This window comes from Malus domestica, chromosome 11 (genome assembly GCF_042453785.1).
Source record: "Malus domestica chromosome 11, GDT2T_hap1".
Classification (NCBI taxonomy): domain Eukaryota; kingdom Viridiplantae; phylum Streptophyta; class Magnoliopsida; order Rosales; family Rosaceae; genus Malus; species Malus domestica.
The window spans coordinates 29,781,002-30,069,359 of record NC_091671.1 but is presented as its reverse complement, the minus strand read 5'-3'; the positions used below and the strand labels follow the sequence as shown (position 1 = coordinate 30,069,359).

Below are 288,358 nucleotides of genomic sequence, written 5' to 3'. Positions count from 1 at the left end.
AGGTGGCGTTGTGGGCGGCGAACACCCTTTCGAACTGTACAATTAACTTAATTGATTTTTACAACTACTCTTTTATGGCATTTTAGTAGTTTGGAGGGGATGAAAGCTCAAGTTGCATTGTATCCCATCAGGCCACCACCACTGGGTCAACCTCTCTTATTTCCACCACCACTTGCTCCAACTCTCTCCACCACCACATAATTCTCGATTTTAATATTTAAGTTTTCTAATCCAAGTTCTTATTGATATGATGTTAAACATTGAAATTGATGTGTATTGGATGAAATTTTTTGGATTCGCAATAGACTATAGCTATTGATATGACTTATAAGCAAACTATATAGAGTTTTCCCTTTTTTGTTCATGTGCTGGTTTAGCTCGTATGCATAAGTAATGAATGGAATAAAGCCCTATCATGGGATACCAAAACGATCCTGCTCCGGCCACAACATTTGTACATTTAGATGTTACTACAGTGCTATCAAGAGGATTAGTTGCCAAGCGTACAATATCTTTATTCGCATTTCAAATATGAATACAACTGTCAGAGTTTTATGATTTATGACAAAATCAAATTGCACATTTAGATGCCACTACCATACTATCAAGAGGATTAGCTGCCAAGGATACAATATTTGTATTCGCACTTCAAATATGAATACTATTGCTAGAGTTTTATGATTTATGAACAAAAGCAAAGCCCCTTATTGGATTTGAACCAATGACTTACGCCTTACGGGTTCGAGGTAAGGAGTAACCAGTTACACCAAAAGATGCGGTTGCAATAGTTTATCCCCTTAATTAGTTTTATGAAATACGTGTTCTTGATGTGGAATGAGCAATTATCCACTTAATAAGATTAATATTTCTTAACAAAAATTAACGACGACTTATTGCCTTGAAAATAAAATAGAGTTCATCAATTTCTCATCATTCATCTCTTTTAATGGAAGATAATGTTCGTCCTTCATTTATAGACCAGCTAATAGGAGGGGAGAAAAACGAACAAGATGTTTGGAATTAAAATAAGTTTGGGCTTGTACAAGAACTAAATGCCTTTATTTCATTCAAGTACTAATGAATTGTTTTTTATTCTTGTGCAAACGATATTTCTACATTAAGGGAAGGTGGTGAGCTTAGCCTCACAATGGACTAGCAATAATGTTGCTCAAATTCGTCTTTGGCAAGAATTCAATCTAAAACCCCTCACTTATAGGTGAAGAGGAATACCACTAGACTGTATTACTAAGTGGCAGTACTAATGAATATTTAATTTCAGCTGATTTGAACTCTAACCGAGCCCTAGGCTTCACAAGTACTTTACAGGTGGCGTTGTGGGCGGCAAACACCCTTTCGAACCGTACAATTAATCCAATCGATTTTTACAACTACTTTTTTTTTATGGCATTTTAGTAGTTTGGAAGGGGTGAAAGCTCAAGTTGCAATGTATCGCATTAGGCCACCACCACCGGGTCAACCTCTCTCCTTTCCACCACCACTTGGTCCAACTCTCTCCACGACTAGGCCTGGCATTTTGGACCCAACCCGTTAACCCGACCCGACCCAACCCGTTAATATTTGTATTTGGGTGAATGCTTAACGGGTCGGGTCGCTAACGGGTGAACCCGTTAACAACCCGTTAAATAACGGGTCACTTTGGGTCAACCCGTTAGACCCGTTAACACCCGTTAGCACCCGTTAGTTAAAGATATTTTAGTAATTTTAGTAAAGTCTTAATAACAAAAATTAAACTTTATGCAAAAATAATAATAATAATAATTGTTAACGGGTGGTAACGGGTGAAACGGGTGACCCGTTAGCTTAACGGGTCGGGTTCGGGTGACCCGTTAACTTAACGGGTCGGGTTCAACCCGACCCAAACCCAATAAACCCGACCCGTTTACAGGTCTATCCACGACCACATAATTCCCGATTTTAATATTTAAGTTTTCTAATCCAATTTCTTATTGATATGATGTTAAATATTGAAATTAATGTGTATTGGATGAAAATTTTGGATTCGCAATAGACTATAGTTAGTGATATGACTTATAAGAAATATGTATAAAGTTTTCCCTTTTTTGTTCATGTGCTGGTTTAGCTCATATGCAAAAGTAATGAATGGAATAAAGCCCTAGCATGGGATACCAGACTGATCTTGCTCTGGCCACGACATTTGCACATTTAGATGTTACTACTGTACTATCAAGATGATTAGTTGCCAAGGGTACAATATCTTTATTCACACTTCAAATATAAATACTATTGCTGAAGTTTTATGATTTATGAAAAAATCAAAGCCCCTAATTGATATGAACCGATAACTTACACCTTACAGGCCTGTGGTAAGGAATAACCAGTTACACCAAACGATATGGTTGCAATAGTTTATCCACTTAATTAGTTTTATGAAATACATGTTTTGTTTGTGGAATCAGCCGTCATCCACTTAATTAGATTAATATTTCTTAACAAAAATTAACAAAGACTTAGTTCCTTGAAAATAAAATAAACTTCATCAATTTTTCATCATTCATCTCTTTTAATGGAAGGTAATGTTCTTCCTTCATTTATAGATCAGCTAATAGGAGGGGAGAAAAATGAACAAGTTGTTTGGAATTAAAATAAATTTGGGCTTGTACAAGAACTAAATGCCTTTATTTCATTCAAGTACTAATGAATGGTTTTTCTTTTTCTTGTGCAAACAATATTTCTACATTAAAGGGAGGTGGTGAGCTTAGCCTTATAATAGACTAGCGATAATGTTGTTCAAATTTGCCTTTGGCAAGATTATAATCTAAAACCTCTTAGTTATAAGTGAAGAGGAATACCATTAGACTGTATTACTAAGTGGTGGTACTAATGAATATTTGATTTTAGCAGATTTGAACACTAACCGAGCCCTAGGCTTTGCAAGTACTTTAAAAGTGGCATTGTGGGCGGGAACTGTACAATTAACCCAATTGATTTTTACAACTACTTTTTTTATGGCATTTTAGTTGTTTTGAAGGGATGAAAGCTCAAGTTGAAATGTATCCCATCAAGCCACCACCACCGGGTCAACCTCTCTCCTTTCCACCACCACTTTGCCACCTCTCTCCACCAGCACATAATTCCCGATTTTCATATTTAAGTTTTCTAATCCAAGTTCTTGTTGATATGATGTTAAACATTGAAATTAATGTGTATTGGATGAAAATTTTGGATTCGGAATAGACTATAGTTATTGATATAACTTATAAGAAAACTATATAAAGTTTTCCCTTTTTTGTTCATGTGTTCGTTTAGCTCATATGCATAAGTAATGAATAGAATAAAGCCCTAGCATGGGATACCAGACTGATCATGTTCCGGCCACTACATTTGCACATTTAGATGTTACTACCGTACTATCAAGAGGATTAGTTGCCAAGGGTACAATATTTTTATTCGCACTTCAAATATGAATATTGTTTGGGTTAATATTTGAATATTGGGCTTGAATGAAGGAAGGCGCAAAGATGCCAAATTAAATAAGGACTTGCCCGAAGCCCAGCATCGAGCCCAGAGACAAACTAAAGCCCTCTCAGCCAAGGCATAGGCCATGTGCGTATGATTGAAGTGACAACTGGCAGAGACCAACTCACTACCAACCAAAAAGCACTTTCTAATGGCATAAAGGTGTAAATATATGATGACTTACTGCCCTTGAGAGTCGTCAGCTAAGAACAATGCTTTAATAGTCGGGCCAAATCGCCTATAAAAGGAAGAAGAGACAACAGAGACAAGGATACTTAAACAACCAATCAAAAAACATACAAACTCTGCTCTCAAGCCAGATTTGCATCCAAAAAAGCTGAAACCAACCTAGATTCAGTCTTTTTAGTCATAGTTTCCTTAAAAAAGCTATCTTTTGTCTTGTTTAAAAGCTCTGCTACCTTCCCTAGTGTTGTAGTATCGACTCCCTCATGTAAAACATGTTTACCATCCATCCCTTTTAGCATACAACCCTTGCAAACTCAAAGAGAAGTGGCTGCAAGACATTCAACCTTGCCCGACAAAGTGAAATCTTGTCCGAGTCTTTTTATTTATCCCCTAAATTAGTAGATCTGTCGCTTTCCCATGTTCAAGGATTTGGACCAAGTTATGGAGATCATGACATAACCCTACCATAATGATCCATGAAACTCAACGTGACGGCTAGTAGAGCGGCACCATCCCCACGGGGCACCACTATTGTAACCACCACAACAGCAACCACTGTAGCAGCCCAAAGTGAGCCCACGATGAATAGGTTGCAGCAAGGCAGCCACAAGCCCATGCCACTGTGCAGCAACAACCCTAGGAGCTGAAGGCAGCCTAAGTTATCCAAGCCCAGCATTTACGAGCCTAAACCCAGCACGCTCTTGAGCCGAGCCCAGGCCCAGCGCCCACAGGTACTGCAGTGGGGCAACCTACACACGTGGCCCTCTTAGCAGCCCAAATCGATCGAAGACCGGTTCAACTGTCCCGTCTTTAAATTTCTTGATAGACGGTTGAACGGGGGGCATTTTCACCCTATTTCTCTACAGATTTGACATTTCCCAACTCAAATCTCGCGCTCGGAGTCTATTACACTTTCACTACTCAAAATGACTCATACCGTTCAAGCTCTTCCAACCTAAATGGCGAACAACACTTGTCTCGACAAGTCATAGAATTGATAAGCGCCCTTGCGCATCAGATTATCTTAATGAATCAGCTCTTGCAACATACCGAGATGTAACGTGCCCCAGACAAGGTGTCCCGAAGTAGGACAAGGGTAGATGATGAACCTTTCTTGCAGCGTCTAGGCAATTAGCTACTCAACCAGCCACAAACTGAGCGTTTTAGCAGTGTACACTCCTAACTGGACCCTCGAGATAACGTATACTTTCGTCTTAGCGCGTGCAGAAGAGCGTGCACTTTCACTTAAGCCCACAGATAAGCATACATTCACTGTTGGGGCCATACTCCAATAATTAACATAAGCAAATTTCTAAGCGAAGTGTTCATTCACGGCTAGGCCCGTAAAAAGCATTATCTACCTTACATCGGAGTAGGCAGCACGACGGACGAAAAGAAGTAGTCACCCAAGTCGACTTGCCTGCTAGGATCGTACCATATGCACCGCAGCTGCGGCATAGATAAGCCGAACACATGGAAGAGCAGCTGAGAGCTCCACTACCCCTAACAAAGGTAAATTTAAGAAGAGCTAGAGAGGCACATGACCGAGCGATTGCGTAATTTCCAATGCAACGAGGTTACTGACCAACATAGGCAGGTCACCTTTTAAGGACGAGACCGAGCAAGCAGAGCCTCCACGCAAGTTTAGCATGCCACATTTCATATCTTTTAAATGAGATTATGACTCGGAGAGACACCTGAAGCACTACCGAAGTACAGTTGTCCTTTATTAGAACAACGACTCTCTCATGTGCAAAATATTCGCCACCACTTTACAAGGTGAGGAGCAAGATTAGTTCCACACCCTACCGCCACAGTCTATTCGAAGTTCGATGAGCTTTCTTTGGTTTTCACCATGGATTATTCATCTTACCACTCGATCAAGAAGAACCTAAATGAGTCATTTTGTGACTATGTGAAGAAGTTTAAAGCAGAGAAGGCAAAGATAGTCGAATGAAACAACTCGATAACTAGTGCAGTTTTCCAAAAAAGACTCCCAACAGACCACTCGCTGTTCGGAGAACTGATTATGAAAGAAGATCTAACTTTCGCAGACTTTTTCACTCTGGCAGATAAGCATGCACTTTGGGATGAAGCTCAACGAGCGACCAAGGCACCCGAGCAACCTCGAAGAGAATCAGAAGTAGCTTAAAAGAAGGAGGACGGGAAGCAGTACAACAACAAAAGCAGGCAGGAGGCCAAACGTAGGGACTGATCCACAACTAAAGAAGGCTCGACGCCCAAGAACTACTATAGGTTTTCGATCCCAATTCACTAACTTATCTGCGACATCAACAGCAAACCTTGGTTCAAGCTGCCAAAGCAATCAAAGGGATATACCTCCAAGTTGGACCATACTAAGTATTGCGTATTCCATTGAGGTCCCGGTCACACAATTGACGACTGTTACATTTGGAAGAACTACCTAGAAAAGTTGGTGAAAGAAGGCAAGGTTGATAAATACTTAGACAAGCCAGCTACGCATCCTAGGAGAAACGTAGACGCCGATGAAGAGCCGTCAACCAAGACAATTCAGATTAATGACATCTTTGCCGAATCCGAGCACTTGGGGACCACCAACAACTCCAAGAAAATGAAGATCCATCAGGCTTTACTAGTCTCATAGGTCCAGGCAATAAACACCCAACCTAGACCCATTATTGGCTTCACCAAGCAAGATGCCGAAGTCGTCGACTTTCCGCATGACGACGCATTAGTGGTATCTATCCAATTAGCCTATGTTTTAGTCGACAGAACGATGGTTGGCAACAGAAGTACAGTCAACCTACTTCAGCTTTCAGTAATTCAGAAGATAGGCCTGGAAATCATAATTATATGCCAAAAAAGGTACTCACCGGATTCAACGAACACACCTCGACTGCCATCGGTGATATTACACTTGACGTAAGAACACTCCAGTTTTCTCAAAGCAGATGTTCACGATAATAAGTGACATGTCTCCTTACAATGGGATTATAGGGTAACCTTGGCTGATAAAGTTAGATGCCGTAACCTCCGTCAAGTATAAAAAAATCTGATTTCGCATCCCTGGATGAGTCGAAGAAATCAAGTCTGACCAGGCTATATCTTGACGATGCACTGTGTAAGTACTGAATGAGTAAAAAAAGAAGACCTTTACCCCCATAAAGGCTACCGAGGTCTAAAAGGACGACGAAGCTACCAAATAACAATTACAGAAGACAGATCAATAAAATGGTGTCTAAATCAATGCATTAGTAGACGAGACGGGATGGAAACCCGAAGAGGATGTCGAGCACATCATTCTTAATCCCCAGCAGCCGGAGAAAACTGTTAGAATCGGCTCACGTTTGAGCCCGAAAGAAAAGGAGGAACTCACAACTTTCCTTAAGGAAAATCATTACGTCTTTGCATGGTCACCTTCTGACATGCTAGGCATCGACCCTAAGATAGCTTGCCATAAGCTGCACATGGACCCTACTGCCAAACTGGTGATCCAAAAAAGAAGACATTTCGCACCCGAACTAGTGGCAATCATAGAAGCGGAAATCGACAAGCTAATGGAGGCTGGATTCATAGAAGAGATAGCACACTTAGCATGGCTTGCCAACGTCATGCTAGTAATGAAGAAAGAGAAAGGCAAATTGAGGGTTTGCATATACTACACCGACCTCAACAAAGCATGCCCAAATGTTCCTTATCCAGTTCCCCGAATCAATCTATTAGTAGATTCAACTTCTAGGAACCAGCTGCTCAGTTTCTTGGATGCATACTCTGGCTACAACCAAATAGCCATGCATAAGCCCGACAAAGAGTGTGTTCGTGATCGAGCGAGATGTCTACTGTTACAAGGTCATGCATTTTTGCCTCAAGAACGTTGGAGCCTACCAACGACTGGTGAACATGATTTTTAAGATGCAAATTAGAGTAACCATGAAGGTCTATATCGATGACATCATGGTGAAGGGTAAGCAGCGATTAGACCACGTCGGCAACTTGGCGGAAACTTTCGACATCCTTAGAAAGTACAAGATGAAGCTCAATCTCGCCAAATACATATTCGGAGTATCTTAATGCAGATTTTTAGGGTACCTAGTAACCCAACGAGGAATTGAAGCACATCCCAAGCAAATTTGAGTGATCTTAGAGATAAACTTTCTAACTACCTTGAAGGAGATCCAAAGCTTGATCGGACAAGCAAACGCGCTCAATCGCTTCCTTTTGCGGTCCACTGATCAATGCAAGCATGTTTTCAAAGTAATCAAGAGGGCACATCGAGACAAATGAGATGATGAATGCGAAAAAGCTTTCCAATACTTGAAGAAATATCTCACATCACCTCCCTATCCAAGCCAGAAGCAGCGGTGGATTTATACATCTATTGGTTGTTTCGGAAGTAGCAGTGAGTTCTGCCCTCATACGAGAAGAGTTGGAGGCCTAACGACGGGTATTTTACACTTATGAAGCTTTTCTCGATGTGGAAACTAGATATTTGAAGATTGAGAAATTAAATTTGGCACTAGTTGTTGCAGCTTAGAAGCTCAAACCATCTTTTCAAGCTCATATAGTCATCGTCATGACTCAGTATCCTCTACGATCAATCCTACATGCTTCTCAATGAGTAATGAAATAGGCGTTGGAACTTGGCCAATATGGCTTAGTTTTACGACCCTGTACGGTAATAAAGGCCCAAGCCTTGGTGGACTTCATAACAGAATTAAAGCCTAGCCTAGGCAACGTGATAGAGCTGCCCAACAATGCCCCGGAGGCAACCGAGCATGCCCTAGCCCCTACTTCACCTGATGGAGACTTCTGGCATTTGTACGTCGATGGCGCATCCAACCAAGGTTCTAAAAAACGCTAGACGTTAGTCGGGCGACGAGTTGGCGCTTAGTGCCGAGGCGCCTAGGCAGGGTCTAGACGGGTGCCTGGGCAGATTTAGGTAAATTTATTGTATATCTTGTAAATAAATGCATGACACTTACAAAAAATTATACTTGTATGAAATTCATGAATAAGATAATAAAAAATGATAAAATGCAAAAAGAGTATCCAACAAGTCCAAAATTTAAAAACACATTAAGCATATATGCGATATAACCATAGTGATGAGTATTGTAGGATGACAAATGTACAACAAGTTCACAATTTTAAACCACTTAGACTTAGATAGGATTTTTTATTTTATTTTTTAATTTCATTAAAAATAAAAAATAAAAACCGCCTAACCCACCTAGCCGCCTAGCCCGCCTAGGCGCCGCCTAGAGCCCATCCGATTTTTCCAACCAATTTGCAAGAAAATGCCTCGGCTCACCACCGCCTAGTGCCTAGCTGCCGCCTAGGCTATTTTTTAGAACATTGGTAAATGGTGGACACATGCTGGAAGGAATTTAGAGAAAATAGAGTCTTTGTTGACTTCTCTCTCTGTTTCTCCCTCGCCTTGTTCTTTTCTCCTTGATTTTTGCACAACTACAAAAGATAAAGGTGAAATTAAAAACCTAGTGAAATTTAAACACAATGAAATACTTACCCAGTGAAAATTTCCATCTCTTCTTCTCTAAATCTGAAACCACGAACAGCTTTTTTGTTCTTATTGACAAAAAGGTCCGGGTCTACAATTCATCCAATACTTGTTCATAGTAATAAAATGTGTTAAAAAAAAATGGACCAAAAAGCAAAGAAGAAACAATCAAGAAATTAAGGCGAGGGAAGTGATAAACAATGACACTGTAAAATTTTAAAACCATCTGAATCGGCGGTGGTGGTGGCGGTTCTGAACCAGCGGCGGTGGCTTAGTTAGAGCAAGAGAGAAAGACAGAATGAGTGCTTGAATTGGGAGAGGAGCTTGGGCGAAGAAGAGAGATCATAATTTTGTAACCGAACAAATAGAGTAGAGAAGTTATGAAGCTCGTAGTATATTTTTTTGTTTCAAGGGTATTTTTGTTTAAAACTTTTTGGTGAGACCTTAAGACACCAAAATTAATGGCTGACTTTCTAATATTAGAGATGATAAAAGTATCCCTGCTATTTTGTTTGCATTATTTTCAATTAGTAGTAGATTTTTTTGTTTCAAGGGTGTTTTTGTCTAAAACTTTTTAGTGAAGTCTTAGGACACCAAATTAATTGCTGGCTTTCTAATATTAGAGAGATTTTTTTTTTTCTGTTTTGTTTCTAATTTTTTTGACAAAAGTATCCCTGCTATTTTGGTTGCATTATATTCAGTCAGTAGTAGATTTTTTTGTTTCAAGGGTTTTTTGTCTAAAACTTGTTGGTGAAGGCTTAAGACACCAAAATTGAGTGTATCTTTTCTAATATTAAAGATTAGAGATGTATTAAAAAAAAAACTACTACGGCTTACGTCGTTTCAACCAATAATAAGAATATAGGATATATGGGATCCATAAAAATAATATACGGGCCTTTCTGGGCCTTGGTAAAAGTTAAAGCTCTTCCATGTCCAAAACCGAAGCCCACACAATTCTTCTCTCACAACTTCGTCTTCTCAATACTTCTTCGTCTGCTTCCGTGCATTAGTCCTCACGAGGATCTCACACATCAGGTCCCCGTCTCTCCGTTCAGTCCGTACAGGTATCCCCTCCATCACTATTCTCAATTTTTTCTGTCCCATATATATATATATATATATATATATGTATATGCTGTTTCAAATCGGAATTTTGGTGTATTGGGCGAGAATTTTGATTCGTATAACGTGTTCGGTATGCGGAAAATCAGTCAGGTTATTCAATTTTTGGGTGATTTTGATCTGAAATTCTGTCTGATTAGTTACTTATCCGACGTGGAGAATGAATTCAATGATTTGATCAGTTGTTAATGTGATTAAGCAATTCGTATGCATATGATATGCTTAAGTGGATCTAATTCAGCTAATTATCCAAGTAATTTGTACTTTCATTCTTCGATGCAGTTGTATGTCACTAATGAATGTCGAAAATTCCTTGTTTGAATCTGCTTGTTGTAGGACTTGATTATTTTTGTGTATGATCAACTTGTAATTATATTTTTTCGGGAATATAGTGTGGCATTGATGGCAATTGATGATTGTTGATTTTTCATGACATTAAGGATTACTCGGTTGCCATTTCAAAAAAATTATTAAATAGAAAGAAAAAACAAACTCATTTGCATATTTGGAAATGTAAAATGAAGGAAAAGGTACAGATCGGTTCTACTTAAAACTCATTTGGATATTCGGAAATCGAGTTTCAGTTCATGCTAATCAAAATGTAGTGGGGCTAAGGCCGACCAAACACTTTTCACTAACTCTTGCTGAATGTTCTGTTTCAGTTGATTTATTTAGTGGATCTTTCAGTAGAATTGAATTTCTTGTTTATATATGCATGTATTCTCATGTTTAGTTGCAGTTAGGGATATGGTTTTTCTAACGGAAGTTTCTTTTTTGGATGCTCATAGGATAGATTAGTTCCTTAAGGTTCACAATGCCATCAGCACAAGATCCGTTCTATGTTGTGAAAGAGGAGATTCAAGAATCTGTAAGTTGTCAAATTACTTAAGTCATTTGGAAGCTCCTGGAATGATGTACAATTTATATGTTTCATTTGATACATATTATCCAGTTCAAAGTCCCCCTTTAGTAGACTCGTATGCTCTCTTTGGAGTATTACTTTCCGCTCTTCACACACACACACACACACACGCATACAAACCCAGATGCCTCAACACACTGTCATCCACATCTTCCAATTTTTTACTGACAGATGATTTTGGTATTGAGTATATGTGCAGAATTTTTTTTTCTGCGCATTATGTTTGAGAGTAGGAATTAATCCGGGCTATGACATTTCCTTCTTGAATAGATTGATAAGTTGCAGTCTTCTTTTCACCAATGGGAGCGTATTTCATCTGATAATGGAGAGCAAGCACATCTCACAAAGGAGCTGCTTGCTTCTTGTGGTAGCATTGAATGGCAGGTGCGTTAATACTTTCACATGTGATTTAATTCTATCTGTGTTTCTCTATTATAAAGAATGGATCATAGGTGGTTGTCAGTGCTGTGACGCAGGAGTTGGCATATAACCAAAATATGGGACTTTTAGTGGCACATTGATGACCACATGGATGTCTGAATGAAACATTAGAAATAGCTGGTAACACATAACAATTTCAGTTGTATTTGTTGAATATTCATGAACATATCAATAACGACTGAAATGTTGCAACTGAGTTTCAGTGCACTGAAATTTTCTTCTCAATGTGAATGGCCTGTCATAGAAACTGTGATTAGTTAAACAAGAGAGTTGATTCTTTACTTCTTGGAAATAGGGCTTCACGTTTTCAGCTTTTTTTCACCCAAAACTGTGAAAATAAGCTGTTTTTAAGTGTTTACCAAACACCTTTTTTTGCTCAGCTTTTGTTTATACCCACTTTTTATAAAAGCACATCAGTACCAAACCAGTACTAAAACCATTTAAATTGGGTTTGTCAGTAGGACGATTTCTCAAAATAATTAAAGAAATAGAGTACTGTATTCAATTTATCATTTTAAGTATAGCTTATTATATGTCGATAGCTCAAATGAAAATATCTGTTAAAAAGGTCGTACCCAGTGCACAAGGCTCCCGCTTTACGCAGGGTCTGGGAGAGGTAAATGTCGGCTAGCCTTACCCCCATTTATGGAGAGGCTGCTCCCAAAAATGAAAATATCTGTTATTGTAGCAAATTTCCCTTGACCTCAGACATGTACAGCATTGAGATTTTTTGTGGTATTAAGCCCAAGAATTGGTTATGTGTTACTTCGTCAACAAGACTGCACAAATACTCATCTAAAAAGAAAAACGGAAAATATAGAAGATGAACCCATGTGACCGACTAATGGTTATTTACTGTATCCATCCATTAACCACTCTGTTAACCAAATATGTTAAAATAAAATTCATTCCCACAGTTGGTGCACAAAGGGATGAAACATCCAACGTATGCTTTTATTTTTTTTATGTGCTAAATATTGGGTTTAGGGCCGAAGGGGTAAAGGAAGACCTAGGAAGACTTTGGAAGAGACCTAAGAAAAGACTTAGAGTACTTGGATCTAACGAAAGACGTGGCACAGAACCGAGCTCAATGGCGTTCTAGGATTCATACAGCTGACCCCACTTAGTGCGAAAAGGCTTTGTTGTTGTTGTTGTTGTGCTAAATATTGAGGACTAAATGACTAAAGGTAGTTTCTACACTGTAGTAGAAGCATTAGATCGATACTGGTTAGTGGTGTGCGCTAAATTAACTTTACATGTCATATACTTGATACATCAAAGATTGGTTTAGCAAATCTTTAAGTTTCCTTCAAATTTTCATATTTTTTAAAAGCAAGGGAAATCTTATTGGCACTCCAAAAATTTCATTGTGCACTCCTTACAAGTGTATTTTTCTTTTTAAATGTAGAAGGTTTGGAGTGATTTGGAATGCTAATAACAATTCTCAAAAAATATATTTATTGATCTCTATACATCCATTGAAAACTCTGTAAATCCAATCCAATAATAGTTTTGTAGACCGACATTTTGTTCTTGTCAGAGATAAGGTGACTTGGGGTGCAATGTAATTTTCTTGTTTTTGTATTTTCAATCCTTTCTTTTCCCGAACCTATGTTAATAATTTAATTCAACTTCTGTTTGCAACTACTGAAAGCATGCTTTCTTGATAGGAAGGTAGATGAGTTGAACAAAGCAATTTCTGTAGCAGCTAGAGATCCGACATGGTATGGCATTGATGAAGTAGAACTTGAAAAACGAAGAAGATGGACAAGCACTGCTTGTGCCCAGGTATAATTGTATCGTGTGTTAAGCTGTACTCTTTTGAACATTTTAGTGACTGTGAAGATCTCATATCTGGTAATTCTCGTTACCTGTGGTGTTGTCATAAGTCATAACAAACCTTGTCTTGATGACTTACAATTACCCACATCTTTTACTAACGGCTCAGTCTGAGTGTGGGGTTCTCACGTTCTGAGTGTGGGGTTTTGTGACCAGAAATATAGCTTCAATTTTTCTGTGTTTTCTCGATATTTTATTGCATAATGATCCTTTGTGCGGTTTACGCTCTGCTGTGTATTTGTACAGCATATTACACGGTTGCTTTTTTCCTTTGGATGACTGTACGGCAGTTCCTCAATTAATCAAATAGTTTATCAGGTGGGTTCTGTAAAGAAAGCAGTGGAAGCTGGAAAGGAGTCTTCTGGAACTAGCGTGAATGGGATGCGTCGAGAACTAATGAGGCTGACGAATTCTCAGGAGACCAATAGATCCAACCAGTATGCTGCACAACATAACGACGACTTCATAACTTCAGAATCAGATAGACAATTGCTTCTCATAAAGTAAGGTTTTGACTTTTCTTTTTGTTTTATATTTTTCAACCTTTCACACTCAATTCGCTTTCAATTGACACATATATGTGGCACACATAGATGGTGACAAATTATCATTCTATTGTTTGGGAAGTGTTTGCTAAATTCAACGGTTGGCGGGCGCTTGTTCATACTTCATACTTTATACAAGCTGGAATGAATTGTCTTCGTTGTTTATTAAAATTATTGAATTAATCATCGGAATTACGAAGGCTTTTAAATTCTAAAAGGAAAATATAGAGATTCTCTTTGGGTCAAATCATCCAAGCTTGTAATTTGATGGTAAACCTTTTTTGTTATCATAAATACGGAGTTGTATGCACCTTTTATCAAATGTCGCTAATTGAAATCTGAATTCCCCTTGTTCCTCTCTCCCTCACTGAGTTTCGAAAAATGCTTTCTAACTGAAGGCAATTTTTTTTTCTTTCCCGAACTTTAGCCAGTTGTCTGTATAACTCTGTTTCTTTTGATCTTATGTCTGTCAATTGATGCTTGTAGGCAACAGGATGAGGAGTTGGACCAACTTAGTGCAAGTGTGGAGAGAATTGGAGGTGTTGGACTTACTATTCATGAAGAGCTCCTCGCACAGGTAAGAATTTTGTATATCACTGTACAGTATTGTGATTACTACATATGAACTGTGAATAATATGATGGAATGGGAGCAACAGAAAACAGATGAGCATTTTGATGCATTTCTGAACGTGTATCTATTACTTGCAAATGAGCTCTTTCCGCCCTGCACTTCAAGTCGTTCTTGCCACTTTCATTTACTAAATTCTTAAGTGTTTTGGTGCTTCAGGAGAAGATTATAGATGAATTGGGCACGGAAATGGACGGTACATCAAATCGTCTTGATTTTGTTCAGGTGAGTTTTTGTTGACTTGATAGATTCTCCTACCAAGAGATTCCGTCCACTGGAATAGTTTCGCTTTTATTTTCTTCAGCTTGCTAATTGACTGAAATATATAATTACTGATCCCAGAAGAGATGAAAAGATTTATCGCTTTTCTGATTTTTGCAGAAAAAAGTGGCTACAGTGATGAAGAAGGCAGGTGTAAAGGGCCAGTTAATGATGATTCTATTTTTACTCGTCCTGTTCATCATCCTTTTTGTATTGGTCTTCCTCACCTAGTCTGAAGAATGGAACACGTCTTCCGTGGGGGAGGGATCAGCCTTCCAGAAAGAACTGTGGAACTCTCAAGTACAGAATTTACTGGATACACTAGGTTTGTTCGTATAAGCGTTATTTTTTTAAGGTTCTTATAAGTTTTGAGGTCGATCAGAATTTGATGTTGAACAACCAGAGTTGGACGATGAATGTGAAACAGAAGCTTTATATTTGTTTTATTTGTTTTATTTGTTTATTACTTGGGACTTCTCTGTCAAAAGTAGGTCTGGCAATTCCTGACACGACCTGATAACCCGACACACACGACCCGAAATTAACAGGTGTTTGAGTCGACACGATAATGAATCGGGTATTATCGGGTAACCCGATAAGCACCTGTTAAGATAACGGGTTGGTTCGGGTATACACGTGGGTAACACGATACACGATAAACAGAATATTAATTTAATAATTTTATAACCCTAAAAAATACTATAATAATTATATATATTAATTTAACAATTTTATACCCCTAAAAAGTTTAAAACTATAATAATTATATATATAAATATATATTAAATTAACTATAATAATTATATATACTATAATAATTATACCCCCAAAATATTAACTATAATAATTATATATATATATATATATATTAAATTTTAAATTAAATTTTATACCCCTAAAAAAACTATAATAATTATACGTACAAAATAAATAGATTTAAATCTACATAATAAATATATATATATATATATATATATATATACACACCATTGAACTTGATGGGATACACGAAACTAACTTCAACGATCAAACCGTCAAACTTGTTTATATATGCTTCGAGATCGCATATGCCAAAAATCACAAAAAACAAACATTCACAGATTAAGTAATGAGACAAAACTTTTCGACAGTTATAAAACAAAAAATCACGATTTAACGGTTATTTTAACTCTGATTTTGATGATTTTTTACAACTACACTTGTTGACCCTATACGAATACAATGAATAAATTCGATTGTCAATTTAAAATATTTACACAAGTGGATGATACCACAAAATCTTATGTTATACTTAATGAAAGTATAAATAAATTCTAAGTGTTAGTGAATCTATCGTTTTGATGGGATACGAATTCTATGAAATTAATTTCAACGATCCAACCATCAATCTTGTTTGTATATGCTTCGAGATCACATACGCCAAAAATCACAAAAAACAAACATTCAGAGATCAAGTAACAAGACAAAACTTTTCGACGGTTATAAAACAAAAAATCACGATTTAACGGTTATTTTAACTTCGATTTTGATAATTTTTACAACTACACTTGTCGACCCTATACGAATACAATTAATGAATTCGATCGTCAATTTAAAATATTTACACAAGTGGATACCACAAAATCTTATTTTATACTTAATGAAGGTATAAATAAACTCGAAGTGTTAGTGAATCTATCGTTTTGATGGGATACAAATTCTATGAAACTAATTTCAATGATCAAACCGTCAAACTTGTTTGTATATACTTCGAGATCGCATACGCCAAAAATCACAAAAAACAAACATGCAGAGATCAAGTAATGAGACAAAACTTTTCGATGGTTATAAAACAAAAAATCACGATTTAACGGTTATTTTAACTTCAATTTTGATGATTTTTTACAACTACACTTGTTGACCCTATACGAATACAATGAATGAATTCGATCGTCAATTTAAAACATTTATACAAGTGGATAACACAAAATCCTATGTTATACTTAATGAAAGTATAAATAAACTCTAAGTGTTAGTGAATCCATCGTTTTGATGGGATACGAATTCTATGAAACTAATTTCAACGATCAAACCGTCAAACTTGTTTGTATATGCTTCGAGATCACATACGCCAAAAATCACAAAAAACAAACATTCACAGATCAAGTAATGAGACAAAACTTTTCAACGGTTATAAAACAAAAAATCACGATTTAACGGTTATTTTAACTTCGATTTTGATGATTTTTTACAACTACACTTGTTGACCCTATACGAATACAATGAATGAATTCGATCGTCAATTTAAATTATTTACACAAGTGGATACCACAAAATCTTATTTTATACTTAATGAAAAATATAAATAAACTCTAAGTGTTAGTGAATCTATCGTTTTGATGGGATACAAATTCTATGAAACTAATTTCAACGATTCAACCGTCAAACTTGTTTGTATATGCTTTGAGATCGCATACGCCAAAAATCACAAAAAACAAACATTCACAGATCAAGTAATGAGACAAAACCTTTCGACGGTTATAAAACAAAAAATCACAATTTAACGGTTATTTTAACTCCGATTTTGATGATTTTTTACAACTACACTTGTTAGCCCTATACAAATACAATGAATGAATTCGATTGTCAATTTAAAATATTTACACAAGTGGATACCACAAAATCTTATGTTATACTTAATGAAAGTATAAATAAACTCTAAGTGTTAGTGAATCTATCGTTTTGATGGGATACAAATTCTATGAAACTAATTTCAACGATCCAACCGTCAATATTGTTTGTATATGCTTCAAGATCGCATATGCCAAAAATCACAAAAAACAAACATTCACAGATCAAGTAATGAGACAAAACTTTTCAACAGTTATAAAACAAAAAATCATGATTTAACGGTTATTTTAACTTCGATTTTGATGATTTTTTACAACTACACTTGTTGACCCTATACGAATACAATGAATGAATTCGATCGTCAATTTAAAATATTTACATAAGTGGATACCACAAAATCTTATGTTATACTTAATGAAAAATATAAATAAACTCTAAGTGTTAGTGAATCTATCGTTTTGATGGGATACAAATTCTATGAAACTAATTTCAACGATTCAACCGTCAAACTTGTTTGTATATGCTTTGAGATCGCATACGCCAAAAATCACAAAAAACAAACATTCACAGATCAAGTAATGAGACAAAACTTTTTGACGGTTATAAAACACAAAATCACGATTTAACGGTTATTTTAACTCCGATTTTGATGATTTTTTACAAGTACACTTGTTGACCCTATACGAATACAATGAATGAATTCGATCGTCAGTTTAAAATATTTACACAAGTGGATACCACAAAATCTTATGTTATACTTAATGAAAATATAAATAAACTCTAAGTATCTATCGTTTGGATGTGATACGAATTCTATGAAACTAATTTCAATTATCCAACCGTCAATCTTGTTTGTATATGCTTCGAGATCGCATATGCCAAAAATCACAAAAAACAAACATTCAGAGATCAAGTAATGAGACAAAACTTTTCAACGGTTATAAAACAAAAAATCACGATTTAACGGTTATTTTAACTTCGATTTTGATGATTTTTTAAAACCACACTTGTTGACCCTATACGAATACAATGAATGAATTCGATCGTCAATTTAAAATATTTACACAAGTGGATACCCGTTGGGTCATAACGGGTCGGGTCACTTTACCCGTTGGGTAAAGTGACCCGACCTGTTAAGGACCCGTCAAGATAACAAGTATGACACGACACGACCCGTTAAGATAACAGGTGTTACATGAAAACGACACGAACACGACAGACACGACCCGTTTGCCAGGCCTAGTCAAAAGGCTCGTTCTTGTGTATGTACGTGTTTCCTCGCTCGCCCCATCCTTATAGATTTTGGTCCCCAACTCCCAAGAGGAGGAGCACTTGGCTAGGGACAACCTCAATAACAAGCTTCGAGCTGCAAGCCTATGTCGCTGCTGCTTCCTCTTATCGAGCTTCTGTGTCTGCTCCTTCTGTTCAGAATTGGTTATTTAATTCTGGCGCTACTTCTCACGTAACCAATGACGTGTGACAACTTCACAATTCTCGTGAGTATCATGGAACCCATCAAATTCATGGTGTGCATTTTTTAGAAAATTAGAGTACACAACTATAATATAAGTGCTGGAGAGACAAAACTAGTAAACAAATTACTTGTATTACACTTATAAAATGTTACAACACACAAACTCTAAAAGACACAATTTTAAAAGTTATGACACTTACTTTTTAGAGACAAACTCGAGCACTCACACTTCTCATAAAGACCTTATATCTCACTCTCGATGGAATCACTTCTTGGTTGCTTCTGACTTCTTAGTTCTTGGTGAATTCAAATGGGGTGGAAGCCTTACCTTGGAGAAGCATGAGAACACCATTCTAGAAATATCTAACTTATTCCACTACTTCGTTTGCTAGAATTAACTACCCTAATCTTGCATGTACGTGGAAACCCCACCATTCTTCTAGACTTTTCCTAGCTCAAGTGTTAATTAGTTCTCATGGGCTGGGCCTTTATTCTATAGGTTGGTGTTGATCTTCAACACTCCTTAACACTAGCTCATTCTTTTTACCTCATTGAGTTGTCAACACTTTATCTTGTTCACCCATTTGCATGATATGGGTTTCACATTTCTTGTCTTTGGCACTGAATTCCAAGTTTGATTTTGCTCCATTGCAGTGATCTCTTCGGCCTATATCTTTAAGGCACTTGGAAATCTGTGATGTTTCTTCACACATCACAAATTCAATGGCTTCTTCTTCTATGGATGCATTGGTGTATTTAAGATTTGGCTTCCGTATTCTCGTTGACCTCCTTAGTTGTGACTGTGGGGTTGATGTTTCCACTCCATTTGGCCTAACTCTCCTGGTTGTTGTTGATACACACCAGTCTGTCAAGGATCATGAGGTACTTCTTGCTCAACATCATCACCATCAAGCAAATCTTCAGGTTATCTGGAATCAACTAGATTTGGACAATTTGCTCCCCTATCATCTGCAGCAACGTATCTTAAATTTCTCTCGAGTCAGACAACACCTCCTTTTGTAAGGATCACTAAAGTGATGCTTTATCACATCTTATGATGTGTAACATCTTCCATTCGTAGGAATACAACATTTTCACTCTTTTCTCTGGTTGTCCTATCTCACAAAGATACATCTAATTGCCTTCTTGCTATTGGATGACTGGGAGCAAATAGATAGCACACACAACCAAATACTTGAAAGTAGCTAACTGTAGATTTCATAGCCCACAATTTCGCAAAGGGAGAAACAAATCTAACCTTGGTTGATGAAGCCTGTTGATCACATAAGTCATAGTTCTCATAGCTTTAGCCCAAAACCTTCCTGGTACATTTCTGGCATGTAGCGTACTTTGATAGAACTTTCTGCTACACCATTTTGTTGTGGCGTGTTGGCACAAGTGAACTAGGGGCGTATTCTACGTTCTCATAGATAATGAGAAAACTCATTCGAGGTATATTCTCCTCCATTATCTTGGTGTAGGCAACAAATCTTCCTTCCCACGTTTCCTTGGAATGTCTCTCTAAACTCTTTGAACTTTGAAATGATTTTTCTTTCATAAAGAAGACCCATGCATACCTGGAGAAGTCATCAATGAACGTCACCATGTACCGCATCCTACTTATCGATGATTTTGCTTGACAGGCCTGAACACATCAGAATGAAGTAACTTTAATGGTTCTTTTGCTTTGAACTTCGACTCCTCGTCTGGTAGTTGGTGTACTTACCTTACTGGCATCCTGCACAAACCATGTCTTTTCTCACATCAAGCTGAGGTAACCCTTTAAGTATTGACTTCTTCATCATCACATTTAGCTTGTGATAGCTAACGTAGCCTAGTCTCATGTGCCACAAATTTACTGCCTCATTTCTCCTTGTCTTGTCGACATATGCAGACTATGTTGACATTACATAGACAAGCTGCAATCTATGTCCCTCACCATTAGAATTTTTGAGATATTGAGTTGTTGATACACCTTCACATCTTAGGGACAAGAAATAGTAACCTGACGATTCCAACTGCGCCACTGAGAGCAGATTCTTCTTCATGCCCAGAACATGGTAGACATCTTGTAGTGACACCTGGTTAGGACTATATTGGGGCATCATTACTACCTTACCAACATGGGCTATTGGTAACTTTGTGTTATCGGCTGTCACTACCACGCGACTTCCCTTGTATTAAAAAAGATACTACAACTTTTCTTTTCAAACATCATGTGATTTGAACATCCTAATCGACGATCCAATCATTGTTGTAGTCAATCGATTCTGGACTTGTTGCTTTGAGAGCTAACTTCTGGTCCTCCATAAAGAATGATGCTTTAACATTCCAATCTTGTTTCATTTTTTCCTTTGTGCCACTGATAAAAACTTATTCTCGAGAAGTTGTAGCCTTGTATTGTTCATTTTCTAGAAAAGTGTGGTGAAGATGTTCCATGCTTCTTTCGGTGTTTTGGCTTTTCTTATGTGCTCCAACATATATTGTAGGGTGAATATAGTCTTACTCGCTTTGATATTCCATTTATGCAAAGTGCCACTGATGTCTCCGGCTACGTAACTTCATTATCATCGATGACTCTCGCAAAGATCTTGACCTTGTAGGTATGACTCGATGCACGTTGTCCACATGTTGTAATTTTTGTTGTTAAGCTTCTTGATTCCTCCAACTACTTAAAGATCACTCATTGTGCCGACAGAGCTTTGATACGCCAAGAAGATTAATCAGCAATCTTACAAAGTACTGAACTTCTCACGATTCTCTAAAGTTTCACTAGAGTCGGTCTCTGTTCGTACTGCTATGATACCAATTGTTAAGAAAATTAGAGTACACAACTCTAATATAAGTATTGGAGAGATAAAACAAGTAAACAAATTACGTGTAATACACTCACAAATATTACAATACACACACTCTTAAAGGCACAATTTAAAAGCTATGACATTCTCACTTTCTAGAGACAAACTGTGAACACTCACACTCCTCACAAAGACCTTATATCTCACTCACACACTTAGAGTGGAACTCACTTCTTGGTTGCGTCTCACTTCTTAGTTCTTGTTGAATCAAATGGGGTGAATGCCTTCTGGCATAGATGGAACGTTGGAGAAGCATGGAAATATCATTCTAGAAATATCTAATTTATTCAAAGCTTCCTTTGCTAAAATTAACTACACTAATCTTGCATGTTGGTGGAAACCTCACCATTCTTCTAGACTTTTACCTAGCCCATGTCTTAATTAATTCTCATGGATTATATTCACACACCCTAAATTACTTTTCTGACACCTTTTTATTTTTTTTAAATATTTTTATATTCTACACACCACTAACACCTAATAGAAAAATATTAAAAAGTTAAAAAGATGTGAATGAAGTAATTTGGGATGTATGAATATAATCTCTCTTAAAAAAATTGGTGACTCTTATCTTAGAACCATGGTATAAAAAAACGATAATATCGGCGAAATATCGCCGATATTATCGATTTTTTCGGAGTCCGATATTTCCACACACATCCAATAGGTTTTCGTCAAAAAATCGAGATAATATCGATAATATCGCGATATTAGCGATATTATCGCGACATTGCTTGAAAGGCGACGCCGCGCCGATGGAGTAGACGGCGACGCCGATGAAGTAGACGGCGACGGGCATGAGGGCCTTGAGCATCTGGATGAAGGAGACGGAGAGGAAGATGTAGGCGGAGTTGGAGAGCCAGAGGGAGAGGGAGTAGAGAGCGCCGATGGGGACGACGGACGAGATGGTGATGGTGATGTTCCTCGCGCAGGGAGATGGGTGCGTGCGTGCTACGGTGCAGAGAAGAGAGATGAGGGAGATATGAGAGAGAGCCGAGAGGGAGACAGAAGAAAAAGAAAAGAAAACAGAAAGAAGAAGAAAAGAAGAAAAGAGTCACGGGGAACAGAGAGAGAAAAGAGAAGAGTGGAGGGGGCTGCCACGTGGCCACTTCAGAAAGAAAGGGATCCAATGTTTTGGATCCTGATTGGTAGTCAAAGAGGACCAATTTGATATATTAAAATGTTTAGGGGATAATTACACAAATATATCTTTATAAATGGGGGTGGGTGTTACATATTGCCCTAAAAAACTCCAAGTAATTACAACATCGTATTAGAATTGTAATTGATCCTTGTTAGATTTGGTTTAGAAATTCTATGTAATTTGGTGATTGTTTCATATTAGGTTTAGATTTGAATTTTTTACTCCATTCAGATTTTAAAGGATTATAATAGATTTAAAAATTTATGAATTTTGATGAAGTTTAATAATTTTTAAAACTTTTATGTAAAATTTTAAGTGAATTCCCTCAAATTTTCAGGGAGCGATTTGAGAATGTTTAAAATATTATGTGAAATATTTCTAATTTTTTCGAGTTTCCCAACTTTTTAAAAATCTCTTCGAATCAATTTCTAAATGAATACATTTGGAATGTATGAATTTCTTAAAAATCATGATCAAATACCCCTTAAACTTTAAAGAATCACTTAAAATCCTGATTAAATGCCCTTAGATTTTTAAGGAGAATTAAAATGTTTATAAGCCCCAATTGGATGTACCGCTTAATTTAACTAATTGACACAACACAACAAAACTAGTTAAGATTACAAATTAACACAAAAGACGACTTGATGCGAGGTCATATCTAACAAACTTGCCGCAATAAGCCCTAATTGGTGTGTTTAAACTTCTTTCATTAATTACTACATATTTTCTACATTCACAATGTTTGTCAGCTCACTATATAATCAACTTGATAATGTTAAATCCATCATGCAATGCATTTCCTTCCAATTTTTTGTAATAAACTAATAGATAATTGACTAAATAAACATCCTGCAAAGTTTCAATAAAAATTTCCAAGTTTTTCTTACAATTTCCGTGGTTTCCATGTAATTTTTATCGATATCGATATTATCCCGATATTTCCATCGATATTTCCGTGTTTTCGGACTACCGATATTTCCGATATTACCGATATTTTATTCCTTGCTTAGAACTAAAAATGCTTCTATTTCGTTTGCCTAACACCCTATATTTCCTCAAGCTTCTACCAATATGATTGCATGAACCGTTTTTCGGATGATAACCATTGCTTTTTTTACCTTACATCCGTAATGTTATCGGGTGAAAGATTCGCGGATGGGAGGCCATAGTAACCATGGACTATACCCATGTTCCAGTCTTTCTGTTCATCAAACTCATTCCTTCTTTTTCAATTTTAAAACTTTCAATTTCTGCAAATAAACTGTCAATTGAAGGCTCAATTTCTCATAAGTTTTGTCAATTTTGACCTCTTGGTAAAAGTCATAAGTTACCATTTTCTTTATCGCTATTTATGTCATCTTCTCCTTTGACTAGGTAATCCCAAACCAGCCACGAATCCAAAATTTTCAAACCCCAATCCACTTTGCATTACAAAATTCAAAATTCAAATCCAATTTACATCAGAGGATAGATTGTTATTTAAAGGATCACTTAAACATGTTGGCCCGTCTTGGCCGATTTATTTACAGTCGGTGCATGTGTTGTACTGTGCTTAGATCGATCCACTTAATAAATGGGACATGCCGAACCAATTTATTTTAAAAACGCAGTTCTAGTGACCAAATATTGATTATTAACTAATTGATATTCATGTTAGAGTGTTACCATTCTCAATAATCAAGAGCCTTAGACAGAAATAAAATTGGTTTTTTTTTTCAATTTTCAAAATCTAAGGTAAGCAATCTAAATCATGATACTTAGTCCTGATCCCTAACTAATTAGAGGAAACAAGGTTTGAATTATCTACTCAAATTCATTTTAAGCTGTTAGGGTTATCCAAACAATTAAACAACACAATAATTGTAGTTCATACTTTTAATATATTCTTAAGTTCTTCAATTTGAGGCAGAGCCTTTATTGTGGAAAATTCCACAAGTTCAAAATTTGGATGTGCAGAGAACATAAACACCACAGAGTATGGGTTTAAGAAGAAAATTGAGTTTTTCTTACCGCAACTATAGAATCTTTAGCAGCTACTGCTTGAATGTCTGCAAAGACACGTTGCGGGAGCCTCCAATGCTGCCTTGATGTCGTGCACCACCTCGAACTCACGAAGGGATCTCAAGTTTTACGGAGCAGACTTCTCTCCTATCATTTCTGCGTATCATTCAGAAGAACGGAGGCATCGCAACCCTACAAAGAAGAAAACAAATAATGTTAATATCCACTCTGAATTCCAAGGTATAGTTTAGATACAATTTAGCAAAATATTGTACAACGACAAAACGAACTTGCAGATGTTGCACACTCACATTCACAAAACAGTTGTGAAAGAACAGGTTGATGAGCTAGGCTGCCATGCGCGGAAGACAGTGCGGACATGACATTCGATGATAGTCATCATTTCAGGACACTTTGAGGAATAGGGGTTAGAAGTGTTGTATGAAGCATTAGCAATTGAGGAGGAAAGGCCATGCTTCTGCAGTTTATCAAAAGTTTTCCAAAAAAATTTCTGTTGTGGAAGAGATTGCCTGTTTGCTGCTGGTGTGTAGTATATATAATTAGCATGCCCTCTAGAGCTAAAGGTGGAGCATGAATGGAAATTAATGATCTCGAAGAAGAGAGATACTAAACATGAATACATAAGAAATCACTTAACCTGTAATATAGTTTCTTTTTCTTTAATTTTTCAATTGCGAGCTGATGAACATTTTGGTTTAGAATTGTTTGTCACCTAGCAGAATATGACAAGTTACACAAGCAATCCAAGTCCAAATTGTATGGCAGTTCTAGTGATCAAGAGTTAGACTTTGAACTTGTTCCTTTTTTTATGTCATAGAAGAGGAGAACCGTAAACTTGTTTTGTACACAGATCAAACTTTAAAATAAACTAGGTTGGCCCATTCCATTTATTAAGTAGTATGTCTCGTTTTAATATTGGCTAGGGATGATCAAATATCCTTGTTGTATGGTACAACATATATACACGGCATAGGTATATATCTCCAAGCAATTTCCTTCCTTATAAACCATGCGCATTAAGCTGTGAAAATATTGATACAATTTACTTTTACTATGAAAGTATAACTAAAATTAGGTGATGCGAAGCCAGTCCATTTATTGGCCTGACACTAAATGTGCTAGGGTCACGAGGGTTGTGCCTAAGAGCAAGTCCACCCCTAAGGACTTTGTGCCAGCATCCAACGCATTTATCCACTCAAGTGAACAGTAATAGACCCCAGTGAACAGTAATAGACCCCAGTGAACAATAACAGACCAAAGTATCTCCATCCCTAAAAAAATGCGCTGGCACCCAGCGCATTTATTTGGTGTTTTTTTTTTTAAGTTTATTTCGGATATGATTTTTAACCAATTTTGGATAAAATTTCAAATAAACTTAAAAAAAAAAACACACTGAAATAAAATTACATACTCATCGAATAAACTTAAAAAAAACACACTAAAATAAAATTACATAAACTCATCAGATAAACTATAGAAAGAAAAAAATAATTTTTTTTTAAATTTTCTGTATTTTTTAATAATTTTTCTGTATTTTTAATAAATTTTAATTAAGTTAATTAATCTGGATCATTGATCTTTGATCGGACGGTCCAGTTTAAAAGTAAAATTTAAATTTTTTTTACCGTTGGAAATCCAACGGTCTAGAAAAACTAACCGTTGGAAATCCAACGGCTATCATAACGCCACGTCGCTGAGCCCAAGTGGGCTGACACATTTTCAGGAAAGCCTGAAACCCACTCGCGCCTTGCGCACTTGTGTTGCACGCGCCTGAGAAACAGGCCAGCTTCTTGGTCAGTCCAAAACGTGCTGGGCTGTTGCCTGGCATGGGCTGGGTGCTAGGCAACTCCACGGGCTGGAGCAAATGGACTAAGGGCCAGCTTGTTTTTTGTGCTGGGTCCTAGGCAAAGCAAGCCCCGGTGGACTTGCTCTAATGTTTTATCTAAATAGAATGAGTCAGTTTGTCCTGTGGTTTAAGTATGTCGGCCCAAGCACGGTCCAAGCACATGTGAATTTCTTTTAATGCAGAATTCAATTTTAATATTAAAAATTAGACAAGTAAAATTTAATAAAATTGAATTAATGAAAGCTAAATACGAAACACTAACAGTGGGAGTAAAATCAAAATTTATTCAACATTCCGAAAACTCCAAAAGAATAATTCTATTTATTTATTTATTTTTAACCGCCACAGCCATACAAAGTGCAGTGGATGCACAATAAACAAAATCCTCCATCAAACTATGCCGGGTTTTTCTTCCGACACTTGGCCCGTACTTCCCTGTCAAATCGAATTAGCGGCCTCAAGCTGGACGTCATTTCTATTGTCGCTGCGAAGTCTGTTAGCGATGAAGGAAAAATGCAGATTTCTCAGACAAGAAGAAGAACCGAAACAAGGAATTTCGAGCAAGAAAGTTTAGAAAGAGTTACTTTGCAACTTCTTCATCTATTTCTTAGGGTGAGCTTCCTAAACATGAGAGCACACATACCAACAAAATAACCGTTGGTAAAAAGAAAGAGAGACAGATCCTCAATTCAATCTCAACCATCCATTTACATTGCTTAGATTATGACATTTGTCCACTATCAGGTTCTATGAGACTTAACTAGCAGATTACAATTTGATCACTCAATCTCAACCTATGAGCTAAGACACAACACTAATCAAACTTGTAAACTTCTTTGATCAATTCATCAATTTACACATTAACACTCCTCCTAAATTGTGAACTAATCTTACTCCCAATTGCTCTCTGAGATGACAAAACTGTTCCTTGGCCAGTGCCTTTGTGAATATATCTGCTACTTGATCTTAGGTTGGACAGTACACTAAGTCGATGATTCCATTTTGCAATGCCTCCTTGATAAAATGATACCTTCAGTTGATGTGCTTAATTTTCTGGTGAAAGACAGGATTCTTGGTGATTGCAATAGCAAAGGTGCTGTCACAATTCAAAGGTGTTGCCACAGTCTGTGTTTCACCAAAATCTTCCAACACAAACCTTAGCCAAGTTGCTTGTGCAGTAGCTTCTGCTGCACTGATGTACTCTGCTTCAGCTGTGGATAATGCAACACAGTGTTGCTTGACTAAGGACCAAGAAAATACCCCACTTCTGAAAGTGAATGCATATCCTGAAGTGCTTCTCATATCATCTTCGGATCCACTCCAGTCACTGTCACAGAATCCAAACAGCATTGCACCTTGACCTTTCTTGTACTCCAAACCATAGTCTAAGGTTCCTTGTATGTACCTCAACACCCTTTTAGCAGTTCCATAGTGCTTATTAGTTTAGCAGTGCATAAACCTTGCTAATAAGCAAGAAGCATACATGATATCTGGCCTAGTTGTAGTAAGATACAACAAACTACCAACAATTTTCCTGAACTAAGTCGCATCAACAACTCCACTATCATCATCCTTTCTCAGTTTATCTCCTGGAACAAGTGAAGTACTATTAGGTTTACAATCCTGTAATCCAAATTTTTTAAGTAAAGAAGTAGCATACTTCTTTTGATGAATGAAAATGTTGTGTTCAGTTTGCATAACTCTCATTCCAAGGAAGTGGTGCAACAAACCCAAATCTGTCATTTCATACTTATGCATCATATCAACCTTGAATTTTCTATGATTTCAATGTTACTACCAGTATAAATGATATCATCAACATAAACTAACACAATAAGTATTCCTTTACCCTTCTCCCCTTTTGTATACAAAGTGCTTCACTATCACTCTTCTTGAAACCACTCTTCAAAATAAGCGTCAATTTCATTGTACCAAGCCCTTGGTGCTTGTTTTAGTCCATACAAAGCTTTGTGCAACTTGTACACCTTGTCTTCTTCTCCTTTTACATTAAACCCATCTGGTTGATCCATATACACCTCTTCTTGGAGTACACCATTCAAGAAAGCAGACTTAACATCTAGTTGAAATAGCTGCCAATTGTTCTTTTCAACTAGAGCAATCAATGTTCTTATTGTGTCCAACCTTGCAACAAGAGCAAATGTCTCATTGTAATCCACACCAGGCTTTTGTGCATATCCCTTGGCTACTAACCTTGCTTTGTGTTTCTGCACAGATCCATCTAAGTTCAGCTTTGTCTTGTATATCCATTTTACTCTAATCACTGGCTTGTCAAATGGTCTATCCACCAAGTTCCAGGTCTGATTTTTCTCTATCATATTAATTTCATCTTGCATTGCAGCCTTCCATGCTTCATCTTGTGCAGCCTCATCAAAGCTTTCAGGTTCAACAATGCACAGATTGCAGTGTTCATATACCTCACTCAGATTTCTCCATTTCAAAGGTGTTGAATCAAATGCTTCAATATCCACCAGATGTATTTGTACACTTGCACCCTGAGCTATTGATCTTTCACAAGAAATAGGAGATGATATCCTGGTAGACTCTTCAACTTCACTAACATTTGTTTCTTTAAACTCAGATGGAATTAGAGGAACACAGATTTCTCTCACTTTGTTTTCTTCCTAATCCCACTTCCCATTCTTATCAAACACTACATCTCTAGACACAATCACCTTCATTGTGGTTGGATTTAGAATTCTATATCCATTCTCACAAGCTCCATATCCAATAAAAACTCCTTTTACACTTGATGCTTCCAGTTTATGTCTCAAATCTCCAGGTATTAAAGAATAACATACAACTCCAAACACCTTGAGATGTTTAATCCCTGGTCTTCTTCCACTATAGGCTTCAAATGGTGTGACACAGTTTAATGCACTTGTAGGACACCTATTTAATAAGTAGACTGTAGTGTTGACTGCCTCTCGCCATAGTTTGTAGGGTAAATCTTTCTCATGCAGCATGTTTTTGGCCATTTCCACTATTGTCCTGTTCTTCCTTTCTGCCATTCCATTTTGCTGTGGAGTATAGAACACAGTGAGTTGTCTTTCCATCCCAATTGATTAAAAAAATGCATTAAATTCAGTGGAGGTGAATTCTCCACCTCTATCACTTCTCAATTTCTTCAAAGAGTAACCACATTGCAGTTCAACCATTGCTCTAAACTTCTTGAATATCCCAAATACTTCTGATTTATTCCTCATAAAATAGACCCAACGGATTCGTGAATAATCATCAATGAACGTGAGGAAATATCTATTTCCACTTGTGGTTGGAACCTTCATAGGTCCACATACATCCGAATGTATCAGTTCCAATGGTTCATGTGCTCTCCATGTGATCTCCTTTGAAAATGGCTCCCTATGATGTTTCCCAAGTACACAACCTTGACACACATCATTACTATCTTGGATTTCAGGCAGCCCCAATACCATTCCTTGACTTTGTAATAGCTTGAGGCTCCTGAAATTTAGATGTCCATATCTTTTGTGCCACATCTTTGCATCTCTCTGCACATTTGTTCTCAATGTTAGTTTTTTGTTGATGCTAAAAATCAAAGGAAAACATCTATTTCCCTTCTGTTTCACACTAACCACCAGATTTGTAATGGACCTGTCATCAAACACATTCACTTTATAATCTCCAAACAAAAGAAAATAACCATGCTCTGTCATCTGTCCTACACTGAGCAAGTTATCTGTAATACCAGGTACAAGCATTACTTCTCTTATGTATTTGTAGACATCGAAATTTCGAATCAGAGGATCAAAATAGAGAGAGATTGTAACCCAAAATCATCAAATACAAATATTTATTTGTGCACGTTGTTCTTGTCTCTTTCGTTTCAGGAATTTTCCGTGTTCACAGTATCTTCTGCCCTTCATTGTTTCAATGATCAGTGTCCTATTTCCAGCTACTTCACTCAAGTTTCCAGTGCCATACTTGAACTTTGGCTTTCACATTTCTGTCAATGTCAACAAGCAAATCTTCCCTGGATGTCATATGATTACTACATCCGCTATTTATGTACCATTCATCACTTATCTTCTTCATTTTCCCTGAATGATTAGCATAAAATAGATTTCCAGTTTCCTCTACCTGATTAGCAAATTCACTTGTTGCACAGCCTTGTTTGTATTGTAGTATCTTGCAATATGACCAATTTTGTTACACTTGTGACACTTGACTTTGTTTTTAACCCAACATTCTCCATAGTGTAATCTATTACAAAATTTACACTTATCTCCAGTGTTATTAGCATCATTCTTCACAGGAAAACTAGCCTTATTTCCACATTCAGCCTTGTTTCCCCACTGTTTCCCTTTTGGCTTAAAATTCTTCTGGTGTTTGCTATTGTTTGGCTGACCATTAAACCTATTTGATTTCGGTGCAATATTCAAACTAGCAAATGCTTTCTCTATACTACTTTCCCCATGTCTATCAAGTCGTTGTTCATAACCCTTTAGGATAGCAACAACATCATGTGCATATATGGTGTCTAAGTCCTTAGTATTCTTTATCACAACTGCAATACTGTCATAAGACTTAGGTAGACTGATTAACAACTTCTGAACAATTGTTTGATTACTCAAATCTTCACCATAGCTTTTCATTTGATTAATCAGATCAAACAGTTTAGCAATATACACACACAGAGAATCATTATCATTCATACGAGTATATTCAAAATCTCGCCTAAGACCTTGAAGTTTCACAAATCTTACTTGCTTATCACCAACAAATTCTTGTTTCAGAATGTCCCACGCAGCCTTTGCACTTTCCTGGGTTGTGATCCTTGGGAAAATTTGATCTGAAACGGCACCTTGGATGATTCCGAGTGCTCTAGCATCCTTGACCACATTCTCATGCATCAGTTTCTTCTCCGTCTTTGTGAGCTCTTCCTCCTTCTTCACTGGAGTTTCATACCCATTTTCAACCAGATCCCATAATTCGTGTGAACGGAAAATGGTCTTCATTTTGATTAACCAGAAATCAAAATTCTCGCCATTGAAGACTGGTGCTCTCAGTTCTCCTCCTCCAAATCCAGCCATGTTAAACTCGATCACAGATATGAGTTCGAATCACTGCAATAATCTTGTTGCTGTGAATTCGAGCTTAACCCTAACAAACACGACACCCAGAAATTGAGACCCAACCTGGCTCTGATACCATGTGAGCGATTAAGAAGGAAAAATGCAGATTTCTCAAACAAGAGGAAGAACCGAAACAAGGAATTTCGTGCAAGAAAATTTAGAAAGAGTTACTCTGCAACTTCTTCATCTATTTCTTAGAGTGAGCTTCCTAAACATGAAAGCACACATACCAACAAAATAATCGTTGGTAAAGAGAGAGAAATAGACATATCCTCAATTCAATCTCAACCATCCATTTACATTGCTTAGATTATGACACTTGTCCACTATCAAGTCCTATGAGACTTAACTAGCACATTACAATTTGATCACTCAATCTCAGCCTATGAGCTAAGACACAACACTAATCAAACTTGTAAACTTCTTTGATCAATTCATCAATTTACACATTAACAAAGTCAACCTGGAACAGTTTGTCGTTCCTATTGTACCAGAGCACCCGCTCCTCTACCTCGAATGACACATTATAGAAGAGTGCATGGTCCGACTGGAATAAACCATTTTGCTTGACTACGTTGTCGTAATAGGCACCATCGAAGGCCTCGAGGCTCCAAGGTTCTAGCACTGCCACATTCAAGTCGCCCCCGACCCGTGGACATAAGGACTGCACCCTTATTGTGTATTGTCAGCCCATGTTCCTGCTGTTGTGGACATGATCACGAAAAAACCCACAGCTCCTCATCTCGACAATGATACATCTCTACCGTCGTGAAGCCCTTTGTAGAGAAATTTCCCTTTAGTTTGGTGAGAATGGAATCTAGGCTGGGCAGTTATTCGGTGGCGGTGGCATTCGATGCCAGATAATCCTTGTGGCCAAGCTGGACGTCCCAACTTCCCCCCACATCGGCCACGACACCTCCTCTGGCTGCAACAACTAGAAACTCTACATAAGACATAATGCCTCACAGCCATCCTCAAGCCCCAACTTTGCAACATTGACGACCTCAAATGTCAGGAGGGGTGTCATTCAACATAAGCACAAAACAGTCATGGAAGTGAATAGTTATTTGATTACAGCATTATTGAAATTCAACATAAAGTTAACGTAGTTAAGAATATTTTATGCTTTATTACACAAACTATAAGATAATGTCCCTTACTTGTGCTAAATTATATTCAATAGTAGCCAACAAAAAGCTAACACCATTTAGTGGTCAAGCCGAGCTGGCTCGTTGTACACTTGTAATATGCCACACTTCACATCTTTCACGATTGTTTTGTCTTAGTGCATATAGTTATCTATACTATTATTAAGAAAATCCTCCTTATTTATATATTAATAGTTCTTTATAAAGAAACTAAGTTTTACTTACCGCAAGCACAACAAACAACATTAGAAAAATTTCACAATAACACTAAAGTTGATTTTTATTAAACTACACAATTCAAGTATTAGTTTTGCAGTTGCGACTCCAAATGACCGACTGTTAACAATGCCTCACTGATATTGAAACTAAACAAAACCCATCCCTGATTTCTTAACCTGAAATTAGAATTTGTACCTTAAATTTGAATTTTGAAGTTGAAAGACGAAGGTAAATCGACAACACAATTCGGATCGATAGGAATAGGTCACCAGACTTCTAAGCTTGAGAGAAGTGATAAAGCGTTGAGCAATTTTTTGTTTTTACGGTTTTTGCGATTTATTTGTTTCAAGTTGAGATCAAAGTGTGTGAGAATTTGTTTTAGTATATGTATAATTCAAAATGATGTTTGGACTTCTTGTTGTATTCCTTTCAAGTGCAAATATAATGATAGTATAATGGTACAAGTAAGGGTGTCGAACCACAGTGACAGATTAGGTCTCTACAATTACTAGCTTTATGTGAATCCTAACTAAACAAAGAAAATGCAAACTGAATTTAGATTTTTGTTTTGAAAGCTAAAATAAATTAAAACTGCAAGCAAAGACAAAGATGAATGATAGATTGCTTCAGAAACAATGGGAATGGAACTAGGAATATTGATTTTGCCATTACAAGCCAATTCGATGAAAATTAAGTCAAAATGTATTCAACTCTCCAATCTGTAACTAGGGTTCATTTTACTTATTTATGATCATCCATTTGATGTATGGTTGTGATCAAGTACTCCTAATGTGCAACCTAATTGTGATGTTCAACTTAGATTACCAATTAAGAATCCATTAAGAACAAGAAAATTTCAAAGAACCAAAGAAATCACGTGGCAGGATGTTTATGTAGCAGTTTCTTCATTCATTTACATGTCTACCAAGATTAAGCATGATGTGTACTATAACCTTGATCAAATAATTCATAAGCAGCCCTAATGGTGATCAAACATTAAGATTAACAAACAATTAAACAATAAAACTAGTGACAAGAAAACATATTGGTAATTTGAATACTTTAACTTAATAACATAGAGTAGTTTTGCAAGGCTACATCGAAATCCCCAGCTATGAACTTAATTACACAACATGATTACAAAATATATAAATATCAAGAACAACATGAGTGAAATAAAAGTTCATAGAAGAAAACCCCTTGAAGCAATTCTGATGTTAAACTTCTCCAAGAACAGCACTACTATGTGGTTTCTTTGGTGGCAGTGGATGGTGAATGGAAATGAGATTTTTGTTTCTAGAAAAAAACCAAAGAAAGAGAAGAGAAAGCTTTGGGCGACCCCAAGAGAGAGCTTGTGTAAAAGTGGCTGAAAAACTAGGTTTTATAATGTTAGCGAGGCTGTTATAGAATGCCAAGACATCCCAGTAATGGAGCATTTATTTCCCATATTCATCACCATATTCAATTGTACACTTTGAATCTCTCTATATCAAAATTCTTATTCATTTCTCCACTTTCAGCATCATTTTGCCTCATTTACCCTCAACTGGACTCTAAAATACAATTAACTGCACATTAAAACAAAAGAGGGTAAAACACAACTAAATTAATTCAAAAATATCACAAAGAGACTAGGAATGGATGGTATAAATGTATGAAATATATGAGTTATCAAATACCCCCAAACCTGGTTTTTGCTAGTCCTCAAGCAAAACTAAAACTAAAAACAAACAAAACAAAGAAAAATCTAACTAGACTACTTTCGTTGGCTAAATGATTGCATTAAGCATGAGCAACAACCCTTTAAACCTCTAGGTGCCCTAGTAGGAGGAATTGTGTCTCCTGAGGGTTTATAGTGATGACACCTACAAACATTTACAGACTCTGCAAACAAATTGGTTAAAGTTTACTTGACACAAACTATTAAGAACCAATGAAATGTTAGTCATACATTCAACCAAAAGTCTGCCACACCAATGAATCGTATCATGTGTTTAGTGCAAAAATATTCCTCCATGACTCATGACTTCAAAGACACCATACTCAAATGCCAAAGATAGAATTCGCCTCAACTCTAGTCCTCACAAATATTTTTCACACAGATCCTAATGTGTAGTCCCTCAACAAACATATGTGAGTGAAGTTATGCAAAAGGGAATCAAAATGCTCACATACGTACGAAATATGAAATAAAAGCACGATTTCTGAACAAATCTCATGAAAGGAATCAAATACTAAGAATATAGATAACACATATACTTACCAGCACCTATGAATACATCGCCAAAGATCAGCTAGGTCTTTTATAAGGTTGTAATGTAAGGCTTAGGCAAGGGGCTATGAAAGAATGGATAGGTAATACTAGAGCATGGGACATACCAAAGAGTCTTTCTTATGAAACCAACAAGCTCTTCATTTGAATTGGTCTTTGTTATTTGTTCTTGGCATCCAAGACCCATGCGTGATAATGTGAAGATTTGGAAATTGCATCCTTTTTTATTTTGTTTTTTTTTTCCTTCTATAACTCTTTTTATTTGCAATTCCAGCACATATTACCTCAGTACACGCATTCTTGATATATAGCTCAATCTATCTTTGTCTTCTTTACTTTGGTATTCCCCAAACTACAAGGTATGGTTGTAATGGGCTAAGATGGGTAGAGTTTGGTGTGGGTGATGAAAGAATCTAGTTAAAACTGTTTGGCTGCAACAAGGGTGAATGGAGCACACAAAGGGATGGGAATTAGGCCTTTAGTGGTTAAAACAAGCAATGCCTAACATCGTCTCAATGAGTTCATTCATAGGTGATAACAAGCACATGGTATCTATAAAAGAGAATAATTCTTAGCATTCAATCAAACAAAAGTAATGAGATCATTTGAAGTGAAATTGATAGAAAATATAGGATTCAAAACACTTTAAACCCTCTCAAAGAAGTAAATAGGCTCAAAATAGCTCACTAGGGTAGTCTCCATTATTCTTCTTCCAAAATTTGAGCATGATACTTTAACCATAATGAATCGAAGAGTACTAGCTTTGTGAAAAAAAAAATTAAGATACGAAACATTTTCTTGACAACACCGTAGTCATGATTGTAAACATAGCCCTCATATACATTCACATTAGTAGGCGAAAGCAAACTTTAGCCAGACTAAAAACAAACAGAAAATTTGATCCAACACCCCAAACCTAAACTAAGCATTGTCCTTGATGTGTAAAAAATGAATTGAATGTAGCAATGCAGTAAGGCAGAGTAAGCATGGAATGAAATAAAACAAATACTAAAAGACACAAAATAAAATAAAAGAACACAACCCAACTAGGTTGCCTCCTAGCAAGCGCTTTATTTAACGTCTAGGCAAGACATGGTACCATGCTAGATGAACTTCTAGGGTGGCAAAAAATCGAGGTACCTTCGAACCTTGGTCAGAAGAAGTGGTTTCTTTCGAGAGACCTTGAATATGGTGCATTGAATTTTCACAAGAACTCGACTGTGATGGCATTTTCATCTCTCCTTGTGAATAAAATGCAAGACCATATCCTCTTCCTTTGTTTGAGATGGCAGCAAGGTCTCATTATCTAACTTCAATTATTTTTCCTCTTGAAATGGTAGCAAATCATCTTCCAAAGACTCCAAATATGGCACCTGAAAGGATGTAAAACAACATGGAGAATCTGACACAGATTTTGAATAACATTAAATTGAATTAGAAGATTGAGGAAGAGCTTTAAACACTATGTCTGGCACAATTTCTCCAAGCACATCTATGGGTGGCTCATCATGCTTTTGTTTGACAAATCTCCCTGAAAAGGAATTGATGGAAGATATGGTTTGGGAGGAGTGTAAGGTTCTTCATCTTCGTAAAACTCAAAAAACTCATGAAAATATGCACATCAAGCTTCCTTTGGTTGTTCACTTAAAGCTTGGACAATCTGACCCACTTGAATTTCCAACTTAGTTAGTGCTATGGAGTGGTTCTAAATAATGCTACTCGTTGATTGTTGAAATTGAAAATTGTTTTGAGCGAACATCTTCAAAGTGTCCTCCAAAGTAATGTCAAAGGATTCATGTTGTGATGGAGGTGCAAATGCTTGATTTAGAGCTTCTATGTTGTTCCAAAAGCCATGATCAGAGCTCCTCCAAGCAAAGCTATATGTGTTTGACAATGGTTGCAGTGGCTCTTGGTTAGAGAAACATATGCGGTGTGAGTGCTCTCAAACTAACATAGGAAACTCATATCTCCTTGGGCATAATTGAAGAGGATGGCTAGTTTTAGCACATAATAGACATTCGCCATACATCTCTCTATACCACCAGAAATCAAACAACCAAAAATGTAAATTAAAAATCTAAACTAAGAAAAGAAAAACAGATAGGGTGTATAAAGCAAGCAATTATAGGGGATTGAAATCAGTTCCCGGCAACGGTTCCAAAATTTTGTTGTATTCCTTTCAAGTGCAAATATAAGAATAGTATAATGGCATAAGCAAGGGTGTCGAACCACAGGGACAGATTAGGCCTCTACAATTACTAGCTTTATGTGAACCCTAACTAAACAAAGAAAAGGCAAACTGAATTTAGATTTTTGTTTTGAAAGCTAAAATAAATTAAAAGTGCAAGCAAAGACAAAGATGAATGATATATTGATTCAGAAACGATAGGAATGGAACTAGGAATATTGATTTTGCCATTACAAGCCAATTCCATGAAAATTAAGTCAAAACGTGTTCAACTCTCCAATCTGCAACTAGGGTTCATTTTACTTATTTATGATCATCAATGTGATGTGTGGTTGTGATCAAGTACTCCTAATATACAACCTAGTTGTGATGTTCAACTTAGATTACTAATTAAGAATCCATTATTAAGAACAAGAAAACTTCAAAGAACCAAAGAAATCACATGGCAGGATGTTTGCATAGTGTTTCTTCATTCATTCACATGTCTACAAAGATTAAGCTGGATGTGTACTATAACCTTGATCAAATAATTCATAAGCAGCCCTAATGGTGATCAAACATCAAGATTAACAAACAAATTAAATAATAAAACCAGTGAATGAAACAAGAAAATAGATTGGTAACTTGAATACTTAAACTTAATAATATAGAGTAGTTTTGCAAGACTACATCAAAATCCCTAGCTATGAACTTAATTACACAACATGATTACAGAATATATAAATATCAAGAACAACACGAGTGAAATAAAAGTTCATAGAAGAAACCCACTTGAAGCAATTATGATGTTGGACTTCTCCAGGAACAGTGCAGCTGCGTGGTTTCTTTGGTGACAACGGATGGTGAATGGAAATGGGGTTTTTGTTTCTGGAAAAAAACCAAAGAAAGAGAAGAGAGAGAGCTTTGGGCGTCCACAAGAGGAAGCTTGTGTAAAAGTGGCTGAAAAACTGGGTTTTATAATGTTAAAAAGGCTGTTATAGAATGCCAAGACTCCCAGTAATGGAGCATTTATTTCAGATGTTTTTTTGCCGTTATTGGTCTCTTAAAGGGCCATATTCATCATTATATTCAGTTGTACACTTTGAATCTCTCTCTACATCAGAATTCTTATTCATTTCTCTACTTTCAGCATTATTTTGCCTCATTTCAAATGGACTCTAAAATACAATTAACTCCACATTAAAACAAAAGAGGGTAAAACGCAACTAATTTAACTCAAAAATATCACAAAGAAACTAGGAATGGATGGTATAAATGTATGAAATATATGAGTTACCACTTCTCTGTCACTTTCTGTTTCTGGATTTAAATATTATGGGGTGTTTGTGGATGATTTTTCTTGCTATACTTGGTTTTATACATTATGGTTGAATCTGATGTTTTCACTGTTTGTTACCTTTAAAAATTTTGGTTGAAAATATGTTTAATGTCAAGATCAAAGCTTTGCAATCAAATGTGTAGATTAAAATTTGGGACACTTTGGATGCGGTTCCTAGCTATCAATATTCTTTGATTGAAACCTTGTTAGTTTTTAGTTTTTGATTGAGGTCCCTGACATTAATGTAATAATGTAAGTTACTATATTTTTTAATTAAAAATTAAAAATTGAAATTTGTAATTGTTTATATTAATGAGATTTTGAATAAAACCCATAATTTATGGGATTAAAAATAATAAAATATAAATTATACTCTCTATTATATTGTGTGTGTATACACACACATATGTATGGGTACGTTAACCAAAATTAACAAAAAAAGTTATTGTACCAAAACATGGATACATTCTCAAATCAACGAAAAAGAATGTACCCATATAAGTTTAAACATGGATTAAACAATTTGAATGGATTTTATATTAAAAAAAGGGTACATTTTACATATAACAAATTGATATATTTGAGAATGAGTACATTTAAGATTAAAAAAATTGAAAAATTATATAAATGGGTACATTTAAGATTAAAAAATTGAGAATCTTTTTATATATAAAAAAAACTAATAGGTACAAACTTAATTTAATTTAATTTTTTTTAATTTTGGAAATGTTTGAATTGAAAATTAATTAGAAGTTTAATAGAGGTGTGAGTATTAAACCCTAAATTAATTACTAATTTTTATTAAATTATATAATAAACATGTAAATTCATTATCACATTAATGCTAGGAACTTGAATCAAAATTTGAGAACTAATAAGGTCTTAGTCAATGAACAGTAAAAACTAGGGACCGGATACTAATTTTTCCTTAAAATTTGATTTTCCAATCATAAATATGTTAAGACCATGGTTTTAGTATGAAAAGTTCATATACCAGGGTAACATTAATTTGGACTCGTATATCATGCATGCCATAATTGACATTCGGCACTAAGTTTTTATTCAACGAGAAATACATTAGGTATGACTCTATGAGAGAAACGGTCGGTGGATCAACAGTGAGCCATTCAACTAGAGGTCTATTCATAGTTTGTATCAGTTTTCGTTCCAATGAAGTAAGAGATCCACTCAAGGACAATCGATTTGGTCGCCGCTATTGATCTCTAATTGAAGGAGGCAGGTGGTTTAACTGTAGCGGCCTGCAGGCGTTTATTTCTGTGGACCAGTCCAGCCTTGAAAGGATCTATGGGTAAGAGCTACAATGTTATCTCATTTTCAGAATTCGCAATACAGACAGACAGTGCACTCTTTCAATGAACAATTGAAGATAATAATGCATTGGTGGAAAATCTTTTGGTAAATTTATTCTGCTTTGCATATTTCTATTGTACAACATATCGAATGCAAATAACACTAAATGAAATGAAAACAGAAAGTCCATTTGTTCAGGCATCGCATACAATCGGAATCCCTAGCTCACAACTACCAAAAGTCACATATTTTGGTACAACACTCAACTTTCACAAGCTAACCAAGATACTACACAATCCTAGAAAAAAAGTAAAAAACAATATGGCATAAAAACACAACAATAAGATAAATATATAACTCTAACTCATTTCTCTACCTACTTTCACAACTTGGACTAATCCGATGGCTTATGACATGCGATCTTCGTTCATTCATCTACGTACGTCTCGGGTGGGAAAGCCCATATCAAATGCACACTTCGCATTGAATGCAAATGCAAGCTTCACCGGAGGGGAAAATAGTCATAATAGAGGACAACATACTAATAAAAATAGGATACCAAGTTACATTTTCTATTTCGTATATTTGAAGTTTGACCAATGTTTCAACTAAGGAGATGTAATATATTTTCAATTTTGTATGTTTGAATAACATTTCTATTAAGGAGATGTAAGTTTAAATTTTACAAATAAAGAAGGGCATGTTGCATAACATAAGGACAATCAATCAAAAATATTTGAACAACCCTACTTCTTTTCGCTCAATTTTTAACCCAAGAAAACAAATCTCTCTTTTATTTGTTTTGAACAAATAGTAGAAAACATGGCAAGTTTGTTAATTTTGATTATATTCTAATTAGTGTTAGGTTAAGCATACTTTACTGAAATGTTTCAAACTGTTTGGTTGATGCAGTTACCAAAGTCATCCAGGAACTAATTCCCAGCAACCAAATCCAATGACCATAACCAGCGGATTGAAAGACATGGAGAGGCAAAAGATAGACAGAAATTAGAAGTCCCTCCTCCAAAATGACCTTTGTTGCGATCTTGGGTATCTAGTAGTCCAAATAGCCGGATTCACGAGGGACTTACATTCTGTGAGCTCTCATGGGACATCATGAAACCGATTTGCTTGTAGACTACGTTAATGTCATCATGGCATGATCTGCCCTCTTATTGAAGACCTCAAAAGAACCTAGAGCCAGTTTCAGATTAAGAAAAAGCACATGCTCAAGAATTTTGATGTTGGAAAGTATGACAAGCTTCGGAAAGCTTGTTCTATCATCAGAATTGACCTGATAAACTGCTAAACTATTTGACTATCCCTTCTTTCAACCATGAACTGTTCTTTGTACATTTGTTTAATTTCCTCCAAAATCTTAATAAGTTATTTATCTTCTTTATTGTGGACTCCATAGTACACATCAATTGCTCGAAAATTTCAAAAAAATGTGTAGATTAAAATTTGATTTTCCAATTACAAATATGTTAAGACCATGGTTTTAGTATGAAAAATTCTAACATTAATTTGGACTCTTATATCATGCATGCCAACACAATTGACATTCGGCACTAATTTTTCGTTCAACGAGACATGTATTAGGTATGACTCTATGAGAGAAACGGCCGCTGGATCAATGGTGAACTGTTCAACCAGGGGTCTATCCATAATTTGTGTCAGTTCCCGTTCCAATGAAGTAAGAGATCCTTTCGGTCACCGCTATTGGTCTCTAGTCGAGGGAGGCAGGTGGTTTAACTGTAGCCTCTAGTGGTGATTTCAGTGTACCAGTCTAGCTTGTTAAGAGAGAGAACTCGTGGGTAGGAACTATTATGTTGTCTCGTTTTCGGAATTCGCATTAGAGACAGACAATGCACTCTTCGAGGAACAATTGAAGATAAAAATGCATTGGTGGGAAATCTTTTGGTAAATTTATTCTGTTTTGCATATTTCTATTGCACAACATATCGAATGCAAATAACACTACATGAAATGAAAACATAAAATCCATTTGTTCAGGCATTACATACAACTGGAATCCGTAGAAAAGTCACATATTTTGGCACAACACACAACTTTCACAACTTCAGCTAACTAAGATAATACACAACCTTAGAAAAAAGTTTTAAAAAAATTGCATAAAAAACACAACATTAAGATAAATATATAACTCTTAACTCATTTCTCTACCTACTTTCACCACTTGGAATAATCCGAGGGCTTATTGATAGGAGCATATTTATGCAAATTAGTTAGCTTGTTTTCTTGCATTTTCATAGTTAGATTGTGTTTATTATAGTGATTTAAGCTATTTTCGTGTGTTTGTAGGTCCAAATGACAAAGTTGGCAAGAAAGTGCAATTTGGAGCATTTAGAGTAGTTTTGGGCATCAAATGGATAGCTTATGAGTGGAGCAAGGTGGATGGACGTTTTTGAAGTTCAAGAGGCCAGGAATATGATAAGGAGATGAAGAAAATAAATTTAAGACAAAGAAGATAAGGAATCAGCTCAAAAGAATGAAACATTATCCAAAACCTTATCCAACCTTATCTTATCCAAACTAGTCTTATCTTATCTTATCATATCCTAATCTTATCATACCTTAAATCCAGCTGCAAGGGGACCTAAATATCTAATTTCTAGAAGCTGTTTCTAGAAGCACTCCCTTCTAGAAGTCTCAATTTCTGCCACAAAACATATTGCTTCTAGAAACCCTAAAAACATGGCGCCTCCTTCCTTCTAGAAGGCCTTTGCCTTGCCTTGCAATCCATTCCGTTTCCCTCCAATTCCTGCCGCACCTCCTTACCCTTTTCCCTCTTGGATTCTATTTAATTAGCCTATTTCCTTGTGGATTTGGATTGTGTAAAGCCTTTTCAGAGATTAATTAGGTTGTGACCCTTTTCTTGAGGCCCAAGCCTTGTGCCGCACCCTAGGGCCCTAATCCTTTATTTCTACTAATTTCTAACCCTAGTCTGATTTCCCTAGGGTTTGCCATGCCTATATATATATATATGTTTTCAGTCACAATTTCGTACCACCACCGCCCATATAATTCTACACCACAATCCACACCAATTCCCCAGAAATTCATCAAGTGCCGCAGCAAGGAAGGGAAGGAAAAGAGGAGCCTTGTGTCATGCCATCCTTCAAGGGATTGTGTTGCAAGTCACCTGCAACCATTGGAGATTTTCAGAGTTCTTTCTTCCCTCGTTTCGTTTCCATGTTTATTTTACTTTGCTTTTCAATTATTATGAACATGTGGAACTAATTCATTTTTAGTTAGAGGTAAATTCGAAGCCATGATTATATATTTTATATGAATTGATTACATCCAGTTATTGTTTCTTGAGTCTTGAATGTGATTTGCTTATCTTAGTTATCAAAACTTGTTTATGTATGTTGATTGAGGATGCATACTTAATTTGCATGCATGAACTTGATGCTGGAGTATAAGGGAGTTTCACCTAATCGTTATGAACTTATATTCACAAGTAGTAAAAGTCACTAGTCATGATTGTGTTAGTAAATCCTAGGCAGGAGTATCATGCTTTTCATAGTTACGAATGTCTGGTCAATACTTATGGTTTTCAAAGAACTTAATGACCTTTGATATGTCTTTCTATCATTCTTTTCATAGTTAGGGAACTTGAGAAGGATAATTTGGTTGTCATGCGTATTCCATCCAATTCAATGAATTAAGGAAAATCTGATGGTTAATTTGTGCTATCACGGTTAACTTGGGGTGTTGTCAGTCATAGTCTAAAGGAATAAAAACTGGAAATTGGTTTGTATGCATATGTCATGTGTGGAGAAGGACTAGCTAAGTTTTTACCATTCAAATCACCTAATTTACTTTGTTTTGCAATCTGTTTAGTTTAGTTAGAAAAGTGTTTAAATCTGTCCAATTTAGTGGTTTGGGTCTTACTAGTCTTAAAATTCGTCCAAATAACTCCCTAGAGTCTGTTTTGAGTTTGTTTGCTAGTATTTTGTTGTTTAGAGTCTATTTAGTGTGTTTTGAGTTTTTAGTGTCTAGTTGAGTGTTTCTAAGTCTAGTTTGGTGTTTCTGAGTCATATTTGTGTAGATTAGCATCCCTAGTTAATCCCCGGTTGAGAACGATCTCTACTTACATCTTTGCTACAATTGTCAACAATAAGGTTTAATTTGTGTGTCAAGTTAATTTTCACATCACTTATGACATGCCAGCTTCATTCATTCATCTACGTACTTCTCGAGTGGAAACCCCATTTGTCAAATGCAAACTTCGCATTGATATGCGGATGTAGCTTCAGCGGTAGGGGAAAATTCAATCTGAAACCTCTTCCAACTTTCGAAAGAAACGCTTGGTAACAAAAAAAAGTCCAGTTGGTGACTAACTTGGTAACAATAATGATTTTGTTTATTTTCTTAAGCTAAACAAATATCACAATACTTGGTAGTGATGGATTTTCCACCCTATTTGGTAGTTCTCTTCTTTGTTTATCCAGTGTAAATCTAGCCTCCCACTTCAGTCACCTCCTCCTTTCATCTCTTTATCCATCTTTCCATTTCCCACCTCCCGATTAAGCTTTTGCGCCTTTATTTTCTCCAATTTGATAAAACGCATCCTTACTATTCCCTCCAACAGCTAAGTTCACCACCGTTTTCCCCTTTCACCTACTTCACATCTTCGATGTTAGATGGATATTGGTTGCAAGGTCTTGGGAGTTGAGGATCTTTTTCGGTCCATTGTTTGACCAAAAGAGTATGTGTTGGTTCGCCCCAATCCTCACATGGCCTATTTCTGGACCTGCGTTCTGATGATTACTATGTTGAGCTTTGTGGCCGCGGCAGCTGCTAGTTCGCGAAGTTATCTCAACTTCTACTTGTAATTATTGTCGGGTCTCTTTCAAATTAGCTACTACTTGGCCTTTGTAATGTTTGTTTTTGCAATGAAATGTTGCTTTGACCAAATGAAAAAAAATATACATCACAATATCATACTTGCTAGACAATGACACATTCCATTGGCTCTTTGTAGTTTAGTTAGTCGACTCACATTTCCTAAACAACAATCTCTGTCAATTTAATGACTAATGCAAATTAGAATGTTGAAGGGTTGATGATGGTGCGCCAAAGAGGTTCATGCATAAATATCCGATAAGAAAATTGAACCATCGTAGAAAATAAAAACCGACTGAATTTTGAACACAAAAATCAGGTCTTTTATATCCTATTTAATATTGAAAATTCAAATGGTAACTTCAGAAGATTGGTGTCACATCCCGGCCTGGGGTCCACCACATCTCTGGCCCGCTCCACCACCATAGCACGATATTGTACGCTTTGGGCCCTGACTACGCCCTCACGGTTTTGTTTTTGGGATCTCACACGAGAACTTCCCAGTGGGTCACCCATCCTGAGAGTGACCTCGCGCGCTACTCGCTTAACTTCGGAGTTCCCATGGAAACCGAAGCCAGTGAGCTCCCAAAAAGCCTCGTGCTAGGTAGAGATGGGAATATACATATAAGGCTTCCAGGATCCACACCCCTGGGCGATGTGGGATCTTACAATCCACTCCCCCTTAGGGGCCCGACGACCTCGTCGGCACACCACAACCAGGGTTAGGCTATAATACCAAATTGTCACATCCCGGCCCGGGATCCACCACATCCCGGGCCTGCTCCACCACCGTAGCACGATATTGTCCGTTTTGGGCCCCGACAACGCCCTCACGGTTTTGTTTATAGGAACTCATACGAGAACTTCCCAGTGGGTCACCCATCCTGGGAGTACTCTCTCGCGCTACTCGCTTAACTTTGGAGTTCTCATAGAACCCGAAGCCAATGAGCTCCCAAAAGGCCTCGTGGGATTGTAAGATCCCACATCGCCCAAAGGAGTGATCCTTATATGTATATTCACATCACTACCTATCACGAGGCCTTTTGGGAGCTCACTGGTTTCGGAACTCCGAAGTTAAGCGAGTAGCGCACGAGAGCACTCCTATGATGGGTGACCCACTTGGAAGTTCTCGTGTGAGTTAGGCCTGGGCACGGTTCGGTACCAAGGTAGTACCGAAATCGAACCCGTAGCAAAATTTTGGTACGGTATGAATAGTTGTACCAACTTAGTACCAAACCTACTAGATTCGGTTTGGTTCAGTCCAGGTATAGGTTCGGTTCGGTTTTGGGCCTTCAAGGAAGAAGGCCTGTTTTAGTGTTTTTCAGTTTTTGTGAAAGAAAAAAAAGCCCAAATCAGTTTGTGATGCAACAAATATAAGCCGAAATCAAATCATTTTTGGCCCAAAATTACCAAACTGCATAGTGCATATCTGACTGATGCAACAGAAAAATAAAATAAAATAACAAAGCCCAAATCGATTCAGAGCCTACATGACTAATCTGACTCAATAAGCTCTCCCTACTTATCTGAGCATACAAAAATTGAATTCTCCCTGCTTCTGCTACATGACTAATCTGAGCATACAAAAACCAATGATATGTTTAGGAGCAGCTATAAACGAATTCAATCCCAATAACATCAAACATAAACAAATTCAATCCCTTCAATAATTCAATCCGACAACATTAAACATCAAAAAATTCAATCCAACAACATCAAACATGAACAAATTCAATCCAACAACAAAGTTCAAGTAAATGCCTTATGGCATTAGTACAAACCAAAATGAAAAATCAAAGTTTTAAGTCAAAGCCTTATGGCATTAATACAATCCAAATGTAATAGCAAACATCAAACTAAATGCCTTAATAACTAATAAGCTCAATTCATATAAAATAAAAACAATTACCCATTAGGGGCCTTACGCTTGACACCCTTGGTGGTTAGAGGTTTGTGAGGATTTGAAGGGACCTTTGATTGAGCACATTTTGAAGCTCGAGGTCGGTTAAAAGCTTGTGAAGTGGATGCTTGAGAAGGCCGGGTAAGAGGTTGTGAAGATGACGCTTGTTGTTCCGGATTATTAATAGAGAGGGAAGAAATGCTTGATGTCAACAACTCTACATAATACAAAAATATACACAACTTATAAACACAAAGAATAAAATCTAAAAAATTATAACAAACAAGAACTAAGAAGAGAAATAAGAAATTACCCGCTTCAATACTTTCGTAGAACTCTAAGTGCTCCAACGAAGGTGCATCATCTTCTAAGGTGATAATGCCATCACCCCTCATCCAATTATAAGAAACCTTTTAAAAGGTTTGATCTTTAAAGATATACAAAAACCAATAAAAAATAAAAAAGTGAAGGAATCATATGCTTATAGCTATAAACAAGTTAAGGAATAAACAAAAGTACAATCAGAGATTAACTTGTACCATGCAGCTCCAAAGATAAATATAACACCAAACCAAAACATTTCCCTAAAATGTGTAGTTCAAAATATATCATTTCTCAAGGAGATGGCACAGATAATGAGTCTATTCTTGAAAACCTAATCCTACATATCAATCGATAGATTCGATACATAATAACTCAATGGGAATGTTGAAGGTTGCATGACTAACAGAGACGAAAATTAATCTGTGAGAAACTACCACCACAAAGAGATGATGCATGTGCTAATCCATGTTCAAAAAACATCTTTCCTACATCGTAATAAGTTCAACTAAACATGGGTACCATTTAGCACATTTTCCTATCCAGCTATTTCCCACAAGATTTGAGGAAAACAGAGACTATAGTTAGTATGTCTATTCCAACAAAAACTGTGGCACAGTTAATTTCAAATAAGTAAAAACCTATAATGCTGCCAAAGAATCAAAGTACTCCATAAAAGAAATTCAGATAAGCAAAAGTAGAGGACCTATTACAAAGTTCTTTGAACGTATATATGTTGGAAGTATCTACTTCCAACATATGAGAAGATTGGGAAAAGCTACTAACATATTGCACCTCTTAGCGGCAGGTATATGCATATAGCTATAAACTACTACTAGATATATATGTACGTATATAGCTATACCTATTACATATATATATGAAAAATTGAAAACCCAATTTCTAAACAACCAAGAACTCATCCAGAACCAACCAAGAAAAATGCAAGTGCACTAACCAATTCCAACCAACACAGTTCACCAATTGAATCTGTGAAAAGTGTAGTCATGAAAAATGCAACTAACAGAGATTAACTACATCAAAACTACAAAATCCAACGGACAAACTTCAAAGCCTTAGCATAATCTTACAATTTCAGAGAAACCCCCAATTCCAATCCCAATTTGAAACCCTAATTTTATAAAATGCAAAATGCCACGATGGTTGTGGTGGAGGTGAAACCGTGAGAGAGATTGTAGAGGAGGAGTGGTGGACGAACGCACAGAGAGACTGAGAGAGAGACCACCAACCAAAGATACGAGTTTTCTTCAAGTGAGAAGTGAGCTTTCTTACGCAGGGACTCAGGGAGGAGTTCTCTCGTGTGAACAAATCCTTGGGAAACCAATAAAAACAAGCCACGTGGAAAAACAATTTTATTGAAAATTTTATCGGTACAGTTCGGTACCAAACGTAGAACCGAAACCGAACCGACTACACAAAAAACTGAACCGATTTTGTACACATACCGAATGAACCGAAAAAAAAAACGAACCGATCGGGTTCGGTTCGGTTCTCGGTATTTTTTGCCCAGGCCTAGTGTGAGTTCCCAACAACAAAACCGTGAGGACGTGGTCGGAGCTCAAAACGGACAATATCGTGTTATGGCGGTGGAGCGGACCCGGAATGTGGTGGACCCCGGATCGGGATGTGACAATTGGCCCTCCTCTTTCCCCTCTCACCATTTTCCCACCAACCAAACAGAAAGTATTGCACGAAACTGGGTATGAGCAACCGCCAGTAGGCCTCCACCTGCCCGTCTTTCCCTTTCTAAAGTGCAAAGAAAAGCAAAAATAAATCAGATATTGACAAGGAAAATTTCAAGAATTGCAAGAAGAATAGAGGAAGGTGCTGACCACCTGGCACTTCTCTTAAATTTGTCTCTTTTTCACCATTTGTTTAGTTCTCTCACTTCTTTCACAGACAATATTTATTGCGTTTTGGTCATATTTTGTATAGCTTTTGACAAAAATATGAATTATTGTCAATTGTTGATGTTTCTTTGTGTTTAGTTCTCTCACTTGTCTCACAAACAATATTTACCACGTAGCAGCCGGATTTTTGTATAACTTTGGACAAAAATATGAACCATTGTCAATTGTTGACGAACACAACATGGAAGAATGTTGGGTGAAAATTATTTAAAAAAATAATAATAATAATCATTTTTTGTGCTGAAGTCGATGAAGCTTCTTCTTATTTGATGTTCGCATCCCTACGAAAATTTAATAATTTTAATATGGAATATTTAGCAAGATTACGAACAACTAGGGTTTGGTATAAGGCTTGGGTAGACTTGAGCTTGAAATCCAAATCGCATGGCTCACTCCAAACTCCTAAATGCCGAAAATGGTCATTTTGGACCAGATTTAGCCTTGACCTAGGCTAGATTGGCCACTCTATACATGCTTCGAGTACTCTATGTTCATCCATGGCAACTACAAATTCATTGCAGATAGCGTATGCAGGGCCGGTCTTGAGATTTTGGAGGCTCTGTGCGAGATTCAAACGGAAACCCTTACAAGGTCTAAATTTTGGTTGTTATATTTTCCTTTATATTTTAAATTTGTTTTCTTGTGTATAAATTGATATAAATAAAAAAGAAGCATGGTTTGGTGGCTATGTTTCTACATTCTTTACGTTTTTTGGGTCGAAACTCCTTACTTTTTAAATAGAAAAAGCATGGTGTGGTGGCTATGTACATATCATATCACCGTACATATATCATAATCAGAACAACTCATGCTCCTTATTATGAACTAGTTAAACAAATCACTAGTTATGATATTTGTAGCATCTTATAATGAACTATAAGTTTTTTTTATTGCATTTTTTCTCACTCTCTAAAGTGGGAATGATTATAATCCCCACTCGGTTGATTGTCGTTAGATTAGTTAGAATTCGAGATTCATGTCTTAAATCAATTAAACCAAATTAATCTAACAATAATCAATGGGGCATGAGCATCACCTGCTCACCTCCACTTTAGTGTTGTGAGCAAAGTTGTACTATAATTGTTTTTTATATGGATGACTAAATAGTCTTCAAATTGAATGAAAATTAGATGATCCTTAACGGGTGACCAAAAGAATAACCGAATGACATGTATTCGATTAAATGATGTCATATATGGAAAGGGGGCTTTTAAAGATTATATCTTCAAACTTGTAAGGATTTTAATTAATTATGATATTCATAATCATAAATTTATCATCAAAAGTAATCTTTTATAATGATAGAAATTAAACTACAAATATTAAAGAGAAAAGAAAAAATAAATGTAGTTCAAAAAGGGCCCAAAATGGTTCTACTGGGAGTCGAACCCGTGCAAAAGCAACGATTTCCCTAAGGCAACACTATGAATTAATCACACTCTTGCTATATGTAATACATTATAAAGATTATTAAAATTCAAGAGTCCCCTAAAAATGTGCGATCGCACGCCTAGCACCCTTTCTAGGCCGGCCCTGAGTGTATGCCACCCCGAACAATGCCCATATTCCTTCATGGGTACCACTCTTATATTACGCTCAAGTGCAAAATGATTATTTAATTTCCTCCAAAATCTAAATAATTCATTGTCTTCGGCTATTTATAATTAAGCCCTTCATGCATTAACAATTTATAAATCGAGTGTTTATTTTATAACTATTTACACTATGAGCAGTGGCAGATGCATTGAGGGGCAGGGGGTCAGCTAACCCTCGAACTTCGGTAAACGTCCATATATACCTTAGGTGTTGACCCTCCGAACTTCGATGAATATCCATGGATACCTTGGGTGCCGTCCTTTTGAATATTAGAGTTGGCTTCATACATGTCATCCAACTATTTGATAAAATGTCTGAAAGCAGAGTGAATGAAATGGTGATCTCAGTGAATAACAAAGCATCATTATTCTTGGACAAACATATTAATGGGATGCAATGATATCAAACATTGTTAGTGTGTTCAAGATAAGTGTGTTTCTTTGTTAAGTATTCATATGGGAGCAGTCTTGAAACATGTTAGTTACCCTCACAAATGAGGCATTAACAGGTGTGCAGTATGCCTTTCCAAATGACTTCAGTCCCACCAAGACTCGATAAAATGACGATATTCATGATATTTCTAGTAAAAAAAAATTGTGCGCATTCTTACTGAGCCCGCTAATATTATTTTCTAGATCCACCACTTACTATGAGGCGGTATTACTAATTCACTACTTTTTTATATCACCTTTTATAGATCTTCATTTATATACACTAAAGAATATCAAAACAAGATTTTCAAATTTCATATATTTGTCGTTTCCAATCACAAAAAATGGGAATGCATAAAGTATGGAAGTTATGAGAAGAGAAAACCCAAAAAAAGGAAAAGAAAGAGAGAATAAATCATAAATGTCTTATGCTGATTATTTTGTCTTGAAATTGTTGAGTGTTCTGCATTACCATGGTGCATATACAACCCATGACTGCAGGCAATTGGAATGATATGACATATAACCTTAAATTTATTTCCTTTTAAGACCATCACACAACAAAATTCGTACGCAAGTCATGGCGACTTCGTACATAAATGTAACAAAAATTTGGTGTACAACGCTGTATTCCCTTGTCAGAAAACTAAAAATGAAGGATGTATTGTGCTTGTTTTTCTTTTCTTTGGATCCGACAGGGAAAACAAAAATCAAATGCACTGCATTGTGCCACAAAAGAAGCGCCCTACAAGGCTATAACCATAAGAGATTCACTAACATTTTAACAACTCAGCTATACTCTTTGGCACCGGAAGAACAAATCACTGCATTATGCCTGGACACAAGGGTTAGCGTAGTTGGACCCTTAATTATGCACCATGGAAATTATCAATTCAACTTCATGTTGGCGGCTGCCATGTCCCTGGCCTGAATGTTTGACCAGATCCTGTTGGCTCTGTCGACCTGGAAGAAAAGTTCAACATGTAGAATCATCAATCCAGCAGGCAATCTGGGGGAAAACTAGGGAAAATGAAATTTATCCTAATATACGTCACTATTTAAAATATCTTCTGAGTCTATTTGTTTATAAATTTCAGAGCAAGGAAATTCACAGATTCCCATCATTATCACATTGTTCATGATTTCAATATGTAAGTAGTGATGCTCGAGCAAACATGCAGATGAGGAATATGGAACATACTCCGGAGCTTCTTTTGCTTTCTTTGCCTCTTTCTCTTTGGAGTTCCTGTGCCATGTTAACAACACAACAATGTAAACATAAAGACATGACATGGCCATAAAGAAATATGAAATATGCGTGACAAAAGAAACTTGAGCAGGGTATAAGTCATGGAGTTATGTTTCTTTGTTTTATTTTCCTTCGGTAATCGTATCAAGATGAAATTTCAAGGAAACATAAATGCTATAATCTCATTAGTAGTGCTTGTTATTTAACTTCATCATTCATAATCCTTGTGTGTTAGCAGACCGACCTCACTCCTTCCGTGGCAACAGATTCTTCCGGATTTACGCCACCTTTGCGAAGAAACAAGGAAGACAAACATCAGAAAGAAAATTAATTTGGCACATTCTACCTCGAAAAAATAAAATTAAGGCAACAAATTTTGATGCTCAGCAGGACCAACAAGGAACAAAGATTCTGCAATCTTTAAATAAAACTCCTTATTCTACAAAACCTTTCTGTAAAAAATTTCATATAATCTGGCATAATCTGCCTTGACAGAATGCAACAAATGGTTATGCAGGATAAAAACTGAATGATTTTGCATTCTAAAAGAAAGCCTTACGATAAAAATCCACATCCTAAACAACATGTATGTGAGGGTGGGTAGGGTATAAATGACAAGTTACCTTCAGAAGACCCAGGAAATTGCTGAATGAAACTTTTCAAGTCTGGACCTCCAACTTTATCTATAAACATAGCTCATAATTGTGAATAATTGTATGAGCATAGGGGTACAGATATCATAAACGTTCCAGTAAGAAGCTGACCGGTGTTGATGACTTTGCGCGTACTGCCTTCTCTTGCTTTCCTTTCCTCTTCTTCTTTCTTTAGAACTTTGAGAAATAAAAAACAAATAAATAATATATGTTTCTTAAAATCTCTGTATCAAATAGAAAACTGAAAGTAAAGCCAATCCAATTTCCCACTGAAGCTTTCAAGATGTCATGATAAGAATGTTTGTCCTTCAAGAAAATGCATCAACAACGGGATTCATTGAATAAAATCTAGAAAGCACTTAAAGCTGATTTAAATCGACGTATCAAAATTTTATGCCAGATCCCAATTTGGATCTGCATAAATATTTCAAAGATACAGAGAACAGTCCATTAAGAGTAATCTCTTGACTAAGATGATACCAGCTATCTGGGTTAAATTTGACACATAAGAAATGAAAGTAAGATAACTTCTTTCTTGCCACTATTGGCAGCATTCAAGTATTTACCACTAAGAGGCCTATTTTAAGGCTGGTGAGGGCTAATCTTATACTAGTAGCCACTATCTTTGGCTGTGTAGATGTCTCTCGTTCATTCTCTATATCTCTTCTCTTATCTCAGAAATTTATGACAAGGACATCTACGTTAATATGCAACTATTGCATGCCTTGATTCACTTATCCTACATTTTGATTGAAATTCCTACAGAAGTCACAAGTTCAGTAATGATATTGTAATAAAAACTTCTTAGCAAACCTACAACTCAATGGTTCAAAGAGAGCCAGAAAGTAGTAGAAGCAACCAGAAACTAATGATAGAGATGGCACATACGAGCAACATTCTGCCGGACACGTTCACGTCTAGCTTCCAATTCTGCCAGTTCCTGAGGAATAGAAAAGATTGTCAAGCAGCAGAAATGAAACGACAATAACAAACTATCTCTTAGACAAGAATTAGATATCATGATGAGAAAAAGGTGTGTATTATAGCATGAGCGTCTAGGAAGACGAGTCAATGGTGACTCAAAATAAATGGTAACATAAAAATATTCCATCTTTTTTACCAACAAAATCTAAACAAACTTTTCCTCTTTATTACACCAAGGAATTAAAGACAAACAGATGTCAAGATTACCTCCGGTGTTGGAGCCCTTTTCCTCTGCCCGTTGAGCCAACATATCCACTCAACTAAAATGATCAAAGAGTGAACATAAAGAAGGTAGAGGAAAGGCCATAAATAAATGCATTCCAATTTCCAAATGACAGTATATACAAAAAGTGTATATATGGATAGGTAGTTATACCATATTTCAACATCCCAAAATGGAGTACCCTTTTCGTTAATCTGATAACTCAAAGGAAAATACTTCGAAACAAGTGACCAAGATTTTGAAACTGAACAAAAGCTGTACTAGGTCCACACAAATTACCTGGAATTGAGGTCGGATCGTCCTCGCCCTTGAATGCCACCCATCTTTTCTCTTTCACTGGTGCATCAGAGAGAGTGTGACAAAAAGAGCATTAATCCTGCTAGTACTTGAGTGAATTGACCACAGAATAATACTCCCGCACAAATTACAAATACAGCTTCATATTCTTTAAGCTATACCACATTGTAATCGATTATCTCACCCTCGACGAACAACTCAATGCAAACTTTGGTATTTCATTTTCATAAATAAAATACTCAGCTCAACTAATCAGAACACATGCTTTAGGAAACTATATATGGTTAACATGAGATATTAGCTACGATGGCTTCCAATTTATAAATTATACAGAATTAAGAATATTGTCCACTGCGTTATAGACTTGCAGTACCAATCTAAGAAGGAAAAAGCCTCTGCCAGCAACCAAAGTAATAGAAAGAGATTAATACACAACTGTTTCAATGAAAACGACAACACCCCAGGTGCAAATGGTAACGCTGATCTTCTCTTCACTCTAACTTTGGCATACGGCGGGAAAGAGGTAATGGCTGCTATTAAATCTTTCATTGGTCCTGGCAACTCACTAGGGGAGGTAAATTCCACTTCTCTAACTTTAATTCAAACAATCCTTTTTTCTAAGTGTTTACCTGAATCCAAAACAAAATATACGAACAACGCTTACGAAGTTAGGAAATGCAATCATAAATCTTCACAGAGTTCAATTCACACCTCCAGAAATCAATGCAATTCCTTTAAATCCCATGTAGCAAATGTTGAAGCACAATAATGACAACCCAATTGGCAAATTCAAGGGATTCAATTACAAAACGCAAACTGAACAAAACCCATGAGTCAAAATTGCAGCAGAAACGAAAGCAACAAACAATAGAGATGGAGAGAGAGAGAGAGAGAGAGACTTACTGATGCCATCGACCTCCTCCTTTCTGGCGAAGTAACGGTTGCCAGCTTTGTCCATTCCCACCATAGTCCGATTGGTGAAGAACCCAGCAACCTTCTGAAACAGCTTCGACATTTCTCTCCCCCAATTCAATTAAATTTCAAAAGGGATTCAATGAAACATTACCACCATCGTCTTCGATGCCCAAGAATTGCAATCCAATGTTTGTTTTGTTTCTACAGAGATTCTAGATTTGGGTTTGGTATGTGTTCTGCTACAGCATCTTCCTGGAGAGGAGTCGCTAATTAAATAGCCAGGACTCGTCGGCGGTCAAAATAACACCGCTTAAAGCCTCCTTGTCGCGGTGGTTGATTGTTGGTGTTTGGGGTGGAGCTGGTACGGTTCAACCCGATTTTGAAATGCGTGCCCGGGTTAGGCGTCAGGACACAAGTTGGGCTTTGGGCCAAACCCTCAAACAATTTTTTTAGCCTCGATATTTCGTGAATGTTGGATTGTTCGTGAGAAAGTGGGTTATCCTTATTACCAGGCTACCAGGTTGATCATAATAATTTGATTCAAATTCATATTTTACGAGAATTAAATCTAAAATTTTTTATTTATAAATATAAAAAATATCATTAGATCTTAGTACTAAATGTCAAGGCCTTTACTTTTGATTAAAATTCTTGGTTTTTGACCCTTATTCATTTCTATGTGAATTAAAATGGTTGTATGTTGTTTGTCATAAAAAGTAAAACTCATTTAAGAAAATAAATGTTTCGGTAATGTTAAATATTTTCTGTTATGTTCTGGTAATTTAACTTTACAAACACTTTAAATATTTTTGTTTATTATCATAATCTACTTTTACAAATATTTTAGTTTTTAATTAAAAATAATTCAAATATTGTTTGTTCAAAAAAAAATTATATATATATATATACACACTTTTTAATACGACATTATACTTACACTAAATGGTGAAAAAAAATATAAAATAAAAGTTAAAACAAAATTAAACTAAGAACTGAATGAAACCGAACCCTACTCCTATCCTTCTTTTTTACTTATTCATTCCATAAAAAAGGTCGTACCCAGTGCACAAGGCTCCCGCTTTACGCAGGGTCTGAGAGAGGTGAATGTCGGCTAGCCTTACCTCCATTTATAGAGAGGCTGCTCCCAAGTCTCGAACCCGAGACCTACCGCTCATGGGTGAAGGCACTTGTCATCGCACCATGTTTTAATGAATATCATCGTACACATTCTCAAGAGGTTTCGTGAAGTTGGTACTTTGGAGTCTGGAGGACTTCCACCGTTATTATGCAATTTCTCTAAATTTAAACCCAACTTCTTGATCAGAGACAAAATGGTTAAGAGAAATTTTATTTGAACCCATATAACTTCTGTCTACATCCAATTTACTATCTACACTCTATTATTTTTAATTAAATACTTAATACATCTTTAAACCCAAATTTACTACCTAAACTAACCTCACAAACTCAATTCAAAATGTAAATTTATCTTTACAACCCTTTAGAAAATAAAATCTCACATTGAATAATTTGGTGAAGTTCTACTTGTTTATGAATCTTCCATAAACTAATAATAGTTTCTTTATTAGTTTTTCCTTTAGATTGTATGGCTTGAATTTGACGAACTGTTGTGTTTGTTGAGAAGACTAGATGCATGGCAATGGCAAAAAAGTTAAAACAAACTTCAAATTAATTAAAAATATATCCATAAATAATATAAGAGTTTTTTCGGTCGAATTTGAAAGAATATTAGGTTAAAGGGGTGAAAATCCTTCAGCCTCCATCCTCATAACTCAATGTCATTGCTCCTCCTCTGTATACTTCTCCATATATATCTACTAAAAAGGAGAAAACAGGAAGAAGAAAATAATATTTGCCAAAACTGCATGAAATGATGAGAGAAACGTGGAATTATAATATTTGCAGAAAATGCATGAAAGAGATGAGGCAAGTAGTATGCCTAAGACGTCGAGGAAACCAAATTGCATGAAGGGATGAGAGAAACATGGAATTATAAGATTTGCCTAAACCATCGAGGAAACCAAATTGGTAGTGGAGGCTTCGCCACCATATATATTGTGAAACTCAAAAACCCATCTTCTCAACTTCTAGCGTTGATAGCTGTGAATTAAAGCCCAAAAATTCATCTTTTATCCACTCTAAAAAAACTTGTTTTTCTCTATGAGAATTTTTAGGGTTTTAGCCGGAATAAATGTATGATAAACATTGTATGATGGTATTTAATTTTTGGGAGTGGATTTACTGATAAATATTTGTTTTATGGTTAATTATACTTGTATTTGAACGTAGAAAAAAGTTGTATGGGTTCAAATAAAATTTTTCAGGTTAAACGGATGTAAACTTCCCATTAATTCTTCCTCAACGATGAATGATCTCGTTCGGTAATCAAACAGTTAGATACCGCTCTGTAGTATTGAGTTTAAACCTCGCCGGAGAATCCAAAACATATGCTCAGCTCCACAGTCCATCTCAAGCCAACTCTAGTCAAATTGACTCCTGAGTCCTGACTCCACAAATCTCAGGAGTAAATTTCCACCAACAAAAATGTTGTTCCAAAGATCCAATTTCCCACAGAAATTTTCAATTTTGATGCTTTCGTAAAGCTTCAATCCAGTTAGGCATTTTGCAGAGATTTTGAATTCGCTTAATTTCTGCAAAACCAAAACCAGAACCCGATGGCGATATCCAATTCAATCATGTGGGTATCTGCAAAACCCCTATTTTCCAACACATTTCTCCAAAACCCTAAACCCCTTTTGCCCCAAATCTCACCCCAACCTCTCTGTTCTCGATCTTCAGCAACCCGCTGCGGTCTGCGTAAGCTCCGAGTGCGAATCGATTCCATAAAAAATACCCAGAAAATCACCGAAGCCATGAAGCTCGTGGCGGCTGCCAGGGTTCGAAGGGGCCAGGAAGCAGTCATCAATGGCCGACCCTTTGCTGAGACGCTTGTGGAGGTCCTGTACGACATCAATGAGCGGCTTCAGTGTGAAGACATTGACGTCCCTCTCACAAATATTAGACCCGTCAGGAAAGTTGCCATTGTCGTCATCACAGCCGACCGAGGCCTCTGCGGCGGCTTCAACAACTCCGTGGTCAAAAAGACCGAGGCCCGAATCACGGAATTGAAGAAACTTGGGTTGGATTTCACTTTGATCAGTGTTGGCAAAAAGGGTAACTCGTATTTCATGCGTAGGCCTGAGATTTGTGTTGATAGGTTTATTGAAGGTGGGTTGTTTGCAACAACGAAAGAGGCTCAGGTCATTGCTGATGACGTTTTTTCGCTGTTTGTTAGCGAAGAGGTTGATAAAGTTGAGCTTGTGTACACTAAATTTGTGTCGTTGGTGAAATCTGAACCGGTTATTCATACATTGCTTCCATTGTTGCCAAGGGGAGAGGTTGTTGATGTGAATGGGAATAGTGTCGATGCAACGGAGGATGATTTCTTTAGGTTGACAACTAAAAAAGGCAAACTGAGTATGGAGAGGGGGAGTGTGAAGATAAAGAGGGAAGGGCTTTCGCCGGTTATGGAATTCGAACAGGACCCTGTTCAGATTCTTGATGCCATGATGCCTCTCTACTTGAACAGCCAGATTCTGAAGGCACTACAGGAATCAACAGCAAGTGAGCTCGCAGCAAGAATGAATGCTATGAGTAATGCCACTGACAATGCAGTTGACTTGACGAAGTCTCTTTCAAATGTTTACAACCGGCAACGACAGGGAAAGATTACAGGGGAGATATTGGAGATTGTTGCTGGAGCCGAGGCACTAAAGGAGTTTGAGTAGTCTCAGGATCGTCCTCGTTCTTTGTTCATTTTTGTGCCAGATTGTTCATGATAAAACAAAAGCAGATCCTGTTGTTTGTGAATTGGAATTGTTGGCGGGATTGGAGCTTCAAATATGAATCAGATAGCTCCATCTTCTACTTCTCTGACTAAACTTGCTCGATTGGTTGTGTCCATAGATTAGAAATGTGGAGTTACAGATGATATCGCCTAGCAAAAATTACAAAAATCAAGATCTTCTCCTCCTAATATGAATACATTCCCATGGATTAGGATACATGATAGCCATTAGTGAGACACAAACATATAAACTCAGGACAATATCCAGAAATTACAACAGACGACACGAATGGAATGTTTACTTACTCAGAATGAGTATTGGAATTATTCTCATTCTTTATTTTCTATGAGTCTATCAATGCATACAGAATCAAAAAGAATGTGAATCGCGCAATACTATCAGTAATTTAATACCTAGAAAAAGTCTAGAACTAGGTAGATTCGATTAGGAGGGGTAGCCGATCCCTCGGTCCTTTTTTCTCTTCTATATTTATGAGTTATGACTTCTTTTGTTCCAAGTAAGTAAACACGAGATAAGTTTACGGTATCAATTTGTATTTAAGAGACGCAACTGCATAACTTTACGGCCACGGCCATCTAATGCATATGCATTGCACCACATTAGCAATAAGATTCAACAACTTTATTCGGATGTTTTCTTATTAATAATAAGTTTAAGGCGCTTTTCCCTGAGAGATTCTTGTGGTTGTTTTTTAAGTGATCGATTCACACTTTAGAGCGAGCAAATGGGGGCAATTGCTCGTGTTTTTTGTCCTTTGACAATGCAACTTGGTACGCCCAAATACAATGAATGTCGGCTCCTCGACATGCTGTTTACAACAGCAAGGACATTCCAAATTTAGATTTCCCTTTCAATCCACAGTTACAATTTTATTTTCTTGTCTTGATTCTACTCACATTTCTTCCTCACACATGCATGCATCACTTTTTATTTTGTTTTTGTCCTTCCTAAAATGTCCTCGATAGCTCAAAATGAAAACGCTTTTTAGTTAAAATGGTCTCTAAAATTAGCATAACTCCTCACTTTAGTTCCTAAGATTTAAAATGATAAAAGTGGTCTCGTTTGTTAATAACAGTAGAAAAACATATATGTACATAAGCAGGGTCTACCATGCTTCTAAAAAGTGTTTTTTTTTTTCCAAAGCATAGTAATTAGTGTCCATTTAATGAAATTTTCAAATAACAAGTTTACCCCAACATATTTTACAAAATTACAATCATTGCCCCTACATTATTCTTTTTTACAATTGTTATATTACATTAAATACTACATTATTTTTTTAGTCATTTAACATATTCACATTAATTTATATAAAAGCTATCAAACACTCAGACATTGTTTTTTTTTATTATTAAAAGCACTTTTACTAAATAAAAAAAATCCATATACAAATTTAGATTTCCCTTTCAATCCACAGTTACAATTTTATTTTCTTGTCTTGATTCTCTTTTATTTTGTTTTTGTCCTTCCTAAAATGTCCTCGATGACTTAAAATAAACACACATTTTAGTTAAAATAGTCCATAAGATTGATATAACTCATCATTTTCATCCTTGAGATTGGAAATCAATAGAGTGGTCCCTGAGTTTGTCAATGACAGTAGAAAAACATAGAAAAACAGAAGCATAGTCTACCATGCTTCTAAAAAAATGAATTTTTTTTTCAAAGCATAGTAATTAGTAACCATTTAAAAAAAATCAAATGGCAATTAACCCTCACATATTTTACAAAATTACAATCATTGCCCCTACATTATTCTTTTTGACAATTATTATATTACATTAAATACCATATCATTTTTAGTCATTTAACATATTCACAACAATTTATAGAAAAGTTATCAAACACTGTTTTTTTTTTTGTTAAATCACTTTTACAAAAAAAAAAAAAAGTTTACCAAACACTCAACAATTTTATTTTACAGCTGTTTATTCTAACAGTACAGCAGAAACAATTTTTTTTTTTAAAACACAACAATATCAAACTAGCTCTTAGTCTTTCGACTCTTTCCATTCATTATAATACCTAACTACTATTTCTAACGGTTTTTCTTTAACAATTTTCACATTCTCGATTTCTCATTTTCTAAAAATCATTTTCCTTATTTTGGTATTTATGTAAATATTTGGTTACAACAATTTTCGCAGCTGCTTAAGTCACGGCTGTTTACTCTGATTCTTTGCATATAACTATATAATTATAAAATCTAACAATTGGGAAGTAAAACATTTTCTACGTTAAACATGTGCATATCTGCTGCTGCTGCCCTGAAGAAAATGAAGAATAAAATCTGAGGAAGCAGAAGCACAGCAACACAAGGCAAAGACTTATTAATTAATTCTGCATTAGAATATTGCTGTATTATTTGTTTTAATAATATATAAAAATGAAATGATAAATAACTTGAAAAATGCAAGTGGGGTTTGAAAGGAAAGCATCCCACCACTAATCTGAAGCAGTCCATCAATTCAGCATTCTCATGTTTGCCAAAAAAATAAATTCAGCATCCTCATTCTTAGCCATACATTAGCTGTTTCTTTCTTTTTCTCTAAATAATTAATAAATAAATAGAAGCACCTGAAAAGATCTTTACTCCCCAAATAATATTTAGGAAAATTTTGAAATAGATCCAATTTATAAGCCTACTTTTGAAATAAGTTCAATTTTTAATAACTTTTGATTTTTAAAATAGGTCTAATTTTTAGTTACTTTGGACCGATATCAAAATACCCCTAATATTTACCAAGGAATTTTTTTTTTATTTAGGATCGCCATGGAAATGTTGCTATTTTATGACTGAAGGATCACTGGTTTCAGTAGTAAAAACGGTCTACTTTTGAAATAAGTTCAATTTTTAATGACTTTTAATTTTTAAAATAGGTCTAATTTTTAGTTATTTTGGACCGATATCAAAATACCCCTAATATTTACCAAGGAATATTTTTTTATATTTAGGATCGCCATGAAAATGTTGCTATTTTATGATTGAAGGATCACGGGTTTCAGTAGTAAAAACGATCTCTTTATAAAACAAAGGTAAGACCGCATATAAAAACGTTTTTTTACCCAACTTGAGTTCACCTTTGGGTTTTATTTACCTTTCTTCTTGAATTCAAAGTCAAAACTTGTTGGGAACCAAAAGAAGTTTCATGGAAAACCATCAACTGGGAGATCTACAAAAGGGCGGTCTGTCTTATTCATGCCACTTTTCACTGCCCTTTTCCACTTGTGGCTGCTGCTTCCCTGCTCCATAAAATCTACCCCTTCCTAGTGGAACTCTTTCAAATTCAGTCACTCAGGTAAGATTCTTGTCCAAACTTCGTTGTGCTTTCAATTTTCTGGTAAAAGAAAAGAAAAGAAAAGAACATCATCATCTGCAGAACCTTTCTCTTTAACTTGGTATTTGCTTTCCCATGTTGCAGAGATACCCCTTTGATTGGAATCTTGGGAAAGTTGTGGTGCCTGGTGCTTCTCAATCACCGAAAGGTAGATTCTTATTTCCCTCAACTGAGACATTTTTTCAAGGGTTTTGCACCCAAATCCTCTTGAGTAATCTCAAGAATCTCTTCATAGTTCAAATCCCTTTCCCCGTAGTTTAGATTGGATTAGAATATCGCTCGAATAAGTTTTTTAAAAAAAAAATTCTCTGTCTCTCCAACTTAGTCATTTTTTGGTGTTTCAATTTCTTTGGATAGGTAGGCAGGGGATAATCAGCAATGGAGAATAGGTATGGCCTAATAAGGCAGGGCAGTGGAGTTTGGAGGGCCTTGAGAGATGGAGACTTTGAGGAAGATGATGTTTGGGAGGTTCTAAAAGATAGAAACAATACTTGTGGTAAAAATATGGCTAACGGATCCAAAAATTCCCATGTTTCTATTCTAAGGCACCTCCCAACTGCCTCAAGAATGATTCCGAAACCCAGCAGCCACAATTACGGAATTGGCAGCAGCAACACAACCAACCATGAAGCCAAATTTTTGCAGCAATCAGCACCTGTCAACATTCCTGATTGGTCCAAGGCTTACGGTCAGAAACCAAACAAGGCCTCCAAGAATGTTTCTTGGCGGAAATATGAGCGCGATGGCGATGGTGATGAAGGCGGGGATGATGGCGGCAGAGATAGCGGTGATGATTATGAGGTGGTGGTAGAGGAGGAGGAGGAGGAGGAGGAGTATAATTCGAAGGTACCCCCTCATGAGTTTATTGCTAGGAGACTTGCAAGGAGTCAGATATCTTCTTTTTCTGTTTTTGAAGGGGCAGGGAGGACCCTCAAAGGCAGGGATCTTAGCAAAGTGAGGAATGCTATTTTGATAAAAACTGGTTTCCTTGAGTCATTGTGATATTGTAGGCCTTCTTCTCTCATCCAATGCAATCATGAAGAAGGTCTTGCTATAAGTTTCATGTAATTTGTATATGGGTCTTGTGATGGTTTTTTTGTCGGAGATTGTGTCATGTTGTTTGTGGAATTGCCAAGAAATTCATCTCCCCTTTCCTCAAGGTTTTTAATTGCACATAATTCTCATTTACCATAAGTTTTGACTAACTTAATATGACATTTACACATATGATGTAGTGTTTAAGTGGTGTTCTGTTTGTATCCTCCCTTATTTATGAAGGTGGTTGTTTTTTTCTACATCTGCTTGATTTTTGTACGATATTTATTCAGACCTTGTAGTAAAATCTTCAGTTGACCAAAAAAAAAAGTTATTCTAATATGACAATAGAAATTGTGCTACAAATACCGCAAGCATAACTCTAGGTAGATCAAAACAAATATTATAGTGCTAAACTAAAATATACAGCTGTCCAAGCTGACTAGACTATGATTTGGACTCTAGGTGGCACTGCTGACTTTGACTTGGATGATGAGGTGTCTTTTTACACCTCTTCAAGCTGAACGGATGGGAACCAAGAGAAAGCTTAGATTGATGATATTGAATTTTGACCTTTGAGACTTAGTATGAATATCAACAATTTGTTGTTGGCCACTAACATAATGCACATTGAGCAGATGAGCAAGGACTAATCCTCTTATATAATGGTAATCAATTTTTATGTGTTTTGTGCGAGCATGAAACACTAGGTTGGAGGCAAGGGAGATGGTAGAAACATTGTCACACCAAAGAGTAGGAACTTAAGACAAAGGAATCCAATATCTCGAATTCTTTCAAATCCATGTAATTTCTACAGCTGTTTGGGCAAGAGATAGATCTGACAATTTCTTGCACGATTTGTTAACTTGACACGAAAATAACGAGTTTCGAGTCAATACGTTAACTAATTGGGTCATTATCAGGTCACCCATTTCAACCTGTCAAGAAAAAGGTTAGTTTGGTAATTTTATAACTACTAAAATATCCTTACTATAATAGCCATGTGAGATTAAATCCTTACCATTGAATTTTTTTTAATAGCCTCTCACTCTATATCATATCTCTCATCGGTCAAAGTCCAGAGATTCCAAGTACCAACTCCCTTTATATTCTCTATGGCTCATTGGTAAGGTTCTGACTATTGAAAAAGGCTCCACAACCTTGAAAAAAACCTCCCTTCATTTGCAATATGCATATCCATGTACATTTGATATTTTGTAGTAATGTACTAACGTTTTTCTTTAGACTCTTATTTTGGAGTACATAATACTTGATACGACACGATCTGTTAAGGTATCAGGTATGTCGCATAAACACCACGAACACCAAACACACGACACGATCATCGGGTCTAGCAAGAGATATATACTCTTTCTCTGTTGAAGAATGAGCAACAATATGTTATTTCTTTGCACTCCAACTAATGACATTACTCCCCAAGTATGCACAGTAACTACTTGTGGATCGACAGTCAATTTCTTCATTGTCCTGGAGACACTCATTTCGGAACAGATGAATAATGATTACAAACTGAGTATATAAACACAATAATCATATAAGAAATAGAACAATACTTGGCTACTCAAAGATGAGTAGGAACTCCTACTCAAAATTCTTACACTATGTTTGGATGAGGGAAATAAATATGAAATTTTGGTAAAAGTCAAAATTTATAAATTGATATACACTAATTCTCTTGTTTGGATTCATATACATAGAAATTAGAATTTCTGCGTGGAAAAAAACTTGGAATTTGGGACCTCCAAATTCCAAGTTCAAATTTCATGTAAATAGGTGTCATTTCTCAATTTCTATGATTGAGAGTTTAAAAATAACAAATTCCGTATTCAATTCTATTGTTCTTTTAGGTTAATCAAACAAAAAAATTTACAAATTCTAGAAAATAAAATCTCGTCATTTCAATTTTCGTCATTTTTAAATTCCTTAGTAATCTTAAATTTCTTCATCCAAACATATCATTAGTGTTTTAATCGCGGAGCTTTGTACTTATGATCAGAATCGTAAATACTATGAAGTATGAATCATATTGTAAAGATCATTTTTGCAAAAATGTCGCTTAGTCAATCTATTGTAGCAAATACATAGATAGTTTATAATACTTTTACCAATACCGTTCATTTGTTTTTAAATAGTTTGATGACTAAACGACCCTAGTTTTTTGGGATATTTTGATATGGGTCCAAAGTAACTAAAAATTAGACCTATTTCAAAAGTCAAAAATCACTAAAAATTGAACATATTTCAAAAATAGGCCTATAAAATTGGACCTATTTCAAATTTTCCCTAGTTTTAATTACAGTGAGTTTAGTCAATCTATTGGTATATTCCAGAAGGACCAGGATCCTCTCCTGAACTAACGATGAGGATCCTCCTCATCAAGGCGTGTGGGTCGTTGGATGAAAATCTAACAGCTACAATTATTATAACTTTAAAGTAACTCCCTATTTGTAGCCGTTGGATTTAGGAGAGGATCCTGGTCCATTCCAGAATGGATGAATAATGATTACAGTGAGTTTACATACACTTATCAAATAGTCAAGCCTAACTAGTCAGACTAATATTCCAATTAATTGGACATCTGTTGTAATAGAGATACAGTAGTACAAGCTGACTAGACTTCGACTTAGACTCTAGTGGCACTGCTGACTTTAACTTGGGTGATGAGGTGTCTTTTCAAATATCCCTACGTGGTATAAGTTATAACCAATCGAATAAGAATCCTCTCTAGATCCTCTTTGTGATTGTGAGGATTCTAAGGATCTTCTGATTACATTCGTTTATTGTATATTGCACAGTCAGTTTTCATCAAATACTGTTTATAAATAATTTTAAATAAAAAAATTTACAATGATTTCTGACCGCACGATATACGATAAACAAATATGATTAGGAAATCCTCAGAATCCTCACACAAAGAATCCAGAGAATCATCATTCTAACCAATCCACCTGTCATTTTCTTCGAGTAAAATTGGACTATTCAAAGAGTTTCTTCCATTTACCATAGAATCATGAAAATTAGTAATCACTTACTACAGTTTATTAGTATTTTTCTTCACTATAACTAAGAGGTCTTAAGTTTGAATCTTGTAGTCACTTAGTACTACGGTCTAGTGGTACCACTTCACTTGTAAGTTGTAAGTGAGAAGTCTTAGGTTCGATTATCGTAAAAGACGAATTTGATTCATATTGTTACCTCATTGTAAGGTAATCTACGATCACATCCCTCTTAATTAGTGCAAATAAAATTATTTGTTTAAAAAAAAATTAAATCTCGTAATAACGAGTTCATAACCAATTGATTCCTCTATTTCTTAGTTTATATATCATTATTTGAAAATTTTGTGTTATTTTTTTTAATCCATTTTTATTTTTAAAACTAAGGAAATGGGGAGTTCGGTTAAGTCAAACAATGGGCAACCTAATTTGACATCGAATTCGCCATCCACAAGATTTGTACCTAAGATTTCACTTCCAAGTGAAAAGAAATATCACCAGACCGTAATATTAAATGACAAAGATTTGGTGTTATTACTATTAGGTCATACTATTATTGCTACTAACATTATCTTGTAAACCTTTTAGGTTCTCATTGCCTTGTGCCTGTATGAATGTGGTCAACAATTGGCTCACATTCATTTTCCTGGCCCCCGAATTATCTATCTATCTATCTATTATATATAAAGAGAACACAAAAGATGAATAGTGTTTTGGTGTCATAATGATTTACCAAAAAATTGGACAAAAATGCCCCCAAAACAAAAAATTTCAAAGGCATCCCAAAATAATGCATCAAATAAGGCAATGGCATTTAGTCATTTTAGTAGTATTTTTTTAATAATTAATGATTTTGTGGTTTTTTTTTTTTTAATTAGTACCTCACAATAGGCTAACAATAATATGATTCAATTTATCTATTTTTAAATACATTCAAAACATCTTAAGAGATGTATAATGCCAATTATAAATTCGCACGCGGATAATAATGTGATTAAATTAGTTGTCAAATGATTGTTTCTTTTTTTTTATAGTAACAAACGATATTATCTATGCTAAGAGGAAATGAGGTGGGCTTAGTCTCATAATGGGCTAGCAATAATGTGATTCAATTAGTTGTTTATTAAATATTATTCTCTCTATTTTAGACACGTTCAAAACATCTTAAGAGACTTGTAATGCTGATTATAAAAAAGTTTTTTGCACGCGGATAATAATGTGATTAAATAAGTTATCAAATGATTTTTTTTTAACAAACAATATTATCTACACTAAGAGGGGTGGGGGTGGGTTTTGCCTCACAATGGGTTAACAATAATGTGATTTAATCAATTGTTTATTAAATATTATTTTCTCTATTCTTAATGTAAATTCTATATAAACTGATTTTATTATGTGAATTCAGCTGCTTTAATTGGTTTATGAGGGGTTTCTTCTAGCATGATCTAAGATTATTCATTTACTTCAAATATTTGACTCTTCTTCTAACATGATTTAAAATGTGTAAGTCGCGCGTAGCATGTCGTGATTCAAAAAATGCATTCTACACGCGCGTGAGCGCGTGCATGAAGGGTAGTTATATATAAAGCCAACACAAAGTGAATAGTGTTTTGGTGTCATAATGCTTCACCAAAAAAAATTGGAAAAAAATGCCCCAAAACAAAAATCTTCAAAGACATTCCAAAATAATGCATCAAATAAGGCAAGGGCATTTTCGTCAATTCAATCGTAGTTTTTTTAATAATTAATAATTTTGTGATTTTTTTTAATTAATACATCACAATAGACTAGTAATAATGTGATTCAATTTATCTATTTTTAAACATGTTCAAAACATCTTAAGATGAATGTAATGTCAGTTATAAAAAAGCTCTTTCACATGCAAATGATAATATGATCAAATTAGTTGTCAAATGATTTTTTTTTTTGTAACAAATGATATTATCTATAATAAGGGGGAATGAGGTGGATTTAGTCTCATAATGAACTAATAATAATGTGATTCAATTTATTGTTTATTAAATATTATTCTCTCTATTTTAAACACATTCAAAACATCTTAAGAGACCTGTAATGCAGGTTATAAAAAAGTTTTTCGCACGCGGATAATAATGTGATTAAATTAGTTATCAAATGATTTTTTTTTAACAAACGATATCATCTACACTAAGGGGGAATTGGTGGGCTTTGCCTCACAGTGTGCTAACAATAACGTGATTAAATCAATTGTTTATTAAATATTATTTTCTCTATTCTTAATGTAAATTCTATAGAGACTGATTTTATTATGTGAATTCAGCTCCTTTAATTGGTTTGTGAGGGGCTTCTTCTAGCATGATCTAAGATTATTCATTTACTTCAAATATTTGACTTTTTTTCTAACATGATTTAAAACGTATAAATAGTGTGTAGCATGTCGTGATTCAAAAAATAACTTTTGCACTCGTGTAAGTGCGTGCATGAAGGCTAGTCTTTAATTAAGCGATGAGGTTGGGTGGGCAAGGACACGTTAGAAAAAGATTTCTCTTACTCTATGATTGCATGACATCATCGACATAAAGAACTTTTGTACTGTCTCAGCACAGTAAATCCATTTTGGAAGAGAAATATCAGGAATAAAAATATCTGTAAAGTGGAGGAAAGAAGATAAACATGGAGCCCTTCTGCAAATCATGTCAAAGCGCTTCTCAATTTCTAAACAATATTGTCGAAATATTTTATATTTGTGTACCTTTAAAAAGAAGAGTTTAAATATTCTAACTTAATTAATACAAAATTTTTTTATTTTGTGATAAAATTTCACACATAACGGATTGTACATGCGATACTTACTAAGTTGAAGATAATACCGATATTGTTGGAAGTGGACCTTTGATTTGTTTATACGATAATTTGACAAATATTAATCGAGATTAGCACATCCTTGAATTCTTATAGCAAATTTATTATGAAGTAACTGCTAATTGATTTTCCTGCATTAAGAATTTAATGGGCATAGGCAAAAATATTGGACTTTTCATGAACCACATGACATCCTTGGCTTTTTAGAACTGAAAATCATGGAAAGAGATCTTGTTTGGATTTCTTCTATTAAGGCCATTAGATCAAGTGATCAGGATCTTTGAAATTTCATCAAACGGTAAAAAATTATTGTAACTTTTAAATTATCAAAATAGATGGACCGTTAGATGAAATTTCAAAGATCCGGATCACTTGATCCAATGACCTTGATAGAAGAGAACCGGAAATGATATCTTTCTGAAAATCATTGCCAAACTAACAAAATATATGAACTCCTCTCCCTACCTTCCACCGTTCTCCGACTTGTACTACTACTCGATCACTAACTCATAACTATGACAGGTATGAGTGTCTATCATGAATGACTCTGTTCTTCTTATCAATTTAATTTTCCAAGATCTTCTTCTATATATATTGATAATTTTACGCTGGAGGAGTATAAGTTAGGTCATCTCTAATGGAGGAGAAATTTTTAGATGTTCCCGTCACCCTACATCACCTTCACACTTGGTGTACCCATCCAATCAGGGGGTGCCACGTTTCCCATTAAAGTGTTTGTTTAATTGATTTTCTTAAAAAATAAATCAGAAACATTCTTTAATGGGAAACGTGGCATCCCCTGATTGGATGGGTACACCAAGTGTTCATGGTGATGTGGGGTGACGGGAACACCTAAAAATTTCTCCTAATGGAGAGGGCTAAAGATTCAAAAGCCACAAAATAGCATGATTTGTTCAAAAAACCAATGCATAGGCTATAATTTTATGGAATCCACCAGACTATTATTTGGCCAAATGAGCATCAGGTTAGCCAAATATTGTAGCCCCCTCTTAGCCATTTTTTGGGGTCAAACTACTCAATAGCAATAATTGCTTCAAATTCAACAATTGTATTTGAAAATATTCAACGGTAGTTCAACTATATTAACTAATAAATTTAAAGTATAAACTTAAAATTAATAAATTATTGGGAGGACTATGTTTAGCACCTTTTGGTTGGAGATGATATATGAATATAGTGTGTCACTGTTTATTTAAAAATAATTTTTTATAGGACCATAATTCTAGACAGAACTATGTTTAACTCTTTCAGTTGGAGATGTCCTTATAACTACAGGATAAGAGGAAAACAAGACTAACGTTTTTACTCTTTCAACATAATATTATTTCTGAAATTATTTTGATTAGTTCAAGTTTATTTTTATTTCCATATACATATAGCCACGTTAATTAAGGATGAGTCATCTTACCTCTTATTTATGACCATTCGATGAGAATTAATCTAAAGGCTAAAAACAAGTGTAAAGGTATTTGTCAAAATATTTATCTCCTGATGCATGGGTAAAAACTCAATACCTTATCCACTAATATATTGGACCGCATATATACGATGTACTATATTTTACTTGCATGAATTGTTTTGCTAGGTTTTTGGATTGTATTTGATAATGTACACAACTTTTTTTTCCCTTCGATATTTTGTAGAGTTGACTGGCATATATTAAAAGAATGTATTTTTGCTCACTACCCTCAAATGGTAATAATGCTCATCACCTTACTTATTATTATTTGATGAATTTAAATTTCGAGATTTGTGTGTCTATCCACTACAAATAGATATCGAACTTTAAACTCATCTAATAGTTATAAATAGGGTAGTGAACCATTTGTGAGAAATGTGCCTTTATTTATAATAATTATGATGGTCTCCAAACTCTATTGGAATTTCTACTTTAAATTTACAAAGTCTTGTCACTTAGCACTACGGTATAGTAGTACTTCTTTTCACTTGTAAATAAGATGTCTTAGGTTTGAATTTCGCCAAAGGCGAATTTGAACTACATTATTGCTAACCTATTATGAGGCTAAGACACACTCTCCCTTTTAGTGTAGATAATATCGTTTGTTAAAAAAATAAATTACACAGTCCTAAATAATCACTAATTACAACATTTTGAACAAATTTGAGATAAAAATAAACAAATAAATAAAGCTTTACAAGTCACTTGGAGAAGAGCATATTTATAATATTTACTAGGACATCACATAAAAACAAACTTAGCAGCCATATAAGGTAGCTTAGTGCTCTATCACATATGCATGGCTCTAATGCTTAGTGCGATCTTCCCCTTTTAATCTATTACCTTTGCCTACACTTTACACCATTGCTAATTTGCTATGTCGACATACGATCCAAGATAGAAGAGCCAACCTCCTTTTCTCACTTAAAATATTTGCTTACAGAGTTTTTCAAAACACAATCGCTCATGCACATGTGAAGAGGTGAAATCAGAACTTCGCTACTATAAAAATATGATTGGCATACTTATCAAATTAATATATAGACATTTGTGAGCTTGTATACGTCAAACAACTTGACCACTTCCATTTAAAAAGAAAAGAAAATATAAAAAAACATTATGGTCGGATTACATTTGACAAAAGTTTAATGGAAGGCTATCTCATTGTCCCTATTGCGGTCGCCACTATGCGCATATGTTTTACAAATTTATTATAAGACCTTCATCTGTCGATAACTATAAATCAACAGGATAAACGATCTCGCTTTTGTATATGTAAAAATCAACATCAAAGGTTTAAGACACGAAGGAAGGTAGAACTTGCCTCAGCCTTTCCAACTTGGTGGAAGGATTCCAAGTCCTTGAGTGCCAAACTTCTCAGCTCTTTCCTCACTTCCTCCGACTCTATTTAAAAATGATTTGTATCATTCCCAGAATCTTCGCAATTTCTTTATTTCCACCTCAATTTTCTTCTCCAAATACCACATGCAGCTCACACGCGTGTAACGCACCTTCCTCTTTATTTCATCAGCAAAAAGTGGGTTAGTCGGATGCCTGGGCCTGGGCCTGGTCCTGGATCTGGGACTGGGCTTGGCCTATCGGTTAATTGAAGTTGCTCATCATGCTTACGGTGGAAGGCAGCAGCCGCAGCCATACGGCTTGGTACTCTGTAGCGGTGGGGTGGGCACGGTGGCTGGCAGGGCGGCAACTACCGCGCATGGGTTCAAAGACTGAGAGGGAGCCCTCACAAGTATGCGCTGCTTGATACTTTAGATGTTCAATTTACTTAAAAACCGTTTGGTAACCATTATTTTGTTTTCACTTGTTTGAAAACTAAAAACTGAAAATAATATCTTGTTTGGTAACTAATCTTAATTTTTAATCTTAAAGAAAATGAAAACTGAAAAACTACATTTTTGAGTTTGCAAAATTTGGCCTTGAGTTTTTATTTTTTATTTTTTAGTTTTTAAAAAATTGAAAACTAAAAACTAAAAACGAAATGGTTATTAAACAACCCCTTAATACATAGTATACTCTCTCTAATTTGTCACTGAGTTTTTTGTGGGCTCCTTTTGTCTCCATATCACCTAGCCTAAGGCTAAGGGTTTATGTCGTGAAGACTTTCTTGTGTACTCTGAGTATTTTTACTGTTAAATCTTTGTTAAAGAATATAAAATCAAAATCTAACGATTACAATATCTGAAGTATTTGATACTCTGCAACACCCAAGATTTTTTTGTTGTACACCAAAACATGGATGAGTTGTATTTATAATTTTGTATATACTCAAAAAGAAGGATCATATGAAATGAATGGTTGTGACATGTGACTTATCGATCTAAACACAAAATGGATTAATCACACACAATAATTAGGAAGTAGATATGTAAGCACATACTAATAAGCAATTTCTTGCCTCGTACACATGACTTGTTTTACGATAGTAACGACAATGATTACATATTTACTTGCTAATGAGCGTATGACTTACACAGATCGATATAGTCTCGAGGACGAGATGGACCGATGTCTAACACCAAGTACGCTCAAATCTTCCATACTCAACTCCCAAATTTTTGGCCATTCTCGTTGACCCATATCGTTTGCATGTAACCTCATTACTTACTACATAGACCCCATATATTTTGTCTCCTCGACTCACAAATTCTGTGAAAGTTTCAACTCCAATAATAATGGCTGAAATAAAAGTTTTGATTATACCAAACTCGAAAAATCTACCTTACAACTCCATATATACGTTCCTTTTTAAGAATTATTGCTACGTACGTTAGTCAATGGGCTGCATCATTTTCAATTTGGTTGATTTTTTATAGACAATTTTCAAGGCGACTTCAACATTGAATCCTTTGTGTAGGATATAACCTTGTAATTAGCAAATGATAATAAGGGAAAGAGCAAAAGAGGAATGTAGAAATAGAATGTAGCTTTCTATAAAAGTGAGGGACTTGCGAATTTCCTCGGACAAGGGTTGTCTGCCCTCCTAGTTGTGGTGCCCTTCCATGCCCTCCTATTTTGTGCGGTCACGGTTAAGCCACGTCAACATTTTATATTAATTTTTTAATGAGATAATAAGACAAAAAACAATAAAAATATAAAATATTAACGTGGCTTAACCGTGACCGCACAAAATAGGAGGGCATAGAAATGCACCACAACTAGGAGGGCAGACAATCCTTGTCCAATTTCCTCACCCTCTAACTTGTCTTTGTCTTATAGATATCCAGGATTAGGACTTGTGATTTATGAACATAACCAAAGGTTCTAGGTTCTGATTAATGATTATGACCCTATACCAAAAAGGTTATAACCCTACACAAAGGCCCTTACACTTGAAAGTATTGACAATTCATTGGTTGGGGTCCGTCGTTGATCTGTAAAATCAATTATTTGAGTCATCATGTTCTTGACACGTGCTCCACGAGTACATGCCACCTTCTGGTGCGTAAGGGTAGATGGGGTCTTTGACTGATTTTCGTCATATAATTATATTTGGTTTTTTAATTAAAAAGGTTCCTGAAGTTGACATAACCTTTTATTTTAGTAATTGAGATATCAAATTGATAGATGCGGTCTTAAAATTTGTTTACTATCAATTACTTTGGTCTTTTTGTAAAAATCTCCATTAAATATGATAAATGACAAAATATTCTCAATTTAATTATAAACAATGAGCCAAAATGATATGAAAAAAAATATCAAGAGTATTTTTGTCATTTTATTCTTATTTAATAGAGATTTTTTTACGGAAAGATCAAAATGATTAATGGTGGACAAACTCATAGACCACTTCTATCGATTTCAAATCTCAAAAACCAAAGTAAGGAGTTATGCCAATCTTAAATACCATTATAGCTAAAAAGCTGAATATAATCTCAACAACTTTATTCTTAGCCACTTAGTACGACGATCTAGTGGTACTCATCGTCACTTATAAGTGAGAGGTCTTAAGTTCAATTATCTTCAAAAGTGAATTTGAACCACATTATTGTCAGCCCATTGTAAGGTTTAGTCAATTCCTCAACCCCTTTTTCATTTATTAAAAAAAAAAACAACGTTATTGTTCAATAATCTTTTATCACACGTTCGTAAGTGTTTGAAAATACACCGTTCGCCTAACGGACAACATTGTCACGTTGTTTGTTAATGACACGAGAAAATTTCTCTTCCAAAAGACAAATCAATTTAATCAGAGGAAAAAAAGTCCACCTTTTGATTCTCTAAAATGAATGAATTAATTCTACACCTTATGCTAACATGTGAGATGACAATCTGGTTCAACAAACATTTTGCATTTCTTCACTTGCAATGCAAAGTATTCTATTAATTTTCTAATTACGAACTTGGTTAATTTACAAGTACAGCTAATAAAATCATTTCTAAACTTAAAATGTAAATTTTGATTTGGTCCACCAAAAAATAAAATAAAATTATGAAACCGAAGAGAAGAAAAGATAAAACTTGGTTGTGGTCCCGTGAAGTTGTTTTGTATCATATTTGTGCAAAATCGAAAGCCCTCTATGAGTTAAATTACAATTTCCAACACGCTTTTAACCCTTTCAAATTTTGTTCCATTGCTATGTACTTGTGCACAACTTTTCTTTTATATGCTTTGTTAGGGTTTAGGCAATGTTCTTGTGGATGTCAGAAAGCGTAAGTAAACCTTGTGGGTGTCAATTCTATGGTTTAGACAATGAGCAATAGTTCGGAGTATCTTATACTCGCTAATTTTTTTTTTTTTTTTTTTGCAATTTAACATGATGAGAATAACTTACTAGTGTGGTTGTTTGTATTGTGACTTACAACGAGCAACTTCATTGCAAGTTATTTTCTGTCGTTTATCGACAAACAAAACTTTTACCTATCACGGAAAACATATGCTTTTGTTTCTATCTCTTCCAATTCTATCACATGATTTGTCAAGTAAGTCTTCCTCGACTAATCACGAAAACTTAGAGTACAGTGCCTCTGGCAACGCTACTACCACATTTCCTACCAAAATGCTAACAAAATTGAAGGGAAAATTTCATAGGGTCTTGACATAGCTGTAAAGGATAAATTCCTTCCTCCCTTTCGCCCAAAAATAAATACAACGATCTCTAATCGATTTCATATAAGTTTTCTTCGTCATTGACAAACTTATATTGTATTGTATACATGTAAAATTACAATTTTTTTCTCTTCCTAAATATAGCCTCATAGCCCTGCCATTTTAGGCTAAAAAATTACTCAAAGACTCACATGGGAGAGGTATACAATATTTAGGGACAAGGATTGTATGCCCTCCCACTTCCGGTGTCTTCCCGTGCCCTCTTGTTTTGTATGGTCACGGTTAAGTCACGTTAATATTTTATATTGTTTTTTTTATAGAGATAATAAGACAAAAATAAATAGTAATATAAAATGTTGACGTGACTTAACCGTAACCACACAAACAAGAGAGCACGGGAGGGCAGACAATCCTTGTCCAATATTTAGAGGCAGCTATACAGAGATTTTTCATGTTCAAAACATGATTTAGTAGTCTAAATGTCATAATACAAATAATTAAATTATTATTTTTCTTTGAATATCCATTTATTTATATTATAATATTTAGTATACCGATTTATGTTCACGGTACATTGAAAAATGGGAACTTTAACGAAAAATTTTTGGTACTATTCACTTTAACGAAAAATTACATTTTTACACTAAAAATTTAATTATAATACTATTCACTTTACCTTTTATTTTATCTTCGTTATTAAAACTCAAACTTCTCTTTGAAAAATTCTTGGGTAAAATCCTTCGCAAATAATAGGGTTGTTGGAAAGTCGTATCGAAGTATGGAAACTAAAACGTACAACTCGCGACAGAAAATTGAATATAAAAAGTCAGTATCTCAAGTTTCAATCCCAGCTGTTGGTCCTTGTCCTAACCTCCGCGCACCTCCACCTGCTCTATAACTTCATACATACAAACACAACACTCAGAAACCCACCGACAAAACCAGAACCTCCGTGGTGTCGAGCACTCAGAGGAGCCACTTGGGATTTTTTAAGGAACGTGGGTTTCTGGATCTGAATTTTGGGTCAAACGAGTGCGTTGACTCCATTGACTTGGGATTGGTAAATGAGTGTTGCTCTGGTTTAGCTTGACTGGTCGGATTAGAGAGAAGAATGTCTTTGAAGAGCAGAGGAGGAGGAGGAGGAGGAGAGGCAGCAGCTTCGAAGAGTGCAGTGTCTCGGAAATGGACACTTTTGTTTTGTATTGGTTGCTTTTGTGCTGGAATGCTCTTCTCTGATAGGTAAATTATTTGAATTTCTACATATTTAAAGTTTCGATTTTTCTTTAAAATCCCAGAAAAAAATGATTAATTAATTTCATTTGGTGAAGTGGGTAGCTTTTGTTTTCCCTTAAATCTCTTCTGGGTTTTTGTAATGAATGCATCATTGGTGTATTTCTTAATTTTTCTGTTAGTATCTTAAAGTAGTGATTACTGATGATGGCAGACTAGTTTATATTTCAATTAGTGGTATTACTGTTTATTGTTTTTTGGTTGAATTTTCCCTTTTATTTTCTCGCAGAATTGGTAAGATTGTGTTGTCCCTTACAATTATGAGATTAGGATGGATCTGAATTTCATATAATAGATCCAAAGATTCAATTCAGACATCATTCTAGTAATCAGGTTTTGTCATAATTGTTTAATTCAAGAGATGAGTCTGTTGTTCCTTCTTCACAAGTACTAAGTCACCGTCTTCCGCGGCGCCCTCCCTTCTTCCCTAGTCTCTTTCTTTCCCTCCCTTTGCTTCTCAATGCCGGAAAATGTGCTGATGGGGCGACTCCTGCGTAATTTCCAAACTAGGATATTGGTTTTTGATAACATCGTTTATGTACTTAATCTTCACATTCTGATTACTGTATGCAGCTTTTTTTTCTGCAAAAATGGACATACATTTCCATCAAAACATGTTTTTACTCGAACTTTATCAGAAGCGAAGTAGCGTGTTCTATGGTAGAGTTTTTTTAATTCCAGACGTGTGGTATACTAATTAAAAATAAATGGATTCTGCCAACAGAATGTGGTCAGTGCCTGAAATTAAAGACGTATCGAGGACAACAAGGGTTGACAATGAAACACCCAAGTTAGTTTCTGGTTGTGATCCAACAATTGTAAGTACCTTTTATCTAAGCAGCTGTGTATTTACCTTTTCTTTATTTGTTTATTCATGTTTTCTGTTGTTTTTGTTTAGAAGGATGTAGAATATGAACCAAAGGATGTTTATGGGGAAGTTTCAAAGACTCATCACGCTATACAGTAAGTCATGCTGCAGCTCAACTCATTTTGTTGAAGTTGACTCAACATTATGTCTTATGACTCGTCGAAATTGCAGCACGCTGGATAAAAAAATTTCAAATTTGGAGATGGAATTAGCTGCTGCAAAGGCTGCACAGGAATCTATACTTAGTGGTTCACCGATTGCAGAAAATTTAAGAATTCCCGCGACAAGAAATAAAAGAAAGTATTTGATGGTCGTAGGAATAAACACTGCTTTTAGCAGTCGAAAGCGCAGAGATTCAGTTCGTGCTACTTGGATGCCTCAAGGTTTTTTATCGACAACCTACTTTCTTTATATTTTCTAATTATATGTGAATGCCTCTGACAATTCCCTTATACTTTGTCTTTACTATATAGCGGATAAAAGAAAGCAGCTTGAGGAAAAAAAGGGCATTGTAGTTCGCTTCGTAATAGGTCACAGGTGGGTGTTTGAGTTCAATTCTATTGGTGAATAACAATTTACTTTTGAATTCTTGTTTAGGTTTTCCCTTCTATAGACTTCATGTAGGTAGGTGTCAGTCTTTCACTAGAAGATCGTGGAATTTGATTCTTTCCTATTGGGATTTTTGATATGGAATAAACAATCTATTTTATTAGAAACATTTTGGAAATTATACAACGTGGTAGAATTGAATACATTTTTTTATCTCAAAGTTAATGTTGATCACATGATTTACCCTAAATTGTCTATGTTTTTATTGTATCATACATAGTCATCTCAATGTTGAAATGCTTTCCTCTTCTTAAGAAAGAAAAAAACAAATTAAAACCTTTAAGGAAGAAAGCCTGATCTGTTTTTTCTTCTATCCATTGCTAGTGCTACATCAGGTGGTATCCTTGATAGAGCTATTGAAGCAGAGGAGAAGAGGCATGGTGACATTATGCGGCTGGTAAAGCCTTTATCCTTTCAGCTAGTTCGTTAAATCCTTTTATCTGATGGAGGAGCACATATAAACAATGTGAGACATCTTCGTAATGTGTTGGTATGAGGAAAAAGCTAATCAATTTTGTTTTCATAAATTTGATGAAAGTAGGATCATGTTGAAGGCTATCTTGAATTGTCAGCAAAGACGAAGATATTCTTTGCCACTGCTGTTGCTTTGTGGGACGCAGATTTCTATGTCAAAGTTGATGATGATGTACATGTAAATATAGGTATATAATCATCAGGCTTCTCTGTTCAAAAAATGTCTTTTCAATGTTCACAAACTGGAAATTGGCTTTTCCGAAACACATCCTAAGGTGCAGTTTGGGATTGAGGTGATTAAAAAAAAAGCTGATATGAAAAAAAGCTGGGAGCTTTTTCCCAGCTTTTTTGTGTTTGGTAAACATTCAGCTTCAGTTTTTTTTCACAGTTTTGGGTGAAAAAAAGCCAAAAACAAGAAGCTGCAAAACTCAGCTTTGAAAAACCAGTTTTTTTTCACATCTGTTTTACATAAAAGTTTACCAAACACTATAATACTGTTTTTTTTTTCAAAAGCATTTTTACAAAAAAGTTTACCAAACACTCTACAGTTTTATTTCACAACCGCTTATTCTCACAGCACAGCAAAAGCAACTTTTTTTCAAAGCACAACAATACCAAACCAGAATCACTCCTGTTTAAGGAGTCACTAGTGTTGTCATTTCTATGGGCACATTCTGATCTCCAGCTAGTGTGTAATAACTTTTTCTGTTATCGTTCTCTATTTCTTCTTAATGGTGAGTTCATTCATCATATAATTTCAGGAACACTTGGAGCAACTTTAGCTAGACACCGAACAAAACCCAGGGTGTATATTGGATGCATGAAATCTGGTCCAGTCCTTGCTCAAAAGTGAGTTGTACACTCTTGAATTATTTAAACCAGCTAGACATTTGTGGCATGCTTTCCCTTACCTCACTTGTTTATTGACAGGGGAGTAAGATATCATGAGCCCGAGTACTGGAAATTCGGAGCGGAAGGGAACAAGTATTTCCGTCATGCCACAGGACAGCTCTATGCTATCTCAAAAGACTTGGCTAATTACATATCAAACAACCAGTATGTTTCCAAATTTTATGTAGTGGAAATCGTTCTGCTCAAATTATGTCTACCCTTTAGGGCCTTTCTTATTTCTTACATTTTGCTAATCATCTAGGCATGTGCTACACAAATATGCGAATGAGGATGTTTCTTTGGGTTCGTGGTTCATTGGATTGGATGTGGAGCAGATTGATGACCGGAGATTATGTTGTGGAACACCACCTGGTAATCTCATATCCATCTGTTTTGCCCCATTTTTCTAAATTCGCTTGGTCTTGATTAGGCTCTTATAGCTTTGGGAAAAATATAAAGTTCGGGTGCCAAAGATCTGATTAACATAGGTTGTTACATGTTCCATGGCTCCAACGTTGTGTTTCTGTTTCATATGGTCATGTTTAATTTTAACACTTAGAGCAAACAAGTTGAAATCATTTATTTAGGTTACACATTGTTAACTATGTAGCACACTGGGAAGGGACAAAGTTTGGTGGTCGTGACATAAACCATTGGCTTACATGTTATACAAGGTGCAGCCGTGTAGGCCCCACAGGGAGTTATCAGCCATTTTATTGTTCATTAAAATGTCAGATCAACTAAACCTTCCAGAGCATTTAGAATTGTTTTATGGGTTGATTACAGCCCCCTTAATTGCCACACATTGTTTGGCTGATACCAGTTGCAATACACACCTAATCATCGTGGCCATCAGCTCATATAAGACATCATGAGGTCTTAGTTCAGATCCTCCGATTGATAGAGCTTTTCTTACCATGACAGTTCGCTTGCATTAATGGCATACATTCTCATTTGACTTGTGTCTAAGACTTCAAGGTCAGGGCTGATCGTGTGCTAAATAACATGCGTGAGAAACACCTGTGTTAATACCTATGGTGCTATTTCAATGTTATTGGTGTGGGTCAGTGTGTTTTCTGCGGGATAAGTTTTCATGTCTAGAATTGCAAAGAAAACAATATTAGAAGAAAGGTTAATGGTAGTTCAAACTAGGAATAAATATTATCATGACATAGCGTTTAGTTACAAGTTTAATGGTGTTAATTGTTACCACAGATTGTGAGTGGAAGGCTCAGGCAGGCAACGTCTGCGTTGCTTCATTTGACTGGAGCTGCAGCGGGATTTGCAAGTCTTCCGAGAGGATCAAGGAGGTCCACAAGCGCTGTGGAGAAGGTGAGAATGCTTTGTGGAATGCAGCTTTCTAATGGACAAAACGTTCTTCCAAACTCAGGAGGAACATGTAAATGGCGTGAGCTTGTATCATAAAAATTCACACAGAGAACGAAAATGTGATGCATAGCAAGATGGGTTGGCTGTTGGCACCCTTCCAGGGAAGTTGCTGTCTTATTTCCGGGATTCTACTCCATTTTAGACAAGGAGCGAGAGACCCAATAGCGAAACTTGAAAGAAGCGAGAGATTGTAGTTAAAATCATTCTTTGAGTGCTTCCGGGGCCATTTGTATTGTAAGTCTTCCATGATTAATGAAGCTCCGGAATAAGTTCCAGTTGGATTTTTTTTGTACCTTTATTCATGTTGTAGAAGAAGTGGTTTTTATCTCTTTCCTTGGTGATGAAGCTTCAATGTGACATCTTTGACCACTGACTAGTTGACTCAGTTGACTCGTTCATATGCATATACAGTTCTCTTCCCCAGACTGCAATGAATTTGATGAGTAGCTGAGCTAATGAATTAAGTGACTAAACAAAAGCATTTAGGTGGTAAACTAAATGTCCCAACCAAATTGATGGGAGAAATTTACCAAAAGAAAAAGTGATGGGAGAAGTCAAATAAGTTGTTATTGAGAAACTTTTATGAAATGGATTCACTTTTAGTGTAGTGATTTTGACCCACTGTTTTAAGCGCCGTTAGGCCCTAACCTACCACTTGATTAGCGCCTAATGTCTTTTATAAATTTATACTGACCACAAAAACAAGGTTGTGTAACCTTATATAAGTCACTTGAGGTGCCATAGTAATTGCGAACATGTTGTATGTAAGTTCTTCTCTACCATCACTTAGAAGAGGAAATTATGTTTTCCATTACAAAAAAAAAAAAAAAATACAATAAGGAAAAGTAGAGAAGATTTTAAATATCAAAACATGTCATGGTGATGTCTTGTGTAGGGAGGATTTGTAGTTGTTGAAGTGCCGAACAACGTTTTGTGTGTGTGTCTCTCTCATATGAAATATGGATAATGCTATTCACATTTATTTTTATTTCTCACATACCATTATCAAATTTTAACCGTTTGATCGAATGAATTGAAGAATATTAATGACAAAAAATTAACAAGTGTGTGTGAGAAATAAAAATGAGTATGTGAATAACACTATCCATGAAATATATATGATAAGATAGTAATTAATACTCCATTATAAGAAAAATGATGATCAAAAGATAATACTTGAGTACTCACTAGTGAATACTTATATTTTAATTTTGTCCAATGATATTATCACATGTCTTATTGTTTTAAAAAATAATTGACACGTTATTAATTTTTCATGAGCTTTAAAACTAAGGAATGAGTGATATTTTTTAATTGAGTTAAATTAAAAAGTGAAGACATAAAATATTCACATAAGTATTATTTAAGGAAAACTAATGAAAAATGCTTGAAAACTTTGAGTTTTAATGATAAGGACAAAATAAAGGGTAAAGTGAATAGTACTAAGATTGACTTTTTAGTGTAAAAATGTGATTTTTTGTTAAAATAAATAGTACTATATACTTTTCATTAAAGTTCTCTATTATTTATCATCAAAATTATTTTGCTGTCCACTTATAAACAAGTTTAACATTTCTGAAAAAGGATGCACAGCCAAATCGACCTACTTTTAATCCGTCATGCCATCTGTTCAAGATAATAATAACATCATGACAAGATTGCTGCAGCTGCACTGAAAAAGCAGAACCAGATTCTCTCATGAGCATTTCCCTAGGGATCCCGTAATCTTGTCCGTTCATTTTATATCGTGCGGTCCGTTTTCGTTAAGTACTATTCATATTTGAATTTTAAAATTTAAATTTTAAATGATTTCTGACCACACGATACACGATGAACGGACATGACTGCGGGATCCCTAGGATCCCTAGGAAATGCTCAGGAGAGAATCCTGGTTGGAAAAAACATAGCCCCACTATATTTCCTTAGGTGGTAGATTGTTTGCTCTTTTGTTTGGATGCCCTTCTCATCTCCTCTTATTTTGTACAATCACGGTTAAGCCACGTCAATATTTTATATTAATTTTTTTTATAAAGATAATAAAATAAAAAGTAATAAGAATATAAAATGTTGACGTGACTTAACCGTGACCGTACAATTAAGAGGGAATGGGAAGGGCACCATAACATGAGGGTAGACAATATGCCTCCGACTAACAAAGACACCATTCACATTGAAAAATTGGAGCATTTGTTTGATTCAATTGATGTTTTAGTTTATATACAAAATGAATTAGTGAATATTAATCGCGGGATTTGTGACAATGTAGAGTAATTTAGAATTCTATGAAAATTTAGAAATTCTCCATCCAAACATTGTGTAATAGTCTCTTTGAGTAAATTGGTCAGAACTTTTGCCTTTTATTTGTAGAGGAGGATTATCTCCTCTTCTAATTTTTCTCCCCTTCCCTCTTCTCATATTTGAACGGTTACAGTTTAGCCACGTCAAAATCTTATATTGATTTTTTTTTATAGAGACAATAAGATAAAAAATAATATGTGAGAAAAAAGAAGGGAAGGGGATGTGAATAGGAGATGAGAGAATCCCATACCTTTATTTGCCTTTTCAAAATCTTTTATGTTGGAATATTTTTTTTAACAACGTTACTTTGAAAGATTATTGTTTCACACTAAGACAAATTCATATCAGTCCTCATAAAATTTTAATTTAATGACTTAAAGCTTCAGTTTGTCTCTTAAGCATTTGTTTATTTACGCTGGAAATTTTTTTATAACAATAAATCCATATTGATGATTTTTCCAAAACAAAGGGAAAAAGAAAGTAGTGGTGTATTAGTTATAACTTATAACTTATATCTACTTCTTCTCTTAAAGGTTTTGTATTTATTACCCTATTACCATTTTAGTCTTAGTCTTACCAACGTTTTCATCTCTCTCTCTTTCTCTCTCTCTCTCTCTCATATATAATATATAAGGAAAACTAATATATATAATAAGACCCGCTGGGTTCATGTTGCTGCTCATGCAATACCTGCAAAGATGAGACGAAACTCAGATGACAATGCTCCTAATTACTTTAGTGTCCTGAAGCTCATAGACTCCTCCCTCAGGATTTCTGCGATTGCTCTGAGCGTTGCAACCATTTGGCTCACTGTGACCAACCACCAAGACAACCCCAGCTATGGCAACCTAAAGTTCTCCAATTTCACGGGCCTCAAGTAACAACTCCATTCATTTTCATTTTCTTGGACAATTACTGCTTCCGTTTTCGATACAAGTGATACTGGCATTTGGAGGACTCAAACTCCGGTCCTCTAGTGCAAGAGTGGATGCTTTTAATCTACTGAGCTGGAAGATAGTTGCGCTAATGTTTCTGTTCTGAGTTATTGATTAATGTTTTGAAGTGTCTTTGTTTCTGCAGGTACATGGTTTGCATCAGCAACATTTCTGGTGTGCACGCTTTTCTTGTAGCTTTGTCCTCATGGATCACGTGCTTTGTGACTAAAGCTTGGCTTTTCTTTGTCTCTACCAGGTTCATTTTCTTTTCCCTTTTGGCTCCATTCAATTTCTTTTCTTTTTCTTTTGGCTTGTAGAAAAAAAATAGGAGGTGTTTGATGCACAGATAAAACCAATTACAAACATCAAATAAAAAATACAACTGAATTGGCGCAACAAACAGTAATCACAGTTTAGCTGTTGTATATATGTCTAAGGGGGCGTTTGTTGTACCGGACTGTCTCGGACTGGACTAGCTGCAGGGACTAAGCTGGACTGGCTTAGACTAGACTAAGCTGGACTGGCTTAGACTAGACTAAGCTGGACTGGCTTAGACTAGACTAAGCTGAACTAGCTTAGTGAAGCGTTTGGTGCAGTGTCGGACTAAGAAGCAGGGTAATTAACAAACTATACTATTATATTATTTAATACATATTATAATATATTTTTTATTATTGATTTAACATTTTTCTTTTATTCTTTTCTTAAAAACTCTACTCTCTCTGGAAACTTCTCACTTCTCCTCATTGGCTCTGTCCCAATCCCTCCTTATCACCCTCTTTCTCCCTCTCTGTCTCTATATCTCTCTTCGTCCCCAAACTTGTTTTCTCCATCAAAATTGTTTGCAGAGATGACTGGAGCAAAGGATTGCCATTGCAAGTCTACAATAATGTTGCGTAACTCTGTTATTGCGCTATCAATCATTTCACGAATTCAATAGCAAGCTAGCAACGAATGATGTTATATTTCTCTATTCAATTAGCCAGATTCGAAGCGAGAACTTTATGCCAAGCTATTAGAACTTCGTTCATCTGTGCAATATGGGCAGCAGTTAATAAATTTTGGTCGTTGGAGTTTGAGATTAGGCGGTGGGTGTGTCCGCGCGGTTGTGAGCTGCAGTTGTCCCTATGGCTCGGGCCACAGAAGAGCAAGCGTCGCCGATTGCATGGCCACGGTGACAGTGCCGTAGAAGAAAGAATGGAAAGCCCAGGGAATGGAAGTCGGGATTTAGCAAGGGGATGCCCGGGTCTTGCTGTCTGCCTCGTCTTCATTTTAGTCCCGCTTAATACCTTGCAAAAGCTCGGGACTCGTTAACGAGGTTTAGCGAAGCGGAGACCGCCTCCTAGTCGAGGCGAGTCTCATTTACTTTAGTCCAGGCCCTTACCAAACGTAGGGTTATAATTCTACTTAAGCCAATCCAAGCCAGTCCCACTTAAGGAGGTGTAACAAACGCCCCCTAAAAGTTTTAGTAGTGTTTATTTCCCTTGAAAGTTTGGGGAAAAGAAAAATAGCTATACCCTCACATAAACGTTCTTATTTTACTTAGTACTTTTGTTTTGTCTTCAAAGGTTCTCAACATTTTTTTTTTATAAATATGCAAATTACTCATTTTCTTTTTTGTTCTCTTGATCTGTGTTGTGTTGAACGCACTAAAGGCATTAGTACAATGTTCTAACCCACTAAGTAAGTGGTCCCAACTTTAATAGATGTATAATCAGACAATTTTTATTTTGAAATGTTAATAACAGCTTACACATCTCAAATTTGACGCATAAAGAAATGTGTCCTCGCTCATGTTCTGTAATTTATTTTCTTTCTTGTTTCAAATTTTGGGTGCAGATTGTAGCTTATTTAATGGTCACATCTTGGGCGGCAGTGATGGAGATATTGTCTTTAGCTTACAAAGGGGACAAGACAGTCTCATGGAGTGAAGCCTGCACTTCTTATGGGAAGTTCTGCAGCAGAATGAAGGTGGCATTGGTTCTCCATGCCCTGGCTCTTTGTTGCTTTCTTGTCTTGGCTGTGATCTCAGCTTATAGGGTTTTCAGCATGTTTGAGCCACCTTCTGTTTCTGATAAGGAGGTGGAAGAAGAGAGGACTTAGATTCGAATCATTAGATGAGTTTTCTTTAAGTGGTTTCTGTTAGTTGGTTTCTAGAGGTCTCTTGTGGTGGACATATGATTCGGCTTGAAATTAAACACACACACACACACATATATATATATGATAATTGGATTGTGAAAAACACACTTGGAGATTATATTTGGTGAAATGCTAATTGTTGTATCTTCAACCTAAGCTATTTGTCGGGAAAGTCTAATTCGATTTGGTGGCCATTTGGTCCTTCTTATAAATCAGATAATTTGATGATTAATCATGGGATATTCCTTGTTACCATAATTGTTGATTTCTTTGATATATATAGATGACTTATTGGACTCCAAATTATGTCAATTTTTGTAGAGACGACTTTTAAATGATGATAAAGAGAATAAATGACTTGATTATGATGTTTTTACGATGAAATGATGTCTCGTCGTTATGTAAGGAGGAATAAGTCTTTACATGTAAGAAGCCAAATATTTTTTTTAGAGTATGCTTGGAAAGGGAATTCTATGGCCCAGAGGATAAAGGCTAAGTTGGTAAGGAATAGACCCTAAAAAACTAGATAGAGGAGATTAGAAATGCCCTTCACAAGCATTACAAATGCATGTGAGATGCATGTATAAATGACCCTTCCTAAGTAAAAATTTGTAAATCCCTCTTGCATAACTTTATAATAATCATAAAGGGCATTTCAATCCTTTTAATCTAATATTTCATAGTTTTATTTTTATTTTTATTAACTTGGCCTCATTCTCTTAAACTTAGAAATTATTCACTCAAACAACTTTAACAAACTAGGAATTGAAGTTTGTTAGTTTTTGGTCGTATGTTTATTTTTTCTTTATTAGATTAATATTTTTTTGAATTATAATGTTGTACTCTTCTTGTTTAAACTTTTAAGTAGGTCGGATCTCATATTTCCAGATTAAAATCAAAGTTTAAGCCTATGTTCCTAACATAAATAATCTTCTGTTTTAATTAAAATGTTAAAACTATAAGCGCACTGGTGCTCAATGCTCATCTCACCTACCACACCTAAAACAAAAGCACTTAAGCACACTTATGTCCAAGAACTTGATGGAAAGGAAACTAGTACCTAAACTAGCAATCGTCTTTGGTTTGGTTTAGTCACAAGCCAGTCTGCAAGACCCAAAATATGCATTTCATGTTAAATGAGAACATGATTAAAGCATCTCTCCCCATAGTTTGTTTCTCCATAGCTTTTCGGTTTATCAATAGTTAGCTTGCCTTTTAAAGCATTTTTCTATTTGTGGACGAAATTTTATTTCGTTAGGAGACTTGGCTTTCCAAACATTAGTAACTGTTGATTGGATTATGGTGTGTGTACTTAAGCATGAAGGTGGACTTGGTCTTCGTGATTTGACTGCTTTGAACTTGACAGCTTTGCTTAGTTTTAGCTGAGATGCTTTACAATCTTCTTCTTTGTGGGATTCTTTCGCTCATCAACGTTTTCTTCTTGCGCCTTACATAAAAAAAAGATATCTATTTATGGCCCTTTGTGTGGCATGGTTTGAAGCGTGTTTTGCTTATTCTAAATAACAATAGTCGTTGGATTATTGGCAGTGGGAGGTCAGTTTCGTTTTGGTTCAACAAATGGTTGGATGGCCCGATTATTGGCCCTTCATTATCTTGTCATTTCACCTATAGTTCTAGCTCGGGTTTCAAATGCTATTGAAGCTCAGATGTGATTTTTGCCAGATTATTTTATAGATTTATTCCCTTTTGTGGTGTAACAGATTCTTTGTTTACCTTTGTCTTTAAATGTAGAGGATGACACATTAATCTGGGAGCTTTCGTCTTTTGGGAAATTTCCCATTTCTTCTTGTTATCATCTTATTCGGAAAAAAAAAAAATAGTGATTGTGCTTGGGCTAAGGTTATTTGGCGACATTTTATTCCGTCTCGACTGTTTATTTTGGCTTGGTGGCATTTTCATAATAAACTTCCTACTGCAGTGCATATGATTTGGTATTCTTCGGCATCCATTTGTTGTTTATGTCATAATTCAGAAGAATCTACTGCAGTACAAACAGTAATCACAATTTAGCTGTTGTATATATGTCTAAAAGTTTTAGTAGTGTTTATTTCCCTTGAAAGTTTGGGGAAAAGAAAAATAGATATACCCTCACATAAATGTTCTTATTTTACTTAGTGCTTTTGTTTTGTCTTCAAAGGTTCTCTACATTTTTTTTTTATAAATATGCAAATTACTCATTTTCTTTTTTGTTCTCTTGATCTATGATGTGTTGAACGTACTAAAGGCATTAGTACAATGTTCTAACCTACTAAGTAAGTGGTCCCAACTTTATTAGATGTATAATCAGACAATTTTTATTTTGAAATGTTAATAACAACTTACACATCTCAAATTTGACGCATAAAGAAATGTGTCCTCGCTCATGTTCTGTAATTTATTTTCTTTCTTGTTTCAAATTTTGGGTGCATACTGTAGCTTATTTAATGGTCACATCTTGGGCGGCAGTGGTGGAGATATTGTCTTTAGCTTACAAAGGGGACAAGACAGTCTCATGGAGTGAAGCCTGCACTTCTTTTGGGAAGTTCTGCTGCAGAATGAAGGTGGCATTGGTTATCCATGCCCTGGCTCTTTGTTGCTTTCTTGTCTTGGCTGTGCTCTCAGCTTATAGGGTGTTTTCAGCATGTTTGAGCCACCTTCTGTATCTGATAAGGAGGTGGAAGAAGAGAGGACTTAGATTCGAATGGTTTCTAGAGGTCTCTTGTGGTAGACATATGATTCGGCTTGAAATTAAACACACACACACACACACATATATATGATAATTGGATTGTGAAAAACACACTTGGAGATTATATTTGGTGAAATGCTAATTGTTGTATCTTCAACCTAAGCTATTTGTCGGGAAAGTCTAATTCGATTTGGTGACCATTTGGTCATAATTTGATGATTAATCATGGGATATTCCTTGTTACCATAATTGTTGATTTCTTTGATATATATATATATATATATATATATATATATATATATATATATGACTAATTGGACTCCAAATTATGTCAATTTTTGTAGAGACGACTTTTAAATGATGATAAAGAGAATAAATGACTTGATTATGATGTTTTTACGATGAAATGATGTCTCATCGTTATGTAAGGAGGAATGACTCTTTACACGTAAGAAGCCAAATACTTTTTTTAGGGTAAGTTTGGTGAGGGAATTCTATGCCCCAGAGGATTAAGGCTAAGTTGGTAAGGAATAGACCCTAAAATACTAGATAGAGGGGATTAGAAATGCCCTTCACAAGCATTACAAATGCATGTGAGATGCATGTATAAATGACCCTTCCTAAGTAAAAATTTGCAAATCCCTCTCACATAACTTTATAATACTCATAAAGGGCATTTCTATCCTTTTTATCTAACATTTCATAGTTTTTTTTTTATTAACTTGGCCTCATTCTCTTAAACTTAGAAATTATTCACTCAAACAACTTTAACAAACTAGGAATTGAAGTTTGTTAGTTTTTGGTCGTATGTTTTTTTTTTCTTTATTAGATTAATATTTTTTTTTTCAATTAGAATGTAGTACTCTTCTTATTTAAACTTTTAAGTAGGTCGGATCTCATATTTCCAGATTAAAATCAAAGTTTAAGCCTATGTTCCTAACATAAATAATCTTCTGTTTTAATTAAAATGTTAAGCATATAAGCGCACTGGTGCTCAATGCTCATCTCACCTACCACACCCAAAACAAAAGCACTTAAGCACACTTATGTCCAAGAACTTGATGGAAAGGAAACTAGTACCTAAACTAGCAACCGTCTTTGGTTTGGTTTTATCACAAGCCAGTCTGCAAGACCCAAAAATATGCATTTCATGTTAAATGAGAACATGATTAAAGCATCTCTCCCCATAGCATCTCTCCCCATAGTTTGTTTCTCCATAGCTTTTCGGTTTATCAATAGTCAGCTTGCCGTTTAAAGCATTTTTCTTTTTGTGGACGAAATTTTATTTCGTTAGGAGACTTGGCTTTCCAAACATTAGTAACTGTTGATTAGAGTATGGTGTGTGTACTTAAGCATGAAGGTGGACTTGGTCTTCGTGATTTGACTACTTTGAACTTGATAGCTTTGCTTAGTTTTAGATGGGATGCTTTACAATCTTCTTCTTTGTGGGATTCTTTCGCTCATCAACGTTTTCTTCTTGCGCCATACAAAAAAAAAAAAGATTTCTATTTACGGCCTTCTGTGTGGCATGGTTTGAAGCTTGTTTTGCTTATTTTGAATAACAATAGTCGTTGGATTATTGGCAGTGGGAGGTCAGTTTCGTTTTGGTTCAACAAATGGTTGGATGGCCCGATTATTGGCCCTTCATTATCTTCGTCATTTCACCTATAGTTCTAGCTCGGGTTTCAAATGCTATTGAAGCTCATATATGATTTTTGCCAGATTATTTTATAGATTTATTCCCTTCTGTGGTGTAACAAATTCTTTGTTTACCTTTGTCTTAAATGTAGAGGATAACACATTAATCTGGGAGCCTTCGTCTTTTGGGAAATTTTCCATTTCTTCTTGTTATCAGCTTTATCAGGAAAAAAAAAACATAGTGATTGTGCTTGGGCTAAGGTTATTTCATAATAAACTTCCTACTACAGTGCATATGATGTGGTATTCTTTGGCATCCATTTGTTGTTTATGTCATAATTCAGAAGAATCTACTGTTCATCTTTTATTCGGGGGTCAGATATTTAGGTAGCTTTGGAGGTATGTAGCATGTCACTTTGGTACCTCTTTGTCTTTTTCAGATTTTTTGGCTGTTGTTTGAGATGTCTATGTACGTTAATCCATTTCCCTACAGTTGCACAATCGCTGGTTTTTTTGGTGTTTCTATTTGTTTGGACTGCACTCGGAAGATAACTTTATATGCTTCTCACACATATCGTGAGGAAATGTTGTTGTGGACAATTGTGCTAACATGGACTTGTCTTCTCCACCTTTGGTATGGTATGATTTCTCTCCATTGCTAGTTCGTACTACTTTGTTTTTAGGCCATGTTGGCTTTCGTGGCTTCTGCTTTTCAAATTAATGTGCATCTCGACATACATGTTTGTCTCAGTTCCTTGTTTTTGAGGCCATGTTGGCTTTGCGTGACGCATGTTTACGTGCGTCGCGCAAAGTCAACGACTTTTTGTACTTAACTTATTCAGTTTGGGAGGCAAAAACTGCAAACCCAGTTGCAGCAGCTACCTCCATAAATTGGTTTTGCTTCACACTGTCTTGATCAAGAGTGTGTGAAGCTTTTGAGGAAGCTTTTGAGGATTGTGGTTGAACTCCTTTGATGAAGCTCTTGTTGGCACCATAAATTGGTTTTGCTTCACACTGTCTTGATCAAGAGTGTGTGAAGCTTTTAAGGAAGCTTTTGAGGATTGTGGTTGAACTCCTTTGATGAAGCTCTTGTTGGCACCATAAATTGGTTTTGCTTCACACTATCTTGATCAAGGTTTTGCTTCACACTGTCTTCTTCGTCGGTATGCATCCGGTATACCATGGTGGACTCAAAGAGGTTAAGGTATTCAATCGGTTCCTCCTTTCCAGTATAGAGTTGCAAGCCAAGCTTCTGCTTTGTCTTTGCTTGGAAGGAGGTGTCGATGATCCTCCTTGTAAGAGGGCCAGGCCTAGGTTGGTTCCAATCAGGTATCTCAACTTGTCGTTCGGCCTTCAACTTGTTTACTTCCTTAAGGAGCTGTAGGACAAGAGGGTCCTGAGTGGAGTCATGTACCAATGGAGCTTTCTTTCGTAAATCTCCATCTCCTCTTGGAAGTAGGAAGGTTTGATCAAGAGCATGTGATTTTTCCCTGGACTCGCCGTACTGACTTCCAAGGTATGTCTGTCGAAACATCTCTGAGTCCCCTATACCTTCGTGTTCCTTTAGGACTTGTTTCCTCTTCCTCAAATTGGTAGCTGGCCTGGGACATGGGAGAGGATCGAGTCTTTCAGAGACCCTTGGGTCATTGATCTTCGAGCTTACATGGATGGGATTCTCTCGACGTTGCTTTAGAAAGTCTCGACAGTCGTGAAAGACGGCTTTCGATCTTTCCACTCCTTCTGTAAGGAGGTGCCTTCCTCTACTCCTCCTACTTCTGGTCGAAGTTGCTAGGTTGAGAGAAGTCTTATGTTGGTTGCCATTTCGATAAGTAGCTCGTTCCTCAACAGGAATACCCATGTCGAGGGCAAATGACCCTACGTGTTGGGGGGCACCCAATTGATGGTTGACTTCCACATGGGTGATGAGCTCGTGTGTTTTAGTATATCTAGCCTCGTGGAGCATCTCGAAGACCTTCTCATACTGCTCTTGGAGGATCTCATTCTTCATCATTATTTTGTTGTACTGAGCTTCCAGCTCCTCAACTTTAGCTTGAAGAGCAAACTTCTTTTGTTCATTTCTTCGTTGCTTCGCACCAGGTGCAAGAGGGGTGTCATTCTGTGTGCTGTGGCTTCCTTCGCTCTCCATATTGGAAAGGGATGCCTAGTCAAAAGAGAGTGTACGAATGGTGGAAACCAGCTTAACAAAGCTGAAGAGAGTGGGAATAAGTGTCGTTCCCACAGATGGCGCCAAATGTTGATGCACAAAATTAGTGGGGACTTTGGTACAACAGAAAATGTTAAGTTTGTGACCTTCGTTAGATTGCTCCGGTCACTAGTGTGGATAAGTATGTAAATGGATAGAGACAGGGAAGCAAACACAAGATGTACGTGGTTCACCCAGATTGGCTACGTTCACGGAGTAGAGGAGTTCTTATTAATTGTGAAGGGTTTACATAAGTTCATAGGTTCAAGCTTTTCTTTTGTGAGTATTAGTGAATGATTTAGTACAAATGACATTAGGAAATATTGTGAGAGAATGATCTCTATTTATAGAAGAGGGTTTCTAGTTTCATTCTGACATTGACACGTGTCGTGTTGTGATTGGTTTCTAATGTTGACACATGTCATGCTATGATTGGCTTCTGATGTCGACACGTGTCGCACTGTGATTGGCCTCCTGGTTGGAGGGAAACTCTTCTGGGTCCTTGAAAGTATAACGTTAACCGGTGATCAGTAGTTTCGGGATTGGTTAAGTATGGTACGAACAAATAATATTTAATGTTTAACTTTGGGTAAATTTTGCTGGCTCATTATATACTTAGTCAAAATTCTTCACTCATGATCTAAATAACGGGTTAAATTCTTGCTCTTAACTTTATTTTTTTTCTTTTTGATAAAAAGTAAACTTTCATTACCAGAAACTTACATACAAAATAAAAGCCCATAACTAAACACAAATAAAGATGGGCCAACACAACAACCCAACTCGAGGGTTGAGCCCGAAAAAGAAAAACACAAAAAAAAAACTAAAAACCCTAGCCTCTTAGTTCCCTTGCCGCCATCAAAGCAAGTTTCGGCAACCATGAACCAGCAACCTAACAAACACCAGAGGTGAAGACTAACCAAGCCCCAACAACAAAAAGAGAAGCAGATTTCGACTTCCTCCATCAAACTCCACATAGAACTAATCCGCCGCCACCAATGGTATAAAATCAGGGAGGAATGTAATGGAACCACTGACAACAGTGCCAAGATTGATATACAAGTGGAAGGTGGTGGTACGAACACCCGAGTTGAGGCTCTATGCACTTTCCGATAAAGCTGTTGGGGGCGGAACAAAGTGGGAGCATATCAGATTCAAAGTGAAATCGATAGAGAGTGATCACAGGTGGGAGGGAAAGAAGGTGAAAATAGTGGATGCATGGAGGGGAAAATACAGTGGAGAGGAGAAAATGGAGACAGCGAAATGAAGTTTTTCGATCGAGGCAAAGAGTGGTTCCAATTGATACGCAAGGGCTGATAAATAGGAGGGATAAAATAGAAAAAGAAAAACGATAGGGACTACCACCGGTCGTGGCCGAAGCTAAGGCTGGAGGTTGAATTGGAGACTAGGAAAGGAAACACTAACACACAATAAGAAAAACTCTCACTCAGAGAGAAAGCTCTCACGCGGAGAGAAGGTGTTTTTCTGTAAATATATATTTTGTTTCCGTTAAACCATTTCTCTTAACTATATCTAACTATGTATTGTTCACAAGTAAATTTAGCTAGCTATCCTTTAGAATAGTCTCTTATAGATGCTTCTTATCAAGAATTACTCTGGCACTCCACGAGCCACATCCACAGTCCAGTTTTAGAGACTACAATTTCTCTAATCACACTAATAAATCCAAAAACATCGTCAAGTATAACTTGCTTTTAATGATTTCTTTTATTTCTGATAAACCCAAATTTATCACCTCTTAAAATAAAATATCATTCTACCGAAAGATTATAGGGATAAAACTTCTTAGATTTGAATATAATACTTGCATAAAATTAATAAAGTCACCCTTTCAACGGTCAAATAGTAATTATATATATATATATATTTTTTTTTTTAAATAAACGATATTATCTACGCTAAGGGGAGGAGGGTGGGCTTAGCCTCTCAATGGGCTGGAAATAATGTGGTTCTAATTCGCTTTTGGCGAGAATCAAACCGAAGACTTCTCACTTACATGTGAATCGGAATACCACTACACTGTAATAGTAATTGTATCAAATACACAAATTATATATAACCATTAGATGGTGATTGTATTTAATACATATAAGTATTGTAGCCAATTCCTAAGTTCTTGGGTGTTATAAACACAAAAATGGTTGCATGGGGATACATTAGTTGAGAGGTATCTTCAATTTGCCCCATGAATTTGTAAGCTATTGCCAATTTTCCGCCTAATTTTTTATTTTAGTCAATTACTCTCTGAACTTTTATTATTTGCCAAAATTTCTCCTACCATTAGTTTTTCTAGTTTTCCAACCAACATTTCATCCATTTTTGTTACGTATTTTTTGAGGGTAAACAAGTTATTTTGTTCCATGCTAAGAATTAAACAGTAGGGTAAACATGTAGAATAGGTTGCGGATATAGGGTTTAGTGAGGACAAAATGACTGTTTTACCTTTAGAAGTCTCTCACGTGGATAACACATGACTAAAACGGACGAACTGTTGGATGGAAAACTCGAAAAACTAATGGTAGGTGAAAATTTGGCAAATTATAAAAGTTCAGGAAAATAGTAACTACCACAATAAAGTAGGATCATAAAAAATACCATAGTCCGGCCTAGTTCAAGTAGAACTGAACCAGTTTTCTATTGGGCCACATGACGTTGAAGAAGAATCAGTAAGAGTGAAAAGGTGAAGAAATTTGGTTTGCCTCATAGAGGTATTTGTTGATTCCCTCCCCGAACTTATAAGGAGCTACCAGTTTTTGCCCTAAACTTTAATTTTGGCCAAATAGCCCTTAAACTTTTATAAGTGGTCAATTTCTCCCTAAAAGTTAATTTTAACCAGTTAACCACTGAACTTCTATAATTAGCCAATTTCCCCAGTGTTAGATTTTGGAATTTTTCATCTATCTTGGTCACGTGCATGGCACATGACAATAATCTGAGGGCAAAAATATAATTTTTTCCCCAATATGGATAACATTTATTTCTTCTTTTGCTCTAATTCACTCCGTACAGTTTTTGTTTGAACTCTATCCCTAATGTGGACAACTATGAATCTTTTCTATGGTCTTACTTTTGGACAAGGATTGTCTGCCCTCCACTTCCAGTGCCCTCCCCGTGCCCTCCTGTTTGTGTGGTCACGGTTAAGCCACATCAACATTTTATATTACTATTCATTTTGTCTTATTATATCTATAAAAAAAATAATATAAAATGTTGATGTGACTTAACTGTGACCACACAAAACAGGAGGGCACGGGAAGGGCACCGGAAGTGGAGGGCAGACAATCCTTGTCCCTTACTTTTTCAGCAACATGTTGGGGTTGTGGTGCCAATTTATTAGCCTTACTTGATTCACGTGACTATTTTGGTTCACCTATTTCAATTCATGACCCAAATTCAAATAAAAAGAGTAATTACTCATCTCAACAAAATCAATACTAGAGACTGGCAATGACAAACGTTCGGGGCTAATCATCTAAAATTAAAGTTCAAGAGAAAGATTGGTCAATTTTAAAAGTTCAGGAGTAAAAGTAAAATTCTAAAAGAAAATTAACCAATTATAAAAATTTAGATAAGTAATTGATTAAAATTAAAATTAAAAAAAAATGGTAACTCTTTACAAATTCAGGTCAGAATTCGGAGAAAAACACAACTTGGCTGCTGTAAATTCAGCAGCCGGTTATGTTTACAACCAATCCGTGATGAACACATGTGTAAGTTTTGATTTTTTAATAAAAAACTTGTACACGTGTCTATGCGGATTAATTGTAAACAGAACCGGCTGCTGAATTCTTCAGCAGCCGATTTCTTTCCTTCGGAGAATAACTCTTCCTGATGACTAGGAAAAAGTAGTTGTCTAGTCACACTCTGACTCCATTGAGTATTATCATCTTAGCTTCCCAATTCTCAACGTTTCTCTCATCTCTCTCGTTCTTTCCCAAATTTTGTTCCTTTCTTATTCTTCACAAGATATTCTGGTAACAAGTTTATAATAAAGAAAGGGGCTTTTTTCTTTTGTAATTTTTTTATTACCCTCGTTTTCGATCAGAAACTGTAATTTGTTTCATTTTCTGTGGTTGATCGGAACTCAGAAGTGCTACAGAAACAGTCAAAGCTAATCCTCCATGGCCAAAAGCTCCTTCAAGCTCGAACACCCACTCGGTTCTCTCTCTCTCTAACACACAAACACACAAGTATTTTATGTTTTGTGTACTGATGGGATTGTGATTGATCTTGAGTGACCCTGAATTTTATTGATCGATGTGTATCTTGCAATTTCCCTAATAGTGGAACCAAAGATTTAAAAGTTGTATTCTTTATTCAATTAGGTTTAAGATAAATGCTTTGATTTGGGTTTTGTGTGAAATTCAGTTCTTTTCCCCAATTCTTGTTCTTCCTCTGTATAATTGTGAGTTATATGATCTGGGTTGTTGCTGTTTTAAGATTTGATTGGGATGATAGTTTTCTCTCCCAACATATGTTCATTACTTGTGGTTATGTGATTGAATTGATCTAGACATTTCTGTTTTGATTGTAAATTGTAATTATACTTTGTGCGACGTTCTTTTTTCTTGATTTACTAAATTAGTAGTAGTGGAGTCATGCATGAGAATTAAGCAAAGAATATTGAGCAGGTGAAAATGAATAGTAGTTGGAGCCTGCGAATGAAAATGGAAGCGTATCGAAGTAACTAACCACTCATGGTGTTGCTTGCCAAACTATTTAACTTTGGATGTGTAGGAATGGTCATGGAAAGGCAGCATCAAACTATGTTTCTTACATCTTCCAGTATATCTAGGCCAGCTGGTTATTTGTTTGTTCCTTATTCTCTATTTTAACTTATTTTGTGCCAGAGAGGAGGCAGGCAGAAGCTGCTCGGATCAGGGAGAAGTATCCTGACAGAATTCCGGTATGAATATTGACTATTGAGTATCATTTCTAGTTCATGAAGAGGCCGTGTTAAGAAGGCTGAATTGTTCAGTTAGAAGCTAAGGCCTTGTAGAGCCTAAGCACAATGTGATTTATCAAATTTAACTTCTTTCTCGAAATTTATCAAATTTAACTTCTTTCTTGAAAATTATCAAATATAACTTCTTAAAATGTTAATTAATGCAAATATTAAATCCAAAAAAAATGTTTTTACCCTTGAACGTTGCAAAAATAGCACATGCAGAACTCATTTAGCCTTGGACTTGAACTGCAGTGCCTTGTAATAACACTTTTAAGATCCTTTTTCATGTGCTTCATGTCGTATGTGGTTCTTTAATTATGTGTTTTCGTATTCTTCTTTAATTGTGTTTATATAGGTAATTGTGGAGAAGGCTGAAAGAAGTGACATACCAGACATTGACAAGAAAAAGTCAGTCTCCGTTTGTATTTCATATGCTCTTTGTATCTTGTCTGTTCTTAATCATGTTTCTTCCTGTTTTGTTGATTACTCCTTGAGGCTTTCTTGATTGAGTTATGTAATTTTCCAAAAGGTTTTCAATTTCAAGAATGTGATGAGTGAGAGAGAAAGACACATGCACACACTTCTTTGGTAAGGTCAAGGCTTCATTCTGACTTGCTTACTAGCATTCTCCAATGTTTAGAAGGTTGTCTTTTTGAAGTTCATATACAGAGCTGATCTTTTGCGCGACTGCAATTTTCATAGATTTTACGCTAAAAAATTAATCCGAGTTGTCCGTAGAAAGCAGAAGTGGTGCTTGAATTAGATGACTGACATGTGTACCAAGGAAAATATTTTTATTTTCTTTAATTTCATTCGCCTCTCGCTTCTGCCCCACCACACTCTATCCTCCTCTCCACCTCTTACCTCTCTTTCCATCTTCCTTGTTGGAAACCCCAAACAAAAGAACAAGCGAGAAAATCATCCTTGCCCTCCACCCCACCACCATCCTAACTCCAAAAAAGCACTACAACCGCCACCAAACCACTGCCTAAATTTTCACCAACACCATTGAAATATTCTTAAATGAAACCTTTTCTGGTGTGGTAGGGATGCTAAAACTTTTGGCAGGTAACCTTGCCTTATTCAAACCAATCAAATCTTCATGTTTCGGATTTTTATGATTTGGTCATTGGTTTGTGATGCTTTCATTGGAGATCCGCGTCCCAATCTTGTCTTGGTTGGGGTCTCTGACGAGGAGGAGGGGGAGGGAAGCAGTGGAGAGAGAGAGTGTGGTTGGGCAGGAGAGAGAGAGAGAGAGAGAGAGAGAGAGAGAGAGAGAGAGAGAGTGGGGAAGGACTGTGTCAGTCATCTAATTCAAGGACCACATTTGTGACGGCTCGGATTCATTTTGTCGTGTAAAACCTATATGCGACTGTCTCGCAAAAGATCAGCTCTGCATTAGTGTGTTTTTGTGTGCCTTGCTTTCTGGCACCCTGCAATTTTTCAGAATGTTATTGTTTCGAAAAATGTCTTTCTTTTAACACTTGCAACTGTGTAGACATACTTCTGTAAGTTCATTATGTCATAAGAATACACGTTTGAGCACTTGTATGTGTTGAGTATATGTATTTACAGGTGGGTTATCTTCAGTTACTGATGTGACCAAAGTCACCAAACCGAGAAGTTTTAATTTTTATATTATTTTGTGCGGCCAGCCGAGATTTTTTTTCATTCTGTGTGAGATTCCTGTAGTCCACAGACAAGTTATGCATTGTTGATCTTAAACTTAACCATACTTACCATCACAGATTCTCGCCTGATATGTTGATACTATATTTTTTTTCTCGTAGCTATACCAAACAGTTAAAGTAGTTAATGGGAAAACAAGTTATAAAGGAATTGAGAAGAACTAGTGCTTGATTGAAGCTGATATGTTATCAACTTTATTTTTTTTTTCAGTATCTGTAAAACATTCTTTGTATAGTTCATAATCTCAGTGGATTGGCTTCTTGTAATGGTCAATGATGGAAACAGGTATCTGGTTCCTGCTGATTTGACGGTTGGGCAGTTTGTTTATGTAGTCCGGAAGAGGATTAAGCTCAGTGCGGAGAAGGCCATATTTATATTTGTGAAGAACATTTTGCCACCCACTGGTGAGAATACTACTCCAAAAATGTGTCATGTATACTATACATACCATGTCGGTCCCTATTCCTGAACGCGTATTTGGGTTTGTGGTATTACAGCTGCTATGATGTCGGCTATCTACGAGGAAAACAAAGATGAAGATGGTTTCCTCTACATGACCTACAGCAGTGAAAACACATTCGGTTAATTCTGATGAAATCAAGCAGAGATTGTGTAAATAAGATTCAAGGTGCATGAAAGATGTATATTTGTCTTGGATTTCAACCTTTGCTACTGCGCACTGCAGCACCAAAGGTGTAAAGCGCATGCACCAAGCTTCCATCATTCCTTCCATTTTCATTCAACATCCATATTATTTGACTTACTGAAAATATCAATGAAAGCATCATGTACTCTCTTCTCTGCCCCTTTAACCACTGCATGCAGCTCCATTTTCATCCCGCACTTACTGAAAATAATAGAAATCAAAATCACTCAACGATGAAAGTATCTTAGAATAGACAACAAATACAATGAGCATGAAATCAACATAAGCAGACTATTTTTTCGCTCGATGAAAACTGAATAGATCAGTTTAAACTTAAATCACTTGACTTAAAAGTACAACTTCACTAAAACTTTGAGACAACTATAGTATCTCACATCACAAAACATGCATGATATATAATGTAAACTAATGAATCTGATACTCCCTAATTAGGGAGGGGTATGTGCAGTATCTCTTCGAACATCTATAGGTGACAAAAAGGAAAGTTGCAAATTAAGCCATCAAACAATTCTGTATACCTAAAAATGGTCTGAACTCTGAAAATAAGCCAACTTGTATATATAGGTGTTAAAATATATGTTTCTCTGCCTTTGATAGAGTTTTTGATGCTAAAACATGTAGAAGTGGAATTAAAACAAGCGACAGGATTTGGTGACATGGATCGCATAACACTTCTCAATCATCTATGTCTTCTTCTTAGTGGATTGTTCAAGTTAGCCATGGCTGAAAGCTTAGTATGCATACTACAATAAGGTACTAAGATGTTTACACTAAGGCCATCTCTGACCGAGGGTCAGGCCAAGGGGCTCGTGGGCCTCATTGGACAAAAAAGGGTCAAAGGGCCAACCAGCCCAAATGAGCTAGCCAGCAATCCCTGGGCCGGGCTAAAAAATTTGAATCTCAACGGCTAGCTAACATCAGCTAGCCTTTATTTTTGAATTTTTTTACAGTTTTTTTTTGGGCCAAAAATTTAAAAAGAATATTTAATTAAGACCCAAAAAAGTGATTTGTTCTATGTGGGGATGTTGCTTTTATAAGCATGTTTGATTGCTCAAACCTCTCCCACAGCCGATGTGGGACAAATATAATGGGTGCCACACATGCAAGCTTTTGCTTGCTCATTTCTCTCTCGATGGGACAAATATAATAGGTGCCCCAAATATAAGCTTCCTATTAGAGATGGTAAATGTGCATTTATACATGGTAAATGTGCATTTAATTTAAGTTGTTGTAATTTTTAAATTTAAATAATATGTTTGGCCCTATAACCTTATAGCCCTTTGACCCTCGGTTGGAGATGATTTTTTGTGATAGGGTTAAAACGAGCTCTATGGCCCTTTGGCCCTTGGTTGGAGATGGTAAGAAATATGACCTTGCACTATTCATTAAAATATTAATTTCTTGGAGGGTCAGAGGGCTAAAACAAGCCATCTGGCCAGCCTTCAGTTGGAGATGACCTAAATACCTTTAGCAATGGCTGAATGCTTCGTATGCATACTGAACCCACTGCTTCAACTTGTTGCCGAGCCAAGTATTTCTCTCTCCACTATAACAGAACAAACCAAAAGATTGTGCATAGGCGCATTGTTTGTTTCGTTTTTTCCGGAGACTAGTTATATTCTCTACTAGATGGAAACAAAAGTACCATCACACAACCAACTTACATGACCCGGGGTGCTCTGCATCCAAAATTCAACCCGCAAAATTCGATCACCTGTCACTTGATCCTTTTGTTCATCAAACTGTGTTAAAAAAATGTTCAGTTACCAAAACTAAGGTCATCAATTGCATGATCATAAAAGAAACAACACAGTAAATTTGACAGCAATAATTCCAACAAAAAAACCCAATGTAAACAAGTTACGATGTCAAAGAGGAATTAGAAAACACCTCACTTAGTAATAGGAATGGGCAACGGTTATGGCTGACAGGTAACCGCGATTATTTATCCATAACTGTTTATTTTCATATCCACATAACTGTTTACCCATTGGGTAATTGTCTAAACGGTTATACCCATACCCGTAACCGTTTATAAACGGTTAACCATACCCATAACTGTGTACCTATTTAATCGTAACCGTTTAGTACCCGTTTATCATTTCTTTTTTACCATTTACTCCTTTTTCACCCTTCTACGTGTTTTTTAACAACTTGAAAATTAAAAAAGAAAAATTTGTCATAATTTTGTTTTTCTAACAATTAAACACCGTTATAGGTATATTCATCATACATTTCCGCATTTTAATTTTTTAAGTCCGTGTACCATTCCAATAATTAAAATAATAGTTTACAGACGATATTTTTAACCGTTAGCAATGAAGGTAATATAAAATTTGCTAAGCATTCTTGGGTTACGAAAACTGTTAAAAGACAGTATTCTTGGGTTATTTGACTCAGAATGTAAAATATTAATATAATATATATAATGAACCATGAAATTTAAAGTGGTTAAGGAAAACTATATTATATTAGCTATAGAAATCATGCACTATAATCAATAGCATTGATCTAAGTTTTGTCCGATAGGGAACATGATTTGTGTTAATTTTACATATATAAAATAAATGGGTAAATGGTTACCCGTTTATAACCGCGGTTAATACCCATAACAGCCCATTTAAATTTTGCAGGTAAACTGTTATATCCATAAACGTTTATTTATCTAAAGGGTTACCCATAACCATAACTATGATATTTAAATAGGCGGGTAACCACGGTTACCCATAACCGATGAGTATTTGCCCGTCCCTACTTAGTAATAGGTAAGTATTTGCCCATCCCTACATAGTAATAGGTAAATAAAAGTCAAACATGCATTTTGAAGCAGAGCAAAAATAGAAACATATATGTACTGAATCAAGTCAAGAGAAGTTCACAACTTCATAACTTGAAAGCTGTAAAAGTATTAACGCTGTTGATATTAAAACATGAAATGAAATGGAAGTTGGTTAGTAATGGACGAAGGCAGAATGTAACACGATGTACCTTTACATGAACTGACTTTTTAGCATTTAAAGGTTTTTATGCAGGATGCAACTCAATTAAGAATTGGCTAAAAGAATATTTACTTCAAATGGCAGTTCATTCAGATATAAGTGATTGAAAGTAACAAGACGTACCACTTGTTAGTTATGTTAGTGTATAAGCATTGAGCTAATCTGTTTATTTTGAAATGAATAAGCCTTGTATTTAGTTGTGTATTCACTTTGGTAATTCTCACCAAGTGTAGGGCTCATAGTGTAATTGTGTCTAAGTGACATGTGTAAGGATCCTAGAATCTAGTTAGATGAGTGGCTGAGATCATCTTTCTGTTTTTCAGTAGTGAGAACATATATTGTATTTTCATCTGTTATGCACAGAGTGCAAGAGTAAGAACATTCTCTCTGAGACTTTAACAGAGAGCAGAAGCATCAAAGTTCTCTTCATTTTCTTATCTGTGATTTCATTCCTACTTCCTTCTTCAATCTGAAAATAGTCATTGAACTTTAACAAGTTATTACCCCTCGTCACAGGGCACCCACCTGTGGCAAACCGAGAAGCCAAAACAATTATGTGTTGGATGCCACAATGCTTATTACAGAAAAAGGATATCAAAAGAAGCCAAAACAATTAACTTCTTCAAAAAGCCTTTAAAAACAGAAATCAAATTATGACAGTTCAGTTGCTTTCTGCGTTGTCAACAAGCTTTCAGTTGATAACTCTCCCCGAAGATGGTGTAGACTACAAGAAAATCAAATACCATAATTTATTTCCAAACAAGAAAATCAAAGCCCTAAAGAAAGTGCAATCACTTAAACTCTAACCACACCAGATCGATTATGCAACACAGAAAAGCTTCAAAACCACACCGCAAACACAAACTTGAGAATTTCAGGCATCAAATCATCGAAAAATGATTAAAAATTAAACCTTTTACAGGCTGAGCGCCTTCGACAAAATCCGAGCACGGCACAAGCATCTCGTCTTTGTCTTGGTGCTGCTTACAAAAGGAACAAAATCAGAGATGCGACTGAGAAAAACCCAACCCTATCCTATTGAATCATAATCCTAGCGAATCAATCACTGCAAGTAAGTGAATTTTAAAATTCAAGCTAATTGAAAAGAATCGAATAGAACCAGAAACCCTAGGCGATCAGAAACAAAGAATGACGTAGGATCCATTATTGATCAGGAAAAAAGAAAACGTAGAATACCCTTATCTATCAGTAAGGCTCAGCTCTCTACATAAACATAAATTAATATTACAATATATACCAGGTCTGGTAAGTCTGAAGACAATGATAACCATGATGAAAACAAACACCATCAAGGAAAATTACTTAAAAAAATACACTTTCTTTTAATTAAGCCATCAGAGCTTTTATTTCACTCTTAATAATATGTAATTATATATACTATTCTGTTATGTATATAGATGGAACTATCCTCAGCAAATCCCAGGCAAGTTATCCCAAGAGCTAGAGGCTCTCCCATGCTCTCCTGTGGCAGTAATGGGGAACAATGAGGCCATATGCTGCATGTCAAAATCCAAACTGGTATCTGTCATGCCCGACGAGTGACCATTGGAGAGTTCTCCGCTGTCGCTATACCAATCGGAGACTGGCTCGGTTGAAGGGATGAAGCTGAACAGCTTTGACAAGTCTTCAGGCATTGAATTCAGGTGATCATCATGGATTGGTTTTGCTTCTGCATGTATATAGAGAGAAAAAAATGTAAATTATTTATGATAAGCAGATTAATCAACAAAAAAAGTTGAGAAAGAAAAACTGATTCCTAGGGAAGAGAGAAAGAGAGGAAGAGAACTAGGTTGCGCAAATAGGAAGTAAAAGGATGAGCATGAGACGAGCTGTAATGATCTCAGACTTCCTCGCTCAGAGGCGCAGATTTGTCTGACAAATTGAATTGCATGCACACAATGAAACAGTGGTATTTAAAAGCAACAGAAATTAATTAATAAATGCTGAACTAAAGTTATAAATATAATTCACCGAATAATGAGCTAGCCATGGAGGTTGTAGACTGCAGCCACCGGCCATAATCATCCGACACTTGCTTCTCATCAAACGAACCCAACATCCCATTTCCTCTCATCCGTGAATTATTGTTTCCACCACCGCCGCAGCCACCGCGAGCTAATGCCTCAGCCTCTTGTAACATGTCTTCCAGTAGCCCATTACCGCTGTTATTCTCATCGGCCACTGACTCCGCCGCCACTGCTGAGCTTACGTTGGCATCAATGGTAATCTCGGAGTGCATTTGGGAAACTTGGTTTAAAGGGAGCTCCGACTGGACTGAGTAAACTGAGCCGGAAGGCGACAACAAACCGTCGGAGTACTCGAACTGTGTTGGTGGCATTGGCGGGAAAGGGTTGTTAAAAGTCCTCGGGAACTGAAAGGAAGATATATCGGGCATCGTGCTAGTGCCAGCAGCTGTCAACTGAAAGGAGGCGATGTCAGGCATCGAGCTAGTTCGTAGAATCGAAGTGTACCGTTGCGGGGTTGGGGAGATCGGCGGGGAATATCCAACGGAGTCGCGGCAGCGTTTGTAGCGGAGCGGGGCACCGAGGATGGGGGCGGGGCGGTGGAAGGTGAAGGAGGGGGTAGAGGAGGAGAACGAAGAGGTGGAGGCGGTGGCGGTGGGGTCAAAGAGGGGGAGGGAAGTAAGAGAAGTGGGTTTGGGTTGGTGAGGGGAGGAGAGAGGAGAGAGACACGGAGTAGTTGGGGAGAGCGGTGGGATGTGGTGGTGGTGGTGGGTTTGGGTAGGGCTTTGGATTTGGAAGCAAAAAGTTGGGGATGGGGAGTTATTGGTGTTGGGTTGAAGGGAGTTTTGGGGAGTGGTTGTGGGTTGGGAATGGGAATGGGAATGGGAATGGGAATAGGAATGCTGGGATTGCTTGATGTCATGGGGGTATAATGGTAATCCTTGGCGTTGCCTCCTCTTCACCCTCGTGTTCCAGTAGTTCTTTATCTCGTTGTCTGTTCGTCCAGGTAACTAAAAACCAAAAAGTAAAATTCAAAAATGAAAAATTAATTGAGTGTTTGTTTCGTAACAGAAAGCAATTGCAGAAAAAAAACTGCTTTTTTAAAAGCGGGAGAAGGAAGAAAAGAAGCAGCCAAATTCCAGCATTTTGTTTCTTTTAAAAAAAAAACAAAAACATAGATTTTATTTGCAGCACCAAAAATCAAAAACCCAGAATTGAAGTCAGGCGAAAAGATGAAATGATGAAAAATAAAAGTTGCTTTTTCCAAAAGCATTTTGTAAACAGTAGGTACCTGAGAAGCCATGCGTGCCCATTTGTTACCGTACTTGGAGTGGAGCTCAAGAATGAGCCTTTCCTCGTCCGGAGAGAAGGAGCCTTTCTTCAAATTGGGGCGGAGATGGTTGGCCCACCGCAGACGGCAGCTCTTGCCGCACCGGTTGAGGCCCGAGTTCCTCTGCACCGAGTTCCAATTTCCCTCGCCGTGCTTCCTCACGTAATCCATCAAAATCTGGTCCTCGGCGGCCGTCCACGGCCCTTTCTTCAGACCCTTGCGGCCCTCCACCACGTGCCCACCACCTCCGTCACCTCCTCTGGACTCCGGCAGTCCCTGGCTCTGTAGCATTGAACCGCCATTGATATTGATGCTGTCGTTGCTGTTGGGTGTCATTATCAAATCACGATCAACAAACGCACCACAGAGATTCTGGTTCGCCCAGCAAAGTCAATATCACACCCAGACAGAAAAGACAACAAAAGCTTTATGTAATTATGCACTTTTTTGTGGGACCCTTTATCCGATCATATCTTACAGTAATATTTTATTTGGGGGATTGTATTTGTATTTGTCTCTTTTTGTAATGTTTTGGGATGGCAGCGGTATGAGGGCATGACAGAGACCCCTCTCCTCCTTTCTAATGGTATTTACTGCAACCTTTTAATCCTTTTGGGATTCTGGGGCTGTAGTATGCTCTAGTATGAAAGGAGAAGGAGGGGCAGAGAGACCGAGGAGGCGGCGGGTGGTGGTGGTGGGAGAAGGAGCCAACAAATTACAAGAGAAAGAAAATTAGAGATGAGTCTGTGTTGTATGTGGTGGTTGGGGAGGAGGTGGGAAACCTGAAAGTATATGTATGGGTGATTTGGAAAGCAAGAGCTGGGTGGGCAGAGAGTATTGAGGGTGTGCTAGTCAGACTCCAAGCTGTACCATATTTTTTAAGAGGCTGCCGATCTTTTTGCCCAATTGGTTTTCCAAGTTTTTTTTATTTATTTTGGCAACAGAAATCATAGCTGGAGTGATTATTGTGGTAAAAAGAGTAAATACAGATTGGTTTGGTTATTTTTGGGGGAAGTGGGTAAAGTGGCAGTTGCCATGTCAATCGGACTGGAGAAGGGGTGGAAGTTACTAAAGACGGCGACGTATGCTGCCGCTAGACTTTAGTGACGTTTTTTTTTGCCTTGTTGGGAAACTATTTTTCTTGGGTACACATCGGTTTTCATACCGATATGATACAGTAAAGTGGTGAAAATCTCGTCTGGTATTCCCGCTAAACACTTAATCTGATACGATCTTACAACTGCTTTCAATTTCTTAAACTCTTTACAACTTGGCCACAAATCTTGATCTGCCTCTTCAAGCAACCTAAAAAAAGTCTCCACCTCTTCTGGACGCCCTCCCCAATAGGGGATTCAGTAGACGGCCCAACACCTTATTCTGTTAATGGTTGGACAAATACTATTATTAAGAAAATCATGCATGCCAATCACCTCATCTCTTGTTTCTTCTTCTCCAATTGCCACATTTTGCTCTCCAATATTTTGCTCACCATGATGTCGCCACAAAAGCGTTTTTATAATCTTTATCCATATCATACAATATGAGATGTTCAACAATGGAGGCAAATTGTCTGCCCTCCTGTTTGGATGCCCTTCCCATCTCCTCCTATTTTGTACGGTCACGGTTAAGCTACGTCAACGTTTTATATTAATTTTTTTTATAGAGATAATAAGACAAAAAACAATAAGAATATAAAATTATGACGTGGCTTAATCGTGACCGCACAAATAGGAGAGGATGGGAAGGGCACCCAAACAGGAGGGCAGACAATCTGCCTCTGTTCAACAATAGTGTTCCTAACAAAAGTATATCGATTACAACATCTTTTGCAAGGACATCTAAACTTATCAGGACCAACACCATTTGTAACTGCTTGATCCAAAAAATAAATTAATTCCAGCTGTATACGCTTCAAAATTTTGGGGTATCGTCAACCAACTCTTGTCCATGCTTTACCACTTTACGAGGGCAAAATATTACGTTGACACTAAAATGCCTACAATCTTTCAATCCCTATCATGTAGGCATAACTATTAGAATTTTCAATTTCTATCGTTCAACCCTCGAACTCTATCACGATTGCAATCTTTTAATTTTCAACACCTATTATAGTAAAAACAAATTAAAATAACAACAAAAAGTTATCAAAATTAGGCTCATCTAATCCATTCTAATAAATAACAACCAAAGTTATCAAAGTTATCAAAATGACAACAAAAACAAATTAAAATAACAACAAATTAAAATAACAATTAGAGTGCAAAACAAATTAATTTAACATAATATATTCTTATATTACTAAATATTATAAGTTTGTGTTATATATAATATTGTTAACTCAACATAAATGCTTATAAATATTATTCATTTCCATTTTCTCATAACAATTCAAGTGACAAAATTAATTAATTCGATTAAATATTTATTAATATAACAAAAATAGTAGAAATTTATCTAAGTACTTAAATTAGAATTTTTAAATAAATAAACTTGTGTATTATACAATTTAAAAATTAAAGAATTTAGTGATAGAAACATGAATTATGGAAGAATTACGTGGTCGATCAATTCTTTATGTACTCAACCAACTGAAATAAATTCCCTACAAAAATAAATTGTTAATAAAAATTAAACATAAGAGGAGAAAATAAAAATATTAGAAGCAAGAAAAACTTACTGTTGTGAAGAAGGAACAAATTTAAATGAAGTTGGAAGAACAAATAAGAAAGGCGCAAGAGAGAGAACACGGGGAGGGTTTGTAAATTGGAAGAACAAATAAGTAAAATGCAAGAGAGGAAGAAGAAAACACGGGGGAGAGGGCATAAAGACCATCAATCTGTTGCTTACAACCGACACCGGGTTTCAAAATATTTAAAAAAATTAAAATCTATGTCGCTCAGAACCGACGCAGGCTTTAAAATATTTAAAAACAATATTTAGTGTCAGATATAAGTGACACCTAGGCTTTATGTCGCTTAAAAGTGACACTGTTTTGTTTAAAGCGACACCAGTATTTAAAATTATTAAAATATATGTAGGTTATAACATTAAATGTTTACGTCGGTTTAAAAGTGACGTAGATATTTTAGGACGCTTATAAGTAACAGTAAATCCGATGTCATGTTCAGTTAGTATCGCAACTGTGACACACCCCGTCCCGAAGGAGGGTATGCTGGCCGTCACGTGAGAGTGACGTAACCATTTACACAGTTCGGAAGCTTTAAAAAAAAAATACAATTACTAAGATGAAACACCCGAGGGTGAGTCCTACATTTGTGAATTTTGTCAGAACACCGATGGATTCCTCATGGCCACTATGCCACCTCCAGCGCCGATTCAGCTCCAGAGAATCAAGGCGTGCTGGCCGTCACGCCTTGATTCTCTGGATCGGGGTGTGTCAACTGTCTTATCCGCCACTACATTATATTAAACCGACACCACCCATTGACACTATAAGGCTCTTTTGTAGTAGTGCGATCATTTTTTGGCAAAAGAATGGAAATTGTTGCCCTCAAATTCCATCAAGGTGGATGATGAAATTCCGTCAGCCCCTAGCAGCTGATTCGAAGTTAATGGCGATATATAGTAAAACAAGTCCATATAAACCCTTGCACGGAACGAGCCCGATGTTGCACAAAGGGAAGCAAAGCCTAGGAGTTTGCTGTTAAGGGATTATCACGAAATAGGAGAAGACTGACTTTGAAACCCTTCTGTTTCACTTACCGAAAATTTGATACGATGTTAGTAGGGTGGGGCCAGGGTCTACTCTCACATTGGATTTTGGGTGAGACTTGTGACGGTTTGGTTGTGGGTGTGGGTGTGGGTATCAAGGGTAGTGGTGCCGGAGGGGAACGACGTGATGGGGTCGGGGAATGCCAAGATGGGATGGGATGGGATGATTTAGTTAGAGCAGCTTTAGCGGGAGCAATTGCTCGATGGACAAGCTTCAACACAGGGCTTGATTGCCCGAGGGAGGAAGTCTAGTGTTGGCTGGCGAGGGAGCCCGAGCAGGCCCGAGCACCTGAGGTGAGTCTGACGTTAGCTGATGTCAGACGCTTGTTTTAATTTTTTTTTTCTGTCAGGCGCGTGGCGTTCAAGCGCGCATGGGCGCATGTCAGGGGACAAAAAGTCAGAAAAGGGGCCCGGGGCACACTAATTTTTTGTTACCGTTAGGGAGCTACGTGGCTTCCCCATGCCCGTTGGATTTCAACGGCTAGAAATTGTGGACCGTTGGATTTCTAACGGTAATAAAAATTAAAAAACCTTATTTAATATCATCTGTGGGATCTGAGATCAACGGTCCACATAATTCGACTTTAAAAATTAAAAAAAAAAGAAAAAACAGTTAAAAAATAAAAAAATGTTACCGTTGTGCCACGTGGCACAATATGGAGTGTTGGAATTCAAATTTGTTTAAATCCAACGGTATAGATTAGTTAGGTGAATAAAAAATTAAAAAAATGTAAAAAATTATTAAAAATCAGAAAAAAAAATTTTGAAAAAAAAAAAGATTTTACTTTTCTATAAATACCTTCTCATTATCTTCTACCTTACACCACAATTTCATATTTTCTGAACCACTTTCAACCACATTCCTATATTTCTCTCAAAGTTTCAATCCAATTTTTTTTTTCCAACAAAATGACTACAGATGTAGGTACAAATTGGATGCTTTTTGAAGATGTTGCATTGTGTACTAGCTGGGTTGAAGTTCCTCATGATCCGATTATGGATAATGAGATGCAGTTGCGAGAAATGTGGAGTCTTATTCATACCAGTTTTCTTGAGAAAATTGATGGGAAAAGAACCAAATAATCGATATCCAGTCGTTGGAAATTACTTAGCCAATCGTTTAGTACGTGGAGAGACGTCTTGGCACAAGCTAGTGGTAATCTTCGAAGTGGGGAAAATTTAGCAGATCAGGTAACAATATATTATTCATTCGTTTGTACTATACCCAAATTTACGCTATAATTATTTGTTTGTATTATTTATTTGTTAGCTACTTTCATTATAATTATTTGTTTGTATTATTTATTTGTTACATACTTTCATTATAATTATTTGTTTGTCTTATTTATTTGTTAGCTACTTTCATTATAATTATTTGTTTGCATTATTTATTTGTTACATACTTTCATTATAATTATTTGTTTGTCTTATTTATTTGCTAGCTACTTTTATTATAATTATTTATTTGTTACCTACTTTTATTGTAATTATTTGTTTGTCTTATTTATTTGTTACCTGCTTTCATTATAATTATTTGTTAGTATTATTTATTTGTTACGTACTTTCATTATAATTATTTGTTTGTCTTATTTATTTGTTACCTACTTTCATTATAATTATTTCTTCTCCCGCATTGTGTAGGAACTTCAAGCACAAGCTTGGTATAATGCCAAAACCAAAAGCAAAAACAAATCATTCACCCGGTGGGAATCAGTGGCGAAGCCAGGAATTCTCAGGGGGAGGGGCGAAATTTAAAAAATTTAGGGTCCCAAAAAATGTGAACATTCATTCGAGGTGTAAGTCCTGCATTTGCAATAAGATTATTTGAACCACCCGTAATATTCATAGGAGAATTTGCACTAACCGAAATATTCAAAAGAGGATTTGGACTACTCAAAATAGTCGAAGGAGGGTTTGAAAAACAATATTATTTGAAGGATGATTTAGCACCGTTTCTCGTTGTATCGTCCTATTACTTAACTGTATAATTAGCAAAGTTTTAAAAGATGCTAAGCTCTAGTCAGACGATGGACATGACTTTACACTTCGGCAAGGACCTAGGCAAATTTGAATAAATTTATTATACACCGTATAAATAATTGTCTATTTATTATATAGTTTGTAATATCCAAAAAACATTGATTATAAAACATATAATATATAAAAATATTGACAAATTTTCTTCATTACTTTGTTGAATTTGATGGTAAGAGAAGAAAAAACAAATAATTACAAGTTTTTAATATTTTACAAATTATTTTTTGAAGTTCGTATAAATTATAGTGAATTTTAAGATAAATAACAGTGTCAAACAAGTGGTTTAATAAATATTGAAAGATTGGTCAAATTAATTGGACAATAATTAAAAAATAAAATAAATTCCAATATAAGTCAGCAAAAGCAGGTTAGGTGGCACAAATTGATTGGCCAATATTTAAAAAAAAAAACAAATTGTAAAGGTCACGTGGGGTGGGATGGGAGAGAGAGAGTCTCTCTCTTCTTCCTTTCTCCTCTTCTTCGTTAGAACCAAACCAGAACATTTCCAATATCCAAAAGTTGCTAAATGTAGATCTTCATTCCTCATTTCTTTAACCTAGGTTTTTTTTTTTTTGGAAAAAAAAGAGAGCCCGTGATCAGCCTGTGCTGTGATAGAACAGGGAAACCCAAAAAGCCAGAAAACCAGACGGAATTTCATCACTTCCGACGAGATTGGAGGGGCGGAATCGCCGCTCATGTGCTTGATTTCCGGCGAGGGAAGGGGCGGCTACCACTCCTCGCCCTCACGTAGCTTCGCCACTGGTGGGAATGTTGGAATATTGTCAAAGATTGTCCTAAATTCAGAGTTGTGCTTGTCGGACCAGAAGTTTTCATGAACAGCACCCCCTCTACACTCTACACCCGATCATTCAAGCGGTGGGCATGTTCATGAAGATGAGGCAGAAGAAGTGCCCGAAATGCCCCCCTGAACAAGTGTCAGGGTCGACCTGTTATCCAATTAGGCCTCAAGGTAACAAGGCTTCAAAGAGAAAAGGGAATGCTTCCAAGAATGATTATGCAAAGTATATGGAAGAACTTGCTCGGCAAGGTGAATTGACTTTGGCGCGGGAAATGGCGAAATTTGAGGCTGATAAGGCTAGAGAGGAGGCAAAAGCTGCAGCTGTTGAGAGAGCATTTCAAGCTAATGAAAGAGAAAAAGAGCTACTTAGGCAAGAAAGGGAACATGTTAGAGAAGAAAGAATGGCTCAATGAGATCGTGACATTATGAACACGCCTTTAGAAGGGAAGTCTTCAAATTCTAAATATTTTTGGAAGTCGGAGAAAGCGGACGTGGTGCGAAGGAGGCATGCAAGAGAAGCGAGAGCAATATGAGATGGTCCTAGCACCACAAGAGAAGATCATCCTAGCACCACAAATTGGTTAAGTGATGATGAATAGAGTACTTTGGGATGTAATTTATTATTTATTGAATAGAGTACTTCATGTTGTTTCCAATTTATTGAATTTAGTACTTTATTTAAAGTGAGAATAAATTTATTTAATTTGGTAATTTATTTATACTAAGAGAATCTTTATTCAAATGACATAAACACACCAAACAAAATTACTTTAACATACCAAATAATAAAAAACTCACCAAATGAACTAAAAAAAATACACACCAAATAAAATTAAATAAACACACCAAATAAAAACAAACACACTAAATGAACTTAAGTATCTTGAGCTTGTTTCAATTCCCATTGGTACTCTATCAAGTCAATTTACTGGGCATTGTGCATATATGGCCTTTGAAGTGCAGTATATCGTTGAACAAGCCTTTCATTGTAACGTCCATCCCTTTCTAATGGCTCGTGTTGCACAGGTTCTTCGGTGGCGTCATGAGCACAATATATTTGTGTTTTGGAATTGTTCATCTTGTTTGGCACATATTCATCAACGGCATCATAATCGTACTCATCTTCCACAATCATATTGTGAAGAATGATGCACGTCATCATGATGGATCGAACCGACTCTACATCAAACATTCTGGCAGCCCCCCTGACAATCGCCGATCGAGCTTGGAGGATACCAAAACAACGCTTCACATCATTCCTGCACCCCTCTTGACAGCTTGCAAAGTGTTTTTCCTTTGCACTTCGCGGACGTGGCACTGTTTTGACAAACGTTGACCACCTTGGGTAAATGCCGTCTGCTAGGTAGTATGGCCTGTCGTACTTACGTCCGTTGACCCAATACGTGACTTTTGGTACCTTTCCTTGCAGGACATCAGTGAACATTGGGGATTGGGAAAGGACATTGAGGTTATTTTGAGCTCCCGGAATCCCGAAAAAGGTGTGCCAAATCCATGTATCAAAAGATGCCACCGCCTCCAAAATGATACTTTTTGATCATTTTCTATCCCCATAAGCGCTTTGCCATGCACTTGGACAATTTTTCTAGGTCCAGTGCATACAATCGATGCTTCCAATCATCCTAGGAAAACCTCGCATCTCGCCTTTCTTCAGAAGCCTTTGCAAGTCCATCTTAGTAGGTTTCCGGAGGTACTCTGTAGTGTAGATAGATTTGATTATTCCACAAAACCTCAACAGGGATTTAAGAATGGTTGATTTCCCCATCCTCACTATCTCATCCACTTGGTCTGCAGATGCTCCATATGCAAGCATCCGTAAGGCAGCAGTAATTTTTTGCTAAAAAAGGAGACCCATAGCACCAAAAACATCATTCTTTTGCACAAAGTAAGAATCATGGTTGCAAACAGCAATCATGATTTTGTTGAACAAATGTTGTTCCATTCTATAACGACGTCTAAAGTACGTATTAGGGAATGCACTGTTATGAACAAAATAATCGTCCAAGAGTTCCGTACCTCATCGTTGCCTGCTTCTATCAAGGTTTGCGGAATGACTGGGCTTGCAGATTTGAGCTATAGCTTGGATAACCCAACGGGAATGTGAGGTTCTAGCCATTCTTGCTTCGTCATCTCTTCTTCTACGCTTCTCATCATCTTCTATTTCATTTTGGGCCACCTGGAGATTGAACATTCCTTCAGATTGGTTAAACAATTCTTACTCTTGCTGATCGATTTCCCACATCATCATTGAGGAAGAAGAAGACATTATAAGAAGGAAGCAAAAACTATGAATAATGATACATATTTTGATTTTGGTGAAGAAGGAAGCAGAAACTATGAATAATGATAGAGATCTTGAGAAAATTGGTGTGAGATTTGTGAGGATGGATGGTGGATTATATGGAGGATTCCGAAATGATTAGGTTGTGGATAATGCCACGTGGCATGCCGTCATTGATCGAAATCTATCCTCAAAGATTGTAAACAGATTGTGACATGTGGTGTGACATGATTGGTTAAAAATCTTATTGGAAATCCATCACAAATAATTGTATTTTCGAATAATGACACGTGGGGCAACGAGAACGATTAAAAATCTTATCGGAAATCCATCACCAATAATTGTCTTTTCAGTTAATGACACGTGGTGCAACGAGAACGATTAAAAATCTTAAAAATCTTATCAGAAATCTATCACCAATAATTGTCTTTTCGGATAATGACATGTGGCTCAACGAGAACGATTAAAAATCTTATCCGAAATTACAAATAAAATTATTTTGTATTATTTTATAAATAAAAAAATAGTAATATTTTATTGCCAATTGCCAAGGCCATTCAATGTAGGGGTGGAGATGCAAAATGTGGTTACTGTTCATTAAGGGCAGTTACTGTTTACTGGGTGGATATCATAGTAGATGGCCTGGGGGGGCTTTCCTACGGTGGAACTGCTCTTATGGAGAAATGAGGTGGGAGTTGGTGGTGGTGGTGCCTACCAAGTGCATAGGGGAAGGCAGCCATGGGGGAGAGTTCCGATGATGATATGAAGAATTTGATCTTGATTTTGTTTGGAAAGTACTTTTAAATAAGTGGAAGTGGTTTTTTTTTTTTTAAATAATTTTGAAATCAATTTTTAATAAAAATACAATTTAATCTTAAAAAAGCACTGAGTGCTTTTTAAAAACAGTTTAAGATTGTTGAGTTTTCTTTTTAAAATAAAATCAAAACATTAAATAGTTTGATGACAAAAATCAAAATACTAAAATTCACTAAAAATAAAACAAATGACGCACGACAAGGAGCAAGTGGTTGTGAACTTGTGAGCAAGGCCACAGGCGAGTGTCTTGTTTACGTGCTAACGCGTGTGATACTAATTATGTTTTGTTCAATATCCTTGTAAGAATGTTAGGGAGACCATAATTTTAAATCATGTTTAGATCACACTGATGTGGCGGTTGACATTTTAATTCTTTCTTTAAAATATAAAAAAGAAATCAAACTATCAACCGCATCATTATGTGGTCTACAAAATATAATTTAAGTAATAGTCTCTCTAGCAACTTGTTTTGTCCCTATGCTTTTAAAACCTCATTTTAATTTTATTTAAAAATAAATAAAAAATACAAATTTGTTATCAATATTCTTGAATTGTGTGTAAATCTTAGATAGATTTAATTACTAGCTATTCTTTTCCTATAGGATTGCATTTACTTGAATGACAAGTTAATTTTCTCCTTATTCTCTACCATAAAATAAAGATATTGTGTAGGAAAAATAACACACATATAAGAAATTTGTACAATTTCTCCATTCTCTCCATTCTCTCCATTCTCTCTTTCTTGATGGACCTCTCTATTCCGTTTCAGTTAAATAGGCCACTTGTTACTAAGTAACTATAACTCTTCTCTCAACATTTAATTATAAATTTAGTTGAGTGAAAACTTGTTTAAGGGATTTCGTCACTACTAATAAAGTTACGAACTTCCAAACAAATTAAAACTGCTAAGGAAATCCTTGGTTTTAAAATTTCTTAGACTAAAAAATTTCAAACTTTTTGCTCACATTTCCATCATTTTAGTTAAGGGTGGAATTAAAAAACCAAAAAAAAAAAAAAACCAAATTGAATACCGAACCAAATCAAAATTGGTTGGTTCGGTTTCGATTTTGGTGGTCTCAAAACCAAATCGGACCGAACCGAATCGACCCTAGTACAAAAAATAGTTTGCGTGATGTAGGTACATGTCGTCGTGCAAAGTAAAAAAACATTGCCTAAAAGTTAGCCCAACAACAACTTTGTCGTAAACAAAGCGTCGCGCAAAGGTAGTGAAAGTAGGGATTGTGCGACGAAGAAGTAACTCGCAGATACAGTCGTCACACAAAGGCCTTTTGTGTGACGAAGGTACTGTCGTTGAGCAAAAAGCCTTTGCGTAATGACAGTACATGCGTCGCGCAAATGCCTTTTGCACGACGGCCGTACCTGCATCGCACAAAGACCTTTTGCGCGATGACTATACCTATGTCGTGCAAAAGGCATTTTTTGCGCAACGCATGTTACTTATTTGTCACGCAATCCCTTTTTTCCTTTTTCAAAAAAAAAATATATATATATATATTTATAAATATTTTAATTAAATTATAAAATAATTAATAAACCAAGAAAAATGTATTTAATTATAAAATATATGAAAATGTACATACAAGATGTCTAAACATAAAAGAAAAAACTACAACAAGTAGTCGTTTAGGTTTGATGCATCAGGCTACTGGGTATCGGCTGGGCGAAGTGGCTGGGAGGTTGAAGGTGGAGCAAGATCAAGTGCTGGCATCGGGATTTGGACGCCGGACATCTGTAAGGCCCGTAAGATCATACTCATCTTCTCGTCCTGGGCATCGGTGATTAGAAGGCTGGGAGGTCCCAAGTGTGATCAGAAGGCTCCGAATCGTGACAGTGCTGGTAAGGCCACCGTGCACTGAGCAGCTGAACCGACACTGATGACGTTGATGATGCAGGCACCTGGAATGCCCTAGAAGTAGCCTCAGTAAGGGGTGTAGGCTCCCTATTCAATGGAGCACTCACGACTGAAGCAGTACGTGCTAAAAATGCGGGAGGCGCATTGGTCACACTCAGACGATGAGTGATCAACTGCGACATCTATACACTTTTTGAACCATAAAAATATAACATTAGAAAGATTGACTGAAAACTTATGGAAGCAAAGAAGGAGACATAATACATTAACAAAAAAGAAGACGGTATCAAAGAGAACTCTTCACCTCAGTCATCATTTCACCAAGCTGCCTTACAGTAACTTCATTGTGAGGGTTGCCTACATTGAAGATGTGACCATTGGCCCTAGCAAGATTTCCTGAGGAAAACATATCACATTACTGAGCAACTTTTGCATGCTAAATAAAATTTTGAGCAAAAGATATTTTATTCACTTACGATCATCAACATAACAGCTTCAATAGCATCATTTATGTAGACAAAAGTTCTATGAGATTGGCTGCCATATACGAGCTTGAGAGGCTCACGGCGAAGAAGATTCTGTAACAGATGAAAGCAGAGCACGATCACAACACAAATATTGAAATACCAAATAAATAGGGAATGCTACAATTATTATCTGACATACATTACTGAAGCATGCAAGAACTCTTGGAACACCCTCACTTGGGCCATCAATGCCAGGAATGAAATCCATCCTAGGTCCAATCCAGTTAAAGGGTCTCACAATGGTAAATTCAAGACCATTTTCCGCACCATATAAAAGTAGAACAGAGAGATGACTAACCATAGGACCATCTCTGCTTCTCAATAGATCCAACAATGCAAGGGGATTCATCTTCTTTAAGCACATAGTAAGCAGGATCCTATGAAAACATAGCACGCAAGAAGTAAAGTTTCCCGTTAACAAAATCAACAAACTTCAATGCAACTTATTGCATCGATCAGTGACTCAATCTGAAGAAGTCACATTACACAATGAAAACAAAGAAATGCATGATATCCAAAGAAAAACAATTAAATAATGTTATGGATCTACAATTTACATACTCTAATTAATATTACACCATACTTATACAATCCTCAAATAGCTACAACTCATTCTATAAATAACCAAATTTATTAAATAGAGGATCTACTATGTGGCGATAGCTGTCACATAAATATTAGCCCCTGCAGAATAGATGAACATTAAACTAATGTTTCTCTCATACAACAGGAAGACTTATAAAACCTCACTTTTAATTAAGGTATAAAATATCGATGATATTGGAAATATCGGTAGTCCAAAAACACGGAAATTTCGATGGAAATATCGGGATATTATCGATATCGATAAAAATTGAATAAAAACCACGGAAATTGTAAGAAAAACTTGGAAATTTTTATTGAAACTTTGCAGGATGTTTATTTAGTCAATTATCTATTAGTTTATCACAAAAAATTGGAAGGAATTGCATGATAGATATAACTGATTTAAGTTGATTATATAGCGAGTTGGCAAACATTATGAGTGTAGAAAATATGTAGTAATTAATGAAAGAAGTTTAAATACACCATAATCATTTATATATAATGAATTAGTACAATATTTTACACTTTATACATTGCATGGTAAGATACATGAGCGACTTAGTAAGGTCTAAAATATCGATGATATCGGAAATATCGGTAGTCCAAAAAAATATCGGTAGTCCAAAAATATGGAAATTTCGATGGAAATATTGGGATATTATGGATATTTTAGACCATGCTTTTAACTATTAACCAGAAACTTCGGCATCATTGTTAGAATTTTCTAGTTTTGTATTCTTTCTCTTCCTACTAGTTTATTAGAGTTTACATAGGTTGGTTGAAAAAATTGCATAGTTTGTTTATGGTAAATATCCAATAACCAACCAGTTCTCGGTCTAGTGATATATCCCTTCCCAATGTGAAAAGATACAACATAATGAAACAAAGGGGTGTTTCATAATGATCTGAATTCCACATTTATTGAATCCCCCACCCCTATTTAATTAAAACGAAAACAAGAAGAATAAAATAGTAATTGGTCATCCAACACATAAAAATGTTGTCCCATCACATGCAGTAATAGTAAAGAGGACTAACAATAAACGTCGTCCCAGCATCTGTTCAGAAGGCTTTAGAAACAAACAAACCTTGATCTAATTAAGCACAATAACTGGGTTGCCATATCTCATTGCCAGGTCTTCGAAATGTAGTTTGGTAGCTTGATATGTGGGGTCATATCTCTGTACTAAAGTCAGAATAAAAACATGCAAAAAATGATTAATTCCAATCTCCCTTGTAACAATGTATGTGACATGTAGCATATGATTCAGAACGAATGAAATTAATATGCATCACATAGTGTTCTTACATAAAATATCAGGCTTAGGACCAAATCTTGAAGCTTCTTGTGACCAGAAAAGGGGAATCGAGCCACGCATCTGGACAACAGAACTCATTTTTCCTTTGCATGAGCCACCTTCTTCATCGAGGATTATCTGCTCTGTCTCAACATCATTTGCAACCCTTCCCCCATCATTCACTCCCCTTTTCAAGTAACTACAACACAATCGAAAACATGATTAATACAACAAGAAATTTATGTATCTCAAAACATTACCAAAGCTAATAACAATGAAATTTCACCCTCAAAACAAAAAACTTAAACCTTTTCTTAAATTAAAGAAAAATGTACAGCTGAAAAAATTTGACTTTTGTTTTTATATGCCATGTGGACAGCTATGTGAATAATTAGAAGAAATGAAGATGGTGTGGTGTGATATTCAAACTACAACATACCGTGTTCCTGCAAAATGCCGAGAGCGTCTAGAGACAAGAGAAACACTGAAGTCCCTACCAAAGATTGATAGCCTGATCTGCCATAATAACGATGTAAAATAAACTTAATCGAGATACCACTAGAGACCGTATATCTCTAATCAAATCAAATTGCCACATTTATGCTATCATTTAACAGTCCAGACAATAGAGAAACATGAAAACAAAGGTGAAAATTACCTCAACTCAGTCTTAGAATGAGCAACATTTGTCACGTCTCAATCTCGACATACGTCCAGGACCGACACGTGACTTCACCAAGTATCCGTATATCTAACATACCCCTGCCTCCGGGATACGTACAAGCATAGCTCAAAACTCAGATTTCATAGTAATTTTCGTATGCTTTATGGCTGCATCTAACCTCATCGTTAGACTGTTTACGTACCCTAAATAGGGATCAAGTCATTCGTAGTTTACCATTTTCTACACTCCGACGTTTATCACAGTACGTTCAAATCGAAAAGTATTGCATTCCTTAATCAATTATTAGAACTTAACAAGCATGAAATTACTAGGTTCAAGGTTACCCAACAAACCCACATGACATTCAAGGCTTCCATTCCATTCATCATACAAATCACTAAGTTTTCAACATGATACTTTCATCCACATCATGTAACATATCAAATAACCAATGAAGCACAATATTATTCTCAAGCCAAATTGATCAACTAAAATAATCATAATAATAATAATCATATCCAACGTCATTCCACAATCCCGTCAATTAATAAATTCATGAATCAAAGATGCATGATTTTAACATTTAACTACGTTAATCAATCAATGAGATAACATATCATTTCACGAATTTAAGGGAACTCTATATAATTCCCTACTTGGATTATGAGTAATAACATGGTAAATCCAATTTATATTCACAAGGTCTATTGTGGGTAATTCCCATTCACTCGAATCTAGGGTTCTAGACTAACCTTATGGAAATGAGCAAGAGGAAGGATTCCAGATCACTCAACGGAACCAAAATATCAAGCTGTTTCTCATAATCTACCATAACATGTCACATGTATAATCAGTGCCTACATCATAGGAATGGTGCACTGGGCAAATTAGAACTCGGATAAGCTGCGAAGTTCGGATAAGTGACAATAATACAAGTATGTGATATTCAATAAAAAGAAAGGCCATAGATCACAGTTTATAAATCTCAAATATAAGTTTATATTTATGAAATCATAGTCAAGTCACTAAAAACTCCAAAGGAGTCACCTGCAACGACTTTTCTAATTCAAACCACAAAGATTCTCAAAAACTGTCGTTCATAAATACGTTAAAAACTAGGGCTAGAAGGAGGCAGTTCAGCTGAAGCCTACATAAGTAAGGGTGGGTTCGGTACGGTTACTGTACCAAAACCCTCGTACCAATTACTGTACCAAACTTTTGGTTTGGCAAAATCTATTACCATTACCATACCAAACTTTCGGTATACGAAGTTCGGTTGGCATGGTATGGCAATGGTAATTGCCACTTTGTTTTGGGACAAACTCTGTTTTTGCTTTTTTAACTCAATTCAAGGGCAAAACTTTTTTATTGTACCTTTATCTCATACATTGTAGCCTAAATTCATCATTCACAATTCACACACACAATAATTCAAATGATGCATCGAGATTTAGGATGAAAATTAAGCTAACAATCCAAATAGAAGTTACGAACCAAAACAAATAGAAGTTAACAATCCAAATAGAAGTTAAAGTTTCAAACCAAATGAAAATTGAAACTAAACTTCAAAAAGTAAAATTCATTGATCAATTCTTCAAGTTTGAGATGTTGAAGCTTTTGGAGGAGGCATTGAACTTGTAGAAGATTGAGCTTGTGTCAAGCCTATATTACAAACAAAGAAAACATATTAGTAACAAGAAGAATTAAAGTTGAAAACCATTTAACAACAAATTTACTAAAAAAATTAAAGCATATCTTACTTGTTTCCACTTCTTCCATTTCCTTGTAAAATTGAAGCATATCTTCCATTGGTTCCTTGTAGAAGTTTAGTTCATCCACCCTAAGCCAATCACTAGTACACACTAGTGCCTGTACCATTTTAGGAGTCAATGATGCCCTGAAAGGGTCCACAACCCTCTTCCCTAGGCTAAATGCATTTTCACTAGCAACGGTAGAAGTGGGGATCGCAAAGATATCCTAGGCTATTTGTGAAAGAATTGGGAACTCTATTATGTTTGATTTCCACCAATTCAAGAGATCAAAACCACCACCAACAATGCTAATATAAGGAGCTGCGAAGTACTTATCAACTTCATTGGATATCTCCAAAAGGCGTTGCTTCCTCCTTTATTGTATAAGCTCCTTCATCATTTCAATTTTGTTCTCATCACCCCCACAAGCTTGAATTATGAACTCCTCATTTAGTTCCACATCTCCCAATGGAGCCCCAATGGTAGTTGAAGAACCCCTCCTATACCCATTATACAAATCAAGCAAGCATTTTTTAATCTCCTTAAGCATCCAAGCTATCTTTCTATCATTCCATCCAAGTGTTTTGAGGCTAATGGTAATCATTTGAGGTTTATAACAAGGGTCTAGAACTTGGCCAAGAAACATAAGTGGGTTCACATTCTCAAAACTTCCCCAATACTTGTTAAATTTATGCATCATTGTAGTAGCCACCATTTGCAATGTAGGATTGGTAGGATCTTTCTTTTTCTTCTCAATCTCTATTTGTAAAGCAACCACTTAATCCCATAGCAAAGTTGATGTAACCTTCTTTATTGCACTAAGCTTCAAAGTAGAATCATGAAACTTCTTAAGAAAGTGCGTAAAGGCTAGTGATTTCTCCCAATCCTCCTCATCCGGAGGCCCCACTCACTTTCCCAAATTCTTCTTTGAATCCATCTCCATTTCTTCAAAATAATCACGAAATTGCACATTCTCCTACGCCATCCTAAAAATCACCTTCCTAAACTTGTATGCAATGTCAAGCATTTTATATGTTGCATTCCACCTTGTAGACACATCAAAAGGCACATTTGACATCTTGTCCATCTTGAATAATATAGCAAAATCCCTAAACCAACTTAGCAAGCTCCTTTACACACTTTTGACAACTAAATTTAAGATGTGATAAGAACACCTCATTTGTATGTACTTCCCACCAACCAGGAGAGAATTCATTTCCCCTAGCCTCTTTTTCATGTAGTCAACCGCAACATCATTGGCAGAAGCATTATCAACCGTAATGCTAAAGATCTTTTCTATCCCCTATTGGTTTAAACATGTAATACCCTAAAAATTTAAATATATGAATTAGATATTCATAATTATTAATATGTGGAGAAAATCGAAAATAAACTGATTTATGATTATGAAAAATTGAATTGAGGAAACGTTTAAGTTTTATTTATGGGAATTTTTATAACTTACGTCTGTTTTTCCTTGTCGATAAGTGAAATGACGAATATGCCCTAGTTGGCTAAATTGAAATATACGAGGACGTATCCTATCCTCACATATATTATCGTTTTCTTGGAATATTTGGATGGAGTTCGATCTCACGAGAGTGTGGGAGAAAACCGTTCGTGAAACGAAATTATAATGAATGAAATAGAAACGAACAAGCATAAGGGTAGAATGGTCATTTTGCTATGAATCTAGAAGGCTCCATAATTTTGGGAGCTTGTCGTGGAAAAGAAGAAAAAATAAATAAAAAGATTAAAGAAAAAGCCACAGGAATGGCTGAGAAAGGGGGAAAAAGAGGAATCAGAAACTGGGGGAAAAAAGGGTTGCCCAATCGGGGAGAAGGAAGAGATAGAGAGACCAATGAGATGAGGGAAAAAGGAGAGGAAATGAGGGAGGTGCAGAGCACCCAACTTGGGCCCCTGCAACCCATACCCAACCCGTGACCCAATTGGAGACCCGTACCCCCGAGGCTTTTCCAACGCCAATTCCGGCGTTATTTCAATGAGTTGTGGCAAGGAACCACTTGGAAGAAACTTAGCATCACTATCTCCTCCATATCCATCCAAGAATCGAAGACATTAGTCTCGATTTCGTGATAACCGCACCCGTGGGTACGAGGGAACTTTGACGGAAAGCCACCATTTCTGAAGTGTTCTCTTCAATTATTACCACCTTTGACATCCTCTTGAGGCCAGAAACAAACCCCAAACAAGTTTGGGGGCGGTGGAGCACCGGAGAAGATGAATTGAAATGCATTTATTTCTAGGGTTCTGGTGGGTTTTAGTAGAATTGGAGCTTTTCTCGGCCAAATTGGACTTGGCCATAGGTATAAAGTTTGCTCTACTCTTAGAGATCTTCATTTATGTAATTTTTGAGAATTTTTAGAATAGTTGAATTTTCCGGCGAGTTAGGGCGGCCGACTGCCACCCGCGGCGGCGCACGGCCAGGGAGCTAACATTGTGTTTTTATTCGAATTTCGTTAATTTAATTATGCTTTTGAGATCTATCTACTGAGGTTTGAATATTAACCCAATTGTGGTATATATTGGATTAATTGAATATATTCGGATTTGGTTCGAATTTTGGAAATGTGAACTACGAATGGCTTGATCCCTGTTTAGGGTACGTAGGCAGTCTAACAAGATGTTAGATGCAGCCATAAAATAAGTGAGAGTAAACAATTCGAGAATAAAGGTTACAAAAATGGAAATTTGTCCATATAAGGAAATGGTGAGAAGATATAAAGATAATATCATACATTTGAAATGAGAATTGATTTATAAAAGAAAGTGGTGGCAAGTGAGAAAAAAACTAGTACGTTGGTGTTGAAATTTTGATTGTGAATCATGGATCGAAACAAGGTATATAATTAAAGAATTATGATAGGTGATACTTAAATAGTGGAGAGGAATCCTTTGTTGTGAATTTGTGCATTAGAAAGAATTTGATAGATAATTGGAGTATTTAATTTGTGGTTTTTAATTAAAGTTTGGTCATGAATTTAATGCAAAGGATTAGTGAATTGAATATAGTAGAAAATAAATAATTATGGTAGTGAACTAAACAAGATTTTAATTTGGGTCCATCAACAAAATTAATTCCCGAAAATAAATATTTTGGGGCCGGGGTGTGACAAATGGTATCAGAGCAAATGATCATATTTTACGAGATGCACTATTCTTGAGTCCTGTTGGTGTGAATTATGACATGCATTGTGGTTGCATTAATTCATATTTTTAGGAATAAAGTGGCATTCATGTTTTATATGTGAAATACATATATAAATTGTATTATGATTTTGGTGCAATTTCCTCGGTAAAAATGAAAGTTTCATTAATGGGAATTGTGATTTGCGTTTATATTGCATTATTTCACAAGTTCTATGAGTATGACGGAAATTGTGTGGAATGCATATATTGTGAATTATGATGCTTTGAATTGAATTGAATGGGAGTAGGAAAATTTTAAAATATCGTATCATGTTATAGCTTCGAAGATGAGCATTTGATTAAAGTTTTGGATTAATCTTGAATTGAATCGATATTAGGCTATGCATTATGAAAATGTTGAATGTTAAGGTGATTGTGAGGTGGTGATAGGTAGATGGAGAATTTGTATTATACCTGGCACTTGAGAAATTGAATTGGGCAAAAAGGGCCCATGAATATAAGGGTGGATATGTGATTTGGGCAAAAGGCCCGTGGATATAAGGGTGGATATGTGAGATTGGGCGAGAAAGGCCCGTGAATGTGAAATGGGGCGAAAAGGACTCGTGAATGTGAAATTGGGAGAGAAAGGCTCGTGAATATGGAATTGGGCGAAAAAGGCCCGTGAATGTGAAATTGGGTGGAAAAGGCCCGTAGATGTGAAAAGAAAAAAAAAGGAAGAAGAAGAAGAAGAAGAAGAAGAAGAAGAAGAAGAAGAAGAAGAAGAAGAAGAAGAAGAATAAAAAGAAAGTGTGATGTGTATTGGCCAGGTATATTACAATCTTTTCCAGCCTACTAGTCACTATTAGGAATCAAAGAAAAAGATGATGAAATCATTGGCCAACGATAATTATGGTTGGAAATTTTAATATTTACGGAGTTGAAAATTTTAATATTTACGGAAGGTATGGTGATTTATTGAATGGGAATGAATATTTAAACTCGAATGCAGAAAGAAGAATATTGGCCCTAATCAATATGATTGTGCCTATATGTGCATTGTTTGGATTTTGTTAGAGAAATATTTCGTATTATCTGCACATATGGTTAATAACAAAACGCATGCCATGTGTGTGTGATTAGGGATGACTTAAGTTCAAACGCAATAGATGAACATATTTTCAAGATCAACCAATATCCTTGATTGGTTGATGCATGATTAATTTCAAGCTTAGGTTTCTATATAATTAGGGCGTTTAATTATCCTTGAATAGCTTTTGGAGCACTCTGTCTAGTTCATGCCCTCATGTGGGAGGCTCTCCTAGAAAGAGTTCAAGAACGTGTATATATATATTTGTTTCCCATACCGTTCATAAAACAACGGGAAGGAAAAGAAAGAAAAGAAAAGATAAGGTTTTTAATTTTGTCTTGAGTAATTAAGTAAATTGCGGAAACGAGGGAAATCAAGGAATGAGATTTTTATTTCATTCCATGGTAATGAAAATTTTGGATCTTTATTTTATTATAGTGACTATGATTTTGGTTGGAATTTTGCTAATGTCAATTTTAGTGGTTTGGTTTGTTATTGTGATATTTACTTAGTCATTGACAATTATAGCTAGAATTGATGGGGAAGGTTGTAATTTTAATTTCGATTGGTTTGGTTACCACAGTTATAAATTGTCATTGTTGAATTTATTGCAAACCAAGTTGAGGACGAGCACTTATTCTCGTGGCTATGTGATAAATAAGGTTTAGTTTTGTTGGCCAATAGAGTGTTACATATTTAAATTTTCTCTTTTAATTGATGAAATGTGAATGGTATTCTGAAAGAGTGAGTCACTCATTTATTATATTTGTGGCTGCACTTTGAAGTAAATTAAAAAGAAAAGCGATTGAAGGAAAGATTTAAAAGGCTTTAAATTTTTACCATGGGCAATTTAGTTAATTGCCAAAATGAAAGGAACCATAGAATGAGAATTTATGTTCGTGGTGTTGCGAATTTGGCTTTAATCTTCTTTCCATTAACCAGTGAGTGTGATTGGAAATTTCCAAAGCATTTGGTTGAAATTTTTTATATTCGGTTTGTCAATTATAAAGCTTTGGCTTGAAATTTTGATATTCTACTAGGTTACTAATGGATGACTTAGAATTTTGATATTAAATTGGCCGAGAATAGTAATGGCTGGAAATTTATAATATGTATGCTGCCAATATTGAGTATTTTCTGATGTTGGTATCGTCAGTGATGGTGGCTAAAAATTTAGAAGAAGGATTGTGGTAACGGCTGTGTATAGCCAATGGAGGCCATGAGAAATTTTGGCTTAATGTGGATATTTATTTTGCCAATGAATGTGTTTGGGAATATGAGAATGTGAGTAATAATCACGATTATAATTCGTTGTTTTGCTTAATTTTGAAACTTGAATAAAATCGTAGATGGAGGAAATAATTCTAATTCCTTTTTGTTATTAGATGGTTGAGAGATTTATTTTAACGGGGGGTGAATGTAAAACCCTGAATATTTAAATATATGAATTAGATATTCATAATTATTAATATGTGGGGAAAATCGAAAATAAACCGATTTATGATTATGAAAAATTGAATTGAGGAAACGTTTAAGTTTTATTTATGGGAATTTTTATAACTTACGTCGGTTTTTCCTTGTCGATAAGTGAAATGACGAAAATGCCCTAGTTGGCTAAATTGAAATATACGAGGACGTATCCTATCCTTGCATATATTATCGTTTTCTTGGCATATTTGGATAGAGTTCGATCTCACGAACGTGTGGGCGAAAACCGTTCATGAAACGAAATTATAAAGAATGAAATAGAAACGAACAAGCGTAAGGGCATAATGGTCATTTTTCTATGAATCTAGAAGGCTCCATAATTTTGGGAGCTTGTCGTGGAAAAGAAGAAAAAAAAAAGATTAAATAAAAAGCCACGGGAGTGGCTGAGAGAAGGGAAAAAAAAAGGAATCAGAAATTGGGGGAAAAAGGGGTTGCCCAATCAGGGAGAAGGAAGAGATAGAGAGACCAATGAGATGAGGGAAAAATGAGAGGAAATGAGGGAGGTACAAAGCACCCAACCAGGGCCCCCGTAACCCACACCCAACCCATGACCCAATTGGAGACCCGTACCCCCGAGGCTTCTCCAACGCCAATTCCGACATTATTCCGGTGAGCTGTGGTGAGGAACTACTTGGAAGCAACTTAGCATCACTCTCCCCTCCATATCCATCCAATAATTGAAGGCATTAGTCTCGATTTCGTGATAACCGCACCCGTGGGTGCGAGGGAACTTTGACGGAAAGCCACCATTTCTGAAGTGTTTCTCTTCAATTATTACCACCTTTGACATCCTCTTGAGGCCAGAAACAAACCCCAAACAAGTTTGGGGGCGGTCGAGCACCGGAGAAGACGAATTGAAATGCATCTATTTCTAGGGTTCTGGTGGGTTTTAGTAGAATTAGAGCTTTTCTCGGCCAAATTGGACTTGGCCACAGTATAAAGTTTGCTCTACTCTTAGAAATCTTCATTTATGTAATTTTTGAGAATTTTTAGAATAGTTGAATTTTTCGGCGAGTCAGAGCGGCCGACCGCCACCCGCGGCGGCGTGTGTGGCGGCGCACGGCCAGGGAGCTAACATTGTGTTTTTATACGAATTTCGGTAATTTAATTATGCTTTTGAGATCTATCTACTGAGGTTTGAATATTAACACAATTGTGGTATATATTGGATTAATTGAATATATTCAGATTTGGTACGAATTTTGGAAATGTGATCCTTGTTTAGGGTACGTAGGCAGTCTAACGAGACGTTAGATGCATCCATAAAATAAGTGAGAGTAAACAATTCGGGAATAAAGGTTACAAAAATGGAAATTTGTCCATATAAGGAAATGGTGAGAAGATACAAAGATAATATCATACATTTGAAATGAGAATTGATTTATAAAAGAAAGTGGTGGCAAGTGAGAAAAAAACTAGTACGTTGGTGTTGAAATTTTAATTGTGAATCATGGATCGAAACAAGGTATATAATTAAAGAATTACGATAGGTGATACTTAAATAGTGGAGAGGAATCATTTGTTGTGAATTTGTGCATTAGAAAGAATTTGATAGATAATTGGAGTATATTTAATTTGTGGTTTTTAATTAAAGTTTGGTCATGAATTTAATGCAAAGGATTAGTGAATTGAATATAGTAGAAAATAAATAATTATGGTAGTGAACTAAACAAGATTTTAATTTGGGTCCATCAACAAAATTAATTCTCGAAAATAAATATTTCGGGGCCCGGATGTGACAAAACACACCTCTAGAACTTTCCCAATGTCTTCTCCCTTATGACCCGTGATCTTTATGAAGTTTATGATTCGTTTGTGCAACTTCCATTCACTATCCATGAAGTGAGTGGTAACTACCATGTAGTTAATGTTTTGTACCAATGTCCAAGTATCAATTGTGATACTTACCCTTTGATTAAGCATTGCTTCAAATAACTTAGACTTCTCCAGCACATATAAATCCCACACACCAGTCGCAATCTTCTTCCTATTTGGAATCTTGAACCGAGGTTGAGCCTCTTTCATCATATCAGTGTACCCACTACCTTCAACCACCTTAAATGGTTGTTCATCCTTAATGACAAACATCACAACCTTTAACTCAAGTTTTTTTTTTTTGGTTAAAGGTGTGGGGGACCAATCCACTGCCCATAGACTCATTTGTTAAGACTAGTTGATTATTATCCACTTTCATACAAAGAGGTGAGTCTTTACAAGCTTTTCAAAGGTGATGTCCTATGCTTGATGTCCCATTTTTCTCAGGATTGGCCAGAACCTCTACTTTGCAATATGAGAAAATTGCAAGGTGAACATGCTTCCCTTTACTCAAGGTTTTTTCACTCTCTTAGCATGTAACCAACACTCCTATCGCAACCCACTTACATATTCATATTCATCGGGCACATCTCTCTTACCACTTCCCACACCTTCATCCCTTTCTCCTTGATTTTGTTGTTGAGGTTGTGTTTCAAGTGTTTAGGGTTGGGGTTGGGGTTGGGGTTGGGGTTGAGTGGTGAAATGTGTACTAGTAGTAGAGCCACACAGAGATTGGCTTGTCCTAGACTTCATCTTGACCTAATACCGAAAATAAAACACAACATTATATCATATACACATCATATCAAAATATAGTAGAAGCTAATTCATATACACATCATACCAAAAACAGCACCCATTCCAACTGCATCAATTAAAAAGCAAATAAAAAACAAGTCATGATTAATTAAAGTTGTTCGAAGTAAGCAAATTCATGCATCACCTTCAAAAAAGTCATGATCAAAGTAAGCAATTGGATTATGGAAAAAGGAAATTCCTTTTCCCTGTATTTATCTCACTTTTATATATAAAATGATAGTAAGCATGTTGCATGCATCCCACACAGCTCCAAATCTCACACCTTTCTATCACACACGAACACACCCAGCTAAAGCTAATCCCTCCTCCCTTCACATTTCACACCCAAAACCTCAAAACTAAACCAAAGAAAATTATACAAACCCAGCAACCCAAAAGCAGAAAAGCATAGAAGAAAAAAAAGAAGATATGCATCATTGACAAGTGATAACTCGATCAAAAGGTCAAGCAATTCCTAATTGATTGAGTCTAATTCCATTTAACAAATCAATTACAAATCCCCAATTTATCAATTTAGGGTTTCTAATTTTTTATTTATTTATCTAACTCTAGAGAACTAACCTTGATAGATAGAGTCACGGGAGAGACGAAGATAAGATAGATGAGACTGATCGACGGGAAATGTTCGATGGGAGAATTTGAGATGGGTGGGTGAGTTTTTGTCTTCAGCATAGATAATAGAAGTAGAACGGCTAAAATGAGAGAGAGTGAGTAGTTTGTGACTTTGTGCCTTTAGGGTTTTATTTTTCAAATTATTAGAATATTATAAATATATATTATAAATGTGTGTTATATAATTATATATTATATAATTTATAAATTATATATTATATTATATTATATTTTTGGTACGATACAGTACTGTAATACCGTGGTAATGGTATCCATTACCAATACCGTATCATGAAATTTTGGTACGGTACAATACTGTACCATTACTGATTGGCACAAAATCGGTATGGCACGGTTGGCAATTCTGTTAGCAAGTCAATTTGGCAAAAAAATCCACCCCTATGTATGGCCATAAGGATCGCCCATCGCAGATTAACCAAGCATGATCCATAAATAGTATAGTCCCCTATCGCGGATTAACCAAGCAGGACCACTAGTGACCGCCCGTTGCGGATTAACTAAGCAGGGTCATAGGCAGTGATCACCTATCGCTAATTAACCAAGCATGGTCATTCCTAAGTATATACGGCCATAAGGATCGCCCATCATGAATTAACCAAGCACGATCCATAAATAGTATGGTCCCCTATCGTAGATTAACCTAGCAGGACCATGGTGCAAACTCGATGTCACCTGACCTCGTGACACTAGGGTTTGTGAATCTATCGTTTTGATGGGATACACATTCTACGAAACTAGTTTCAATGATCGAACCATAAAACTTGTTTGTATATACTTCGAGATCGCATACGTAAAAATTGCAAACAAACAAACATTCAAAGATCAAGTAACAGGACAAAACATTGTGACAGTTATAAACGAAAACTCATGATCTAACAGTAGTTTTAACTCTGATTTTGATGATTTTTTACAACTACACTCCTTGATCCTATATGAATACAATGAACTAATTCGATCGTCAATTTAAAATATTTACACTAGTTATACTTAATGAAAGTATAAATAAACTCTAAGTGTTAGTGAATCTATCGTTTTGATGGGATACGCATTCTACGAAATTAGTTTCAATGATCCAACTGTCAAACTTGTTTGTATATGCTTTGAGATCACATACACCAAAAATGGGGAAAAAAACACACATTTAGAGATCAAGTAACGGGACAAAACTTTTCGACGGTTATAAACAAAAAATCACAATTTAACGGTTGTTTTAACTCCGATTTTGATGATTTTTTATAGCTACACTCCTTGATCATATATGAATACAATGAATGAATTCGATCTTCAATTTAAAATATTTACACTAATGGATACCACAAAATCTTATGTTATACTTAAGACTGGCGTCGCGCAAAACTGTTTTGCTCAACGAAGGTGTGCATTCGTTGTGCAAAACAGTTTTGCGCGACAAAGGTGCACTTTCGTCACGTAAGCAAAATAGTTTTGCGCAACGTCAGCCTTTGTCGTGCAAAATTGTTTTGCGCAACGAATGCACACTTTTTTCGTGCAATGTTGGGAAAAAAGTTGTTGACGTCTTTGTTTGGTGCCAAAAACTTGTGTGACGCATATACCGCGTCGCACAAATAATCTTTGCGCGACAGTGAAACAAGACTTTACGCAAAGGACGTTTGCGCGATGTGGCCTGTGCGTCGCGCAAGCTTTTGGCACCAAACCAAGACATTTACCGCTTTTTTCCCAACAATGCACGATGAAGGTGTTCTTTCATCTCGTGAAGCTGTTTTGAGTGATGGCAGTCTTCATCGCACAAAGTTCCGTTGCGCAAAATGTCTTTGCGTGACGTTTTGTTGTCACCGTTGCGCAAGTTGCCGTCGCGCAAGTATATTATGTACTAGTACGATATATATATATATATATATATATATATATATATATATATAGTATTAATTATTTAATATATATCATCTTCAAGTCAACGTGAACTCAAAGTTTGAACTCCATTGAAGGTCAGACTTGTAGTTTGTCCTATGTTTTCTTTCAGTGAGCCACGGATGGCATAACGACAAAGTGGAAGATGACACCAAAATTGAAAGCAAAGGAGAGAAAATAAAACAACAAACACACAAAGTGGAAGATGTCATAACCAGATTTGAAAGCAAATAACATTCTTGCAATGAAGTGGTGCTGATTATTTTGGCCCCCAGATGTTATCATTCAGGTCCAAGAAATCGAAGAGGATAAGAGTTGTCGGTTTGAAATTGGATAATTCAGGAAAATGCTTCTAAGATTGCTCATTGTTGTTGTAAAACAAAGAAACAATGTGATTGTTGTGAAAGAAAATTTTTAGACCTATATATGCAAGTTTTTTACATGAACTTATGGACATAAGATTTAATGTATCGGTGTGTTTAGTGTCCATATTGTTTTAAAAAAAAAAAAAACTGAAACCGAACCAAAATTGGATTGAAAAAAATCGAAACGAAATTAAACCAAGCTGAACAAAAATAAAAAAAATTGAACCAAACCAAAATTTTAATTTAGTTTCGATTTTAGCAAAAAAACCAAACCGATTGAAATTGAACCAAACCCTAATTTTAGTCCAGGGTCAATGTCAATGATATCGAAATACCAGTTGATATTTACGTAATTTGATTGAAATTGATATATTAGATCTTGGTGCGTGTCAATGTGTCCGAAGGGCATCATTTTGTGTGGAGTCACGTGTCCCATGACAACTACTTCTTTTGAAAAATTGTCATAAATACATAGCAATGAAAAATATATAACAAAGGCGACTATGAACTCCTTACGTCATTATTTTCAATAATAAAGTCTCAATTATTTTTAAAAAGGGACTCAATATGAGTGAATTTCAATTGACACAGCGGTTATGATTTTGCACGAATGAGATGCAATTATCAATATGAGTGAATTTGAGCGAATTTGCAATTATCAATACTAGCAATTGTGAACACATTGTGCGTGTGCTTATTAAAATTTTGACAGTAAAATTTACAAAGAGAGAAAATATAAAATAGTTGCTAAAGTTTTTTGTGACAACATTCAAAAAAAATTTCATCACTGAAGAGGCTGATCATATCTTTAGCGACTATTTGTGGAAACTATTTTGTCAATTTTATTTGGAAAAAAAAGGGGAAGAGAAAATGAGGGCAGCTGATATGGTTGCTTGTCTGTGAGGCTTTGGAAAAATAAAACAAATAGTAGAATTATTTTGTGCTTAATTTACTATATTCTCATAACTTTTATTTTGTTTATCTTTTTTTTTTACAAGGTTAATTTTTGTTATTTTTCTCTAAAAATGACATCTTTATTAGAGCATCAAATACCTTGAAATGAGTATTTTACATTTTTTCTTAGTCAGAAAGCCCTCCAATAGCATAATATAAATTATCCATCTTCGCAAGAAGATATAAATAAAAATGTATATTTGTAACATTTTTTTATCTTTAGAAGGTGGCCTATAGTGGAACCAAATTTCCGCACAACCGTCAGAGGAGGAGTGCTTGATCGGCCACCTACAAGAAAGAACAAACACTAGTACAAATGTTTGGGATAAAATCTGAACTTTGGGCCAGAGAGAAAGTCGGCCCAAACCCAAGGCCCAGAGGAAAACTTAGGAGGCAGGAAAGAGGCTTTCGGCTGGGCACAAGTTACAAAGGCCACCTGCTTACCTGCTCAAAGACCACAGGGGGTAGGCTATTCAGTCAATACATAGCCCAATAAAGTACTTTATTGGTGGCATTCATGTAAAAAAGCTAGTGAGTCATCACCAAACCGCATTCGGGCACCGCTATTGCTACAGGAACCCAAGCTGAAGTCGTCTATAAAAGGAGGAAGAGAAGACAGAATTAAGGACACTCAATCAAACAAACAAAAGCCAAAACTCTGCTCAAGCCAGATTTGCCTTCAACGAAGCTGTAGTCAGCACAAGCCTTCATCCCATTCGGGATAAACCTTCCCAAACCCCTGTAATAGCTCTGCTACCTTATTCATGGTGGTATCGATTCATTTTGTATCCTCTTCTCCCCCGTCAACCCCTCTAAAAGCTTTCAGACCTCTGACAGAGCCACAAAGATAGATTTTGTAAGAAGTTCAGCCTTGGCCGATAAGGTTCAAACTTACCCGACTATCTTTGCTCTGTCTTTGTCTTTTCTTTCTTTCAAAAGCACAATAACATGTTATATATATTCCCAGTTATATACAAGTTATTTCTAGCAAAGTCATAATGAAAATGAGTCTTCAGCACTTGAATCCGATCTGAATCGCGTCAGAGGTCAAATCAGATCTAAGTCTTAAGCCCGCGGGCATGTAATTTAAAGATCAGTAAAGTCCTTGGCCTCAAGGCATAAAAAAAGAACTCTATGTGGACTCAACCCATCCACGACAATCCTTGATAAGCGAGAAGTCCGAAGTTACTTGGGGCGCAAGTAATCAATCTATTTCTCCGTTTTGTTGCTATTATATCTTGATTCGTAGAAAAGGCTTAAGCATGGAGTGAATTCTGATAGAAAGCCTCAAGGCCTACACCTAAGGCCCCACGAAGGCATCTATTTAGCTTCATTTCATGTTGCGGTCTAGTTGGTCCGAGTATAAGGATTAACTCTGATGGGAAGCCTCAAGGCCTATACCTAAGGCCCTACAAAGGCACTCATTTGGGTTCGTCCTACCTCTTGGATTCAGATAATCAAAGGTATAATAGTAATAAGACTCTGGCAACCATAAAAGACCAAATATGATACATCCAAGCGCTAGTTTAGTTTGACAGGAAGCCTCAAGGCCTATACCTAAGGCCCCCCAAAGGCACCTGTTATATCTAACTTGGTTTCTCGGACGTATACATATTCAATCAAAGCTTAACACCCATTCAACATCTGCCATACTGAAGATGGCAGTGGCACGCCTGAGCACGACAAAGTTAATCTTGATTGTGAGCCTTAAGGCCTACACCTAAGGCCCCACAAAGGTACCCTTTCAAATTAACTCTGTCCTTCTCTTTCAGAACTGCCCGACGAGCCTTGCCCGAAGTGTGTCTTGCCCGACCAAGATCTGCCCGACAAAGGCTTGCCCGAGCGAGCCCGAGAAGAAAGCAGAAGTACGACAGATACCCTCAACCGACGCCATTCTCCCAGGGGAGCTGTGTGCTCGTCCGCCAGGAGATTCCTGCGACGAACAACAAAAACATGTTTGCGCGACGAAAACTTACGCGACGCATAAAATTACGTCGCGCAAAGCCGTTTTGCGCGACGTAATTTTGCGCGACGAAGGACGGCGTCGCGCAAAGTCAACAACTTTTTTTCTTTTCATTTGATCAGTTTGGGAGGCAGAAACTGCATACCCAGTTGCAGCAGCTACCTCCATCGCCCATCTCTCTCTTCAAAACCGTCTACCAGATCAGATTTGAAGTTTGAATTGATATCAATTCTTTGTGTTTTTTCGATTGCAATCTTTCCCCTTTGCTCTTAAACATGATGTAAACTGAATTAATAATATGTAGATCCTTCATGTGATTCATTTACGAAATTGAAATTGCAAAATCAAAGGAGATATCTATCTTGCTGATTTTCTTTTTCTCTATACACCAGATCTCTTCTTTCTGTAGCGATTTATTTGTTCAAACAGACATTAAGATGCTGCTAATCTTCAGACTGCAGCCTATCATCATTTGAACACTTGTTCAAGTTTACAGTTTTGATCCCCTGTCAACACCTACTCCCTTCTTTGTTTTGATCCAACACCTTATTTCAAATCTGCAAATAGTCACTTGCTAAGAGAATGAGCAATGTAACTGTTGCATTTAGAAGTCGGATTGTGTCAGTCGAGTGCAAGCAGGCAATAAGCCTTTTAGTAACGCCATCTTCTTATGTTCATAGAAGTTAGCAGTCTGCAAGTTTAAGCACCTTGTTTGTACAGTTTAACGTTTGTTTACCTAGTTCCATTCATAAGTCAGATTCTATCAGTCGATTACAAATGCAATCAGCAAGCAGAATATGTCAATGTATTTAGTAACAAATGTCTCATGCTTAGTAAATGACTTGCGTATTATCTTCGTAAATTGGCTTTCATAACTTGTATAAGATTAGCAGCATCCATAAATTTCTTTAGGGAAAGGTTTGAAATTGGATTTGTGCATGATATGGGAATTTGTGAGGATGTATGTTTGCTCTTGTTGTCTGTGGTCCTCCCCTGCCTTTTTCTTTAGGTTTGGTTAAAGTCTAAGCTACATCTCTTTCTTATCATAAGTCGCATGCAGAGAGAGAAGATGATGACGATGGTCCTGTATGTATATATATATAGCTACCTCCTCTTTATTTTTATGATTATATGATTACTAATTAGTCATTTTACGTTGATCATATTGATTAATCTGGAATGTTAAGTCTAGTATATTGTTCTTGCAGACTTGTATTTTGAAGGTGAGCACATGTTGTTTAGGGGGTTCCAAGCTATGGCCACCCCACTTCACTAAGTTGTGGCCTCCCAAGTTCATAAAAACAAAGATGGCTATTACATGTTGCAAAGGATGTGCTCACAAAATCAAGAAGAAATCGCAGAAACTTAATGGTACAAAATCTGTTTTTTACTTCCCTCTTGCAGTTGATCATCAAATTAGGAATATCTGCACAGATAAAACTGGTTAAAAATTCTTAACAAAAATTAAACTAGGAAACGATTTGATTAGAACTTTGTAATTGGTTCTGTTTGTTCTTATGGTATTAGTTTGTTTCTTTTCACTTGTTACTGCCTTTTGTAATCAACTTTTTCACTGTCATTATTTACTTTGATTGGTGATGACAGAGGCATGGCTATTGTATCTCATATAAGAGGAGAACTAATACAGGAGAACTAAGGAGAACTAAGGACTAAATTAAGAGATAGATGCGTAAAGTGAAATAAAGGGTGCATAAATCACTTTATATTAAAATGAAGTCTAAGAGAAATTTAACTACATTTGAGATGTCACAGTGTACATAAATCACTTTATTTTCTTCGCTAAATTAATTTTTATTAATTTTATCTATTTTATTTAGTTTAGTAATTATTGTGATTTAGTTTATTTGTATGCACATATTTTTGTACATCACCTACAAAATTGTTTTGTGTTGTACGAAGTTAATACTACTTAACTTCGTACCCTTTTCTCAAGAAAAGCTTAGTTTCCCATTTGAGAATTAGTTGGATTTCGTGCATGGATGCGAAAGCATGACTGCGGTCCAATTAATTCTTGAATTGTCCCATTTTTTTGACAGTTTGGGAATGCCCTAGTTATGTGTTGTAGTTTGCGGTCCACGGATTAGGTTTCGATAGTGGAAATTTTGGTAACATTTCCTGATGTTCTTTGAGTACACGGTGGATATTATGTATCTACGACGTGCACTTGAAGAACTGTAAGGAGATGCTGCCGAAATTAGCCCACGTCGAAATTTAATCCATTGGAATCATAAATTACGGCACATAATTGTGCATTCTTGAATGGGATAAGGCCCTGACCGGAGGAATAAGGTGACAAGACAATATTTTTCATGTCTTAATCTGTCTCATAATTTGCTTCAATTGTACTTAATTCCAATTTTTGAATAAAATGAATGCCAGCAGCGGTGTAGATTTTCAATGGCATCCAATTTCATATAGTTTAATTAGTTATATCTCCATTTACCTATATACCTATTCATTCCAATTTTATATGATCGCTGGATGCAAAACTTTTCTAGATATTATTAGTTGCAGCAGTTGCATCTCTTAAAGATCTATACAACTTATTCTCACTGGTTCACGGTGGATTTTGCAGTTACTTCTTGAGCATGGGGAAGCACGAAGGGTTATTCCTTGGTAACACATTTATAAGGATTCCGTTGTAGACGTTGTAATTCTTGTACTTTTATTCGGATTGCAGACAAAATGGACAAACAGTGGATACATAATCATAATAAATGTGTTGTTGAGTACTTGGATGGAATACATGCATTCATTGAATTCGCAACTAGACACAACCTAGGTTCAACTCATATCCGATGTCCATGTAGGAGGTGTAACAACTCAACGTGGGAGACATTCGAGAATGTTCGATTTCATTTTGTAAGAAATGAGATGATGGAGACCTATACTACTTGGTATCATCATGGAGAACGATTAGACCAAGCTTCGTCTTCATACGTGACACGAGTGGAAACTATTGAATCTAATATGGATCCTAATGAACAAGTTATGAATATTCTAAATGACGTTTATCCATACGCCTTGAGCAACACCAATCAGGAAGGGGGAGAAGGGGGAGATGACGGCCATCCAACCATGGACAGTGAGGCATTCAAAAACTACGAAAAACTATTGAAAAATGCCAAGCAAGAATTATATCCGGGTTGTGAGAACTTTTCAGTGCTCACAGCAATTGTGGAGTTGATGCATGGCAAGATCAAGTTTCGTTTGTCAAACAAGTGTTTTGATTACTTTTTGGGAGTTATCAAGAGGATGCTTTCAAAGGAGAATTGTTTACCTGAAGATGATAAAAGTGCCCAAAAAGTGTTGAAGGGTCTCGGATTGGGGTATGAAAAAATTCACGCATGTGTAAATAATTGTATATTGTTTTATAAGGAGAACAAAGCGTTGGATAAATGCCCTGTCTGCAATGAGCCGAGGTTTAAAATGACATCACATAATAGAAACACCAAGATTCCACAAAACGTAATGCGCTATCTTCCATTGAAGCCTAGGTTGCAGCGATTGTATATGTCGATGCATACCGCAACCGACATGAGATGGCATAAAGAAGGACGGGTAAATGACGATGTTATGAGGCATACTGCAGATGGAGAGGCATGGAAAGAATTCGATCGGATGTACCCTGATTTTGCAGCTGACCCGCGCAACGTCAGATTGGGACTTGCCACCGATGGATTTAATCTGTTCGGGGTTTTAAACCTAATGCACAACACTTGGGCGGTCGTCGTGTTTCCTTATAATTTGCCACCTTGGAAGTGCATGAAAAAGGAATACATGATGTTGACTCTATTAATTAACGAAGATCTAGGAAAGTCCATTGATGTTTATTTGCGGCCGTTGGTTGATGAGTTAAAAGATTTATGGGAAAACGGTGTTCGTACATACGATAAATATATTGGGCAGATGTTCACCATGCGAGCGGCAATGATGTTGACAATAAACGATTTTCCCGCGTAAGCAATGGTTTCTGGGTGGATGACTAAGGGTTATTTGGCATGTCCAATATGCAAGGAGAACGTAACATCATCTTGGCATGCAAGAAAAGTTTGTTATCTTGGTCATCGTAAATGGCTCCTTTGGGACAACGAGTGGCGTCAGAACGATAAAGCCTTCGACGGCACAAAAGAGACTCAGCCAAGACCAAGAGAATGGTCCGGAGATGAGATTTTGGATCAGTTAAACCGTTTGGAATTTGGTCATTTCGGCAAAGGGGTCAGTAACCCCATATCAACTACACATCTGAACTGGACGCACAAGAGTATGTTATTTGAGCTTCCGTACTGGTCAAAGTTAAAATTGAGACACAACCTCGATGTTATGCATATTGAGAAAAATGTGTTTGACACTTTGGTCGGGACAATTCTAGACATTGAAAGAAAAACAAAAGACACGATCGAAGCTCGCCTTGATTTGGAACGAATGGGCATTAGGTCATCCTTGTGGATGAAGAATGTCGGTGGTATGTTGAAGAAAGGCCACCCCTTTTTTACAGTTAAGCCGAATGGGAAGAAAGAGTTTTTCAACTTTATTTCTTCTGTAAAGTTTCCAGATGGGTATGCTTCCAATATCTAGCGTTGTGTGAACATGGAGGGTGTAAATTTCAAAACATGAAGAGTCATGACTGTCATGTGATACTCCAACGCCTTTTTCCAGTTGGTATTCGACACTTATTGCCTCTTGATGTGGTGAAACCAATCGTGTTGCTGTCGAGATTTTTTTCGCAGTTGACTGCAAGGTGTTTGCAGAAGTCAGATGTTAAACAATTGCAGGACGACATTGTGAACGTCTTATGCAAGTTCGAACAGATATTTCCCCCAGCTTTCTTTACAAGTATGATTTACGTGATGATTCACTTGCCAGATGAGGCATTACTTGCCGGACCAGTGAACTGTCGATGGATGTATCCAATAGAAAGGTACTTAATTAAGCGTCTATATATCTATATATATATATAACATATTCATGATCAACGAATGCTTTGAATAATTTGTAGCATACCTTTTATTTGTGCAGATATCTTGGTGACTTGAAAAAGTGTGTTCGAAACAAGGCAAAGCCCGAAGGATCACTTGTGGAGGCATGGGTCGCATATGAGTCACTTACTTTTTGTGCAATGTATCTTGAAGATGTTGAGACAGCTTTCAATCGTCCTCAACGCAATAATGACGGTGGTGTCAGAAAAGAGAAACTGTTTGTTTTTGCCCAAATTGCGTGACCATTCGGCGATCCTATAAAAGACGAATCATTTACCAAAAAGAACATGAAGGTAGCGTATTGGTTCATACTCAACAATTGTGATGAGGCTTTGCCATACCTTGAAGAGCATGAACAATTGATGAAGCGGGAACATCCTTCACATTTATATGCCAAGAAGCACCGTGACTTGTTTCCTTCGTGGTTTCACACACATGTAAGTTGTATGTGGTTTGAATTGAGCATATTTTCCAACTTGTTCATGCCCGTCTTTTAATTTGGTTATACTAACAAGTTAACTTTTTGTATATGTTATATTAGATGAACAAATTGAAGGAATTGAATTCACCCTCTTACAATGGAGAATTATATAACTTGGCGAGAGGACCGCTTCACGTTGAATTGTTCTCAGGTTGTCATGTCAACGGGATCAAGTTCTTGGGGGAAACATGTGATGACAAGTTGTCTACTCAAAATAGTGGTGTCCATGCCCCGGGTGCGGGTGACAGTGAATACATTGATTTTTATGGCAAACTAACTAGTGTAGTACAATTGCTTTACAAAGACAGGTGTCAAGTGATACTGTTTAAGTGTCTTTGGTTTGATACAAACCCACATAACCGAACGAGTGTTAAGCGAGACCATGGTTTACTATCAGTAAACACTATGAGACATTGGTACGATGAAGACCCATACATTTTGGCAACAATGGCGAAACAAATATTCTATCTAGACGACCCTAAAGCTGGCAATGGTTGGAAAGTTGTTCAAAAGATTGATCGAAGAAGGCTATATGATATTCCAGAACAAGATCATGATGACAATTACGATAACGTCGCTGACCAACAGTTATCATCTTCGATAGAAATTGGTGAAGAAACACTCCGGGATACTAATATTGTCCAAGAACCGTTTGACGTAGTTGGATTTCCTGAATTCGAAATATCAATTGACCTTGGTGATCTACCTCAATATAATGCACCGGAAGAGGCAAACGAAGATGAAGACGAATGGGAATCCGGAAATGATAGTAGTGAGGATAGCGAGAGTTATTATTGTAGTTCGGATGATGATTAATATAAACTTGTAAAGAAAAATCGTGCTTTTTTGTTTATAACCGTTAAAAAGTTTTGTCCTGTTACATAATCTCTAAATGTTTATTTTTTGCAATTTTTGGCGTCTGCGATCTCAAAGCATATACAAACAAGTTTGACGGTTGGATAGTTGAAATTAGTTTCGTATAATGTGTTTCCCATCAAGTTCAATGGTATATATATTTACTAAGTTGATTTTAATTTATTTATTTTGTACTTATAACCATGGTCCGAAATGCCGATAATATCGGCGATATATCACCGATATTATCGGTTTTTAGGGGAACCAATTTTTTTTTCAATATACAAATGGTTTTCGGGATCGATAATATCACGATATTATCGAAATTATCGATAATATCGGAACTGGCCTGCTCGGAGAAGAACGCCGAAGCTGTAGAAGCTCCGGCTGACTGTAAAACAGGACCCTAGACTCCGATCTAGGTATGAAAATGAAATAGAAGACGAGATGAATGTTTTTATATATGAAGTTTGCCGTGAAACCGTCGGAGGTGTTCGGAAAGTGAGTCGACACGCACGGCCTCGCCGGAGTTCGCCGAGTTGCAGAGACGAGAAGGAGAGGGAGAAAGACGAGGTTGCTGTGATGATGATGGGTGTGCGTGTGTGTATGTGGGTCTCGGACCCTCGGTGCAGAGAGAAATGAGAGAGACGGCGGCGATGAGGGAGAAGCAGAAGCCCACGGCCTCGCCGGAGTTCGCCGAGTTGCAGAGACGAGAAGGAGAGGGAGAAAGACGAGGTTGCTGTGATGATGATGGGTGTACGTGTGTGTATGTGGGTCTCGGACCCTCGGTGCAGAGAGAAATGAGAGAGACGACGGCGGCGGCGACGAGGGAGAAGCAGAAGTCGATCTGCTGATGTGGGTCTCTGTGCGTATATGTGGGAGTGGGAGAAGGATCGAGAGACCTTAGGTCTTTGTGCGTGTGTGTGTGTGTGGGAGAAGGATAAAGAGACGTGGGAGATCTGTGTTTGTTGTGGCCCGTAGGAGAATGGAGAAGGGGGAAAAAGGAGATCAGAGTCAGAGAAGAGAAGAGAGAAGGTTCAAGAGTCTAAGAGAGAGACTGTATGCGTGTGAGGTGAGTGTGCGTGTGTTGTGTGCATGTGTGGTGTCATGTCTGTGTGTGTGTGTGGTTGGGTCATCTCATCTGAGATGCCTGACTGATTTCACAATATGTCAATAACTTTTTGCAGTTTCAGACCATGGACATCAAATAATACTGCTTTTATAATGAAACCGTGTGCCACTATGAGTCCGTGATATTCTTTCACATGCAGAACAGTGTGCCATTGTCTATTAAATTCTTTTACCTTATCAGAGGTGGAGTATCATTATCAGAGGCATTCAGAGCATTTTCGTTTCTTCTTCTTCCCTTACCATTTTCAAAGCCATTCCAAATCCATTCCAAAGCTTGAACACAAAGGGTTCCATATTTAAGGTAAGTTTACAAACTTATATTTATATTATTGTAATTTATACAACAACAAATAAATTTGTGTGGACTCGTATGTTAATTTTTTTAATTAATTAATACTTGCATGTTACTTTTTGTAAGTAATTAAGTAATGTTAACAATTACATGTTAATTTTTTTAAGTAATTAAGTAATGTTGTATAATTATTCCCTAGGATAATTTTAATATGTTTAATGTTATTTATTATTTTATTAATATTAGGTTTTATTATCAAATTGGATTATTATTCATTAATATTAGGTTTTATTATCAAATTGGATTATTCTTCATTAAATTGGATTATTATCAAATTGGATTATTCATTAAATTGGATTATTCATTAAATTGGATTATTATCAAATTGGATTATTATTCATCACCATGTTTTATATTAGGATTATTTTTTTATCAAATTGGATTATTATTCATTAATATTAGGTTTTATTATCAAATTGGATTATTATTCATTAATATTAGGTTTTTTTATATTATCAAATTGGATTATTATTCATTAATATTAGGTTTTATTATCAAATTGAATTATTCTTCATTAAATTGGATTATTCATTAAATTGGATTATTATCAAATTGGATTATTCATTAAATTGGATTATTATCAAATTGGATTATTATTCATCACCATGTTTTATATTAGGATTATTTTTTTTATCAAATTGGATTATTATTCATTAGTATTAGGTTTTATTATTCCAAATTATTTGTACAATTACTTAAATTTTTACAATCATTTTCTTTACTTCGTATTTAATTCTTTTGTAGAATAACTTTATTATTTAGGTTCTCTTATTTTATCAAAAAATAATTGTCTAATTTTCATGAAAAATAAATATAGGTACGTTTAAGATGTCCAATGGAGTTACTAAACGTGATCCAGCTTGGGAACATGGAGACCCAATAGACGGAAACAAACATGGCACAATTTGCAAATATTGTGGTCGGGTAATGAAGAGTGGCGGAGTGACACGACTTAAGTACCATCTTAGTGGATTAGATCCAGCAAAAAATGTCCAACGATGCGATAATGTCCCCCCAGAAGTGAAGGCATTCATCAGCACATTATTAAAAAATAAAAAACAGCAGAAGGAAAAGATAACACATGGAATGGAAAATATTCGAGCTGGGCTACGAGGAGAAGTCATTGGCCAAGCGGTTGACAGTGATGATGATGACGATGAGGACGAATGTGATGATGACATGGGACCTGAAGAACGACGCAGTTTGAAACAAGCATTACGTGCCTCCAAACAGTCAGCATGGGAAAGAGAACACCTTCATAAAATTCCTAATAGAGCACAAGGTTCCGGGACAAGTGGTGGTGCACAAATGAGACGGGGAGGCAGTCTTAGAGAATCACAACCAACACCACCAATAGCCCCAAGTTTATATAAGTCATCCAAAGCACGTCAAAAGAGTGTTTAGGGTTATTTCACTGGAGGTAATGTGAAGGAGGGAATGGGGCGTCTAATTAGCAAGTTCTTTATCTATGAAAATGTCCCTGCTGAGAAAGCATCATCACATCATTTCAAAAATATGGTAGTGGGATGTCAATAGGCCGATGTTGGAGTATAACCTCCCACTCCCTATGAAATAAGAAACAAATATTTGGATATGGAGTGTAAAGACATTGGCGAGTATGTTAACAAGTTGAGGTCAAAGTGGGAAACTAATGGTTGCACAATCATGTGTGACGGATGGACCGGCCCGACCAGATTGTCTATCATAAACTTCTTGGTATACTCCAAGGGAAAGACAATTTTTTTGAAGTCTGTTGATGCTTCAGACCATATAAAGAACTACAAGTATATTTACAAATTATTGAGGGATGCAATCATGGAAGTGGGAGAGCATAATGTTGTCCAAGTCGTGACCGACAATGGTTCTGCATTTGTCAAAGCTGGAAAAAAGTTAATGAAGTATCATAATGTGTTTTGGACATCACGTGTAGCACATTGTATTGATCTCATGTTTGAGGCAATGAGGAAGAGAAAGAATGTTGCTACTGTGGTCAAAAGAGCTAGAACGATCACAAATTATATTTACAATCACGGTTGGTTGTTGGCAAAGATGCGTGAATTTTGCAAAGGAGAAATTATTCGTCCAGCTACCACTTGATTCGCCACCAACTATATTGCATTAGACAACCTACTTAAGAAAAAAGCAGGGTTGAAGTAACTATTCACTAGTGACGATTGGGCCAACCACAATTTCAGCCGCTCAAATACAGGTCGTATGGTGGAAAGTATAGTGCTTGATCATGCTTTTTGGACTCAATCAGAACATGTGTGCCAAGTGTTTGAACCTCTTTACAAGGTTTTACGGATTGTTGACACAGAAGTGTATCCTACTATGGGGGCAGTATATGAGTTGATGCGTGTAGTGAAGGATGAATTGGAAAGAAAACATGGTGCAAGGTGGGTCATAAAGATAATTGAAGACCGATGGTATAAAACATTATACCACGATTTGCATGCAGTAGGTATAAATTATGTCATAATTTGCAATTCATTTCTTTAGTTGCATAAGTATTATTTCTCTTATTAGAGTATGTGTTTCTTTGAACAACATATTATTTGAATCCTCGATACCAATACAGACCCGGTGTTGGAGATGATGGTACCCTTATACGTGTTGTACATAATGTATACTCTAAATTAGACCATGCATCACCAGCAGTTGGCCAATTTGGAAATGAGGTACACAATTACTTAAATTATAATAATTACTTTGTTGGATTAAACTAACACGATTTATTGAATTCAGCTAACATGGTTTAAAGATGCAAGAAGAACTTTTGGAGAACCAACATCAATTGCTGCTCGAACAACAATGTCTCCTAGTGAGTGTAAACATATTTCACTATAAGTTTATAATAGAATTTGTTCGAGTTATTAGGCTTATCAACATTGTTTTTCATTGTAGCTGAATGGTGGATCATGTATGGGACCGATGCACCAACTGTGAGAAAGTTAGCAATCAAAGTATTATCACAAACAGCTTCCTCATCTGCTTGTGAAAGAAATTGGAGCACATTTGAACTCATACACACAAAGCAAAGAAATAGGTTGGCTCACAGTAGGTTGGAAAAATTAGTTTATTGCTACTACAACATGAAGCTTCAAATTCGAGATAAGGAAGCAGAAATAGATCATGTCGACCGTGGTGACCCACTAGATGTGTTTGATATTGTTGGTGAAGATGATGATACAGACGGTAATCAACTTTATCAATGGATTAGACCTTTTCATTTAGATGATGATGAAGGCAACCCAGCTCCTAGAGTTGCTGAAGAAGCACGTAATGAAGGGACAAATGTAGAAAGAGTATTAGAGGAGGAGGTGGGATCTAGCAGTGCTAACTCTTTGGAAGAACTTTTGCGCCCAAGACCAAGAAACACTGGAATTCCATATTCTTCCAATCCTACACAACCACAACATCGTGCTGATACTAATGATAGCTCTAGTACAAGATCAAGAGACTCACCTACCACCGGAGGTGGGAATGATGAAGGATACAGTGAAGCTGGAGGTAGTGGTGGTGGATATGGAAACTATTATGGACCACCTCCCGGATTTATGAGCCCTTTCACTGGTGAGGCAAACTTCACGCATGCAACACAGGATGATGACCATGGAAGTAGGCAGGCAGGACCAGGAATTGGTGCCATAGGGAAGGACTATACTCGTAGAGAAAGAGGGAAGGGGATTTTGTCAAGTCAAGAAGATGACTCGTTATCTAAAACTTCGGACTCTGTTGGAGGGAAAGTAGTAACTATGGTTATACTCATAACCAACCATTTCCCTACCCTTCATATCCCATTCCTGTTGGGATGGAATTGAGCGACTCATGGAAACAATCCCAGACTCAATCTTCAAATGATTTTTCTTATGGACAACCTCAACCAATCTCGGATCCATATGGGTGGCATGTTAACAATTACATGCAAAACTATTTTGGGGATTTATCATTTGATAACTACTCTTCACAATACATTCACTCTACACATAGAGATGATGAAGATAGTGAAAAATTTGAACCTCATAGGAACTCTATGTGGTACTAAAGTGTAAAATATTGTACTAATTCATTATATATAAATGATTATGGTGTGTTTAGACTTCTTTCATTAATTACTACATATTTTCTACACTCACAATGTTTGTCAGCTCGCTATATAATCAACTTGATAATGTTAAATCCATCATGCAATGCATTTCCTTCCAATTTTTTGTGATAAACTAATAGATAATTGACTAAATAAACATCCTGCAAAGTTTCAATAAAAATTTCCAAGTTTTTTCTTACAATTTTCGTGGTTTCCATGTAATTTTTATCGATATCGATATTATCCCGATATTTCCATCGATATTTCCGTGTTTTCGGACTACTGATATTACCGATATTTAATACCTTACTTATAACACTTAAGAAATTTAATGATATATATGTAAAAAAAAAATTATTGTGAGATTTTGTTAGAAAAATATATTATTGTGGGGTTTATGTAAAATAAATTTGAATTTGAAAGAAGTAAAGTCACATTTTTAGTAATTTTTATAATATTAAAAAAAAAAAAACCTTGCGCGACGTCTTAATGTAGTTGTCGCGCAAAACTACTTTGCGCGACGTCAATTTGTATACCTACGTCGCGCCAATGTGATAATTTTGGCGCTCCAATAGTGAAAAATAGGCGCTTGTTTTCAATTTTCCAAGTTTGGCAACCTTTTGAACCCCATAGATCTTTCTCTTCCCGTATACCTCTCTCTTCCCACTCGCTCTTTCTTTCCCGTACGTAGACCTGCATCTCTCCCTCTCGCTCTTTCTTTCCCGTACGTAGACCTGCATCTCTCCCTCTTTCTCTCTCTTTCCCATAGACCTCTCTCTCCTCTTCGCAACCTTCAACCCCCAAATCTCGAAGCCGACGCGACGTAGGGTCCCAAAATCAAGGTAAGGATTTCTCATTTTCGATGGGTTTTTGTTATTTAGGGTTTAGGGTCAAATTGCATGTTGATTTCTGAGTACTTTGTCGAAATCTCCAGATAAAATTGGATGTTGGTTCTGATTTGATAGGGTTTCGGATTTGTGAGGGTTTGAGGTTATGTGGGTCTGTTGATTTTGTTCAGTTGATAGGGTTTGAGGTTCTGATTAGCACAGTGGTGGGTTTTCTGGAAGAACCTTACAAGCATGAATCTTTACTCTGTCGTCCCTATTACAAAATTTCAACTTAATTTTGTATATTTCTGAACCAAATATATATATATATATATATATATAGCATCTTGATCTTCTTCTTCACAGGGCGTGTTCATCGGCTGTGAGGTGGTGGTTATCTGTCAGTCTCCTGGTGAAATTCTTAATCTTTCTCTCTTAATGAAGTGTTAATCATAGCTTTTAAACTGTTTTTCTTTCACTCATCAGTCATCACATCCACACTTAGCTCATCCTTCTCCAAGTTAAACTCATTTTCTGGGTTTTTTTTTTCTTTCAAAAGGGAAATCTCAGTCACAAGGACATGTAAAGTTCATTACCCGTAAATTTCATTTGGTTTTTGTTACAAATGGAACAGGAGTGGCTTACTTGCAATTTAGGACTTGTAATTTGATAATAATAAAAGAAGGACGTCTGTTTATTGAGAGATGCCTAGGACTGGTTTGATGTTTGTCAACGAAAGTAAGCTTCGAATTTCAGTAAGCGGTGCTACCAAGCTTCGAACTTAATTTGACCTACCACCATTTGTTTTACTTTGAATTAAAACATGGAAAGATCCTGCTATAGATTTGTAACTATTATGCTAGCAAAGTCTTTTGAGCATTATGATTTTCTTGTCCTGTAGCAGCATAATAATGCTCATATATGATGCTAACTGTTACATCCCAGACTAAATTGTCAATTAATTATATTATGAGTGAGTTCGGGATAACATGAACCCATAGGTAAATACCTCAGAAATTTTCCTTCTGCTTATTTAATTGGCATTGACTTGCATATAGTATTCATGCATGTTAGATGTATTCTGGAATATCTTGTTCTTTTAGATAGTTGTTGTGAAAAACCTGTATTCTTGTTCTGAAGAATGAGCCCTGCATATGGTTTTTCCAGATTTGTAGGAAGTGTTAACTTTTCATAGGGGATTGAAACTAGAAAACATGTGATGCACATACTTATATATGATATGCCTGACTGCTTAACCCACTACCTCGAGCTATTACGGTATTACCTTAGATGAGAATTTTACTTGAAAAGACTTAAGCAGTGGAGGACCCGACCATTTAAATACTGTACTTTTGAGCAGTTGCATTATAACCCACATATCCCATGTAAAGTTTATTCTAAACCTTTCATGAGGTGGAACAAATCAGTGAAAAAATCTATCATTTTTGCTCACAAAATACACATATTGCCACGGTTTAACTAATTTGATCCTTCTATAGTGATTTTCTTTTAGGGTTTGTTTAGATGCAAGAAAGGATTAGTTTAAATATTCTTGTATTGATATTATTGCTTTAATTACTTATATTACTTTGGTTGCTATTTTATTAGTTTCAAATGCAAGAAAGGATTAGTTTCTAATGTTATATTTTTATGGTTCATAAAGTGTATAGATGTCGCAATTGATCACTCGTCGTCGGAGTGTGTCCAATGCAGCTCCTGCATTATCAGCATCTAGTGCTCCAGGCGTGAGTGCTCCAAGCGTGAGTGCTCCATTGATTGGGGAGCCTACACCCCTTACGGAGGCTACTCCTACGACGTCCCAGGTGCCCGTATCATCAACGTCATCAATGTCAGTTCAGCCCCTCAGTGCACGGCGTCCTCACTGGCGCCGCCGCGAGCCGGAGCCTTCTGATCACACTTCCTCGTCCTCCAAAATCGAGGATGGGGCCTCCCAACCAGGTAGTTTTTTTCTATTTCTCACTACGTTGCATTTTTTTTTCATTTCAAAACTATTACTTTTATGATTGTGAAAATGTGTTGCGGGTTGTGAATTACTGTTTTAAGGTACTTTTATGATTGGGGAGGTTTTGCCGAATTTTCTGTACAAATTTAAGCTTAGGGTTTTTACCATTTAAGTTTTTTTGGGCAGCTAAAAAAAACACCAGGGGGCCCAATCGAATGTTGAAGGAGCTACAGCTTGTACGTATGTTTGCCTCCTTGATCAAGATTGCGTATGATGAGCGACATCGTGGAGCGGTTACCTCACAGCAGCATAACAGCGTCGTTAATTGCTGTGGTTTTATTATTAGGAATTTTTGTCCTATGCGGTGGGAGAGTTGGGCAAAAATTCCCTAGAAGACGAGGACCCTGGTGCGAGACAATTTGGAGGTTAGTATATTAATTTTTAGCAAAGTCAACATCTTTCTCTGCTTAAACTAGTGCAGGGCCATCATCTTGATTAGTAAAGTCAAGATCTTTCTCTCAATTTATGTTTGGTTGCTAAGAAAATGTAGGGGGGAAAGAGAAATCAGGTGCATTTCATTGTTTTGCACCTGATAGCCGAGTATTGTTGTGGTGAATAATTTGGTCATGTATTTTGCACACTCTTCTTCTATTCATAATTGGGAGCAGGTGTGGTCCTTTAGTTTTGGTTAATTTCAGTGATTTGCGGCACTGTTCTTTGTTGTCTGAATGCTTCCTAGGAAGGAAACTGAAAAATAATTCCGTGAACCATTGTTAAAATAATGATTATGTTGGTTAGGTTGAATGATTACTATCTTATCTGATGCATATTTATGGGTTTTTAGTTTTGGTCTACGTCCTTGCTTAATGATTTATGATAGTGTTTAGGTGAGTATGCATGCTGTCTCTAGTACATTGCTTTGCTTGTGTTGTGCATCAGTTAACCTGATCCATAGTATCCACTGGTTGAGCAGCATCGTGATACCTAAACATTATGCCTATACATGCTGTTTTGTTTTAATCATTAAGTGCTTCTTGGGATTGGCTATACTAATCAAATAATCGATCTTTTACCGAGCGAGTCCTATGTATGGTTCTTGACTTTGCCTCAATTTGATAGTGAATTGTTTTTAGTTGTTGTCCTGGTTTTATTTATTAAAGTGAACTACGAAAGCAGCCTTAAATAGTCGAGTTAAATCCTTTGTTGAGAAATTGTGCTAAGGAAAGGAATTTGATAAATAATTTGAGTGTTAACCTTATGGTTTGAACATTAAAGGTTTGACACTTGCGTGAAGCTGAGGTTTGACACTGCTTTCCGAACTAGTATGAATGATCCTGTATATAAAAATTGTTTATAATTTTGTAAGCTTCCTGTATATTACTGTAACCACTTTCTACACATTTACTTACCTTCTTATGAAGTTTTTCTTTGAATCTGCTAATATTTGTTGGGTCATTTAGAAATGACATGCTTACTACATGCTATTCTTAGTGGGTTGCAGTTGGACAAGAGTCTCATAAACATGTTACACAATTTGATTTCTGTAGTTGCAGCAGCATAATTTTCATTATGTCAGTTTTACTACTTCTGGATTGTAAGCACAACCAGTTTAAACAGGCATGATGTTGTAAATTACTTTAACGAAGCTCACATCTTAAGGGGTAATTTGGTTTTTGGTTGTAAAAATTAGAGCATGTCCTTAGTAACAGCTATTTGGAAGCCAACGTGATTAACTGACTGTTAAAGTGGGATATGAAATGCATGTATGCAATAGGTTACCTTTATGGAATTGCATTAAATTGTACATGCATGACTTTTTTTTTTCTTTTTAGGTAAAGTATATATAAAGATCAGAACCCCACTCTTGAGATCTTTCAGAATATAAACATTATATTGTTTGCTTCCTAACAAATTAAGATTCTAGTTATTATTGTAAACCGACAAACTTTATCAATATCTTATAAACTAGTAGTCAATTATTCTGATACATGGTCATTTTGTTTGTCATTTTGTTTTTCATATTTGTAGGTCGTTTTTGAAATGGAGGACATATCCCCTGAGGTCAGTGCCTACTTAGACGAGACCTTAGCAAGTCGGTACAAAGATTGGAAGAGTGTTCTTCACAAGCATTTTCAGCTATGGGAATCTCCGGAGATTGGTCGCCTACAGGGTTGCCCACTCGAGTATAAGGAGCGGCGAGAGGATTAGGAGTGGCTCTGCACACATTTTACGGATCCAAAATTTGTGGTATGTATATAATACTTTAATAATAATTTATTGTTTTTGTTATTTTATTTAAGCTTTTTTTAATAATTTCTTTCAAATAGTCGCACTAGCATGTATATTGTATGTTTAACAGAAGAAATCTGTTGCTGGCAAGAAAGCTCGGGACTCAAAGACACTTCTCCACCATTCCGGTTCGAAGCCCTTTTCGTATAGGGTTGAGGCACGACGTGAGGTAAAAGTATATTAATTTTGAAATTTTATACAATTTATTTTTTATTATTGATTAATAAAATTTTCTTAATGTTTTTTTTTTCTTTAGGAGGGTTCTAAGTTCCCACAGATTGACCTGTTCAAGCATGTTTACGTTCATCCCAACAATGAAAACAGTGACCAGCTTTATGTAAGTATATGTAATTGTTATTTTTCTTATTTTTATGAATCGTTCAAATATTATTTATATTTTGTTATTAAACATTATATGTTTTTTCTTTATTATTACAGGGTGATATGGTGGAAAAGAGCACTGCTATTCTCCAAGAAGCAACATCGCAGCTTCCCCCAGAGACCCCGATCGAGGACGTCATTGTACCCAAGGATGCAGATGTTCAGATCGTGACTGAGGTCCTGGATCAGAAGTTCGGTCGTCGTCATGGTAAGGTTGTTCGGTGTACGGGGAAGGCGGGGGTTCGTGAAACGGGTGCCTCTTCTTCCAGATTGTCCACAGGAGAGGTCAATTCCTTGAAGGAGGAAGTGACAACCTTAAGAGGTCAGGTTGCGGCCCAAGGCGACCACATTAGGGCCTAGGACGAGAGGATGAATATGATTGTTCAGGCCTTAGCGATGTCCGGCCTCCAAATCCCGACGATGCCAGCACCTAATGTTGCTCCACCTTCGACTTCCCAGCCACTTCGCCCAGACGATACTGAGTAGCATGATGTATTAAACTTAGAAGACTTGAAGTTTTTTATTTTTTTGTTCGGACAAAAGTAAATTTTCATATATTCTATAATTAATTACTTTTTCTTGGTTTATTAATTATTGTTGAGAATTTAATTATAATATTTATTAAAAATTAAATAAAAAAATATAAATGACAAAAAAAAAAAAGGGTTTGTGCGACGCAGTGCCTACCTACGTCGCGCAAAGCTACTTTGCGCGACGCAAGACCTATGTCGTGCAAATCTACTTTGCGCGATGCAGTGCCTACTTACGTCGCGCAAATCTACTTTGCACGACGCAGGACCTACGTCGCGCAAAGTAGCTTTGTGCGACATAGGTAGGCACTGCGTCGCGTAAACCCTTCCTTCACTGCCTTCGCGCGACGGTTCTTGTGCGACGAAGGTTCGTTTGGCTAATTTTTAGGCAACGTATTTTTGACTTTGTGCGATGACGGTCCTACGTCGCGCAAAGTCTTTTTTGTACTAGTGAAACAACCATGAATTCTCAGACACTGATGGGGTACTGGCCAAGAGATCTCTTACGATCAAGTGAGTAAAAGGGTTTTAGAATTCAAGCTATGACAATATACTATGCAGACTGCACGATATCCGGATACCTTGATGAATCGTAGACGAGTGTATTTATACTGATCGAGAGAAAGTCCTCTAGGATAGTGAATCCGCATAAAACCGGGAGAATCCTAGAAAATATCTAGCATAATATATTATTGTCTACTAGAATTGTGATTACTTCGTGGCACATGTCAATCCCTAGATTGTAGGAATCTCCAAGAATATATCAAACCAATTTGATCCACAATTAGACCAGGTTTCAATTACTTGCGGAACAAGCTGGTCACTCTTGACAAGACTTGCAGGCCTTGTTTACCATTCTGGAGTCCAGCTGGGTGTGGTGATATCATTGGTCCATTTGTGCTGCCCAACCTGATTGGAGCCGTTTAGTCCATGACCAAACTACGAAGATACTCATATTTTGTTCTGCCTTACTTTAACTAGTGAATATTCATTGTATCACAAATGCCCCTAACTATGATTCGTAAGGGCCGATACCCTTGAAGTTGGATATTTACCCTAGGATCATCCTTTTCGAAGTAAATTAGAATAAGATGTTCAGAATTTTCTACACATGTTGATCTGGCTCCTTATAGCATCTCCAAAGGAGATGTCAAATTGTCCATATAAGCCAAATCCTATATGGCAGGACATGGAATGGCAGCAAAGGAGCTTGCTGTCAAATTTGACAGCAGCTTTAAATTTTTTTTACTAATTATTAAATGTCTTTTATTAATATTTTAATGTCATTTATTATTTGATTGTTGAACGATAGAGTTACAGGGAAGTTGAGAAGGCATGTACACACAAACGCGCCGAAGTTGAGGAAGACGAAGACGAAGACAACAAAAAATCTCGCAGGTGACTTCATAAATGGCCGCAACAATAAGATAGCTTCGGAGCAATGGCAGAGCTAGAAATTCATGTCAGGATGGGCCTTTAAACTAATGAAAGAAATTAGAAAAAAATTAGTAATATCATGGAAAATTTGAATAAAACAAGAGTGATGGAGCTTTAAAATTTGTATGAAAAAAATTAGTATTGAGAGATGTCATAGTAAATAGAACATGTGGTGACATCTGACACAACATTGATAATAATGTTATAACTAGCTCAAACTATTATTAGGATATTTTTCTTTTAATATTATTGAATCTTCCTCTCGAATATATATACCTTGTTTTATATGAACTAACAAAAAAATAAGCTATTATTACAATACTTTTTTTTTTAATATCATTCAATCTTCCTCCCGAATATATATACCTTGTTTTATATGAACTAACAAAAAAAAAATTGGTTTAAAAGAAATCAGAATGTTAGTAGAAGGGTAGTTATATATGGTATTGGTAAAAAATACCAAAAAGTAACTTTCCATCAGCAAGCATCGACTCCAGGACCTAATGAAACCTTTAAAACCTGACATACCAACACACCACATGCACATTAATGCAAAATTTACTACATAATAGATATAAATTTATTTCCAGGATGGGCCTTGGACTACCCTAGTCTCCATGTGGCTCCCCCACTGCTTCGGAGAAGGGACTGTACAAGCACCTTTGCATACTGTCGTTCTCTCTTATATCTTCTCTGCATACACTCTCTTAATTACTCTTTTGCCCTCCCTCTTATTCTCTGAGAACCATACCATGATTCTTATCCGAAGTTGGAATCAGATTCCAGGGATTTGATCAACTTGGGTAGGTGGAGGAACTTGTTCCTTGACATGGGTCGGGTTTAGTTTTGGCTGGTTGAAGCTGTATGGAGCAGATGAAGTTAATGCATTTGGTTTGGAGCTAATGGAAAAAGGTTGAATTTTTGTTGGGTAATTGTGCGTGGAATTTGAAATAATACCAGAAGAAGTGGAAGGAGGAGGCAGAGAACTTGCCTAAGAAAATGAAATGAGATCTAGTCTTGTAGATCGTGAGGAGTGAGAGAACTTGCCTAAGATAGAAATTAAAAAGAAAAAATAATGTAATAAAATAATAGTTTAATTTGACGTATCGGGTGGAGAGTAAAATATGAAAATATGTCAAAATGCCACATAAACTGTCAAATTTAAATTTTAGGTTTAAAATTTGACTCGTTTGGTAGGAGAGTCATTTTAGATTTAGGCATGTGATCTCGAGAGACATGACTTTATGACACAATAACGAAGAGCCGTTACATCATGTGTGCACGAAACCCGAGCGAGTGCTTTTTACATTTCCGAGAGGTTGCAACCGTCAAATGAACGAATCTCTCGAGGTTCATCACTTCGAATTCAACGGTTGTAAGAGCAGTTCCACTATGGGCAAGAGCCTGATGCGGCTCTTAAACAGGGCTAGAAAGCCCAAGCAACTTGGTCCAGCGTGTGCTGGCGATTGAGCTCAAGTGGGCCTGAGGGAGAAGCCCGGCACGAGTTGCCAGCACGAGAGGTCGAAGGCCACGTGACACAAGGCTAACATCAGGGTGACGTAAACCACAATATAAAATTAATGACGTCAGCCACAATATAAAATTAATAAAAAATGTAAAAAATTAATTTTAAAAAAAATGTAAAAAATTAATAAAAAATGATTTAATTTTTCTATAAATATGTTATCATTATCTTCCAACTTACACCATTATTTTATATTTTCTCAAATACTTTGGGTTGTAAATTTTTATTTAATGACACGTGATACAACGAAACCGATTAAAAATCATATATGAAATTACAAATAAAATTATTTTTTATTATTTTTTATTATTTTATAAAATAAAAATTACTAATATTTTATTGCCTATTGCCAAGGCTATGGGTGGAGAAAGCAGTTACTGTTCATTGGAGGCTATTCAATAGTGACTTGCCCTAGGGGGCATTTGCAATGATGGAGTTGCTCTAATGTTCCACCATTCTCCCCATAAGTATCTCTCACTATCCACACTTTCTCTTCTTTTGCTTTTAATGAACTTATGTTCTCTCTACCTTACAAATTCAATAGTAGCCTTCGATTCAATCCATCTAGTCCCTTACCCCAACTACTATACAATTTATTCACCAAATTCTGATAAGTTTTTGCTATGTAATTAAGTGCTAAACTCTTTTTTTTTTAGAGAAATTGACTTAGGCATCAGATCCATTGGTCAAACCCCTCCTCTCACCTCTTGGGCGTGCATGGCTTTAATCGTTGATCAAAGGTATTTACTTACTTTGTAGGTACAATTTTATTAAACCTGAAGATGACGAAAATTTGTTATCACAATAGCAGTTCTATCATAAGCTTATGAAATGTGCAAACTTCAAACAAGACTTTCTGGATTAAGTCAAATGGGTCTTGAAGCACTTCATAACCCGTCACATGGAAGATTTCACGTACTAAATCACTATATATCAAAACTAGTAATGGGTTACATTACATGTTGATGATCTCAAATCGGAATAGCTTTCGATGTTCTCCTCACGAGTACAGGTAAAACCTTCTCGAATAGGTGCTAAATCTTAGTTAGACTTAGGCCATCTCCAATCACAGGGTCCAAATGGCCAGAGGGCTGAAAATAGCCCGAAAACCGTCTCCAACCGAGGGCTAGGCCAGATGGCTCGTGGGCCCCATGGAATCTGAAATGGCCAAAAGGCTGGCCAAAAATTTAAGAATTGCTGTCGGATATAACCGACAGTATTGTTATTAATCCTGTCGGTTATATCTGACAGGAATTCTTAAACAAATTTTTGAATCCAATGGCTAGCTGACGTCAATTAGTCGTTATTTTTTATTTTTTACAGTTTTTTTAAATTGTTTTTTTAAATTCTATTTTTTTCCTATAACTTCCCTAAGCCATTATACAACATTAAATTAAATTAAGTAACATGAAACAACATTAAACAATATGAAACAACATTAAATAACATTAAATTTAAATAATCAATTATGTTTGGCCTTATGACCCTTTGGCCCTCGGTTGGAGACGATTTTTTGTGACTGCTAAAACGAGCCCTATGGCCCTTTGGCCTTTGGTTGGAGATGGAAGCAAATATGACCCTATACTGTTCATTAAAATATTAATTTCTTGAAGGACCAGAGGGCTAAAACGAGCTTTATGACCAGCCTTCGGTTGGAGATGGCTTTAGAAGCTAACTTCCAATTTGGTAAAACATTAAAGCATATTGGCAACCTAATTTCGTTTAATGCAATCCTTAATTTATCTTCGAAATTGAATTAAAATTATAATCTTAACTTGTCACATCTATTATTAATAAGGTAGGATCCATTATTGATCGAATCTGGATTCTCTCATTTCCCATTTTTTCTGCCCTCCAATCATCTCCTATTTGAATGCTCATATTAAGTTACGTCATCTCGTATTGATTTTTTATACAGAAAAAAAGATAAAGAGAAAAGTGGGAGATGAGGAGAGAGGAGAGAATTTAGAAGAGAGAGAATCTTTCTGTCAGAAGAAAAAAAAATGTAGAATACTATTATCTATCAGCAAAGCTCGGCTCTCTACATAGATATAAATTAACATTACAATACCAGGTCTGGAAAGTCTGAAGACAATGACAAGTTGACAACCATGATGAAAACAAACACCATCAAGGAAAACGAATTTAAAAAAAATACAATCTCTTTTAATTAAGCCATCAGAGCTTTTATTTCACTCTCTATAATATATAATTATATATACTATTTTGTTGTGTATATAGATGGAACCATCCTCAGCAAATCCCAGGCAAGTTATCCCAAGAGCTAGAGGCTCTCCCGTGCTCTCCTGTGGCAGTAACAGGGAACAACGAAGCCATGTGCTGCATGTCAAAATCCAAACTGGTATCCGTCAGGCCGGAAGAGTGACCATTGGAGAGTTCTCCGCTGTCGCTATACCAATCAGAGAGCGGCTCGGTTGAAGGGATGAAGCTGAACAGCTTTGACAAGTCTTCAGGCATTGAATTCAGGTGATCATCATGGATTGGTTTTGCTTCTGCATGTATATAGAGCGAAAAAATGTCAATTATTTATGATAAGCAGATTAATCAACAAAAAAGTTGAGAAAGAAAAACTGATTCTTAGGGAAGAGAGAGAGGGAGAAAGAGAACTAGGTTGGGCAAATAGGTAATAAAAGGATGAGCATAAGATGAGCTGTAATCTCAGACTTCCTCGTTCCGAACTCTCAGAGGCCCATAAACTTTATAGATAAAGTTCAGAATAATCTAGAAGCAGGGTCAATATTGCACCATTAAACCATAATATTAATAATAATCTAAAACAATGTTACTTAAGAGTTCCTTTAATTATTATGTCCTAGTTTAGTTGATCATTCACCATAAGCCCTTAAATTAGAATTAGGAAAAAATTTAAATCAGAAGAACAGGGAATTAATGCTTCTGAAAGAAGTAAAAAATCACAGCTTGAACAGCGCAGATTTGCCTGACAAATTGATTTGCATGCACACAATTGACCAGGGTATTTAAAAGCAACAGAAATTAATTAATAAAAATTAAAAATATAATTCACCGAATAATGAGCTACCCATCGAGGTTGTGGATTGCAGCCACCGGCCATAACCATCCGACACTTGCTTCTCATCAAACGAACCCAACATCCCATTTCCTCTCACCCGTGAATTATTGTTTCCACCACCGCCGCTGCCACCGCAAGCCAATGCCTCAGCCTCTTGTAACAAGTTTTCCAGTAGCCCATTATTCTCATCGGCCGCTGAAACCGCCGCCACTGTCGAGCTTACCTTGGCTTCAATGGTAACCTCGGAGTGCGTTTGGGAAACTTGGTTTGAAGGGAGCTCCGACTTGACTGAATAAACTGAGCCGGAAGGCGACAACAAGCCGTCGGAGTACTCGAACTGTGTCCGCGACATTGGCGGGAAAGGGTTGTTGAAAGTTCTCGGGAACTGAAAGGAAGACATGTCGGGCATCGTGCTAGTGCCAGCAGCTGTCAACTGAAAGGAGGCGATGTCAGGCATCGAACTAGTTCGCAGAATCGAAGTAATCCGTTGCGGGGCGGGGGAGATCGGCGGGGAATATCCAACAGAGTCACGGTAGCGTTTGTGGCTGAGTGGGGCGCCGAGGATGGGGGCGGGACGGTGGAAGGTAAAGGAGGGGGTGGAGGCGGTTGCGGTAGGGTCAAAGAGGGGGAGGGAAGTGGCAGAAGTGGGTTTGGGTTGGTGAGGGGAGGAGAGAGGAGAGAGAGACGGAGGAGTTGGGGAGAGCGGAGGGATGTGGGGGTGGTGGTGGGTTTGCGTAGGGCTTTGGATTTGGAAGCAAAAACTTGGGGATGGGGAATTATGGGTGTTGGGGTGGAGGGAGTTTTCGGTGGGGGTGGTGGGTGGGTTTAGTACTCCGTTGGGTATGGTTAGAGAAGTGGGTGGGGAATGGGAATGGGAATGGGAATGGGAATAGGGATACTGGGATTGCTTGATGTCATGAGGGTATAATGGTAATCCTTGGCGTTGCCTCCTCTTCACCCTTGTGTTCCAGTAGTTCTTTATCTCGTTGTCCGTTCGTCCAGGTAACTAAAAACCAAAAGCAAAATTAATTGAATGTTTGTTTCATAACAGAAAGCAATTGCAGAAAAAAAAAAAAAAAAACCTGCTTTTTTAAAAGCAGGGAAAGGAAGAAATGAAGCAGCCAAATTCCTGCATTTTGTTTGTTTTTTTTTTTTTGAAAAAACAAAAACATGGGTTTTATTTGCAACACCAAAAATCGAAAACCCAGAAATGAAATCAGGCGAAAAGATGAAATGATGAAAAATAAAAGTTACTTTTTCCAAAAGCATTTTGTAATTAGTAGGTACCTGAGAGGCCATGCGAGCCCATTTGTTGCCGTACTTGGCGTGCAGCTCAAGAATAAGCCTTTCCTCGTCGGGGGAAAAGGAGCCTTTCTTCAAATTGGGGCGAAGATGGTTGGCCCACCGGAGGCGGCAGCTCTTGCCGCACCGGTTGAGGCCCGAGTTCCTCTGCACCGAGTTCCAATTTCCCTCGCCGTGCTTCCTCACGTACTCCACCAAAACCTGGTCTTCAGCGGCCGTCCATGGCCCTTTCTTCAGACCTTTGCTTCCCACCACCACGAGCCCACCACCTCCGTCGCCTCCTCTGGACTCCAGCAGTTCCTGGCTCTGTAGCACTGAACAGCCATTGATATTGATGCCGTCGTTGCTGTTGGGTGTCATTGTCAAATCACAATCAGCAAACGCACCACGGAGAATCTGGTTGGCCCAGCAGTCAATATCACGCCCAGACAGAAAAGACAACAAAAACTTTACGCAATTATGTACTTTTTTGTGGGACCCCTATCCGATCACATATGACTGTAATTTTGGCTTTTATTTGGGGTATGGTATTTGTATTTGTTTCTGTTCTTCGTAATTTTTTGGATGGATAGAGGCATTAGGGCATCACAGAGGCCTCTCCTCCTTTCTGATGGTATTTACTGCAACCTTTTAATCCTTTTGGGATTCTGGGGCTGTAGTATGCTCTAGTATGAAAGGAGAAAGAGAGGGGCAGAGAGACCGAGGAGGCGACGGCGGGTGGCGGTGGTGGGAGAAGGAACCAAAAAATTACAAGAGAAAAAAAAAACAAAAAAAAAAAGAGATGAGTTTCTGTTGTATGTGGTGGTTGGGAGGAAGTGACAAACCTGAAAATATATATACCTATGATTTGAAAAGGAAGAGCTGGGTGGGCAGAGAGTATTGAGGTACTCAGACTCCAAGCTGTACCGTATTTTGTAAGCGATCTTTCTGCCCAATTGGTTTCCAAGTTTTTTTATTTTCGCATGAGAAATCCTAGCTGGAGTGATTATTGTGGTAAAAAGAGTAAATACAGATGGGTTTGGTTATTTTTGGGGGAAGTGGGTAAAGTGGCAGTTGCCATGTCGATCGGATTGGGGAAGGGGAGGAAGTTACCTAAGACGCGCCGTATGCTGACTACGGAGCTTTGCTTACGTTTTTTGAGTTGTTGGGAAACTACTTTTCTTGGGTACACATAGGTTTTCATACCGATCAATTTTGGCAAAAGAATGGAAATTGTCACCCTCAAACAATCATCGCCACCCTCAAATTCCGTCAAGGCGAATGATGAAATTCCGTCCGCCCTAGCTGCTGGTACGAAATTGTTGACGAAATACAGTAAAACAAGTCCAAATAAACGAGGAACAGAACGAGCCCGATGTTGCAGAAAGGGAAGCGGAGCCGTGGAGTTTGCTGTCCAGGGACTATCGCGAAATAGAAGACTGACTTTGAAACCCTTTTGCTTTGCCTGCCAGAATTTTGATATGGTGTTAGTGGGAAGGGAGAGTCTGAACTCAGATTGGATTTTAGGTGAGACTTGCGGTAGTTTGTGTTGGGGCTTAAAAAGACTTCACTACTTTGGAGACGTTTATCTCACCAAGAAGAATGTAATGCAGCGGAATTGATAGGCAAGAGAAAGAAAGAATACTCAAAGTATTACACAAGATTTTTATTCACTTACAAACTTAGTACAAGAGGAAACACTCAAACACTCTTAGAAGCTTTGTTGCTTCTTCTCACTTCTCACTACTTGCTCTCTTGGTTGTTACAAATGGTGTGGATGCCTTCTCCTTTTATAGGCATGGATGGAACATTGGAGAAGCATGGAAACATCATGCTAGATATATCTAGATAATTCCACTACCTTCCTAAACTAGAATTATCTACATTAATCTTATATGTTGGTGGAATCCTCACCATTCTTCTAGACTCTTCCACCAACTTAAACTTTGCTAGAATTCTCTAGCATGTGCATAGATCTTTCTTTGTGCATGGGCTAGATCCATTATCTTTCGGCCAAGACAAGATTACAATTCAACATCCCCCCTTAATCTTGTCTTGTGATGCTGATTGTGTTCCTTAATCTGACAAAGTCTTCTTGCCTGAGTGGTTTGGTGAATATGTCAGCGACTTGGTCTTGTGACTTCACATATTCCACTTGCACATCCTTTCTTACAATACACTCTCTTATGTAATGATAGCGGGTATCTATGTGTTTGCTCCTATCATGGAATACTGGATTCTTTGCTAGAGCTATTGCAGACTTGTTGTCGACATACATCTTTGTTGGCTCTTCTTGTGGCATGCTTAATTCTTTCAGCAAGTTTCTTAGCCAAATTGCATGACAGACATATGAGGTAGCAGCTACGTATTCAGCTTCATAGGTAGAAAGAGTGATAATCGGTTGCTTCTTCGACATCCATGTGAATGCAGTGTCTCCCATGAAGAACACAAATCCAGTAGTGCTTTTTCTGTCGTCGGAATCTCCTGCCCAATCACTGTCGCAATATCCAACAAGTTTGTAGTTACTAGAACTTGAATAGAACAAGCCAAAGTTAACAGTACCTTTAAGGTATCGAAGAATTCTTTTGGTTGTCTTCAAATGTGTAGTTGTGGGATTCTCCATGTAGCGACTGACTAATCCGACAGCATAGAGAATATCTGGTCTTGTGCAAGTCAAATAGCGCAAGCTTCCAACTAAACTCTTGAAAAATGTTGGATCTACACTTTCTCATTCATCATGCTTGGTTAGTTTAACTCCGCACTCCACTGGTGTGCTTATGGGCTTGCAGTCATCCATTTTGAACTTTTTCAGTATCTCCCTTGTGTAATTTTCTTGGGAGATGAAATTGTCTTCTTCGTTCTGCTTGACTTCAATGCCTAGGTAGTATGCCATCAGCCCGATGTCGGTCATCTCGAATTCTTTGGTCATCACTCTCTTGAACTCTTCATACATGCTTGGATTACTTCCGGTGAAGATTAGATCATCCACATATAAGCACACAATTAGAATATCTCCATCTTTGACTTTGACGTAGAGAGCATGTTCATGAGGGCACTTGGTGAAGTTGTTTTCTTGGAAGTACTTGTCAATGCAACTATTCCATGCTCGTGGCGCTTGTTTTAACCCATAGAGGGCTTTCTTCAGCTTCAGAACTTTATCTTCATGCCTTTTGATTTCATAGCCTGATGGTTGTTGAATGTAGACTTCTTCTTCAAAGACTCCATTTAGGAAAGCGGACTTCACATCCATTTGTTGAATCTTCCATTTGCTTTGAGCTGCCAAAGAAATTAGTAATCGTATTGTTTCCAACCGAGCAACGGGTGCAAATACCTCATCATAGTCGATTCCGGCTCTTTGACTATAGCCCTTCGCCACTAATCTCGCCTTGTATCTTTCGACCTCTTCGTCGACATTCTTCTTTGTCTTATACACCCACTTGACTCCGATGGCTTTATGTCCTTTCGGAAGAATAGCAAGTTCCCATGTATTATTCTTCTGGATTGCTTCAATATCTTCATCCATTGCTTTCCTCCACTTAGTATCTTGCACTGCTTCTTGGAAGTCAACTGGTTCACAATCAGCAAAGAGACAGAAAAATGTAAGATTATCAAGTCTTTCAACTACCTCATAGAGATCTCGTAGACTTCTTGTGCATTGTACTTCTCTTTCATTTAGACTCCCACTTGATGATGCTGATGCTGGTGAATTACCATGATTGGTTGATGTTGGTGAAGCAGGTGGAGTAGTGGATTCTTGTTGAACCTCTCTTGCTTGCTCTATCATCCCTTGTTCATTCTCTTCTTCAAACTGAGGAAAGAAGTGAAGATCACTTGCATGAGAGCAAAAATCTCATTCTCTTTCTTCATCGAACATCACGTCTCGACTGATCACTGTCTTCCCATTGTTTGGATTATACAGCTTATAGCCTTTTGAATTTGAGTCATAACCGATAAAGATGAACTTTTCACTTTTATTGTCGAGTTTGGTTCTCCTCTCGTCTGGTACATGTACATGGGCTATGCTTCCAAAAACACTTAGATGAGAGATACCTGGCTTTCTTCCACTCCATGCTTCTTGCAGAGTCTTTCCCCACACACTTCTTGTTGGAGACCGATTTGATAGGTAGACAGCACATGCTACAGCTTCTGCCCATAACCCCTTAGGAAATCTCTTACTTTTGAGCATGCTTCGAGCCATGTCGAGGATGGTTCAATTTTTTCTTTCCGCCACACCATTTTGTTGAGGGGATCTTGGAACTGTTAAAGGTCAACGAATTCCATTGGCTTCACAAAATTCTTGAAATTCCTTCGAAGTGAATTCTCCTCCTCGATCAGATCTCATGGCTTTGATCTTGCAACCACTTTCTTTTTCTACGGCGGCTTTGAACTTCTTGAATGCTCCAAATACCTCTGATTTCTTCTTCAAGAAATACACCCAGGTTTTCCTTGAAAAATCATCCATGAAGAGAAGGAAATAATTATTTTTACCCAAAGAGCTTGGTTTTATTGGACCGCACACATCGGTGTGAATAAGCTCGAGTGGCTTCTGGGCTCTTGTGGTTGACTCCCTTGGAAAGCTTTTCCTGAACTGCTTCCCAAGTAAACATCCTTCGCAAACTTGATCAGGGTGGCTAATGCACGATAAGCCTCTCACTATCTCCTTCTTAGATAATAACTTCAGTCCCCCAAAGTTAAGATGCCCAAAATGAAGATGCCAAAGCCAGGATGTGTCTTTGTAACATGTTTTGATGTCTTTGTAACATGTTTTGAGGCACTTTGCAACATCATTTTGAATATTCATAGGAAACATCCTATTCTTTGACATTTTCACCTTGGCAATTAATCTTCCTTTGTCATCTCTAAGAAAAAGGCTATAATTTTTCATGTGAATATCATAACCTTTTTCTAAGAGTTGACCCAAGCTTAAAATGTTGCTTTTCATATTGGGCACGTAGTAGACATTTGAAATTAATTGGTGACTGCCATTTTTTAGGGGAATAAGGATGTTACCTTTTCCTTTTACGAGTATTTTGGATTCGTCTCCAAAAGAAACGTTGCCACTCACCGATTCATTGAGCTCTACGAACATGCTTCTTCTTCCGCACATGTGGTTGCTGGCGTCAATGTCAAGATACCATGTATAGTCTTGGTCTCCATCATTGTTCTGGCATGCTAGTAGCACAACGCCATTATCTTTTTTCTCTTCTTTCACATTCTTTCATATAATTGACCTTCTCATCAAGCCTGTTGCTTGGAGCTCTACATTCCCAAGCATAATGCCCAAACTTTTGACAATTGTAGCATTGAACCTGAGATTTTTCATACTCAAGTTTGAGCGCCCTCGTCCACGACCATTTGTTGAGCTTCCTCCTCTTTCGTAGTTGTTATGATTGTTGAAGTTCTAACCACGTCCATGTTCATGTCCATGTCCGCGACTTCGACCACGACTTCTTTCGTATTGGCTTCTCTCGTTGTCCAAGCTTTCTTCTTTCTTCTTTGGCTGGACATGCGTCTTGAGGAGCTGCTCATCATTCCCTTGCTTCTTCTTATGTTTCTCTTCATATGCTTGTAGCGAACCCATTAATTGCTCTATACTAATTTCTTCCAAGTTTTTAGTTTCTTCAATCGTCATGACAATGTGCTCGAACTTGGGGTCCAACGAGCATAGTATCTTCTCCATAATTCTAACATCTTCTAACTTTTCTCCGTTTCTTTTTAATTGATTAGAAATGGCTAGGACTCTTGAGAAATAATCAAAGATTGATTCAGACCCTTTCATTTGTAGAGATTCGAACTCACCTCTTAATACTTGAAGACAAACCTTTTTCACTTGTTCGACTCCTTTGTAAGAGATTTGAAGCTTCTTTCATGCTTGCTTAGCATAAGTTACACTTGAGACCTTCTCAAAGCCATTGTCATCTAATGCTTGGTAGATGAGGTAGAGAGCCTTCTTGTCTCTCTTTCTTGAATCTTTCAAACTCTCCTTCTGGGGTTGGGACAGAGTAACTTCATCTTCTGGCTCAGTGTAGCCTTTCTCCACGACTTCCCATACATCGTGTGCTCCCAAAAAGGCCTTCATTTTGATACTCCAATTATCAAAGTTGTTGTTGTCGAGCACTGGAACTTGGAAGGCTGCCATAGCGTTGCTAGCCATAGCTCTGGTACCACTTTGTTGGGGCTTAAAAAGTCTTCACTACTTTGGAGACATTTATCTCACAAAGAAGAATGTAATGCAGCGGAATTGATAGGCAAGATAAAGAAAGAATACTCAAAGTATTACACAAGATTTTATTCACTCACAAACTTAGTACAAGAGGAAACACTCAAACACTCTTAGAAGCTTTGTTGCTTCTTCTCACTTCTCACTACTTGCTCTCTTGGTTGTTACAAATGGTGTGGATGCCTTCTCCTTTTATAGGCATGGATGGAACCTAGGAGAAGCATGGAAACATCATGTAGATATATCTAGATAATTCCACTACCTTCTTAAGCTAGAATTATCTACATTAATCTTGTATGTTGGTGGAATCCTCACCATTCTTCTAGACTCTTCCACCAACTTGAACTTTGCTAGAATTCTCTAGCATGTGCATAGATCTTTCTTTGTGCATGGGCTAGATCCATTATCTTTGGACCAAGACAAGATTACAATTCAACAGTTTGGTCGTCAGTGTGGGTATCAAGGGTAGTGCTGCCGGACTGAACGACGTGATGGGGCCAGGGCGTGTCTAGATGGGAGGTTTTAGTTATGGGGCGGGAGTTGGTGGTGGTGGTGCCTACCTAGCGCGTAAAGGAAGACTGCCGGAGGGGAGCGTTTCAATGGTGATACGATGATTCTTATCTTGGTTTTGTTTTAGAGTACTTTCAAATGAATGAAAACGGTTTTAAAGAAAATATTTTTTAAAAACTAATCCTTAGTAAAAATGCTATTTAATCTTGGAAAATTACTTGAAGTGCTTTTTGTAAGAACATTTTTTTCTAAAAACACTTTCAGGTATATGATAATTCTTGCAAGATGCACCTCAAGTACTTGATGCTTCTAGTAGGATGCACTTCTAGTACTTTTGGATATTTTCTCTAAAAGAATCTTCAATCATTAAAAAGTACTTTCCAAACTAGCTCTTAAACTTTTTAAAAATATTTTTAGATTTTTGAGCTATTTCTTTTTTAAAATAAAATAGTAATTAATTCAACGACAAAAATCAATACACTAAAGTAATGACTAGAGAAAAGGAGGAAGTTACTCAAGACGGTGCCATATGGTGCCGCTAGAGCTTTAGTGAATTTTTTTTTTAGTTGTTGGAAACTATTTTTCTTGGGTACACATTTGTTTCCATACCGATCAATTTTTGGCACAAGAATGGAAACCATCACCCTCTAATTCAGTCATTGTGGATATTAGAAATATGACTTCTTCTATTGATTGGTGCAAAATATTACAATATATAGGGTTACATAAATTCCTATTTAGGTAATAATCCTACATTAGTTAAAATGACATTCCTATAATACATGCAATAATTGTAATCATGATTTCGGATTGAGTTAGTGCTAAACCCGCCCCCTGGTGCCGGAAACTGAATGTGCTTGGTCGAACAAGTTTGGAACAAAGGAGTCCATGACAAGGTTGATGAAGAGCCTTGGTGAGAAGATCAGCCAGCTGATTAGTAAAAGGAATATAGCTAATAGGATGAGTACCAAGTGCAAACCTAGCAAATCTAAGTGGTCTCAACACACCTATAAGTAAGGGAGCAATACTCAGACTCAGCACTGGAACGCGTAACTGTGAGCTGCTTCTTGGACCACAAGGAAGAAAGATTAGAACCCAGATAAATGAAGTAACAAGTAGTAGACTGTAGATTATAGGGATAGCCTACCCAATTAGCATCCAAATAAACAGATAGGAAAGTAGAAGCAAGTTGAGGACGCAAATGAAAACCAAAATCTAAGGTGCCTTAACATAGCGAAGAATCCGCTTAGCATCAATCATATTGGTAATACGAGGGGAACTTATAATACTGGGCAACAATGTTGACGGTGAAGGAAATATCAAGACAAGTAAGAGTGAGATATTGTAGGGAGCTGACCATTTCACAGAAGGCAGTGGGGGAGGTAAGCAAAGAACCATTTATATCGGTGAGAGCAACCTTGGCAGAGAGAGAAGTCAAGGTCGGCTTACCGCAAACCATATCAAACTTTGTGGGAAGATCATGAGAATATTTAAGTTGAGGAACATGAAGACCGGTGCAGTCACAAGCATCCAGATCCTAGGATTTTTTTTCCTTGGTTTTTCTTCATTTTTTTTCTCCAGTTTTTCTTGTGAGAAAAGTTGTTGTTTTTCGTCATGAGAGACTCCAAGTTGGTTAAGGCATCGAACGATCCCTCAAGCCCTTTCTGTATTCATCACTCTGATAATCTAGGGGTGCATCTTGTTTCCACTCTACTTTTTGTTGATGGGTTTGTGAAAGAGTCATCAGACAAGAAAGCAACTGAAACTACTTTTTGCTAGCATTGTAATGGAATGGTTTTCATGTGGATGTTGAATTCTATGAGTTCTGGGTTATTAAACAGTGTGGTTTATACAGAAACTACACATGCAATTTGGGAGGACTTCAAGACTCATTTTCGCAAGACAACGTCCCTCCAATCTTCGAGATTCAACGTGAAATTGCACGCCTCACTCAAAACCAGATGTATGTGTTTAACTATTATTCCCAATTGAAGCGTTTATGGGACATAATTTTCAACTGGATAAATGGGTTTGGGTTGGCAACCAACAGGCGACGACTGACTGGATAGACAAAGTTTTCTAGAAGCAACCAGTGAAAGCGACCGACTAGATAGACGAATCAGAAGTTGTATAGTTAGTTTGCCTTTGAAGTTTCAACCGACTAGACAGACAAGAATTTTCTCTAAGTTTGTGGCTAGATATTTATCTTAAGCCTGAGTCAGCTAAGAGTATTTGATTCTTTCATGGAAAGAGGTCACTTCATTAACCTTCTTGGCAAAGTGAGGTGTTCTATGATTGGCTACTCTCAGGTTACGTTCAGACTTCGGCATATAGATGGCTGAACATTTTTCACGATTAAGACACTCATCTCCTTTGAGTATCTTTGTCCACATTGTTTTATACTGACTTAGCGAACCTATATTTTCACCAATACACCTAAGGTTGCCAAACCTGGTGCACAAAACCCAAAACTTCGCAGTGATTTGCATAACCTTGTCTTCAAGTTTTAGGGCTTAAGGCCAAGAGTGTTATTCCTCAACCAAAGTCAGTTGATTCAGAAGTTAGCAGAGCATTCCACCACACCACCACATTCAAGTTATGTGCCCTGACGAGCTCAATCACAAATTAGAAAGCCCGCATCAACATTCAAGCCACCGAAGAACGTAATTAGCTCCTAGTTACTTTGGCCTACGAGTCACATAGGCGTTGTAAATTTTAAGATCACCACGTACAACACAGTGGCTACAAGTAACACATTAGGGAAATTAATAATCTTAATTCCTATATTCAAATTTATCTGAAATGTTTAATAAGTAAAGAAAACTCTCAAATGGCTGTCACATTTTTCTAATTATACGAAAGATTTAGATGAGAGAGGTTTCCAGTCAAAGTAAAATAGAAGGCCTTTTTGAGTTTTTGAACGCAGCAATGATACCAATTTGGCAAAAATAGAAGGCTCATAATTTGTTGCTTGTTTTGAAAGGGTTTGTGGGTATAAAACTTGGAAGTCCAAGAGCCGACTATGTTGATACTCTTAAGCAATTGACATTTGACACTTTCAACTTACTACAAAAGAGAATTAATTAGGAAACAATGTGATGAATAAAAAAATATATTTCATCACAAATGATTTATGAGGTTGTTGAAACAATGAGGTAGTTAAAATATTTGACAGATGAAGAAAATGGCATGTCTTGAAAGAAATCAAATTAAAGTCTCGATCGCAGACAAATCATAAGTAATAAATACATGAATAACTACTAAATTTACCCTTCGAAAAAATGTCCATCATCATAGACATACATGATGTATAAAATCAATTCATAAAGGAGAACTTGTTACTAAGTTTGTTGCAATAAAAAGAAGTTTTAGTGGTTCATGAACAAAATTCGTTGATTTTATTTAAGACTCTTGTGATAAATGATTGTAGTCGGATCAAGTCTTATGTTCCCCATTTACTTTTTCTAAATCATGAATAAAATTACTTCCTCAAAGCATTGAGGTTCCTCTCATTTGTGTTAAGTGTATCGTTGTATAAACAAAAAAAAAAACAATAGGTGAAAGAGACCTAAAATTATCTAAACAATCAAAGCATAATTTTTTTTTACGTGAGACAACTCTCAACGTTTACGCTTATCGTGGTGTGACACAATATTTGGGGCCAAATCCTGCCTTGTGTGGCTCAGTCAGCTAATATCCCACAATATTCTTGAGAGAGTTTGTGAGGACACGAGGCCAACACGTCTGTGGCAAACAATTTGTTTGAATTTTGAAGATGGCAATAAACCGTGTGACGTGTGGCGGTGTGGTGTTGCCAAAACTAAATAAAGAGCCGCCCAACATTGACCTAGCTAATTATAATATTTTTTTCAAAACCTAATATATATTAGCACATGTAATATGCGAACAGGTGAACCAACAGCTATAATGTTTTCATATATATAAGCCTGCAGTCTGAATATTCATTCAGAAAATAGAGAGGAAATTTTAGCAGTCTTTTGTTTAAAGTTCGCAGTCTCATCTGTATAATCGATGGCTTTGCATTACCTCCCAAACATCTTCAGCTGCTTTTCAGAAGCCTCCCACCGAAACAAACGTTACATCTGCAATGGCGACGTTTGTGTTCTCAGAAACAATAGATCGATGAAGAACAAGCGAAAACCGAGCATGAGGATTTCTTTGGCCCGCCTTTCGTTCAGAAGGTCTAAGAACTTTTAGGCACAACAACACGAGCTAATGAGCATGGAATCCTATTTACGTACGGTGCAAAGAGCCTGTAATGGCAAGAGTGTTTGTGGTAAAACTCAGTTAAGTACTTTTGGCTTCTTTGTAACTTGTAAAAGAATTGTACGAATCTAATTTATAATTTTATCCGTACTGTATGAATTTTTTTTTCCCTTCTATTTTTCTGTTTTCGGCTTCTCATTAGACTCCCTTGAGCAACGCTCGAACTCCTTCCGGTGATCAAAATTCTAAAATATAATAACTTGGTTAATTTTCAAATTTCTTGTATAACTAATTTTATTATTCCATGCTCTGGCCATTCTGCACGTATTATCCATATATTCCTGCCGTGAAATCGTACATGGCGTGTTTAGGGTTCAGATTTAAGGTCAGGCAATAGGAAATGGAATGTCAGTTTTCATGTGAATGTGTGTGAAAATCCTGACTTCGTGCTGCAGAATTCTCAGCAATGTTTATTTAGGATGTGACTTCTACGCTAAGAGTCGTACGAGTGTTTTAGCTGTTATATTTAATTTTTACAATCATTAAATTTTGGGAAAATCAGGTTTATATTCTTTTTTTTGTTACTTCATTGATTAAAATCCTATTCAATTTCAATTTTTTATCAAGATGGTATTAATAACATCATTAATTATTTGAATAATAAAATATTTTTATTTTTAAATATATTTATTTAGTGTTAAAAATGTTACAATTAGTATATTTATATTTATGGCTAAATTTTTTATCATATATTTTTATTTTTAGTTTGTACCTATTTTTAATTTGCAAATATTTTTTTAATTTGTGCCAATTTTGACACACCCCGACCCGGAATGTCCACTAGGATTCCAAATCGAGTTGTGTTGGCCGACACCTGGAAAGTGACGAAGCCATAAAGTGTGATGATGTGAAAAAAATTGTGAATAAATTTAAACCTAAGAGTGCCTAAATACCAGAGTGCACTAGTGAGCGGGAATAAACCCACTTCACACATGACGTTAGAGCATAAATAAGTACAGAAGAGTGAATTAAAAATCGTACCCTCAAAATAATTTCCAATACTAAGAATCACCACGAATCTTCGACGATAAAAAAGCTCAGCTAATAAAACCTGGAGGGTGAAGACAAGACAAGGGTGAGTGGCCCTGTAAGTAAGATTTTAATAGAAACCATATAAAGCATTATAACCCCTCACTGCAACACCTGTATAATTTCTAGAAAATCATAATATACCACAACACAGCATCTCATCAGTAATATCAAATAATCATGCGATTAATAACTCATACCAGTACGCAAGTCGGAGTCACCTAGGGTGACCTGTATGACTTACCCATATCTCATCACATATACCAGTTCATCACCTATTTCATCACATATGCTAGTTCACCACATATGTTAGCTCATCACATATGCTCGCTCATAAGTCGGGAGTCACTTTTAGTGACATGTACGACTTATCCATATCTCATCACATATGCTAGCTCATAAGTCGAGAGTCACCTCTAGTGACCTATACGACTTATCCATATCTCATCACATATGTTAGCTCATAAGTCGGGAGTCACCTCTAGTAACCTGTACGACTTATCCATATCTCATCAATATCTCATCAATCATTTCTAGCATATAAGTCGGAGTCACCTGTAGTGACCTGTACGACATATTCATATCTTATCAATCAATCTAGCCGGAGTCACCTATAGTAACCTATACGGCATTACGCCTGCACACGAGTCGGAACCACTGTAGTTGTCTATACGACAGGACTGGATGTAAATGAATACGCTCAAGTGCTACGATCATGTGAAGAGTCACCTACGAGTCGGAACCACCTATAGTGGTCTGTACGACAGGCCTGTGCACCTACCTTGAATTCAAGGTGGGCGTATGGTGCGGGATGTGAACATTACGTGAAGGACTGTGCCTAGCCACGGGCGGAAGCACTAACACCAGGGTGCATGTTTATGAGCTTTAAATTCATCTAATACATCATGTACGATTTATAAGCAAAATGTAAGACAATGCCGGAGTTGCCTACTATTGCAACATGTACGATAGTGTTGGAGTTGCTTAAAACATAAATGTAGTCATACCATAACCCCATCAATTCAACTAATATCGTATACTTACCTGAACTTACCTGTGTGTCCTGCGTTCATCTTTGCACTTCGAAGCGTTCACAATAATTATGTGCAAGGAATATACAGATGGAAATACCAGGATGTAAGTCTAAAATTCAACATATCATAATATTTCCAAATATATAAACATATAAACAAAGGGTCTAGAATGCATAAACTGTAATGCCCCATTCCCAAACTAGGCTATTGTCTCAATTGTTCATTCTCATTTATTAAATTGCTGCATCTAACGTCTCGTTAGACTACCTACGTACCCTAAATCGGGATCAAGTCATTCGTAGTTCACAATAGTATTTCAAAGCATTCACAGTAATCATAAGCAATAATCAATTTATAAACATTTATGGGATTGTCAATCATATATATATATATATATATATATATATATATATAATATACAGTAGAAAGGAAAAGACCCACTCACCTGAGGTCTGTGCTACAACTCCCTAGCATGCATATCAAGACATCACAAACCACTGTCGCCTATAACCAATTATCGAATCACATCTCAGAGTTCTGACCTATAAAATACATAATTTACATAAAACGCATCCTTACGCAATTCAATTCGGAAGATCTTCATCACAGATTTTCGATCCGTTGCGTCCAAAGATCCATATTATACTTCTAGAATAACATCCTAAGGTTTCATTATGATCCAACGGTCGGATCTCCGCTAATTGCCAAAATCAAGTGGCGGTCAACATTTTATTTTATGAACTTACAAATCTAATTCGGGAAGATCTATACGTTGGATTCCCGATCCGTAAGTTCCTATGGTTCTCAAATATTACGTACTATAACATATTAAATTTTGATGACGATCCAACGGTCGGATCGTCGATTCATATAATGACCTATTAACGTAACGTAGAGAATTTAGATTCCAACAATCAACCTACATCATACAACTACCAAAACTGAACTCAAGGCATCTAATTAGCCTAAGAATAACATCGACGGCCCCCTGGCCACGCGCCGCCGCGGGTGGCGGTCGGCCGCCCCGGCTCGCCGGAAAATTCAACTATTTCTAAAAATTCTCAAAAATTACATAAATGAAGATCTCAAAGAGTATAGCAAACTTTATACCTGCGGCTAAGGCCAATTTGGCCGGAAAAAAGCTCCAATTTTTGCTAAAACCGTACAAAACCCTAGAATTGGGTGTGATTCGATTAGACCTCCAAACTTGCTCCAACACCTCCACCACTGCTTAGGCTTTGTTCCTGGGTTCTAGGGGAGTGTTTTGGTAGTGATAATTGAATGAAATTGTTTCAGGTTTGGTGGATCTCAAGCAATCTTTCTCGCGGCACCCATGGTGGTTTTTCCACCAAACTTCAACCAAATTCCTTCAAATTTTGGATGGAAATGGAAAAGGGAGGGCTAGGGTGGTGTTTCTAGGTAGTGGTTCAAGACAATTCATCGGAAATTGGCCGGAAAATGAACGAATTTGGCCTTGAACTTGGCCAGGTCGCGCGGGTCAAGAAGAAGACCCGACTTCCTCTCCTGCTCACCTTCCCTCCTTTCCCTCCTTTCTCTCCTCTCTGGTTGGTCAGTCACATCCCTCCCTTCTTTCTGATTGGGCAGTAGCCCTCTCATTCTCCTCTGATTCTTCTTCTTCCCCGTTCCCCCTTCTCAGCCACACCCAAGTGCCCCAATCATTTAGTACAAAATAATATAATATTCTTAGAATAAATTATTTCTTCAAAATACGTTCAGTTCGTAGCTCCATAAAACTTTAATTGTAACTCCAAATTCACTTCTGCTTGCGTTTACACGTTCGTATCATCGAATACTTCAGGAATACGCTAAAAGAATATTTAGTACGTTTCACTACGCGTTGGTCAATGAAAGTCAACAGCTTCACTTCTAGGGCATTTTTGTAATTTCACACTTTAAAAATTATAAAAACTATAATTTTTAGGGATGGGCTGTCACAAATTTTCTTTTCATTTTTAATTTGTACCCATAAATTAGTTTCTTTTTGTGCCCAATTTTTTAAAGTTTTATTTGTGTTTGTACCCATGTGTATATCATCATGTGACATTGTATATTTAATTAATGATAGAAAATTACATATGGTATATTTATGTTGTATGCCTAAACTTTGTATCATATATTTATATTTTTAGTTTGTACCCACTTTTAATTTGCAACATTTTTTTAAAATTTGTAGTATTTTCTTTTTAGTTTTATTTTGTACCCATGTATTAATTTCTTTTAGCACCTATATTTTTAAAAAATTTATTTGCACTCATAATTTTTTAATCTTTTATCTGTACCCTAATTTATTTATAATGTACTCATTCTTCTTTATTAATGTACCACTTTGTTATATGTGAAATGTACCTATTTTTTTGTAAAATGTACCAATTTTTTAACACTATGGATACATTCTTTTGCCATTTAGTATTTCTTATTTTTACATAGTTTTTATCCATTTATTAAATCAAAATTTTTGAATTTTTTTATTGTAACCGTTTCTAATAGTATTATAATGAGGGATTTTAAATTTATAGGATTATAAATCTCATAAAATATCAAACAATTAATGTCAAAACTATAAAAATATAAATATTAATAGTAATATAATGAGGTGTAGAAAGTCAATGGACTTTGATCAAACTTTGAATATTATTAAGTTTTTAATCAAAGAATGTTAAGGATTAAGGACCGCAACCAAAGTATCCCTTAAATTTTTTATTTTTATACCTAGTAATTCATTTTCCCTACTGGCGAGTGTTATCTACCACTAAAAGAAATTGGTTTATTTAAAAGGATTGATTAGATGAAAGTGTCCCAGTTCTACACCTTGTTAATTAAACATTTGTGGGTTTTCAAATCTTTATTAAAAGGCTTTGAATTTTAATTAAGATGCTTCCATCTTTATCCATGTCATTTTCTAATTTCCTACTTATCATTTTAATTAAATTTTAAGAAAATAAAAAATGAAAATAATAGTTTTTTATATTGAAACTGATCAAATCTAAAATCCCTAAATTTGTGGAAGAAAATAAGTTCGAAAATTTTAATTGAGTCATTATCCCAATAATTAATTGTTATGAATTTATTATATCAAATTTTTAGTTTAAAGTTTTAATATGAAAATTTATCTTTTTTAAAGGGTCGTAACATACCATTAGCTTGTAGTACCAAAGTTAGGTTAATACACCGTACCAGTAGCTTGGTACATACTAAAACAAGAATTACAAAACGTACCAAACTGAGTAATCTTTAATGTACTAAAAACTAATACGTACCAAAATTAAGATTGTATAATGTACCAATTATGGTATGTTATGTTAATATCTAATGTACCAAAATATTAATATGTACCAAAATTAAGATTGTATAATGTACCAATTATGGTACATTATTGGTACATTATGTTTAAAACATATGTGCATTCATATATCATGTCCATAATTGGTACGTTATAGAATAGGATGTTAGTTGTATTTTTAGAATTTTGATGAAATCTTCTATTTGGGTAATGAAAAGTGTCGTTTGAAATGAATTATGGTATAATATATCTCCTCGATTTTAGGATTTAGGTTATATTAATTTGTCATTCGATTGGTAAACCAAATATATGTAATTTTTGTTATTAAAAATTAGATTAAGAATGCTTGATCAAAAGTCTAAAAGTTATGGATGTCTGATCTAAAAATTTCAACAGTCGTCAAAATTAAGCACATCAACATATAACTGAGTTCTTACTCTTTCGTTTTGAGATTGACTAATTAAATATATGAATTACTATGTAACATTTGAAGTAGGAAAAAAAAACTAAAATTTTGAGTTTTTGATGCGAAAACCAGGGCTTGTAACACAAAATGTTCGTCCATGGTCTGCTGAATGTTCTTGCCCTTCAGTAGAGAATTGTTGGACGTTCTTCTTAATGTTTGTTAGGGTGTTGTCGAACCTCTTCCAATTTTTTATTTCGGGTGTGTAATACCGAATCTTTCTTTATATGTTAAGTATTTGGTTTGCCGAACACAATGCAAACCTCAAAAAAAAATTGGCTTTTTATCCAAAATAGTCTCTGAGATTTACATAACACATCACTTTGGTCCCTGAGATTGAAAATCAATAGGAATGATCCCTGAGATTGTCCATCATCCATTATTTTGGTTCTTCCGTTAAAAACTCTATTAAGTGTCCTTGAGCTCTTTGGCCGAAATTTTGAGCAATTTTCAAAACTTCGTAACTCAATCGTTTCTTAACCAAATTCGACCCATAATATATCAAAATGAAGATAGGAAAGTTTAGAACAAGATCATACCTATTTGGAAGCCTAATGGTTGCCAAAGATGGCCAGAAAATAACTGATCCGTGAGAAAACTGGAAAACTCGCCGGAAACTGGGTAAACTTTAAACATTCATAACTTCTTCAATACTCAACGAAATCAAGTGATTCAAAAACGATAATCATATTTCTTAACGAGACAAAGAGAATGGTATCTTTCTCAATGGCTAACTCATTGTGGTTTGGCCGCAAAAAAAGGCTCGAAATTGGCTATCTTGGTCTCGAGTTAGCCATTTTCGATCTGTTTTCCGGCCAAACCATGGCGAATTAACCATCAATAAAGGTACCATTATCTTCGTCTCGTTGAGAAGTATTATTTTTGTTTTGAATCACTCAATTTCGTTGAGTATTGAAGAAGTTATGAACGTTTAAAGTTAACCCAGTTTCTTGTGAGTTTTCCAGTTTTCCCACGGACCAGTTACCTTTCAGGCTATTTTCCAACCATCTCCGGCAACCATTGGGCTTCCAAATAGGTATAATCTTGTTCTACACTTTACTATATTCATTTTGATATATTATGGGTCGAATTTGATTAAGAAACAATTGAGTTAACAAAGCTTTGAAAACTGCCCAAACTTCCGACCAAGAGCTTCGGGACACTTAACGGAGTTTTTAAGAGAATGACCAAAATAGTGGATGGTAGACAATCTCAGTGACTATTTCTATTGATTTTCAGTCTCAAGGACGAAAGTGATGTGTTATGCAAATCTCGGAGATCATTTTAGCTAAAAAGCCAAAAAAATTACAAGTATGAAAAGACATGTAATACTTGAAAAATCGTTGCCATAGCTCATTTGGAGCTCCCCAAACGACTTATTGGCCTTTCCTTCCTCAAAATTTTGTATTAAGAAGATGAAGGCGTACTTGCATCATGTGGTCTAGCATCACCTGCAGAGCCACGTTAAAGGATACCATGGGTTATAGCTTAGGTAATTTTCGGTGAAAAATAAAATTTTACATGTAGTTTTTATGATTCCTAATGTAACCTACTATATATTTAGTCATGAATCATAATTCTCTTAATTCAATTATATAATACAATTTATAAGCAATCTCTTTTCCTTGCATCACTTTTTTCATCATTTCTTGTACATATATTTCAAGTTTGAATTTGTTTAAATTTTAACACGTACTTGTTTAATAACGAAAAAATGTTGGCTCACCTTGTGAAAGTTTTCATAAGCTAATTGATACTATGAAAAATACATTATCAATTTCTTTGTTCATAAAAATTTAAATCTTTAAGCTAGCCCACCCAGTAAAAAATTCCTAACTCCACCCTGGGCATCTTAGTGGATAGACTACTGAGTTTCCACACATGCATCCCGAATTCGAAACTCTCATCTCGCCTAACTGGAGATAGGATCCTTGTCGAATCCTCTTTGTGAGGATCCTGGTGATTCTTTAATCATGTCATTTCATCGTATATTGTGCGATCAAAAATTATTTTAAATTATATTATCTAAAATTGAATACAAACAGTACCTAACAAAAACTAACTGCACGATGTACGATGAACGGACATGATTAAAGAATTTCTAAGATCCTTACAAATTGGATCCGGCAAAAATCCTATCTCTTCTAAGTCATTGTAATAGTTCCAATTTCTCTCCCTCTTCTTGATACTGATAATTATAATAATAATAATAATAGGATGAAAGTGTACTTAAGAAGACAACTCTAAAATATTCTCCCAGTGGCATAACAGATGGCAATAAATGATCGTCATCAAATTTGATTACATTACATTCCAATTAAGTAAGATTTGATATCTCTCTTGAAAAATGGTCTAAAGAGTGATGCAAGGGCATAATTGGAAGACTAAATTTGATTAATTTGGTGGTTGTAGGGAGATATTATTGACCGAACCCGTGAACACAAAGCAGAAACATCGAATTTCAGAGACAATAGTCCACGTGTAAATTATAAGCGTAGCAGTAGTACATAGATGATCTAGACAAGTTATTCTTCCCATCGACCTGTAACAACGTACAAGCCCCTCAACAAGATTTCTGCATTTTTATATCATTCTAACAGCTCCTAAGCGATTTCACGTAAATCTTCAAATCAATCACCATCCTTCCCTTCTGCCCAATTTTACGACCCGAAAATCTTCGTCTGCAAGCCCGTAATCCTTATCTGGGCCACAAAATGAACTTCTGTTAAACCTATAGCTTCTCAAGTTCCGAGCAGATCATGCCAGGTCCAGCAACTCCTAGTTCAAGTCAAAAATGGTTAAACATCACCTCCAAAATCATTCTGTCATAACGAGATCGTCGGCATTCTCACACTGGATGCAACTATGGCACCAGGGACATGTGAATCCCTTTAGACGGAAGCCAGAAACATCTCATCTTTGTACGCTTTGTTTTAACTCCTCTGAATACGCACTTACACTCAGAGTTGCAACGCCAGGTCCGGCTGCTGAGAGTCGACCAGAAGACTAGAGGACTGTTTCACCGGAGACCCTGGGGACTGGAAACCGATATTCAAGTCTGGAGGAAGGCTTTCCTGTTTCTGTCTTGGTCTTGGCTGAGCATGTTGACTGAGACCTCGCCAAGGTGACTGCGCTTGAAATCTAGACAAGTCAGCTGCTGCCAACTGTGGAAAAATTGTAGGTCGGCCTTGAAACTGTGCTTCATTCGCCATACGAACAGGTTGCTGTAAAAATGTTGGAAATGAAAAGCTGTTCTGATTCTGAAATTGCGTTGGAAACTCACCCCGAACTCGTGAAATTTGTGGCTGAAAGTCCCGGGCTGGGTTGTATAATGAATCTGCAGATATCTGACTTTTGGGTGTAGTGAGATCCTCCGTAGGCTGATTAAATGTTCCAGCGCCTATAGACATCCAAGCCCGAGCAGCAGCTGCTGCAGCATTGCCTGAATCATCTCTTCTTATTGATGGAACCGATGACCCAACGGGTTGAGTATCAATTGATGATTGACTTGACGATTTCTGTTGCTTTTGATTACTTTCGGCCAGCTTTTTCATTAACTGTACAGGGTCGCTAAGACCCTGCACCTGTTTATGAGGAAAGAAAGCTGCTGTTCTATCCATTTGACTATGATCACTGTCAGATGGACTAATCATCCGGTTGTCCAGACACGCACTCACATATTTCCCATTAGGCAACCCTCGGTTAACAGTTCCATTAGAATCCGGCATCGTACAAGGTACAGGTTGTGGAAGATTTATGTTCCTTGAAACTGTATCTCTGGGCCTGGAAGCTTCTGCCTCCGATCGTCTTGATGATTGCTTTTCTGCAATAAGATTGGCATTATTTTGATTGACTGACGGTATAGAGTTCAACTCAACTTCCTTTTGAACCTTCTTTTCAGGCTCAATAAACCGAGATTGCAGGTTTTTCGGTGGATTAACTGAAGGTATAGAGTTCAACTCAACTGCTTCTTGCACCTTCTTCTCAGGCTCGATAAACCGGGATTGCAGGTTTTTCTGTGGATGAACTAAGGGTACGGAGTTCAACTCAACTTCCTTTTGAACCTTTTTCTCACGCTCGATAAACCGGGATTGCAGGTTTTTCTGTGGATTGACTGTGGAATTAGGTTTTGCTCCAACAGGACGGATCACAGTCGGTTTCCCTTCTGAGTAATGCCCCCTAGGAGAATCAAGAAATGGTGGTCTCCCTCCTGAAGTAGGCACACTAACAGAGTGTTGTCTCTCTTCTGTAACAGGCCTAGTCACAGGGTGCTGCTTAGCAGGAACTGAAGTCCTGAGAGTTCTGTCATCCTTTCTCAATTCCAGGCATGAATAAAACTTTGAAGCCAAAGCTGATTGATTTTGGGTACTATTTTCGACCAGTAATACAGGGGTTGGAAGTGGCTCAAATTCTCCAACCCAACCACGGCCAAATTTACACCCATCAGGTAGTGCTTGTTCAATCCTCTTTGATGCAATTTTCCAAGCAAGGGATCCAAGACTTCCAGAAAAACGAGCAAGGCTCCTAGCATATGAATATTCTGCATGAAGCCCAACCTGATTCGATATTGAAAAATATTATTAAAATAATTACAAAAGTTACAGGGCAAATAAAAGATTAATTGAGAAGACTAGATTCCTTGTTACATACTGCAACAAATTGCTTGATTTCACCGTCAAAAGTAGTAAATACTGATTCTGATCTGACCACTGGCTGAGTGGAAATATTGTAGGTTGCACGGCGATTCTCATCAACCACAGATGGCTTCCTCCCAACTTTCGATAGGAGACCCTTCCCTACAAAAAGTACAAGAATAAAACAATTAGAGGTGAATCTGCTCCTACGTTACAACATTACGATGAACAAGTTACTTCAGATCCTTTCTGAGCTAAGATAATGTGTGTTTAACAAAAGTGAGGGGAAAGACACCAACATTGCTATTTAATACACTACAGTATCAAGAATATTGAGACCCACGTGCTCATTTTTTCATCAACTATTGTAAATCTACATTATCAAAAAGGAAAACAAACAGTTCAGTGCACCTGATGACATATCTTCTGCCTTCTCCACATTAGCTTCATTCAAAGAGGAATTACCCTCTACAGGTCCGTCAATGTTGCTAGGTCTCTCACAACCACCACCCTGTGTTGGAACTGGAAGGGAAACATTCTGGACATCTACAGCAGTAGCAAGAGTGGCACCTGAGGAGAAATCAGAGCCAATGGGTTCCTGTAATGTTCTGGACAAAGGCTTCTTTATCTGTTTCTTGACTAAGGAATTGGCCTTTGTTTTCTGCACTAATTTGAGCTCCTTTTTCGTGCGTTCATAGTTACTTCGCAACCTATCAAATTTTCTCTTTGCCAGCTCTTGTATTGAACATGCCTTTCAAAAATATCCCAACAGTGGTAAGAACAAGAAGAAGACTTAAATAATACAACAGAAAAAGCTAATTACCTGTTTATAGTATATCGTATCTGATGAATTGTATTCCATTGCATTTGAACATATTAGAAAGACATCACCCTGCAACCAAGAGAACAGATTACCGACAAAACACAACTTTCCTCCTTTAACATAATTTCATGGAAGGCGATTTGAGTATGAAAATTATTTAAATTTTATTTTAGAGAAGAGAAAATGTGTGTTTTTAGAGAGATAGGGAGTAGAGTAAGAAAATTATTAAATAACACGAATAGTCAATTTCAAAGGTGAATTCATGCACTTTTCTCTCCCTCACCCCCTTTTAACCAAGCATATTAAATCCTTCCATAAATTTCTATAGTTCTCTTGAGAGAGAGAGAGAGAGAAAGAGAGAGAGAGAGAGAGAGAGAGAGATGTCATCATAGTTTGTAAGGGAGAGAGTGAGAAGTGTCATCTTAGTCTGTAAGAATGATTTTGTACAACTCTTTGTACCTCTAGCATCACCCAAATAGAATTGATCTGGTGATTAACATAAAGAAAAAGTATGAAGTGCCTGAATCTACAATGGGAAGAAAAAGAGATGGCGTCATCCTAATTTTTCATTGAATTCTAACAAACATCAAAGCAAACATCAGCTATTACATTTGGCTCTAAACCCTGAGAGAGCTAAATGTGAGATATTTTAGAAAAATGAATATCAACGTTTCCATCCCCATTTGCACATCCACGACAAAAATAGTAAAATGCAATCCTAGATTAGATTGAAGATACTGTGAAATCATAGGCAAACTTATTCCCGATCAACACTAGTATGATCCCACTTCCCCAATCAATTTGATGCGGACACCTTACTTAGGAGCTTTAAATTAACAATACAACTCTGACAATTCCACTTGCAAAAATAGATGTGGAACCCGTAGTATTATAAATGCTCCAAAGAGTCATGACTTCTCACTCAAAACATGCAAGCCAAAATCCCAGAGATACTCTCTCAATATCCTATCTCTCTCGCCCTCCTTCCAACATACACACAACACAGTTTGCCCAACTTGTTTTCAACAAGTATCCACATTACTTTTTCAGTATTCCCTCTTCAAACTTGCCACCCAAATACCCTGAACTAATTAACGAACACCACAATAGTACAATAAGAGGTGTTCACTGTAAAAAACTAAAAGGGAGGAAAAAGCTGGAGAAAAGGAAAAATTAGTCTGCGCCCTCAGCCCTCAGCCCCCAGCCCCCACCCTTAACTTTAAAAAGATCCTGTAATGTTGTCAGATATTGAGGCAAGTCCTGCAGGGCTTCTACAACAAAGCCTAAGTAATCCCTTGAAGATTTAGAGTACGGGGTTAGTAACCATGAGCACCCACCTCAAATTGTTCCAGTGTAGAATACGATCCGTTTGCTAACTGCTTTCTCACTGTGGCAAAGTCCATTGGACGCTCAATGACCTCATGATAATCAGGAAGCTGAAACACAAAAACACCTTATCAACTCTAACCCCCCAGAATAGCGAAAAGCTCTGAACAAACACAGAACCATATCATGGCGAAAAAATAACCGCACTTCTTCAGGATCAACTGGTTCTGCATATACACCGTAAGTGTCTTTCCTGCCACAATGAGATGTGAGCGTCAGAAAACGAAGCCTTTAGCTTTGAAATTAGTAACATGTAACAACACAAGGCAAATCCTTACTTTTGAAGCTTGTCAAGAATCAACTCCAACATTTTCTTATCCGGCAATGGAATCACGGCATGAGGATCATACGGCGTTCCTGAAACAAATCCAAGAAAAATGCAAACAACCCCATATCAAATTCACTCATCATAAACTCACAACAAAAAAAAATACACCAAATCCCATATATCCAGTTGACCCAGAAATATCGAAATGCAATGAACCAAAAATAAACCTGGAGGGGAATCAGGCCGCTTCGAGTCAGCCTTCCGACCCCGTTCCTGTCAAAATCCATAGGCCCCATGAAAATTAGCAAGAAACAAATAAACAGTCCAACGAAAACAAAATGTAAAAGCAACACACGCTGCGGTTTAATGTGACAACGAGAGACAGAGACAGATAAGGCACAGCAGACAATGCGTACCCAGAGAGAGAGAGTGAGGTGGGTAGAGAGAGAAACGTGGGTATAGCGTGATCAGATTCTGTGTTGGTTTTTGACAGTTGACTCCAACCGTTATTATCAACAGAGTGTGGGTGTGTGTGTGTGTGTGTGTGTGTGTGTGTGTGTAAGAGTGAGAGAGAAGCTAGAGAGAGAAAGAGAGAGATAGGGAGGAAGTGTGCAATTTAGAAGTCTGGACCAATCAGAACACTATTCCGAGCTGGACTAGCACACTCACAATCTCTCTCTCCCCATTTCAAAAGAGCTCTCCTTCATTATCAGATCCGCGCATTGGTGCTAAAACCCTAACCACAATCACATACCTCGCAATCATCATCCCCCTCATCGTCGTCATCATTTCCGTCATCATCTCTATCGGAATCATCGCCGCCGTTAATCCGGCGCCTCTTCAGCTGCTTCCTCTCACTCTGGCCGTCCTCCTCATCCTCCTCGCCGCCCGACTCCTGCGCGTGGGAGTCACGCGCCGAGCCATTTCCCCTCTGGTCGAGCTTCATCACCAGCTTCACCTTCTTCTCCCTCCTCCTCTCGTCTTCTTCTTCGTCTTCCTCGTCTTCCTCCTCCACGTAGTCGTCGTAGTCGATATTGTACTTCACATTTCTCCGTCGGAGGCTCCGCCGGACGTCCGACTCTTTCTTTGTCGGTTTTTCCGGCAGCTCGTTGTACCGGCGAGCCAGATCTGCCTTCGATGGCCTCCCCTTCTTCTTCCTCCTCACGATCTGACCCATCCCCGCTTTTTCTCTCTCTTACTCTCCCTCTCTCTCTCTAAAACCCTCACTCTATCTCTGTCTGTCTGTCTGTCTCTCTCTCTCTCTCTCTCTCTCTAAAAACACGCTCTGTTTCTCTCTCTATCTTTTGCTTTGGTTGCATTATTTTCGATGCCCGTGGCTTGGCCTTTTCGAAATGTGAGGTCCGAGCCTGACTCCGAGGCTCAGGTTCGGGGGCGAGAAGGTCAATAAATAGTTGATTTTCTTTTGGCTAGTGTTCGGCCAAAACGGCGTCCGTGAGTAAGGAAGACGGCGTTCGGTGCTGCCCGTTGCCCGGATTGGGCTTGCGTACTGCCCGCGATGCTTTTTGTCAATTGTCACTTTTCCTTGTCTTTGGCGCGTGATTCCACGCCCCTCGAACTTATCAGACGTGAATTTTAACGTGTGTTTCCAACTTGAATTATGGAGACAAAGAATTGATTTACAATCTCACAAGCGAAATGATTAAAAGCGCAGCAAAAATTGAAAGAAGTATGTGATCATTAATTATTAGTAGAGCACCACACATTATGAGTGAATAATATTTTTTTATTAAGTAGCGTGATTAGTTTTTGAAATTATTGGTTAAGACAATTATACGGCAATTTCTTTGATATATTTCTTATTTTTAAATAGAGAGCGATATGTTTACATGGTTGTAAGATTGGTGAAAAAACAGTAAAATTTATGTTGAATATAATTACTAAATTGCCTTTGTGGGTTTAGTTTTGGAGAGAGAGAGAGTTATAACGATAATATTATAAAGTTTTGACTGACAAAGAAAGTTGTATTAATAAATAGTTTAGATATAAAATTAAATGTGAGACGTTAATGAACACAAATTGCATGATCTAATTTGTAGGATGAATTTATTTTGAGCAAACACAAAATAAGCTTTCCATTAAGCTTATTGCACGGTATAGTCTTACTTATTGCTCTTTCCATTAAGCTTTCTACCATACAATGCCTGCCAAGTGGGGGGGCAGGTACAAATTCAAAATACATCAAAAAGTGAGGTGTGATTATTACTGACTAGAGTATCTGTAACAAAATTAGTCGCCCGTTGAACATGACTAAAATTAATTCAAAAGTTTTTAATATAAAATATCTTGAGTATGTGTATTAAGTCTCCAAGCAATTAGTCAACTACACATGATACAACTAACAAGGATCCTTGAATCACACTCAAAATTAAGCTTCTATTATACTTATTGATTTTCTTTGTCTTCTTGATTCACCCCATATTAGTGGCTTTGTTCTTAAAAATTAATTTTAGTATTCCTCTGTCTTTGTGTTGTGATATTTCTAGGAGCGTAAGTTGGATTGGAAATTCCAATTTGAATTGAAAATTTTCATTTTGATTTCAAAAATTTCTGAAAGATTTGGATGACAATTAGAATGTACTTATCTGATCCAAAATTTCTCAAACTTTAATTACAAAAAAAAAAAAACGATGCAAATTCATATTTTATCATGTATTATATAGAGTTGGATGGCAATTTGAATGTACCTATATAAATTTGCTTTTATTTATATTTGTAATTTTTTTTTTCAAACGATAAATTTGTTAGATTAAATATTAGATTAGAAAGCCGACGGGTTTCAAATCCACATCGCAGTGTAAGGGCAACATACCTCTCACCACTACAGTACATGCCCACTTGCTTTTATATTTGTATAATCATACTATTATATATATATATATATAAGTATTATCATACGCTATCTTGTCTAATATACTTTTAGAGTAACTCTCAATTTGCCCTAAAGTATTGTTGACACACCCTGATCCGGAGGATCCAGGTGTGCTGGCCGTCACGTGGGCGTGACGTAACCATAAGCACGACACGGAAGCGTAACAACAACATAAATCAACAGAAATTCAAACCAAACTCAACATAACCACATACGGACATAACCGGACGAGTTTACAAGTAAACACATAAGTTCAGAGCATAGGTTAACTGCAGTCAAGTAGGACTAAAATAAGAATACATCACCCTCGGGTGAGTCCTACATGTCCCAAATCTGTCAGAAAGCCGGAAAGGACCTCGTGAGCCAACCACCGCTAAACTAGAACCTGGAGGGGCGCAAAACAAAATGAGTGGGTCAGTAAAACAAATTAGTTTTGCAAAACATTTCATTAAAACAGTTATATCCCCTCGCCGTAAAAACCTGTATACTTTCCCAGAAATATATAACCATATAAAATCTCAACATTTAAATCTCAAATCTTTAACATTTTCAAGAAAACATGCCATGCCATAAATCAAAATATAAATCAGGTGAAATAAGGAATCAATCGGAGACCCTGCAGTTGGTCCTATACGATTAATTCAATAGCTCAAAATCCCACTAAGCCGGAGTCACCACAGTGACCTGTACGGCCCTACTCTGCACATCACTCGGAACTACGTAAGGTAGTCTATACGATGATAGGTGTAAAAATACGCTCTAGTGCTTCTCTCATCATATCATCAGCGCGCATATCTAAGGTCACCCACCAGTCGGAACCCCTCTAATGGTCTGTACGACTGGCATGTCGGAACCCTCACATGGTCTGTACGACATCCACCTACTTGGATCCAAGGCGAGCGTGCGGTGTGGTGAATACTAATAAGCACTAACACCTAGGGTGCAGATTATGAGCTCAAATTATATCAACATCAACCAATTCAATGCATAAATGAACTCACCTGACTTACCTTTGCCTCCACAGCACCATGCAATATGTATGCATCATATATCAATCATATAATTCATAAACCAATTCATGATTTTCAAATAATTCTATGCATGGCATGTTCAAAACATATTTTCATATAAAAACATTTTTCTGGGAAAAACAGTAGTATATAGGTAATACGAAAACAAAATTGCCCACTCACTGATAAGTCGACGGGTCGTAACCCCCGTGGCGTCCCTGGATGCGGTCGTCCTCGGGATACGTCTCACCTATATGCGAAACAACTATAAAAACATTAATTTTAAGCATATCACCAATAATTCGAAATAACTTCTCATACGATGCTCAATTTTGGTATATGAATATACCACATCGACCTACTCGACGTCACGAGCGTCGGGAAATTTTTAGAAAAATTTTTGGAAGCCCCACGCGCCCCCACGCGCCACACGTGGCACGGGTCCACGCGCTAGCCACGCGCAGCACGTGCAGCGCACGTGTCATCTTCCTCGCAGGGTCTCGCCGGACTGGTTTTCCGGCGGCCGGACTCCGGCCAAACTCCGGCTGATTTTCAAACTCACTGTTCTCCTTCGTTTTTCACCCATTTTCTTCGTATTTTATACCAAATTGAAGCCCTAAGAGTGTACTATCACGTTGGACTAGTTTTAGGGCCTAAAAACTACGAAATCTCACCTTGCAAAAACCAAGGGTTCGGCCAAACTTGAAACCTACGATCCCGACGTCCAAAACTCTCCAACGAACGTCCCCGAGCTTCCTTAGGACCTCCTAAAGCTTACCACAAGCTTGAAATCTCCTGAAACACAACATTTTACGTTCGCATGAACAGTACCTCAAAAATGGAAATTCGGGATCTACGTGAAATCGAAGGTTTCACTTCCTAAAACTAGTACCAATGAACTCAGGACGTCAAAACGATGAAGATACATACCTTATTTGCCCCGATCCGTCAAGTTTTGAAGGGTTTTGGTGGTGGTCCGTACGATATGGGTGTGTGAGGGTGTGAGTTCGAGAGAGACAGAGACAGGGAAAGCACGGGGAAAGGAGAGGGAGAGAGGAAGGTCATGTGTGGTCCAAATTAATCCACACCCTCCATTTCATCCTAACCAATCATACCAAAAATCAATTTCCAATAAAATCCCATCCAACCAATGCTATTTTCAAAATAACGCTACGTACCTACGTACCTTAATGTCCAATAAGGGCAATTCTGTCATTTCACATTCCCGTCAAAAGTACCTCCGGGACGGGCTGTGACAATTGTGGTCTTTAAACCTACATAGATCAAGTTTCCAGTCCCATATATAAAGTTTGAATTTTGTGATATTTTGTTACTACAGTTAGTCTTTTTGTCAAAGACTCTGTTAAAACCAAGGTTCTAAAATACGATAGGCGCTAGTCGGGCGGCAAGCTGGGACCTAGCGCCTAGGCAATTATGCCGGACTTAGGCGGAGGTCTAGGTGGATTTAAATAAATTTATTATATTATTGTATAAATAAGTGTCTATTTATACTTAAAAAAACATACATAATTGTATTGATATATATAAATTGCAAAATAAAATGACATATAGTTATAAAGTAGTAGAACATATTGAAAACATGAGAAACAAGCATATAATGAGCATTGATCCAAGTATTCAATAAGTCTTTTACATTTTATTAAATTAAAGTGTAAAATGACAATTATCGATTTTATGTCTAAGTGAGAGTCGTGACCTAGGTGGGTGTTTAGGTGGGACTAGGCAGACTCCTAAGCAGGCTTATGCATACTTACTTAATTTTCAAATGCTTAGGAACTAATCGAAACAATGACCAACTGTATAAACGTGAGGACGCGCCATACGGATGCTGGCTGTACAATGACATGACACTGTTGCTGCACATGGACGATGATTGTGCAAAATATTTTTTTAGCAAAATTTAAATTAATTTTCGTCTTGGGATGAGGGCAGGCAGAATCCCAAAAATTTGAGGTCTTCTTCCTTCAGTATCCCACCTCAAAAAAAAAAAAAAAAAAAATGAAACCCCAAAAATCAATTTAAAACCAAAATTCCTTTTGCCTTCTTCCTTGCCGTCGAAGTAGCGTAGTCGCTCGAACGCCGTCGCACAAACCGTAAATCGAAGGAGCGCCTGTCGAGCATTCGGTGCAAAGAGTCCAAGCTAGATCCAACCCGACCAAGATTTGGTACAGAGAGGGCCCGAGACTTGTCGGGCTTGAGCGAGAAGCTGGTGGGGGAGAGCGGACCGTATTGGCGCCAGAAAGTTTTCTGCGCCATACTTCGTAGCGGCACTTGTTGACTAGCTTGAAAGAAGCTGAGTTCACTTCTACAAAAAAACAAAAATTTTCAAGAAAAAATGAAATTTTGAGAATTGGGTTTTGATTTGCATGGAAAATTATGAAGTGGATCGGAGAGAGAATTCGAATTATGTCCTGAAAATTCCAAGATCAAACATCATAGCGTTATTTTCCTTTTCCCTTTATGACCGCGTAATTGGAAGGAATACAATGTCAAAAACGTAGACCAAACAAATTGACATTACACGTGAAGACCTCCAACCAAAATAATGAAACACATGGGGTGAACCATATTTTCCAAAAAGAAAAAAAGCCCCAATATGAGCCACGTGGAAAAATAGGCTGGAAATGGATCCTCTCTCGATCCCTTCTTCCTAATCCACAAAGTTCAGGAATCCGAACCGTTGAAATTTGATCTAACGGTTAAAATTATTATAATTTTTAAAGTGGACATCTGTTTGTAACCGTTAGATCAAATTTCAACGATTCAGATTTCCGAACTTAGTGGATTAGGAGGAAGAGATCTGGAGAGGATCCCTAACGTGATATCCATTGTCCATTTTACCCTTGGACTGAAACAGTGACTGGAAGATGAATTTTGATTTTCCCACTCTTTTTGTAAGTTGTGTGATTCATTGGTTATTTCGGTTTACAATTTCACTCTTTCCACTTGATTTGATCAACGGCTACGATATAATTTCATAACAAATTATATATCTGCTATGATTGATCAGATGGTGATGAGGATATTAGGAGGGGGCCACGGGTTTAGACTAAAATAAACAATGGGCTTTTAGATCTAGGTCCAAAAACATAGATGATTTTTAGAAGTGAGTCCAGTTATCTAATTACATGTTTTTATTTCTTTTATACTCATTTTATATATTTTTTTAAATATTAAAAATCAATTAAAATCTTCTAATATTATGCATTTTTCAACTCCCAAAAATCTAATTAACAACATAAATTATCTACAAAACATTCTACCTTAACTCAAGTAATAAATATATGAATATATATTATACCCGTAAGCGAGATATGAAACCTAACTAAAAGGTAGGAAAAAACATAATATACCTACAAGCAAGACACATTAATTTGTGACACATTGTTGACCCTAAAAACTACCAAGCCTACGTGGCGCGCAGGCCGAGTAATCTATGAGTTAACTAATTCCTTCGGTTGTGTGCGGGGCGTGCCAACTCGTCGGCCGAGGAGTAAAATATGTTGATGTTGCGTTGGGTGCGCTGCTAACTTCTTGATCTTGCCACTGCGGCCGAGGAATGAACTTGTCTCAGCCTTCGGGTCATAGACCCTGAAGACAAGGCTGCTAACTTAGCGAAGTTCAATATCAAATTTGGCTTCCAATGTGCCAAATGTAGTAACTCGTAACACCTCACTTCGCCGAGAAAGTTGATGAGATGACCTCGACCAACAAGGATTCGGAAATCCTTCTCGACCGAGACTTGGATAGGTAACCAGTCGGCCTCGACACAGTGTTGTTTATGCCAACTGAAGATGCTGCGAGATCGGTTGATTCTACGGCGACATTGTTGTTTATGCCAACTGAAAATATCACCGGTTGCCTCCACAATGCTGTTTATGCCAACTGAAGATGTGTCGGCGAAAAAGAAAATAAAAAAAATCTCAAAGTTGTTGAGAGAGTTTGCGCAAGGCAGTTTTATGTGTTGAATCCTTGAATAGTTGCACGGTGTCTCGTATTTATAGGAGAAAATGTTATGTGGCGCTGCTTCATGCTAGTATTTGATTTCAACTCAAACTCACTAGCTAGAACTTTAGTCAACGGCTTCTCTCAAAGTAAATGAAAGCCTATCCTTCAGATACCACCATCCTCTGACTCTGCTTCAAAGACTCCTAGTCCAACAAGAACTCAATTTCCATCACATTGATCCATGTGTAGCCATGCACAGATAACAATAATCTCAAAAAGCACACCACGCGACCAAAACCACAACATCAAAAAGGCATATCCCATCTATACTTTAGATGATAATTATCTCATCTGCATCCATATTTATCTGCTCCATTCACCATGACTTTTCAAACCTCATTTAAACCACCACCTCGGGATGTTAATTCCTGGCATCCACACCAAAATCTTTATCCATATTTAAATATATAATAATCAATTTGCAGCATACTAATCATCCACACTGATTCCATCCACATATTATACACCAAACATCCAGATCGACTTGAATTATGCCACCGTATTCCCAGCTTGGAGATCTCTCATAATACATTATTATTAAAAGATTATGATAAAAATCATAACATTATCTTTTAATAATAACAAAACAATCTTTATCTTTCTATCCGACGGTTGGGAGCCATGCTCACTCAACAACCTTGATTGCACGGGCCGATGGTGTAAGTTCAGGTCCAAACACACATTGATTATAAAAAAGAATCTGTCATATAGATACATAAAAATAATTAACATGTGATATAGGTTGATTATAAAAATTAAAAATAAAATCTATAAATGTGGTTTAAAGCAGGAGGAAGAACAAGAAATAACAAGAAATAAAAATAAAAATAAATAATCAAAGAGATCATTATGAAGAAATTTGATTTTTATAATAAATCTTATCATTGAATAGATAATTATTGATAATAAAATAATTAAATTTATGGAATTGGACTTATATCAAGTTTTCCCAATAAACAAGCTATCGATTGGGATTTAGAGCTTAAACTTTCCGAAGGAAATCCTAACAAATTTGGTGGTCATAGGCCGCCTGGAATTCCACCGGTTACCACTGCGTTCACGTAGAAAAAATTTCAGTGCTTTTGAACATGAACACATATATCATATGTTTTTATACAAGTGAAAGGACATTTGAAAAAAAAATTCTTCACTTATATAATAATATATGACGTACTCTCCGTGTTCCAAAATGTTAAAAAAATCTCTCCCACACATGTAACATGGTCCCACGTAATTGACAAATTATGAAGCTAATTTCCGCTATCACAAGTTGTTGGATAATTTTTTTTTTGGTTAAGAATTTCAATGCGTGGGTTGTTCAATTGTTCACTACTATGGTGATCATTACATATAGACTAATCACTTAGCCAACAGCAAATAATATAGTGAAGTTAATTATGAAGTTAATTATCGTTGGATGAGATTTAATTCAAAATTTATGTACTAATATCTATTCATTTTAGAGTGGGTTCGATTCTCTTCCCTTATGACAATTGACTATTTAATCGATCTACTAAAAACAATTGTGTAAATATAGACTAATCACTTAGCCAACAACAAATAATATAGTGATTCGGTAATGCTAAGTGGACCTTTTTAGATTAAATTTGTAAATTATGTGATGTGTTATGTCACAACCCGTCCCAAAATTATATTTATCGACAGTGTGAAATGATGGAAATACCCTTGGACGTTAAATTGTGTGATGTGGTCTAGGTGTTGTGCATGGATCATTATTCTCAAATTCTAATTATTTTGGACCAATTAGGATTAGGTATATTATGTGTTTTGAATTGTTGACCAATTCTAGGCCACACACCCACATCCACATCACCCTCTCTCTCTCACTCCCGCACTCTCCCTCTCGGACTCACTCTCTCCTCCCTCTCCTTCGTACGGACAAGGTCAAACCGAGCCAAATCTTCATGGATCGTGGACAAATTTAGTATCATTGTGTTCGTGAGGACCATACGAGTTCAAAGGTACCCATTTCAGGTAAGAACTCGTTCGATTTCACGTTGAAAACTTAAGCTCTGAGTTGAGCACTATTCATGAACTTTTAAATGGTTGTGTTTTAGCACAAGAAGGAAGAGGGGTTCCTGCTATGAATTCAGCCGTACAGACTACTCAGGAGTTCCTGCTAACATGTCATACTTCTATGAAATCATTATTACCTGGATTGTTACTTATTATATTTTGGCATGACATACATATGAAAATGATTATGTGAAGCATGAATTGAATGGTTATGATTTTAGATATATATATATATATATATATATACATATATATGTATATATGCTTACATCTTGATTCTGGGAAAATTTTACATGTTTTACAGCGAGGGGTTATATATGGTTATAAATGAAATGATTTTGTAAAACAATTGTTTTTGCCCACTCACGTTTTCTGTTTTGCGCCCCTCCAGATTTTAAGTAAGATTGATGTTGGTGGCTAGAGGACGTCGGCAGTTCTAACTTAACCATATAATAGTAGGACATTCCTGGTACTGTATAACTAGTACTTGTCCTACTGGACTGCACCTAGACTTTATGCTCTGACTAGGAGTGTTACTGTTGTACTTAACTCTTACCATTTTCTGTTTAGAAGTTTACACTAGTAATATGGTTTTTAATTATTCGTATGTTTGCTATATTTATCGCTTCCGCACTGTGCACATGGCTACGTCACTCTCACTTGACCGTCATCATGCCTTGACCTCGGTCGGGGTGTGTCATGTTACCAATAAGAAATAAGCATGTTAATCAGTGGTTAAGTACTGGTCAAATCATCAACAACTGTGTCATATAATTCACAAAATATAGTTTAAATAAATAGTTTCCCCATCATTAATTATAATGATTACAAATTAATACTCGAGGTGACGAGGAAAATTATAATTTGCATTCTAAAGTTTCAAAGCATAGTCATTGGATTGTTGGGACCGTGGCGATAACATAGAATCATGTATTAAAAATAAGAAAAACTAATGAAAAGGGCTTGAAAACTTTGAGTTTTAATGATAAGGACAAAATAAAGGGTAAAGTGAATAGTACCAGGATTGACTTTTTAATGTAAAAATGTGGTTTTTCGTTAAAGTGAACAGTACCAGGTGTTTTTCGTTAAAGTTCCCTTAAAAATAATTGAACTTTTAATAGTCAAAATAGTTGAATTTGAATTAGGTTACCAAAAGTAGGGTTTATTATAGTAAATTCTCTCATACTGAGAGCTATTCTCACCACCTGTATGGGATTACAGAACAAAAATATTAGTCAGCCGCCGACCCTTGTCTCGGCTAAAGGTCGATGGCAACCTCGATTCCTTTTTGGTTTCCTTTCTTTATGCGTCTGTCAGCCTTCTTTTCCTTCTGTTCTTCTGCCAAATTTTCTCCGACCCAAAACCTTAACTCCTTTGTCATAGATCGGAAAGCCCCCAATTCTGACTTTCCTTCTCATATTCTCCGCAATGTTTGTTCACTAGTCTCAAAACAATCAATTTTCTTCATTTCCTTTATGGCCTTCTCATCCTTCTATTTCCTCTATTCTATATCATTTCCCCTTCTTTCATTGGATTCATTACCTTTTGACCCACAGGCACCGCGTTTTGTCACGGATCTACGGAAGGGTGTGTAGAGCTTCAGCTCCGGTGTTCGCATCACCACCTTTAATGGCCCTTATTGGCCATTCCCTTTGCCTGCATTTGTTAACGATATTGCTCATGAGAGCCTTCTTGGTTTCGTGTCGGCATTTGTTGATCTCAAAACTGTTATTAGTTCTAGGTTTTTTTACTGTGTGTTGTTGTTTTGGGCTCCAATCCTGGTGATAGGTTGGGCTTTTTCCTTGTAATGTTCTAGAGGTCCATATTTTCCTTTGTACTTTCCTTGTGATTGGGGATTCGTTTTGTATTTTATGTTAGTAAGTAGTGAATGTTAGCTTTAACCAGAAAAAACTAAGGGTCTAATATTTATAGTTTGGTTTACCATCTTCAACCCTTGGGTTAAGACCTAAAATTTAAGTTTTGAAATAACCAAATCATTCTCCAATGGTTAGGCATAAAGTTTTGGGTTAAAACCTAAAATTTGGGCAATTTAATCTAGAATTTAGGCCAGGGTTAAAAGGCTAGCCCACCAAAATTTAGGTTTTAAAGTAACCCAATCCTTCTCTAATGGATGAGTCTAAAATATGTTTTGGATTAAAACCTAAAATTTTGGCAAATTTAACCTAGAATTCAAGCTAGGGTTAAAAGGTTGAGCCATCTAATGTGTGTGGACACGCCCAGAAAAGTAGAAGCCGCAGCAAGGCGATGCGCGTAAGGCACGAAGCTGGAAGTGGGGCCCACCCTTGACGAGAATGTCGGCCACCCAAAACGAGCCCAATGAATCTTTTTCAATCCAACGATTTAAATTATTAGACTATTGGTTGATCAAACGGTCTAGATTTGTAACAATTTGTTCCTAATTTTACGGCTTTATTAATTTTTAAAGTGAAATTACAAAAATGCCCTTTTAAGAGAGATTGTTTGATCGTCGTTGACCAGCATATAGTGAGATGTACAAAACATTCTTTTAGTTTATCTTTGTTGTATTCAACGACACGAACGCGTAGGCGTAAGCGGAATCGAAATCGGAATTACGGTTAAAATTTTACAAAACTACGAATGTGTTCACATTGCATGGAGATATTTTTTCTTTCTATTTGTGGGTCAATGGGGCCCACACCTCATTCTTTTTTCCCTATCCCGTGTTTTCCATATCTCTCATTTTTTTCTTCCGTCATTCATGTTTCTATCTCTTCCCGCATCTCTCACTTAAATTATCACCTCCCTCTACTTCCAATGGTGCCGAGACCAGGACACACCATCCTCCTTATTAACCTTCTATTATCACCTCATTCTTCACTTGTTGTCTCAGACATAAACCAAACGAAACACAGGCGGCGTTGCGGCTATTTCCATTGAACTTGAGCCACCACCATTCGCCATTTTTTCCGACGAGTTCCCCCGATCACAGCACCTTGGTCACGCACCTCCCTCTGTGAGTTCTATGAGCTCAGAAACGAAGGAAAACGCTTCCAAATCTCCTCAATCACCTCACTGTGTAGTGACATCGTGAGCACCCTCATCATCGACGAATCTCACTCTTCACGGCTTAGGTAAGCCTCAGGTCACCTCCGCCCTTCCTCATATGTGTTTTAGAAACAATGTCTAGATGTTGGACGTCTGATTTAGTGAGGTATGGTACAAAAGCGCGACTAGGAGGAAAAAGTTCCCCTGATTCTAGCAAAGTCTGTGACCATTTGGTCACTTTCATGTGTGATTTCCAGCCATATCCGGCCATGAATCGATCTAGTGTAGGTATATATCGATTCCCCTCATTCCCAGCTTCACATCCATATATAAAATGTTGATTATGATCTGGATTTAAGCTCGTTTGAAGCTTTAAAAGTCGGTCTTGCAACCTACAAATTTGTAGGCTTAGCAAGGAAGGCGAGTACCAGTGTACTCGCAGACACGTGGGCACACATGGGGAAACCACTGAGAGTAACGTGTGTGGCGCATGGCTGCCAGTGCAGCCATCGTGTGGCGGTGTGTGGTGAAATGCATTTATACATTAGTATGTTATATATTTACGCAAGTGGTTCCGTTGCTAGGTGAAACGCATTACAAGGATCTTTGATGCCCGTGAGACGGGTTTGACTCGACGACATGATTTGTGAGTGGGTCTTTTCTTATATATATATATATTTGTTTAGTTTCCATATATACATCTAATAGCGGATTTTCTATGTGATGCCGTAATTAAATTAACGTTTATACGAAACGTAGTAATGTTGAGAATTTGGAAACCATTATAAATCCTACGAGACGCCTTAATTAGATTTACGACTATGAATAGTATTATGTTGACTAGAATTATTGAATCGTTGTGACATGACTTTATTTAGGTTATCTGCTCATCGTGTGCTACACTGGTGTTTGTACTCGCCTGGGCCAGAGCCAAGCTTTATGTGCATATTCACATTGCATCATACGCTGACTTTAACTCCATTGTAGGTGCTAGTCTTGTCCTAGATTGCTTTAGGCAATGAGGATTTGTATGTCATGTGCATAGCGCCAGTCTTCACGTGATTGTAGTACTAAAGTGTAAATCATATTACAACTAGTCATGTTCATGTCAGAATACATCTACATGAACTCGTGTGTCAGCATATGTCGATGAGCACTTGATGTGATATGTTTATTTTAGGGAAATATTGTGGTTACCGGAAGTTATATTCTTATTTATGAATTTTTGTGACGTATGAAATTCTTGAGTTATTGTAGGCTACGGTAAGTATTTTCATACCATACGTAGTAAGTGTATTTTGGAAACTATACTTGTTTTACAGCGAGAGGTTATTATGTTTTCGAAAAGGTTTTTAAAAAACTTTATGTTTAGGCCCATTCACCTTTGTTTTTCGCCCCTCCATGTTTTAGTAGTTGAGCTTTCAAATCGACAAGGATTCTTGGCAAGTCTTAGTATAGGAGGTTACCTTCGATGGTATAATTTTTATCATACCTTTACTGTACTTTATTTATGCTTTGACATCACGTGTGAAATGTGGCTCATTCCCGCTCACGTGCGCACTCTTGCACTTAGTCACTTTTAGATTTAAATTTATTCACATTTTTCACATCACTACACTTATGGCTTCGTTACCTTCCGGTGTCGGCCAACATAACTCGATTCGAAGATCCAGGTGGACCTTCCGGGTCATAATGTGTCAAGATTCAAACTTATTTAATTTAAAATTTTTAAATACATTAAATCCAACAGCTGAGATCAAATATGATCACATCTAGCGGTAAAAGAAAAGATCTAATGGCTCAAAATTAAACCCTCTTCAACAACCTACGTCATTGACAGCAACCCCCTTCTCTTTCACCGCCGACCAACCCTCCCCCTCCTCTTCTTACTATTCTGTCTTTCAAACTAATGGTACTATATTCAGATCACATTCAATTTCGAAGATGGCAATATGATCCTAACTTAGATTTAAAAAAAAAAAAAAGACTCAAAAGAATTTAGGTATGAAGAATTTATCAGTAGACTAATTAAAATTATGAGAATGGCATTTTACTTCCTCGGGCAATCATTACTGTCCTAATAGAAAACACACAAACATGACTATTCAGAGAGAACATCATACTAAGAGGGACAAGGATTGTCTGCCCTCCTACTTCCCGTGCCCTTCTGTGCCCTCCTGTTTTGTGTAGTCACGGTTAAGCCATGTCAACATTTTATTTACTATTCATTTTTGTCTTATTATCTCTATAAAAAAACAATATAAAATGTTGACGTGGCTTAACCGTGAACACACAAAACAGAAGGATACGGGAGAGCACGGGAAGTGGGAGGGCAGACAATCCTTGTCCTACTAAGAGAGGTTTAGAAGTTGAATTCATGCAAGCAACAAAGAGATATTTGATGTGGGTTTTATGGGATCAAATTTGTGAAGGATTTCTTTATTTTAAAGATGAATATTAGCTTCTATATAAAAATTAAAAATAATATATGGATATTAGCTTTTGGGTCAAAGATTTGAAGGGGTTTTGATATTTGGGAGCTTTATATGAAGCCAAATATTTTCACTATATTTCAAAGAACTTCACTAGTTTTTAAATATGTCAATGAGAGACAAAAACATAAAATCAATTAAAGCTCATCCCAAAAACATAGAAACAATGTTTTAAAATACCAGTCATACCCCTAAGGCTTTATGGCTGCTACTTGAACCTAGTCCTCACAATTTCAACAAAATTAATATGTGGCATAAGGTCAACCCATCCTCGACTATTTCTGTATAATCAGTTTTGAAACTATATGTGGAATCAATTTGTATCCTTTATTACTAGAATCAGTTCAACCCGTCATCGACCATTTTTACATAATTAGTTCAACCCATCTTTGACTATTTTTGCATAATCAATTCAAACTGTACTCGACCATTTTTGTTGAATCAATTCAATTCGTCTTCGACTATTTTTGCAGAATTAGTTCAATCTGTCCCTAACCATTTTTGCAGAATCAATTCAACTTGTCCTCGATCATTTTTGAAGAATCAGTTCAACCCGTACTCGACCATTTCCAATCTTTCAAACGCCAAGTTCACCTTCGGCCTAATATTTCTTGAAGAGAAAAAGAGAGAGAAAGGAGTAACAGATGAAGGGATGGAATTGTGAAAAATTCTACCACTAAGGGTATTGTTGTAACTTACACTCTAGAGAAAAAATATTAATGATGTCATCTTTTACATGTATTAACTTTGTCTTTCCTTGAGATGTTTAGAAAGTGTTGTTTCAATATAAAATTAAGTATTAAATGTATACTCTATGTATAATTTTTTCTTTATATTTCTGGGTTGGTATGTTTTATGGCTCTTGTGTTTTCTTTGAAAATCATTTTTTTTTAATTTTATATGGTATGTGGGATTATAATGTGTATGGAAAAACACAACAGTAGGGTTGGTCTAGCAACGCTAATCACTTATGCTATCAATAATATTGCTATGAAACACTTTTACATCTCTAACAAAGAAGGAGTCTAAGGCCTCGTTTGGCACACCATATAAAGCATCAGATAGGACTAATAATACAAAACTGGTTGTTTGGTGCCCTTATCGGATAAATAATCACCCGCTTAATTGTGTGGTCAACCTTTTTAAACACGGTTGACATCCGCTAGTTAATACACTTCTTAAGCTCGATTTTAATTAGTCGGGTGTAGAAATGCTCTGAGGCTCTTTCTTCTTCGCGCATATGCTCTTTTGGCGAACTTCTTCTTTTTCTCCGTCCCAAAGATCTTTTTCTCTTCTCTTTCGTGCTCCCTCCCTCTCTCCCCGTTTCCCTTTCCAGTCTTCAATATATATTCAGTGGCATCTCTCGTCCACACTTCCACAGTTTCAATCTTGGTACACCGATGACCTGTAGGAAAAAATAAAATAGAAAAACTCAGATCTATTCTTCTACGATGTTGCTGCAACAAATTAAGGTCCAATGTCACAACTGAAATTCATCAAAAGCTTCATTAACATAAAGAATTTCATGGGTTTTGCATCTTTGTATATTGAGGAGCCTAAACCCCTGCTCGCACCCACACCCCAGATCGCACCGGCAAAATATAACATTATAATAAACACATTTCATACAATTACAACGAAAATGAGCAATAAATTAGGAAAACAAAGGTAAATCTCAAATAAATCCATGGCGATAATCTCCAGGCACTGATGCAGCGCTAACCCTCTCTTTTATTTTTTTTTTATTTTACTTTTTTTTTAAATTTTTTTAAATATCAGTTTTTTAATCAAATACATCACCAAATGCTCTACTAATATAGTCAATATTATCCAATGACTATTTATTTTATCCGACTGAAATAGTCAGTACAATCCGAACTGCCAAACGAGGCCTTAGATTTATCTCTAATACAACACACAAAATGGGAAAGAAAAGACTTTGTGGTCAATTTATGGAATGTCATGTTTATAATCTGAATTGTTCATAATATAAATAAGGGTAGTGCTATCACACACTTTTTTTACCTCCTACACACCTATATTAATTTTTTTTTATTGATTTTCTTTAATTCATTCGATCCGAAAATTAAAATGTTTATGAGAGGTAAGAAATAGTTGTGTGGATAGCACCACCTCTAATAAAGATCACCTCTTAAAAAATAAAAAATAATAAAAAATGGTTTTTTAAGCTAAAATAGTTTATGAGGTTGGCATAACTCCTCATGTTAGTCCCTAAGATTTGAAATTGATAGAAATGGTCAATGTGTTTGTTCACTATCAATTATTTTGGTTATTCTATGATAAATTTCCATTAAATATGTATAAAATGACAAACCCTGAATTTTTGTTAAATCATTTTAACCCATTATTTATTAAATTGAGAGTATTTTTGTTATTTTTGTCCTTATTTAATAGGATTTTTTACAGAATGACCAAAATAATTAACAGTGGACAAACTAAGAGATCACTCTTATTTGATTCAAATCTCAGAATCAAAATAAAGAGTTATTGCCAAATTTGGGACCTTTTTATCTGAGATCATTTGGGCTCACTTTTATTCATCTGAGCCTACAAAGAATGGAACATCAGTGAATTGAACATCAACCTCCTTTTCTGACTAGGGTTTTGAGCTTCAAATAGGTAAGAATATGTTCTCCTTGTTGAGAGCTTCAGATCTACATAAGATTTGTGAAATTTGGTTGAAAAATGAAGTAGAAACTAAGGTTTTAAGAGTTTTCAGAATCTGGCGTTGCAGACGGCGGCCGGCGGCGGCTCCAGTGAAACCACCGGAGAAGACAGAGAATATTCCATCAACTTTGATAGAATATATTGATGGTGTCAGGTAACTCCGTTAGTTTTTAAACGGAACATTCCCTAACGCCGTTAAGGATTCTGTCAATGTGCTAGGCACGTGCATGCGCGTGGCCAGCGCATGAGATATCAGAATTTTTTTCTAAAAATATGGGGATGCTCATGGTGTTAAGTAGGCCATGATGGTATATTCAAACACCCCAATTGAGCAGCGTATGAGAAGTTATTACACGATTTTGGTTATGTGCTTAAAATTAACGTTAAATTAGTTGTTTCGCATATATGTGAGACGTTTCCGAAGGACGAGAGTAGCCACAACACTGCTACATACCAGTGAGTGGGCTTTTGGTTTTCTATATATACGTATATATGTTTTCCATTTTCCCAAAAATTGTTTTAAATGGATTTACGTTTTTAAATGCCATGTCAATTGTGTTACATTTTAGTATATGCATTAGTATAGATATACATGTTATTGCATGACGCTGCAGATGCCCATGTAAATTTTAGGTGAGTGCATATTGATGATAGTGATTGCAGTGTGTATGGTTATGTTTAGATGCATTTAGTGCTCATTATCCTGCACCCCGGTGTTAGTGCTTCGCCCGAGGCCAGGATCTAGCCTTCACATGATCGTTCACCTTCCGCACCACACGCTCACCTTGGAGCCAAGGCAAGTGCCAGTCTATCGTACAGACCACATTAGGTGGTTCCGACTCGTAGGTGACTTGCGATACTTCACATAGCCTTCATGTGATCGTAGCACTTGAGCGTATTTATTTACACACAACCCGTCGTACAAACCACATTAGGTGGTTCTGACTCGTGTGCATGAATTGGTAGATGAGCTATAGGCTCAGCCGTACATGATACGTTAGGTGACTTCAATTGACATATCAGTTTACATTGATTTATTTTACCTGGCTTACTCATTTCATTGCTGAGATACTTGACATGGCATATACTTGATTTTCACTACTCTCGAGCATGATTTCTACATACATATGTATTACTATTTTCTGGGAAATTATACGGGATTTACGGTGAGAGGTTATTATTTTTGGAAAGAGAAATGGTTTTAAAAAGCTTTGTTTTTGCCCACTCACACTTTTTGTTTTGCGCCCTTCCAGGTTCTAGTTAGTCGTTCGTGTTGGTGGCTTACAAGGACTCTACGACGGTTCTGACAGACTTCAATTAATGTAGGAATTTTTTTCACGTCTTGTATAATTAATACTTAGCATGCTGGACTGCATCTAGGTTACCTATGCTCTGAATATGTGTATCTACACCTTAAGTACCTCCACTCGCACTTATTTATATTTATCTAGTGTAAGTTAGCTAGTTGGTTTTTATTTACTCACATTTTCATATCACTATCACTTTGGCTCTGAGCTTATGGTTACGTCACTTTCACGTGACGGCTAGCATGCCTCGATTCCAGTCGGGGTGTGTTACATTGTCAGCTACATTAATAGATTTATTTATTTTTGCTTAGAATAAGAAAAAGACTTCAAATTGAATTACATTCCCCAATTTTATTTTTGTGGTGTTGTTTTCCAATTGTAGTCAAGATGACGAGAGATTTTTCAATGTAATCAGAACATGGGGTGGTACACCACGTCTCTATACAAGTTGTGAGATTCTTGTGTTAAAAAAATTAATAACATAAAAATAAATTTTCCCACTGCTTACATAATAACATGTGGTGTACCACTTGTGTTACGAGCAAAAGGAAAAATTTCTTGAAGACGACACCCAAGCTCAAGAAATTGGATGGAGAGTTACATTGATTATTGTAGGTATGCAACAAATGTGAGGAAATTTTAATTTGGTAATTGAAAACAAATTTTTAATAAGGGTTTTATCATAAGTGGTCCCTGAAATTAACCCTCATCATCAAGATGGTCTCTTAAATTGAAAATCAATCAATGTAGTCCCTGAAAATATGTGTCGTAAATAAATGTGGTCATTCTGTTATAATTATGTTAAAAATTTTGTTAAGTGCTGATGTGGCACATAAATGGGCCCTATAAGTTTTTTTTTTCTCTCTCAAATGGTCCTTGAAATTGACCCACAACATCAAAATGGTCCCTGAAATTGACCCACGACATCAAAATGATCATTGAAATTGAAGATTGATTAATGTAGTCCTGCAAGTAAGTGTCTCAAATCAATGTAGCCATTCTGTCACAATTCTATAAAAAATTCTGTTATGTGCTGATGTGACACATAAATGGGTTACACAAGTCTAATTAAATTACAAAAAAATATTACAAATTGGCTTTATAATTTAATAGTTAATAAAAAAATGTCAACCCAAAAACCCAATCCTGTAATCACCTCCGATCTTAGTCCACATTTCTCTACCTCCTTCGCTCTCTATTCCCTAAAAAAAAAAAAAAATAATCAATACACCCATCTTTACACACTTTGACACCCTTCATTGAATTGAACTTGAATCGAGATTACCTTTGGTGATGGCTTGGCCCATTAACAACAACTTCTGAGACATTACCATTAACATTTAGGCGATCAACATCCTCACAATCTTAATCTTAGAGAGATTGTTCGACGCTTCTCTGGTGGTCTGGTGATGCAAAAAACATCGAGGTATGCCTTGAGATAATGAAGTTATAACCGAGGTGCGTCTATTGTTGGTTGAAAAATATTTTCACACCCCCTTTTAGGCATTGGTTAAGCCTTGTGCTTTTGAGAATTTATAGAAATGATCTCTCTTCGGAGTAGGCCCTACTATAAGGAAAAAATTTCATAAAGGTATTTAGACAACTTTTTAAATTAATTATTAAACCCATATCAGCACATAACAATTTTTTAGGGAATAGTGGCGGAATGATCATATGGATTTGTGGCACTTATTTTCAAGAACCACATTGATTGATTTTCAATTTCAGGGGACTATCTTGATGGTGTGGGTCAATTTCAGGGACCATTTGTGATAAAGATCGGTAAATCTTGTGGGGCCCATTTATGTGCCACATCAACACTTAACGAAATTTTTAATAGAATTGTGATAGAAGGAACACATTGATTTGCGACGCCTATTTTCAGGATCTACATTGATTGATTTTTAATTTTAGGGACTATCTTGATGGTGATGATCAATTTTAGGGACCATTTGTGATAAAAACCCTTTTAAATATAATTACTGAGAACATAATCTTTTCAACGTTTTGGTCTAAATGATCATTTATGGGATCATTGTTTTCTGTGCAATGGGTGCTTTTATAGGACTAAAAGGTTTAAGTTTCAAGCCTTATGAAACTGAATTAAGAATTAAACACTATTTATAAGACTAGACCAATAAGTAGACACTATTTATATGACTGAATCAATAAGTAGATGTTATTTATGAAACGAAAATAAGAATTAGACACTATTTCCAAAACTAAATCAATACGCGGAAATTATTTATGAAACTAGACTATACACTATTTATGAAACTGAACTAAGAACTAGACAATATTTGTGAAACATGACTAAGAATAAGACAATATTTATGAAAGAGGACCAATAACTATGCACTATTTATGAAACCGGACCAAGAAAGAAACACTGTTTATGAAACTGTATCAATTACTATACATTATTTATAAAACTAAACCCAATAACTAGGTACTATTTATGAAACATGGCTAAGAACTAGATACTATTTATGAAAGTGGATTAAGAACTAGACACTATTTATGAATTTGAACCAATAAATAGTGTAGTATTGTTCAGTTTCATAAATAGTGTCAGTTTCATAAATAATGTTTAGTTTCACAAACAATATATGTGAAGGACACATAAGTCCCTCGCATCAGTTTTTTATTTATTATTAAAATTATGTCATTTTCATTAAAATTTAAATTATTTTGTCATTTTTATTAAATTTAAGAATTTTTCATTAATATTTAATTTTTTTATTAAATAAAATTATAATATAATTATTAATTAAAATAATCTTAATCCAAACCTTTTCATGAAAATTCGCTTAAAAAAAAAAAACTCCTCCATCTTTCCCTCTCTTTCATGGGCAATGCTTCGGTGCTTGGCTTAGTCGTCTTCAATGGAGAAACTGAGGAAAGCGGTGAGCGAGATCGCCTACACTCAGGACCACACTAAGCTCACTCATCTTCACCGCTCTCTTATCCCTGTCCTCTCCTTCGCCTCCTCTCTCTACAGGCTCGCCCTCTCTCTCCGCCGCTCCTTCTACCACTATGGCCTCTTCACAAAGCACCGGTACTCTTCCAATCCCCGGTTCATTATTTATCTCTTGTCTGGATGCTCGGAAAATTGAAATACAATATCAATTTGTATCACATTCAAAAGTGCGTGCTCCAATTGTGCTACATTTTCTCACAGTTTCTCAGCAACCAAACGGTCCATAAAGTGTTTGTCCGTCGGTGTTGTTTAGAAGCTCTAATAATTAGATTATCTGGTTGAAACCCTAATGATTCGTTTCACTTAGGGAAGCTATTGCAACCAAATTCAAGCTTGAATTTCTGTTTATTTCCAACTTTTATTTGGCGCTTTTTGCGAATTTCTCCGAAATCAAACACTGTAGAATTTAGATGGAATCAATGCAGGGCCCTTTTTTGACATAATTATATATTTAGTTAATTGCTGATTTTAGCTATAATTAAAAGGGAGTTACTGATTTGAAGGTTACCGGTGCCAGTGATCAGTGTTGGGAATTTGACATGGGGAGGCAACGGGAAAACTCCGATGGTCGAGTTCATTGCGCGGTTTTTAGCTGATTCGGGAATTTCTCCTCTCATTCTTACCAGGGTACTTTATTTTGGTTTTTTGTGTCTGAATTTTTAGGTGTTATTTAAAGTGTCAATGAATTTTCAAGTGATATTTCTGTAGTCTGACCCGAGATTTTGTGAAACGCCTCTGGTAGGGTTATGCTGGTGGGGATGAAACCAAAATGCTTCGTAGGCATTTGCTTGGAAGGCCTGTGAAGATAGGTGTGGGTGCAAATCGGGCAGCTATTGCTGCTCATTTCTTTGAAAAATATGGTTATGTTGATCCTTACTCTACAAGTAATTACGCTGATGGATTTAACCTAGGGCAGAAAGTGGGGAATCATCCTAGTTCAGAAACAATTGGTGCTGTAGTTCTCGATGACGGAATGCAGGTATAGTTATATATTTTATCTCTATCCTTAATATGGGATGTGCCGGATGGCAAAGGAAAGGGTGCTTTTTATGGTTGTTCAAAGAGAAGTTTGAGAGGCATGCCAAATTGGCCTAAATCAAACTTTAACCGTTTAACATATTTATATTTTGACATGTAGAGCTTCCTGTGCTCTGCTACTATTTTTATTTTTGTAAATATGTGGTCTGGATGCTAACTCCATGAATCTGTAATCCCACTCCTAGTTGCTGCTTTTTGTTACTTTTGGTTATAGTTGTCTTATGCTCATTGAGGTGCTATGCTCTTGCTTTATGCTATAAAAATTTGCAAGACAGCACTGGAGCCTGCAGCGTAATCTGGAGATTCTAATGATTAATGGACTAACACTATGGGGCAACTGTCACTTAATACCACGTGGGCCATTAAGGGAACCCTTGAATGCACTTAGACGGGCAGATGCTGTTGTGCTCCATCATGCAGATTTGGTATATAAACTGACCTTTTATTTCTAGTTTTAAAAGGTGACTTAAAGATTATATTAATCGGGCGCCCTCATTAACTTTGTATATGTTAGCCAGGGAAAGTCATTAATTGACAATTTTATGTTTGTGAATCTCACAGGTTTCAGAACAAAGGCTCACAGATATAGACTCCATGCTAAGAGAAGTTAATAAATCTGTTCCAATTTTCTTCACTAAAATGGATCCCTGCTTTTTCTTCAACGTGGGAAATGTCAACTCCAGAAAACCAATTACAGCTTTGTCTAACAGCATTTTATTATGTGTTTCTGCCATTGGTTCTGCAGATGCATTTGTGAAGGGAATGGAGAAGGTATTATACTCTTGCCCACCTCTCCTATACATAAACATAGTTTTGTGTGTTTTTGCTGCTGATCAATTTTCCAATTTCCTTCTTGGAGGAGATTCCAAGAAGTTTCATAAAGGTCTTTTTTTTTTGTCTTGCGGCAAACTCTGTGGTTACAATTTATTTCGTTGCCGTTTGGTTTGTTTCTATTATCTGTGATTGTATCTCTAATGTGGATAACTTGCTGCAGATAGGGGCATTCTATGTTGATCGACTTGAATTCAGCGACCATCACATATTTCAGCCCAAGGTACATTCAATCTTCTGCTTCTTCTTTGACATGAGATTATGTCCCGACATCCCGTGCAGTTTTTGTTAAACCAAATGATGGAGAGACACCTTTATACTTTGAATGCTTGCTGCATAAGTAAAATGTAAATATGTTGTAGCTGCCTTTGTCCCTCCAAAAAATGAAAAATATGTTACTCTTTTTCATTGCCGTCCAGTCTTGTCAATATAATCTAATTTCAGTCTTCTGATCAGACACAAGTAGATGGTGTGTAATGCTGCTTTAAAACAGAATTTAGCCCGCAGGGTTGGTTAAATGTTGATTTGGACGCTAATGTGATGACTTCGTCTTTCTGTTCTGAATCTAGGATATTGAGATGATGAGGAAGAAACTAAGAGAGCTGGAGGATGCATTTGGTTCCAAGCCAGTCGTTATAGTCACAGAAAAGGTAAAATAAACATTATGGCAGGTGGCATATGCACAGCACTCTCTTTCTTATCTTTTTAAAAATTTCTTAAAGTATTTTTCTTGCTTAGTCGTTTCCTTTATCATACGATAATGTTAACTTATGTGTATTGGTGAGAATTGTGGGAGGCATGTCTTCCCTTTCAATTGATGTAGGGCGGCGAGTTGTTGAAAAATGGATTGTTTAATCAAGACTGCTGACTACATCATTTCATTTTTCTTCTTTCTGAATTTAATTTCATGCTATCAGGATTATGATCGAGACCCGGGGATTTTTGAGCACCTGGATCCTTATGAAATCTTGGCACTCTGTTCTGAATTGAAGATCATACCTCGCGGTGAACGCACTGAAGATAGCTTCAAAAAGCTGTTGAAGGAGATTTGAAAGAAAACTTACAAGGTAAAAACAGAATACAGGTTTGCTATTTTTTTATTTTTTTGGACAAATAAAGTTTGCTTAGTTACAGTAAGGCAAAATGAATCGTTAACCTAGAAACAGAAAAGAACGGAAAAAAGAAAACCTAACAAGGATGCAGAGAAACAATTGGAGAAAGGGACATACGTAGAACGAATACATATTCGAATCAGGGCTTCTTTATTCAACTAGAAATACATGAGCAGACTACAAATACATGGGCAGTACCAAACGCTATGGATTTTGCTGTACCGCTCTTTCTTCAATTCTTTTCAGGTAGTCTTCATTGTCTACCAACACCTAGAGGGTTAACAAGAAATGTTTCTGTAAGCTTGCGCCCATAAAAGAATAATATCTTTGAGTTATGCAATGAAAGGAGGTTCATGTTGCCTTTGCCGGTTAACTCAAGCGGTGTGAAAGAGAGTGATGCAATGAGTTAGGACTAAGATATGTTCAGATTTCGAATCTTTCCAACATAAAAGCATGAAAGAATCAAAGATATAGTTTTCATGTGGTTTTCTAGTTCCTTACCGTTTCAAAGCCATCTGTATCAAGGAATGCTGTGATCTTGGTGTGAATTTTTGGGAGTGGACCCGGTGGTCTTATTACTTTCCCTCCAACTTCCTTGGTAACAAGTTTTGCAGCTGCTGCGCTCTTGTACACGTCATCAGTGCCAATAGCAACCTTGGAATACAATGTTGGACAAAAATAAAATTAGAACATAGAAATCCATGACCAAGGATTAATTTTTAATTGCAGTCACTCAACAAAACCCTAGACACGAAGGGGTCAAGCAGAGAGGGAGGTGGGACTAGGTGATGAGGATTCTCTTCGGATTCTCAAATCGTGTTAGTTCATTGTACATCATGCGATTAGTTTTTGTCAAGTACTATTTATATTTAATTTTAAATAAAAGTATTTAAAATGATTTCTGACACGATTTGAGGATTTCTGTGATCCTTACAAAGAGGATCTGGAGAGGATCCTCAGGACTAGGGGGTTTTGTGGGTTCGATTATTTTTTTGGGGGGGGGGGGGGGTGGTGGTGACGACTAGGGGGTTTTGTGGGTTCGATAATAATTTTTTTTTGGGGGGGGGGGGGGGTTGGTGAGGTAAATGTGTTTTTTGTGTTTGGGCTGTAGAGTTAACGTGATTGGGTGGGGGGGGGGGGGTTGGTGAGGTAAATGTGTTTTTTGTGTTTGGGCTGTAGAGTTAACGTGATTGGGTTTTTAGACGCTAGAATTTATCCTTAATCAATAATTAGGAGGCGAGGCAAGTGTGTATTTTTGGTTTGTAAAGTAGAGAATGAGTCAAGAAAGTCAATAGACATCTTGATGAAACAAGGTCAACAGACTTTGGATTCTAATTTTTGGCCAAATCAAAGACAACGACTCAACGCGCTTTGCAATTTCTTTCATTTGTGTGTTTGACTGAATGAAATGTATAAATATGCATGGGTGTAACTCACCTGTGCGTAACCATTTCCTCTCCTGTATGCCGTCACATTATAATTGTATTTCAACTCGATCACAACTGTTTGAGTGAGATTGGATCCATACCCCACCATACCTACGGTATACTGCAACACAAAATAATAATTAATATAACATTTGTTGTGCATATATTACAAAGTAAAATGGAATTCTGTTACCAGCATTACAATTTAGTGGTTTTTCTCTCAACTTGTAAGTGAGACATGTTTTGACTTTCCGTGATGAGTTTGGTACAAATTTATGATTGTTCGAATGAGTGACAGTCCTCTTCTCACTCGATATCAATTTATAGTTGGCTCATTATCTGGTTTAGTCTAAACTCTCACCACCAATGTCGTCATATAAAGGAAAGTATAAAACTGACCTAGAAGGTAAAAGAAAAAAAAAAAATACACACACACACATATATATACCTGCTCTTGAGGGACGTCAAACTTTAGTAGTAGGTTCATGCCCAAGGACTGCACATGGCGTTTCAGCCAAAAATGCAATTGTGTAAGCATTCTGATAATCATAGCTAAGATGGAATAAAGGGGTTTATGAGAGAGTACGCAAAATCAACCTTGTTGTAGAACTCAATAGACCGATTTAAATCAATAACATTAAGACATATATGAGAAAGTGGTTCTGGAGTTGGCGGCCTCTGGAGGAGCTCAAAACTGTAGCCGTCGGGATCGTTCATGAAGGCGTAAACGGTATCCCCTCCTTCTACGAGGGGCCCGGGTTCACGAGTGATCACACCACCACTGGCTCGAACTTTTTCAACCGTGTTATAAATCTGAAGGTTGATTGATTCACAAACACACAGAAACGAAAATGTTAACCAAACGGTCACTACTCCTCAAAGTTTCAAACTTATTATTCAGCGAAAGTAAATGAACAATATGACACATACATCTTGGGTTGCAATTCCAAAGTGACTAAAGGCTGTTCCGATGTCTAGCTTGTCCGTTGTGTTGTCTGCGAATTAAGATCGTACGAGTAATAAATCAGTATTTGCTAGTACATACACGCATAAAATATTAGGGTTTCTTTAAGAGTTCAATTGCCTAATATATATGTATATATGTTTTGATCAATTTAGACAAAGTTTTGGAGTGAAGAAATTAACATACGATGGCATGTGAGCCCTATCACAAAGTGAGATTCTTCAGGTCCAAACCCAACGATCGCATATGAGTATTTTTCTTCTGGGAAATCTTTTCTACTCAATACTTTCAATCCAAAAAGTTGTGTGTAAAACCTGAGAAATAATATTTTGAGAAAAAAAATTAATTAATTATGTATTAGACAAGCTTAACCTGAAACGAATTTGCATGCATGCAAGAATACTTTGCCAAATTAAATACGTACTTAATGGTGCGATCAAGATCACTAACTCTGATATTAGCACGCAGGAAACGACGACTATCTTTCTGTACCCATTCTAACACATCGTCATGGGGTACTGCCCGAGCTGCCATACTTGATCCCATCTGATCATTAACATATATAGATGATGTTCATTAATCAAATTATGTGATATAATTAATTACAAACTCAACCATATATTATATACACACATGTACACAGCAAGACGATACCTCAAATAATTTAATTATTGAATAATGACTTATTTAGATATCAGTATTTTTATAGAATGAGGAAAACCAGAATTTTGAACAACTAATAGTATCGATATTCTTCCAAAAGTATGCCATTAACGATTCTAAATATGAATAATCTGGATAAATAAGTTGCTTCACTAGTTATAAAAACTTAAAAAATATAAAAAGATGATCCTGATGACATATTAGCTAGGTTACCACACACAGCTTACCAAAGAGAGGAACAGTAGAATAACACACACCAATTGCTCGGACTTGATCACCATCGTTGTATAAATGTACATATATTTTTTTGGACAATAAGGAAAAGGTCCGAATGAAAGTATGTGATAATTCCAAACTTCCAAAACTTGTATATATTCAGATCGATTGTCGCCTATTTATAACTCTTGGATTTTTCTGACTTTTCTTCGATTGAAAAATTATTGCATTGAATAATCCTCTCTCATGCTAAGCATTTTCATGATTTTGGTCAAATTTTGGACCTCTATATAAAGTTGAGAAGTTCTTTCGTCCATCATTTGACTTGGCTAGGTTTGCACGATCTGGATTAGTTGTGTTAAAAGAATTGAATAATCCTCTCTCACGCCAAGTATTTTCATGATTTTGGTCAAATTTTGGATATAAAGTTGAGAAGTTCTTTCCTCCATCATTTGACTTGGCTAGGTATGCACAATCTAGATTAGTTGTGTTAAAAGAATCTGAAGTTCATTTACTATGGAAAAATTAATTTTACATAAGGCGAAAAGGAGGCCATAGATTTGATCCTAGATTAGGTAAACGTTTTGAATTTTCTCGACTATAATGTACGTACTGTCATTAAAAAAAAAAAAGGGAGTATTTTGCATTTATTTTCTTACTAGACGTAAAGAATTGTTATTGGCACTAAAAAAAATTATTTTGCATTTATTTTAATTTTTTTAATTTTTTACACTAAAGAGAAGTGCATGATGAATCTTACAGTATTAATAGCTAGCAACTCTCAAAGAAAAAGACAATATTTTTCTTTGGGTTGGCCGATGTGTTCATATTTAAAAAGAGTTAGTAATTATAACACTATTGCTATAGTTATATGAGTAATGAGTATGATATGTATTGACACAATGAGTTCAACACATTGAGCTCAAAAATTAGAATCATTCTCATATAACTCAAAATTTCCAGCTTATTGTAGAATTAGATTATCCCGAGCCCGCATCCGCCACCGTTGCACGAACCATTTATGATGATCGTGTCGAGGTGGATTGTGGTTTGATTCCTATAAAATTGGAATAAAACTCAATTTTCTAGCACATTGTGGAAGGCATGAAAACTACTAAAAGATGAACCTTTATACAAGAAAGTTGTTATTGCTGCTCCAAAAAGGTCATCATACACTCATTTTTTTTTTATAAAAACACAAAAGGATAAATATACATAGAAGAGTGCAAGATGATCTTGTTAATGTATAATATATATAATAAAACACACAATTGTACTAAACTAGATTCACAGAAGATACATTTGAGCTAATTTTATTAAAATTCTTGTGCGTATCGAGATGCTCCTTGATTTTGTCGTAGAAAGGGGTTCGTCGTAGCTTTTTTTTGATAAGTTGCATGGCTTTAGGACACTTTCTTTCGAAGAAAATGACATGGATAACTAACGAACCACTACAATAGAAAATAACGGATCTAGTCACTTTAATAGCTTTAAGCTACGTGTCTTCTAGACACAGTCGTGGTTAGTGTGTGCATGTGGTGCCAATGGTAGTTTATAGATATGGAGAATATCTATATATTCCATTGAAAACCAGAGGTTGTCGTGGGTTTGGTAGACTCACCAGGATGATGCCTTAGTAACCAACTAGTAATATTCTAGGATCTCGCATGATGAAGTACTCCGTGGATGAGTTTGTAATGTCATTTTTCTTGTACCATCGGATGACATGTTGTTATCTACAACAACGTGGGGCGTGGTGCAAACCCCCAACATGTAAGACGAGATGAGTTTGGTAACTCTCTTACAGTGAGAACTTCATAAAGCAAAGAACGAAGTTTTCATTTTTGCATGTCTACAAAACTTTGCAAATAATCATTGTATCATGACAAGGTTATTTGATGATGTACTCTAACTTAAGCCATTACAATGGCAAAAGATTTTAGAAGATCTTAGTAGCATCAAGGGGATTCTTTCTAAGGTCCAATTGCTATTATTCGAAGGTTATACTAAGGAATACTGTGGTGCAACTCACCTATTCGCTCGAAGAGTACTAAGCTTACGATCTCGTATGATAATTGGATCAATAGTAGGCAGATGTTCCCAAAACGAACCCAGTGTTTGCACTGGTTGGAGCTTTTGGTTTTCTACATAATGTATTTGTTGTGCTCAATTATTGCAAGTTGCTAGCGATATCCATGGCTACTCAAATTTCTTTCTTGCCGACTTCTAAGTTCCCTTTTGCCAAAGAGAGATCGAAAGAAGCTTTTATTTATAGGCTTTGGAGGCCCTTAACCCTTTTTTTATTAGGCTGTCTTGGTTCCCTAACATGGATCATTTCAAACCCAACTTTTCATGAATATTAAACCCAACCACTAGATTTTAGTACGCTCAATAATTTTCCTTTAAGTACAAAAGGCCCCCACAAGAGCGAATAATGAATAGTCATTTATTTTTTGTGGGTATTGCCACACAGCCCTGATCATCCCCTCACAAGGATCGATGGACATCTTCTTGATTCATCTTAGGTTCTTCAAGCACGCTTAGACAAAACTCTTTTATTGGTAAGCACGCTTAAACAAAACTCTTCTATTGGTTTATAACCGGTACTTATATGCATAACACTTACATAAACCCTTACTTATATAGAGTACCTACATACTTGCCTTAATGTCTACCACACCAGTGACTCAAGACTAGTTATTTCTTCTAAAAGACATAGCATGTGACCTTTGTGGATTGTCAATGCCTAATTGGAAATCCTACGATCATGAACTTTTAGGAAATGAGTATGAGAGAGAAAGCTCTCATGAATCTAACTTTTTTAGAATACACTCTCTATTACATATTCATTGGACTTATTGCTTAAGCACATAACTTTTTAACATGACAACTATAAAATAAAAAATAAAAAATTATCTTTTGTTCTTTAATTATTATTAACGTTTGAAATGCCCATAAAATTCATCTTATGATTGCTTTTTAGGGCAGATTTTTAACAACCCTCACTTGGTTATTTTGAAAATTTGATTTTGAACTTACAACTTTGAAATTTTTATTGAGTGGTATTGATAGAGATTTATATGGCCCAAGCATTTGATGAATGCACCATACTCCAAATGTCTATACCTAAATCTTTTTATTTTATTTTTTATTTTTTTATTTTTACAAGAAATGATAGAGTGGTGTTTTATTGAACTTCACAAATAATTACAGAGGTTGTCAATCGGGTACATAAGCTCCAGTGACCAAGAAATTGATATGGAGTAATTTTGCACAGTGAAACAAACAATAGTAAATCCCTGTATGGCTACCACAAACATTGTCATGCCCCTACAAAACGCATCAATACAAATCCATTACAAAAACACGATAGACGCAATAAACTTATACTGGCGACCGCATAGGTCATCGCAGAAATGCGAGGCCACATAAAATCATCCCAATATCCCAATAGAGCGAAACCACAAAAATCATCGTTGAAAGACGAGACCACGAACTCAACGCATAAAGTGAAGACAACATCCAAACACCGCAAACACGCGACTACAATATTCATAGGGCAAGCAACAAAATCAAACACTACTTCGAGAATGGACCACCGTCAGCTCATCTCAGTGAGCAGGACATGAACCAAGACCACACCTAAGATAGGGCCATCGTCAGATTTGAACGCCAAAGTAGCAAGTCTACCGGATCTGAACGTGCAAGGATGCGTAGCAACCAAATCGGTTGAGGGGAGTGTCACCGCCATGGAAACAAGCTAATGGAAGTGGAGCCAACCACCAACAACCATGAAACCTTCCCAAACCACAAATCTAGCCAAAATCGAGGAACCTTGAAACGGGGATGACTCAAATCTGTAAAACTTGTTTGAATGACAATGAGATTACAACTGGACTACTTGGGTGGCGTTTAACTAGTCATACTAGTTATGCGAAACACAAGGAGTCTAAGAGTTTTGGTATGACAAGAATCGTGGAGTTTTATATGTTGCAGCTGTTCAATTTTGATCCTTATCAAATATATACTAGTATATAGAGTCATGATAGGACTAAAACTTATTAAGAGATAGAGATTATCACTTTTTCTGATAATAGGCTGGACCGAGTGAATCTCTAGTAACATGGATGGATATATATAGTTGAAGTCCCTGCCTCCTCACAAACGCTCTGAATATTATCTAAAACCCTATTCACTTAGAGAAGAGCATTTCGAGTGTTGGAGGTAGAAGACTCCTTCTTCTGTTGTTTCTTCAATGGCGATGCCTCCAGGTAAGTGTCTTACAGATTATAAACTGATGTTTCTCTAGTTACGGTGAATCTGATATTAGTTGGTAATCCTAGTGTTGTGTTGGTTTGTTGTGCAGCAGTAATTTATTTTATTCATATACTGCTTACATGTGGTATCAGAGCCAACCCAACATGGCTAGGGTTCCTTATTTAATATATGGTTAACTCTCGATATGAATGATCTATATGTTTTGATCCTCTGTCATTAAATGCTTCCGCTGCATACTAACAAAGAAATTTGCATGATCACTATATATATGTATGATCAAATATTGCCGTGTATACCTCTAGTTGTGTTCGCTATTTTGTCCAGAGAAGATCATTTGAAGAACAATTGCAATACTGGAACAATCAACCCAGAAGAACTTTTGGATTCATGTTTTATTTGTCAAAACCAAACTGATAAATAAGATTGAATCGTAAACAAGGATCTCAACACCTAATCTGCTTAAAAGTGTTTAGGATGTTGATTTTGGCTTGTTGTCTAAAGGATTAGACATGTGATTTATTTGTATCAAGTGAATAATAATATGCTCAAAAGTGTTTATTTATTCAAGTTAAATAAATAATTCAATGTATAGTGAAATATTGAATTGACAAGATTGCATTCTTCATCTGCTCAAAAGTGTTGGAGTCATGTAAACTGCCCTTGTGTTCAATATTTTGGCTATGCAAATCTAGTATAAATAGTTTCTGTCTAAAGATGATACTATGTTTATACGATTATATGTTGGGAAAAGATTAGGCGTAATCTTTTCTTCTGTTTGTTGATAGATAATGACTAACAACCTATAAAATAAATATTTGGTTTTGCAGCTCCTCATATGACATCCCTCAATTTCAACAATATTGAGACTCTGACCGGTTCTAACTACAAGAAGTGGAAGGAGGATGTTGAAATGGTTCTTGGCCTTATGGATCTCGATTTAGCATTAAGGGAGGATAAACCTGCATCAATTACTGCAGATAGCACTGCAGATCATAAGGCAAAGTTTGAAAAATGGGAGAGAACAAACCGAATGTCCCTGATGATTATGAGGAAAGCTATGGCTCCATCAGTTAAAGGGGGTGTTCCAAAACTAGACAATGCAAAAAAACTTCTTGGCTGCAGTTGGGGACAAATTTAAAGAATCTGACAAGGCTGAAACTGCGACTTTTCTCACTCAAATTACCACTATGAAATTTGATGGTGAGGGAAGTGTCAGAGAACACATTCTCAAGATGGTTGATCTTGCACATAAGTTGAAGGATCTCGAAGTACCCATGACTGACCAGTTCTTAGTTCATATGGCCTTGAACTCATTGCCTCCAAAATATGGACAGCTCAAGGTTTCTTATAACACTCAAAAAGACAAATGGGGCATCGATGAACTGATCACTATGTGTGCACAAGAAGAAGATCGGCTCAAGAGTGACAAATCAGTAGATGTGAATTTTGTGCAAGGAGAAAAACGCAAAAGGGACTTCACTCAAAGTTCAACAGTGGCTGCTGGTAAGAAGAAGAAGAAAGAAATTTCTTCTTCATTTAAAAATACTAACATCATCTCTAAAGGATCTCATAAAATAAAGCCTGTTAACATTGAACCTGAGAAAGAAAATGAGTGTTATTTTTGCAAAGAAACAGGTCACTTAAGAAAGAACTGCAATGGCTTCAAGAATTGGCTTGTTAAGAAAGGTAATGAAATAATTCCAGTACCAAAATTGTTTGTAGAAACATAATCAGCCAATTTAAACAAATCAATAACGATAACAAATTTGCAAGATAACTAACAACCTTCAAGCAGTAAACAAAATTGAAACAAATCCAACACAGTTTATGGAGTGCTTACTCCCACTCATTAACTGAATCAAAGACCTCTTTTACTCCCATGTTGAAAACATGTTTCTTGAAAACTCCCACTGGTAAAGCCTTTGTCATTGGATCAGCAACCATTAAACTTGTGTTGATGTACTCAATTTCGACAGTTCCTTTCTTCACTTCATCTCGTACTTTTAAGTACTTGATGTCCATCAATCTGCTGGCATAAGATCTCTTGTTATTCTTCGAAAAGAAAACTGCAGCTTTGTTGTCACAATACAACTTGAAAGGCCTTTCAACACTGTCAACGATTTCCAATCCTTTCATCATGTTTTTAAGCCAAATGGCTTGTTGAGTTGCTGTATAACACTCTACAAACTCAGCTTCCATAGTTGAAGATGCAATACCTTTCTGTTTTGCACTTTTCCAAGATACTGCACCATTAGCCAACAGAAAAATATATGCATTAGTTGACTTTCTGTCGTCCACACACCCTGCCAAGTCCGAATCCGTGAACCCCACCAATTCCAGCTTGTCCACATGACTGTAAGTTAACATGAAATCTCTTGTTCTTTTGAGATACCTCAGTACCTTTTTCGCTGCAACCCAATGACATGCACCAGGATTTGATTGAAACCTACCAAGTACACTCAGTGCAAAAGCCAAATCCGGTCTTGTGCATACCTGAGCATACATAAGACTCCCTACAAGAGATGCATAAGGCTTGTCTTTCATTCCCTCTTTTTCTAATTCATTTTTGGGACATTGATCACTGCTCAGTTTGTCTCCTTTGCCGATAGGTAATTCTCCATTCGAACATTTGTCCATATTGAATCTTTTAGCAACTCTATCGATGTACTGCCTTTGAGAAAGACCAAGAGACTTCATACCACGATCTCTTACAATTTCTATGCCCAAAATAAATCGAGCTTCCCCCAATTCCTTCATGTCAAAGTTTAGAGTGAGCATACTCTTAGTTGATTGTAGTAGAGACATATCGGAGCTAGCTAATAATATATCGTCCACATAGAATACTACGAATATGACCTTCGCACCAAGGACTTTCAGATAAATACACTCATCCAGTTTGTGCTCTTGGAAACCAGAAGCTACCATCACCTGAACAAATTTCTTATTCCATTGCCTCGAGGCTTGTTTTAGGCCGTATATTAACTTATTCAGTTTACAAACCATCGTTTCCTTCCCCCTTTTAACAAATCCGGGTGCTTGTTGCATGTAAATATCTTCTTCAAGATCTCCATTTAGAAATGCCGTCTTGACGTCCATTTGATGAAGTTCTAAATTAAAATGTGCTGTGAGAGTGAGGATTATTCTCATGGAATCTTTTGTTGAGACTGGAGAAAATGTCTCATTATAGTCAATGCCTTCCCTTTGTGTAAAGCCCTTCGCCACTAACCTTGCTTTGTGTTTGTCAATGTTGCCTTGTGAGTCTCGTTTTGTCTTGAACACCCATTTACAACCAATAATTTTTGTTGTCCCAGATGGCTTTGGAACTAAGCTCCATACACTATTTTTCTCCATGGACTCCAGTTCTTCATGCATGGCTTGTTGCCATAATGTGGACCGTGAGCTGGTTATGGCTTGATTGTAGGATAAGGGATCATCTTCATCACCTATAGTATGTTCTGCCTCATTTAGGTATACGAAATCAGGCAATAATGCTGCCTTACGTACTCGCTGTGATTTTCGAATATTTGGTTCGAAAATTGCAGGTACTGGATCATTCATAATATCTGCTCCAGTTAAGTGTACTGGTGCATGGACTTCATGTTCCTGGACGTCTGCATGGGGCACATACTCCTCATTGGTTGTATCAGCTTCATGAACCGTATATGAATTGTCATGAAAAAGGTGTGGCTGCATGTCCATGGGAATAATAAGAGTAGATGCATGCTAATCAATAACGTCACTATCAAGTGTAATTTCTTCGAATTCTGAGGATGTAGCTGCTGATATGCTGATGTCAGTTTCATCCTCATCTTCAAGAAATCTTGCATTATGGGTTTCCATAACCCTCGAGTGACTGTGAGAGCAATAGAATTTATACCCTTTAGACTTCTCAGAATATCCAATGAACTTGCAACTGGTGGTCCTTGGATCGAGTTTTTTCTCTGTTGGATTATAGAATCTGGCCTCAGGATTACAACCCCATACACGAAAGTGATGAAAGCTCGGTTTCCTTCCAGTCTAAGCTTCAAATGGAACCATGTCTACGGACTTGCTTGGTGCACGGTTCAATATATAGTTTGCAGTTTTCAATGCTTCACCCCAAAGAAACATCGGAAGCTTTGAATGTGCAAACATGGATCTGATCATGTCTTTCAAGGTGCGATTTCTGCGTTCAGCAACTCCATTCTGGTGTAGAGTCCCAGGGGTGGTATACTGAGCCACGATGCCATTTTGTTCAAGATAAGTTGCAAACGGTCCTTTGTGTTGTCCAGTTTCAGTGAACCTGCCAAAATACTCACCACCTCTATCGGATCTCACAATCTTAATGTGTTTTTCTAGTTGTTTTTCGACTTCCAAATGGAATATTTTAAAACAATGCAAGGCTTCAGATTTTTCAGAAATAAGAAATACATATGCAAACCGTGAAAAATCATCAATAAAAGTTATAAAATATGATTTTCCACATGTGGTTTTAATTGGAAAGGGTCCACAAATATCAGTGTGTATAATTTCCAGTAAAGATTGGCTACGGTTTGACCCTATTTTCCTAGTATTGGTGAGTTTTCCTTTAAAACAATCAACACACTCTTTAAAGTTGCTGAAATCAAGCTGTGGCAACAAGTCTTGTTTTGTAAGTGTGATGATTCTTTCTTTAGAGATGTGCCCCAACCTTTTGTGCAAAGCATTGAGGTTTTTTCATGAGTGAGCATTTGTTTTGAACCAACACTTTGAACATTAAAACATTCAATCTCATACGTACAATTCATTTGCCACATATCAACTTTAAGATACGCTTCACCAAGTAATTTATTCATGTCATTAGAATGGAAAAACTTTACGCTTATATACGGCCCAAAACAAGCCTCGAGGCAATGGAATAAGAAATTTGATCAGGTAATGGTAGCTTCTGGTTTCCAAGAGAACAAACTGGATGAGTGTATTTATCTGAAAGTCCTTGGTGCGAAGGTCATATTCTTAGTATTCTATGTGGACGATATATTATTAGCTAGCTCCGATATGTCTCTACTACAATCAACTAAGAGTATGCTCACTCTAAACTTTGACATGAAGGACTTGGGGGAAGCTCGATTTGTTTTGGGCATAGAAATTGTAAGAGATCGTGGTATGAAGTCTCTTGGTCTTTCTCAAAGGCAGTACATCGATAGAGTTGCTAAAAGATTCAATATGGACAAATGTTCGAATGGAGAATTACCTATCGGCAAAGGAGACAAACTGAGCAGTGATCAATGTCCCAAAAATGAATTAGAGAATGAGGGAATGAAAGACAAGCCTTATGCATCTCTTGTAGGGAGTCTTATGTATGCTTAGGTATGCACAAGACCGGATTTGGCTTTTGCACTGAGTGTACTTGGTAGGTTTCAATCAAATCCTGGTGAATGTCATTGGGTTGCAGCGAAAAAGGTACTGAGGTATCTCAAAAGAACAAGAGATTTCATGTTAACTTACGGTCATGTGGACAAGCTGGAATTGGTGGGGTTCACGGATTTGGACTTGGCAGGGTGTGTAGACGACAGAAAGTCAACTAATGCATATATTTTTCTGTTGGCTAATGGTGCAATATCTTGGAAAAGTGCAAAACAAAAAGGTATTGCATCTTCAACTATGGAAGCTGACTTTGTAGGGTGCTATGCAACAACTCAACAAGCCATTTGGCTTAAAAACATGATGAAAGGATTGGAAATCGTTGACAGTGTTGAAAGGCCTCTCAAGTTGTATTGTGACAACAAAGCTGTAGTTTTCTTTTCAAAGAATAACAAGAGATCTTATGCCAGCAAATTGATGGACATCAAGTACTTAAAAGTACGAGATGAAGTGAAGAAAGGAACTGTCGAAATTGAGTACATCAACACAAGTTTAATGGTTGCTGATCCAATGACAAAGGCTTTACCAGTGGGAGTTTTCAAGAAACATGTTTTCAACATGGGAGTAAAAGAGGTATTTGATTCAGTTAATGAGTGGGAGTAAGCACTCCATAAACTGTGTTGGATTTGTTTCAATTTTGTTTACTGCTTGAAGGTTGTTAGTTATCTTGCAAATTTGTTATCGTTATTGATTTGTTTAAATTGGCTGATTATGTTTCTACAAACAATTTTGGTACTGGAATTATTTCAGTTTGTTAATTGGAACTGACATTTTGAATTGTCAGTTCTTGACGTCATGACTCTCAAGAGTGACATAGTGTTTTTAAGCTAAATATGTATGTGATCACAGAGTGCAAAGTGCAAGCTATTCGTGCTTTGTTTTCTGTGGTCCTATATTTTTCTTAAAGATGACAAGTTACTGAGAAGGATCAGTTGCAAGCTTTTGTGAACTCTATGATCATCATGATTCTTATCATATTGAGATATATCATTGACATTCAAGTGGGAGAATGTAAAACTTGTTTGAATGACAATGAGATTACAACTGGACTACTTGGGTGGCGTTTAACTAGTCATACTAGTTATGCGAAACACAAGGAGTCTGAGAGTTTTGGTATGACAAGAATCGTGGAGTTTTATATGTTGCAGCTGTTCAATTTTGATCCTTATCAAATATATACTAGTATATAGAGTCATGATAGGACTAAAACTTATTAAGTGATAGAGATTATCACTCTTTCTGATAATAGGCTGGATCGAGTGAATCTCTAGTAACATGGGTGGATATATATAGTTGAAGTCCCTGCCTCCTCACAAACGCTCTGAATATTATCTAAAACCCTATTCACTTAGAGAAGAGCATTTCGAGTGTTGGAGGTAGAAGACTCCTTCTTCTGTTGTTTCTTCAATGGCGATGCCTCCAGGTAAGTGTCTTACAGATTATAAACTGGTGTTTCTCTAGTTACGGTGAATCTGATATTAGTTGGTAATCCTAGTGTTGTGTTGGTTTGTTGTGCAGCAATAATTTATTTTATTCATATACTGCTTACAAAATCTGGGTAGAAGCACACAACCAAGGACGAACTACTTATGAAATGGTGGGAAAGAACTACATGGGGGGGGGGGAGGGAGATGAGGTGTTATAAAAGCTAATAGAAGGTAGGGGAAGGAGGAGACGCGGGGAGGGGGCGGCGCTGGGAAGGGGGAGGGATAAAAGGGAATAAAAGAGGTAAATGGGTTGGCAGAAAGTTGGGGCCGGGGGGGAGGGGGGAGAGGCTGAGAGTAAGGTGGGGAGTGGCTGCCGCCAACCTCAATCTGGAGCAAACAGCCAGCTACTAAGATTGTAGAAACCTAGGGTTTGGTTTTGGGAAGGGTGAGTTGGGGAGAGTTGAGAGCAAGGCTCTGGGCATTAAACTCTCTGTATGATATAACTAAATCCTTAATTATACTCCTGAGTAAGGAGTAGGATTCTCTCCCCTCCAGTCCATTCCTCTCTCACTTTCCTTTTTTTATTTTTCTCTTTATAAAGAAGTCAATACTAGAAGTTAACGTGGTTTAATCGTGACAAATTAAATACCCTCCTTAAAGTACGTCAACCTCTGTCAAGGATGGCAAAAATACCCGTGGGTGTAAATGCCTCGGCAATTTGCACTTTTTAAATTAGATGCGACATATATGGTAAGACCTTCCTTCTCGAAACCATATTGTGTATGATTATAAAATATCGAACATATATGATATTTTTATAATCTAGAAATTTTCTTTTTCTTCGTTCAAACTTAAGAGTAATTTTTGTAATATTTAATGTTGCTTATATTATTATATGATGTGTTTCATTTTGTTTAAATACAATATCATGTAATTAAAATATTTTTTTTATTATTCTAACAAGAAAAAACATTTCAATGAAGGTTAATGGTTCCTGACGAATGAGGATTCTCTTTGTGAGGATCCCGGAGATCCTCCAATCACATCCGTTTATCGTACATCGTGCAACTAATTTTCGTTAGATACTGTTTATATTTAATTTAAATAAAAGATTTACAATGATTTATAACCGCACGATATACGATGAACGAATGTGATTAGAAGATCCCCGGGATCCTCACAAGAAGGATCAGGAGAGGATCCTCATTTGTTCCCGACCCGCCCCATTGTCAGGCGTAGGCTAGTCATTAGCCTTCATCATCATAATTGAATACTAGATTCAGTACACACACTGTGTGTGATCTAAAATTTTAAAAGGAATTTAATTTATTAATGTCAAATTATGTCAAATAAATTAGTGGATTGGAGAAGTTTGAAAAAGTGCAAGAGAAAAGTAGACCTAGGGTGCAAATGTGAGATAGAGTGAGTTTATGTTATTGATAGCTGTGAGATTTTTTAAAAAAAAAAAAGTAAAAATTTGTTTGTGCAAAATTATTTTAATGCTCACATTTTTACTTTTGTAATTTTTTTTGTTATGTATAATAATGTATAATAGTAATTTTATTTGTTTTTGGTTAACAATTAAATTTTATTCGTTTTTTTGGTGACAATTAAAATTTTATTAGGAGTATGCTATCCACACATCCCAAATTACTTCTCACACACCCTTATTAATTTCTATCCGTTGATCTTCTTCAATTCATCCGATCCGATGGCCGAAAATTAGAAGGGTGTGTGAGAAGTAATTTGGGATGTGTGGATATCACAACCCTTTTATTAATATGTAGTTTAAATTTTTATATAAAAGAATACTTTATCGGTCTAATGACTTCTAGTGTTTTGGGCCTTGCTAATGGTAGACCCATGGACTTCATAGTATAGCCCTTGTTTGGTCTGGGCTTGGCCCGTCATTATAATAAGTTTAATTTTAGGGAAGTGTTGTTGGTACTCTAAAAATTTCATTCTACACTCTAGTTAAAAGATGCGATTATAAGATAGAAATTCAGGGTCAAGGGGGTAGAGAAAGATCGAGGAAGATGTGGAAAGAGACTCTAAGAAAAGACTTGGAGTACTTGGGTCTAACGAAGACGTGGCACAAAGTCAGACGCAGTGACGTTCTAGGATTCATACAGCTGACCTCACTTAGTAGGATATGACTTTTTGGTTATTGTTTTGAAATAGGGTAATGCTGGGGAAACAATTTTTAAACTAAATTTGTAAATTAAGTGATATATCATCAATAAAAAATAAATACGTTAATCAACAATGAAATAATCATAAAAACCTATACTGTTTAAGTTACAAAATTTAATTTAAAATTTAGTCCCTTGAAAATAAAAGGGAAATTTGGAAAAGTAACCATATTTTAGACCTCATATAGAATTATAGCCACCATTTTAATTTTACGATAATTCTAACCAAAACTTGATGTAAAAATACTAATATACCCTTAATATTAGGGTTTCTCACAACAAAAACAAAACCTAATCAACATCAGTCAACCAAGAATGAAAAACAGGAAGAGATTTTGACAAAAAAAAAAAAAAGAATAGCGAGAGATTAACAATTTGGGGTTTGCTTGGTGTTGAATTTTGACAAAAAATAAAAAGAACAGCGAGAGAAAAACAGGAAGAAAATCACGAGAAGAGAGGTGTCCATGGAAGCATCGGTAAAGCTTTGGTAAAGCATTGGAAAATCAGGAGCTTTTGCTTGGCGTTGAATTTTAAGGTTTTGGGGTTTGCTGCAAGGAGGTGTCCATTTTTCACCACCGAAACCCTAAACCCAAAACCCAGGTTAGTTATATGTGCTAATTAATTTTTTCTATAACTTTTTCCTAATTTTAATATATTTGCAGGTTAGTTAGATGCGCTAATTAAATTTTTTTTTCCTTCAGAAAATGACTCAATTTGTGACCGTGGTCCATTACGGATGGAGGAGGGTTGATAGCCAATACACAAATGGTTAAGCGAAAGCAATGGTAGTGTCAACTGAAGTTACTCATCCAGATCTTATACAAGGTATATATAAACGTCTTCATGTTAGTCCAAGTGAATTTAGAATCTCAGTACATTATCAATGCATTAGCAATGTAGGGATACAAACTATGATGGAGATTGTAGACAACGACGATGTGACTAGTTGGGTATGTGAAAGTCTTTCTGCAAAACCGAACAAGATTCCGTTATATGTTACAACATATCTCTAAATGAACCTGAAGATGAACACCCAATTGCATGCAGTTCCCCATCACCAACAATGGGAATTCAAGAGAATGATGACATTTTGGGTGATGAACAACCAAGTCAAGTTCTTCAAGACAATGCCCAGATTAGTGAGGCTTCAATAGATGTGAGTTTTGAGTTTACTGATGACTATCATGACAGTACCCATTTCGATAATGTGCAGTCGAATGATGTCAATTTCAATCTATCGTCGTCTCGTCGTAACAAGCGTAAGAACATACAAGACTATGATAATATTGTAGATTTGAATATAGATGGAGATATTATGGTCGGACAATTGTACTCGAGTAAGAAAGAGTTGCAAAAACAATTAGCTATGATTGCAATGAGGAAGAATTATGAATTTAAAGCGGAAAGATCAACTAAGGATCGTTTGGAAATTAGATGTGTGGATCATAATTGCAAGTGGCGACTTCATGCAACCAAGTTACAAGTGTCAGAATTTTTTGAAGTAAGAAAATTTGAAACTAATCATTCTTGTTCATTAGATGTTGTTCAGCGTGATCATCGGCAAGCAAGTAGTTCTGTTGTTCGCCAATTTATAAAGTCAAAGTATGAGGGGGCATCACGTGTATATAGACCTAAAGACATCATTGAGGATATGCGAGTACAAGTTGGGGTTAATATGAGCTACGAGAAAGCTTGGAGAGCAAGAGAGCACGCATTTGACATGATCCGAGGGTCGCCAGAGGAATCTTTTGCCTCACTTCCTGCCTATTGTGCCATGTTAGAAAGTAAAAACCCTGGGACAATAACACATATAGAAACAGATGACAATAATCACTTTTTATACTTTTTCATGGCAATGAGAGCCTCTATAAGGGGATTTCGTGGTTCTATGAGGCCTGTGGTAGCAGTTGATGGGACTTTTCTAAAGGGTAAATATCTTGGCACCTTATTTGTTGCTGTATGCCATGATGGACAAAATCAAATATATCCTTTAGCATTTGGTGTGGGTGACTCAGAAAATGACGCTTCATGGACATGGTCTCTTACAAAATTGAGAAGTGTCATTGGAGAGGTAACAGACTTGGTGTTTGTATCTGATCGACATGGAAGTATTGGTAAAGCTGTACAAACTGTGTTTCCAGAGGTATATCATGGAGCTTATATGTATCATGTAGCTGGCAACATGAGGAATAAATTTGGTGATGATGAAACGATGTTTAACTTATATTACACTGCGGCAAAAACATACCTTGTGTCAGAGTTTAATAGTGTAATGACTGATATTTGGGCAATCAAAGATGGAAAAGTAGGAAAATATCTTCAAGAAATTGGGTATCATAGATGGGCTCGGGCACATTTCATTGGAAAACGATACAACATGATGACAACCAACATTGCCGAATCCATGAATGCAAAACTGAAGGATGCTCGAAAGTTGCCTATCATTGCTCTAGCGGATCACCTTAGAGGTATACTACAAGAGTGGTTCAACGAACGTCGGAACACAGCAAGTTCATGGAATTCGACCTTGACAAAGTGGGCAGAGGAAAAAGTGCACAAGAATCAAAATAGAGGCTTGTGTATGTCAGTATCTATGATTTGTTTACATTTTTATGCACTCTCACATTCCTAATGCACATTGGACACCTAAATTCACATAGAATCCATACCAAGAACAAACGAAGGAAAAAAAAAAAAGGAACCAACAAAAAGCTATTTTCACTCTTCTTAACTTTTTATTTAATCAGTTGTGGCCATGAAGCATGTAATATTTCATGGTTAAGTGAGTTGGATGACGGCCAAATCTATGTCGTTAGTGCACATATTTTGTTAACAAAAAACATAGTTAAAATGTTTTAAACAAATAAGCAGGTTGATAAAAGAATATGATAATTATGATTAATTGGTCTCTTGTTGTTGGTTGTTACTTGTCAACTATGCAGGTATCTTCCATTAATCACTATGCATTGCAAGTACATGAGGCAGACTTATATCATATAGTTGATCTAAATACCAAGTCATGCACGTGTAAAAGGTTTGATCTCGACCAGCTTCCATGTGTCCATGCAACTGCTGCATGTCGAATTCGCAACACATCAGTGTACATTATGTGCTCCAAATTCTACACAGCCAATGCAATTATGCTAGCGTATGCAGAGCCCATTTGGCCGGTTAGAAACAAGAGTGAATGGAGTGTGCCAGAAGAGGTGCATAATAGAGTTGTGTTACCTCCAATCAGACAAGTTGTATCTGGAAGACGCAAGACAAACAGAATCCCATCTCAGGGAGAGGAAAAGATAGTGAAGAAGTGCAGTCGCTGTGGTGGGACATGCCACAATCGCCAAACTTGCAAGAATCCAATTAGACTCCATTCCAACACATGATGTGAATGTTTTTCTTTGCGATTTATTACATTATTGGGCTTTATATTATTCGGGATTTATCACATTATTGGCTTTTATATTTTCAATCACCAGGATTTATCACATTATTGGCTTTTATATTTTCAATCACCAGTTTGGCAGAAAAACCTCACACAGATTTTAGCTTAAAAGGCTTTTTGCTCCTCTATTTTTAGATTCAAATTTTGCTTCGGAGATTCAATTCCTAAATAATTTTTATGTTGACTAGGTTATCTTCAAATCTCACTTTCTCTGATTACATTTGAATATCCATATATATATATATATATATATATATATATATATATATAAGAGTGTAGGAAATGGAGGGTTCCAGAATAGGGGTATTAGGTAGTATTGAGGAGGCTACCTCTTTTATGTTTCAAGATCTCAACATTAAGTTTTGGTTAGAATTATCATAAAACTAAAATGATGGCTATAATTCTATATGTGGTCTAAAATATGGTTACTTTTCCAAATTTTCATTAAGGGTATATTAGTACTTTTAACATTAAATTTTGGTTAGAATTATCATAAAATTAAAATAGTGGCTATAATTCTATATGAGATTTAAAATATGATTACTTTACAAATTTCTCAAAATAAAATAGTAGAGACTTCATGCACGAAATCGCGTCCCTTGGAAAATACAATAGTAGTGACTTCATGAACGAAATCGCATCCAGGTTCAATGAACCGTGACATTCGTCAACTGTTTCCGTTACCGCATTTTAACGCTTTTCCCTGTGCTCTCCACGCGAACACGGTACACAGACTCTCTCTCTCTCCCTCTCTCTCTCTCTAAGCATTCAGATTTCTCTCATGGCTTTCTTAGCTCCGCCTCCTTCCCTCCAATCTTTGCTTCGCGCTCCGCTCTCTTTCCACAAGCCCAAAGGTAATCTCGTAACCCTCTCTCCCTCTTTTAATTTTAATTTTTTCAATTTTTTTGTATTTATTTATTATTGTTGTTGAAATGTATGTGGTTCGTTATCATTTGCCTGTCTGAGCTGACTCTGATCTCATCGACTTCACTTGTTGGTTATGAAATTTGAATTGAATTGGTGCTCATGATCATGCAATGTGAAATGTGATTACCCAAATGATTAATTTGTTTAATTTTTTATTTTGGGATTGAATTCTTAGAAATTGAGTTTATAATTTGTGGGTTTTGTGTAGTTTTCTGCTTTGTTCTTTAATTTGTTTAATTGAATTTGAATGGGATTTAATGCATTTTTTTATTTGTTATTTCAAACACATTAGCTCAAAGGACATCTTCTTTGAATCCATCAGATCAATTCTCGTTTCAATCGAAGGCTGGGGCCGCTTGCCGGAGACCATCATTGGCAACACCCCTTTCCGCAGAATCGAAAAGGAACAAATATCTCCAGGTATAATGTGCTAACTGGTAACTGTTATGTCATTGTGAGAAGCTTGAAATTAATCTTTTCGTTTTCTCATCGACGTGAAGGAATTGTTGTGTAAATTGATTGTTGGGGTTATTGTAGAGGTTGGCAGCAACATAGTACGAAAGGATTACAAAAAACTGGCGAAAGAGTTGGAAGCCGCTTCCCCACTTCAAATCATGGAGAAGGCTCTTGACAAATTTGGGAATGACATTGCCATTGCTTTCAGGTAATTTCACCTTTTCTAGTGCTAATTTCTTGATTTGGTAAATAAATTAAATTACTAAAAACTGAAATGCGCCCACCATGGGGCTCGAACCCACCAACTGAGCTAGACGGGCTTGTTATTTGTAATACTATTCAGTCTCTTCTACATAGTGTTTAACGAACCTATTCCCTCAAGTAAAATGTTTCAATTTCGACAGTTTTACTTTTACCGGGGTTTATAATCATTTACAATGAAAACTTAAATTTAGTTAATGTTCATTTGTGCAGTGGAGCTGAGGATGTCGCCTTGGTTGAGTATGCCAAACTAACAGGTCGGCCCTTCATGGTATTCAGCCTGGATACTGGGAGGCTTAACCCAGAGGCATACCATTTTTTCGACACTGTTGAGAAGCACTATGGCATTCACATTGAATACATGTTCCCCAATGCCGTTGAAGTTCAAGCACTAGTGCGAGGCAAATGACTGTTCTCATTCTATGAAGACGGCCATCAAGAGTGCTGCAGGGTAAGGAAGGTTAGGCCTTTAAGGCGAGCCCTTAAAGGTCTCCATGCCTGGATCACTGGGAAGAGAAAAGACCAGTCTCCTGGCACAAGAGCTGAAATCCTGGTCCAGGTGGATCCATCCCTTGAAGGAATTGATGGTGGAATTGGAAGCTTGTTAAAATGGAATCCTGTTGCCAATGCGGAAGGCCATGACATATGGAACTTCCTCCAAGTCATGGATGTTCCTGTCAATCCTTTGCACTCACAAGGTTACATTTCAATCGGGTGTGAGCCATGCACAAGGCCGGTGCTGCCAGGGCAGCATGAAAGGGAGGGAAGATGGTGGTGGGAGGATGCTAAGGCAAAGGAATGTGGCCTCCATAACGGACATATCGAACAAAAAGCGGCGCTGCACCTCAACGGCAATGGAAATGGGATGTCGACAACAAATGGGAGTGCCAATGTCCCAGACATCTTTAACAGCAAGAACTTGGTTTCCTTGAGCAGGACTGGGATAGAGAACCTGGCTAGATTGGAAAACCGAAGTGAACCTTGGCTTGTTGTTCTTTATGCACCATGGTGCCGTTTCTGCCAGGTGAATACTATTCTTATTTTGTTGCCATGGTTACCTTGTAAAGCCGAAAATTGGCTTACTCTGACACTACCTTGATTCTTTTCCAGATTTTTCGCGGGCAATGGAAGGATCGTACGTTGAATTAGCTGAGAATCTGGCAGGAACATGGGTAAAGGTGGGTAAGTTCAGGTCTGATGGGGAACACAAGGAATATGCACAGAGAGAACTGAAGTTGGGGAGCTTCCCAACAATACTCTTCTTCCCCAAACACTCGTCAAAGCCCTTCAAGTATCCATCGGAGAAGAGGGACGTAGCATCGTTGTTGGCTTTTGGGAATGCCCTCCGGTTAGAACTCAATGCACCTGATCGGAGCTAGGAATCTTACCACAAGGGGTCTTAGTGTAAAAGTCCAAATAAAAATTTAGGATGGAAAAACATATTGAAAATGAAATCATAGTACTTTCATTCATAATTAATAACGGAAACAACATTACAAGCTATAATTGTCCACGATGAGGTTTCATATTTTGAAAGCGAAGCATTATAGCTTCATTTTCAATACAAGCAAAAATATCTCTCTCAATATAAACAAGCAAGCTATCACTCAACCACTGATCTCCCATTTTGTTCCTAAGTGGACCCTTAACAATATTTATGACAGAAAATGCTATCTCCACTGAAGCAATTGCAACTGGTAAAACTAAAGACAATGTAATGAGCAAATATACATAATTGAATACTTGATGCATCCTTGTCTCCACCATTTTTTTTGCAAGATCACCAACCCCTTCCAATTGAGAGAAATCACTACTGGAATGCACATAATGAATATAAATCTCAAGTTGATCTTTAAGTGCAAAACAATCCTCATCCGAAAAGTCTTGAGGATAAAATTGAGCAAGACGAAGTAACTTTGGTTTATCAAAAGCTACAAATGAATCTTTCGGACTCAAACATGCCAAACAAATAAGCAACTTGGTATTTACCTCATTAAAGCGATCATCTAACTCCGTAATTTGCTCATCAATGACATAAATAAAGAGCTTCACACGATAATGATGACGATTTGTCTTTATTGGAGCATTACGCCTTGACCTCCCTGGAAGTATAAATGCCTCTTCCATGTTAGGAACATCAATATGATGTTTTTCACAAAAAGAAGATACTTCATCAACCAATGCATCAAACCCATTATTCCTTATCCAATGTAGCTTTTCCTTGCATGATTTCACTAAAGCCATTGCATTCACAATTTCTTGATCTTTCCTTTGCAATGCTTGTGACAAATCATTTATGAGTCCCAATATGACTTTCATCAAGAAAACGTGAAACACAAACTCAAAAGTACGTATTTCTCTCATTAACTTATTTGCTTCACCCACACTTTCATTGGGATTATCATCAATAACCATTTGAAGCACATGAACCACGGATGAAAACATGGAAATGATGCTAATCAAGGTACCATAGTGTGAGTTCCATCGTGTGTCACCGGCACGTTTGAGATTTGTTTCTTGATTTAAGCCTCGCCCCGTTATAAGACAATCATTTTCAAAAGCTATCGCAAGCTCTTCTTGAAGTTGTTGTCTAAGTAAATCACGCCGCTTACAAGATGCTCCAACATGATTAACCACACTATTAGTCGTTGCAAAAAAAGAGGCAATGTCTATATTCTTCTTTGCTACAGCAACAAGAGCTAGTTGAAGTTGATAAGCAAAGCAATAAACATAATATGCACAAGGTTGTTATCTCAATATCTTTGTTTTAAGGCCATTCAACTCACCTCTCATATTGCCCATCATAACCTTGTTCTCGTAGCTTGGAAATGCTCAAACCGTTGCAAGAAAAGAATGTGTCAATAACATCCTTTAGTGAACTTGAAGTAGTGTCGGTAACATGTTAGATACCGACAAATCTTTCAATTACATGCCCGTTGTCATCCACATAACGCAACACCATAGCCATTTGCTCTTTCACTAACACATCGCGTGCTTCATCCACCAATATTGAAAAGAATCTATCTTTTAGACCATCAATGATAGCATCAAGTGTTTCAAGAGCACATGAATTCACAATTTCTTTTTTAATGCAAGGAGCTAGTAATTTGAGATTCCCCGGAGCATTTTCCATCACAACTTCTCTAACTTTATCATCATTATCTGCAAGGAATTGCAATAGCTCCAAGTAATTTCCCCTATTGCTTGAAGTGGCACCTTCATCATGGCCACGAAAAGCAAGACCTTGTCGTAATAAAAACTTAGTGCACTTGATTGATGCATTCAAGCATGTGCGATAAGCCTTACGAGCTTGGTCGGAGTGTTTGCTCACTGCCGTTTCAATATGTGTAGCTTGATTCATCAAATTTGTAGCAGCTTCTCTAGCCTTATTATGAACACTCCTAACCGGTCCAACATGCATCTTAAATCTTTCTCTCCCTTTCTTCCAAGTCTTAAATCCATCTCTAGTGAAAGCTTCACTACCCACTTGTTCAAATTGGTTTTAAAGAGATAGCAATAGAGACAAAATGCCGCATCTTTAGATATACTATACTCCAACCAATCAAACTCATCAAACCATTGGGAAATTATGACCTCTAGGTTGACAAGGTCCTTTTTATAGATATGATCTTCGGACCTCATCTCTCGTATTAGCATCATAATCTATCATTTGAGTTCTTAATCCAGGATCCGCTTGAAGATTACCCAAAACACCGTCTAATTAACATTGTCTTGAACTTGGAGTTCTTGAACTACCAACAGTATTTGAACTATTAACATTATTCAAACTACCCGAACCCGATGATGACTTTCTCTTAAAAAACCGTTCCATAATAATTCTACATATACAAAATATTCAAAATAAATACTCACAATATAAACATACCGTCAACATAATCAAAATAAATATGAATTGGATTTCAATTAAATTAAATATATTCTACATATACAAAATAATGAAAATAAAAACTCACAATATAAACAAACCATCAATATAATCAAAATAAATATGAATTGAATTTCAATTAAATTAAATATATTCTACATATATTCTACATATACAAAATAATGAAAATAAAAACTCACAATATAATCAAACCACCAATATAATCAAAATAATTATGAATTAGGTTTTAATTAAATTAAATATATCATACATAGGGTTTAAAACTTACTTGAATTGTGAAATTTCACAATAAAAATGAGCAAATACAAAAAGAGTAGCTGGCGGCACCACCACCACAGCGACGACGATGGCAGCACAAAGGCACCTCAATGGCGGCAGCATGGGAGGAGATGGAGTTGAGGGTTTGGGGGGGGGATTGAGTTTGGAACTTAGGGTTGGAGGAGGAGAAAACAAAAGAAAATTGGGGTTTTTGGAATGGAGGAATCAGATCTGTGAATGTGAAGAAGGAGAGGCTGGTTTTTTTTTCTTCAGACCTGGCCCAAAACAACGTCGTTTTGGCCAGGTCATTTAAACAAAAATTCCCTGGGCCAAAACGATGTCGTTTTGCCCAGGTTGTTTTAAAAAAAAGGCTCGCGCGCGCCTCATTCTTCTTCAACCTGCAAGCCTTCTTCTTTCAAACATTTCGTCGACTACGTGGTGTGCAACTCCAAGAGGTCGCACCAGCAGCTCTAAGGGACCTCTAAGGTTATTTCCATGGCTTCCAAGAGGTCGTGCGAGCCCATTGACCCCACTGTAGCTCCGCCTCTGATAACTGTTGCAGGAAAGCACTGGCACAAGAAATTGTTCGTGTTAGTCTTAGGCAAAGTTAGGCAGTCTTATCTGAATATCAATGGAAGTGTTTATGGTGGTACTTATCTTAGGCAGAGTAGGCATGTAGTGTAAATACGGTGGTAAGATCAATCGTTTCGTCGATCTCTGCCGCATGTTTTGTTGAATAAAACGTGGGGTGTTAATCTTTTGCAAAACCATCCTTTTGGAGCTGAATACTGGATTCCATCTTCTGCGTATTCAGTAGCTGCAGTCAATGAACGTGATCAAAAGCCTTGTAGTATAAACCTAGTGAAACAAGTCAAATTTTAATATGCAATATTCTGCTCATCAAAATTAAGTTCCTAAATTATAATTTTTTTGAAAATAAATCCTTAAACTCATTATCGTAAACATATTTAATTTTCAGTCGGATAAAATTTCAAGTATCAAATCGGCACATTACTATTTAATATGTGAAAGCCTATTGGCAGATCAAGATTGAGTATTCCAAATGAAGTCGCGATTGAAAGCATCCACTACTTGGATGTGGTTAGAATGCAATTTGGATTGGAATTTCACATGCTTCTCTTTATTTATGGTCATCAAATTGAATAAATCAAACAGAATTTACGATTAAGATTAAATAGAACTGTGTAAGAGGGTATAAGGGGTGTGAAAACCACTTCCCTTTTCAAAATGATTGGATCAAAATTAGAATGCTTATAGAGATTTCAAAAATTTCAAATTTTTGAAAACAAAAGAATCACACAACTAGTGTGCTTATGAAGATAATACCCTTTTCATATATGTGGAGCCAAAAATAATTTATAAAATTTTGAAGCTCACACATGAATTTTTATTCACAATTAATGAAAATGCCCTCATTAAATTGGCGAAACCCACATCCGTTCCACACATTGTTAAACCACGAAGAAGATCTAAAATGCTGACTACAATTTCTCCAAGCTCTAATGCCCATGACAAGGAAATAAGGTAAAGAAATTAAAAATAAAATTAATAAGTAATTCTTACCTTTAAGTTTTTCTAATTGAAGACATATTCCTTTATTTCACATCCAAAGATAATTCTTAGATATTGTTATTTATTTAATAACGCCCCCAAACATCTTTAAAATATTCAAACATCTTAAAGATACTTTTCTACTGCATCTAATGGATGACAAACTCTCATCAATTGGACGCCGATACATGGCATGTGAATCCTGACACATGTGATCGGCCCTAGCTCGGTATAACTACCTCATTCTACATACTTTTCAAGTAAGTTGAAGTTAACTCTATACAACTCAACCCTAAATATCTCTCTTTTTTGATAAAGACTTAGGCATCAGAGGTTCTTCGTCAAATCCTCATCTCTGAGTGAGTAGCTTTGTCCTTAACCAAATATGTTTAATTTGCTTTGTAGGTAATGTGACAACCTGTCCCAAATTTTACAAATATATAAATTCTAAAAGAGTGAATTGACAAAAATGCCTTTAGTGGCGAGATTATTGACTTTCGTTAACCATCATTACGTGATGCATATGAGCTATTAATTTATGTACCCTCAAAGTATTCGACGATACGAACACGTAGGTGCAAGCGAAATCAAATTTGGAGCTACGATGAAATTTTTACGTAACTACGAAACTTGAGGGTGTTTTATGAAATTTGAATTTTGGGTATTTTATTATTTTAATATTTTATGACTAGACTCTCTCTCTCGGTCCCTCTTCTCGTAGCTCTCCTTATTAACGCTATTGAATTACAGAAATTGTAAGGAAGAAGAAACTAAAGGAATCAAAGAAGAAGAAAATAAGAGAGGAACCTTTCAGTGATATATTATAAGTAAAAAGGAAATATTACATCATGAACCTCTAAGTTTCTAAGACAATGCTTATATAGAGACTATGTTGCACAGTTTTACACTTTTACCCTTTACACCTAACTCCAACTAACTCTAATTGTTTTGAAGATAAGTCGCACTTGATTCCAACTAATTCAGTTTATTTGGTTAATACTCCCCCCTCAAACAAAACTGGGAACTCCCAAGTTTTGTTTGCATCTGCAATGAAGAACTGGTGGGATTGTCATGTTTTGTATCTGCTGCACTTGATGCTTCTCGAGCTTATAAAGATTGTTGACCAACATCAGAGACTCCAATATGTAAACTATGATAATGTTGAATGAACACTGGACTATGTAAACCTTTTGTGAATACATCTGCTACCTGTTCATGTGTTCATATGTATTGAACACGAAGATCCCCTTTTTGAACTTTTTCCCTTACAAAATGATAATCTGTGTCCAAATGTTTAATCTTCGAGTGGAACACTAGATTGGAACACAAAGCCAGAGTTGAAAGGTTATCACAATGCAAGGTAGGAGGTTGTGTAAGAACTTGATGAACATCCTTAAGCAGAGATCTAATCCAAAAGGCATCTGCAACACAATGTGCCAAGGCTTTGTACTCGGCTTCTGTAGAACTTCGAGATACAGTAGCCTGTTTCTTTGACTGCCACGATATCGGATTGGATCCCAAATAACAACATAACCAGTAATGGACCTCCTTATGTTGATATATGTTGCCCAATACGAATTAGAATAAGCACTGATTTGAAAATCAGAAGACTGAGTGTACGTCAACCCACAGTTGTATGTACCCTTAAGATACCTCATAATTCTTTTCACTAGATACATATGAGACTCAGAAGGATTGGTCATATACTGACACAATACAATCATTGAGTGTGCAATATCTGACATGGTAAAAGTCAGGTACTGCAAAGCCCCAACCAAGCTTCTATAGTGGGTAGGATCAGACAATGGTATGCCTTCAGTTGTAAATAGTTGTGAGTGAGGTTTGGAAGTTGTGGAGGTTGAATTGGCCAATAAAAATGCTCTGCTCATCATGGAATTTATTTTTAACATATAATGACTGAACTTCATTTTGCTTGCAGTCGTCAATGACATTAACGAACGACAAGCAATGATTTTCAATTTAAAAATAAACTTCATGATGAGCACCATTATTGCCAGTTTTTTCTTCTTTTCACTTTATTTTCTGGTTGCAGGCTTGAAATTTAGTAATGAAAAATTGTGGTGCTTTTGCGTAACTCGGCTCCCTCCCATATATATACACACATATTCAATCTGTTAATTGTGTAAATTGTGAACTTTGCCATAGGTAACGTTGTAAATAATTTGTTTTCATTTGTGCCCCTGATAATTTATTGTGACAAGGTCTATTTGCTAAATATAAAAATATTAACCGTACATAATGGTTGGCTTGTGTTTATGTACCACAAATACATGTGCAACTTATCGTATCAGCTTGCTCTATTTTGACATTTTTAAAATAAACAAAATGTCGATTGACAAAGCAAAGTGGTGAATGTCCATAATGGTTAGGGTCTTTTCCAACCCACTGTGTCGTTCAACCCCTTGCTCTCTCTCAATATTGTAATAAGCTTTTACTAAATAATGTCGGTTAAGAAACAGCATGGCAATGAAAATCAACATCCAAAAAATCAACAAAATGGAACACACAAGGGCATCCGTGGCCTCCCTAGACCTAGATGCTTCCCTCCCAAAAATGAGTTAGTGGCCTCATCTTCTTTTGGAGTCCAATTTGTTGGACCGACGTGTCGACAGGACTATAGCCCAACGTATACATATGTTTTGACTCGAGGGGTTTGAATTTTGACACGATTCCAATTGGTAATCAACCATTCATTATCCTCCAAACATATCGGTGCAATAATTGTTTTGTTTGAATAAATATCATCTGCAATGTATTTTGTTTAGCTGTTAATCCATATCTCACTATCACAGATGGATGTTCCCACGCACCAAAAAAAATGGTAAAACCCATTCGCACCGGAACAAAGATTGTGATATTGACACATTGGCCGCACAATCTGTTAAAATATGGACCTGCTACTGCTAGGGTTGTGACCTGCTAGGGTTTAGGCCGTGTAAGAGAAGTATCGAAGGTAATCTGATTTCATTAATTACTTCTTTACAAAGAGTACAAGATTTATACAATATACAAGAGGATATTCTAGGAAGTCAACTTTACATGAATTACACGGAATAATCTATTCCTATAATTAAGGAAAGAAAGCAATCTTCAGTGATACTCCAAGATATGCCGCTTAATACTCCCCCTCAAGGTGGAGTGTGAATGTCAATCACACACATCTTGCCAAGTAATGATCGAAACACCCCTTGTCCAAGCGGCTTGGTGAATATATCCACTAATTGTGCTCCAGTTCGGACATAAGCTATCGTGATAACTCTTGATTGAATACGCTCACGGACAACATGGCAATCAATCTCCATATGTTTGGTACGCTCGTGGAACACAGGATTGGCTGCTATATGTAGAGCAGTTTGATTGTCACAATCTAGTTTTGTTGGCATGCGATGATCAACTTACAAGTCAGCCAACAAATATTTCATCCATGTAAGCTCACATGTTGCAGAAGCCATGGCACGATATTCTGCTTCTGCTGAAGACCTAGAAATGGTTGTTTGTTTCTTAGTCTTCCAAGACACTAATGCACCTCCAAGGAATATGCGACAACCCGTAACGGATCTTCTTGTAATTGAACATCGAGCCCAATCGGCATCACAATAACCAGCCAAGTTTAAGTCCCCCTTTGAAGGAAATAGAAGTCATTGTCCAAGTGCCCCTTTCAAGTATCGTAAGAGACAATGAACTGCATCTAAATGTGGTTTTCTTGGTTGTCGCATGTATTGGCTGAGTACATGAATTGCATATGAAATTTTTTGCCTGGTTATCGTGAGGTAAATGAGTTTACCAACAAGTCTCCTATACTTCGAGGCATCGTGAAGAATTTGCCCCTCCGTTGGAGATAACTTCAAGTTTTCTTCCATGGGAAAGTTTGCAGGTTTAGCACCAAGTAAGCCTGCTTCATCAAGGATATCAAGTGTGTATTTCCGTTGAGAGATAGAAATACCTTGAGAAGACCGAGCCACTTCTACACCGAGAAAATACTTTAATGGTCCAAGGTCCTTGATGCGAAAATGAGTGTGAAGAAACTATTTAAGATCACGAATGGCCTCTTCATCGTTGCCTATGATAATTATGTCATCAACGTAGATTAGTATGGCTGTGAATGAGTGATCACGTACCTTGGTAAATAAGGTATAATCAGCCTTGGATTGTTGATATCCGGCTTGGTGTATAGCTATGGAAAACTTGTGAAACCAGCTACGAGAGGCTTGTTTGAGCCCGTATAGCGACTTGTTAAGTCAGCACACATTATGCTCCCCCTACCGACGAAGACCAGGAGGCAGCTGCATATAGACTTCTTCCCCAAGGTCCCCATAGAGTGAGGCATTTTGAACATCCAATTGGTGGAGAGACCAATGACGAACAAAAGCCATGGCTAAAAGACAACGGACCGTGATGAGTTTGGCGACAGGGGCGAAAGTCTCTTTGTAATCGATACCTCCACGTTGTGTAAAGCCCTTGGCAACAAGGCGAACTTTATAACACTCAACAGACCCATCAGAATGGTACTTGATCTTATAGACCCATTTGCAACCAATAGCCCGATGACCAGGAGGAAGTCGAGTGAGAGTCCAAGTATGATTTCGTTCCAAAGCCAGGAGTTCGGATTACATGGCATCTTGCCATTGAGGATCACTGTTAGCCTGCTCAAAAGTAGTAGGTTCGACAATGGTAGAAATGGCACAGGCAAAAGAGCGATGGGAAGAAGAAAGATAAGCATAGGAAACATAGTGTGATAAAGGGTAACGTGTACCTGACATGGAAGAAGAGGTGGCACCGGGAGCAAGAGAGTGTACATGATATAAATGGTAGCCCTAAAGTCGCACGGAGGGTTTATGGGAACGGGTGTAGTGGCGAGTGGCAAGAGGAAGGGGCGAAGGAGGAGTCATGGTGGGAAGTGTGTCGTGGGAGGTGACGGTGTCGAGGGTGTCTGGGGAAGGCATGGGGTCGAGGGGTGGTTGAGGGTTGGGGTTTGTGGGGTTTGTGGCAGGTTGAATGTCTGGGGAATGAGGTGATAAGGATGGTGTAATGGTAGGATCAAGGGGTAAAGGTAGAACAACACTATCAGGTTGATGATCTGGTGGCTGGGAAATAAAAGGGAAGGTGTCCTCGTGAAAAACCACATCACAGGAAATAGAAAATTTGTAGGTAGTTAGGTCATACACACGGTACCCTTTTTGACCAAGAGGATATCCAACAAAAATACATTTTCGAGCACGTTGATCAAATTTGTGTGTGGGAGTGAGATTCGTGGCATAGCATAAGCAACCAAACACACGCAAGTGGGTGAAATCAGGAAGAGTACGATGTAAAAGCTTGAAAGGAGTTTTGTGGTGAATGAGTGGTGTGGGCAAGCGATTGATTAAATAACATGCTATTTGAACACTTTCCCCTCAAAATGTTAAAGGTAAGTTGGCTTGAAATTGTAGTGCTCTTCCAACATTTAAAAGATGGCGGTGTTTTCGTTCAACTACCCCATTTTGTTGGGGAGTAAAAGGACAAGAAATGTGAAAGACAATGCCCTTGCTAGTAAAAAAAGATTGTAAAGAAAGGAATTCAGCTCCATTATCTGCCCTAATCGTCTTGATCATACAGTTAAATTGTGTTTGAACCCAAGCAATAAAGGAACATAACAAGCTGTTGGAAATATGCCCTGAAAGTCGATCTTTGGAAGAAACCTTTCAGGACAATGAATGAATGTATAGATGACTCTTATACATCAAATGGCAAAGATACTAATTAGGACTATCTCTATAAATGATATATGTCCTAAATAGTGAATCCATGGACAATGGATCGATTGAAAAAGTAATCTAATGAAGTTAGACTACAGAGACCTTCTTCACATAACCATCATGTCCAAAAGGTTCCTGGTCATAATATTGTCGGAGGAATACTGACAATGCATAGACCGGTACATACTATGTCCGCTTCAATTAGAAGGATGGAAAGTCTCATCCCATTCGTGTAGTGACACTAAGATAAGTATGTAGGTGCTCATTAAGGGAATGAGTTTACAGAACACAATCAAACGAGAGTACTTGCATGGAGGTCTACTCACATGTCAATCAAGTAACTCTAATGGTTGAAATAATGTAAGTAGTCCTTTGACCTGAGGCATCATCGTTGTCTTGTGGTTAAGTACTTGATCTTTGATTATGTCAAAGTCACTCCATCCGCGGGTGTCCACGGCATAGTCGGGGTTAAGCCACTTAGTCATGAAGGCAAGTGAATGCGCAACAAGGAATCTCTAATCCTCGTTAAGAGATGATGAATACTCTAAGATATGATTCTGGAATCTTCGGCCGAAGTATCCAGCGTAATAAAGGAAAGCGTTCCTATACGACTCAATTGAATCATATAAGAAGGAGTAATCACATTAGGGGTTTGACATAATATATCCATACCCTAGTGGTGTGATTGAGAGTATTGTTTTAGAGAAAGATCGAATTACATTGTAATTCCAACTGAATAGGTTCTCCGAACTACTTCTACATTAGCTTGGGTAGCCATGATATATGGTTAGATGTCACTCATGGCTTGTGAGTTCTTCTAGATGATTAAATGTAGTCGTCAAAGAAGAAGGTGAATTAAAAGTAAGTTTTAATTCACTAAGTGATTGGATTAAATATAATCAATTGGATTGGTGCCAATCACCTCACTGCCTTGCTAATTAGAACCTAAAACGATTGTTCACCAATACACTCTTGTAGTGAGTAATTAATGGATGATGGAAATAATTAATTGGATTAATTAAGTGTTGTGATTAATTAGAAAGTCTAAAGAAATCATAAAAGCGATATAAGATCGTTTTGGGCTTAAAGAAACGTTCAGGTTTAATTGGGCCCATTGGGCCTAAACCCATTGGGCTTTTATTCAAGCATTGGATGACTTGAAATAAATAAAAGACCAAAGCCCAAACAACACAAAGGGGCCGGCCAAAGGAGGGAGAGAAAGGTCAAATGTTGACTTGTTTCTTATTGGCTATAAAAGGAACTTTATAGCAAATGTTTCATTAGAGTTTTTGAAGTGTTAAAAGAACAAAAGAGAAAAAGAAAAATATCTCTCTAACACTCAAAGGGCCGACCACCATAAGGGGGATTTTAGCCAATCATCTTTTCACCCATTTGGTTATTCCTTCATCCTTCTCACTACACTAGTGGGTGAGGATCTTTAGAGGTTTTCAATTTTGGAAACTTGAAGAGAACCTAGGAGCACTCATTCTAAACAAAGTGGAGGAGGCAAGGAAGGAGGCTAGGCTCAAGGAGTTCAAGGAGCAAAGGTCTTGGAGGTGGTCCATCCTTGGTCTAAAATCTAGATCAAGAGGTATAAAACTACTCCTAAACTTTGTTCTCATATAAATTTGTTTTGATGCATCTTACATAAACCTATGCATCTTGAAGGGGATTTACATGACTATTGCTTTGATATTATTTGATAACTTGCTTCCGTTGCTTTCGTATATAAATTTTGAATTGTATATGCATGCTAGTCACTAGAAATCCCACATGAAATCTCATAGAATTCCCTTCACAAGCTTTGTGTTTCAGACTTTAAACGCATAAGATGAATCCAAGTAAAACGTGAATAATCATCAACAATGGTAAAAAAATATCGAGCCCCGAATGGGAATTGACTCGATGGGGTCCCCAAATGTCACAATGTATTAAATCAAAAGGTGCTTGAGAGGAGATGAAACTTGATGGAAAAGATACACGAGTTTGTTTAGCAAGAGGGCAAATATCACACGAATGACTAGAATCAAATATGATAGTTGGAACTTGCTTGGCCAAAAGTTGTAGGGGACCGGTGGAGGGATGTCCTAAGCGTCGGTGCCAAAGGTTTGAATGGCAGTTGACATTGTGAGCAATGTGAGGATTTTGTTCCGGCGACAAGTAATAGAGCCCATTATATCGCTTGCTCAGGCCAATCGTCCTCCTCGTATCCATGTCCTGTATCACCCAAAAGGTGGGAAAGAAAATCATTATGCATTGTAAAGACTCGGTGAGTTTGCTAACGGATAATAAATAGACTCGAAAGTTGGGAACATGTAACACATCATCAAGTTTAATAAGAGAAGTGGCTTGGACAGAACCAACAGACTCTATACTGGCTTTTCCCCCATTAGGCAATTGTACAGAATCAGACATGAATTTCTTGTCAAGCAAGTGAGGTGAAGGAGATATATGATCCGTTGCCCCACTATCAATGATCCAATATAGGGTTTTCTGTGATAAGGCTCCTGATGTATTAGACGAGGGTGTAAGTGTACCTGTGGCGTTTGCAAAATGTTGTGGATTACCATCAAGGTTGGTTTTCTTGAGCATGGCCATGATTTGATTGTATTCTTCAGTAGTGAACTTGGGCCCGTCATTGGTGGTTCCATGGTGATGCTAATCAGTGAACTTGGCAACTTCATCGCCAGTCTTTACTTGGTTGGCCACATGTTTCTTCTTGTTAGGAGGGGGCACCTTTTTGCCATGGTATTTATGCCCCGGTGGAAAGCCGTAGAGGTAGAAGCATCGATCTACGGTATGATATTTTTTATCACAATATGAGCATTTAAGAGAAGAATTACCTCGCTGTGCAACAGGTTCCCTGTTGCTTGTCACATTCATAGCATGCAAATTGTTGTTATCACGAGTGAGAGATACCTCCACTTGCTTCTCTTGTTGCAAAACAAGAGAATATGCTTTCCGAGTGTCTGGGAGTGGCTGCATCAACAAGATCTGCCCACGTACTGCGGCATAGGATTCATTTAACCCCATAAGGAACTGCATCACTCTTTCCTTTTCATCACATTCATTAATCTTCTTCAAACCCCCACAAGTGCATTTCGGGGGCTCATGATACGACATCAGTTCATCCCACAATGCCTTCAGTTTCGTATAGTAGACTGAGATCGATTGTTGCTCCTAACTGTGCTCAACAATTTCTCTCTTAATTTGATAAACACGTGAATTGTTCCCTTGGGAGAAGCGATCACGCAAGTCGGCCCACACATCTGCTGCTGATGTGTAGTAGGAGACGCTGCTTGCGATGTCCTCATGCACAAAATTCAGGATCCATGCAAGGACCATGTCATTGCATCGTTGCCACAATGCAAATTGTTTATCTGTTTTAGCATGGGGGTCAATGGTTCCATCAACCAAGCCTAGCTTGTTCTTAGCACTTAGACTGATGCGCATAGCACGGCTCCATGTGCTGTAGTTGTCTCCTTGAAGGGTTTTGGAGACCAAGATGTTCCCAGGTTGATCAGAGGGGTGTAATAAGAACGGGTTCGAGAGGTCAGCAGCCATCTCTGATGATTTTGTGCTGGCTCCTGATTCACTCATGATGATACTGTTTTGTTGTGGTGCGAAATGCGTTGGGGGGGGTATTCAGAGTCACCAAAAACGGTGCTCTGATACCATGTTAAAATATGGACCTGCTACTGCTAGGGTTGTGACATGCTAAGGTTTAGGCCGTGTAAGAGAAGTATTGAAGGTAATCTGATTTCATTAATTACTTCTTTACAAAGAGTACAAGATTTATACAATATACAACGTATACATATGTTTTGACTCGAGGGGTTTGAATTTTGACACGATTCCAATTGGTAATCAACCATTCATTATCCTCCAAACATATCGGTGCAATAATTGTTTTGTTTGAATAAATATCATCTACAATGTATTTTGTTTAGCTGTTAATCCATATCTCACTATCACAGATGGATGTTCCCACGCACCAAAAAAATGGTAAAACCCATTCGCACCGGAACAAAGATTGGGATATTGACACATTGGCCACACAATCTGTTAAAATATGGACCTGCTACTGCTAGGGTTGTGACCTGCTAGGGTTTAGGCCGTGTAAGAGAAGTATTGAAGGTAATCTGATTTCATTAATTACTTCTTTACAAAGAGTACAAGATTTATACAATATACAAGAGGCTATTCTAGGAAGTCAACTTTACATGAATTACAGGGAATAATCTATTCCTATAATTAAGGAAAGAAAACAATCTTCAGTGATACTCCAAGATATGCCGCTTAACACAATCGAAGTCTCACATAGTTGTTGTGATCATACAATGTTATAGGTAATTATCCTCTTACATGACATGTTAATAGACTAGGATGTTAGGTGACCATGTGGAGGGGAAATCCGTTTTAAGAAAAATGCTCATCATTTTGTGGCGGTGATGGTTTTGTTTGAGGGAGGTTAATTTCCCACATTTGTTTTAGTTTTTCATATATCATCTTTATTTTTAGTCATCAGATTAAATAAATTAAACAAGAAAAACAACATAATTGTACAAGAGATTAAAATACGAGTTTATCATTTCCCGCTTAAAATAAACACTCCCATTCCGAACGGAACAAAGAGTGATATTGACATGTTGTCCACACCAAACATCGACTATTCCACAGTTTACTCATTTTGTGTGAGAAGGCCATTTGTGTCACACATGCCAAATTTTCAGTGGTAGCCATCCCCATCCCCATCCACTACCCACACCACCGAGCTAACCCAGCGGCTTTAAAAGAAACATAATATCATTTGGAATGATTTAGATGATTTTATTAATTTGGTACCAATACTGTATATTATTTTGTGAATTTCCACTAGGAAGAATGTGTTTTACTCCTCATTTTATCAATAGGTTAATACTTGCATACATTTCGACGCATAAACGATCTTCAATTTGAATCATTTTTTATGCGTATGATCTTCAAAGGGGATTAAAAAATTAGATTGTTCCGATTATAAAGTTTAAATGATGAACATATGTTATTCATAAAGGGTGAAATATGTATATTCCCATATAAGAGAATGCAAGTATTATCCTTACTAATATTGGTTTGAAGTAAGGACGGGTCCACAGGGACCCTCCAGAGGTCAGAAAAACAATTGGTAAGGTTCTCTCTAGTGACATTTCGAGTGTCTGGTACGAGACTCTTTTGTTCTCATCAGGTATTTAATGAAATGAATGGAAGAACTATCGACAATTATTCAGTAGGGATTCTTGACAAAAGTCACCAGAATCACCTAATAGCACTCGTCAAATGTTGATATATGTTAGCATGCGAGCAATATAACTTGGTAAAGGAAATGGCCAACCAAAAAAAAAACTAAAAAACATTTACGTACTACGCGTGCTAGCTATTTTCTTTTGCACTATAACCCCGAGATTAAAATTTCAAATTTGTCACTGATTTGAAGTAATGATTGTTTCCGATTACTGTATGCATTCATATATTTTAATAATAAATAACATTCAGTATTTTATAATTCAAGTGCAAGTATCTCTATCAATTATATAAGTCAGAACCACAAACATGCAAGATTGCAACATATGAGAATCTGTAAACAATGGTTTTGGGTCATCAAAGAAAATAAAAAATGCACAAAAATACAAACAAGTGTTCGACTATGGAAGAATACAAAAAGAAGAAGAAAAAAGCAAAGTTTGATGGTGCGTCGAGTGTGGGAGATCGGGAAGGTGCATCCACGCAGGAATCAGTAGATTAGACTCCGACACCAGAAAAATTAGTGTATACATTTTTCAATGAATAGATGATACGTGTTTATGTTTAGAGAAATTGATCAAAATGATTATTTTTTAATACCAGTTTTTTAGAATGAGATTGATGTGCCGTTGAAATTTAATAGATATGTTATGAATATTCGGGTTTTCAACTATTTATATTTAATTTTTTTATCATTTTGATAAATTTCTCTTAAATTTAAGGTTGATTATAATTTTTCCACTCTTGTTTTAGCTGTGACTGTAAATTAAATTGCAAAATTTTTATTTTAGGCTAAGATGAGAGCATCTCACTTCTAGATTGGAGGGGTTCTCTCTTACAACAAGTGGCGTTACTCGGCCTATCATTGCTTGCTATGTGCTTATAAAGTAAACGACGTATTTAAAAAAAAAAACTTTCTATGTGGTTAAATGGTAGCAAGAGAATATATACGGGCATCCTAAGAGATTAAAAATTGTAAAATTAAAAGGACAAATTTGTTGATGTGCCTTCAAACTTGTATAGAGCTTTCAATTTCCCCCATGAATTTTAATTTTAGCCAATTATTCTCCTGAACTTTTATAATTAGCAAATTTCTCCATTGAACTTAAATTTTAGCCAATTATCCCTGAACTTTTATAAATAGTCAATTTCTCCCCTGACGCTAGACTTTTAAAAAATTTCATCCAATTTTCTACCCCATTTTGATCATGTGGACAACACTTATATGTGGGTAGAATGAATGAAAAATTGGGTAGATGAAAATTTTAGAATCTAACGCTAGGGGGAAGTTGGCATTTTACTAAATTTTAGGGGTAATCGGCTAAAGTTAAATTTTATGGGAGAAATTGACTAATTATAAATGTTCAGGGATAATCTACTAGAACTAAAGTTTAGAAAAAATTGGCAGTTCAATACAACTTCGGAGGCAAACTGACAAATACCTCTATTAGAGCATCCCCAATGAAGGGCTCTATATGAGGCTAGAAAAGTGGTGGATATAGGCCAATTTAAAGTTCCGAGAAATCTTTGGGGCTCTAAAAAAGAATCTCTCCCAATAAGGGGCTATATATCTTTCGGGCTCTATATGAGGCTATATATTTTATTTATGTGGTAGTTTGATTACACGGTAAATTTATTTTTGTCTTAACTTTTCTTAACTTGATTTTTGGACGTGTTATGTTAAATTTAAATTTATGAACTTTTTAACCTAAAAAAAATTTAAATTCTAACAGAATTAGATTTCATCACTTATACATTGTTGTAGGCTCTCTTATCTCAATCTCATCCATTGGTTTGTTTATATGAAATCAAACAAGATAAAATTTCATTTCACAACAACCATTGGATTTGATTATCTTATTTCAATCTCATCCATTGGTTTATTTCTCTGATTGACACATTCTCCGAAATCAAACAAGATTTTCATTTGATAACAATCTTTGGATTGGATTATCTTATCACAATTTAGTTATGTCATTTGTTTATATTTTTGGTTTAGGTCTGTAAACTACCAATGTTAAATTTCATCGCTTTTTAATGAATTGTTCAATTTAGAAAATTAAAGACAAAGCACTACATTTTTTTTCTAGTCAATCACACAGAAAATAATCGTTGTTTGTATATGTTTTCTTAATCAAACAAACGGTTGAAAATAAACCCTTAAAATATTAAACGGTTGAAAAATAAACCCTTAAAATCATGTTTGAGAATTAAAAATAAGGAAAACTAATGAAAATGATTTGAAAACTTTGAGTTTTAATGATAATTAAAGACAAAATAAAGGGTAAAGTAAATAGTACCAAGATTGACTTTTTAGTGTAAAAATGTGGTTTTTCGTTAAAGTGAACAGTACCAGAAGCTTTTCGTTAATGTTCACTTAAAAATAGGGCTCATCCATTTATGAACTAAAAAATAAAAGAAAACCCAAGATTGGGCCCTCAATTTGGTGTGAGTGCCCTACTTTTTGGGGCTAAATGTAACCTAATTTTTTGCGACTTAAGGATTGAAGTTGCTAGCCTATGTGATGAATATAGCTTCATTTTCAGACTCATTGGGGATGAAATTTTTTATTAGAGCTACAAATATGATAGTCTCAAGGAGGATAAAATCTCCATTGGGATGCTCCTAGAAAACTGAGATACTGACTTTCCAAAGTGGCCATTACAAGTGTACAACGCGTTTCTAACGTTAGATCACTGGCCTACCCTAACATATATGGAGCCCCACTTAGGGCTGGTTTGGTATTGTTGTGCTTTAAAAAAAAAACTGATTCTGCTATGTTGTGAGAATAAGCTCATTTTTGCTGTTTCACGTTTTCAGCTTATTTTCACCCAAAACTGTAAAAATAAGCTGTTTTAAGTATTTACCAAACACCTTTTTTAGCTCAGTTTTTTTTATACCCACTTTTTATAAAATCACATCAGTACCAAATCAGTATTTAAACCCATGATGTCTCTTTCTTCTTCTCCATATCTTTTTTCTTTTTTGTGTTCATATTCTATGATTTTTTCTTCCTACTTTTGTTCCTTGAAACGGGAAAGAGAAAAATGAAAATTTAGCAACAAAAAACCAATTAGATATACAAAAGATGTGATAAATGTTAATTCTAAGAATGCTATTATAAGCGAGAATAATGTAGTGGGATTCGTATCTCGTAGATGATGAATTTATAGCTAATTTATTTCATATTCCTTATAAATATGTAGTTGTTTCTATAAAAATCGTCGAAAATAATATGGTGAAATTCGATGTTTATTCATTGGGTAGTATTTATGCAATGATAATGTCACTAAGAAAGGTAAACTAGCAAAATTAACAAATATATCAACGAGAGAAATAACCAAAAGAACAATTAAGGAATAATGGGCATGATCAATGGTGATCGATGATGTGTAACAATATAAAGGTAAAAGAGTTCCATATCAGTGAAAGAGTAAATTTTGCGAAGACTAATAAAAGGTTGAGTTGCCCTCCATATTGTCAATTGATCTTATGGTACAACCTTAATTTTCTTTATGGTATCAGAATAGGTTTGCCTATGTGTGAAGCCCAACATCTACACGTGTTTCATGTCATCCAATTCGTATTGTCCACATGTTTGGGCTTGAAAATTCGTCACACGTGAGGGGATGTGTGAGGATGTGAACATAAAAAAATTTACATTAGTGAAAAAAATGCAAGGACTTTTAAGATGTTGAACTACTTCCTATGTTGTCAATTGATATACGGTGGAAACTCAACTTTATTTCTGAAGATGATGGGATGATGGGATGATGATTAATGAAATTGACATCCGGATAACTCTTAACAATTAAATGAGGAAACAAAAGTAGTTATCCAAAAAAACACTTCTCATAAAAATAAAAAAAGTAACTCCCAATGACAAAATGTTGATATGTTGAGAAGAGACAATCAAGAGTTGAAGAACAAATTATAAAGTACATAAACGTAATGACAATATTAGTGTCAGGATAAGATGTTTCAGATGAGTGCTACTGCTACTGCTACTGCTAGAGCCTACACGGCTAAAACCTCGTTTTCATACACGAAATTTGTACTCATCAACTTATCCCTCTCTATAAGAGGACATCCACTTGTTCATGTCCCTCAAACCATCACACAGAAACATCACACATCACATACCAAAGTTTGAGGGAACTTTTAGACACGATTCATTCATAACATGGCTAAATATCACACTGATGTTTTGCCAATGGCTTCCTTCGTTGTCTTCTCTCTCTTCATTACTAGTTTCATCGTCACTCTCTCGGAAGCTCAGATGGTTCCGGCCATTTACGTGTTCGGAGACTCATTAGCCGATGTTGGTAACAACAATTACCTAAAAATTTCTCTAGTCAAGGCAAATTTTCCTCATAATGGGGTTGATTATCCTGACAAAGTAGCAACGGGGAGGTTTGGCAATGGCAAGAATTCTGCAGATTTTCTTGGTAGGTTTAACATATCATCAGTTAATAAATCATGACTAGTGACAACTATGCATGTTGGGAGAATGAGAGGGTACGTAGTATATATAACCTTGTTATCTTTTGTTTGGCAGCCGAGAAAATAGGGTTACTACCGTCGCCACCATATCTGGCACTCGTATCCAAGTCCAATAGGCGAAAAATACTATCCTTCGTCGACGGAGTTAGCTTCGCCTCCGGAGGAGCTGGAATCTTCAATGGCTCGGATGAACAATTTGTAAGTGCAATATTTTCAACACTCTTTCAAAAGAAAAATAGCACTAGAAACTGTTTGGGCCATAATGATATTTTGGGCTGAGCTCAGATATTCTCAGCCTGATGGTGTTTATTTAGAATCTTGTCATGGGCCTGTTCTGTCGAGGTTGGCCGAATCCTGCTATGAAGAGGATTGTTTTGGATAGAGGTTGAGTAGTCAAATCCTTGTATATTAAGGAGTCTCAAAGTTAAAGTGCTTGGGATTAGGAGACGAACCTGTTTTGTTTGAAGGTTTGCTTCAGAGTCTCGGTTAAGAAGGATTTTCGAGTCCTTATTGGTAGAGGTCATCTCATCAGCCTTCTCGGTGAAGTGAGGTGTTACAGAATACTGGGCTCGACACACTGAACGCCGAATTGTTTTATGATTGGATATTCCTAAGTAAGTTTTAGAGTTCGGCATTCTGACGGCCGAACCACATTTGTCATCAAGACATACATCTCTTTTGAGTACTTGTGTCTGTATAGTTTGGTGTCAGTTCGGTGTGTTTATACTCTTACGAATATAATCACTATGACCGAACCCGGCACTGACGATCCGTGAACTTCGCAAGACTAGCAACCTTATCTTCAGGCTCTAGAACCCGAAGGCCGAGACGTGTTGCTTCCTCGACCGCAGTCGCAAGATCAAGAAGTCAGCAGCGCGCCCAACTCGACATCAACACATTTTACTCCCTGGCCAAGTTCGGACGACAAGTTGGCACGCCCCACTCACAACCGAAGAACGTAGTTAGCTTATTAATTATCCGGCCTGCGCGTCACGTAGGCTTGGTAGTTTTTAGGGTCAATAAATACCCAAAAAAGGAAATAAAAATAAAAATAACACACTTTCTTTAGCACATGTTAATATATTCCGTTCCACTAAAAATGCTTTAGAATCCAATTCGTTTTTTACATGAGCTGGGTGGTCCATGTTACTTATGAAAGTTGGTGAAAAAGCTTTTACAAGAAAACTTTGGTGTATTCTGCAGCACCTTCTTATAAAGAGAAATTTTTTAGTAGAAAGAACAACGTCACGTGGCATTTTCATTTTGCAAGTTATGATGAGTGACCTAAAATCTGATGTGTCACTAAAGATATATCTCTCTTGAATAAAATGTCCATCACATGACCGGCTGGTGAAGAGCAAATTGAATAACTTTGTCCAACAACTAATGCTTTGCCTATTTTCCGTCACAGCGTCAGTCAATACCTTTGTCATACCAAGTGAACTACTACTCAGAAGTACATCAAAACATTGGGCTACAGTTAGGATCCGAGGGCGCCAAAGACCATCTTTCAAAATCTCTGTTTCTCCTTGTGATTGGAAGCAATGACATCTTCGACTACGTTACAAAATCCAACCTCCAAAATGAATACACGCCACAGCAGTACACGGATTTAATGGCGTCGAATCTAAAGGAACAATTACAGGTAACAAGATTACATTGGCTTAGCTCCATGCTTGCATAGTGAAACTTTAGTTGCACTTCAATGCTTAATGTGTTTCTTTCTCCGTTGTTTGGCAGAGAATACATGCTCTTGGTGCCCAAAAATTTGTAGTTGTCGGGACTGGGCCGGTTGGATGCTGTCCCTCGCAAAGGGATTCAAATACGGAAGAGTGCAATGATGGCGCAAACTCATTGTCTGTCATGTACAATGAAGCCCTTAAGTCCATGTTGCAGCAATTGAAACCGGAGTTGGGCATAAGCTACACCCTCTTCGACACTTACACTGTCTTGACCAACATCATACAAAACGCAGCTTCTTACGGTACTCATATATTCTTTTCGTTCTTCATAAGCAAAAATAATCTAAGCACAATTCCGTCTAGCATGTTGTGTAGTAAAATTGTCAATTTTAATACGTACAGATCATGATAACCGATATTTTGCCGCCTTTGTAAGAAACTAGAGGTAGAATTTTAAGTTAACTCAACTGACAAACCAAAATTTCGTATTCGATTTCAGGATTTACAGAGGTTAAAGCTGCATGCTGTGGGATTGGGAAGCTTAACGCCATGGGTCCTTGCCTGCCAGTTGCATCCTTGTGCTCCAACAGAAGGGATCATGTCTTCTGGGATTTTTACCATCCTACACAGGCAACTCATGGTATCATAGTGGATAAACTTTTCGATGGCCCTTCAGAATACTCATCCCCAATGACTGTGAAGGAGTTAATTGCTCTATAAAAAGCTCGGGCCACAAACTCCAAACGAAAGACGCAATCTCAGATAGAATATGGCCTTCTTGGGAGGTTATATTTGGGCTAAGTTCATGTGCAGTAAAGAGCGAATGAATGAGTTTACATGTGTACCATTACAAAAGAAGCAAAGCATATAGACAGATTTTGAAATGCAAGGGAAACGATCATATTCCAGCATCATGCGCTTCGTATGACATCAAAATTTGAGTTAGATATACGTAGGAGAAGAAATGGTAAAAGAATTATCTGGCCCAACGATTCAACCTTTCTCTTGGACGGAGACACGAGGATATCGAAGCCGTCCATTGACGGCTTCAGTCATAAATTGCAAACCGGAGTATATCTTTCTGCATTCACAATCTTGGGAAAATTATCTGAAAAGCATAAAGTTTCCTGGACAAAAAGAAAGGAGATAAAGTAATAACACTTTAGGGTTCAAAATTTAAATGCTGTATCTTATCACAAAAAATTTGCCTTTTGTAATGTTTTAAGGCTCAGTTGGAAATAAATCCTGAAGAAAAAAAACCTATATCGCCCTTGCGAAAATCAAATGCCAGCACTTGTCCACTACATTCTGCAATTGGATCAAGGAGAAAACAAATCATAAAGATATAGAAACTTGTACAATTAAAACAAAAAATATATGATTGAAAAATGTTATTCCGGCGTATTATAGAATTGCTACATTCAATCTCATGGTTTTGGTTTTGCAGGGGAAGTGTTATTCTATATAATATGTCATGTTTACATTTCTGAATCACAGATTCAGTTTTGGGATTAAAACCTTGTATTGCATTGCTGATCCATAGTTGATACATTCTCATTGCCAAGAGCGTCCAATATAAGTGATGCTCTCTGAATAACTTACTCGGGGACACCTATACAACCAGTACAATTAGTTCGTTCTACTGGAAAATTATAGCAGCCACCAAGAGTCCGTAACGATTTATTCACGAGAAGGAAAACCCAAAGGAACAATTAAACGTGCTATGACATTTTTGTTGAATTGTAATCTTATCTTGACCCAAAGATAATGGATCCAACCCATGCACAAAGAAAGATCCATGCACATGCTAGAGAATTCTAGCAAAGTTCAAGTTGGTGGAAGAGTCTAGAAGAATGGTGAGAATTCCACCAACATACAAGATTAGTGTAGATAATTCTAGCTTGGGAAGGTAGTGGAATTATCTAGATATCTCTAGCATGATGCTTCCATGCTTCTTCAAGGTTCCATCCATGCCTATAAAAGGAGAAGGCATCCACACCATTTGTAACAACCAAGAGAGCAAGTAGTGAGAAGTGAGAGTGCCAAGTGAGAAGTGAGAAGAAGCAACACAACTTCTAAGAGTGTTTGAGTGTTTCCTCTTGTACTAAGTTTGTGAGTGAATAAAAATCTTGTGTAATACTTTGAGTATTCTTTCTTTCTCTTACCTATCAATTCCGCTGCATTACATTCTTTTTTGTGAGATAAACATCTCCAAAGTAGTGAAGTCTTTTTAAGCCCCAACAAAGTGGTACCAGAGCTATGGCTAGCAACGCTATGGTAGCCTTCCAAGTTCCAGTGCTCGACAACAACTTCTTCGATAATTGGAGTATCAAAATGAAGGCCCTTTTGGGAGCACACGATGTATGGGAAGTTGTGGAGAAAGGCTACACTGAGCCAAAAGATGAAGCTACTTTGTCCCAACCCCAGAAGGAGAGTTTGAAAGATTCAAGAAAGAGAGACAAGAAGGCTCTCTACCTCATCTACCAAGCATTAGATGACAATGGCTTTGAGAAGGTCTCGAGTGCAACCTCTACCAAGCAAGCATGGGAGAAGCTTCAAACCTCTTACAAAGGAGCCGAACAAGTGAAAAAGGTTTGTCTTCAAGTATTAAGAGGTGAGTTCGAATCTCTACAAATGAAAGGGTCTGAATCAATCTTTGATTATTTCTCAAGAGTCTTAGCCGTTTCCAATCAATTAAAAAGAAACGAAGAAAAGTTAGAAGATGTTAGAATTATGGAGAAGATACTACGCTTGTTGGACCCCAAGTTTGAGCACATTGTCGTGACACTTGAAGAAACTAAAAACTTGGAAAAATTAATATAGAGCAATTAATGGGTTCGCTACAAGCATATGAAGAGAAACATAAGAAGAGGCAAGTAACTAAGTTTTCTCAAAGTTGAAAGAGTCGTTCGATATGATGCAAGGAGAATTTGTGTAATATAAGCAATTGAATCAATGGTGTATTCAACTTCCCACTTCAGTGGTATCCCAGGTAAAATGTTGAGAAATGACACCAGGGATATAGCTCCTCGAAACATACCATACTACTTCCTTTCACTACACCAGAAGAATGACTGGTCAAGAATGTTCAGGTTACCTAACTGGGTAATATGGTTAACACAACTATGAGTCAAGGCTTGCTCCTAAATTTCCACGATTTTAATTTCTTCAGCTCAGGTAGTCACTGCTAATTAGTCTATCAGTCGCATCGCTAATTAACGCATATATGATATTTTGATATTATTTGTTACCCTAAAATTGTGAACCGACGTTCTGGCACAAAGGTATCACTGCCAGATACTAGTGCATGTGTATATTTTGGAAACTATACTTGTTTTACAACTAGGGATTATATTACATTTTCAAAAAGGTTTTATAAAGCTTTATTTTTAGGCGCACTCATCCTTATTTTTCACCCCTCCAGGTTTAGTAACTGAGCTTTCGTGTCAATGAGGATTTCTGGCAAAATGTTGTTATGGGAATATTCCCCGATGGTATAATTCCTCTTTTACCTTTACGGTACTTTACTTATGCTATGACATTAGTTGTGAAATGGGTTCATTCCCTCTCCCAAGCACACTCTAACATTTAGGCACTTTTAGGTTTAAATTTATTCACATTTTCCACATCACTACACTTTATGGCTTCGTCACCTTCCTGGTGTTGGCCATCACAACTTGATTCAGAGTCCAGATGGACATTCTGAGTTGGGGTGTGTCACATCCTCCTGAATCAAATGAAATTAGTGGTGAGGATTAAATTTTACTTAGGCTTGATAATGATCACAAAATGATATTAAGATCGCTGAATATAAGTGGGCCTTACCATAGTATGTGAGACTCACTTATATTAGAGATAGTTTTATAAATAAAATTAAAAAAAAATGTTAATAGATAAAACTGAAATGTGAATAGAAGAGTGATGAAAGTTAATATATACCTCTTATAAATCATGGATGCGATTATTTAGAACTGCATATGGTTCAAGCTCTTTAGAACTATCACCATATTCCGCTTCATCTTGACCATCAAATGTCTCAAAACTCTGCATCATTTTCTCTACATGAATCATAATCTAAAGCTTATAGATCAAGATATGTCTTATTCATAAACATGTACAAAACAAACAAGCATTGGGCCCTTTTTATAGAAGAACAGGAAAGATCTAGAATAACATTTTTGAAAATACAGTGAGCATAAATATGTGTGCGGCATTGAGTTTTGATACAAAGTATCTGGTTTTGTTTTATATGCCTGTTTGGCAATGATTCATCCTTATCTTTATATTAATGACCAGATGTTGAAAGAAAACTTTACAAATTAATCTCTACACGCATTCAATGTAAGAAAATGTAAGACAAATTAAAAGTAATGAAACATGACTAATTTTTAATTAATATATGCACCCTGGTACATGTGAATAAAGGCCAAAGATTCTTCGCAAGACAAGAGAAAATCAAGAGAAAAAACCCTAGTTGCCAACCCTTGCGTTTGGTGTTGTGTTCAGGCAATACTTCTTGATCTATTTTTTTTTTTCCCATCTTTGTTTCTAGCTGCAGTCGTTCTCTCGCGTTGTTGAGGAGAGTCCTCAGTTCGTGGTTGTGGTCGCTCTCTTGCTTTGTCGAGAGAGATTTTGTGGTTGTGCATGGCCATGGTTTGTTCAATATCGGATTTTAGACCGGCGATTGTTGTTCAAATCTGAAGTGGTGGTGTTTATGATTTGTGCACCCAACAAATTACTACAAGAAGGAAACTCGAAGTTTGCTGGAAGGGCTTATAGCTAGGTTTCTTTGCCAAACGATTGCAAAATCATCAGAGGTTGGTGTGGTCTTTTCCTTGTGGAGCCTCTATGATAGTTCTCAGGTTTGTAATGTTTTAGTCCTCGTGACTAGATTTTAGGGTTTAGGACTAGGGGTTCTCCATGATTGAAGAATCGTATTGTATTTTTGATGTGTTTGTAATTGTAGGGTTGTGATACTTTTGACATGTGTAGTCTCTTGAATTGTTCTAAGATACATGTTTAACATGTCTATATTGTATGAATGGTTGTGACTATTTTTAATGGTATTGAATTGGTTCTATGGTAGCCCTCTTGCTGATTTTTGGTGTCTCTTTCACATAGGTGGCCATTGGCTATGCCTCTGGTGTAGAAATTTTTGCAGATCTACACATTGACAAAAATTTCTTTTCAGATAGCTTTTAATTGTTTTCCTGATAGGTTTGTACCAGCAGATTCGGCAACTGTTGGCTTGACTGATAGGTTTGATCTACATACCGACAGCTTTCTTACGTACAGTGTTATGCTTGCATGACATTGGTAAAAAAAAAACAATGACCATAGTTTCTATTTCTATTTACAGAATATTTTGCGCAATGGGAAGCAAGTTTATGAGTGCCGAAAAGTCGACATTTATGATTGATTTGCATCAAGTAGGGATAAGGTAAGGTATACTCAAACAGCTTCCCTGTACTAAATTGTAATTATAATGTGTGAGATAAAACTGAACTTGCATCTTTTTAGTAGTATAGGCATAACTCTCAGTGCTCCAGTTATAAGATTTATCTCATTGGCATGTGTACGAGTATTTTTAAAAGGCAGAGTACTTCTTAAGAATAAAAAATCATTTGCATTTCTGAGACTACTAATTGATATGAATCCTACGGTTTGGATCACAGGGTTCATGCTTAAAACATGTTCTTTAATCTTAACACATTTAATCTACATTAATTCTGTGTCATCTGACCACTAGGCATGTATCTATATCTTGCTAACTTGTTTTCTTGTGTGAGATAATTGCGTCAGTGGGTGGCACTCTAGTTGCTTCAATTACAGAGCCAGTAGGCGATTATAATTCCCGGGTCTAAACAGTTTAATTGCGTCTTAGACTCAAAATATCAGATGTAGCTTTGTGAAGTGTACAGTCAGTATTAGCAACCTCTGATTCCAAGCTCATGCATGTGTTGATTTCTATGTTTCACTGCTGTTCAATGCAATTTTTCTATTTAATGCTTGTGATTTCACTTTTCATTTCTTGCAGGCTAGTTCCTGGGCATGCACTTCTTAGCTATGGTTAGTAGATACATATATTATATAGATATAGAGATAGAGCTTGACCAAATATATACATGTATATTGTGTGTACTTGTATGTACTATATATATAGAGAGAGAAGATAAGTATGCTAAAGTTTTAATGAAGAACTTGCTTGGTTCAACTACGTAAAAGATAAAACATGACAAGTGCGTTACTGAAATATTGACTACAAAATTGTTGGGGCTTAAAAAGACTTCACTACTTTGGAGATGTTTATCTCACAAAAAAGAATGTAATGCAGCGGAATTGATAGGCAAGAGAAAGAAAGAATACTCAAAGTATTACACAAGATTTTTATTCACTCACAAACTTAGTACAAGAGGAAACACTCAAACACTCTTAGAAGCTTTGTTGCTTCTTCTCACTTCTCACATGGCACTCTCACTTCTCACTACTTGCTCTCTTGGTTGTTACAAATGGTGTGGATGCCTTCTCCTTTTATAGGCACGGATGGAACCTTGGAGAAGCATGGAAGCATCATGCTAGAGATATCTAGATAATTCCACTACCTTCCTAAGCTAGAATTATCTACACTAATCTTGTATGTTGGTGGAATTCTCACCATTCTTCTAGACTCTTCCACCAACTTGAACTTTGCTAGAATTCTCTAGCATGTGCATGGATCTTTCTTTGTGCATGGGCTGGATCCATTATCTTTGGGCCAATACAAGATTACAATTCAACATCCCCCCTTAATCTTGTCTTGTGACGCCAATTGTGTTCCTCAATATGACAAAGTCTTCTTGCCTGAGTGGTTTGGTGAATATGTCGGTGACTTGGTCTTGTGACTTCACGTATTCCACTTGCACATCCTTTCTTGCAATACACTCTCTTATGTAATGATAGCAGGTATCTATGTGTTTGCTCCTATCGTGGAATACTGGATTCTTTGCTAGAGCTATTGTAGACTTGTTGTCGACATAGATCTCTGTTGGCACTTCTTGTGGCATGCTTAATTCTTTCAGCAAGTTTCTCAGCCAGATTGCATGACAGACACATGAGGTAGCAGCTACGTATTCAGCTTCACAGGTAGAGAAAGTGACAATCGGTGCTTCTTTGACATCCATGTGAATCCAATGTCTCCCATGAAAAACACAAATCCAATAGTGCTTTTTCTATCGTCGGAATCTCCTGCCCAATCACTGTCACTATATCCAACAAGTTTGTAGTTATTAGAACTTGAATAGAACAAGCCAAAGTTAACAGTACCTTTAAGATATTAAAGAATTCTTTTGGCAGTCTTCAAATGTGTAGTTGTGGGATTCTCCATGTAGTGACTGACTAATTCGACGACATAGAGAATATCTGGTCTTGTGCAAGTCAAGTAGCATAAGCTTCCAACTAGACTTTTGAAAAATGTTGGATCTACACTTTCTCCCTTGTCATGCTTGGTTAGTTTAACTTCGCATTCCACCGGCGTGCTTATGGGCTTGCAGTAATCCATTTTGAACTTTTTTTAGTATCTCCTTTGTGTAGCTTTCTTGGGAGATGAAAATGCCTTCTTCGTTCTACTTGACTTCAATGCCTAGGTAGTATGCCATCAGCCCGATGTTGGTTATCTCGAATTCTTTGGTCATCACTCTCTTGAACTCTTCAAACATGCTTCGATTACTTCCGGTGAAGATTAGATCATCCACATTTAAGCACACAATTAGAATATCTCCATCTTTGACTTTGACGTAGAGAGCATGTTCATGAGGGCACTTGGTGAAGTTGTTTTCTTGGAAGTACTTGTCAATGCGACTATTCCATGCTCATGGTGCTTGTTTTAACCCATAAAGATCTTTCTTCAGCTTCAGAACTTTGTCTTCATGCCCTTTGATTTCATAGCCTGACGGTTGATGAATGTAGACTTTTTTTCAAGGACTCCATTTAGGAAAGCAGACTTCACATCCATTTGTTGAATCTTCCATTTGTTTTGAGCTGCCAAAGAAATTAGTAATCGTATAGTTTTCAACCGAGCAACGGGTGCAAATACCTCATCATAGTCGATTCCAGCTCTTTGACTATAGCCATTCGCCACTAATCTCGCTTTGTATCTTTCGACCTCTCCGTTGGCATTTTTCTTTGTAAAACTTGATAATCCTACGTTTTTTTGTCTCTTTGTTGATTGTGAACCAGTTGACTTCCAAGAAGTAGTGCAAGATACTAAGTGGAGGAAAGCAATGGATGAAGAAATCGAAGCAATCCATAAGAATGATACATGGGAACTCGTTATTTTTCCAAAATGACACAAAGCCATCGGAGTCAAGTGACGATGTTGATGCTGGTGAATTACCATGATTGGTTGATGTTGGTGAAGCAGGTGGAGTAGTGGATTCTTGTTGAACCTCTCTTGCTTGCTCTATCATCCCTTGTTCATTCTCTTCTTCAAACTGAGGAAAGAAGTGAAGATCACTTGCATGAGAGCCAAAATCTCATTCTCCTTCTTCATCAAGCGTCACGTCTCGACTGATCATCGTCTTCCCATTATTCAGACTATACAGCTTATAACCTTTTGAATTTGAGTCATAGCCGATGAAGATGAACTTCTCACTTTTATCGTCGAGTTTGGTTATCCTCTCGTTTGGTACATGTATGTGGGCTATGCTTCCAAAAACTCTTAGATAGGAAATACCTGGTTTTCTTCCACTCCATGCTTTTTGCGGAGTCTTTCCCCACACACTTCTTGTTGGAGACCGACTGGATAAGTAGACAGCACATGCTACAGCTTCTGCCCATAACTCTTTAGGCAATCTCTTACTTTTGAGCATACTTCGAGCCATGTCGAGGATAGTTCGATTTTTTCTTTCCACCACACCATTTTGTTGAGGGGATCTTGGAACTGTCAAAGGATGATGAATTCCATTTGCTTCATAAAACTCTTGAAATTCCCTCAAAGTGAATTCTCTTCCTCGATCAGATCTCATGGCTTTGATTTTGCAACCATTCTCTTTTTCTACGGCGGCTTTGAACTTCTTGAATGCTCCAAATACCTATGATTTTTGCTTTAAGAAATACACCCAGGTTTTCCTTGAAAAATCATCAATGAAGATAAGGAAATAATTATTTTTACCGAAAGAGCTTGGTTTTATTGGACTGCACACATCGGTGTGAATAAGCTCGAGTAGCTTCTGGGCTCTCGTGGTCAACTCCTTTGGAAAGCTTTTCTTGAACTGTTTCCCAAGTAAACATCCTTCGCAAACTTGATCAGGATGGCTGAAGCACGGTAAGCCTCTCACCATCTCCTTCTTGGACAATAACTCTAGTCCCCCAAAGCGAAGATGCCAAAACCAGGATATGTCTTTGTAACATGTTTTGAGACATTTTGCAACATCATTTTGAATATTCATAGGAAACATCCTATTCTTTGACATTTTCACCTTGGCAATTAATCTTCCTTTGTCATCTCTAAGAAAAAGGCTATAATTTTTCATGTGAATATCATAACCTTTTTCTAAGAGTTGACCTAAGCTCAAAATGTTGCTTTTCATATTGGGCACGTAGTAGACATTTGAAATTAATTGGTGACCACCATTTTTCAGGGGAATAAGGATGTTACCTTTTCCTTTTACTGGTATTTTGGATTCGTCTCCAAAAGAAAGGTTGCCACTCACCGATTCATTGAGCTCTACGAACATGCTTTTTCTTCCCCACATGTGGTTACTGGCACCAGTGTCAAGATACCATGTATAGTCTTGGTCTCCATCATTGTTCTTGCATGCTAGTAGCACAATGTCATTATCTTCTTTCTCTTCTTTCACATAATTGACCTTCTCATCAAGCCTGTTGCTTGGAGCTCTAAATGCCCAAGCATAATGCCCAAACTTTTGACAATTGTAGCATTGAACTTGAGATTTTTCATACCTCAAGTTTGAGTGTCCTCTTCCACGACCTTTTGTTGAGCTTCCTCCTCCTTCATAGTTGCTATGGTTGTTGAAGTTCCAACCACGTCCACGTCCGCGACCTTGACCAAGACTTCTTTTGTATTGGCTTCTCTTGTTGTCAAAGTTTTATTCTTTCTTCTTTGGCTGGACATGCGTCTTGAAGAGCTTTGGTAGGAAAATCCTGGATGCGAGAGGCATTGAAACTAACGTTGGTCCAATAAGACAAGTCCTCAATGCATTTGCATATTATCTCCGGACCACCTTCATCGCTGTCTTGCCATCGCATTTAAAGTCTTGAGGGAGTCACTGCACTGCTTCCATAGTTCAGAAGACAATCCCCCGACAAACGTCATGCAAGAGCTGAACTCAGTAAACACATTGGCACAATACAAGGCCGTCTGAGCCTTTGCAAAGCAAGATAGCAGTGGCCATTATAGTACTCGAAACCCCTAAACAGCGTGCTCGAGCCATCACTCTACTTAATTATAATTTGTATATATAATCCAATCCCTAAATCTATATGGTACTCTTTGAGTTTTTATCGACTGTGATGAATGATGCGGCTGGCTAAGCTATTTATAGTACTTAAACAGCAGCGAAGCTGGTAGAAAATAGAGTTAACATATACACCACAATTTATTCACTTCAGCAATTTCGGCAGCAGTAACTGGTTAGTTTGTTAATTATGTAAATAATAAATTACCATGCTTCAGGCATGACCGAAAATTCGCGCTGAAAAAAGACTACAATGGTTGTACAGGGCCGGAGCCTATTCTCATCAGCTCCTTGAGTTGCTTCCTTAGCTCTGGAGGAGAGGGGCTGGGTTGGAAGTTTGCAATTTTTGGGCGCAAAGCTGATGGTGTAAGGGCAATGGCAAAGCTAGGAATTTTTCATCGGGTGGGCCAGCTTAAAGATTTAAATCTTTATAAACAAAGAAACCTGATATTGCATTTTCCACTGTATCAACTAGCTCAAGAAAATAATTTCACAAGGTGAGCCAAGAATTTTTCTTTAAAAAACAAATACGTGTTAAAATTCAAACAAATCCAAACTTGAAACATATATGTAGAAGAAGCGATGAGAAAAAGGATGTAAGAAAAAGAGAGATAGTTTGTAAACTATATTATATAATTTTATGTAATTAAATTGAGAGAATTAGAATTAGTGACTAAATATATGGTGGGCTAACTACATCCGAAAATCAATGAAAATTACATGTAAATTTTTATTTTTCACCAAAAGCTACTTGAGCTATAGCCGATGGCAGCCTTTAACATGGCTCTGCCATTGTGTAAGGGTCTTCGACACTCAAGCATGACACTTAAAATCTCTTGTCGAAATCGTGGAACTTTCGCATTACGATAAGAAAATTATCAAAGCCTTTGCGTCTACTGTTTATGTGATAAATACTGACTGTACCTAACTTATAAAGACAACACTTTTCAAAGGAAAATGAATATGTAGAGCTCTGAATTCCATTTGAGCAGACCTCTGAGTTTCAATCGCCGATGAGTGGATCTCCACGTGTGAACCACTAAATGGGGTTCAAACATGAGGGGGCGTGTTGGCTGTCCCACATCAGTGGAGAAAGTAAAAAATAGTAACTTTAAATAGGATTACCCCACTCTAACTAATACTGGAGCATTTTGTGATAAAACATCACACCTGATGAATTAGGCAGTGATAATTACCAAGTTAGGGACACTATCGGTGTCGTTAGAGTAAGGCTCTCAGGCTCGTCGATCTAAAAAATCCAACAGTATAACCCAAAATAAGTTATCTCGAGATGACGAGTCAAAACTTGAACCTAAGAAAACTCATTCTTTAGCCTTTTCTTGATCCAGTTCCAGTGCAAAATTGCAAGTTTCCAAATTGGGAAGTTCATTCTTTCTTCTAGGTGATGTCACAACTGAACATATTTGGGGACGAAGAGCCAATAAAGAACTTCATGTACATTCTGTTTGGGTTAATATTGGAACCTTGGGCAACAAGTATGTAGAAGCCCAAAGATGCCGATTAAAATAAGACTTGTCCGAAGCCCAGCATCAAGCTCAGAGACAAATTGGCGCCTTCCCATTAATGCATAGGCCATGTGCCTATGATTTAAATGTCAAGTGATGGGGACTAACTCACAATCAACCAAAAAGCACCTTTTAGTGGCAATACAAGTAAAAAGCTGATGACTCACTACCCTCCAAGTGCTTTCGAGTAAGAGTAAATTCACTGCAGTCGGGCTAATCTACCTATATATATATATTGTTTTTTTTTTCTATTTAGATATTTTAGGTATTTTTTACATGCTTGACTCCTCATTTTTAAGGTTTTAGAAAATAAATGACTCCTTAGTTTTAGGGTTTAAAAAATAAAGGATGTTCAGTTTTTTTTTTTTTTTTTCTAACTCTTGCACAACTTTGAGCAGACTTGATCTCTTAGTTTTCTTCTTCTCTTCAATGCACACCTCCCTGGTTATAATAACCAGAACCATACTTTTGAGTTTTGAGTTTTTTGTTTAAGCATTAGTCGCTACAATTGAATTGAGACAATTATATTAGTTAGACTTTTGAGTTTGTGAACTTTTAACTATTTGGATTATGTTTACTGACAATTGTTGTTGGTTTATTAAGTTTTGATTTGATTTCCATTTTAATTTTTTAAGTCATGATTATGTTGGCTTATCATCAATTGAAAAATAGCGACAACAACTTCTTTTTCTCTTTTCTAGTTTGTTGTTTACAAGTTGGTGCATGGTCGCTGTTGTTTTTTGTACCTTATTTGCAAACCACCGGTTGTGCCATTTACCAACCAAACCAACTAATAATTTTGGCTCAACCAATTTTTGGCAACAGCAAGAAAACGATTGGCTAGCGATAACTGATTTTCGGTAATTATGTATATGTGGCTAGGAAGTGGCACAAGGAATTTTGCACAATTTGCAAGTTGAACCCAACCCTAGTTGTGTGAATGCTGGGTTCAAGCTACTCATGATCCGATTACAGGTAATGAGATGCACTTGCAAGAAGTGTGGAAGACGGTTCATACCTTGTTTTGTGAGAAGATTCGCGCTAGAAGAATGGATCAATCTTTTTCTGCTCGTTGGAAAACACTCAACCAATCACTTACCTGTTGGAGAGACGCAAACGCTCAAGCTCTTTCTAATCGTCGAAGTGGCGAAAATTTAGTGAATCAGGTTACAATATTTTATTTATTTATTTGTATTACAACCAAATTGACATTAATTAATTTAATTATAAAATTGTCTTCTCCCACATTTTATAGACTCTTTGAGCACAAGCTTGGTACAATGCGAAAAACAAAAACAATTCATTCAACCATTCGGAATGTTGGAATGTTGGAATGTTGTAAAAAATTGTCCTAAATACAGAGTTGTGCCAATCGGTCCAAAACTTGTCATGCACAATATCCCTATACACTATCCGGCAGAAGTAAACTCGCATCAACAGGAAGGCGATAAATTAGAAGTGCCAGAAGCGACCCTTGAATGAGTGTTGGAACCAACCCCTCATTCACTAAGGCCTCAAGGTAAAAAAGCTACAAAGAAAAAAAGGAGTTCTTCCATAAGTAAGTATACAAAATATATGGAAGAACTTGCTTGCCAAAGTGAACTAAACTTGTTGCGGGACGTGGCTAGAGATGAAGCTAAAGTTGTGAATATACAAGCAATCATAGCGGCTATTGAGAAACGTGATGTGGCTAATGAGAGACAATAAGAACTACTTAGGCAAGAAAGGGAGATGCTTAGAGAAAAAAGGATGACTCAAGAAGATCGTGACACTATGAACAAGCCTCTAGAAGGAATGTCTTTGAATCCTAAATATTTTTAAAGATTGGAAAAAGAGGACGTGGTGCGAAGGAATCGTGCAAGAAACAGGGAACAAGTGGAAGGGGTCCTAGCAACAGAGATCCACAGATCGGTAAGGAGGTCACTAGGAAATTCAGCACCCATAATCTTCCATTCACTTTGGGTTGTAATTTGTATTTATTTTGTTTTGTATTTATGTAATGCCGTATTTATTTTTAGTACTTTATGTACTTTCATATTTATTTTTTGTATTTAGGTAATTTCGAAAATCTATCCACAAAAATTGTACTTTCGGATAATGACACGTGACGTGACAAAATTGGTTAAAAATCCTATCCAAAATTAAAATTAATTTTTTTTAAATTATTTTATTAAAAAAAATTAAACTGAATTGCCTAGGCAATTCAGTTTAGGAGTGCAGATGCACTTGGACAGTTATCATTCATTACAAGCAATTACTATTTATTTAGATGGATTGGATTAACTATTGCCAAGGGGTTTTTAGGGATGGAAATGTTGTTAAATGGTGGAAAGGTATTACTAATTCCATGACACATGGACAATATGCCAAACCCAAATGGTTTTGCTAATTCAACTGATTGGTAAAAGACATTATTTTTATACCATATAAAACTCAAGCAACACATTTGACTAAACATTAAGGAAAATAATAGGAACTTTTTTCATCTCACTAAGTTGGCCTTCAAAGCACAAAACCATGTAATTTCTTTTATTTAAGTCTAAAATATCACAAGAAAATATAGTCTTCGAGATAAAATACACAATACAATTTGTACTCATCAATTAGATTGTGATATCTAAAATAGTTGACACTGTAAGATTCAGTACTTTCTAGATGAGTGTACAGGTGGAGTTTGGATACCCTGCTTATATTTCCATGCTGATGTTGTGATCAGGTGAAAAGCTACTAAAGCCTAAATTAAACATTAAAATGATCTCGTTTCTGTTATAACATCGTCAGGATATTGAGGCCTACAAAAATTGGTAAACAAGGATTCATATCGGTGTTTCACAATTGAATGGCATACATACTTGACATTGTTAACGATTCCGAGCACATACTTTGTTCCTCGCCTCTAAGGGATGTGAAGTATACAAATGTAAACTATCAGTAAGACCATTGATTTATGAATTTACACTAGAAGAATTATGGCTGTACGACATCAATGTTTGCACACTATCTGCAATCCGTGACTATAGACTAGGGATGGGTAACGGTTATGGCGGACGGGTAACCGCGGTTATTTACCCATAACCGTTTATGCTCATACCCGCATAACCGTTTACCCGTTGGGTAATTGTCTAAACGGTTATACTCATACCCATAACCGTTTATAAACGGTTAACCATACCCATAAACGCATACACATTTAACCGTAACCGTTTAATACTCGTTTACCCATTTACCCTTTTTATCCCGTTTATCTTCTCTCTGTTTTTCTTTTTTTTTTTTTGGGGGAATTTTCATGAAAAGGGCTTGGACTAAGTTTATTTTAATAAAAAACCATGCTATAACTTTATTTAATTAAAAAGACTTAAATTTTAATGAAAAACCCTTAAATTTTAATAAAAAGGACAAAAGAACTTAAATTTTAATGAAAAGGACATAATTATAATATTAAAAAAAATTTAAAAAAATCTGACGCGCAAACTCATGTCCTCACACTGTTTATGAAACTTTTACACTGTTTATGAAATTTACGACACTGTTTATAAAACTTACTGCATTGTTTATGAAAACTTATGACACTGTTTATGAAACTTACTACACTGTTTATGAAACTTAACGGTACTGCACCACTGTGTTGTGTTTGTCACCTGGCCCACTCTGTTTTCTTCCCCTTTTCTTTCTTCTTTTCCTTTTCCCACGTGAACACTCCAGAACTCTCTCTCTCTTTTCGAACTCTCTGCCTTCTCTCTAAACCACCATATCCAAAAAGAACTCCAAGCACCATCACCACAAATTCTAATTTAATTGAGACCCCAAACCACCAAAATACAAGACCTATGCAAGCTGGGGATAACTATGGTACCATTGCATGTTAAATTTGGTAATGGGAAGTAGGATAATCCAAGCAGGGGTTCTCGGTGAGAGTTGCTCTAATGGAATCAAGCTACAACCCTTGAAAAGAGGAGGTAAAATTAGCTTGGTTTTGTTGTAATCTGTTGCTAGTAATGTCTTCTAGCATCTTGGATCAAATATGGGTTTGAAATAGTTTTAGGTGGACCACCCTCCTACGTTCCAGTGTGACTGCTTCAGGAGCTACATGAGTTTTTGGGCACGGTAGGACGCTTCGTCGAACCGGCAACTGATCCATGAAATCCTGGAGGCTTATAAGGAGAGGTTGGCGGAGAAGAAGAGGAGCAGAAACTCAAAGGTGAAGAAAGAGAGAAGGAAGGCTAACAAGGGCAGTGGACGGCGTCGCTGGCTCTGATCCTCTTGTTCCTTGTTGCTAAGCTCGTCGCCATGGCGGTTGCTGGCCGGCAATCGGAGGTGAAGTTCGGGGAGGGTGGGGATGCCGACAGTGAAGGAGTTGGTGCAGAGGAGGTGAGCTTCGAAGAGAAGAGGCTGAAGCACCGAACTTCTGTTATGTATTTTTCTTTTTTTTTGCTCTTGCCCTTATCATTAAATAAAGTTAGTAGATAACAGTAGCCATTGGCTTGCACGGAGAGGGAGGTGTCCCACGTGGGCGGATCCCAGGGCACACAGCTCAACAAATAATAAAATAATTCAAATAACGTATTGTGATTTGTAATATTCATTTTTATTATTAAATGAAAAATTTTAAGTTTGATTGTCATTAAAGTAAATTTAAATCATATTATTTATTGGTGTTGCACACAGAGTAAATAAAGAGCGAAGAAACTGGGGGTGCACAACACATAGCAACAAATAAAATAATTTCAAATAACGTGTTGGAGGAGGGAAGAAAGAGAGAGGCAACTGAAGGGCGTAATAAAGTAATCCAAATAACGTGATGCAGAAAGAGGGAAGAAAGAGGGGGGAAACTGGAGGGGTAATAAAGTAATCCAAATAACGTGTTGTAGACGGAGGGAAGAAAGAGCGAGGAAGCTGCTGGGGTACACGGTGAGACAGGGGTCCCACGCAAGTAATTAGGTTGCATTCACACACAAGTCAGTCACGAAATAATAGAGTAATCCAAATAAGAGAGGATTGGTCGACCAATAAAAACTAAGAGAGGATTGTGTTCACACACAATATATAACGGAAACAAGAGAGGATTGTGTGAACACACAATAAAAAATAAGACAAGATTGTGTTAATGGATAGTGTGAACACACAATATGTAGCGGAAATAAGAGTGTTCACACACAGTATATATAACAGCAGATGGATATTGCCATTCACATTTAACGTTCACACCCTCCATGATCAATGCAGTCAGTATCTTCTTTCCTCTCCCTGAGAAAACCCCAGCGCCGTCTCAAGCTAAAGCGCTACAACCTTGTCTCGTCTCAGCTTGTCTGCTGCTTCCAAGCCCAGGTCCATCTCCAATCCTCCGCCAAAATATCGAACCCAAAGTAGGGGAACACGATCAACAGCCCCGGTGACAAGAGAGACAACCAGAGAAGGCGGTTGAGATGTTATACAGCCCAGCCAGCAACGGAGCAAGACTGAAAAGGTATAAAATTGCTTCCCTTTGCCAATTGTGATACGCGATCTGTAAATATAGTCCCTGGAAGAAGATGGATGCTCAATTGAGAGCCCTCCCCACCTCATTTCCGTCATGCTGTGGCCTAAACCTGATGTGGTAGGTATTTATTTGTTTAATTGTTTACCTCTAGTTCTTTTTCTATTTCATTTTTCATATCGTCGGGAATTTATCAAGTTCTATTACTAGCCTTGGTTTTTTCATACAACGATATATTTTCATTAAGGAATGAGAAGTTTAGCTAAGATACGCAATAAAATCTAATTTGGTATCAAATTTATTATTGACAAGATTCGGACCTAAGTTGTCTGAGAATGCTAACAGTGGAACAATGGCAACCTCTCTTTTTAGTTCTTTTTAAATTTTTGGTCTAAACCTCTTTTTTTTTTCTTTTTCTTTTTTTAATAAATGATATTATTTACATTAAAAATGAAGAGTTGATTTAGCGTTATAATGTACAAGCAATAACTTAAAATTTTATACTTATCAGTTAAGAGAAATATTACTAAATCGTCCTGAATTGTAGTATTATGTGACTTTTTAAATTTATTTTTAGAGCTTCGGGATTAATTAAGAAGACATGCGAGAATCCCCTATCAAGTGATCCGAACTTTTCAAATTTCATCAAACGGTTCATTTATTTTGACCTCTTAAAATGTGTAATAATTTTTTACCCTTTGATGAAATTTCAAAGGTGCGAATCACTTAAGAAGATCTCTTTCTGTTTTAGGCAATCATCTCAATTTGTAGGACTAGGATGTGATCGGACAATTGTAGAATTCAAAGCCTTCTGCAGAATTTAATTAATTCTCCCAGCAATCAATACTGCTAAACATAAAAGAAATTGATAATTTGTTGAACAATGATCTTCTATTTCTACACAGAAGCTTGTATGAACTTTCGTAACAAGTTGAAGGTGACAACTTCACATGTTTCCCTGCTGAGAAAAATTTCTGGGTCTTTTTTCTTTCAGATTCATTTTCGATGTTCACTTGAATCTAGTCTTTGCTTAGGTACCATCCTGAAGAGTGTCATCAACGGTGCACCTCCGACTCTGAAGTAATTTTGAAACAACCAAACTGAAAGCGAACACGACAGGCAAAGGGGACAGTTTGATAGGACTAGTAGCATGGCGACGGCTGAAATGATACTGCACTGCTGAGCAAATGCATTGAACAATGGCCAGACCTAATCCAAAAATTTCAGGGAATGTACCAAAAAGCATGTTATTTGGAGTTGGATAGTGAAAACACCATAGCATTCCCCGACTCCTCAATACAACTCTTTCCTTTATAGCATTTTGAAGGAGCTCGCAGATGCAAACAAGTACAGCCACAATTGCCAACAGCATACCAATTAATGCGTAGTGAGGATTAAGTGGGGAGGAAACCTGATCAAAAACCGATGCCAGAATCTCGATGCCGCAGCTAGTGAGTAACAGGATCCACTCTGATGAAGTAACCTGCAGTAGAAGTTCTAGTGAGTAATAGGATCCACATTAAGTTCTAATTTTTTCATTAAAACCTGGTGTGGGATTAGATATTTGATCTTAGGTTTAAATGTCAAAATGATCCCTGTCTTATGGTCATATGACCAATTTAGTCTTCGTGTTTTCGACTTAGCTAATTTAGTCTTCATGTTTGTCTCTTTTAACCAATTAATAAGGACATTTTATTCAATATCTTTTAGAAAATTCATAAAAAAAATTATATGATATATAATTACTCTTTATCTTTATATAAAAATGCAAATCAATCAGAAATAACACATATAAGAGATAAAACTTTTAATCTAAAAAATGATTAAGGTTGTGGCATAGAAAAGAGAGAGGACAATGTTAGGAAGGAGGTCGGAGAGTTGAGAAGAGAAATTTTTTTTTCTAATTTTTAATTTAATATTATTTTTTAATATTTTAAATCAAATAAATAATTTTAAAAAAAAATTTATAGTAATTATAGTTTCTTTATAAAAATTTAATGAAAATGTCCTTAATTGGTCAATGAAGATAAACATAAGTACTAAAATGGTCAAATTGAAAACATAAGGACTATTGATCCAATAACTAAAACACAACGACTATTTTAACATTTAAGCCTTGATCTTATTCCTCCATGTCATCATGATTATTATAACTCATATTTTGTTGTTTTTAAACTCTTTAATGGCTCTTTTTGTTCCCATTGTGCCCCCTATAATTAGTTATTTGACCTTCTTGGTATGTTCCACATTAGTAGACTAATTTTGACTTTGATTAATTTATGATAGTGCCCGGAAAGATTTTTCATATCATCCTGCCTAAATTACAACATGAAAAAAGTCAAGGTGTCCTTTGATGTTGCATCCTTAAATGGCCGATGCTCATTTTGAATAAAAAAAAAACATTTAATAGTAATATGTAGGGGTAATATAGGAAGACAAAACATAGTAAATTACATCAAAGAAATTAAATATGACGTGAAATATAAATGCTGATTTGGACAAGAGTTAAACAACTAAAATTAGTTTTTAATCTCATTTGGACACAAATCAATTGACTAAAATTAGTTTTTAATCTTACTTACAGTATTTATCTAAAAGCAATCATTTTTTAGGACTAAAAGTTTTCTATTTTTTTTGTTAGAAAACAGAGAACCTTCCGATCCCAAGGATAAAAACCAGCTGACTGAAGCTCAAGACCAATACCCGTATCACATGGCGTTGCTCGTCAACGAGGCCCTGCAATCAAGAGTTGGAATCGCCCAAATTACTTCAAAGTTCATTTGAAATTATGAATGATAAACGAATACGGGAAGATAATATTTGTTTTAAGAGCTAAGAGTCTAAGACAATGAAGGTTTGATCAAAGGGTAGATTAAAGGGAATTTTAACGAAAATCTTCCGGTGCTGTTCACTTTGATGAAAAATCAAATTTTTACACTAAAAGATTAATTTTGGTACTATTTACTTTACCATTTATTTTATTCTTATCTTTAAAATTTAAAGTTTTCAAACGATTTTAATTAGCTTTCCTTAAATTAAAATGGTGCGCACCTCTCCATCTGAACCACTTTCAGAAAGCTCAGATTCGGATGACATGGTTAGGTAGCGTGAGTTAACACCCTCGCATGGTTGGATGAAGCCGTCTTGGCAGAAAGGGCATTTGATTTCGACTTCGACATCCACAGTGACCAGATGACGACACCTGTAGCAGTAGTACCTAGTTGGAATTGCTTCCTCGGTTGTATTTATCTCGTTCATCTCCCAACTACCTTTTGCTGCACAACCGTATATGGACTAGAATCATACAGAAATAACTGTAACATAACGAGCAAAACAGCCAACCATCAGGCAATAAGTTTGCGTTTTTTAGAGTAACCGCACGCACCTTCCATAAATTGATATGCAGCTTTGAAAAACAAGGCTGCGACCCGCAACTTGAGCAAGGGCTGGAAGTTGAAAGTTGAAATAAAATACGAAAAATGAGTTGGTAACGGTGCATATAGAAATTTGGTATAGGGGAACTAATGAACTTAATTGATTGGATAGAAAGAGGGGAGGGAGGGAGGGAGGAAGGAAGGGAGGGAAGCGAGGGAAGCAGGGAGAACCTGAGCAGCAAGTTCGTGATTGGCAGTGCTATTGGGCGTCACTACTCCGACTCCGACACCAACATTGCTGTCAGTAGGCGTCACTACTCCGACGACGGAACCAACATTGCCATCTTTCAGGTAACTTTTCATCTGCATCTCCATCTCCATCACTAAGGCCTCCTTCCGCTGTTGACGCTGTCAATTAATATGTTTATCCTTTAGTAATCTAGTGATCTATATAGCGTCAGTGGGCGTCACCACTCCTCCAACGACGACGCCAACACCACATAAACATCCTTCCAACTTCCTCCATTTCCGTTTTATAACAACTTCCTTACAACTTCCTCCATTCCGATTTATAACAACTTCCTTACAACTTCCTTACAACTTCCTTCTTTCGCTGTTGTTGCTGTCAGTTAACGCGTCTACAGTGTACAGCATTCTTTCTTCCATGTATAAAACCAGTCTTTCACCCGCAGTGACGATTTATTCTTTTACATCTCACTCTTTACTCGCCTTTTTTGTTTTGTTTATACTATTATTTTATTTTATTTTTTAAAATTTAAAAAAATAAAAAAAATAAAAAATAAATAATAAAAAGAAGAATGGTTCATGTAGTTGGTAGTTTTGTTCTGTTAGTTTGAAATTTTGTTAAAATTAATTTGTTTTATTTTAAATTTTAATTAGAGAGGGTAAGTTGAGATTATGAATGAGTCATTTTTTTTTCGGGCTTTATATATAAAGATATAGAAGAGAGCAACACAAAAGTGTTTAAAATATTATAAATTTTAAATTGTCCTTCAATGATTTTAAAATTATAATTAAATTAAAAGGAGTTAAAGTTAAAACTTCAGAAAAATAACAAAAACAAAAACCCCATATTAATGAAAAGAGGAGTTGATTACGTGGTCAAGAGAAAGTGGGAAGTTGCTACTACTTTCTAGTGCCCAAAATAATTGTCCCGCCCTGGAGATATTTCGTGGTCTTTACCAAGAAATACTAAGGGAATAAAAAATCTGACTAAAAATAAATGAATTAGGATTTAAAATATTATTGTTCTCTCATCTGCAATAACTGGAAACTTTCGACAGGATATCGCCGTTCTCACATCTGTCTAAGTAGGTGTATATCTTTTGTATTTATATGCGATTTTACTTTTCAACATGCGACGAAGGTTCATGTTTAGATACGTGGGGCAGTTGACTGCTGCTAATCCAGTGACATATAAAATCCTTTTTCTGAAATTTCGTTGGATTCTTATGCTGACCAAAGACAAATGAACTAATGAATCAATATTTTTAAATTGACCGACACCAAAATAACGTCTTTTTTGTTTTGTTGCAAACGTGCAAACGCGTAAGTAGCACTTTAGAGCAACCCCACTGTAGTATCTAGCAATGGAGATTGGCAACAAATCCAATCCAATTGCCCCCAAAACTAGCTCCAGCCCATCAGGGCTATTGGACTAAAGGGAAGCTCGTGGGAGAGGTCAAGCCGGAATTCAAGGCCCAAGTGCCTGAGGGGAAAGTGACGTCAAGCTGATGTCAACCACATTCTAAAAGAATTTGCAGAAGGCGCGTGGTTACGCATCTCCAGCATATTTTCAGATGATGGGGCCCACATGTCAACCCCACTCAATCATGTTGAATCTGCACTATTTGATTTTCAGATCAATGATCTAGTTTTTTCAACATTAATTTTTTTTTTAAATAAAAAATTCATAAATGTTTGGGTGGGCCACGTGTCACGTTCTGGGCTATTGGATTTCAAATTTTTTGTAATCCAATGGTCTAGATTAATTAAGTTAATAATTTTTTTAAACAAATTAAAAATCCAAAAAATATTCAAAAAAAATTATAAAATTATAAATTTTTTTTTCTATAATTACCTTATCATTTTCTCCCACCTTACACCACATTTCAATATTTTCAATGATTCTAAATAGGTAAAGACATATCGCGTGACAAAATTGTTTAAAAATTTTATCGAAATCTATCTACAAAAATTTTACTTTCGGATAATGACACCTGACATGACAAGATCGATTAAAAATCTTATTCGAAATTTAAATTAATTTTTTATATTATTTTATAAAATAAATAAATACTAATATTTTATTGTCTATTGTTATGGCTATTCAGTTTAGAGATGGAGATGCAAAAGGCTATTACTGTTCATTAAAAGCAGTTAGTATTCACTAGAGGGGATTCAATTGCATATTGCCATGGGGAGCCCTTAACTGGAATTGCTCTTATAACAGTGGTGGAAATGTTTTGAGCCATTGCATGACGGTGTGAGTTCAAACTCCGTTAGTGACTAATCTAACGAAATTTATCATTTGACAAAAATAAAAACACGCAAACGCCTTCTTTTGCTGACTTCATATCTAATTCAAAGCTTCTCCAGAGTTCAAATTTCAATGAAGCACCCTTTATCGCACTTGGTTGTATCATGAAATTCCAATCATATTAGTATTTTTCTCATCTTGGACTTATTTATTTTTATATATTAATAAATATGTGTTTGTTGTAAGCATAATTTACTGAACAGTTATGGAGGCCAGAGAGAGAGGGAAGGTGCGGCATAGAGAAAGAAGAGAGAGATGTGTAATTGTGAGGTGTGTTCTATTCCACCCCCATTGTACCTTTATTTATAGTAGTAGGGAATGTTAATTCCTTATCCTTTTAGGATTATAACTCTTAATAGGTAATCAACTCCTAATAGGAATATAAAAGATATTTCAAAATATACTAGGATTTACACAATCTCATTCCTAATCTAGTAGGACTACAACAATGTTTTATTTATTAGACCTAAATTTTGTATGTTACATCTCGTTAGTCCTACATCATTCCCTGAAGTGAAATATTTTCGAAGTAGAGTTACTAAGAGGATTTTTTGAGATTAGAATTATTTGAGTTTTGAATACTAGTGATGGTAAATTTCATATTAGGTTCTGCAAACCTGATCAAGTGATCTTAAGAGGTCATAGAATGGGGAAAAGGATACTTGCCAGATCTTTTTCTTGGGGATCCCGTGATCGTGACCGTTCATCGTACATCTTGCGGTAAAAAATCATTTTAAAATTTAAAAATGAAAACTAACCATACGATATACGATGAACAATCCCTGTGGAGCCAAAAATAATCAAGAAAAATATGGAGGCGACACGTGAATTCTAGGGTTAAAAGGACAAAATTACCCTCGAGGAACACCGGGACTCCTACTCACGAGCAGTGGACAATCATCCCTCAATCAAATCAAAAGTGTCCAAAATAATTATTTATTCAAAACCTATTTCATCAATCCTCATCAAATCTTCTCCACAAGGTAACCCCCAAAACATTCCTTCCAAATTATATTAATTAGTTAATTAATTGATTTATTACCCAATTAATCTATTAATTGACTAATTAACTACAAATTACACCCAAAAATACCACAAATGGCCGGTCACCATCTCTCCTAAGGGGGCTGGCCACACCCCTATATATACCATCTCATTTTCTCCAAAACTCAATTCCAATTCTCTTACTAAATTCTCAAAATTCTCTAAACACTTTTCTCTCAAAATTGTAACTTTGGCATCAATGGTTCTTCGGCCAAAGCCCCCCTAACCCCCATTCATCATGGGCACGTGAGGCTCTTGGCCTTGACCTAAGATGTTATTTGTTTTGTAGGTGTAATTTGTCTAAGAACAAGGAGAAAGAAATTTGCATCCACAGTCCCAATCATGGGATCTCTAGGAAAAGGATCTTGCGATGATCCTTTAACATAGAATGGCCGCCACGTTAGTAATAGAAAATATACTTATGTTTTGTATTCATTTCCAGTAGAAAGTAAAATTCATTTCGCAATTGCATCCAAACTTGAGGGGTAAAATGTAATTTATCCAAATTATTACATGTTGGAGGCATTTTAATTATAAGCTGCTTCAAATGATTATATTTAAGTCTTTTGTATTATGAACCCTAAGTTCTCTCATCTATAAAGATTTTACATTTGACTAATTCTGAAAATCATATTATTTAGGGTAAATTACAAAAAATTACTTTAACTATGGGTCGAACCACAATCTTATACCTCATGTTTTAAACATTGCAATTTCATACCTCAACTTATAAATTCGTTCTAATATCAGACTTTCATTAAAGTTATTGTCAATTTGACTGTTAAATGATGATGTGGCAAGAGTGGGGTCCACTCATTCTCCAACTAAAATAAAAAATTAATTAATTATTAACAAAAAATTAATTTTGTATTTAACAATTAAAATGAATCAATAAAAAATTATGCTCCTCAGATATTTTCAATTCCCCGAGTTTGCTCCACTACCCTTCTCCTACACCCCCATCGTCGACTACCTTCCTAAATACTTGCACCGTCCCCCCACCCATCCTTCTCAGCCGTCTTCATCATTCTCTTCAACCACCTCTTCCTCTTCGCACCTCTGCTCTTGACTTCCGCTTCAACTCCTTCTCCAACATCACCATTGCCACCGACCTCACTCTCATCAACGACGCCCGACTCTACGCCGCCATTCGCCTCACAAATAACACCTACCAGTTTGCCGTAGGCTGCATCTTCTACCCAACAAAAATTCTCAGAAAACACACCTCTAACTCTACCTCTGTCGCCTCCTTCACCAACACCTTCATCTTCTCCATCCTCCCGTCGATCCCGAGATTCGGCCTCTGCTTTGTCCTCTCCAACTCCACCTCGCCGCCCAACGCCTTCGCCAGCCAATACTTTGGCCTCTTCACCAATGTCAACGTCCCATTCGTCGCCCCGTTGCTCGCCGGCAAGTTCGACATGGGTCGAAACCTGGAATTCAACGACCCAAATGGGAATCACGTCGGAATCGACAGCGACGATTGAGCCGCTGACGGAGGCCATGCAGATATCGAAGAGGCTGTCAAATACGGGGTAGTCCTCGCCGACGTTGAAGCGCCTGAGGTGAGGGGAGGAACCGGAAAAATTTGGGAAATTGGAAAAATTTGAGGAAGAAAGGTTTTTTCTTTTTTTAATTCATTTTAATTGTTAAATAAAAAATTAGTAATTTATTAATTTTCTATTTTAGTTGGGGAATAAGTGAGCTTCATTCCTGCCATATCATCATTTAATAAACAAATTGACAAAAAAATTAACTCAGGTTTGACATTGCAACGAATTCATAAGTTGAGGTATGAAATTATATTGTTTAAAACATGAGGTATGAGATTGTGATTCGACTCATAGTTGAAGTAGTTTTGTGTAATTTACCTTATTATTTATGTTACAATATATAACCGCTCTTATGGGCACCTATTAAGCGATCATGAAGATGTTGATCTACTATTTTGGTTATCATGTTTTAATCAAACGTATTTGAGTCCCTAAAGCAGAATACTTAAGAAATTGGTGATGAAATAAAATTAGATCGGGGAGACCAATTTTACCGTCGTTGTTTTTTTTTTTTTTTTTTTTGTTTGCGGGTGGGGGGGGGGGGTGGTGGTTTGTATTTGCTGTTGTGAATATCTTTGCTATATGGATGACAGTGCAATCAAGAAGATTGAAATTCAAGCCGCAAGATAAGTTTGATAAGGATAAAATAGTACCTCATTGTAATGGTAACTCATAATAGTTACTATTTCAGTTAGATAGTTACTGTAGGGAATTTATTTTGTTTTTACCCAAAGTGTAACTATATATACATGTGTAATATTATTTTGAGAATTAATGAGAAATAATCAGAAACATTATTCTCAATATGGTATCCTCCGCCAGAGTACTGATCAATTGTTGGGGCTCTCCAATACTTAACTTGGACCCGGCTGGACTTATCCTTTGCTGTTAATTTGGTATGCCAGTTCATGCATTCACCCAGAGAGCAACATTTTCAGGCAGTCAAACGGATTTTACGATACTTAAAAGGTACCCTTGGGCTTGGTTTGTGGTTTCCAAAATCCTCCTCTTCCCTGATCTTTAAAGCCTTCTCTGATGCTGATTGGGCGGGTTGCCCGTGGGATCGACGATCTACAGGAGGGTTTTGTATTTTTCTTGGTCCATCTCTCATTAGTTGGTCTGCAAAGAAGCAACACACAATTGCTAGATCCTCTACAGAGGCTGAGTACCGCTCCTTGGCTCATACTGCAGTCGAACTCACTTGGATTTGTCAATTATTCACTAATATTGGTTTCCAGCTACCTATCATTCCTCAGATTTGGTGCGACAGTGTTTCTGCTATTGCCTTAGCATCAAATCCTGTCTTTCATGCTCGTACTAAGCATGTAGAAATTGATTATCACTATATTTGTGAGCTAGTTTTAGCCCACTTGATCCGAGTTCAGTTTGTTTGCAATGCTGATCAACTTGCTGACCTTTTTACCAAGTCTCTTCCTCGACAAAGATTTCTTCATCTTCGGTCCAAGCTCTCTCTTCAATCCTCTCCGTTTAGCTTGAGGGGGTGTGATAAGGATAAAATAGTACCTCATTGTAATGGTAACTCATAATAGTTACTATTTCAGTTAGATAGTTACTGTAGGGAATTTATTTTGTTTTTACCCAAAGTGTAACTATATATACATGTGTAATATTACTTTGAGAATTAATGGGAAATAATCAGAAACATTATTCTCAATAAAGTTTACATAGAGAAAGTGAGGAAACAAAAAAAACAATCAGTATCTACAAGGATTGGTGTCCGGATTTGATAATCTAAAGTTGTGGCAAGTGATTTATGTTATCTGTAAGATGCAATATTAGTTATCTAAAGTGGTGTCAAATGGATAATCATCTATGACATATGGGATTTACAGTACGTACTATATTGTTAAGGGCTATAAGATGATATTATACAGAGTGATGAATGCCGACAACTAAAATATAATTGGCTAAACTGGAGAAGGCAATTCAATGAAGTTGAATATATTTAAAAGATGTGGAATGATTGTACTTATAATTTTTTTTTTTTTGTCAAACGATAAATTTGGTTAGGTCATCTTCAACCGAGAGCTGGTCAAAGAACTCGTTTTAACCTTTTGGTCCTTCAAGATATTAATATTTTAATGGACAGTACAGGGCTATATTTGCCTCCATATCCAACCGAGGGCCAAAGGGCTCGTTTTAGCCATGTCACAAAAAACCGTCTCCAACCGAGGGCCAAAGGGTCATAGGGTCAAACATAATTTATTATTTAAATTTAAAAACAACAACAACTTAAATTTAAAAACTACAACTTATATTTAAAAACTACAAATTAAATTTAAAACTACAAATTAAATTTTGTGAGGAATGGTGAATGAATGGTTTAGGTATTTATAGGAAAAACATTAGAATTTTTAAGAATTAAAAAAAAAATTGAATCCTACAGTAACTGGCGTCAGCTAGCCGTTGGATTCAATTTTTTGTTTAAGCATTCCTATCGGATATAACAGACATGAATAAATTTATATTAAATATATTCTTGTCGGTTATATCCGACAGGATTGCTGGAATTTCTGGCCACCCCCAGGTTGGCTGGTTGGTTGCATGCGGCCAATGCTTTGGCCCTTTGGCCTTTTGGCCCTTTCAGATTTCATGGGGCCCACGAGCCATATGGCCTAGCCCTTGGAGACTGTTTTCGGGCTATTTTTTGCCCTCTGGCTCTCTGGACCCTTCGGTTGGAGATGGCCTTAGATTAGATGTTAGATTAGTCATCCACGGAGTTTGAACTCACGCCGTTATGCAACAGCTCAACATCTTTTTATCACTGTGGCAAAGAACCACTTGCGGTTGGACTTATAATTGAAACACGCAATTATAAAGCCAAAAAGGATAGGAATATGTGTAAAATAAACTCACTTGGTACCATACAAGGTTTACCATGGAGACATGAAAATTATATATGCAACCATGTTTTATTCTTATGAAGCGTTTATACTACATATTTATGGGGATTCACAATTATGTGAAATTTTTTAAGGATTATATAATGCTTAAAGCATATCTAAGCGATTTTTTTAGGGATACATAAGAACAAATCCCAAAAGATATGAAAGTGACATGAAAATTTATAAATTGCTTAAAGATAATATCAAAGTATTGAAAGAGCCTAAGCTCAAGGTTGGGTTAATTATACTAACAATCCCCGAGGTTTATTGAGTTTTCATAAAACTCCCTCATATTTGAAACATTACACTAACACCCCTCATGTTTTAATTCACTTTCACGTAATCCATTCAGTCAAAATTCTGCTAATAAATGGACAACTTTACCCTTATAGCTAATTAATTAAATAATAAAGAAAATATTAAAAATAAATAAATTAAACATTAAAACATAAATTAAAATTTTAAAATGAAATAAATCAAATGCAAACCTTTATCGAGGCACCGTGAGTAACTGGCATTGCGGGAGGGTCTTCATCAGGTTAAGAACAGAAAATGCCTCGTCAGTCAGATTGTTCAGACAAAGATGAAAATTTTCTTAATTTTTCTTTAAATTAAGGGCAAAAACCTCAAGAGCATAGAGACACTGCTTCTTCTCAATGGCGTCGGACAGGGCCTCGGTGACAGTGTTGACCTAGGCCTTGGCATTGCTCTTCTGATCCACCTTATTCTTCACATTTTTCAAAGCGGAAGGAGCGGAAATGAAGCGGAAGGAGCGCAAGTTTTTCTGTAAGTCGCTGGAGTCGATGTATCCGAGACGCCCGGGAACTCGCCTCTCTTCCAGTTGAGCTTTTGTTGAGAGGAAGAAGATGCGGGATGAAAGAGGAAAAGAAGGAGAGAGAGATTGAAGAAGCTATGGATGGCTTTGGCATGCAAAATTGTTAAAGCAGTGACGGGGTAGTGAGTAGCGAGGGTCGGGCGGGGGAGAAGCAAAAGGATGAAGGTGGCAATGGTGGGACGACGAGAAGGGAAAACGGCGGGGAATGGAATTGGGGAAGGTTTAGGTTTACTCTTTTTTTTTTCGCCTTTTCTATTTTTTAAGTTTTTAATTTATTCTTTTAATGTTTAATTTATTATTAATGTTTTTTTCTAATATATTTCTATTTAATTAATTAGTTGTAAGGGTAAAGTTGTTAATTTATTAGTAGAACTTTGACTGAAGGGATTATTTAAAAGTGAATTAAAACATGAGGGGGGTGTTAGTGTAATGTTTTAAATGTGAAAGGGTTTTGTAAAAAAATCGATAAGCCTCAAGAGATGTTAGTTTAATTAACCCGTTCAAAGTATATACTCAATTTTTCTTAAAAGAAAATTATTTAAATTGCCTTAATGAGTACTCTATTAAATTGAATTTGAATTCAAGCCCGAAATCATTGCAACGTATTCATTTTTGAAGAAGTTAGGAAATTTACTCTTGCAGAGTTCATGAATTGCTTAAATAGCATACAAGAATTCTTGTGAATGTCTAGCTATGTTATGTAGTTTATCTATACACTTATCCTCGTATAAGTAAAGTATTATTTTTCATATTGTATTATTTTAGTGCTATGTTAAAGCATGTATAATTATTTTCTGAATTGTTTCTAATCACTTTACATTAGTGAAATACTTCATAAAAATAGTCTAGATATTTTGGTATTTCTCTAACCTCATTAGCTATACAAATGAAAGATAGTCTATGATGATACTGAAGAAATTATATACTAGAGTTGCCAAAGCTCATTCTGAAGAAGATAGATACAATCTCACTTTTATTAATGTTCCTACCATCAAATAGTTTAAGTATGTTGTTATCAGGGACAATATCTCATGAGGGGAGCATCCAACAACTTTCAAAATAAAGGACATATGCGCGTTGTACTTTTTTTCTCTTCGACTAAGTTTTTGTCCCACTAAATTTCACCTAATAATGTTTTAACGAGGCAATATTGAGCACATCTAGCACTACATCAATGATCCTAAAGAATGTTGCACTATGTTTCCCTTCGCTTAGGTTTTATCCCATCAGGTTTCCCACGCAAGATTTTCAATAAGGCAACTATATCATTGGCTGGTAAACATTCAAGGGGAAGTAATGTAAATGTATGGAATGCGGATGACCACCAT

At 36.6% G+C, this 288,358-nt stretch overlaps 17 protein-coding genes, 10 long non-coding RNA genes and 1 pseudogene across 42 annotated transcripts; 14 read left to right on the top strand and 14 right to left on the bottom strand.

The window, feature by feature from the left end:
* Positions 1-10,111: 10,111 nt before the first annotated feature.
* Positions 10,112-15,393, top strand: LOC103448488 (syntaxin-61). Of its 2 annotated transcripts, none has more exons than XM_029088909.2 (8): positions 10,112-10,251; positions 11,098-11,177; positions 11,502-11,615; positions 13,347-13,460; positions 13,830-14,014; positions 14,543-14,633; positions 14,846-14,911; positions 15,068-15,393. In XM_029088909.2, the coding sequence occupies exons 2-8, from the start codon at positions 11,124-11,126 to the stop codon at positions 15,176-15,178; spliced, it is 735 nt and encodes a 244-aa protein (XP_028944742.1). In that variant the 5' UTR covers positions 10,112-10,251; positions 11,098-11,123; the 3' UTR covers positions 15,179-15,393. The 2 variants fall into 2 exon arrangements, with proteins under 2 accessions (XP_028944742.1, XP_028944743.1); XM_029088910.2 differs by having other exon boundaries at positions 10,136-10,251; positions 13,343-13,460.
* Positions 15,394-28,787: 13,394 nt separating this feature from the next.
* Positions 28,788-31,976, bottom strand: LOC139189519 (uncharacterized). Its single transcript, XM_070808483.1, has 3 exons — positions 31,163-31,976; positions 30,868-30,983; positions 28,788-29,546 (listed from the first exon to the last, which is right to left on the bottom strand). The coding sequence occupies exons 1-3, from the start codon at positions 31,974-31,976 to the stop codon at positions 28,788-28,790; spliced, it is 1,689 nt and encodes a 562-aa protein (XP_070664584.1).
* A 15,008-nt stretch (positions 31,977-46,984) lies between these two features.
* LOC139189187 (uncharacterized) lies at positions 46,985-47,648 on the bottom strand. Its single transcript, XR_011572834.1, has 2 exons — positions 47,563-47,648; positions 46,985-47,466 (listed from the first exon to the last, which is right to left on the bottom strand). It is a non-coding gene; the product is annotated as an uncharacterized lncRNA (long non-coding RNA).
* A 4,396-nt stretch (positions 47,649-52,044) lies between these two features.
* Positions 52,045-56,320, bottom strand: LOC103448400 (uncharacterized). The gene is made up of 9 exons (XM_008387658.4): positions 55,838-56,320; positions 54,917-54,973; positions 54,622-54,674; positions 54,319-54,370; positions 53,542-53,607; positions 53,401-53,460; positions 53,022-53,064; positions 52,730-52,774; positions 52,045-52,491 (listed from the first exon to the last, which is right to left on the bottom strand). Exons 1-9 carry the CDS (start codon positions 55,947-55,949, stop codon positions 52,428-52,430), a joined length of 552 nt encoding a protein of 183 aa, XP_008385880.2. The 5' UTR covers positions 55,950-56,320; the 3' UTR covers positions 52,045-52,427.
* Positions 56,321-58,177: 1,857 nt separating this feature from the next.
* Positions 58,178-59,906, top strand: LOC103448401 (ATP synthase gamma chain, chloroplastic-like). Its single transcript, XM_008387659.4, has one exon. The coding sequence runs from the start codon at positions 58,546-58,548 to the stop codon at positions 59,656-59,658; it is 1,113 nt and encodes a 370-aa protein (XP_008385881.2). The 5' UTR covers positions 58,178-58,545; the 3' UTR covers positions 59,659-59,906.
* Positions 59,907-62,788: 2,882 nt separating this feature from the next.
* On the top strand, positions 62,789-64,236 carry LOC103448398 (protein S40-5). Of its 2 annotated transcripts, none has more exons than XM_008387656.4 (3): positions 62,789-63,038; positions 63,162-63,225; positions 63,435-64,236. In XM_008387656.4, the coding sequence occupies exon 3, from the start codon at positions 63,456-63,458 to the stop codon at positions 64,077-64,079; it is 624 nt and encodes a 207-aa protein (XP_008385878.2). In that variant the 5' UTR covers positions 62,789-63,038; positions 63,162-63,225; positions 63,435-63,455; the 3' UTR covers positions 64,080-64,236. The 2 variants fall into 2 exon arrangements, with proteins under 2 accessions (XP_008385878.2, XP_008385879.2); XM_008387657.4 differs by having other exon boundaries at positions 62,796-63,038; positions 63,439-64,236.
* Positions 64,237-77,296: 13,060 nt separating this feature from the next.
* Positions 77,297-82,412, top strand: LOC103448396 (probable beta-1,3-galactosyltransferase 2). 2 transcript variants are annotated; one of them, XM_029088908.2, is made up of 11 exons: positions 77,297-77,757; positions 78,533-78,626; positions 78,710-78,771; positions 78,848-79,059; positions 79,150-79,213; positions 79,610-79,682; positions 79,827-79,947; positions 80,521-80,608; positions 80,690-80,815; positions 80,913-81,022; positions 81,866-82,412. In XM_029088908.2, exons 1-11 carry the CDS (start codon positions 77,630-77,632, stop codon positions 82,012-82,014), a joined length of 1,227 nt encoding a protein of 408 aa, XP_028944741.1. In that variant the 5' UTR covers positions 77,297-77,629; the 3' UTR covers positions 82,015-82,412. The 2 variants fall into 2 exon arrangements, with proteins under 2 accessions (XP_028944741.1, XP_008385877.2); XM_008387655.3 differs by having other exon boundaries at positions 78,707-78,771.
* Positions 82,413-85,035: 2,623 nt separating this feature from the next.
* On the top strand, positions 85,036-87,454 carry LOC139189191 (CASP-like protein 2D1). Its single transcript, XM_070807640.1, has 3 exons — positions 85,036-85,214; positions 85,418-85,525; positions 87,108-87,454. Exons 1-3 carry the CDS (start codon positions 85,036-85,038, stop codon positions 87,373-87,375), a joined length of 555 nt encoding a protein of 184 aa, XP_070663741.1. The 3' UTR covers positions 87,376-87,454.
* Positions 87,455-97,726: 10,272 nt separating this feature from the next.
* Positions 97,727-101,397, top strand: LOC103413192 (autophagy-related protein 8C-like). Its single transcript, XM_008351678.4, has 5 exons — positions 97,727-98,123; positions 98,816-98,871; positions 99,269-99,321; positions 100,888-101,006; positions 101,100-101,397. The coding sequence occupies exons 1-5, from the start codon at positions 98,087-98,089 to the stop codon at positions 101,186-101,188; spliced, it is 354 nt and encodes a 117-aa protein (XP_008349900.1). The 5' UTR covers positions 97,727-98,086; the 3' UTR covers positions 101,189-101,397.
* Positions 101,398-105,494: 4,097 nt separating this feature from the next.
* On the bottom strand, positions 105,495-107,919 carry LOC103448486 (transcription factor MYB97). The gene is made up of 3 exons (XM_008387745.3): positions 107,545-107,919; positions 106,261-107,263; positions 105,495-105,958 (listed from the first exon to the last, which is right to left on the bottom strand). Exons 1-3 carry the CDS (start codon positions 107,917-107,919, stop codon positions 105,699-105,701), a joined length of 1,638 nt encoding a protein of 545 aa, XP_008385967.2. The 3' UTR covers positions 105,495-105,698.
* Positions 107,920-119,611: 11,692 nt separating this feature from the next.
* LOC139189374 (uncharacterized) lies at positions 119,612-119,934 on the bottom strand. Its single transcript, XR_011573288.1, has 2 exons — positions 119,806-119,934; positions 119,612-119,717 (listed from the first exon to the last, which is right to left on the bottom strand). It is a non-coding gene; the product is annotated as an uncharacterized lncRNA (long non-coding RNA).
* Positions 119,935-121,637: 1,703 nt separating this feature from the next.
* LOC139189175 (uncharacterized) lies at positions 121,638-220,725 on the bottom strand. Its single transcript, XR_011572821.1, has 3 exons — positions 220,711-220,725; positions 121,989-122,060; positions 121,638-121,748 (listed from the first exon to the last, which is right to left on the bottom strand). It is a non-coding gene; the product is annotated as an uncharacterized lncRNA (long non-coding RNA).
* LOC108170858 (uncharacterized) lies at positions 150,631-156,082 on the top strand. Of its 3 annotated transcripts, XR_011572819.1 has the most exons (9): positions 150,631-150,759; positions 150,801-150,873; positions 151,225-151,270; positions 152,572-152,817; positions 153,024-153,246; positions 154,850-155,068; positions 155,181-155,279; positions 155,367-155,447; positions 155,549-156,082. It is a non-coding gene; the product is annotated as an uncharacterized lncRNA (long non-coding RNA). The 3 variants fall into 3 exon arrangements; XR_011572818.1 differs by lacking the exon at positions 151,225-151,270 and having other exon boundaries at positions 152,522-152,817; positions 153,008-153,246; XR_011572817.1 differs by having other exon boundaries at positions 150,758-150,873; positions 152,522-152,817.
* Positions 161,000-163,803, bottom strand: LOC103448485 (transcription factor MYB97-like). The gene is made up of 3 exons (XM_008387744.4): positions 163,323-163,803; positions 162,030-163,041; positions 161,000-161,496 (listed from the first exon to the last, which is right to left on the bottom strand). The coding sequence occupies exons 1-3, from the start codon at positions 163,695-163,697 to the stop codon at positions 161,237-161,239; spliced, it is 1,647 nt and encodes a 548-aa protein (XP_008385966.2). The 5' UTR covers positions 163,698-163,803; the 3' UTR covers positions 161,000-161,236.
* Positions 182,620-188,881, bottom strand: LOC103448394 (uncharacterized). Its single transcript, XM_008387653.4, has 9 exons — positions 188,026-188,881; positions 187,499-187,544; positions 187,282-187,360; positions 187,151-187,196; positions 186,955-187,053; positions 185,618-185,686; positions 185,206-185,545; positions 184,811-184,956; positions 182,620-184,716 (listed from the first exon to the last, which is right to left on the bottom strand). Exons 1-9 carry the CDS (start codon positions 188,446-188,448, stop codon positions 183,121-183,123), a joined length of 2,844 nt encoding a protein of 947 aa, XP_008385875.2. The 5' UTR covers positions 188,449-188,881; the 3' UTR covers positions 182,620-183,120.
* On the bottom strand, positions 190,244-192,471 carry LOC139189673 (uncharacterized). The gene is made up of 5 exons (XR_011573513.1): positions 192,358-192,471; positions 192,102-192,272; positions 191,846-191,966; positions 191,355-191,421; positions 190,244-190,546 (listed from the first exon to the last, which is right to left on the bottom strand). It is a non-coding gene; the product is annotated as an uncharacterized lncRNA (long non-coding RNA).
* LOC114819620 (uncharacterized) lies at positions 199,991-201,504 on the top strand. The gene is made up of 3 exons (XR_011572820.1): positions 199,991-200,350; positions 200,849-200,910; positions 201,143-201,504. It is a non-coding gene; the product is annotated as an uncharacterized lncRNA (long non-coding RNA).
* LOC103448393 (probable tetraacyldisaccharide 4'-kinase, mitochondrial) lies at positions 209,540-213,302 on the top strand. 4 transcript variants are annotated; one of them, XM_008387651.4, is made up of 9 exons: positions 209,540-209,809; positions 210,235-210,358; positions 210,474-210,710; positions 211,045-211,194; positions 211,331-211,540; positions 211,764-211,823; positions 212,170-212,250; positions 212,518-212,667; positions 212,959-213,302. In XM_008387651.4, exons 1-8 carry the CDS (start codon positions 209,637-209,639, stop codon positions 212,650-212,652), a joined length of 1,170 nt encoding a protein of 389 aa, XP_008385873.2. In that variant the 5' UTR covers positions 209,540-209,636; the 3' UTR covers positions 212,653-212,667; positions 212,959-213,302. The 4 variants fall into 4 exon arrangements, with proteins under 4 accessions (XP_008385873.2, XP_028944737.1, XP_028944738.1 ...); XM_070808604.1 differs by having other exon boundaries at positions 209,610-209,809; positions 210,249-210,358; XM_029088904.2 differs by having other exon boundaries at positions 209,552-209,809; positions 212,518-213,302.
* Positions 212,622-216,125, bottom strand: LOC103413226 (lactoylglutathione lyase GLX1-like). The gene is made up of 9 exons (XM_029088906.2): positions 215,994-216,125; positions 215,528-215,649; positions 215,290-215,417; positions 215,070-215,134; positions 214,737-214,952; positions 214,588-214,635; positions 214,150-214,260; positions 213,214-213,366; positions 212,622-212,982 (listed from the first exon to the last, which is right to left on the bottom strand). Exons 1-9 carry the CDS (start codon positions 216,063-216,065, stop codon positions 212,917-212,919), a joined length of 981 nt encoding a protein of 326 aa, XP_028944739.1. The 5' UTR covers positions 216,066-216,125; the 3' UTR covers positions 212,622-212,916.
* Positions 220,726-230,324: 9,599 nt separating the features above from the next.
* Positions 230,325-232,644, top strand: LOC108170810 (uncharacterized). Its single transcript, XM_017326228.3, has 2 exons — positions 230,325-231,848; positions 232,204-232,644. Exons 1-2 carry the CDS (start codon positions 230,325-230,327, stop codon positions 232,642-232,644), a joined length of 1,965 nt encoding a protein of 654 aa, XP_017181717.3.
* A 713-nt stretch (positions 232,645-233,357) lies between these two features.
* On the top strand, positions 233,358-235,853 carry LOC103413225 (5'-adenylylsulfate reductase 3, chloroplastic-like; annotated as a pseudogene).
* LOC139189518 (uncharacterized) lies at positions 235,848-237,768 on the bottom strand. Its single transcript, XM_070808482.1, has 2 exons — positions 237,258-237,768; positions 235,848-237,046 (listed from the first exon to the last, which is right to left on the bottom strand). The coding sequence occupies exons 1-2, from the start codon at positions 237,766-237,768 to the stop codon at positions 235,848-235,850; spliced, it is 1,710 nt and encodes a 569-aa protein (XP_070664583.1).
* A 9,983-nt stretch (positions 237,769-247,751) lies between these two features.
* LOC139189718 (uncharacterized) lies at positions 247,752-249,601 on the bottom strand. Of its 2 annotated transcripts, none has more exons than XR_011573584.1 (2): positions 248,209-249,601; positions 247,752-248,057 (listed from the first exon to the last, which is right to left on the bottom strand). It is a non-coding gene; the product is annotated as an uncharacterized lncRNA (long non-coding RNA). The 2 variants fall into 2 exon arrangements; XR_011573585.1 differs by having other exon boundaries at positions 248,378-249,601.
* Positions 249,602-255,214: 5,613 nt separating this feature from the next.
* Positions 255,215-258,590, top strand: LOC103448392 (GDSL esterase/lipase At5g55050-like). Its single transcript, XM_008387649.4, has 5 exons — positions 255,215-255,568; positions 255,679-255,821; positions 257,035-257,268; positions 257,364-257,607; positions 257,805-258,590. The coding sequence occupies exons 1-5, from the start codon at positions 255,304-255,306 to the stop codon at positions 258,023-258,025; spliced, it is 1,107 nt and encodes a 368-aa protein (XP_008385871.1). The 5' UTR covers positions 255,215-255,303; the 3' UTR covers positions 258,026-258,590.
* Positions 258,591-260,846: 2,256 nt separating this feature from the next.
* LOC114819618 (uncharacterized) lies at positions 260,847-261,382 on the bottom strand. Its single transcript, XR_003766908.2, has 2 exons — positions 261,245-261,382; positions 260,847-261,032 (listed from the first exon to the last, which is right to left on the bottom strand). It is a non-coding gene; the product is annotated as an uncharacterized lncRNA (long non-coding RNA).
* A 204-nt stretch (positions 261,383-261,586) lies between these two features.
* LOC114819619 (uncharacterized) lies at positions 261,587-263,687 on the top strand. 3 transcript variants are annotated; one of them, XR_011572735.1, is made up of 3 exons: positions 261,592-262,564; positions 262,665-262,745; positions 263,343-263,687. It is a non-coding gene; the product is annotated as an uncharacterized lncRNA (long non-coding RNA). The 3 variants fall into 3 exon arrangements; XR_011572734.1 differs by having other exon boundaries at positions 261,594-262,167; positions 262,523-262,564; positions 262,665-263,687; XR_003766909.2 differs by having other exon boundaries at positions 261,587-262,564; positions 262,665-263,687.
* A 10,623-nt stretch (positions 263,688-274,310) lies between these two features.
* Positions 274,311-277,718, top strand: LOC103448391 (uncharacterized). 5 transcript variants are annotated; one of them, XR_003766907.2, is made up of 3 exons: positions 274,311-274,878; positions 275,793-276,258; positions 277,400-277,718. It is a non-coding gene; the product is annotated as an uncharacterized lncRNA (long non-coding RNA). The 5 variants fall into 5 exon arrangements; XR_011572733.1 differs by having other exon boundaries at positions 274,349-274,878; positions 275,793-276,209; XR_011572731.1 differs by having other exon boundaries at positions 274,474-274,878; positions 277,407-277,718.
* LOC103448390 (uncharacterized) lies at positions 277,161-278,691 on the bottom strand. The gene is made up of 4 exons (XM_029088901.2): positions 278,364-278,691; positions 278,144-278,204; positions 277,810-278,033; positions 277,161-277,494 (listed from the first exon to the last, which is right to left on the bottom strand). The coding sequence occupies exons 1-4, from the start codon at positions 278,511-278,513 to the stop codon at positions 277,396-277,398; spliced, it is 534 nt and encodes a 177-aa protein (XP_028944734.1). The 5' UTR covers positions 278,514-278,691; the 3' UTR covers positions 277,161-277,395.
* Between the last annotated feature and the right edge of the window lie 9,667 nt (positions 278,692-288,358).

Coding starts and splice junctions, on each gene's coding strand:
- LOC103448488 (XM_029088909.2), top strand. CDS start 11,124: ATGCCATCAGCACAAGATCCGTTCTATGTTGTGAAAGAGGAGATTCAA. Junction 14,634..14,845: donor ATGAAGAGCTCCTCGCACAG/GTAAGAATTTTG, acceptor TTGGTGCTTCAG/GAGAAGATTATAGATGAATT. Junction 14,912..15,067: donor ATCGTCTTGATTTTGTTCAG/GTGAGTTTTTGT, acceptor TGATTTTTGCAG/AAAAAAGTGGCTACAGTGAT.
- LOC139189519 (XM_070808483.1), bottom strand. CDS start 31,976: ATGGCTGGATTTGGAGGAGGAGAACTGAGAGCACCAGTCTTCAATGGC. Junction 30,984..31,162: donor TAATAACACTGGAGATAAGT/GTAAATTTTGTA, acceptor CTAATCATTCAG/GGAAAATGAAGAAGATAAGT. Junction 29,547..30,867: donor ATGTGAAAGCCAAAGTTCAA/GTATGGCACTGG, acceptor AAGTGGGATTAG/GAAGAAAACAAAGTGAGAGA.
- LOC103448400 (XM_008387658.4), bottom strand. CDS start 55,949: ATGTCGAAGCTGTTTCAGAAGGTTGCTGGGTTCTTCACCAATCGGACT. Junction 54,974..55,837: donor GGAGGAGGTCGATGGCATCA/GTAAGTCTCTCT, acceptor CTGATGCACCAG/TGAAAGAGAAAAGATGGGTG. Junction 53,065..53,400: donor ATTTCCTGGGTCTTCTGAAG/GTAACTTGTCAT, acceptor TTCTTCGCAAAG/GTGGCGTAAATCCGGAAGAA.
- LOC103448401 (XM_008387659.4), top strand. CDS start 58,546: ATGGCGATATCCAATTCAATCATGTGGGTATCTGCAAAACCCCTATTT.
- LOC103448398 (XM_008387656.4), top strand. CDS start 63,456: ATGGAGAATAGGTATGGCCTAATAAGGCAGGGCAGTGGAGTTTGGAGG.
- LOC103448396 (XM_008387655.3), top strand. CDS start 77,630: ATGTCTTTGAAGAGCAGAGGAGGAGGAGGAGGAGGAGAGGCAGCAGCT. Junction 80,609..80,689: donor GGTCCAGTCCTTGCTCAAAA/GTGAGTTGTACA, acceptor GTTTATTGACAG/GGGAGTAAGATATCATGAGC. Junction 80,816..80,912: donor AATTACATATCAAACAACCA/GTATGTTTCCAA, acceptor CTAATCATCTAG/GCATGTGCTACACAAATATG.
- LOC139189191 (XM_070807640.1), top strand. CDS start 85,036: ATGAGACGAAACTCAGATGACAATGCTCCTAATTACTTTAGTGTCCTG. Junction 85,215..85,417: donor TCCAATTTCACGGGCCTCAA/GTAACAACTCCA, acceptor TTGTTTCTGCAG/GTACATGGTTTGCATCAGCA. Junction 85,526..87,107: donor TGGCTTTTCTTTGTCTCTAC/CAGGTTCATTTT, acceptor CAAATTTTGGGT/GCAGATTGTAGCTTATTTAA.
- LOC103413192 (XM_008351678.4), top strand. CDS start 98,087: ATGGCCAAAAGCTCCTTCAAGCTCGAACACCCACTCG. Junction 98,872..99,268: donor AGTATCCTGACAGAATTCCG/GTATGAATATTG, acceptor GTGTTTATATAG/GTAATTGTGGAGAAGGCTGA. Junction 101,007..101,099: donor GAACATTTTGCCACCCACTG/GTGAGAATACTA, acceptor GTGGTATTACAG/CTGCTATGATGTCGGCTATC.
- LOC103448486 (XM_008387745.3), bottom strand. CDS start 107,919: ATGACACCCAACAGCAACGACAGCATCAATATCAATGGCGGTTCAATG. Junction 107,264..107,544: donor GGGCACGCATGGCTTCTCAG/GTACCTACTGTT, acceptor TTTGGTTTTTAG/TTACCTGGACGAACAGACAA. Junction 105,959..106,260: donor CATGGCTAGCTCATTATTCG/GTGAATTATATT, acceptor ATATACATGCAG/AAGCAAAACCAATCCATGAT.
- LOC103448485 (XM_008387744.4), bottom strand. CDS start 163,697: ATGACACCCAACAGCAACGACGGCATCAATATCAATGGCTGTTCAGTG. Junction 163,042..163,322: donor GGGCTCGCATGGCCTCTCAG/GTACCTACTAAT, acceptor TTTGGTTTTTAG/TTACCTGGACGAACGGACAA. Junction 161,497..162,029: donor GATGGGTAGCTCATTATTCG/GTGAATTATATT, acceptor ATATACATGCAG/AAGCAAAACCAATCCATGAT.
- LOC103448394 (XM_008387653.4), bottom strand. CDS start 188,448: ATGGGTCAGATCGTGAGGAGGAAGAAGAAGGGGAGGCCATCGAAGGCA. Junction 187,054..187,150: donor AACCAGTTGATCCTGAAGAA/GTGCGGTTATTT, acceptor TTTGTGTTTCAG/CTTCCTGATTATCATGAGGT. Junction 185,546..185,617: donor ATACGATATACTATAAACAG/GTAATTAGCTTT, acceptor TATTTTTGAAAG/GCATGTTCAATACAAGAGCT.
- LOC103448393 (XM_008387651.4), top strand. CDS start 209,637: ATGGAGAAACTGAGGAAAGCGGTGAGCGAGATCGCCTACACTCAGGAC. Junction 210,359..210,473: donor CTCCTCTCATTCTTACCAGG/GTACTTTATTTT, acceptor CGCCTCTGGTAG/GGTTATGCTGGTGGGGATGA. Junction 211,541..211,763: donor TTGTGAAGGGAATGGAGAAG/GTATTATACTCT, acceptor AACTTGCTGCAG/ATAGGGGCATTCTATGTTGA.
- LOC103413226 (XM_029088906.2), bottom strand. CDS start 216,065: ATGTACATTTATACAACGATGGTGATCAAGTCCGAGCAATTGGTGTGT. Junction 215,650..215,993: donor TTCTACTGTTCCTCTCTTTG/GTAAGCTGTGTG, acceptor GTTAATGATCAG/ATGGGATCAAGTATGGCAGC. Junction 214,953..215,069: donor TTGGAATTGCAACCCAAGAT/GTATGTGTCATA, acceptor ATCAACCTTCAG/ATTTATAACACGGTTGAAAA.
- LOC108170810 (XM_017326228.3), top strand. CDS start 230,325: ATGGGAATTCAAGAGAATGATGACATTTTGGGTGATGAACAACCAAGT. Junction 231,849..232,203: donor ATAGAGGCTTGTGTATGTCA/GTATCTATGATT, acceptor TCAACTATGCAG/GTATCTTCCATTAATCACTA.
- LOC139189518 (XM_070808482.1), bottom strand. CDS start 237,768: ATGCATGTTGGACCGGTTAGGAGTGTTCATAATAAGGCTAGAGAAGCT. Junction 237,047..237,257: donor TGTAATTGAAAGATTTGTCG/GTATCTAACATG, acceptor AACTTCAACTAG/CTCTTGTTGCTGTAGCAAAG.
- LOC103448392 (XM_008387649.4), top strand. CDS start 255,304: ATGGCTAAATATCACACTGATGTTTTGCCAATGGCTTCCTTCGTTGTC. Junction 257,269..257,363: donor ATCTAAAGGAACAATTACAG/GTAACAAGATTA, acceptor GTTGTTTGGCAG/AGAATACATGCTCTTGGTGC. Junction 257,608..257,804: donor ACAAAACGCAGCTTCTTACG/GTACTCATATAT, acceptor ATTCGATTTCAG/GATTTACAGAGGTTAAAGCT.
- LOC103448390 (XM_029088901.2), bottom strand. CDS start 278,513: ATGGAGATGGAGATGCAGATGAAAAGTTACCTGAAAGATGGCAATGTT. Junction 278,034..278,143: donor TGCATATCAATTTATGGAAG/GTGCGTGCGGTT, acceptor ACGGTTGTGCAG/CAAAAGGTAGTTGGGAGATG. Junction 277,495..277,809: donor AAAGTGGTTCAGATGGAGAG/GTGCGCACCATT, acceptor TCTTGATTGCAG/GGCCTCGTTGACGAGCAACG.